At 44.7% G+C, this 288,358-nt stretch overlaps 1 protein-coding gene across 2 annotated transcripts; it reads left to right on the plus strand.

Annotated features, from left to right (window-relative positions):
- Positions 1–8,601: 8,601 nt before the first annotated feature.
- Positions 8,602–207,748, plus strand: LOC144509426 (forkhead box protein O3-like). Of its 2 annotated transcripts, XM_078238296.1 has the most exons (3): positions 8,602–8,769; positions 8,827–9,410; positions 198,929–207,748. In XM_078238296.1, the coding sequence occupies exons 2-3, from the start codon at positions 8,985–8,987 to the stop codon at positions 200,342–200,344; spliced, it is 1,842 nt and encodes a 613-aa protein (XP_078094422.1). In that variant the 5' UTR covers positions 8,602–8,769; positions 8,827–8,984; the 3' UTR covers positions 200,345–207,748. The 2 variants fall into 2 exon arrangements, with proteins under 2 accessions (XP_078094422.1, XP_078094420.1); XM_078238294.1 differs by having other exon boundaries at positions 8,602–9,410.
- The last annotated feature ends 80,610 nt before the right edge of the window (positions 207,749–288,358 follow it).

Genomic DNA, 288,358 nt, shown 5'->3' on the forward strand with positions numbered 1-288,358 from the left:
ACAAATTCGTTGTAGTGTCTCCAACATTGCAGCAATGACTACACATAAAAATCACTTCATTGGTTGTAAAGTACGTTCAGACATCCTGAGATTGTGCAGGGCACCATGTAAATGCAAGTTCCTTTTTTAAAACTGCTTATTCCAGTGAGCAGTTGATTTTCCTTCCTGCATTGTCGACTTTGGAGATGCCATGTGCTTGGAGATGGAGTGTTACTTGCTGCTGCAGCCTGCACAACCATGGCACTGCTTAAATGTTGGTGGAACATTTAAATTAAAACAAAGGCCAACCAGATTTGATTTGATTTGATTTATTATTGTCACATGTATTAGTGTACAGCGAAAAATATTGTTTCTTGCGCGCTGTACAGACAAAGCATTCTGTACATAGGGAAGGAAATGAGAGAGTGCAGAATGTACAGTCATAGCTAGGGTGTAGAGAAGGATCAACTTAATGCGAGGCAGGTCCATTCAAAAGGCATATGGCAGCAGGGAAGAAACTGTTTTTGGTCCATGACCTGACTTTTGTATCTATTTCCCAACAGAAGAAGGTAGAAGAGAGAATGTCCAGGGTCTGTGGGGTCCTTGATTATGCTGGCTGCTTTTCTGAGGTAGCAGGAAGTGTAGACAGCTTCTGGCCCACATACATTAACGTTAAAACTTGCCACAAATCCTCAAAAACAGACATTATAATAATTCAGTCCTGAACTCTTTCGCATTTCGCACTGGTCTTTTGGTGTACCTGTCCCTTTAAAGGTGCTGTTGCCTTTAAGGCTCACGTTACAGCCACTCTTCCGATTCTCACTAGCTATGCAATGAATAGAATCTATTCCAGTTGTACCTGGGCCTGAGTCATGAAGGCCATCAGGAAATCCTTATGTAGCCGGCATAATCAAGGACCCCACGCACCCCGGACATTCGCTCTTCCGCCTTCTTCCATCGGGAAAAAGATACAAAAGTCTGAGGTCACGTACCAACCGACTCAAGAACAGCTTCTTCCCTGCTGCTGTCAGGTTTTTGAATGGACTTACCTTGCATTAAGTTGATCTTTGTCGACACCCTAGCTATGACTGTGACACTACGTTCTGCACTCTCTCGTTTCCTTCTCTATGAAAGGTATGATTTGTCTGCATAGCGCGCAAGAAACAATACTTTTCACTGTATACTAATACATGACAATAATAAATCAAATCAAATCAAATCAAAAATCCTGGCACTCCAGTCTTGCTGGGGCACCACGCAGGGACACACATCTTGCCTCTAAACAATGCCTGGTGCTTTATTCATTTCAATCAAAATGTTGTGTGGCACTGTGTGATATGTCTCCTCACATTGTTTTCTCAAACTTAAAAATAGCAAAGACAATTAGATTTTGGAAATAAACTTCTGCAAACCTTCTTTTGGATTTTGATATCATCATGCCAAAGGCATTTTTAAAATGTTGTACACTGAGAAGCTTTATTAATTAAATCCTGATATTATAGAGTGGTGTAGCATTGGACCATTTAGCCCATCATATCATGCCAGCTCTTTGGTAGCACTATCCAATTAATTCCACTCCCCTGCTCGTCCCCCACGATGAAAGGGTTGAAGATATGGTTGCCAAATTTACCGATGACACAAAGATAGGTAGGGAAGTAACGTGTGAAGAGAGCATGAAGGGACTACTTAAAGATATAGATACATTCAGTGAATGGACAAAGATCTGATAAATGGAGTATAAAGTGGCAAAATGTGAAATTATCAATTTTGCTGGGAGAATAACAAAGAAGCATATTATCTAAATGGTGAGAGATTGCAGAGCTCTGAGATACAGAGGGATCTGGGTGTCCTAGTGCATCAGAGGTGGACTTGCAATGAAACACATAGTGCTGCAGTGCGGGGCCCCAGCCAATGTGGGCACCCCATGCTGAGAGGTGGCTGTGGGATCACCAATCAGAGTCTGGTAGCTCGGAATTGTGTCATTTTTGGGGAGCAATGGGGTGACTAGATCAGAAGCCAGGTCTGAGAGTGAGAGGGCTGGGCAGCAACTGGAGCGGCAAGGGTAAGGCCACCGATCGAGAGCGAGAGCAGAGGCCGGGGCAGGCCAGATTAAGGCAGCAGCAGCAGCCAGGCAGCCGGCAGGAGCACGCGTGGTGGTCAAGTCTCGAGGTCGGGTTCCTGAGTGAGAGGTGAGCACTGAGCAGTGAGGAGGTGCGAGGGCCAGGTGGGCACTGGCATGGATTTCCGGGAGCAGTGGGGTGACTGGGATGGGAGTGAGGAGGGCTCAGCGGCCCAGCGAGGCTGAGGGCAGAGACCAGGACAGATAACCAGCAGCCAGGCAGCCAGTGAGCCACCAGCCCGTCTGCCAGCTTAGCTCACGTCTGAGGTCAGGTCCCGGCCGACTCGAGAACAGCTTCTTCCCTGCTGACATCAGACTTTTGAATGGACCTACCTTATATTAAGCTGATCTTTCTCTACACCCTAGCTATGACTGTAACGCAACATTCTGCACCCTCTCCGTTCCTTCTCTATGTACGGTATGCTTTGTCTGTATAGCACGCAAGAAACAATGGGGGTGATTCTCCCATCGCGACCTGCAAATTTTCTGGTTGGTCGGGTCAGGAGAATCGCGTGTCGGCCATTTCATGGGGTTTGCGCATGCGTTCCCGATGCATGTGATTTGCCCAGAGCCAAGGAACAGGCGCAGTCAGGACCACGCTGGAAACCGGCGGGAAGAGGGGTAAGTGATTTCAATCTGTTTTAAATGTATTTTTAATCTATTTCAAATGTCAAATTGGGTCCAACACGGAACTTGCCGGTCCCGATAGCATCTCCCACTCCGCCAGGAGTATTTCACTCTAGAGGGTTTAGAGCAGCTCCCCATGTGTCTGGAAACAAGTGGGAGACCCTGCTGGAGTGAAGGGGGGGCAATCAGGGCTCCCCCAGGGGATCAGGTGATGGAGGTGCGGTGCCCCCTGGGCCTGGGCACCCTGGTAGTGCCAGCCTATGCCCCCTGGCACTGCCCAAGGGGCAAAGTGCCCATGCCCGGGGTCACCTTGGCATTGCTCACCAGGCATCGGGCAGTGCCAAGGGGCCGGGGCCGATTGTGGGCAGGGCCTAGGGGGCGATTGGTGGGGGTGGGGGGTCCCGCTGCCCCTCTGCACAGGGATCGGTCTGGTCTGGAGGGAGGGCAGTGATCGGGGTAGGCTGGGGGGGTGGGTGCTCTGCCGGGGGGGGGTCTGCCTCCCATTTGGGGGGTCTGCCTCCGGGGGGGGGGGTGGATTGGTCTGCCAGGGGGTCAGCGGGTGGGGATCTGCTGTGGTGCGAGGGTGGGAGGATCACCACTGCTGGGGGGAGCCTGGAAATTGGGGCGCTCCGGGACGAGGGTGTCAGGGCTGGCCCGGGAATTGTTGTGGGGGCCACAATTGGGCTGTTGGGGGCAGGGGGGCGGGGCGGGGCTGGAGGGGCAGAACTGCGGGGGTCCCGGGCTGGCCAACAAACGGGGAGACTGACAGATTGGGGCCACTGTGCATGCACAGAGTTCCAGAACTGTCCAACTCCGGTGTGAATAGGCCCCGCCCCCCCTGGGTTTTTAATCAGATTCACGACTGGGACCTCTGCATTGCACAGAGTGCGGGGATTCGGGTCTGAAGTTGTACTGAAAAAACAGTCGTGATCCAGACCAGTTTTCTTGCCAATTCAGCACTTTTGGGAGAATCGCCCCCAATACTTCTCATTGTACACAAATACATGTGAGGGTAATAAATCAAATCAAATCAAAGGTTGCCCAGGGGAGCAGCTGCAGAGGCAACCCTGTGCCCAGGCCAGGAATGAGGAGAGTTGGACAGATGAGGGTGAGGCCCTCACTGGTGGGCGGGCTGCCCTGTTACCAGGAGTGAGATGTGATGTCATGGGGGAGGGGATCCTGCGAGGATGGAGCACAGCATCCCCAAAAGCGTAAGTCCACCTCTCAATGCATGAATCACAGAAGTTTAGCAGGTTCAGCAAGTAATTAGGAAAGCAAATAGAATGCTATTGTTTATTGTGAGGGGAATTGAACACAGAAGTAGGGAGGTTATGTTTCAGTTGCACAGGGCATTCGTGAGACCACATCTGGAGTACTGTGTATCGTATTGGTTACCTTATTTAAGGAATGATGTAAATACATTGGAAGCAGTTCAGAGAAAGTTTATCAGACAGACACCAGGAATGAGTGGGTTGTCTCATGAGGAAATGTTGGAGAGGCTGGGCTTGTATCCACTGGAGTTTAGAAGAGTGAGAAGTGACTTGATTGAAACATACAAGATCCTGACAGGTATTGACAGGGTGGACGTAGAGAGGGTGTTTCCTCTTATCAGAACGGGAGAGGGGGGGTGGGGGATCGCAGTTTAAAAATAACAGGTCGTTCATTTAAAATGGAGATGAGGCAAAATGTTTTCTCAGAGGGTCGTGAGTCTTTGGACCTCTCTTCCTGAAGAGGTGGTGGAAGCAGAGGCTTTAAATATTTTTAAGGCAAAGGTGATGGGTTCTCGGTAAGCCAGGGGGTGATAGATTGTAGGGAGGAGGCAAGATGCAGACTTGAGGAGAGAATGATGATATTAAATGGCGGAGCAGCTTGAGGGGCTGAATGGCCTACTCCTGCTCCTTGTTCATATGTTTGCATTTATTCAATTCTCCTTCTGCCTCCCTTTCAGGCAGTGCGTTCAGGTTTAGTACAAGTTGCTTTCGAAAAATTGTTTCTGGAGTTCTTTCATCAGTCACCTCAAGTCCGTGTTCCTTGATTATTGATCCATCAGCCACTATTCAACTCAATCTCCTTTTTAGCCCCTAATTTGCCCCACCCTTCCACTTGCTATTTATGTGTTTCTAAAAAACCTTTGGGTTCTCTTTTGTATGTTCACATATCCTCGTACACTCTCCTTGTCCTTCTTAGTCCCTTTCTTTTAAAATAAAATCTCTTCTGCACTTACTACATCAATAATGAAATACCTGGAACTAGAAGGCAATTATTTAATCAAAGTTTTGCATCTGATTAAATGATGGTAATACAGTCCACTTAGGGAGTATGGGTTGCTGTGGCAACCTTCACTTTTACACACGTTATAGTCTGGAACTGTGAATAGGCTCCAACATTTTTTCCACCACATAGCTGACCAGGAATCTCTCCCATGCTTACCGTCTGCCATTGGCATGTTTGGAAGGATTTGCAAGTTAACACTCAACCTGTTTGGCCAATTCCAAATGCACTTTCCTTAGCCATTGAGTCCTGGGGTGGGACCCAAACCCAGACCTTCTGGCCCAGAGGCAGGGATGCTACCCACTGCATTACAAGACCTCCATCTGGTTAAGCAGCTTATATTTATTAGCTGAACTCATGTTTAGGAGGTGGCCTTACATTTACTCCATGCTATTTGGAATATAGGGTGGCACAGTGGTCAGCACTGCTGCCTCACAGCAGCAGGTATGCAGGTTCAATTCCCGGCTTGGGTCACTGTCTGTGTGGAGTTTGCACGCTCTCCCTGTGTCTGCGTGGGTTTCCTCCGGGTGCTCCGGTTTCCTCCCACAATCCGAAAGACGTGCTGGTTAAGCGCATTGGTCGTGCTAAATTCTTCTTCAGTATATCCGAACCGGCACCGGAGTGTGTCGATTAGGGAATTTTCATAGTAATGTCCTTGCAGTAAGCCTACTTGTGACACTAATAAATAAACTTTTTTAAACTAAAACTTCAAAATATATAATGTATACATTTTCATTTGTACTTGGCTATTCAATTATTGGCCAGTTTATGTGTCAACTGTGGCCTTTGGAAAATTCCAAGCTATTGATTTGTATTGACTTCTGCAACTGGCTCTGTGCAATTAAGGAGGGATTTGATAGGATAGACATTGGGGAAATATTTCCACTAGGAGACTTGATAATCAGCAATAAACCTGCCACCAAATTTAGGAGACACGTCTTTACTCAGAATGTGGAACTCACAAGTACGTGGAGTAAACGAGGGAAATAGCACAGTTGCACTTAAGGAGATGCTAGATAGGTACATGAGACAGACAGGGATAGAAGGATATGCTGATATGTGATGGATTAAGTAGAATGAGAGGAGGCTCATGTGGAACATGATCACTGACATAAACCAGTTGGACCAAGTAGCCCATTTCTGAGCCATGAAATCTCTGTATTTTTATGCCATTACGACCTGTTGTTAAAAAGAGTCATGGTACTAATTCTCCAGATTATAATAAGTATTTTTATAAAGTACATGGGATTAGTGTGAACTTTAGTGGTCATTATTGTCGGTGCAGACTCGATGGGCCGAAGGGACTTTTCTACGCTGTATGACTCTATGACTCTACCTCATTGGTCAACGAATGTTAGATTTTTATATTTTACAAGTGCCTCACCCAAACTGTTCTGGGAAGCACAGTTCTATGGAGTTTTAGCATGAACATAGATAGTCTTATATCAGATCGTGTTAGCACATTGCACCATAAAGGTTTCAAACGCAAGCATATGAGAATTTTCAGACTCTCAATTATTGCTTACATAACACTTATAAATGTCAGTATCCAGAACCAATGTTTATGCCTCATTTGAGTCTAAACTCAATCTTTACTGCTCACTAATCACTGCCAAAATTAAATAAAATGTACCATGTACAGAATAGGGATAGATTTCGAATTCAATTAATCACCAGTGAAACTCACATTGTTCAACATTAAATTGACACATACCTCAACATTTGTGCTATAACTGACTTATTGGTTTTGTAAATGTTTTGTCAACATATGTTTTATGTTAACCACACATACTGTACAATATATTGTATTTGGAAAATGATTTCCGAACAAAAGATGTAAAATAGAATTCCTCAAGGAAAAAATACATTTAACAAAATACCAACCTGTTGCAGTGGGTCCTTTTGACGGCCCTAAAGGTTGACTTGAAATATTAAATATGTATACCTTTTAAAAGGAATCTTGTTTTGAGTCAAACAATATTTACATTGTGGAAACAATATGTGCTTTAAGTTCTGAGTTATTACGGAAAAGCAAAATTCATGTGTTGTCAAACAATACTTTATGAAAAAAGTATAGTGTCTTAAGTTTTTGAGTCACTATGAAAAAGTGCAGCTGACACAAAGCTATATCTTATAATAAAGGGTTGAAGTGTTTGATTTTGACTCCACTCTTAAAGTTACAAAGTCAATGCTCTGAGTGGACCGGGGGCACTCAGATCTATCTCCTGAGAATAGAATACCTACAATGCAGAAGCAGGCCATTCGGCCCATCAAATCTGTTCCGACTCTCTCCGATACAGCATCTTACCCAGGCCCTATCTCTGTAATCTCATGTATTTACCCCGCTAATCCCCTAACCTATGCATTTTGTGACACTAAGGGGCAATTTAACATGGCCAATCCAACTAACCTGCACATAGATCCATAGAAAAGTTACAGCAGAGAAGGAGGGCATTCAGCCCATCTTGTCCATGCCAGCCCGAAGACACCCAGGTGCCTTTTCTAAACTCACCTTTCTGCACCCGGCCCATAGCCCTGTAGCTTACAACATTTAAAGTGCAAATCTTTGGAGTGTGAGAGGAAACTGGAGCACCCATGCAGACTCGAGGAGAATGTGTAAACTCCACGCAGACAGTGACTGAAGTTGGGAATCAAACTTGGGTCTCTAGCACTGTGAGGCTAACTGCTGTGCCCAAAAACCAAATTCAAATTGAATCCTGTTCATGCTCCCAACAAGGGAGACAAACAAGATCCAAGCTGACAAGTTAAGGTATTGCACCCCATCCTGGGTTGGATCTAACAATGCTTGATCTTGGCACAGTATTTAGCACAGCTGCTTCACAGCTCCAGGACCTGGGTTTGATTCTGACCTTGGATCACTGTCTGTGCAGAGTTTGCATGTTCTCCCTGCGTCTGCGTCTCCGGTGCTCTGGTTTCCTCCCACGCTCCAAAGATGTGTGGGTTAGGTGTTTTTGCCATGCTAAATTGCCCTGTAGGTGTCAGGATGATTAGCAGAGTAAATACGTGGGAGCTAAGGGGTTAGGGTGGTATTGCTGTCGGTGCAGGCTTGATGGGCTGAATGGCTTCCTTCTGCATTGCAGGGATTCTATGATTTTGTGATTCTAAATTGCCCTTAGTGTCAGGGGGAATAGTAGGGTAAATATGTGGGGGTTACGGGGATAGGGTGGGATTGTTGTCAGTGCAGGCTGGATGGGCTGAATGGCCTGCTGCTGCACTCTCGGGATGCTCTGGGTGGCACGGTGGCGCAGTGGGGTTACGGGGATAGGGTGAGACCATTGTTGGTGCAGGCTGGATGGGCTGAATGGCCTGCTGCTGTATTCTCGGGATGCTCTGGGTGGGACATTGCAGAGCTGGAGGTTTTTGCTGTGGGTCAGCTTCAGCCTTTAACCGTATGACGTCAATAGAGGGGATTTCCTCCAGGCCCCGCCCCCGGATAATTTATGCAAGGCCCCGCCCAACCTGGAACAACGAGCAGCCAATGGGAGCGGGCGGGGGCGGGGCCGGCACTCGCTACACTGAGCGGGCGGCCAATGAGGAGGCGGCTGGCCGCACTGTGTCCATTCCAGGGGGAAGCACATGGGGAAGCGGCGTCTGCGAGTGACAGAGCCGCAGTGACAGCGGCAGCAGCAGCAGCTGGGGGTTAGGCACCGCTCCATCCACCCGGGGGCCAGGCACCGCTCCATCCACCCGGGGGCCAGGCACCGCTCCATCCACCCGGGGGCCAGGCACCGCTCCATCCACCCGGGGGCCAGGCACCGCTCCATCCTCCCGGGGGCCAGGCAGGCACTGCTTCATCACCCCGGGGCCAGGCACCGCTCCATCCTCCGGGACTCTCTCCCACACCCTCTCCCTCTGATGCTCCAGCTCCCCCGGCGCTGACAGCTGCCCGGGCACACTGATCCATCCTTCCCTCTCTCCTCCCTTTTCTCTCTCTCTCCTTCCTCCCTTCTCTCTCCGGCGGGGGGACATGGAAGAAGCGGTGGCCCCTCACCTTGACATCGACCCGGATTTCGAGCCGCAGAGCCGGCCCCGATCGTGCACCTGGCCGCTCCCTCGGCCCGATTTCCCGGGGGCTGAAGGCAAGGCGGAGGAGAACGGCGCCGGCAGCGAAGCGGCGGCGGGCACGGAGAACGGCGGCAGCGGGGTGAAGGCAGAGGCGAAGGTTCTCCCCACCATCCACTCTCCCCTCCGCCTGGGGGAGTGCAGCCAGCACCGCAAGAAATCCTCTCGCAGAAACGCCTGGGGTAACCTGTCATATGCGGATCTGATCACAAAAGCCATTGAGAGCTCACCCGACAAGAGACTGACCCTGTCTCAGATCTACGACTGGATGGTTCGCCACGTCCCTTATTTCAAAGATAAGGGGGACAGTAACAGCTCCGCCGGATGGAAGGTAAATGGATCATTCTTTGGGTGAATTTGCGGCTGTGACATCGCCTGTTGCATTGATTTTAAATCCCACCTCAACCAAATGACCAGGAGATGGCCGGGTGGTTACAATGTGAGTTTGACAGCACCCTGTAGGCGCTGGTTTCAGCCTGTGAATAAGTCAGAATTGACCCCAAGTGGATTTATTTTTGAATTTAGGGAGGGCATGTTTCCATGACAACTTCAAAGTTTATTTATAATGTTAGTCCACTCTCTCTTCCCCCCCGCCCCCCGACACACACACAGTTTAAATACACCCTGGGAACAGGTCAGTGCGCGATTACAGAGGAGGCGACTTGTTGAACGTTTTGTAGATGTGCAGAATCCGGAAACTTAAAAAGGAAAATCCTCCAAATCCCTGTCTGACTTAAAGACAGAAAGCTGCCAGTTAGCAACCTGGAGATAACTCCAGTGTTTTAGCGGAAATCTGGCAATTGCGAAGCACATTGCGCAATTCGGAGGCAGAAATCGCCACCCAACTATAGGCAGCGAGTCACTATCTGGAAAGCAAAGTCAAAAGGTTTAGAATCGTGGATGGATAGTGTTATTGTTCCACTAAAATGCACAGTGTGGTTGGTATCCTTCGGCAGCCTTTGCAGTGACAAAGGGATTCATTTTGTCTAACGCATTCATTCCTGAATGATGGATGTAATATTATCATCGTAAAAGAAATCAGGTGATACATGGCTGGATCACCAGTTTCGAGTTAACCCCTTTTTAGACAGCATCCTGCCTGCACAAGAATTCCAATTGGGGCAAATGTGATTGGCTCCGTTAAGACACAATTGCTGCTTCCCTCCTCTTGCCCTGGCCACCCCTTGGAGGACAGACAGCAGTGGACAAAATGCCAGAACCCCATGAATGTTTGGTGGGTACAATGAACTGATGTTTCGGAGAAGTTGTTGTCCAGGTGCTAGTGAGATACACGTTTGTAGTCAGCTTTCGTATCCCGTGATAGAGAATATTGGATGACCAAGGATGAATTACAGGCACATTTGTGGCCCCAAATTAAGCATGAGCCGAGGTGACAAGATATGGCTCAGTTATTCAAAATGATTGTCAGTTTTACATGGTGCATATATGTTTGGGTAAAGTGTGCGCAGTACACTTACTCCATCATTGTTTGATAGTTTAGTTAGGATGACTTGGCATGAATGATTATCGTTTTATAATTTGCCTTCTTTAATGTAACTAGTCCATAGACAAGATGGGCCGAATGGCCTCTTTCTGTAACGATTCTGAACTCTATATTGTCAATGCCTGGAGCCCCCCGACTACCTTCAAAAACCTCCTGAAACTCCTACCTCCCTGACCATGACCCCAGCGCCCATCTCTGGTACTTCCAAACCCTGGAGGAAATGCCTTGCTACACCAATGTTAAAGAAGCTACACAGATGCAAGTTTTTTTTAAAGGATAAGTTGATCCCCCAGGTTGACTGATGGCTACAGTTAAAAAGAAAGGGTGAATTGTGTCAGAGAATCAAGATTGCCCTGTCATAATAAATGGTGAGCTTTACTAAAATCGTTTTAGAATCGTTTTCAAAACCATTGGGGTGAAGATAATAAAGTGAGACACACAGATCATTCTCAAGACCAATTTGAACTTAAGTTGTTATAACCAAGATATGTATGTATGGGCTCAGAATTCAGTGATATGATTGTGCCTGGAATGGCACACATTAAAGTGTCAATGATCGAGCCTTATTTTAGGGAACTTCTGCAAATAATCTTTTTCTCATACCTGAATTAGTAATATAGTGTTGAGTAACTCAAATGACTCCAAAGAAACATCTTCAGTAAACCAGGGGAGGGTTACGAGCGCTGGGATGGAGAGTTGTGCTACATTGGCAAGGAATACTTTCAGAATTAGTCTATAAACTTAGTGCATTTTTAGCGTCTTCCTTGAAAATGATTGGTAGAATAACATACCGTTACCTCTATGTTAAAGAGCTCCTCTGAAATGCTAGCGTCTATTTTCTCAGACATAATTTGACACTGAAATCCTGAGAAATAAGAATATCTGCGTTGCACATAGGGAGGTGAACTCAGACCAGTACCTGTTACATCTCTAGATGGTGCATGGTGAGCAGAATAGCAGAGATGTGGTGTATCGAAACATACTTTGCACAAGTATTTGCCGGTAAGATTGAGTTGTGTTGAAAACATTAGCAGTTAGTTTGTGTGAGAACAGAAGGGATTCAGCAGGTCTGAGCTAAGGAGTTGGTGGTTTCATGTGTTGTGTTTTGTATTCCAAGCCACGATGGCTTGAACTATATTCCCATTATTTGAGCCCAGCCTCCAGATGGGGAAAGTCTCGGCTGTAGAGTTGTGGTTGTGTCGGCGAGAATTTGGATCTATTTTAATATAATTGAACAACCAAGAGAAATAATTGAACCCTACAGCCTGTGGGAACTGGATTTCCATCCACGTAGAGAAAGCTGGAGCACAGGGGATAATTATGTTAAACTCAACTCCTTTACATTGTTTAAATCAGTGAATAATTCAAGTCAGCACCCTGGTGATGTCATTAGGATTGACTTCATTTGAACAAAAAAATCTTTATTTAAAAAATCAACATAATTAGAAAATCAAGCAGGTATTCAAATTTACCATAATTGTTCAAAATGGTTTGAATACTAAAAGGGCTCCTGATAATGAAAGTTCTTCTTTAAGTGTTTCTTGAATGGACCCTACCTGGTACATTATTAAAAATCTGTGCCATAATTTGGCTACAAGAACTCCTCTCCAAATAGACCTGTTTGGGCGGCACGGTGGCACAGTGGTTAGTACTGCTGCCTCACATTGCCAGGGACCCGGGTTCGATTCCCGGCTTGGGTCACTGTGTGGAGTCTGCACGTTTTCCCCGTGTCTGCGTGGGTTCCCTCCGAAAGACGTGCTGGTTAGGTGCATTGACCCGAACAGGCACCAGAGTGTGGCGACTAGGGGAATTTTACAGTAACTTCATTGTGGTGTTAATGTAAGCCTTACTTGTGACTAATAAATAAATTCTAACTTAAAAACTTTAACTGTTTTAAATGAGTAAGGGTTTTATACTTACAAACTCTTTAAAAGTTGTTTTGCACAAAAAAAACCCGTGAACTCTTATTCAGAGTTTAACTCTAAGTTTGAAAACGTTGCAAAGTTTGGCTTTTCATTTCCAAAAATGGAAGTGTTGAACATTCAGTTTAATATGATGACTAGGCATTCCTTTTGAATCTAAACGGGGTTTAAATTTTCAAGCTTTATCTGACCTCTTTATTCAGCAATGTGGAAGAACACATACTGGTGTCCTCTGTGTGACCACTGGTCTGTGTAACGTAATGGTCCCTAATGAGATTGGAATATTATTTCAGCAATGTCTTGGCTGGCATTTAGTTGTAAGGGACTGAATTACAATCTTACTGGCTGGAAACATGCAGCAGTGGGGGGAGGAATCGAGACCATTCTGAGGACTAGAATACGTAGAGAATATAAATGTGTGTATTTAGATCGGTGGTTTGATCATTTTAAATGACAGAATGATTAGAGAATTGAGTGAACTGTTTGTTAGAACAAAGCTAAAATTCAATACAGTGTTGCAAAATATTTTTTTTAACCAAAAAGATCCCTCACTATGCGATCACCTGAACTGAACATTATGCAGAAATATGTGTTTACATTTTATTTATAGTTCTTCTCCACACATTTCTGACCTGATAAATCAATGTGTAAATGAGCCATCCAAACAGTCAATTCCTGCCTCGGCTCCCAATCAATGCTGAGTTATTTAATATAAAAGCAAATTACTGCGGATGCTGGAATCCGAAACAAAAACAGAAAGTGTTGGAAAATCTCAGCAGGGCTGACAGCATCTGTGGAGAGAGAATAGAGTCAACGTTTCGAGTCTGGATGACTATCGCTTTGGGCTCTAACAAAGGGTCATCCAGACTTGAAATGTTGACTGTATTCTCTCTCCACAGATGCTGTCAGACCTGCTGAGATTTTCCAGCACTTTCTATTTTTGTTTCTGAGTTATTTAATCTTAGCCAATGGGAGTTGGGGGCTCTACAACTAGTGGTGGTTTGGCTGGAAGTGGTGGGGAGGAGGGGCGGGGAAACCAGCTCAGAAACCCATATCTATTCAGTAATCCCTGTTGGAAACTACACACATTGGGATGAGAGGTTTCCTACGATGAGAGGCTAAATAACTTGGGCCAATAATCTCTCGTGTTTAGAAAAAAGAGAGGCAGCACAGTGGTTCGCTCTGTTGCCTCACAGCACCAGGGACCTGGGTTCAATTCTGGCCTCGGGTGACTGTCTGTGTGGAGTTTGTGTGTTCTCCCCGTGTCTGCCTGGGTTTCCTCCGGTTCTCTGGTTTCCTCCCACAGTCCAAAGATGTGTAGGTTAGGCGAATTGACCATGGTAAATGTGTGGGTTTATGGGGATAGGATAGGAAGGCCTAGATGGGATGCTCTTTTGGCGAGTCTGTGCAGACTCGATGGGCCAAATGGCCTCTCCTTGCCCTGTAAGGATTCTATGATCTTATTGAAACATACAGAATTCTGAAGGGACTTGATAGAGTAGGTGCTAAGAGATTGTTCAGGGAAACTAAAACACGAGGGGCGGAGAGGGGGGCACAATCTCAGGATAAAGGGACGGTCAATCAAGATTGAATTGAGACAAATTATTTCATTCAAAGGGTTGTGGATCTTTTGGAATTCTCTATCCTAGCGGGTTGTAGATGCTCCAATGCTGAATAAATTGGAGGCTGGGATAGACAGCTGGGATAGGCGGCACGGTAGCACAGTGGTTAGCACTGCTGCTTCACAGCTTCGATTCCCGGCTTGGGTCACTGTCTGTGTGGAGTTTGCACATTCTCCTCGTGTCTGCATGGGTTTCCTCCGGGTGCTCCGGTTTCCTCCCACAGTCCAAAGATGTGCAGGTTAGGTTGATTGGCCATGCTAAAAAAAAAATTGCCCCTTAGTGTCCTGAGATGCGTAGGGTAGAGGGATTAGTGGATGGATATGGGGGTAGGGCCTGGGTGGGATTGTGGTCGGTGCAGACTCGATGGGCCGAATGGCCTCTTTCTGTACTGTAGGGTTTCTATGAGATTCTATGAGACAGATCTTTGCTCTCTCAGGGCAATCCGGTGATATGGGGAATGGACAGAAAAATGGAGTTGAAGCCCAAGATTATATTGGTCTTCATATTGACTGATGGAGCAGTCTCAATGGGCCGTGTGGTTTGCTCCTATTTCTTGTGTTCTTATGCATACGCAAAGATCAAGGGAAGACAGGATTGGACAGCTGTCATGACTCAGTATGGTAACGAGTCAACTGGTATCACCATCTTGACTCAGAGGAGAATGGCCCTTGGAAGAGGAACTGGAGCTACTGAACCATACCAAGAGTCCATGCCTTCAGGAGCACAACATTTGTTCTGTTAAATGCTTTTCATCAGAAAAAAAAGCTATGCATTTTTAAACACCAAGATCATTTTCTACTCAATTTCAAGGTGATCTGTGCACCCGACTTCTAAGTCCCTTGAGAGCCTGGGAATACTTGCCAGTTCCAGACAACACAGTTCAATGGCGATTGGTATTAATTTCAATCCCATACATTTCAAATGTGGGTAATTGGAAATGTTCCAAATGGCAAATCAAGACGGGAATATACCTGCAGCAAACTGTGCTGTGACAGGGTTTGCTGATTTTAGTTTTAAAAGTTCCAGAAATTTATTGGGAGAAAGGTACGTTTTTAGATTGACTGGAGTGTGAAGGATTATGTTATAAAGCATTTTGAATGATATTTAGTGGGGCGTAATATTGTTTCAGCGGCTTTCTGAAATGGCTATATAACAATTTCATGAATAATTTAACCTAAACAAATTAAATCTTGAGAACTATTGTATTTTTAATGAGCTCCAGCTATTTCCTTCATGTTGTTTGAGGTGCCTGATTCCTGCTCTGTGTCATGCTGTGCAGCAGTGTAAGCGAGTCTAAGTTTCTCCAGTTGTAGGGGAACATCCACAATGAAATGATAAAAGCAAAGTGCTGCAAATGGTGGAATTCAGCAAGCCTCCTTCAACAACACCTTCCAAACCTGCAATATCAACCACCAAGCAGAGCAAGGGCAACAGGGGCATGGGAGTGTTACCATTGGAAAGTTCCCTTCCAAGTTACACACCACACTGACTTAGAACTATATCGCCGTTCCTTCATTGTCGCTGGGTCAAAACACCTGGAGCTAAAGCACAGTAAGTTACCTACACCAGCTAGGCTTCAGTGGTTCAAGAAGGCATCTCCCCATCAATCTTCACGCTGGCAATTTGGGATGGACAATAGTTGTTGGCCTTGCCAGTGACACTCACACCCTATGAAAGAATTTTTTAAAAAAAATTGAAACAGAGAGGGAGACACTCAGCCTGACCAACTTCACGCTTCCAGCATTTTGTGTTTTTTAGTTTTGTAATGCAAGTGAGATTCTCTCGCTGTTTACGCCCTTGGGATTTTCCTGTCCCGCTGCAGTGAACAGAGATTTGGCTAAGGGCCAAATTCTCCATCCTCTCTGGCAGTGGTGGAAGGCATGAATGGTTAGCTTCCAGTGATGGGAAGAATGACTACTGAGGTGAAAGATCTCGTGAGATTTTGTTTGCCTCATGTAACAACTAGGAGGAGATGCAGCAGTTTCTGGGGTAGATCTTGCTGGTCTGGGTGTATTGAGATGCCTGAATAAAGCAACTACAGGAAATTTAAACAGTGAGGAAAACAGATTATTATGGAAAGCCATACAGGAGATCCAATGGGTACATATTTCCCCCTTGCTTGATTTTTCTGTTTTTGCTGTGTCCAGGTGACCCAGTACTTTCACCTATAGGACGAGGGAAGTTCCAGACAAGGGAAACAGTGCTACTTTTTTTAAAAGATCCTTACATCGCTAATAATATTGTGCATAGTACATTCACCATGCTGAGTCAACAGACTAATGAGTTCCAGACCCACCCCAGAGACTTGAGCACATAACCAAGGCTGACACTTTTGAGGGAGCACCGAGGGACAGCTGTATTGTGACAGGTGTTGCCTACTAGACAACCTGTTAAAGTCATGCCCTGCCTGCTCATTCATGTGGAGTTACAGTATACCATGATATTATTTGTAGAAGAGTGCGATAAACTGACCAATCGTTGCCTCTCAACCAAGGCTGTGAAAACACAATATCTGGTTGTGTATATCATTGCTACTGGTAGCACTTTGCTGTATGCAGAGTAACTCCCTACATACAACAGGGAATACATTATTGATGAAGCACTTTAGAATGGCCTGGGGTCATGATAGGCACTATATAAATGAAAGTCCTTCCTTTCACTGGCAGTAATAGAAATAATAGTATAACCCCAGTTTCACTGTTATTTTAGAATTTCCTTCTTTGTTTAAAATTACTTTTTGGAAAAAGGATATAATGTCACCTCCCTCTTCTGAAGAGTGCTGCAATGTTCCCTATTTACAAATATCTCTTGCTGTAGTGGGTCTCAATACACCAGTTAGTCCTTCATCCTCTCACTCAGGTGATAATTGTCCACGCGCTGAGTTCGGGGTGGGTCAGCAGCAAGCCCTACCAGGCAGTGGAGGGTGGCGGGGAGCGGGTTACACACAGCCTACCCTTAGCCCATATCTACACACTTGCACTGTTCAGTTGGGTTGCTCCCTGAATGGTGTGTGATCCTGTTCAGTGTCAGGTCATTGACTGGAAAAGGATTAATGTGCAGTTAGGTGAGAACATTTGTCTAAATCGTACTCCATGAATTCACACTGAATGATCGATCTGCTGGCAATGAATGTTGCTTTATTCCTTTGTCTTTCAGATCATAGGTTTTCATTGATAGGTTGTTGCTGGTTGAATTGCAGTTTTAACAGTTCCACTGCTAACGACATCTATCACGGAATAAAATTCCTTTAACAAAGGGTCTATTTGCTGTCATACGTTTTGCTATTACTGTATGATATGCAGATTCACCTTTTGCCTGAGCACTCAGCATGCCAGATTATCCATATCACTGAATCGAATGCTGCATTATGTCTATATTTTTAACAATTAGTTCAGTATTGCTCATGTGCAATCGCTCGATTGGTAATAATTAAATAACACTCTAACTAACAAGTAGTTAGTGATGACTTTTAATTGATTTTCTACTGCCAACTGTAATTGCAAAGTGAATGAACACAAATGGATACACTAGTTCAACTGTAATGTGAGAGAACCCACATTTAATGTCAATTCTCAATAGACATACAAATCTATTAAACCATAAAGTGCCAAAGACTAGGGAGTGTAACATATGCGCAAAGAGAATCTTGAGATTTCGCTGCCAAGCTAGCATTAAATCAGAGACTTTGTGCATGTGGTGCCATTGAATGCCAGATCTGACAGTAATGCATAGTGAAGGACATACTTTCCCTGGAGAGAGTGCAATGAAGGTCTATTAGACTGATTCCTGGGATGAAGGGAATGTCCTTTGAGGAGCGATTGAGTGGGCTAGGCCTACATTCCCTGGATTTCAGAGGAATGAGAGGTGATCTCATTGAAGCATATCAAATTCTTAAGTGGCCAGAAGGATAGATGTGGAGAAAATGTTTCTCCTGACTGGGGAGTCTAAAATACAAGGACACAGTCTCAGAATAAGGGATCGGCCACTTAGGATTGAGATGAGGAGAAATTTCTTCACTCCTTTGATTCTTTAAGAATTCTCTACTTGCGAATGCTTAATCATTGGGCATATTCAAGACAAAGGTGACAGACTTTTGGGAATTAAAGGAAATGGAGGCAGGAAACTGTAGTTGAGGTAGAAGATAACTCATGATATTATTGAATGGCTGATCATGCTCGAAGGCCAAATGGTCTACTCCAGCTCCTATGAATGCTAATTATCTGTAACCAATCAATGTAATGATTGGCAGACATTGTTAGCCCACAGCATTAACCTATTCCTTTTATATCCATATAAGTCAAGGCCAGAAGATGAGTCTTTTGTTGTGATTCTATCCAATACAAAACGAGTCTGGATAATTAATCTTCTAATTAATTAGCAGACATCTTACTGCTGCAAAAGATGCCTTAATTTGATTTTGATTGATATTAAACTCTTGCATCTCCCTCAACAATGTTGCAAGAGCAGTTGGTGCCCAAAATGAACATTTCCCATTGGATCGACTCCCTGCCATTCTCCACAATATGGAGAATCTGGGATTCCAAATAGTGTCTGCAGCCAAGAAGAACTGATAGGGAGGCAGAGCTGCTGGGAACTGTGAGTAATAAGCAGTGAATGATTGGTGAGGATTGTCAGCATTCTTGAGTACCATCTAGATGAGGAGCAATGTTGAGAGTTCAGATGGCAAAGTCCTCTCCCTCTCCATTTAGTTAGTCTGGTTTCCTCATAAAGAAGTAAAGTATGCTGTAAAGTACATCATTTCCCTCTTTAATTGGGTTGCAAGAAAATAATTCTATCAGAAGGACAAATAGAGATTTAATGTAAGCCTTGAGTGGGGGAAGGGGCAACAAATGATGCAAAATGGAATGAAGCCACTCTGATAAAATCCACTGTATCAATAAAAGGAATGATATATGCCGTGGAAACCATTTCGAAGCTGGAGTCTTGTCCCAATTCAAATGGTTGTAAACTACATAAGTCTCATTTGAGTGATTCATGATGTTCCGAATGAGATAATGCCTTGTAATCACTCCTAGTTATCCATTATTCTCCATTTAAACTCTGTTGACAGATACAGCAAAGGCCAGCCTCAGTACATCCAGGTTGCTTGCGGTAAATTATGCATTTAGGTCACTGACCTCAAAGACAGCAGCTGGGACCAGTTAACAAATGGATTTTTACACTTTGTTTTACTGTCCTTATCTTTGCCAATATCGACTTTAATGTCTCCATGGAATCATAGAAAGTCAGAACACAGAAGGAGGCTATTCAGCCCATCATATATGTGCAACTCTTTAAAAGAGCTATCCAATTAATCCTATGGCCTGCTCTTTTTTTTACAAAGCCTTGTAATTTTATCCATTCCAAATACTTATCCAATTTCCATTTGAAAATTGCAATTGAATCTGTTTCCACCAGCCTTTCAGGCAGGAACATTTGAGATCATAACAACTCACTGTGTAAATCTTTGTCTCAGTTTATCTCTGGCTCTTCTGCCAATTACCAAAAATCTGTGTCCATTGATTGGCTATTGACTCTACTGCTCCCTATCAAACAAAACTGATCATGATTTTGAACACCTCTATCAAATCTCTCCTTAACCTTCTCTGCTTTAAGAAGAATAACTCCAACTGCACATAAATAAAGGCCAGCATGTGGTGGTTCATGCTGGCGGGACTTTCCCATCCCGCTGCAGTGAAGGGAGATTTGGCTGGGCACCAAATTCCCCAACATCGCTGCAGCGGGAACGTGGCGTGAACGGCTGGTAAGATCGCGCCCAAAGTCTTTCATCCCTGGTATCAATCTCGTAAATCATCTCTGCATCCTATCTGAGGCCACAACATCTCTACCATAATGCCCAGAATTGGGCTTAAGGCTTCATCTGGGCCTACTGTGTGTTCTATAAAGGGTTAGCACAATTTCATTGCTTTTGTACTACGAACGCCGAGGATCCCGCATACCTTTTCAAATGATTTCACAACTTGACCTGCCACTTTCAAAGACATTTGTACACATAAATCCAAGTCTTTTTGGAGAGGATTTTGTGTCCTTGTTTTGCCACGGGAGTAAATGGCGACAGGGGTGCAATATCTTGAGAGGCCAAAAACAAGATCTCATGATGCAATTGTCCCTGTAACCTCCCCCCCATCCCCCTGACAATGACATGATGGGGTTCTTCGCACCATGCAATGACGGGAACCCCATTTAAATACATTTTAATGTCATTTAGTGGGCTTCCCTGCTGTATCGTATCCCCACATTCAGGTCTCTCCCTTTGCCGACATGACCTTACTTTGTCAATGCTTACAACAAGTCTGGACCAACGTGAACCTGGCGTAGAGAACAAGCAAAGGGCAGTGCCTAGGGGCATCTCTGAGGCAGAGCCAGAAGGCTTCCTTTGGGGAGGTTCATGGGGACGGGGTTCTGTGTGTCCATTGTGGGGGTGGGAGTGTTCCCTGTGTCGGGGGGAGGGGTGGAGTTCCTTGTGTTTGGATTTCCCCTGTGCATACGGTGAGGGGTGCAGTCGCGTGCGTGCGTGCGTGGCAGGGAACATGCTGCTTTTCCTGCCTAAGACAACACTTTGAAAGGAAAACGGAGAATTGCCGCATTTCCAGTTGAAGCATTCAGTTTAGCTTGCCTTGCCTCATTCTTCCGATCAGAATAAATCACTTTGCATTAAATTTCATCTGCCATGTGTCTGCCCTTTTCATCAGCCTGTCTACGTTTTCCTGAAGTGTATAATCTCCTTCTCAATGTTAGCTACATTTCTGAGCTTTGTGTCATCTGCAAATATCGTTGTAAATATTTCCTGTGTTCCCACATCCAGATCATTGATATGTATCAAAAAGAACAGTGCTTCCTTCATCCACTCCATTTGGACACCACTACCGACTTCCCTCCAGTCTGAAAAACTACCATGCTTTTTCTTAGTCAATTTTCTGTCCATGCTCCCATTATTCCTTTAATCCCATGGGCTTCAGTTTAACTAACAAGTCTAATCTGTGATACACCTTTGAAAGTCCATATAAACAATATCAACCACGCTACCATCTCCAATTCTCTCGGATATATATCACTCAAATTGCCCCACCAGTGACGGTAGGCCTGTAGTTGCCTGCTTTATCTTGCTCCTAATTTTTGAATGTACCATTTGCAATTCTTAAGTCCTCTGACCCTATTTTAATATTTAAGGAGGATTGGAAGATTGTGGCCAGAGACTCCATGATTTCCACCTTTACTTTCAGTCATCCAGGATACATTCCATTCTACTTTGAGAGCTGCCAAACTCTTCTTTATCTATTTTTATCCTATCCAATTTCTCTACCACCTCTTCCGTTACTATGACATTGCCAGCATCCTTTTCTTTGGTGGAGACAGATGTGAAGTATTCATTTAGTACCTCAACCACTTCCTATTTCCACTCAAGAAGATCTCGCTTTTGGTTTTTAATTGGCCTCTCTATTCCTTGACTACCCTTTAACTAATCATGGAAATCATGGAACCCTACAGTGCAGAAGGCGGCCATTCGGCCTAGCGAGTCTGCACCGACCACAATCCCACCCAGGCCCTATCGCCATAACCCCACGCATTTACCCTAGCTAGCCCCCCTGACACTAACGGGCACCAACAAACTACTTGTATGTCTATAAAAATCTTTGGGTTCCCTTTTATGATATCTGGTAAGCTAATCTTATACATGTTCTTTGCCCCTCTTAATTCCTTGTTCATGCCTTCTCTCTGCTTTTTATATTTAGTTTGGCTCTCTGCTGATTATGAACCTGACATTTATCATTAACCTTTGTTTTATTTTCTCTCTACATGTTTAGACATCCAGGGAATGGTTGCTTTGAATATCCATTACCCTTTGTAGGAATGTGTCTATTTTGTAGTTGAACAATCTCCTCTTTGAAGGTCTCCCATTACTCATTTATTGTTTTACATGTCAATCTTTGATTCCAACCAGCCAGATACATTTTCTACTCTGGAATTATCCCCCTTCCAGTTCCATTGGTCCTTGTCCTTTTCCAGAACTAAGCTTAATGACATGATCACCAGTTCTCAATGCTCTCCCACGGAAACATCCTCCACTTCATTCCCTGGAAATAGATCCAGCTCTGCTTTCTTCCTCATTGGGCCGGAAACATACAGATCAAAATAGTCTTCATACTCATAGGGAGGAATTCCTCCTCCGCTTTGTCCTTTACACTGTTATTCTCCCAGTTAAATACTGTTACTTAACTGTTTATAATGATGGTCGCCATTGCTAACAGAACTGCATCTGCAAGATTAACGAAACAATAGGTATTTGCTCCTTGGGGTTTCCATTGATCAGGAACTCAATTGGACTCACCACATAAACACAGTGGCTACAAGAGCAGGTCAGAAGATAGGAATACTGAGGCGAGTAACTCACCTCCTGACTTCCCAAAGCCTGTCCACTATCTACAAGACACATGTCAGGAGTGTGATGGAATATTCCCCACTTGCCTGGATGGGTGCAGCTCCAACAACACTCAAGAAGCTCAACACCATCCAGGACAAAGCAGCCCGCTTGATCGGCACCACATCTACAAACATTCAATCCCCCCCCACCACCGACGCTCAGTAGCAGCAGTGTGTACTATCTACAAGATGCACTGCAGCAATTCACCAAAGATACTTAGACAACACCTTCCAAACCCATGACCCCTTCCATCTAGAAGGACAAGGGCAGCAGATACATGGGAACACCACCACCTGCAAGTTCCCCTCCAGGCGGCACAGTAGCACAGTGGTTAGCACTGCTGCTTCACAGCTCCAGGGTCCCGGGTTCGATTCCCGGCTCGGGTCACTGTCTGTGTGGAGTTTGCACATTCTCCTCGTGTCTGCATGGGTTTCCTCCGGGTGCTCCGGTTTCCTCCCACAGTCCAAAGATGTGCGGGTTAGGTTGATTGGCCAGGTTAGAAATTGCCCCTTAGAGTCCTGGGATGCGTAGGTTAGAGGGATTAGCGGATAAAAAAAAGGGATTAGCGGGTACGGCCTGGGTGGGATTGTGGTCGGTGCAGACTCGATGGGCCGAATGGCCTCCTTCTGCACTGTAGGGTTTCTATGATTCTAAGCCACTCACCATCCTGACTTGGAAATATATCGCTGTTCCTTCACAATCGCTGGATCAGAATCCTGGAATTCCTTCCCTAATGGCATTGTGGGTCAACCCATAGCACGTGGACTATAGCGATTCAAGAAGGCAGCTCACCACCACCTTCTCAAGGACAGCTAGGGATGGGCAATAAATGCTGGCCAGCCAGTGACGCCCATGTCCCACGAATGAATGAAAAAATATATTTGTTTACTCAGTTCTCAAGAGGTTTAAAATCAATAGAAAGCACACCAGGTAAAAAAAATGTTCTTTTTTGTGATCGACACTTGAACTTTATAAATTTCTGTAATGCATTTTCTTGATGTAATTTGTTTTCCGAAAGTTGCGAAAGTGGTGTTTGTTCATGTTGATCTCGCCACCAATCTATGCACCATTCTGACTAGTTTGACTTGAGTCTGATAAAATAACTCTAAACTAAAGTATAAATGGGTGGTAAATCTCATTATCTTTTCACTTTTATCTGAAGAATTTGCTGTTCTTTGTTGTAGTCAATCTTGAAGGGAGCAAAATGATGATCTTGAAAGGAGGCAGATAAAATGAGATTGTGCTCGACTACCAAATGATTAAATCAAAAACTGAGTGCCCTTTGCGGAATACTATCAGGGTGGAAAGAGGAGATGTTGTATTTCTCAACCACAGCGCGGTGGACTCCTAGCTGCTGGATGAACTAAACGAACTTTGATGGTAAAGGAAATCTGGTCTTAATCTAGCACTCGCTCAGCAGCTGAAGATTTCTCTGGAGTTTCGAAGAATGAAACATGATCTCATTGAAATGTGTGACATTCATGGAGCCATTGACTGTTTAGATGCCAAGAGGCTGTTTTTCCCTTGTTGAAAAGTCTGGAACTAGGGATCAGTGTATCAGAATACAGAGACTGAATTAATTTCTTTATTCAGAGGGTTCTGAATCTTTGGACTTCTGCTCTCCTACTCCTATTCCGAATGTTTCTATGATTTGGAGATGGACATTGGCATGTAGGTGTGTAACCCTTGACTGTGCTAAGAAGGTCTTTTATCAGATGGGTAAATTGCAACTGAGCCGTAATATCTGCTCATAATTTTAGCATAGGGCATAGTATGGTGATTTCATAGAATCATAGAATCCGTACAGTACAGAAGGAGGCCATTTGGCCCATTGAGTCTGCACCGACAACAATCCCACTTTATCCCAGTAACCCCACATATTTACCCTTCTAATCTCCCTGAAACTAGGGTAAATTTAGCATGGCAAATCCACCTAACCTGCACACCTTTGGACTGTGGGAAGAAACCGGAGCACCCGAAGGAAACCCATGCAGACACGGGGAGAATGTATAAACTCCACACAGACAGTGACCCAAGCCGGGAATTGAACCCGGGTACCTGGCGCTGTGAGACAGCAGTGCTAACCACTGTGCCACCGTGCCACCAGATCAAGAATGATCAAACCTCCCCACCCTAATGCAAGGGAACTGAGGCCAATTATAATGCCTGATACCTTTTTGATCGAGTTAAGCTAGCTCAGTACAGTCAGAGAATTGACTGTGAGACCAGCCTGATCTGTGGGGGTTGATGAGAAGGTTGCTCGAGCACCACGGAACACACCTGGGATTTGTCCAACGCTGACTCTTTCATGGCGATTGTTGAACACAATTCACTGTGCATTTTGTAAAAGGATGCTCCCTGCTATCTTTTAGAATGAACAGTCAATTCCAGTGTAGATCAGCATTTGCCGAATGACGTGACAATCCCATTTAAATTGGGCATCATATTTCTAACAGGAGTCTTGCAGTACATCCAAAAAGCAGGAGGCTCGCAGCCAAATAAACTGAATCCGATTGTGGTTTTGGCAAGTGATCACATTCTCCCACCCAAAATGCAAATAAAAGCACTTAAATGTAGGCAATGCACTGAACAACTTCTAAATGCAACATGCGCAGCTATAACTGTTACCGTACAGTCATTCTCCTCACCAAATGCCTTCATTAAAGGGGCAATCCTATTCTCGAAACTGGGCAGCTGCAGAAACTGCTGGCAAGACGATTTCATCAATGACAATAACAAGCAAGACATGGCAATCATACTGCTATTGTGACTTCACAATAAACCTATCCGTAATTCAGTGCAGAATTATGGGTCATTTTAAGTTAATTTGCTGGATGGGGAAACGAGGCAGGTGTAGGTTGGATGTCACTTTTTTACTCTTGCCTCATTTTACCCTCTGTTAACATTAATGAAGAGTTAAATTGACCGGGGTGTAAAATGATGAGTTCGTTAAATGACCCTGTAAAGAGGCTACGTATATTAAAATGCTAATCTGTTAATATCTTAAGCAGCGTCATATGTATTCTCGTACTGGGGAAGTACAGTCAAAAATCCAATTACCTGCTGCTTTTAATCAAAGACTTTGATCTAAACTTGGTTGGGGGAAACTTTCTCATTGTCAACTCAGACAATTACAGGATTGAATTCATTCTACACGGATACGGGACTTAATAAAGTCTCATTTTATTCAGCAATTTCTCTACTCCAGTCCACTACCTTATCTATGTGATGTCACGATAACCATTGCGGAAGCTGAATCATCAGATTAATTCTTTACAATGTTTCCCTCAGCAGCATTTGCAAACGTAAAGGAATTCAAACCAGGTTTCTTTGCCTACTCTTCCTCTTACTCAGTGATAAACATTGCAGGGGACATCTGCTTTATTCTATTTCTAACCAGGATGTGTCGAACACACTCACTTGTGAATTTGAAGGTGTTACTCATATGTTGAATACAACTAACAATCTCTTACATTTTCAGTTATCTCTATTTAGTCTTCTCTCCTCTCTGTGTGTTTTCCCCCTCTCTCCTCACTATGCAAACTCTCTCCTCCCTGTGAGCGGCAGGGTGGCACAGCGGGTTAGCATTGCTGCCTCACAGTGCCAGGGACCCGGGTTCGATTCCAACCTCGGGTCACTGTCTGTGTGGAGTTTGCACATTCTCCCCGTGTCTGCGTGGGTTTCCTCTGGGTGCTCTGGTCCAAAGGTGTGCAGGTTAGGTTGATTGGCCATGCTCAATTGACCCTAGTGTCAGGGGGATTAGTAGAGTAAATATGTGGGGTTGCGGAATTTGCCTGGGTGGAATTGTGGTCGGTGCAGAGTTGATGGGCCGAATGGCTTCCTTCTGCACTGTAGGGATTCTGTGAGCCCTCTCTCTTCACCACGTGGCTTCTCTCCTCACTGTGTATTTTCCCCTTTACATCATAGTAGATTCTCCATCCCTCCCTTGTGTCTCTTCCTTGCTCCGGACATTTGCATCCTCACTGTGTTATCCTTCTCCTCAATGTAAACCCCTCTACATTACCATAATTTCTGGATCCTTCTTGTACATGGCATGGTGTCAATTATATATGACGTGAGTGCTAAATTTATGGTCATTAACTGAGGTTTTGCTTATGCTCCTATACATAGGAACAGATTGAAATTGTGGTTGTTGGGTTTGGAAGTACATGTTTGTAATATGTATCTCTTGTAAATAAAATCTTATAAAGTTTGTAAATATTAGGCTTCAGTTTTTTAACTTTAATCACCTGACTTCCTGGGGGTAACACGTGGGGGTAAATGTTCCTGTCCTGGCCACCACAGGATTCATTGCAGGCGGGATGGAAAAATTTGGTGGACCATTTAAAGGGCCATTGACCTCGGGCAGTCTTGGAGAGGGTGTGACTGGAAAATCCCGTCCGCGGCATCAAACTAAATAGTAAATGTGCAAATTTGTTCATCAAACAAATGTACCTGAAACCAAAAGAGAAAATGCTGGAAAATCTCAGCAGGTCTGGCAGCATCTGGAAGGAGAGAAAAGAGCTGACGTTTCGAGTCCAGACGACCCTTTGTCAAAGCTGAAAGGCGTAGAAAGTGGGAGATATTTATACTGTGGAGATGCCGGCGTTGGACTGGGGTAAACACAGTAAGAAGTTTAACAACACCAGGTTAAAGTCCAACAGGTTTATTTGGTAGCAAAAGCCACACAAGCTTTCGAGGCTCTGAGCCCCTTCTTCAGGTGAGTGGGAATTCTGTTTGTGAATTCTGTTTGTGAGTGGGAATTCTGTTTGTGAATTCTGTTTGTGAACAGAATTCCCACTCACCTGAAGAAGGGGCTCAGAGCCTCGAAAGCTTGTGTGGCTTTTGCTACCAAATAAACCTGTTGGACTTTAACCTGGTGTTGTTAAACTTCTTACTAAGATATTTATACTGCAGGGTGAGGGAATGAAAGATGAGTCATAGCCACAGAAACCAGGGAAACCAGTTAATAGCTGTCCATAGAGAGAATAAAGGGTGTGAATAGCCAAACGGCAGAGAAGCTAAAATGAAAATGTTGGGAGGGTGGAGGAAAATGGATGGGACAGAGGTAAGATTTAGAAAAGGAGAAGCAAAGGGGGAGAAAAGGTAAGGGGATAAGTAGGGGAAAACAGGGGGAAGAAAAATGAATAAAGACAATAAAGAAATAAAAGGTAGAGAACAGTAAAAAATGTACCCGAATGTGGTCTCTAAAAATTAAACTCTTTGCATTGCCTGAAGCGGTCGTATTAATGAAATGTAGAAACCATTCTTCTCCAGTAATCATTGAGTGTCACCAAATGAGAAATAATGCAGTAAATAGTTTAGCTCCTGTGTATATCCCTAAAACAGTCATGTAGAAAGTCATTTAAATTTTTAATAGGTGTATGACTGCAGTGTGTACCATCCAAAAGTTGCACTGTACCAACTCACCTCTTTGACAGGATCTTCCAAAACTACAGCCTCCACCACCTAAGGAATCAACTAATCCTTTCCTTTCCAGATCCCAGCATCTCATTCACATCTCTCTTCCCAGACATACATCCTGCCGTGTTTTGAGCTGATGTATACTGTCAATATCAGTGTCTTCTGCATTGCATACCGCTGTGAAAGTGAAAGAAGGAAAAATAAAAACTCGATATCATGCCTTTCACAACTATGGCGCATCCCAGAGTGCTTTCCAGCCAATGTAGTGCACAGCAAGATCCCACAACAGCAATGTGATCATGACTAGACAACCTGTTTTTTGTGATGTCGAATGAGGGAGAAAGGAACACCCTGAACTCCAAATTCTGTCAGGAGATCTTTTACTTACATCTGAGAGGCTGGATACACTTTTAATTTGTCATCCGAAAAATGGCATTTCTGACAGTGCAGCACTCCCTCGGTACTGCACCAAAGTGTTATCCTAGATTTGTCTGTGCTCAAGTTCCTTTCCCCCTTCTAACTTTAATTTTAATTTGTGCCGTCTGGTCTTCAAGCTCTTCTCCACAGTGAAAGATTTGTCTGTATGTAGTAATGCCAATTAGAGGGAGTGTATTCCATCTGCAAATGTAGGCTGGAGTTCTCCGGCCATTCACGCCCCGCTGTCGCTGCCAGTGAATAATTTGGCGCTCAGCCAAAACTTTGTTCACTGCAGTGGGAATGGAGAATCCCAGCTGCCGGCTTGGTCAGCGAATTATAGAATCTCTACTGTGCTGAAGGAGTTCATTGGCCCATCGAGCCTGCACCAACAACCATCTCACCTGGACGCTATTCCCATAACCCCACGTATTTATCCTGCCAGTCCTCCTGACACTAAGGGGCAATTTACCATGGTCAATCTACCTAACCCCCACACCTTTGGACTGTTGGAGGAATGATGTGGTCTGTGTCGATATGCGCGATCGCTGCAAGAAAGGATGTCCCGAGGCATGGTACATTGGGGAAACTATGCAGACGCTGCGACAACGGATGAATGAACACCGCTCGACAATCACCAGGCAAGACTGTTCTCTTCCTGTTGGGGAGCACTTCAGCAGTCACGGGCATTCGGCCTCTGATATTCGGGTAAGCGTTCTCCAAGGCGGCCTTCGCGACACACGACAGCGCAGAGTCGCTGAGCAGAAACTGATAGCCAAGTTCCGCACACACGAGGACGGCCTCAACCGGGATATTGGGTTCATGTCACACTATTTGTAACTCCCACAGTTGCGTGGACCTGCAGAGTTTCACTGGCTGTCTTGTCTGGAGACAATACACATCTTTTTAGCCTGTCTTGATGCTCTCTCCACTCACATTGTTTCGTTTCTTAAAGACTTGATTAGTTGTAAGTATTCGCATTCCAACCATTATTCACGTAAATTGAGTCTGTGTCTTTATAAGCTCTGTTTGTGAACAGAATTCCCACTCACCTGAAGAAGGGGCTAAGAGCTCCGAAAGCTTGTGTGGCTTTTGCTACCAAATAAACCTGTTGGACTTTAACCTGGTGTTGTTAAACTTCTTACTCTGTTGGAGGAAACCAGAGTACCTGGAGGAAACCCACGTAGACATGGGGAGAATATGCAAACTCCACACAGTCACCCAAGGCTGGAATTGAACCCGGATCCCTGGCGCTGTGAGGCAGCGGTGCTAACCACTGTGCCACCGTGCCATCTCTATAGGTCGGAGAAACTGGCCTCTATGCTCTTGTTTTTCTCTTCCACTATCAAACCATCTGCTGTTGTGTCATGTGGGAGTTAGAATCCAAGAAGACCTTGGCAAAAGTGAGGCATGTTTCTTCAACCTCGTAAAACAATTATACACGATTAAAACTGACCAAATGAGGTCCCGAAAGTAAGTGGGTGCATGTCATTGTGAATCCAGAGACAGTTACACTTTGAAAAGTGAAATAAATGGAGTAGATGTGAATTTGAGAACCGCAAACCTCCTTCAGTACTCACAGGCTTACAAGGAATCAGCCGCGCTGTCAATGGAAATCATTGTTATCAGAGTGAACAAAACTCCACATGACAACATTCCTTTGATTGTGATAATGATTTCATTAGATTTTTCATTTGTATTCTGATCTGCAGCAAACAACAACTGAAAATTGAGGATCCAGTTCAGCAAAGCAACTGCGTTTTCTGCATTGATATATATCGATTATGGGCAGATATAGTACTTTCCTCTTTTGTACCAAGGAAATGCTATTTTATGTTTCATATTAAAACTCACTGTGAGGGACTTCATTCCGTGTCATACTCACTGTGCAGTTAAGCCCCAAGAAGACACTATATTATGTCTCTGTTGAAGAGGTGCAAAATGGGTGTTAGTTGTATTGGTTGATGTGACAAAGGTAGCATGCAGCTCTAGATTGCCGACTCCAATATCATTATTTCAAAATCAGTTCTCCAAGAAGAAGAGGCTATGAGCACAGCCTGAGCTCTTTCTAACTGAAGGTAATTTGAAATACTAATCCAAGACATGTTTCTTAGAATCCCTACAGTGCAGAAGGAGGCCATTCGGCCCATTGAGTCTGCACCAACCACAATCCCACCCATGCCCTATCCCCATAACCCCATGCTTTATTCTGCTAGTCCCGCTGACACTAGGGTCAATTTAGCATGGCCCATCATCCTAACCTGCACATCTTTGGACTGTGGGAGGAAACAGGAGCACCCGGAGGAAACCCACGCAGACACTGGGAGAATGTACAAACTCCACACAGACAGTGACCCGAGGCTGGAATTGAACTCCGATCCCTGGCACTGAGGCAGCAGTGCTAACCACTGTGCCACCGTGCTGCCCCTTTTGCAGGGGGACAATTTTGGTCTGAATAGGAACATAGGAAATAGGATTATGGGTAGGCCATTCAACCCATCAAGCCCGCTCCACCATTCAAACAGATCATGGCTGATCAGTTATCTACCTCCTGTGCCATTTCTCCCCTCTATCTCCATATCCCTTGATGTCATTACTATCCAGAAATCTCTTGACTCCTCTCTTGTACATGCTCAATGATTGAGTTTCCACATCTCTCTGGGATCGAGAATTCTAAAGATTTAGCACTGTCTGAGTGAACATACTCCTCCTCATCTCAGTCTTAAATGGCCTGCCTCTTATTCTGAGACTGCATCCCCTGGCTCTAGACCCCTCCCTCCAACTAGGAGAAACATCCTATCCACACCTACCCTGTTACGCCCTGGGAGAATTTTGTAAGCTTCAATTTGATCACATAACTCGAGAGAGTACAGGCCCAGTTTTGTCAATCTCTCATAAGACAATCTCGCCATCCCAGTGATTAGTCTGATGAACCTTTGTTGCTCTCCCTCTGTGACAAGTACATTCTTCCTTGGGTAAGGAGACCAAAACTGTACATAATACTCCAGGTACCAAGGGTCTATACAATTGCAGCAAGACATCTTTAGTGCTGTATTCTCACCCCTTGTAATGAAGGCCAACATTCCACTTGCCTTCCTAATTGCTTGCTGCATCGGCATGCTAGCTTCCAGTGACTCATGAACAAGGATACCCAGGTTCCTTTGGACATCAACACTTCCCAGTCTCTCACCATTTTAAGAAATATCCTGCCTTTCTATTTTTTTTCGACCAAATTAGATAACTTCACACTTATTCACATTATATTGTATTGACCATGTTCTTACCTAGTCACTTGCCCTGTCCAAATCTCCTTGAAGCCTCATTGTATCCCGCTCACAGCTCACATGCGTGCCTACGGTTTCTATAGTAATTATATGACCAGGATTTTATGTCCCTGCTGTGGCGTGTAGTCCCACCTCCAGAGAGTACAGCAAACCATTTAAATCTCCAATCATTTAGGTGGGACCATAATATCCCTCCAGGTGAGAGGGGACGTAAAATGCTGGCCTATATTTTAGGAACATGAACTGGAACGTACAGCAGGTCCATCAGAAATGATGAATGCATCATTGTTCTGGGCAACCTTTCATCGAGGGTCAGTGTTTACAATATTAATGGGTCAAATCTTTTCATGATACACAGGGACTGGATCCAGGATAAAAGCTGGCGTTTTCAGCTTCTATCCCATTTTAAAGCAACTTTTAAAAACTTAAGTATCTGACTTCTTGTTGCAATTCAAAACGGTTGCTTTAGGCACTTAAGTGCTGCAAATCTGAAAACATTAGCGAGAATGAGTAGAGTTATAGAATGCTAGGTTAGAGATCCACATGGAATAATAGAATCGTACAGTGTGGAAGGAGGCCATTTGGCCCATCAAGTCTACACCACCACAATCCCACTCAGGCCCTATCCCCATAACCCCATGCATTTACCCTGCTAGTCCTAGGGGACAGTAAGGGGCAATTTAGCATGGCCAATCTGCCTAACCCCCCATCTTTGGACTGTGGGAGGAAACTGGAGCACCCGGAGGAAACCCATGCAGACACGGGGAGAATGTGCAAACTCCACACAGACAGTGGTGGCACGGTGATTAGCACTGCTGCCTCACAGCATCAGGGACGCGGGTTCAATTCCGGCCTCGGGTCACTGTCTGTATGGAATTTGCATGTCCTCCCTGTGTCTGCGTGGGTTTCCACCGGATGCTCTGATTTTCTCCCACAGGCCAAAGGTGTGCGGTTTAGGTTAATTGGCCATGCTGAATTGACCCTGGTGTCAGGGGGATTAGCAGGATAATTATGTAGCGATAGGGCCTGGGTTGGAGTGTGGCCGTTGCAGACTCAATGGGCCAAATGACCTCCTTCTGCACTGTAGGGATTCTATGACCCAAGCCGAGAGTCGAACCTGGGTTCCTGGTGCTGTGGGGCAGCAGTGCTAACCACTGTGCCACCGTGCCGCCCCATGTAACACGTTAACATACATAGATTGTTGACAAACATATTTTGAATTTGGAACAGAACTCTATTATGAGATGGAGCTAATCATCAGCAGAAAGACATTGGTCTATTTGCAATGTTTAGATGGAATGTATAGTTTGACCACTGTGACACTTGAAGACTGCTGATAGCCACTGGTTTAAATGAAAGCTTTGTATGTTCTATTGTGGTATTTCTTGCCATAACTGTATTTAAACACAGTTGTCACCGCCAAAGGAAATTAAACCTCTCAACAAGATTAACATCTTGAAAAAGAGGAAGGATGACCCATTATGCGTCCAAGCTCTGTCTGAAAGTACGGCAAATTATACTCCCATGTCATCAGCATGATCTCAATGATACGATGTAAGCATCATGTATGATAACCGGCCACTTGCGTTTATTTTGGTGTATCTTATTTATTTTATTTTAATGCATTTCATAGTTTATGAAGTTTGTGCTTTGATTTCGCCCTTTTCAGTTTGTATCCGTCGTGTACCTGGAGATCGCAGCACCATTTCTGTCAGTGTCCTTTACTCTGGAAGCTAATTTCCTTGGTTGCTGTGTGTTAGTCATTGTAAATGTAATGGGCAAATTTCATACTTCCAGCAAAGTTGTATAAGCTTTTAGAAGAAAAGATTTGCATTTTTGCTACAGGTGCCAGGAGAAATTTTCCCCGTGTTCGTGATATTCTCAACACATATTGATCAACGGAAACCTTCTCTCACATCTTGAAGCACACAGATATCATCTGTTCTGATTTTGCAACTACAAGTTTCAAAGTTTATTTATTAGTGTCACAAATGGGCTTACATTAACACTGCAATGAATTTACTGTGAAAATCCCCGAGTCGCCACACTCCAGCACCTGTTGGGGTACACGGAGGGAGAATTTAACATGGCCAACGCACCTAACCAGCACGCCTTTCAGACTGTGGGAGGAAACCGGAGCACCTGAAGGAAACCCATGCAGACACAGGGAGAACGTGCAGACTCCGCACAAACAGTTACCCAAGCTGGGAATTGAACCCGAGTCCCTGGCACTGTGAGGCAGCAGTGTTAACCACTGGGCCACCGTGCCACCCATAGGAAGGGTTAGTTAAAATGAAGATGATATCAAGCTGTCTGCCTTGGTCCAGTGGGTACATGTCCCATTCGAGAACATTGTACACAAATTCTAAGCTGACATTCCAGAACAGTAATGAGGGAATGCCGCACTGTCGGAGGGTGAGATTTTAAAGTGAGGTGCTATTTGTTGTCTCAGGTGGTGTTAAATATCTCACAGCAGTCAACTCTGTTCTGCTGCAAAATTCACTTGGGTTCCATATTAATAAGAACAGTCAGAAGAAGCTAGAACAATGACACATAAGTCATTCTGAGTTGCAAAAATCTTTTTAATTTTTATTCAGAATCTGGATGTGAAATGGTTAAGAATTCCTCCTATTTGTTACCATTACTATGTAAGTAACTCTGCTGAGGAAAAGAAGAGTTGTGTACCATTTTAATGGAATGAACTTAAATGCAGTTAATGGTCCTATCTTTTTGAGCATTTATCTAAAGAAATGTACCCTTTGTGGAAGTTTACAAAGAACTTCAAGAGAAAGATTACTTTCAAAAACTTGCCACGTGATGGTTGGCTTTCAGCGAACAACATGAAGAGTGCCTGGTGTTATGGTTTAGGTTAGAAACATCAAAGTCTTTTATGAAGCCCGTCTGAAGCATAAGTTTTCTTTTTTACATTGAATTTGGCTAGGATAAGCATGATAGGTTTCACTTCAGGGATGATTCAAGTGACCCACAAGGGAGCTCTCAGCAAACACACACACGGTGGTTTTTCCAAAAACAAACTAAGTGCCCAATGGGTGGGAAAAAGGGAGATTTTCTGGGCCTGTTTTTTTGGGCCTACTTATATTCTCATGCTTATATTATACTCACCTACATACTTATTCTGTTGAGTTTTCGGCAAGACTCTGGCAAGGGATTCACACCGGTGTGGGGGGAGGAAGAGGCAGGGCCTATTCCCGCCTGAGAGGCCGGCATTATCACGCTGAGCGGGCCACTGAGCATGTGCCGATCTGTCAGTGTGGAAATTGGCGCATGCTCACTGGTCGCCCCCCACCATCGCTGGCCTCCTGATGGCTTCCCCAATATCCTCTCCCGCCCCCCCACAACCTCCCCAACTCCACTGATCCCTAATGCATAGTGTGCAGCGGTCACTCCCCACCACCATCAATCGGCCCACCTCTTTGGCAGTGCTCAGTGGCACTGTCCAAGGGGCACACCCACCATCCCGTTTCTCCCCCCCCCCCCCCCCCCCCCCCCCCGACCTGGGGGACGTCAATGGCCTCTGCCCCCACCAGGGAGATCATCACATCTGGTCCCTGTTGATGTGGACCATACGTGATCCCCGCTGGTGGGAACCTGTTCCAATGGGGTGGGAAACATTAGCGAGCCCAGGTGATACTGACCCGGGTTCGGTAATGATATTCAAATGTCGATTTCAATATGGTAAATCAGCCTTGTGCTGATTTTCGGGTGCGAGGCTGATTACGCTTGAAAAATGGTCTGGGAAACATCAGCACGGGGGCTGTAGCGGGATCGTGACCGGCTGAACACGAATCCCGCTATAGCCCAACCGCTGACATTTCCCGGCTGGGAAGATAGCACCCACTGCCTCATACATACACACAGATACACTCTCGTACACAAACAAACACACACTCTCACATACTCACACAGAAACACTCGCACACACAAATAGATTAGAGTGGGGAAGGACAGGTTGGCCCAATTAGAGCCTTGTAAGCATTTGGTGGTTTGGATATTTACAACTTAAAGATGTTAACAGCTGATTCAGCTGTTCTTCTGGCCATGCGGGATTGAAATATTTTAAGAAGTCTCTGTCTGGGTATTCCGGGATCAAAGATTTCATGGTGGGTTAACTCGAGAGGGAAGAATGGGGAAACCAATCGCATCTTAGCTTTTAGCGTCTCAGTCACTTGTTCTGTTACTGTAGAGAAAGCAGAAGCTTCAAACTCACAAAGGGTGAGCCTTTCACATCAGCCAGTGATTTAAATGTGTTCGGCATTTGTGTATTCCCTCTTGCAATTTTAATCAGTCATGTCTGGGAATCTCCCTCTCACAGTGAGGGTGCTATTGTTCAAGTGATTGTATTTCAGACATTCTTATTATACCTGAGAACCCCATCTTAGTTGTCATTCCATTGGTCATGTGATTAGATCATGACTTCATGCGCTCCACATACCTGCTATGCCAAGCCACGCCTGTCTATCTGCATCCCCATGGACCTTTACAACCCCCTGCTAACTTGGTGCCAACTCCTGCCAACCCATGTCCACCAGTCTGCACCCTTGCCCTCTCCATGCCAACCCAGCTTTGACAGTTCCAATTAGTTTACGCACCATCAGTTTTACATAGAAACATAGAAAAACTACAGCACAAACAGGCCCTTCGGCCCCACAAGTTGTGCCGAACATATCCCTACCTTCTAGGCCTACCTATAACCCTCCATCCTATTAAGTCCCAAACTTTTACTTTAAACAATCCAAATTGGTGCCTTACCCCTCCCAAAGATGTCTCTGAACCATATTCGAAGGAGAGTCTTACCTCTCCAAAGGAGTAGAGGAGATTGCATTGTGAGCAGATGAATACAGCAGATTAAATTGAAAAAAACTGCAAGTAAATCAATGCTTCACCTGGAAGGTGTGATTGGGGCCTTGGACAGTGAAGATAAAGGTATGTAAAGGGCAGGTGTTACACTTCCTGCGATTGTGTATGAAGAGTATGAGGTGTTGAGCGAGAAGTGGGCCAGGGTATCATGCAGGGATCGGTCCCTTTGGAATGCTGATAGAGGGGGTGAGGGGAAAATGTGTTTGATGGTGGCATCATGCTGGAAATAATGGAGGATCACATAATAGTTACAGCACAAAAGGAGGCCATTTTGCCCACCGTGCAATGTCCGCTCTCTGCAAGACCAACTGAGCTAGTCCCACTCTCGCACCATTTCCCCCTTTAGCCATGCTATTATTTTTCTTTAGGTATTTATCGGATTCCTTTTTGATACAATTGAATCAGCTCCCACCACACTATTAGGCCAGTTCCAGATCGTAACCACTTGCTGCGTAAAAATGCCCTCATGTTGTCATTGGTTCTTTTGATCTTCTATTGGTGTCTGAGGTTCATGACCACCAATGGAACAGTTTCTCCATATTTACTTTGCCCAGATACTTTATGATTTTGAATAACTCTCTTCAAATCAAGAAGGTAGATGAGCATTTATAAGGAGAGACTGTCAGACACTAGGAAAGGTTAATATAGCCAAAAGAATGCTTAGTAATGTGATGGTACAGGTTGATAAATAGCTTCTATATATTAGAATCAATACAGAATTGCTCCAGAATAACTATTGCATAAAAGAATTGCTTGATATGGTTTGCACTAAGGGATATTTATTTATTATTTATTAGTCACAAGTAAGACTTACATTAACACTGCAATAAAGTTACTGTGAAATTCCCCTAGTCGCCACAGTCCGGCGCCTGTTCGGGTCAATGTACCTAACCAGCACGTTTTTCAGATTGTGGGGGGAAACCGGAGCACCCAGAGGAAACCCAGGCAGACACGGGGAGAATGTGCAAACTCAACACAGACAGTGACCCAAGCCGGGAATCGAACCCGGGTCCCTGACGCTGTGAGGCAGCATTGCTAACCACCGTGCCACCATGCTGCCCACCATGGATAGGGACCATGGACGCGATTTTACGGTCTCGCTCGACCCGAGACTGGAAAATCCTGCCCAAGGTCAACAGACCTTTTCATTGTCCGCCCCTCGCCCGCTCCAATTCCCGTGGCGAGCGGGGCGGTAAAATTCCGGCGCATGGATTCTTGTGTATAATTCTCTAGCCATTCCAAACAACAGTTGGGAAACTACAACTGGTCTCAATGCCAAGACTAAAAGCAAGATAGAGTTCCTGCTTCATCGACACCCGGTGAAATGTACATGTGTGTAGACATCAGGCGAAGCCATGTTGTGAAACATTTTGTGCTCAAATTGCAATTGACACTCATTGTGCCTTGGTTCAGAAATAACCAGGGGCCACTGGAGGGTAAATATAGATGTCCATGGAACCAGAACAAGACAGCTTTGGCACTAGGCAGAATGGGTAACGTTTATAAAACCCATTTTTTTTACAGTTTCTTAAAAGTACAGGGATTGTAGTTAGAAATGTACCATACAAAAGACTTTAAAAATCTCTTGGCATTTTAAGTTAATTACTCGTAATACAGCTGGGCAACAATAGTTCTTTAGTTTTTTTGGGCCTTGTTTTTGCTAATGCATATGATCCCCTGTCCTTTCAGTGACCCCAGCTCGATTCAGCAAGCATAAAACATTCCTTTGCGTGCAATAACGATGCGGATTGGTGGCGTTCATTGCCTGACCTCAGTTGCTGCTTCTTGGCAGACTGGGCGGTGCAGATGATGTTGTGTCAACACTCTGCAAACTGTGAGGTGAAACGAGGGAAGTCGGTTCTAGATGCTTTTGTACAGGAGAAAAAGGGAATAGTGCAGAATGATTAACCTGCCTCTATGCAAAGCTTTGGCTCAGGTTCCTGAGTTACCAGGGCATCATGCCAAACATAGACATTGCTCCCTTGAAATGATTCCGTGAGAGCTTTTGAAAAGCGACGGAAGGTAATCACACCCTGACTTACAGACGTATTTTAATTTTCCATCTTTGATACATTCCTACTGTTGACACTTCTACTTTATATGGTGGGGAAGCTTACATCACAGGATATAGCAATAAGGATGCCATAAGGGACATCTCAGTAGTGGGTAGGATTTGGGCATTTGAAAGGGAGATTAGTTTTCTGAAATTTTTTGACAAAGATTTGTTCATTTGTTTACGAAGGTACCACACAAACTGTGCCAGAAACCCTTTAGTTTTGCATGTGATATGATGCATGTCTTGGGTAAGGTGGCACGGTGGCGCAGTGGTTAGCACTGCTGCTTCACAGCGCCAGGGACATGGGTTCAATTCCTGGCTTGGGTCACTGTGCGGAGTCTGCACATCCTCCCCATGTCTGTCGGGTTTCCTCCGGGCGCTCCCGTTTCCTCCCACAGTCCAAAGATCATAGAATCCTACAGTGCAGAAAGAGGCCATTCGGCCCATCAAGTCTGCACCAACCGCAATCCCACTCAGGCCCTATCCACATATCCCTACGTATTTTACCCACTAACCCCTCTAGCCTATGCATCCCGGGACACTAAGGGGCAATTTAGAATGGCCAATCAACCTAGCCCGCACATCTTTGGACTGTGGGAGGAAACCGGAGCACCCGGAGGAAACCCACGCAGACACAGGGAGAATGTGCAAACTCCACACAGACAGCGACCCGAGCCGGGATTCGAACCCAGGTCCTTGGAGCTGTGAAGCAACAGTGCTAACCACTGTGCTGCCGTGCTGATTAGCTGCATTGGCCATGCTAAATTCTCCCTCGGTGTACCCGAACAGGTGCCTAAGTGTGGCGACTAGGAAATTTTCACAATAACTTCATTGCAGTTTTAATGTAAGCCTACTTGTGACACTAATAATAAAAAATGCTTTTTCAGAGAGACTCTCTGGGCCAAATGACCTCTTTCTGCACTGTAGGGATTCTATGGTTCTTTGGCCTTTTGTCCTTCTGTTATTGCATAGTACCTGTTTTTTTTTAAAAAAACATTGTGGCTGTTTTGATCCAGTGAAATGATTTTCCTCAGGTCTGTCACCGACTCAGGTTGACACATAATCATTTACCTCATTCTGTATCCAGTCCAAAGTCAATGGGAAGAAAAATAAACAGGAGTTTAAACAGAATTTTCTTTTATAGCTCAGATCTTTAGTGTGAAAAGTATGTCAGTGGTTGTGTCAAAAATAAATCACTTCTGTCATTCTGGACAGAACTGTGGTTGAGTTTGTGGTTGGGCTACTTGGAGATTCTATGCATTTAGGTATGTTCTCAGATCAGATTAACCCTGCTTTGTCTTGGAGGGAATTCAATTTTCTTGCGTTTTATACCCCGTTCTTTGTTCACTTTTACTGAAAGGGGGAATATGTTGTCTACTCCCAAAATAATTTCAGTTGCTCCTTCAGCCAAGTAGAAACCAGAAGGACAATGGTAAACATAAGAGTAAGCATTGGGACCAATTCCTGACAGTGGCACTGGGAGGAAAATATCACCAATGTAGCCAACAGAAAAGCGTGCTGGCACCATATCCCTTGCATTCCCCCTAACAGTGATTCGTTCATGGGGTGTGGGCCAGCATGTATTACCCATTCCTGAGGGCAGTTAAGAGTCAATCACCTTGTTGCTGTGGGTCTGGAGTCACATGTAGGCCAGACCAGGCAAAGATGGCAGCTTTCCTTCCCTAAAGGGCACCAGATAAGTTTTTACAACAATCGATTCATGGTCATAGAACAAAGAAAATTACAGCACAGAAACAGGCCCTTCGGCCCTCCAAGCCTGCACTGACCATGCTGCCCGACTGAACTAAAACCCCAACCCTTCCAGGGACCATATCCCTCCATTCCCATCCTATTCATGTATTTGTCCAGATGCCCCTTAAAACTCACTATCGTATCTGCTTCCACTACCTCCCCCGGCAGCAAGTCCCAGACACCCACCACCCTCTGTTTAAAAAAACTTGCCTCGTACATCTCCTTTAAACCTTGCCTCTCACGCCTTAAGCCTATGGCCCCTAGTAATTGACTCTTCCACCCTGGGAAAAAGCTTCTGACTATCCACGCCCCTCATAATCTTGTAGATCAATCATCATTGATCATTGCAGATTTTTAGTGAATTCAATTTTCACCATCTGCCATGGTGGGATTCGAACCCGGGACCTCAGAAGCATTATCCTGGGTCTCTAGATCACCTGTCCAGTGACAATACCACTATACCACCACCTCCCCATTGAAGCCAGAAGGCACAACCATGTGGGTAGATGTTATTTGCTTCTTCCACTGGCCCCTAGGGAGGTGCCATGGCCTCTGTCTGGTATGTCCCTTTGTTTCATAGCTGGGAACAATGGATTCTATTCCATCATGCAGGCTGGGAATCCGTAATATTGCTATTAATGTATTATTTCCTCCTCCTGCTGCATCACTCTCTATTTTATGTGATATAGAGGATGTTGAAAATCCATCAGTGAATTAAAGCGTCTTATCTATTGGAGAAATAGAATGATGCCGTAACTCAGAGTGAAGCCTGAGCAGTTTCTATTCATCAGAGACTGAATTCATCTCATAAATCTATGGAAGGCAATGCAGTATTATTTATAATATATAGCAGTTAATTAAATTGTTGCTACGAAATGTTTTGAAGAAGTTGGGGTTGATGCTTCAAAAGCTGTGATGTCCTCACGCACAGGTGCAAACCTGTGTATCCCAAGATAGTCTGAGGTGTACAATTTCCCTGGGAAAAAGAATTCTGAGGGAATTTCCAATTTTTCGGACCAGTGCGAATGAAGCATGCAAGCAGTAAATATGGATATTGATTGGGAAATGTATCTAAATACTTATTAACATAGGCTTGTAACTGCGGTAATATCAAGCTCATTGCAGAGACAGTAAATCCTTGGCTGGGATGATCTTTCACCGACAGCTTTTCTGTTTTTTTTTAAAAAAGTGTTTTTTTTAAAAACTCTGTTTTCTCCAACCTGTCTGCTGAACAGATTGTTTCAGACAGATCTCTCTAATTTCTCCTTTTGCTAATATAGCAGTGGTTCAAAATTCTACAGCCAGACGGGCTGTGAAGAAAATAAAAATAGAAACCAATAAACAGACAGACTTTAAAAAAAAAACCCAGAAGAATAGAAACAGCACAGAATGGAAATCGGAGAAAATGGAATACCGAGATTCCATTGATTTTGATTTTCAGCAGAAGTGCAGAAAGCGAGTAGGAACCTGTGTCGCTCGCATCATTGTGATCTTTCAGAAGACACGGCTTCACCAGTGAATTGTCAAACATATGCATGAAGTACGAGCCCCTTGTCTCTCATGTGATTCCCAATAATTGCAAAGGGCAAAGAGATACTCGGGTCTGTTCCATCATCAAGATGTGAAAAGGTTGCACAGTGTGCCACTGGAGTTGCTTCCACTTAGAGATGTTTATTTTGTTGAGGAACTTTGCACGAGCCATGTTTCTCCAGTGCCCATCCATGCGACATCGTGGGCTGAATTGTTAGGCCCTGCTTGGGATGGGCCTGGGAATGGGCGGACCTGTAAACACCTTCCCCCTGGCAAACGTGTTGGTTCTCTGGCTCCATCACCGCCCCCGCAACCCCCTTGGGTAGGTTCGTTGAAGGCCTGTTGTTGGAAAGCTCCAATCAGCCTCCGTGGCATCGGCAGACAGTGTCGCTGCTTGGGGGCAGTTTCCTGGCAGCAGACTAGGGGCTCACACTCCACACAGAATGTGAGACACGCTCTGTCTGCCTGGCTCCAGCTGCTGCCACAGGCCACCCTCTGGAGGGGTTTCCTCTCCACAATGTCGGTGGCCTGGCTGCTGAGGCCATTTTTAATTTGGAGTTTAAAAGGTTGGAGAGGGAGAATCATAGATTTCGTCCAGAGTAGAAAGAAGTCATCCAGCCCATCGGATCTGCACCAACTCTCCGGAAGAGCATCCCAGCCAGCCCCCACACTATCCAAGTAATCCCGTGCATTCAGCATGGCCAATCCACCTATCCTGCACATCTTTGGACTGTGGGAAGAAACCAGAGCACCCGGAGCAAACTCGCGCAGATACAGGGAGAACGTGCAAACCCCACTCAGACAGTGATCCAGGAAGCCATTCAGCCCATCGAGCCTGCACCGACCACAATCCCACCCAGGCCCTATTCCTGTAACCCCACATATTTATCCTGTTAATCCCCCTGACACTAATGGACAATTTAGCGTGGCCAATCAACCTAACCTGCACATCTTTGGACTGTGGGAGGAAACCGGAGCACCCGGAGGAAACCCACGCAGACACGAGGAAAACATGCAGACTCCACACAGACAGTGATCCAGATGGGGAGGTGGTGGCCTAGTGGTATTATAGCTAGACTATTAACCCAGAAACTCAGCTAATGTTCTGGGGGCTCGGGTTCAAATCCTGCCTCGGCAGATGATGGAATTTGAATTCAATAAAATATTTCTGGAATTAAGAATCTACTGATGACCATTAAACCATTGTCGATTGGTGGAAAAATCCATCTGGTTCACTAATGTCCTTTAGGGAAGAAAATCTGCCGTCTTTATCTGGTCTGGCCTACATGTGACTCCAGAACCACAGCAATGTGTGGTTGACTCTCAACTACCCTCAGGCAACTAGGGATGGGCAATAGATGCTGGTTAGCCAGTGAAGACCATGTCCCAGGAACAAATAAAAAAAATCTGAGGCCGGAATTGAACCCGGGTCCCTGGCGCTGTGAGGCAGCAGTGCTAACTACTGTGCCACAAGCCACGCGGTGGCACAGTGGGCGGCACGGTGGCACAGTGGTTTTGGGACCGGCGGGGTGGGGGAGTTGGAAATGTTACCAGCACCAAGTTTGGCTCTTCGACAGGTTTCAACATTAGTGTACAGTGTTAAATCATGGGCATCAGTATTAATATACTCAGTATAAGTCAGGTTCGAACAGGGTAACCTGGACAAATCACACACACACACACACACCCGTATTGGATGCACTGAAGAGGCGTGTGTTTCTTCAGTTAGTTGAGGGAAAGATGAGCGCTTTGTCCAGACAAAGTGTACTTTGCATGATTAGCTTAGGTTCAGGAGACAGGCAGTAAATGATAGGGAGATTTCAAGTGTCAGGTCTTTTGTCTGGAAGAAGCAGTGAATTATTAAGTCGTGTCCGGTTCCACTGCTGACCTGATTTGTCTGGTTACATGGGCATCGGTTAAACCATGGAAACCAGGCCAGCACTGAACAATGTGTGATGAGCAGTTTTCAGTCTGCAAAAGAGCTGCAGCAGTATCTACCCCTCTCCAACCTAAAGCAAACACTGTGGATTGCCAGAAGTTCTCCTCACTATAGCTTAAAAAAACCCACCCTGTTTAGATTTGATATTCGCTGCATTGTGAAAGAACATTCCAGACATCGACTTTGCTGCTTATATGGCTGCGTATCTGCTGACCATTTATCATTTGCTGTAAAAACCCTGTAACACTTCCATTGTGTAATTAAGTACACTTGGCGTTAGTGTTGAATGCTGACTAGATTTATGGAGCTTTTTTTAATAATATGATGCAAATTCAAGCCATTTTTCTTCTGGAGGTGAAGTCAAATTAATTTTACTGTAGGTCTAGCTCTATTTTATTGCACATTTTTATACTGTCAGAGGACAGCCTCAGTCAGGTTGCAGCGCTTTCTGTGCGAGGTAGAAACTGCCCGGAAAGTTTCCGTGAAGCGACAGTGTTTCTGGTTAACATTGTATCATTCTCCGATATTCTCAACTTGTTTTCATTCATCTCCCAACTCCAACTTGGCAGTCATCAAAACCAGTTTCTGAGCATGTCTGCAGTCAGTGCAGTGTCCGTGGCACTTTGAAATAAACTCAATTGAACGCATCCTTGAGGAGGAAGGACTGGAATGGAATGATCTCTTGGCCGATGTACCAGTGCCCAGGGAACAGTACCCCAGGACGATTCACCACTGCCAGAAAAAAGGAGCAGTTTGGGAAAAGAACATTAAAAGAAATCTTATCAAAAGTTTTCCAGGATGGTTAGGGCAAAGGAAATTTAACAACACCCTTCATTTACGTAGCTCCTTTAACATAATAAAACATCCGAAGGTCCTTCACGGGAGCATTATCAAACAGAAATTTGACAGCAAGCCACATCCAAGGACAGACCAAAAGGAGTGAGTTTCGGGGAGAAGGAGCACTAGAGAGGTCTGGGGAGAGACTTTCAGAGCTTGTGACTGGAGGGTACAATCACCAATGTTGCAGTGAATATAATTTGGCATTCGCAAAGGGTCAGATTGGACCGAGATCTCAGCGAGTTGTGGGGCCAGAGAAGATGAGAGAGAAAGAGAGGGGTAAGGTCATGATGAGATCTGGGGGGTAAAAAGGGGGAATTTAAAAATCAAGGTGTTGCTTAACCGGGAGCTGGTATAGATCAGCAAACTTAGGGGGCTGATGAGCGAATGAGGCAAGTTAAGACTTGGGTAGCAGAGTTTTTGATCTAGAGTTTTCAGAAGGTGAAAGTCCCAACATCTAGAGATAACCAACTGTCTGCATCTGAAGATAGAATTAAAATTCTGAGCCAATCTGAACATCATAAAGATATTCGGAGAGAAAAGCAGAATTACAACTCACAGGCCTGATGGTGCTGCCATCTCTGGGGAGCTTGTGTAGTTATAATGTTGGCTAGTAATTCAGAGGCCTAGGCTAATACACTGGGGCCAAGGGTTCAAATCCTACCACGGCAGCTGGTGGAATTTAAGTTCAGTTAGTAAATCCAGAATATGAAGTTAGTCTTAGTAACAGTGACCATGATAGCAATAACTCATTGTAAAAAGCCATCTTGTTCATTTGCCATTCTTACCTGGTCTGGCCTACATGTGACGCTATGATAACTCCAGGGGTCGGCTGTAAAGGAACAGTGCTTTATTGCACAAAATAAAGTAAAGCAAGCACCACAAACAGACCCAACCAGGACAATGCAATAATGGACCCACTCGGGGGCCTGCTTTATACAGGGCTCAGTATACGAGCGCCACCTGGTTAGGTAATTACCAATCCCCAGGGAGCTCGTATTCAATGAGTCCTACGGGGAGGTCAATCTGTGATTCCCCGTGCAAGTCATGGGGTTATCACAGACTCCAAACCCACAGCAATGCGCCTGACCCTTACGTGGCTGAACCAACCATTCAGCTCAAGCGCAATGAGGGACGGGCAACAAATTTTGACCTTGTCAGTGAAACCCACCTCTGCAAAGGATTTTAACAATCACTTTATATTGAAGTCTCAGATTGGGCAAAGTGCCCGCCCAGATAATAAGCACCAATTCTTCACATAAAGTTTTATCACCTTCTGGATACTGGAGTGGAGGCAAAACTCCCAAAAATATTTATGGGGGAGTTGTTGAATCATTATGAGTGGGTAAACTAAGATGGGTTAAATTATCACCCTCGCCCGGAACTGTTGTGTGAGGTTGTGAAAACACAGATTAAACACTGGATATTCTTCATAACACGCAACTATTCCTGAACTGAGTGCATATTTTTCTTCTGTATTTAAGTTGAAGTTTATTTATTAGTCACTGTAAGGCTTACATTAACACTGCAATGAAGTTACTGTGAAATTCCCTTAGTTGCCTCACTCCGGTGCCTGTTCGGGTCAATGCACCTAACCAATTTGTATTGGCAGCATGGTGGCACAGTGGTTAGCGCTGCTAACTCAGTGGCAGGAACCCGGGTTCGATCCCCGGCTTGGGTCACTGTCTGTGTGAAGTCTGCACATTCTTCCTGTGTCTGCGTGGGTTTCCTCTGGGTGCTCCAGTTTCCTCCCACAGTCCAAAGATGTGCAGGTTGGGTTGATTATCCTGCTAAATTGCCTCTTAGTGTCAGCGGGACTAGTTAGGGTAAATGCATGGGGTTATGGGGATAAGACCTGGGTGGGATTGTGGGGTCGGTGCAGACTCGATGGGCCGAATGGCTTCCTTCTGCTCTGTAGGATTCTATGATTCTAACTGTACCTTTTGGAGCCAATTCTCTGCCGGTGAGGCAGTTCAGTTTCTCAGACTGGCCCAGCCATTGTCGGACCTTCCTTAGTGTGACCACCAGTCTATTGTCAATTAGCACCCTTTAGCCCACTGAGTGGAGACCGACTAAGCAAATCTCACTTAGGATCATTAACGCTGAGAGAGACTTTTATCTCATCAGTTGGGCTCAGTCCAAACCAAATCACTGAGGTGAAAGGACAATGTGCATCTCCCAATCTTATATAATAAATCACTCGTTCTTTAGATAGCATTCCAATATCAGCAAGAGAGCTGCTAGTTGGTCGAATTTCTTTGACTCATACAGGTGTTGGCTTTTCACATTGTACCCCAGTTAATGATGTGGAGATGCCGGCATTTGACTGGGGTGGGCACTGTAAGAAGTCTCACAACACCAGGTTAAAGTCCGACAGGTTTATTTGGAATCACGAGCTTTAAGGAGCAGCTCTCTGAAAGCTTGTGATTCCAAATAAACCTGTTGGACTTTAGCCTGGTGTTGTGAGACTTCTTACTGTACCACAGTTAAGTTACACATTAGGTTAGTGTTTGAGATTGGCAGAGTTCCCCTGCAGTGTTACACTTAATATTCCCACCGCCTTCTGATCAGTTTTACCACGATCTCAAAGCTGTGAAGCTCTTTAACACCGCTCTGTCCATTCCTTCCTCCCACAATCGACAAGTTTTTATTTCTAATATATGACAACCCAAACTTGCAACACCCAACCACTATTTCCCGATTCTGTTTCCTCCTGTACTTTTTCAACGGTGGGGGAAGGTTATTGTCCAGCACACACAAAGTCAGATCTTTCACACGATTTCTCAATAAAATATAGTTAACCAGTTATGCAGCGAGTTAAAGAGGAACTCGCCGGATGATTAATCTTGAAAATCATTATTACAGTAGTTCCATGAAGGACCACTGCCCAGATACTTTGACGTACCAGTCATTTCAACATGAACTTGCGCACTATCTCCTGGCTGTTACTGCTTCTAATTATAATAAGCAAATGAAATTCTGTAATACCCACTATGGTGATTCAGCAAGAAGCTATTTTTGCAGTCTTGTTACGACTTAGTTGGATGCAGTCATTTGGTGTAACACTGGTGAACCCTGTACTTTTAGGTTTGAGGTTTCGATTGATATGTTACTGAAATCTCGATACGTTGAATTGTGCTTTGTGGTTGGATGACACAGAATTTAGAAGTTGGAGCTGAGGCTTCAGTGCTCAGCTGTTCTCGAAAGGTGCGTTGATGTTGGAACCATAACACCTTTGCAGCACAAGCCACTTCACACCAATGCTATTGTTGCAGTGTAACTCCTGAATCCGGGCAAAGTGGGATTCGCTGGCGGGGAGAGTTTTTTGGGCACAATTTGAGTATAGGCTTACTACCTGTCCTTAATTTAAATATTTCCAGCGCGGAGATTCTCCTTTCTCCACTGTCTAAATATTTGAAATTTTCAACTTTTGACTGACAGTCCTGCCCTTGTTTGTACCCAGGTATTCTGACCAGATATTTAAAATCATAGAATCCTCTAGTGCAGAAGCAGGACATTCGGCCCATCGAGTCTGCTCCGACCACAATCCCACCCAGACCTTAACCCCATGCATTTACCCTAGCTAGGCCCCCTGACACTAAGGGGCAGTTTAGCATGGCCAATCAACCTAACCCGCACGTCTTTGGAGCATGGGATGAAACTGGAGCACCCGGAGGAAACCCACGCAGACACGGGAAGAATGTGCAAACTCCAGATCGTGACCCAAGCTGGAAATTGAACCCAGGTCCCTGGCACTGCGAGGTAGCAATATTAACCACTGTGCCACCTTGTCGCACAGAATGGGGCAAATGGGGTGGCACTGTGGTTAGCACTGCTGCCTCACTGCGCCAGAAACCCAGGTTCAATTCCAGCCTTGTATGCGTGGGTTTCCTTTGGGTGCTCTGGTTTCCTCCCACACTCCAAAATGTGCGGGTTAGTTGATTGACCATGCTAAATTGTCCCTTAGTGTCAGGGTGAATAGCAGTGTAGATATGTGGGGTTGCAGGGATAGGGTCTGGGTGGGATTGTGGTCGATGCAGGCTCGATGGGCCAAATGGCTTCCTTCTGCACTGTTGGGATGCTATGGTTGCTGCACAGAAGGAGACCATTCGGCCTGTCTTGTCTGTGCTGGCTCTCCATAAGAACAAGTCCTGGCACAGGCAAGAGCACTGCAATATGAGCTGTGTTCTGAATGCTGCAACCCAAAATACAGTGATGTCAGCATGCTAAATTAATGAGCAATGCTACAACACTGGCAAGAACTTTATATGCCACTTTTCATGATTTCAGAATGTCACAAGGTGCTTTATAGCCAACAAAGTGGTCACTCATTTAATGTGGGGAAACAAAGGAACCAATACGTGCATGGTAAGATCCCACAACAGTAATGAAACAATGATAAATCTGATCAAAGCAAATTACTGCCGACGCTGGAATCTGAAGCCAAAACAGAAAATGCTGGAAAGTCTCAGCAAGTCTGGCAGCATCTGTGGAGAGAGAATTGAGTCAACATTTCGAGTCTGACTGATTCTGACGAAGAGTCATCCAGACCTGAAACTTTCGCTGAAAACCTCTGACTTCACCCGCGGTTGGGGTTCTCCAGTGCCGCCGCAGTGAATGGAGTTTTGGCTGAGCACCAAGTTCTCCATTCTCGCTGTGTGGATGAGATTGGAAAATTCTCCCCCCCACCCTCCCCCACACGTCCAGCTCTCTCCACAGACGCTGTCGGACCTGCTGAGGTTTCCCAGCATTTTCTGTTTCCGTTTGTATTTTACTGATGTCGGTTCGGAACAAATGTTGTCCAGGACTCCGGGAGAACTCTCTTTCAAAATATTGCCATTGAAACCTTAACATTTACCCGAGAGGGTAGACAAGACGTCAGCTTACCGACGGTGACAGTTAAACGTAAACACTTCCAAGGTTTCAGGAAGGGTTATAAAGAATCTCTAAAGCAGATGCACGAATTACAGATCTAACCAAGCTTATAAATATAATCAGATTTTTAAAAATCAATCTGTTTCACAAGAATATTTCACTTTATCAGGAATGTAAACTAGAAAGAGTGCAGAAAAGATTTACCAGAATGCTACTAGGACTTGATGGTTTGAGTTATAAGGAGAGGCTGGAGAGGCTGGGACTTTTATCCCGAGAGTGAAGGAGGCTTGGGGTGATCTTCTAGAGGTCTATGAAATAATGAGGGGCATAGATAAGTTAGATAGTCAACATCTTTTCCCAAAGGCAGGGGAGTCAAAAACTAGAGGGCATAGTTTTAAGGTGACAGGGGAGAGATACAAAGGGGGCTCCAGAGGGGCAACTTTTTCACTCAGAGGGTGGTGAGTGTCTGCAATGAGCTGCCAGAGGCAGTAGTAGAGGCGGGTACAATTTTGTCTTTTAAAAAGCATTTGGACAGTTACGTGGGCAAGATGAGTATAGAGGGATATGGGCCAAGTGCAGGCAATTGGGACAAGCTTAGTGGTAAAAACTGGGAGGCATGGACAAGTTGGGCTGAAGGGTCTGTTTCCATGCTGTAAACCTCTGTCACTATTCTGTATGGAGATGATTTTTACTGGGAGTTTGGTGAACTTGATTGCCCATACTGGCTTAGTGAGTAATGGTAGCATTTAGTGTGGTACCTAGTTATCCTGGGAAGGAATGTGCTGATTTGAACCGAGATCTGTGTAATTTAGCTGATCACAGTTAGGGTTGTGTGGGCTGCTAAAGTTTGTTTCTTGAAAATGCCTAAATAAGGTGCAACATGTTCTTTAGTCTGTCCAAAATCAGTTTATTTTCCAGAGCAAAGAGCTGTTCATGACTGAGTGTTGCAGACTGGCACATTCCAAGCTCAGACACTACTTGCTGAGGGAGGCACTAAAGCTTGGGACAGCTGCTGAGAAGGCTCAGCGGAGAAGGGCACATAAATACCCTATTGAATCTGAAACATATAAGATCCTGAGGGGATGGGGTTGGATACCGGGAGGACGTTGCCTCTTGTGGCAGAGACGAGAACGGGTTTAAGAATAAGAGGTCTCCTTTACAAGATGGAAATTAGGAAATTTCTTTTTCTTTCAGAGGGTGGTTAGACCGTGGGATTCTCCTTCCCAGAGAACGGTGGAGGTACTGAGACAACAGCCAGATCTTATTGAATGGTGGAACAGGGCCTTCTGTCCCTAACTCCTCCTCGGTCACAGTCTAAGGCTCTCTCACCATGGTAAGTCGAGAGACTGGAAACCGTGGAGAACTCCTTGTGCTGTCTGCACAAGAGAATGTTTGAACTTAAATAAATATCACCTGTAATTCTAAGGCACCACAAAGTGCCATATACTGAATTGCAAAAAAGCTGAAGTGTATTGTACTTTATAAAATCCAGATTTGAACTAAGTAATGGAGTTCTGCAAGACGTTTTGAAAAATAAGTTTAAGTTTTATTTATTAGTCACAAGTAGGTTTACATTAACACTGCAATGAAGTCACTGTGAAAATCCCCCAGTCGCCACACTCCGGCGTCTATTCGGGTACATTGAGGGAGAATTTAGTATGGCCAATGCACTTAACCAGCACATCTTTCAGACTATGGGAAGAAACTGCAGCACCCGAAGGAAACCCACGCAGACACAGGGAGAATGTGCAGACTCCGCACAGACAGTGACCCAAGCTGGGAATCGAACCTGTGTCCCTGGCGCTGTGAGGCAGCCGTGCTAACCACTGTGCCAAAATAAACATGAGTAAGGGGGGAAAAAAACAATCATTGGGAGTTACTGCTTCGGAATAGATGACTACTGTTGCAAGATGCACGTGTGCGGACTTCCAGGGAAAGGAGAGCAAGTTTGATGGTAGGGCTGGTGTGCTGAGCGAGCTTGTCACCACTCATCAAGCCACAATGACCTCTTGAGTGGAGTCCTGCAGTGTTGCTCGGAACTGAAGTCTGGCAGACGGCCTGTTCAGGATAGGAGGAGAATAAGAGAAAAGGATTGTTGAAGAAATGAAGAAAGAAATCCAGTCTATAAACATTCACTTCGAACTCCACCTCTGGTTTAAGTGCTGCCTGTGAGGCTGACCTGTAAATAACTGTAGGCTGTCTTAAAGACTGTGGGGAGGGGGAAGTGTTGGCGGTTACAGAAACTGGACTCTCAGAAATCAGCACCCCTTTAATACCCCCTGGGTTTCTTTTCCAGTTGGGCAGGATGTGAGATAGGCTGCTGTCACTCACTATATCTTTCACCCTGTGCATCTTTTTCTTATTCATTCGTGGGTCATGGGCGTCGCTGGCTGGTCAGCATTTATTGCCCATCCCTAGTTGCCCTTCAGAAGGTGGTGGTGAGCCGCCATCTTGAATCGCTGCAGTCCACGTGCAGTGGGTTGACCCACAATGCCGTTAGGGAGGAAATTCAAGGATTTCAGCCAAAGCTGAACTTCACTCTCTGAATTTGAAATTGAATTTCTTTCTGTCATTGAACTGTAGGTCCATAACTTCCAAACCCCAGTGCTTCAAATGTGGGAATCACGCCAAAGATGGGCTGGAGGGTTCCCACCCCACCCCCAGCCCCGGAAGTCCCCACCCCCCTACAGGACAATAGCCCAGGAAGTTCAAACTTCCACTGGGTGATTATCTTGCACTGGAAACAATCGAATACGATGAAAGAAATGATTTGAAATAAAGATGCAGAAGTTGTGCAATCAGTTGGGGAAGATGGTGACATAGCGGTGTCGTCTTGGACTAGTAATCGAGACACACAGTGTAATGCTCGGGGGACCCGGGTTCGAATCCCACACGGCAGATTGTGAAATTTGAATTCTATAAAAAGTCTTGAATTAAAAGTCTAATGATGACATTGTCGATTGTTGTAATAAGCCACCTGGTTCACTAAATCTGCTGTCCTTTCCTGGTCTGACATGTGACTCCAGATCCACAGCAAGATGGTTGATTCTTTTGTATCAATGCTAAAAAAGTCTGACAGGAAATAGCACTGTGGGGTGTACCGGGAAGATGTCTCACCATCACCTTCTCAAGAGCATTAGGGATGGGCAATAAGTGCAGGCCTAGCCAACGATGCCCCCACCCCATGAATGAATAAAAAAAGGTAACTAACCCCAAGGTTTTTTTTGAAAGAGAGATGCATGAAACGCGTTTCTTTTCCAATAGATAGAACATAGAACAGTACAGCACAGAACAGGCCCTTCAGCCCACGATGTTGTGCCGAGCTTTATCTGAAACCAAGATCAAGCTATCCCACTCCCTATCATCCTGGTGTGCTCCATGTGCTTATCCAATAACCGCTTAAATGTTCCTAAAGTGTCTGACTCCACTATCACTGCAGGCAGTCCATTCCACACCCCAACCACTCTCTGCGTAAAGAACCTACCTCTGATATCCTTCCTATATCTCCTACCACGAACCCTGTAGTTATGCCCCCTTGTAATAGCTCCATCCACCCGAGGAAATAGTCTTTGAACGTTCACTCTATCTATCCCCCTCATCATTTTATAAACCTCTATTAAGTCTCCCCTCAGCCTCCTCCACTCCAGAGAGAACAGCCCTAGCTCCCTCAACCTTTCCTCATAAGACATACCCTCCAAACCAGGCAGCATCCTGGTAAATCTCCTCTGCACTCTTTCCAGCGCTTCCACATCCTTCTTATAGTGAGGTGACCAGAACTGCACACAATATTCCAAATGTGGTCTCACCAAGGCCCTGTACAGTTGCAGCGTAACCCCACGGCTCTTAAACTCCAACCCCCTGTTAATAAAAGCTAACACACTATAGGCCTTCTTCACAGCTCTATCCACTTGAGTGGCAACCTTTAGAGATCTGTGGATATGGACCCCAAGATCTCTCTGTTCCTCCACAGTCTTCAGAACCCTACCTTTGACCCTGTAATCCACATTTAAATTAGTCCTACCAAAATGAATCACCTCACGTTTATCGGGGTTAAACTCCATTTGCCATTTTTCAGCCCAGCTTTGCATCCTATCTATGTCTCTTTGCAGCCTACAACAGCCCTCCACCTCATCCACTACTCCACCAATCTTGGTGTCATCAGCAAATTTACTGATCCACCCTTCAGCCCCCTCCTCTAAGTCATTAATAAGTTATTAATGTACAGCTTTAAGGACAATGAAACAGCGCGGTATTGGTAATCACTGGAATAGCCACTGTCGCAAGAAAGCAACGGGTTTAGCAGCGGCCTGTGTGACAGTGACCACTTTATTGGTTGCTCCTTTCTTGCCCTCTGCTGCTAAACCTTTATGCACCAGAATATCAGTAGCGGGACCTGCCTATGTGAGATGCACAGATTGCCTTTGAAAATGGCTTTAAATTAGGTACGAGAGGTTTGTTCAGTGGACAGGTGCTTGGCGACTGACAGAGGCGGGTGCACTTCTTTCAGGGAATATGTTGAAGAGCACTAAATAAGATTAGCATCCAAATATAATTGAGAAGTTCTTTTATTCACCCAGAGGGTGTTGAGAGACTGGATCTTGCTGCAAACAAGGGCAGAGAGACAGAGATCCCCACTTGCATTGAATGAGACACATTTGATATGCACGTTAAGTGTTGTAGCCCATGAGTCAAGAGTTGGAAGGTGGAATTAGGCTGGGAATTTCCCTCCTGGATAGCATGGACACAATGTGCCAAATGGCTCCTTCTGTGCTGTAAATATTTTGATGTTTCTATTGCTCTTCAGATTTGTAATCAACTCCGAATTGCTATTATATTCAGTTACATAGAAGGCAAAAGGGAATTCCTTCCTCCCAATGGATATTCACAGCCTTGGAGTTCCTGGCATCATTGAGATCACAGTAACTGTGGATTGTCCTGTGCTTATTTTCCAGTAATTGGAAGTGAAGTGGGAGTGCTTGACGCTGAATCCCGGTTCCCCTTCCTACAACATCCAGCCTGCCGCTGAACAAAATAAATCAGGCTGTCACTTACGTTAGGGGAGGCAGTGGCACCAGGGGTATTATCACTGGACTAGTAATCCAGACAGCTAGGCTAGTGCTCTGGGAACCCTGCTTCGAATCCCACCACGGCAGATTGTGAAACTTGAATTCAATAAAAGCTGGGATTAAAATTCTAATAATAACCTTGGGTGACACAATGACAGTGGTTAGCACTGCTGCCTCATAGCGCCAGGGACCCGGGTTCAATTCCCGGTTTGGATTCCCAGATTGCGTACTCTGTGCAGAGTCTGCTCGTTCTCCCGGTGTCTGCATGGGTTTCCTCAGGGTGCTCCGGTTTCCTCCCACAGTGTGAAAGACACGCTGGTTAGGTGAATTGGCCATGCTAAATTCTCCCTCAGTGTACCCGAACAGGCGCCAGAGTGTGGCGACTAGGGGATTTTCACAGTAACTTCATTGCAGTGTTAATGTAAGCCTACTTGTTACTCTAATAAATAAACTTCAAACCATTGTCAATTGTCATTGAAAAAATCATCTGGTTCATGATGTCCTTTAGGGAAGGAAATCTGTCATCCTTCCCTGATGTGGCCTACATGTGACTTCAGATCCACAGTAATGTAGTTGACTCTTAAATACTCCTTGAAGTGGCCTAGCAAGCCACTCAGTTCAAGGACAATTAGGGATGGGCAATGGCCCAGCCAATGACACTCGCATCCCAGAAGCGAATTTAAAAAAATCAGAGAATCCATGCAGGAGCTGTACATTCGTTGCCTATCTATTAAACTTCAGTTCCTATTGTCAAATTTTTATGGTACCTTTTCCTTTCATAAATGCCTGTGTCCACATTTATAATGTGAACACCACATGTAAACTTGTCACACGTTACTTACACGCTCATGTTAGTGGAGTCACTGTGATTCACTCAGTTTAGCATCACTCAGTGTGTATTACAGAGAAACTCTACTTCAACCAGCTTTACCTATTTGGATCCTAAATTATCGTAATTTAAGTTAAGTAAGAATAAATAATGCCTTTCAAATGGAGAATGAATCATGTCTGCATCCCTTGGACCTTTGCTTTCACTGTAGGAGGTAAACTGACACTCTAAAAGCAAATGTAAGGATCTAAAGAGAAACCATGAATACTCGAAACCTGAATTATATACAGAAAATGTCAGATCTACACAACAGGCTGATAGACATCTGGTTAACATTTAATGTGGGGAACTTTGTCCATTCTATTCTGATGAAGACGCGCCCACGAGCGAGATTTTCTGGTGGAAAAATCTAGAACTAGGAGCTACTGTTTAAAAATAAGGGATGGGATTTTCCGGCCGTGCTCGGTCCAAGGCCAGAAATTCCCACCCAAGGTCAACGGACCTTGGCGTAGTCCGCCCCCGCCTGCTACGATTCCCGTAGCGGGTGGGACGGCAAAATTCCGCCAAAGGGGTTGCTCGTTTCATAAGAATCCCTACAGTACAGAAGGAGGCCAATCGGCCCATCGAGTCAGCACTAACAACGATCCCAGCCAGGCCTTATCCCAAGAACCCCATATATTTACCATACGAATCCCCCTGAAACTGATGGACAATTTACCATGGCCAATCCACCTGACCCCGCACATCTTTATGACAGAGATGAGGAGAATTTCTTTTCCTCAGAGGGTTGTGAGTCTTTGGAATTCTCTTTCTCAAAAAGTGGTAGCAACTGAGTAAATCGCAGTGACTTTGAATATTTGTAAGGTAGAATGAGATAGATTCTTGATAAGTAAGAGGGTGGAAAGTTTCTGGGAGGTAGTCGAGAATGTGGAACTGAGACCAGTAATAAGAGCAGCCATGATCTTATTGAATGGTGGAGCAGGCTCAAGAGGCTGGGTGGTCTACCCCTGCTTTTAATTCAGAGGTTTGTCTGTAAATGTTAGACTTCCTTCAACAGATTCTGCCCTACATGCTGTGCACTTCCAGAATTTTCAGGGTTCATTTTACGGCTCCCAGTGTTCGCCACTCCCCCTTTATCTCATCTGCCTGAGAACATTTTGAATGTTAACTCTTGTACAGCCATTCATTCCTGCAAGGGACGGTGCTATCAAGCATTCACATATAATCAGTCTTTCTAAGCTTAGAAATGACTGTTGCTGCTCTAAAGGACAAACATTTAATACCTTTTCATGACATTTTATGATGGCATTTACCCATTTAAAGTAGTCAGCTTAAGATAGCAGACAAGAATGTCACAAGAAAGCATTAAATGTTTGTCTTGGCCTGCCCTCAGGTTAGTGAGGTTATGGATCAGCATTTCTGCCAATGAGTCACAAGGTTCCAGTTTCATGTTTCGCCCGGACAAGTGCACAAAAGTCAAGGCTGACGCTCCTATTGTAGTGGTGAGGGAGTGCAGCACTGTTGGAGGTACCATCTTTCACATGAGATTTGAAGCTCAGGATCTTGTCTGCCTGACCCCATGGCACAATGTCGATCGAAGAGGAGCACTGGAGTTCTCCCTGGTGTGCTGGTCAATATTTATTCCTCAATTAACATCACATAAAACAGATGATCTGGTCATAATCGCACTGCTGTTTGTGGGAGTTTGTTGCATGCAAATTGGCTGCTGCCTTTCCTACATTACAACAGTGACTACACTTCAAAAGTATTTCTTTGGCTGTAAAACATTATGGTCATGAAAAGCCCGATATAAATGCAAGTTTTTCTTTCAATTTCAAGACTTCAATATAACGCAAATTAATATTTGATGTGGACGTAGAAGGCCTTAATTTCACGTTGCGCCTCTTTGAATACACACCTAGATTAATTAATTTAATTGTTGCTTCTGGAATCTTGCTGTGCACCAATTTTTGTTTTTTGTTCATTCAAGGGATATGGGCTTCACTGGCTAGGCCAGTGTTTATTGCCCATCACTAATTGCCCTTGAGAAGGTGGTGGTGAGCTGCCTTCTTGAACCGCTGCAGTCCCTGTGGTGTAGGTACACAGTAAGAAGTCTCACAACACCAGGTTAAAGTCCAACAGGTTTATTTGGTAGCAAATACCATAAGCTTTTGGAGCGCTGCTCCTTCACCCACAGTGCTGTTAGGAAGGGAGTTCCAGGATTTTAACCCAGGGACAGGGAAGGAACGGCAATATATTTCCCAGTCAGGATGGTGAGTGGCTTGAAGGGGAATTTGCAGGTGGTGGTGTTCCCAGATATCTGCTGCCCTTGTCCTAGACAGTAGTGGTTGGTGGTTTGGGGGGTGCTGGCTAAGGAACCTTGGTGAGCTCCTAGACTGAATCTTGTAGATAATACACACGGCTGCCACTGTGGTGATGGAGGGAGTGAATGTTGGTGGATGGGGTGCCAATCAAGTGGGCTAGTTTGTCCTGGATGGTGACAAGTTCTTGAGTGTTGTTGGAGCTGCACCCATCCAGGGAAGAGCAATTCATTGCGATTGGAAACACTTTGGAACAAACTGAGAAATGTGGAAAGGTGCCAGATTAAAATATGTTTATTCTGTCTTGATGTGTTTTCCTTTAAGCACTAAATACTTTCCATTTGCGGTAGAAAAATCACCCACAAGCCCTATCAATGGGAGTTGATTTCTTTATTCTGGAGTGGGAGTGTTTGTATAGAAATTAATCATTCCCAATGGACAAAGCCTTCATGGGAAAGAAAAAGAAAAGAATCGAGCTTTAATCACTTTCTGCAAGTATGTTCTTAGCGGGAATGCTCAGAGATAGTAGGATGAAGAGTTAATCTCTGAACAACTACCTGAGGTTGAGGCAATTAGCTCTGCCTCTGTCTGAATGCTGTCTGCTGCTGATACTCTGTCCATCCTAGTTACTGTTCTTTGGAGATCTGCACTAGTGATGCCGAGGAACCCGCAGTGGATATGAGTGCTAATTCTCAGAGCAAGCTGACATGCAGGAAAGATAGAGAATGCATGAATGTGCAGTCCATGTAGGTTTGAGAGAGAGCCTAACCACAACTGGAACATTACGTAAGAACTAGGAGCAGGCCATTCAGCCCCTCGGGCCTGCTCCGCCATTTCTAACAATCATGGCTGATCTCATCTTGGTCTCAACTCCACCTTCCTGCCCACTCCCCATAACCCTTCATCCCGTTACTAATTAAAAACCTACCGATCTCCTCCTCAAATTTGTTTAGTGTTCCGGCCTCCACTGTACTCTAGGGTAGAGAATTCCACAGATCCACCACCCTCTGAGGAAGTAATTCCTCCTCATTTCTGTTTTAAATCTGCTACCTCTTGGCCTAAAACTATTTAAAACCTTCTCGCCAGCTCACAGCATGCAGTAAGAGGAATTAGACTATGGCATTGATTGGCTGAGCTTGTCTTTTGTTTATTATTTGGTTGACTAAGAAAAGGGCTCATGTCAGGGTAATGTTTAGGTGCCAAAGGCCCTCGGGCTGTGAATTGGTATGTCTCAGTTTTCTGTGATTTTAAACTCAGAATATCCGGTGGAGGTCACATCCCATTTGACCCCGGAGAGACAATGGCTGCTTTGAGCAAAATGGGTTCAGAATTGATTGCCATCGCTTAATGGCACTGGTATTCCTCTCCAAATGTCTTTTCTTTCTTACATCTCTGAAGGAATGAGTTCATTTTAGGGGCCATTTCTTTGGGGATCAGGCACATGCCAAGCTGACTATTCTACAGGCATTTGCTGCTGGATTATCACAACAGGCCTCAATAATTTTTCCATCTGAATCAATGCTTGAATCTTTGTTAGCAAGGATCACTCAATAGTGATGAGCAGTGGGAAACCTGGCTTCCCTGGACCAGGCAAGTTACAATCAAATGTATTGCTCCTATTGTCACCACAGCTGGATCATCCATTGAATACTGTGGCTACAAGGGTAGGTCAGAGGTTAAATGTATTGCAACTAGTGATTCACTTCCTGATTTCCCCAAAGCCTGTCCACAAGTCGGGAGTGTGATATGATAATTTTCACTTGCCTGGATGTGTGAAGTTTCAACAACACTCCAGGAGCTTAACACCACTCAGGACAAAGCAACCTGTATTCTGACATCTCATTCACAACCTTAAACATTCACTCCCTCAACCACTGGCAATCAGTGCCAGCTATGTGTACCATCTACACGATGCACACATCAACTCACCAGCTTCTTTGACAGCATTTTCCAAACCTGCAATCTCTGTCATCTAGAATGACAAGGGCAGCAGATGCTCGGGATAACCACCACTTGCAGGTTCATCTCCAAATCATACGCCATCCTGTCTTGGAAGTTCAGCACCATTCCTTCTTCGTCATTGGGTCACAAATCTGGCACTATCAGTTCATGAAGATGATTCAGTCATCTCATTGGCAATTAGGGGTGGGCAAAAAATACTGGACTTGCCAGAGATAGTCACATCTTAAACAGTAAATGGCAGAACCCTTAAGAGTATTGATAGGAAGAGGGATCTGGGTGTACAGGTACACAAGTCACTAAAAGTGGCATCACAGGTGGAGAAGGTAGTCAAGAAGGCATACCTTCATGCTTGCCTTCATCGGCTGGGGCATTGAGTTAAAAATTGGCAAGTCATGTTGCAGCCTTATAGAACCCAAGTTAGGCCGCACTTGGAATATAGTGTTCAATTCTGATCGCCACGCTACCAGAAGGATGTGGAGGCTTTGGAGAGGGTACAGAAAAGATTTACCAGGATGTTGCCTTGTTTGGAGGGCATTAGCTATGAGGAGAGGTTGGAAAAACTTGGTTTGTTCTCACTGGAACGATGGAGGTTGAGGGGAGACCTGATAGAAGTCTACAAGATTATGAGGGGCATGAACAGAGTGGATAGTCAGAAGCTTTTTCCCAGGGTGAGAGAGTCAATTACTAGGGGGCACAGGTTTAAGCTGCGAGGGGCAAGGTTTAAAGGAGATGTACAAGGGAAGTTTTTTACACAGAGGGTGGTGGATGCCTGGAACTCGCTGCCGGGTGAGGTAGTGGAAGCAGATACGATAGTGACTTTTAACAGGCATCTTGACAAATACATGAATAGGATTGGAATAGAGGGATACGGTCCCTGGAAGGGTCGGGGGTTTTAGTTCAGTCGGGTAGCATGGTTGGTGCAGGCTTGGAGGGCCAAAGAGCCTGTTCCTGTGCTGTAATTTTCTTTGTTCTTTGTTCTTCAAACAAAGCTGGGTGTGAATCAGGTTCATCCCGAGTTACGCATGTACTGCCTCACTGTTGGGAAAGTAATTTCAACAACTTCTTGCGGGGGGCGGTGACGGTGGGGAAGAAAGGCTGGGGGTGGGGGGGGGGGGGGGGGGGGGGGACGGTTAGTGATGGGAGGAAAGCTTTGAATTAGATATAGTTTACCCAGGATATCTCTCTCGGGCTGAAAACAAACCCTGGCTACAATGAATCAAAGGTAAGCCTCCTACTTCCCCTCCCCACTACTGTTCCAACTCATACATCCTAGTTTTGAAAATTTACATCTTGTTAAATTAACAGCCCATGAAACATCATCAATATCACGTGTAGCATGGCTGCTTGGAAGGCTCAAATTTTTTTTTAAATTCTTTCATGGGTTGTGGGCATCACTGGCAAGGCCAGTATTTGCTGCCCATCTCTAATTACCCTTGAACAGAGTGGCTTGTTAGACTATTTCAGAGGTCAGTGAAGAGTCAACCACATTGCTGTGGCTCTGCAGTCACATGTAGGCCAGACCAGATAAGGACGACAGATTTCCTTCTCTAAAGAACACTAGTGAACCAGATGAGTGTTTATGATAATCACTGATAGTTTCATGGTCAGGAGTCTAACAACACCAGGTTAAAGTCCAACAGGTTTATTTGGTAGCAAAAGCCACTAGCTTTCGGAGCGCTGCTCCTTCGTCAGGTGAGTGGGAGTTCATGGTCCAGTTTCATGGTCACCATCACTGAGACAAAATTTCAATTCCAGATTTATTAATTGATTTTAAATCTCACCAGCTGCTGTGGTGGGATTTGAGCCCATGTCCCCAGATTATTCTGGCCTCGGGTTTACTAGTCTAGTGACGTTACCACAACACTACCGTTGCCTCCATAATTTTTTTTGGAAAGTTGTGCGGGCAGAAGTTGAATAGGTATAGACTTGAATCACAAAAGGTGCTTATTTCAAGGTTTGACTGAACCTTTAACCACCCTTTTTTTAAAAAAGCCATGTTTAAAATGCAATGCTATTTTCTGTGTAGACTGAGTGTGTTGCAACAGATATGGAATGATGGTGCTTTGTTCTAAGGCTCTGTTGCATCATTAACATAGGTCACACATATGTCTGCTTCACAAGGTGGAGATATTATTTATTTAGTAAGCACAGGTTCCAAAGAGATAAACCGTGTTCCACTTAATCTCTTGCGTACTACGAAAAGTGGATTTATATAGTACCTTATCACAGCTCTCAATGCACCCCAAAGCGTTTAACACACAACTGATATCTTTGCGGTTGCCTTTATTGTTCCTTCTGGACAAATGTGCCACTAGCAATGAGATCAATTGCTAATCTGTTTTCTTTCTGATGGCGTTAACTAAGGAAAGGAGTTTGACTGGGACAATGGGAGAAGTAACCATTGTTCTTCAAATGTAATTTTTGATTTCAAGCTAACTTTAATGCTTCTTTAGAAGGAAATGACCTCTGGCAATGCTCCCCGCATGAAGATAATATGCTTAAGTCTCAAGAGTGGAGTTACCACTGAGCCAAGCTGATGTTTAAAGAGACTAGTTAACAAAGATCCGTGAGATGTTATATATCTTCAATTCCACTGCTAATTCACCAGGTGAAGTCTCACAGAGAGTTCCTTTTATCATTCTCTCTGTACTCTCTTCATCTCATTCTTATCATAACTTGAACTTTTATCTCATCTTCACTTTTTATTGTCACCAAGTGGTGTACATTCAAGACTCTGGAATTCCTTGCCCCATTCAGTCATCCCAAACCCCCTTGAACTTAGGCCTGTAAAACAATGTCACTGAATTCCTTTTCCAGATTTGCATAATTGACGCTATGCTCCTTCCATGATTATTGATGTGCTGTCTTTCGAGTCTTGCTCTTTCACCTGTGGTCCTCAATTAAAATCAGAACATTACTTCCAGGTGGGGAGTACATGCTTCTTGATTTGGTACACAGGGATGTTTGGTACATTGCATTAGTGGAAAATTGACCATTCTTTTTCTGCCATTCATTATTTTGATGCAATATTGTGAAGCCAATAGCAGGAGTTCTGTGAAATCTCAGGAAGCTACACAAGGCCTGATCTCTAAATGAGTTGATCCTTCATTCGCCTTCCTTGGGAAGTTTACGTTTGTGGATATTAGGCAAAGGTGGGTTTGGGTTTGGCTGTGATGTCTCCCTTAATTGTTTCCTGCCCACCCCTCCTTTGGTGACCCAACTTGCCAACACTCAAGTTTTATGGTTCCCAAGCTCTTTAGACAAGGTGCTGGAGGATTACCCGTGGACTCAATACTTGAGTGATCTCCCCACTGAGTTCTAAAATAACTCATCAACCTCTTGGAGCTAAGAAAGAATGAAAATCTGCAACATTAAAGGAGCAAAAGATCTTTGTTTGCCCTTAGATGTTAATTTCAGTGAATAAAGAATGCTTGGTACAGGTCTGTAATGGCTATATGGTATTTCACTGGTAGATTTTTAATACCTTACACGTTGCCAGAACATTGTTTTTCTTTCTTTATTAATTGAAGATCAATAAGTTCAATTTCCATTGTCTAATACCGCGGCAATATTCAATTCCAGCTTTGTTATGGCTAGACATCGTGGGCCCAATTTCGAAACATGAATCACGAACACACAGGGGTATTAACCCACATGTGGTTCAAAGATCTTTCTGTTCTCCCTCGAGGCTGACTATACTTTTTCATGCATCAAATGACCTGACTCTGTGCCTTGGCATATCTTCATTGTGCATCAAAAGTATTTCTTCAGTGGGCTCCGACATTGTGAGCTTTCCAATGCAAATAGTCCACCTGCCAACGTACATCTGGTGCCTGGAGCACAGTATTTGCATTGGCAGCACTGCCTTCGTGCTTCACTCACCACCTCACCTGGAAGGTCACGCCAACACGGTGCTAGCCTTGCCTCTTTGGTTAGGCTGCAGACCCATTCCCCAAGGGCTTGATCAAGCTGGGGTTATGTTAATTGAGCCCAGAGGGTGATGGCGTGTTACGTGGTAGAATTAGGAAAATACCCCATAGATTACAGCTAAATATGTCACTCTAGTGAATCCATTGTTTGGTAGAATATGCACCATTTTGCAGAACTCCATGCAATATCAAATTAGGGCGATTATTTCCCAATAGATAACTCTCCATGGCTGCTGGTAAATCAGAATTGACTTAATTAATCTCGAATTGAGTTTAAAAGAAGTACAAGATTAAATTAATGTAATTAGTAAGTCAAAGATTCTGCCCCATATGCGCACTATTCCTTAAGGGATAAAACTATTTGGACTACTATTACTGTACGGAATCTACCATTGTGACCATCAGAAGTGAATTAATTTGGCACATTAATGAGGCAGAATTTGCTCTAAGTCCGGATACTCTATTATGATACTCAAAGATAGGATCAGCCAGGAATTTAAAGACCAGTCTAGTGGTCGACCAATGGTCCCATATCTGCTGATGTCAGGCAATGGACCATCTTTAAGGGAAAAATGCTCCTGATTAACATATATACATATATGATTGTAATGTCAGATATGCCCCGTTCTGAAAAAAGGGGCGACATGGACAAGTTGGGCCGAAGGGCCTGTTTCCATGCTGTAAACCTCTATGACTCTATTTGCATTTCAAATGTTCTGTTCACATGAACAAGTATTTAACAAGCACTCCCATCATTCCAACTTTTGTCCAAAAAATCATTTTAATTTGATTGTCTTATTTAGCATAATCTTGAACTATATGTATTCCTCCTTTGGGTCCAATTTTCTCAATTTTAAATTGTGTTGCTTTGACATCAGTCAAAAATGAACTTATTTTCATCCCCAATTTTTGTCTAGCCTTTTAACCAGATTTATTTTCAAAAACGTACGGTTCAAAGAAATGTAACTTTATTTGTCACACAATTCACAATAAACTGGGTCTAAAACCCACAAACAAAATTTTTCCTTACCCATTTCAATTCCTAACTCTTGCTCTAGCCCACTCTGGGCTACGAAGCTGGTGTTCTCTTGTTCTGGGAAAGCATTTATATTTTAATTACGTCTCCTTAGCTACTATCTTAGTCTCATTTTAGTTTTTACTTTCAAAACAGATTTAGTTCCAATTTCACTTTCGTGGACAAAAATAGGATCATTTTTGTCAAAGGTCAATTTCCTTTCCTATTAGCAAGGTACAGTATTGGACTAAAGGCGGTCGAGTTAGCCTAAAACTAACATGATGTGACTGATTAAAAAAGAAGATAAAAGAGCGTAAGTAATCCCAGCGTTACATTAAAAAATATATTAGTAGCATTCTATCCCATCCCTACCCCAGAAGGCTTAATTATTCCCTTCAGACTACTTGGAGTGATGTAAGTCGCAATCTCTTTCATCTGGTGCTCTACACATTGCCTAGGATTGCAGTGAGGTAGAAAATGTCCACTGGGAACATTAGTACTTCAGTGTATTAACCTTTTACCTTAGTTGAGCAATTGGCATGGTGCCAAAGTGTTATTCAGTTTCCAGCACTCCGGAGTTGAGTTGTATTTGCATGCCGCAGTATCCTGAGAGAAAGTGTGACTACAATTATTCAAAGCTGACACTTCAGTGCAGTATAGAAAGAGTGCTGCCTTGTTGGAGGTCCCACCTTGCAGATCCAACGTCAAACAGAACCTGCCTCTTCAAGTGGCTCAACTGAATGTTGAGACATGGGTACAGCAAGGAACTAGGGAGGTAAATGGTATGTTAGCTTTCGTTACAAAGGGATTGGGGCATCAGGTAAATGATTATTACTACAATGAAACAAGGCATTAGTGAGGCCACACGTGGAGTATTGTGTGCAGTTTTGTTCTTTGCAAAGGAAGAACATATTTGCCCTACAGGGAGCGCTAGAAAAGTTCACCAGACTGGTTCCTGAGATGAAGAGCTTGTCTCCTGAGGAGAGATTTTCCTGGAATTTAGAAGAATGAGCAGTGATCTAATTGAAATACATAAAATTCTCAAGAGCTTGACAGTGTAAATGCTGAGAAAGTGTTTCCCCTGCCTGGGACATCTTGAACATGGGGGCCGCACTCTCAGAATGAGGACTCAATCATCTGGACCGAGATGAGGAGAAATTTCTTCACTCAAAGGGTTGTGACTCTATGGAATTCTCTACCCCAGAAAGCTGTGGATGCTGTATTGCTGAGTATATTCAAAACAAATGATTGGTAGATTTTTGGAGATTTGAGGGAATTAAGGGATAAAGGGACCATGCAGGAAGATGGAATTGCGGTAGACGTTTAGCCATGAGCTTGATTCAGAGTGAAGTAGGCTCGAAGGGCCAAATGGCCTATCTCTTGTTCCTATGTCTTATAAATGTTGCTGCACATTCAATGGAGAGCAGGGAAATCTTGTGCCCCAATATTGGGTCAATATTTTTCCCTCAACAAACCACTGTAGCACCTTATAGCTGTTCTAGAATCCTACATGTGATGGCAGCCACTGCAATGACATAGCAATATGGAATCTGTTTCAGCACAGTTCTGAGAAAAGTGATAATGCGTTTGTGTGATTGGGCCCCCATATTCTACCCTCTGTAAACTTGAGGTCATCCAAAAGGGGAGGCAAAGACCGAGTAGTATTATCGCGAAACTATAAATGCAGAAACTCAGCTAATGTTCTGGGGACCTGGGTTCAAATCCTGCCACGGTAGATGGTGGAATTTGAATTCAGTAAAAATATCTGGAATTAAGAATCTAATGATGACCATGAAATCTTTGTCGATTGTCGAAAAAACCCATCTGGTTCACTAATGTCCTTTAGGGAAGGAAATCTGCCGTCCTTACCCGGTCTGGCCTACATGTGACTCCAGAGCCACGGCAATGTGGTTGACTCTCAACTGCCCTAGCAAGCCACTCCATTCAAGGGCAATCAGGAATGGGCAATAAATGCGGGCCAGCCAGAGATGCCTATGTCCCATGATAGAAGAATAAAAAAACTCTTCTGCTTGTATCCTGACTCCATCAAGTCCTGTTCTGTTCCCCTATCACCTCGGTGCTTGAGGACACACTGAGTCCCAGTCAAACACAGTAAGAAGTTTAACAACACCAGGTTAAAGTCCAACAGGTTTATTTGGTAGCAAAAGCCACACAAGCTTTCGAGGCTCTAAGCCCCTTCTTCAGGTGAGTGGGAATTCTGTTCACAAACAGAACTTATAAAGACACAGACTCAATTTACATGAATAATGGTTGGAATGCGAATACTTACAACTAATCCAGTCTTTAAGAAACAAAACAATGGGAGTGGAGAGAGCATCAAGACAGGCTAAAAAGATGTGTATTGTCTCCAGACAATATCTGTTCCCCTCTAACTGGCCTCTAGTGTGTTCCCAATTATAATTGGTGGCCATGCCTTTGCCAAGTCATAAACTCTGGAATTCCCTTCTCAGACCTCTCTGCCCCTCCAACCTTGCTTTTATCTTTTAAGCCTCTCTTTGATCCAGCTTTTGGTAATCTGTTTCAACATTTCCTTACGTGGCTCGGTGTCACACTTTGCAGTGTGAAGCAGCTTGGGGTGTTTCATTGCGTTCAAGTTGCTATATAAATATAAGTTGCTGCGATATTGAAACACTTTCTACTTCTCTTTATCAGGGACAGCAATTGCTGGACAAACAAACTGAAAGAGATTGAGGTAGTTTTGGGGTTCTTGATACTGGGTGGAGTTTACGAACACAGTTTTCTCGACCCTGTGTGCCTCTGATGTGTCGGTTGTGGAATGCTCTGAGCTAAATGCTGGTGTTATTGGAGTTTTCAGCCTCCTGCTTTTTAAATTTAGATTATGCTGACTCAAAACTGGAAAACAGTGAGATGTTTTTCTTGAACTGAAAAAATTGCTGGAAACATTCAAGAATAAAGTCGACTCCCCCCCGATAATTTGTTGTTGCTAAATTTGCATAAAATCTAACATGTTCCTGCCCTCTTTTTTTCGAATTCCCCATGCTCTATCAGCTTTCCCTTGCAATTATTACACATATTCCTACTTAATACCGTGCATAATCACAGATCTAAAGCTCACGTCTTCTCTGCAGCAGGAAGAAAGCCAGGAAAAACAGTGCAGCACACTGTGTTCCTGGATTCAGATGTTCTAATGCCTGGTACATTTTGTTGTTGAATAACTTGGCTGTGGAATGGCTCATTTGTCAAGCCTGTCCAATAGTCCTTCGCCTGGCTGCAGTGTGCTTGCCTTGGGGGTGCTGCTTACTCTGACAGCAGGACAAGCCTAATTGTCTGAATAATAAGCACCAATGAATGCTTGCCTCATTCCAGCGTGTCAAAATGTAGGCATAGCATTTCAGCTTGGAGCTCGATGACAACCGTGACCAAGCGAACTCCAGTAAGTAGGTCATTTGTAAGTGGGCGGATCTCACCCAGAGTCACTCCCGTGGACTACAGGGAGGAACACAGATCGGAGCGGCTGCTGTAAACACCAGACTCAGAAACAGGTGCAGAGCAGCCCCCATGTCCCTTTGACTCATTCTAGTCTGCAACACGCACCATCACTCTCGTCCTTATATAAAGGATGTCAGCTTTGATTTAGAGAACAAAATCGCTTCTCATGAAGTGTAAAGTTTATTTATTTATTTGTGTCACAAGTAAGCTTACATTCACACAGCAATGAAGTTACTGTGAAAATCCCCTAGTCGCCACACTCTGGCGCCAGTTCGGGCACACCTGAGGGAGAATTTAGCATGGCCAATGCACCTAACCAGCACGACTTTCAGACTGTGGGAGGAAACCAGAGCACCCGGAGGAAACCCACGCAGACACGAGGAGAACATGCAGACTCCGCACAGACAGTGACCCAAGCTGGGAATCAAACCCAGGTCCCTGGAGCTATGAGGCAGCAGCGCTAACCACTGCACAGTGGCGCAGTGATTAGCACTGCTGCCTTACGGCTCCAGGGACCCAGGTTCGATTCCCGGCTTGGGTCACTGTGTGTGTGGAGTTTGCATATTCTCCTCGTGTCTGCGTGGGTTTCCTCCGGGTGCTCCAGTTTCCTCCCACAGTCCAAAGATGTGAGGGTTAGGTTGATTGGCCATGCTAAATTGCCCCTTCGTGTCCCGGGATGCATAGGTTAGAGGGATTCGCGGAGTAAGTGTGTGGGGTTATAGGGATAGGGCTTCGGTGGGGTTGTTGTCGGTGTGAACTCGATGGGCCGAATGGCTTCCTTCTGCACTGTAGGGATTCTATAATTTCAAGATTTGCAAACAATTTTTTAAGAATAATAGTTTTTCTAACAAAAGCTTCCTGATGATGTTTCAGGTTCCACTTTCACCCTGTGTGCGCATTCCAATCTTTTGTCCTAAGTAAAAAATTTTATAAGTGCCTTGATTTCTGTACTTTTCATTTTTGGGTTGACTATCTGTGAGAATCCTTTAATGTGATTGGCTGCTTGGATAGCTTGATGACATCACTGCAGGTCCAGGCTGCGAATCCCCTTGGAAGAACATTGCAATCCGCTGCCCAGTTAGAGAGATAAAGCTCTTGCCACACGGATTGCGCGATCTCTCGACAAGGCTTCCTTCGAGGTCAGCGGCGAGCACCCTTGCTTCACTGCTGACCACAAACTCCATTCCATTGTAATATATAAAATATACTAAACAACATGTGTTGTTCACAATAACTGGAAAGCTGTTTTGGTGCATTGATACTGGGCTGATCTTCCCGTTAATCAGTTTGCTGTAGGTGTTCAAGGATGGTCTGCCTGACCACTTCTCAAGCGAGTGTTGCTCCAGAATTGAGAGGAAGGATGTATTCACAATTGGCCAATTACCACATCAATGTGTCTTCACACCTCCCAGAAATGCTTCATTTTAACCTCACTTTAACCTCAGGCTCGATGGGCCAAATGGCCTCCTTCTGCAATGTAGATTCTATGTTTCCAGTCAGCCCAGGTCTGAGAACCCTGATTACCTTTGACGACCCATGAACCATGACATGCAAACTGACAAATTTTGGGAAGCGAGAGATTTTTAAAAATTCATCCGTGGGACATGGGTGTTGTTCGAGGTCAGCTAGCTAGTATTTATTGCCCATCCCTAGTTGCCCTTGGAGGGCATTGAGAGTCTGGAGTCACGTGTAGACCAAACCAGGTAAGGATGACAGATTTCTTTCCCTATACGATATTAGTGAACCAGATGAGTTTTTCTGACAATTGACAAGGGTCATCAGTAGATTCTTAAGTCCAGATGTTTTTTATTGAATTCAAATTCCACCATCTACCCTGGAGGGATTCAAACTCAGGCACTAGCTGAGTTTCTGGATTAATAGTCTAAGGATAATACCACTAGGCCATCACCTCCCTTAGAATCTGTTGTGTACAAAACTTGGCTGCCTTTTTTTTTACTTTGTTCCTGGGAGGTGAGTATAGGTGGCAAGGCCGCCAGTTATTGTCCATTGCCAGTTGCCCTTGAAAAGGTGGTGATGAGCCGACGGGTTATTATTGATAAGCAGGGTTATGTTTTATCATGAAACTGAGTGAATAACATTCCTAAAAGAACTAGAAATCTTCTCTGGTATGATGTGTTTTCAGTTGGCGCTGTGCCAGTCAGGCACCAGTAAGATCTAGCTTCAATCCCATGATAACGCAGTCCAGCATTTCCATATCATAGAGACGCTAATCTGCTCCAGCCTCTACTGAGTGCCAAGTCTCAAGGGGGGCAATTCTTTGTGAGACTTGTTTTACAGCAACCTAATCATCACCATATACCACAGAGCAGCAAAATAAGAGGAGCAGTAGGAAAACCAGGCATCTGATGGGTACATTTGACTACCTGTGACCCATTCACTTTAAAGGAGCATTGCTTATCCAACTCTGAAGCTGTATCAGTTTGAAAAATCCACTTGTAGTATCTGTGCTGAATTAAGCGTTGGTAAAAATGCACGTTTGTTGAGGTAAAGAATGTAAAGTAGCCATGAAATTGTCCATCACTTCTTATGATACTGCACCTGAAAATGCAGGACTGAATGTTGGAGTCAAAATCACATTGCGAATATAGCAGCCAAGAAGCAGTAGTCTAAAGCATTTGCATTTAGCACAGTTTCCAGTGCCAGAAGCACATACCCTGAGGTGCGCATCAATTATTAAACAAAGTGTTATTTAATCCTAATTAGTAATTGTAAGTAAATGCTACATTAAAAATGGCTCAACTGAATTTCCAACATGTTTCTCAAATATAACCTTAAAACCTTTTTTTGGCTCTGAAGGTATCCCTTGCACTGTGAGGCCAAATTTAACATTTGGGGTTGTTTACCTACATTATGTGAATCTAAATGACACACAATCCTAGTAAGAACCTCTCTTGGTGCAATTTGGGCCCAACAACCAGTACAGCCGGGATCACAAATTATATATAGATGAGGAATGTTATTCAGGATGACAGCGCCAGGGACCCGGGTTCGATTCCCAGCTTGGGTCACTGTTTGTGTGGAGTTTGCACGTTCTCCCTGTGTCTGCGTGGGTTTCCTCCGGGTGCTCCGGTTTTCTACCACAATCCAAAAGATGTGCTGATTAGGTGAATTGGCCATACTAAATTCTCCCTCAGTGTAGGCGCCAGAGTGTGGCGACCAGAGGATTTTCACAGTAACTTCATTGCAGTGTTAATGGAAGCCTACTTTTGACTAATAAACTTGTAATTAATCCTTCTCGAATGAGTTTAGAATTATATAACACAACCTTGCTCGTAAATGATAACCTGTCGGTTTACCACCACCTTTTCAACGGCAACTTGGGATTGAAATAAATGCTGGCTTTGCCAGCGATGCTCCCGTCCAATAATCTTGTTCAGTAAAAGATTTTGGCTGGAATTCGCCAGCCGTTCATGTCCTGCCGCCGTTGCCAGCAAGAACGGAGAACTTGGCACTCAGCCAAATATACATTCATTGCAGTGGGACTGGAAAATCTCAGCTGCGGGTGAGGTTGGAGAATCCGGTCCTTTAACTCCCCTCCCTCAAAGCCTCTTTGATCTGTGAAAATAACTTTAAAACATCGACTGCATAGAAAGAGGTCAATCCACCCATCATGTCTGTGCTGGTATTTTGCAAGGGTAATTCAAAACTTACCCCACTGCTTGGCGCTCTCCTGACAGCCCAGTGCACCCCTCTCTTTTGAACATTTCACCATGTTTCCTTCAAAAGATGCAATTGTCTTTTCCAAAGCTTCCTGTGGTAAAATATTCCATGTTCCAACAACCCCCTGTATTAAGAAATTTATCCTAGTTGCTCGCCTCACTCAAAGATAATTTTGAATTGATGATCCCTGTAACCATTTTGGGTCGACCATTTAGGACGGAGATAAGGAGAAATTTCTTCACCCAAAGATTGATGAGCCTGTGGAATTCGTTACCCACAGGAAGTAATTGATGCCAAAACATTGAATGCATTCAAGAGGCGGCTGGATATAGCATTTGGGGCGAATGGGATCAAAGGTTATGGAGAGAAAGCAGGATTAGGCTATTGAGTTGGACGATCAGCCATGATCGTGATGAATGGCGGAGCGGGCTTGAAGGGCCAAATGGCCTCCTCCTGCTCCTATCTTTTATGTTTTTATGTGACAGACTTCCCAATGAAAGAAATAAATGTCGATATTCCTGAAAGCAGGAATAAATATTCCCTTGTCATTTGGGACAGTTGCCATTTGCCCAATGGTTATGCTTTAATTGGAAGTAGTGTCCTGGGGTCTACCTTTTTAATGCTGCTTTCTGTCGCGCTTGCCTTTGGTAAAATCACCAGTCAGGCGCTGCACTTAGAGCTTGAAGAGCCATGTTTCGCAAGCACTGCTTTGAAACAGTGAGAATCCACTGATGCTTGGTTTTATGGCCTTCTCTACATTACCTACAGAGTTTGAATTCCTCCCTTGGTGAGAGCAGTGTGCACAGTACTCAATGTTAATTGTATATTAATTGAGCGTTGAATTATATTCAGTTGATGGCATTATCTGGGGATTTGCTTGTGCTCCTGTTTCTGTAGGAGCAGATTCCTAAAGGTTTGGAGGTACATGTTTGTAGTGTGCATCTCTGCAAATAAAATTTCCTAAAGGGTAGAAAGATTAGGCTCCAAATCTATCTTTCATCGCCTGGCTTTTTGTGAAAGAATACACAAAGTATTGTTGGCTCGGGGCACTGTACAATTAGCTCGCAATATAGTTTAGCATTTGTTGATTGCTGCTTCACAATGTTTGGATATGTTGAATGTCGTCTATTGAAACCCCCAGATCTCTTTCAACATCACTCTGAGCTATTATGCAATTCACAGTCTGTCTGTGTGAGTTTGGATAATGATTGGAATAGTACGATTAGTGCTGGGAGCTAGAAAGTGGAAGTTCAGTTCAGGGCTTTGCTCCTGATTGCTGATCCAGATCCATAACTTTTGCTGGAGTGAGTGTGTGTTGGGTGTAATAAGTCTTCAGAAGCAGAAGTCCCTTCACCAAACTCCCTTCATTCACAATTCCAACAGCAGTACACAGAGTGCTATCAGCCAGCAGTCTACCTTTGGGAGCGCCAGAGGAACTGACACTCCCAGTTAGATACAAGGAAAAGACTCCCTGATTGGCCCATCAATTGACTCCTTAATCAGGGAGTTCATATTCCAACAGGCCAACTTCAATGGCCTGATTGAAGTCATTACATTGGGTTTACCCCCCATTTGATATGCCCCACCCTTCCATTCTTCCTGCCTTTTCAAAGCAGTCCTTTCAAAAAGAACGTTTGCACTCTGACTTCCCTGCCACTGCCCAGTGGTTTTTGGCAGGTTAATTGCCACTAAATTGGGCAGTTAAGGACCCCAACAGGCCTAAGGGCAGGCCGACCGAGTGGGTGACTTACCCACTGCCCTGTATTATGGGGAACAATTCAGAGCTAGGCAGGAGGCAGATGGGCTCAGCATCTGAAATATGTTCTATGTCCTACCCCCATCCCTGCCACCATAAACATACCAAGCTGGGGCTTTAAAATCCAATCCATGGAGCTAAGCAGTCGATCAGCCGTGGCCTCACTGGATGGGTCTAAATGACCGTCTCTGTTCCTCTATTCCAGTGACATCTGAGAATGAGGACAAAGATCACAAGGTCACAGAATGATTACAGCACAGGGAAGACCATTGGCTCATTGTGTCTGCACTGCTCTCTGAATGGGCAATGGACCTAGTGCCATTCTCCCGCCTTCTCCCTGAACCCTCCACATTCTTCCTTTTCAGATAATGATCCAATTCTCTCTCATTTGCCTGGGTTGAATCTGCCCCCTACCATACTCTTAAGCAACACGTTCCAGATCTTAACCCCTCACTGCGTGAAAAAGTTTTCCTCATGAAGGTATTGCTTTTTTTGCAAATTGCTTCAAATCTGTGCATCTCAGTTCTGATCCTTCCTCGGGTGGGAACAGTTTCTCCCTATCCGCTTTGTCCAGACCCCTTGTGATTTTGAACACACTATCAAATCTCTCAACCTTCGCTTCTCCAAGGAAAATAGTTCCAACGTCTCCAATCTATCTCTGTAGTTCCTCATCCCTCAAAGCAATCTTTTGATTTTTTTCCACATTCTATTGAATACCTTCAATCTTTCCTAAAGTGTAGTGCCCAGAATAAAATGCAGCACTCCAGCTGAGGCTAAACCATGTTAGAATGTGACCAATGATAACATTGGATCTGTTGTATTGTGACCAATGGTAACATGCTGTAAGGGTCAGCTGACCCAGTAAACTATGTAACCAATGACAAAGTGACATGGTGGTCAGCTGATCAGCTGACTCAGTATAATTAAGAAGCTGTTGGGGTTTGTGGGAGCTTGGAATGGCCCAGGGTGAGGCCTCAAGTGTTGGAGTAATGAAGTTTCTTTATTAAACCTTTTTCTTTGATTTATAAGCTCGAGTAAGTCTTGTTTTATTTTATTGCTTACAACTGAAAAGTTCCTTCTGGTGGACCAACAAACCGGTGCCTTGTACGAGTTGAACATAACTGTTTTGCCCTTGTAATTAATGCCCCAATAATAAAGCTCAGGATGCTGTATGCAAGATCAAGCTTACCTTTGATATTATCGACAATAAAATAACTGACTGACACCCACTGTCCTGGGTATGTGAAGATTGGATGATTAGGTGAGGTATTAAAGAGTTGATAGTCATTGAAAGGACAGATGTTGGCAATATGAAATAAAAACAGAAAATGTTAGAAATACACAGGCAGCAGCTGTGGAGAGAGAAACAGATTACTAGCCAGACTTTCCCAAGCCCCTCATGCCGGTGGGATCTTCCAGTCTTGTCGATCTGAACAGAGATTTCAATGGCTCACTGGGGCAGGAAAATTCCAACCATTTACTCAGGTTCACTGACCTTTGATCAGAACTATTCTGATGTAAGATTCTTCGTTGACTCTTGAGTATTAGCTCTGTTTCTATGTTCTTTGTAAAATTGTACCCCAGTGAAACTGAAGTGTCGTCAGGATGGAAGAGGGGGAGAAAGAAGGGAAAAGAGTAATAAATCTTTCCCTCAGTGCAAAGAGAGATGCTTTGAACATTGTGGTTGGTGAGGCCTGGTGGCGACATGGTCTGCGCCAGAGTTGCAGGGCGTTTTGAACCTATTCAAGTCCTTTAAGCTGTTACACCCCAGATTACCCCTTCAGCTCCCCAACAAATTGCCTGCATGTCTCTGTCACCATTGGGCTTGTTTCTGCCACCAACTGCAGCATGGGAATACGTGAAGTGTTGGAAGGTTGCACATTTATGGGAGAAATGTGATCATGGAAACTTGTGTGACAATGCTCAAATGCACTTGTAGAGCAATGCTTTTGAATGTTCTTCTAACTGCAGTCATCAGTCTATGCCGATATTAAAGAGAGAAACACGATGGCAATAATTCATTGCACAACAGTTCTTTCTGTCGTGCCTTGATTACTCGTTCTCTGCAATTTATTTATTTTATTAGCGTCACAAGTAGGCTTACATTAACACTGCAACGAAGTTACTGTGAAAATCCCCTAGCCGCCACTCCGGCGTCTGTTCGGGTACACTGAGGGAGAATTTAGCATGGCCAATGAACCTAACCAACACGTCTTTCGGACTGAGAGCGGAAACTGGAGCACCCGGAGGAAACCCACGCAGACACGGGGAGAACGTGCAACTCCACACAGACAGTGACCCAAGCCGGGAATTGAACCCGGGTCCCTGGCGCTGTGAGGCAGCAGCACTAACCACTGTGCCATCTATAAAGTCTTTTGTGCAGTAATTTATAAGTTGTGCTCTATTCTGTAACTTTATGATTGGACACTGCTTGACAATAATGTTCACTGGTTTAATGCTCTGCCAATACAAAGCATTCATTGTTGTCATTTCTCAGAATCAGAAAGTGTGTTACACAGGTAGCAATGATTGTGTTCTGAAAGCGATATCAATCCTCAGGGATCAGTTAATCGTTGGCTAAATGTACCCTTATCCAATAGGATTCAATAACACAAATAAAGCAAAGTAACTCTGCTATCCATAGCAGTGGTCCTTTCAGGCTGTGTGGGCAAATTCAGATTGGCACTGAATGTCATTTCTTTTATAAATAACTGGAAATAGCGAGTTTGTTTTCTTGATGACAGACTGGACAAAACAATGAATTTAATCCCAGGAAAAATAGCACTTGGCACATTAGGTAACTGTAAATTATTGGAGTTAGCATGGATCAATCCGAGAAGCTGGAGTTGTTACCCTTCGAGTAAAGGAAGACAAGAGTGGATTTAATATTGGTGATTAAATGCATGAAGGGGTTAAAGTAACGACAAAGGCTGGGATTCTCTGATCTCGGACGCCCTGCCACTACTGCAATGGCGTCGGAGAATCCCAGCCGTGGGCGAGGTTGGAGAATCCCAGCCGCGGGCGAGGTCGGAGAATCCCAGCCGGAGAAACTGTTTCCGATGGGTGACACAGGGATGAACACACAGGGTGGTGAATGAAAATTCAATAGTTACCTTCAAAAGGGAATTGGAGAGAAAATGGCAGAGAAATAACAAATGCACAAGGGAGTGGAACTAACTTGACTGCTCTTCAAGAGAGGTGACTCGATCTCCTGTGCTGTCTTATTGTATGATTCCATGCCTCTGTGACACAAATAAGCAGAAAGATGATCAGCGAATAGATTTATGTTTTGACTTGGACTGTTATGTGTCTGGCTTTCAATTTTACATTTCACTATACATTTGTACTGTTTCAATCTTTTCCATTAAGCTCTGTAATGCAGACAACACAGAACCATAGAAACATTATGGTGTAGAAAGAAGTTTTTCAGCCCACAGTGTCTGTGCCAGCATCCATATTGTGAGGCTTTTTAAAAGATTCACTCTTGGGATGTGGGTGGCGTTGGCTAGGCCAGCATTTATAGCCCATCCCTAATTGTCCTTGAGAAGGTGGTAGTAAACTGCTTTCTTGAACTGCTGCAGTCCATGTGGTGTAGGTACACCCACAGTGCTGTTAGGGAGGGAGTTCCAGGATTTTGACCCAGCGACAGTGAAGGAGCGCTGATATATTTTCAAGTTAGGTACCTGCTGCTCTTGTCCTTTACAGGGCACTGGTTGTGGGCTTGGAAGGTGCTGCCTAAGGAGCCTTAACTCAGAAACCCTACAGTGCAGAAAGAGGCCATCTGGCCCATCGAGTCTGCACCGACCACAATCCCACCCAACCCCTACCCCCATATCCCTACACATTTACCCGCTAATCCCTCTAACCTACGCATCTCAGGAGACTAAGGGACAATTTTAGCATGGCCAATCAACCTAACCCGCACATCTTTGGACTGCGGGAGGAAACCGGAGCACCCGGAGGAAACCCACGCAGACACGAGGAGAATGTGCAAACTCCACACAGGCAGTGACCCAAGCCGGGAATCGAACCTAGGTTCCTGGAGCTGTGAAGCAGCAGTGCTAACCACTGTGCTACCGTGCCGCCCCGGCACGGTCCTTGCTGAGTCCTGCAGTGCATCTTGTGGATGGTACATACAGCTGTCACTGTGCATCGGCAGTGGAGGAAGTGAACGTTTGTGGAAAGGATACCAATCGAGCGGGCTGAATTATCTTGGTTGTTGCTATTCTGCCACATGAAAGGATGAAAAGGCTTGAGTCAGCAGCCTCAACACAGCCAAGGTTTCGACATAAGCTTATTGCAGTTTGATCTTCATTGTGTTCTGATGATACCTCTAATTTTGAAGTTAATTTGATCAGACTCAGAGAATATTGATCAGACCTCCATTATAATATTTGTCACATACATTTAAACCTTTAAACTGAAAGGTACTACCTGGTCTATGTTACACAAAACAATTCTAAAAAAATGTTTTAACCGTGATACATCTGTGAAGACGGACTATGTTTTGGGTGACCCTTCAGGTGAAAATTCTGACTTTTAACAAGTTTATACATGAAGAGTTAACTTGTCATTTCTCCTTTCAGATGAAAGTGAGAAATTCCAATCTGAGAGAAACTGGAACTGGGTCAGTCATCATCAGATAGTGTTCCTACTGCATACTAACCAGTGAGCAGCATTGACAGTGGGTGCCCGGTCTGCCCAAGCTTTCCCTTTGGAGTAAGGTGCAGCGCAAAGAACCCCACCCAGTAAAATATGTAGTGGTGCATGAAAATGATGAGAGAAATGTGATTTATTGCAAGTTCCTCTCTTCAACTGCATTCATCAGAAGAAGAATAACCAAGGCTGTTAACTGAATATTAATTGAGTGTCTAATTGTACTTATAGGGTGTGCATTAATGGGGATTCGCTTATTCTCTAATAGATAGAAACAGACTGAAACTGTTCGGAGGTGCACGTTTGTAATGTGAAGCTCTGCAAATAATACCTTACAAAGGCCAGATTTTTTCTGCTTCTGCCGTGCCGGGACCCACCGCAGCACATGTGACAAACCAGCCAAATGTCTGTTGACTTTCGGCAGGACTGGATGATCCCAGCAGTGGGCAGGGCTGGAAAATCCCGCCCCAAGTTTCAGTTCTATCTTTCTGTGCTTAACTATTAAAGATAGAACAAAGGTCCCTAATGCAGGGCAGCACCGCAATTGAAAGGAAGTAGTTTTTTTTATAAACAGAACAGGCTCATTTGCTCTTAATGTGATGATGTAAGTCCGGTTGTGTGATTGTTTTTGAATATTTTTAGGATAGTTTGGCTGGTTTTCAAACTGGTGTGCAGAAGTTACACAAAAATGTTCCTATTTTCTCTCCACATTTCAAATTTATTTATGTATCCTATGACCTAACTGTGACCTCAGGCTTGTGCGAAATGGCTTCCTGTAGGACGGCACGTGTGTGAAGGAGCTAAATTAATAACCTCAGCAAATTACATCTGGGCTGGGTGATTTTGGGTGCTATTTTTGGTCCCTTCACTTTCCTGCCGCTTAAACATTATTCTAGTGCTTTCCAGCTGATGTCATTTTGATTTCCAATGACAGTGATCATCACACAAAGACCAGGGCAAGTTTCCATAGGTCATCAAAGATCAGATAGAGAAAGGCTTGTGCAGGAATTCAGAGCAATAGATCATTGGGGATAGATTAAAGAGCGATTTGCAGTGCCAAATTTCTGGCTAATTGTGCAGGTATCATACAGGGCAAAATGTCCCAGCCAAAGTTAGTGAAATCTGATAAAGAATATCATGAATGTTATTCATGGTTGATTAATAAACACTTTGCAACTTCGCAACATAACCTCGAGTTGAATCAATTGCCCAGCAGTTCAATGTGGGGAAAAGACAACAAACCATTGCTGCAACAATGATTAAATTTTGAAAATGTGCTACAGTTTTCAGAATCTTAAATGACAGCAGATTGGTTGTACGTAGTGTTCAAGATTTATACACGGGCATCCAGGAATATTTTAAGGCCGGGCTTAGATTTTGTACTTTAGTTGGGCTGACCTTTTGTTGAGTCCAGATGCAGGACTAAGGGGTCAGCTCGCCCCTTGACCTCACACCACCGCCAGTGCAGTGCAGTGCGGGCGGTGCCTGGTGCCTTACCTACTGCAGGTCACAGAGCGTTTCTGACCTGTGTTTGTGGATTCTCCTGCACATAGAATCACCTGTTCGAAAGTTGGACTTTTTATAGTCTGAGTTTGAAGCATTACGATTACAGATTGACCAATAGCAGAACTGAATTTTGCTGGACAGGTAGCGGGCCGATTTGTAAATACCATAGTTGAATCAAGAAATTGACAAAATTAGCAGAAATTGCGTTGGGTGTGCTGCACTGGCAGTCTGTACAGTGGGAGTGAATGGAAAGTGGTTTGTCCTCTAGAATTTGTACAAGAATCAATTGGACACAGTTGGAATTTTTATATAGTGGGAGTGAATGGAATGTGTTGGGATTCCATATGCGTTAATGCGGTACTGTTGAGTTCATTGGAATTCTCTACAGTGAAGCTGAATAGGAAATGGTTCAGTACTTTGGAATTCTATGCTTAGATGTGGTATGCATTTATTTGGAGCCCATAGCAATGTATCCCCAGACATCTGTTAATTCATCCACATATACTTGATCCACATTATGGTACCGTTAATGGGAACCAAGCCAAGTTATTAGGAGGTATGCACTTTTTTAGTGACTGTTTTATAACATAACACAAAAAATTTGTATAATAGGCAAAACTTTGTAATCTTATATTGATCAGAAGCTTGTAACAAAAGTTAGGTTGTAAGTATATTTTCAATAAGTGATCATTTTAAAATCACAAGTCTGATTAATGAAAATAAATATAAAAACTGTAAGTAATTGTAGTTCACTTCATTTGTGCATAACATAATTTATTCTGGGAAAATTTAAAGGATAACCTCAAGATGAGATATTATTGTATTATTGCTGGAACGTCTCATTTTCTTCCTGTGTTAAAGATCGTCAAGTCTTAATGGATTTTTACACTTTTATGAAAGGACTTGATTATATTGCCACAAATAAAGAAATTACAAACTGGCCTAATAAAGAAAATTCCTGGAATATATTTTCCTTGAAAGTAAAGAATAAAGTATATAAATTATGTTTAAATTAACAAAATTATGGAGAACAATTTGTTTTCCTTCACTCATTCACAAGTTGTGGGCCAGCATTAGATTCCTAATTGCCCTTGAAAGGAGTGGCTTGCTGGGCCATTTCAGAGGATAGTTGAGAGTCAACCACATTGCTGTGGCTCTGGAGTCACATGTAGGTCAGACCGGGTAAGGATGGCAGATTTCCTTCCCTAAAAGACATTAGTGAACCAGCTGAGTTTTTAAGAGAATCGAAGACTGAGACTACTCGCTTTATATTCCAGATTTATTAACTGAATTTAAATTCCACCAGCTGTCATGGTGGGATTTGAACTTGTGTCCCCAGGGTATTAGCGCGAGCCACTGGCTTACCATTCGAGTGACATTGCCACTACCACCTGATTTGATTTGATTTATTATTGTTATATGTATGAACATACAGTGAAAAGTATTGTTTCTTGCGCACTATACAAAGCATACTGTTCATAGAGAAGGAAAGGAGAGAGTGCAGAATGTAGTACAGCACAGGATACAGGCCTTTCGGCCCTCCAAGGATATAACTAGTTTTACAGTCATAGCTAGGCTACAGAGAAAGATCAACTTAATGCGAGGTAGGTCCATTCAAAAGTGTGACAGCAGCAGGGAAGAATTTGGTTGGTACGTGACGTCAGACTTTTGCATCTTCTTCCCAAAGAAAGAAGGTGGAAAAGAGAATGTCCGGGGTGTGTGGGGTCCTTAATTATGCTGGCTGCTTTGCCGAGGCAGCGGGAAGTGTAGACAGAGTCAATGGATGGGAGGCTGGTCTGCATGATGGATTGGGCTACATTCACGACCTTTTGTAATTCCTTGCGGTCTTGGGCAGAGCAGGAGCCATACCAAGCTGTGATACAACCAGAAAGAATGCTTTCTATGGCGCATCTGTCAAAGTTGGTGAGAGTCGTAGCTGACATGCCAAATTTCCTTTGTCTTCTGAGAAAGTAGAGGCGTTGGTGGGCTTTCTTAACTATAGTGTCGGCATGGGCATCTCCCACTAAATTAGGCCTAGCTGTCACTTTTGGATTTTTAAATTATTTTCTTGAGGATAAAAATATTTTGGCGAAGAATTTGAATGGGTTTAAAAGAAAATATCATGTAACATATTAAATACAGACAGATTAGTTTGAGGACATCACAACGGATAACCTATTTCAGACTGATCCAGCGGCAATCTATCTCATGTAGGGAGTGGGATTAATTAGATAGTTCTACCAAAGAGCTGGCAGAGATGTGGTGGGCTGAATGGCCTCCTTCTGTGCTGTAACATTTTATGATCCCAACCCCATCAGAGAGGATGTCAGGGGAATTCATCAAAATGTAACATGCAGGAACAGCAAGCGATTAGGAAGGCAAATGGTATATGTTATTGTTTATTGCCAGAGAGTTGACGTACAAGAGGACGGACATCTTGCTGCAATTATATAGGGTTTTGTGAGGTCACACTAGAGTACTGATTTGGTCTCCTTAACTGTGGAATGATGTACTTGTCCTTGAGGGGGGTGTAATGGTGGTGCGGTGGATTGATTTCTGAGACGAGATGTCTTTCCAATGGTGAGAGATCATGTAGAATGTGCCGATATTATCCAGGGTTTAAAAGAATGAGAGATGATCTCATCGAAATATCTCAAAAATCTTAGAGGCCTTGACGGGGTAAATGCTGAGGGCCTGTTTCTCCTGGCTGGAAAGTCTGGAGCTGGATATCTGCATCTCAGGATAATCTGTTGGCCAGTTAGGTCTGAGACATGTGCAAATTTCTTCACTCCATTCTTGTGAATCTTGAAATTCACTGCCCCAGAGATCCTCGGCTGTTAAGTCGATGATTATATTCAAGAATGTGGATGATAGATTTTTGGACTCTGAGGGGATCAGGGGATGTAGAGATCTGGCAGCAAAGTAGATTGAATGTTGAAATTCAGCTATGTCTTATTGAATAGCCAGAGCGGGCTGGAGGGGCCGGGAGATTCTTATGTTATCATCATCTCATCTCTGGCAGCTAAATAAAATATTAGTACCTTTTTATGTTGAGGACAATTCTGTTCACATAGGCAGGGCAGAAGATACCCGTGGAGGACATTAACTCTGAAGAAGGTTTGTTTAAAGAGCTTGCTGACAAAAGATGAGTTTACAAGGTGAGAATTGAAATTGAATTAATAAGTGGAATTTGCTCTGACGATTACTTTGGACGGTCATGGGCTTTCTGTGAAGAAAAGTACTTTGTGTCGGACATTGTTTTACCGAAATTTCATACACTTTTCCAATCCTTTTAAAAGTGGATGTGAGCGCACGATCATAGGTGGGGGAGTGGGTGGTGTCTCCTTCTTATATACCTTATCATGCGCTTAGATAAGAAGCGGCGTGGACATATCACTACATGTAAAGAAACTTAGTCAAAGTGTGAGAAGGGCAAGTTCCTGGTGGATTCCCTATCAGCATTGGGAAACCCTACACTCCCACCAGAGCGGGGTCTATCAGACCTGGTGGGGATGCACTTCCAAAGAAGCCTAGGGCAGGTTAAAGAGATTTTAACATCATCCTCAAGAGCGTGCTGTGCTCAGGGAGCAAGGGAAAGATCAGTGGGATGCAGGAATTTGGCAAAAGGCTTGGGTCCTGCTTGTCTGCACTGTAATTAATCGGCCCCGATAGGGGCAAACCAACGATTGTTCTGGTGAGGAAAGTTGGACCAAAATCCAAGACACTGCTGTGTGAAAATGAGCTGCTGCATTTACCTACAGAACAGTGGCTGCACTCCCAAATCAATTTGGATTGAATTGATTTATTATTGTCGCATCTATTAGGATACAGTGAAAAGCATTGTTTCTTGTGACAAAACCATTCATAGAGTACATAGGGGAGAAGGAAAGGAGAGGGTGCAGAATGTAGTGTTGCAGTTACAGATAGGGTGAAGAGATAGATGAGCTTAATATATGTGAGGCATGGACAGAGTGGATAGTCAGAAGCTTTTTCCCAGGGTGGAAGAGTCAATTACTAGGGGGCACAGGTTTAAGGTGCGAGGGGCAAGGTTTAAAGGAGATGTACGAGGCAAGTTTTTTACACAGAGGGTGGTGGGTGCCTGGAACTCACTGCCGGGGGAGGCAGTGGAAGCGATACGATAGTGACTTTTAAGAGGCATCTTGACAAGTACATGAATAGGATGGGAATAGAGGGATATGGTCCCAGGAAGGGTCGGGGGTTTTAATTCGGATGGGCAGCATGATCGGTGCAGGCTTGGAGGGCCAAAGGGCCTGTTCCTGTGCTGTAATTTTCTTTGTTCTCTTTGTTCTTTGTTTGTATGTGATGGGACCATTCAAAGGTCAGATAGCAGCACGGAAGAAGCTATTCGTGAGTCGGTTTGTTGGTTTTGAACTGTTTTGGGATGTTCCAAGGATATGATGAAGTTCTTTATGAATGAAGTTCTTCCCTTTTTCCCCCTTCCCTTTAAAAGAATGCTTTGTTTTCATTCTCTGGCATACCTTGCTTCTGATAATATAAAGCGTAGGTGCTGCTCTTGCAAGAGACTTACCGTGTTGTGGTCCTGGAGTGTTGCCCATTTTCAGGTTATGACATTCACACAATGCAGCATTCCACCCATTGGGATTGAAAGCCTGGAACAAAGATCGCTTTGCCTGCTCTGCCTCACCTTGCTAATGACAACTGGGACAAAGGGAAATTGGAGAAAAACCTCCTCTCTTTGTTCACTCATTCTAAGGAGGAGGATTTTTAGTCAGGGGCAATTTTCCAGTTTCTTTTTCTGTTAATTCATTTTGTTTTCCTAATTGGTGTTTAAACAGCCAGTCATTGAGGCGCTGATCACTGAATTGCAAACTTTGTGCGGAGCTGGAGCAGTAACTATTCAACAGGAATTATAGTTTGTTACCCACACTGAGGCAGCTGAGCAAGTTGCCCTGGGCCACAGCTGTGTGCATCGTTGCTTCCATGTAGTGACAGTGGGCAGAGGCCTGAGAGTGAGCTTTCCGCTGTGTTTTCAACCTTGGGCCGTGCATAACACGAGAGAGAGCTATCCAGAAAGCAGCGTGAGCTGGAGGGTTGGCGGGGTGGAGGGGGGGGGGGGGGGGGGGGTGTTGCAATTAAATGCCTGCAAAATGAATGGCAAAGAACATTTTGTACCTCATATCTAACAACTTAAAACATCGACCATTTGAACAAGAATGCCTCACACCATAATGTATTCAAATAGAATGTGGATAAAGCCTGTTAGAGCTCTTTTGCAAAAGGCCTGACTAAATGCTGGCACTGATGCCTTTTAAACGCACGGACAAGGGTAGCTTTTCGTGAGTACTTTGCCTCACAGAGAAATGATCGAGCACAAGACTCTCTTTGTCATATTCAACAAAGGACCTGGAAAACTTCCACTCTTAAATTCCAACCTCTGCCTCTCTTGCCAAAAAAACCTTTAACATCCCAAGTTTATATATTTAACAGAATTATCCTGGCAGCAACATGTAACTTAAAAGCAAATTTAATAACAAATGAAAGTTGAATTTAAACTAATACCAATTCTCAGCAATCAGATCTGCTGATTCCATGAAGCCAAGCTATAGGAGTCCAGAGCTTCTCTCACCTTCACAAAAAACAGGCCAGAGTAATCAAGTCACAAACACAGTGAGTTCTGAAAGCAGGAATTGCGCATAAGAACCATATACGTTCAATCTCCAATAACCCTTCCATCCATACGCAGTAAAGACATGTGCCAGAATTCTCCAATCTTGTACACCCCGCTACTCATGCCAGTGAGAACAGAGAATTTGGCGCTCAGCCAAATCTCCATTGATTGCTGCGGGACTGGAGAATCCCAGCCGCGGGCAGGGTCGCAGAAATCTGGCCTTTGACAGTTCAGGGCGGAACAGAATGAAAAGCATTTGCTTTTAGAATCACTAATGCGTTTGCTCTTTCTTTAATTTTTTTTTTGTCTAATCTCTCCTTTTACGACTCTGCCTAAAATTGACTTCTTAACACGGTGCATGCTGCCACTGTTGGGGCTTTATGCACATGGCATGGGAAGAGGCATCGAGACAGATTTTCCAGTCGCTTCTGCCCCAAGACCGGAAATTCTTAGCCGTAGTCAATGGACTTTTCAATGGCCTGAGAAATTTTCCATCCCACCCATGACAATTCCCACGGTGGGTGGGCAGGTGAGACCAGAAAACGTACCCCATCATGTTCATAGCAGTGATGAACGCGTGTGGAACCTCATGCTGACTATATAACCATAAGGTCATAAGACATGGCTGATTTTTTTCTCATCCCATTCTCCTGCCTTTTCCCCACTACCCCTGATCCCCTTATTTACCAGGAACCTATAGTTCTATAGGTCAGTGGGACTAGGCATAAAATGGTTCGGCACAGACAAGAAGGGCCAAAAGGCCTGTTTCTGAGCTGTAATTTTCTATGGTTCTATGGTTCTATCTATCTCTGTCTTAAGGACACTCAATCACCTGGCCTCCACAGCCTTCTGCGGCAAAGAGTTCCATAGGTTCACCAATGTCTGGCTGAAGGAATTCCTCCTCATCTCTGTTTTAAAGGATTATCCCTTTAGCCTGAGGTTGTGCCCTCTGGTTCTAGTTTTTCCTACTAGTGGAAACATCCTCACCACGTCCGCTCTATCCAGGCCTCGCAGTATCCTGTAAGTTTCAATAAGATCCCCCTTCATCCTTCTAAACTCCAATGAGTACAGACCCAGAGTCCTCAACCGTTCCTCATACGACAAGCTTTTTCATTCCAGGGATCATTCTTGTGAACCTCCTCTGGATCCTTTCCAAGGCCAGCACATCCTTCCTTAGATATGACTGAACCATTTCTGCTTGAAAAACAGTGAAGAAAGATCTTCACAACCCCATGTCCCAAGAGGCTTTATAACCAATGAATGAAGTGTATGTTATATTGTAGGAAACATGGCAACCTACTTATGCACAGCAAGCTTCCAATATGCTATATTGGCCTGAACATTGGGGAAGACTTCTTTGAAAAGTGCCATGAGAGTTAATATCTACCTGAGCAGGCAAAATAAGAAACAACTCCTCGAACACTACAGCGCTGCCTCAGCACTGCATAGCATTGTGAGCCTAGATTTTGTTGTGACTTCAGTTATCTAACTGAGGCTGGGCAATGTTCTGCCTAAGAAGACATAGATTGTGTTACATAGAAACATAGGAAATAGGAGTCAGCCACTTGACCCTTTGAGCAGGAGAATCCATCAAAGAAAGTCATGCAATGTTGGTCTGAGGAATCGGATGATCTCCTATGGGACTGCTTGAAGTCAGTGGACTGGTCAGTATTTAAAAACTCTGTGACCAGCCTGAACGAGTACGCCACTACAGTAACTGACTTCATTAGTATGTGTGGAGAAGACTGCGTGTCAAAGAAGCAAATCCATGTGTTCCCCAACCGGAAACCATGGATGAACAGGGATATCCACTGCTTGCTGAAGTCCAGGTCTGAGGCGTACAAGTCAGGCAACCCTGACCAATACAAGAAAGCCAGTAGTAGAGGCAGCATTTTAGCATCAGGCATTTTCGGTCTGGGGAGCAGAAAGTTGCCAGTGTTGCTATGTCTAGGCTGTGAATGGCGCAAGATGAGTTGGTGCAGTATTGTCTATTGGTACTTGAACTTAATTGGTTCCTTTGTATTCTAAATGTCCTTTGGCTGTTGTGAAGGCATTGTGTATGAGTCAGTCACAATGATGGTACGAAACCAAAAGAGAAAATGCTGGAAAATCTCAGCAGGTCTGGCAGCATCTGTAAGGAGAGAAAAGAACTGACGTTTTGAGTCCAGATGACCCTTTGTCAAAGCGCCATTTGACAATATGGGTAGCTGTGAGTGCTGTCTACTTTGAGCTGCGTGTACTCAGGTGTGCCAACCCACCTCTTAAACCTTGGTCCTGAATCCTGGAGGAGGGTTGAGCAATTCTTGGGATATAAAACTCACTATAGCTCACTGAGTAATCCCTAATTCTGGAGCAATTCTGCTGAGTAAACAATTGGCTTTGCTTTTCCAGTGCTACTTCAGGTGTTAAATTGTCTCTTAATTGCAGTTCATATCTCATTTAGAGGATTAGTGCTGTTCCCTTTTGATTGGCTGGCTGATAGCACAGGAGCAAAATCTACAATTTAGCTGGCAGACTGGAAATTTAAAGATTGCGATTGTAAAATCAGCGAGGGTAATTCCATGTTGTACCAAGCCCCATCCCCCATTCCAGGAAAGCGCCAACAGAATCTCCTCGATGTTCTGTAAAAGCTCAATCGGTAGTCAAATGTAAAAATAAAAGCAAATCGCTGCGGATGCTGGAATCTGAAACCAAAAGAGAAAATGCTGGAAAATCTCAGCAGGTCTGACAGCATCTGTACGGAGAGAAAAGAGCTGACGTTTCGAGTCCAGATGGCCCTTTGTCAAAGCTAAAAGGCAGAGAAAGTGGCCAACACTAAGAGAGAAATGGAAAGCAGTGAAGGTGGATGGGGGGTGGGGTGGGGTGGGGGAAGACATACGGAAATTATCTATGCCTTTTAGCTTTGTCAGAGGGTCATCTGGACTCGAAAGTCAAATATAAAAACACTCGTTAGCTATTCTGATCGCCCACTCATTGGGTTCATCGGCAACTTTTTGCCATCGCATGCGACAACGTGTCAACGGCTGTTGAAGTATCAGCAGACTAGCTCTGTGTATTTAAAGGTCATTTAGTTATTGAGAAGGTCATTCACACACACATGGCATTCCTCAGGTGTGACGTGGCGTTGTGGCACATTCTGAAGCAACAGCTAACTCTACAGTCTGCGACGTTACCTCTTATTAAAGGAAAAAACACGCAGCATTATTTCAAAAAATGCTAACAGCAACGGGCTGTCAGTCCTCAGTAACACCAGCTCGTATCATGGAGGCTTACATTTACCCAGTAAATGTCAGTCGCTTTGGCAAAGATTTATAGGATCCCTGAAGAACTCATCAGTAGTATATTGATGTAGTTTCTGGTGGGTCAAACAAATTAAACAATCTTTGAAAAGCAGTTAGAAGTAATTATTACAATGCCAGATGTCAGTCTGCAAATGGAAACATTATCAGCATTGACTGTCGTGAAAAGCTTTGAGGACAAATATGGGCTGATTTTTAAACTAAAAATGGAAAGGACGCTGGGATCATCTATTGGAGAGCTAAGGTTTATTCCCATATTATTTTGATGCATCTTTTGAATAACTCGCAGCAGAAGGTGAGGGAACAAAGTGGGAATCAGTCCAGTGCTTTGTAATTACATCATCGCCAGGAATACCATGCCAAGGCCACTTGTAAATCTGCCTGTCCTCATCCAATCAGAGTGTCGTCGTCACAGACACACCTCTCAGTCCGACAGTTGTCCACAGGTGCTCGAGGTAATAATGGCCAGACATTCCCTTAAAGTGATAGTAACCATGTGCCCTTTATAACCTTCTTTGAATCGTCAGTTATTGAACAAGGAAAATCTCCATTTTACATCTGACAGGCATAATGCACCCACTGTCAAATGATTGAGTTGAAATTAAGCAATGTTTTATTAACTCCAGTTTGCTTAGCTAATACGGTGTTCAAAAATGAACATGTTCCCTGTTCAATCTGTGCAGCTCATTCTGTTGAAGGAATAATGATGAGAGGTTCAAGTTCATTGATCAGTGTCGCCAGTCGCCTTACATTAACACTGCAATGAAGTTACTGTGAAAATCACCTAGTCGCCACACTTTGGCGCCGGTTTGGGTCCACTGAGGGGGAATTTAGCATGGTCAATGCACCCAACCAGCATGTCTTTTGGATTGTGGGAAGAAACCACAGCACCCGGAGGAAACCCACAAAGACACAGGGAGAACGTGCAGACTCCGCACAGACACTGACCCAAACCGGGAACCGAACCCGGGTATCTGGTGCTGTGAGGCAGTCGTGCTACCACTGTGCCACCGAGAGTCAGCTTTTCTGAGTGCATAGTTTTCTAATTTACTTTTTCACCTCCAATCTCATAGCTGCTAATCAGTTTAATGTTCATTTATGTACCAGAACTCTGAGGTATAACATTACAATGAATTCAGTAAAAATCTCAAACGCTTAATACTTGAAACATATTCTAATTTTTTTTGCATAACAAATCGTATTTGGCTTTTCTTAATTTTTAACCTTTAGAAACTTTATGAAATAATTGAAAGACAGAACTGTATTTATATAAATGAAAGCAAAATACTGCGGATTCTTGAAATCAATAAGAGAATGCTGGATAAAATCAGCAGATGTGGCAACGTCTGTGGAGAGAAACAAGAGTTAATGGGTGAAATGTTTTGGTTCTTCATGCCAGCGGGATCTTCTGGTCCCGTCGACGGCGCACCCCCACCGAGGGCTTCCCAGCGGCAAGGGGTGGAATCAGTGGGAAATTCCATTGATAGGAAATCAGAACATTCGTGAACCAAATGGGTTTTTCCTGACAACCAGAAGATCCCGCCGCTGGCCAAAGACTGCTTCCCACCACTGAGAAATACGCCAAAGGGAGGCCAAAGAATCTCACCTCAAGAATCAAGTCTGTATGACTGTTGAACAGAATTCTGTATCTGGGTCACATGGACCTGAAAGGTTAGCTCTGTTTCTCTCTCCACAGACGCTGCCACACCTGCTGAGTTTATTCAGCACTTTCTGTTTTTATAGCTTATTTTTATTCATCCCTGGGCGTCGCTGACTGGCCAGCATTTATTGCCCATCCCTAGTTACCTGAGAGCAGTTGAGAGTCAACCACTGCTGTGGCTCTGGAGTCACATGTAGGCCAGACCGGGTAAGGACGGCAGATTTCCTTCCCTAAAGGAGATTAGTGAACCAGATGCGTTTTTCCGACAATCGACAATGGTTTCATGGTCATCAGTAGATTCTTAATTCCAGATATTTTTTATTGAATTCAAATTCCACCATCTGCCATGGCAGGATTTGATCCCGGGTCCCCAAAGCATTAGCTGAGTTCTGGATTAATAGTCTGACAATAATACTACTAGGCCATCGCCTCCCCGTATTTATAGATTGCCTCTCATGTCCACACAAGAGTCCAAGGACTTTCACAGCCAATGGATTATTTTTGAAATGCAGTCACTGTGGCAAAAACTGGTTCACAGAAAAGTTAATATTACAGAGTAGGTAAATTTTCACTGTGTTATTGATTATTTGTGAAGTTTTAGCCTCTCTAAAAAATATTTATTAAAGATGTGCGGGTTAGGTTGATTGGCCATGCTAAATTGCCCCTTCGTATCAGGGGATTAGCAGGGTAAATGCATGGGGTTATGGGGATAGGGCCTGGGTGGGATTGTTGTTGGTGCATGCTTGATGGGCCGAATGGCCTCTTTCCGTACTGTAGGAATTCTGTTGCCTCATGAAAGATTTTTTATTATCCTATCAATATGTGAAAGTACTTTTAAATATATTACTGTTCATTATTTTTAACAAGAAGTTTTTAGGCATAAATCATGTCAAGTTAAAAGCAAATTACTGCGGATGCTGGAATCTGAAACCAAAAGAGAAAACGCTGGAAAATCTCAGCAGGTCTGGCAGCATCTGTAAGGAGAGAAAAGAGCTGACGTTTCGAGTCCAGATGACCCTTTGTCAAAGCGTTTTTTTGGATTCAAATTCCAGCATCCACAATCATGTCTGTTGTGTTCTGGAGCCTAGGGTTATATTTCTAGAAAAAACTAAAGAAATGCCTTGTTAGTAAGCTCACCACTGTCTAGAGGTACTTTACAGCAGTGGCTTGTTGCTTTCGACACCTTTATGTAAGGTACTGTATGTGCGGGCTTCTCTGAGTTTTCTTCATGGGAAAACTTATCCCGAGGATCCGTTTTGTGTGGAGCTAAAGTTGTTAGGTAACATTTCTGGTTATAAATCGGAGCAGATAACAGTTACCCAAAGAACTGTGCAACACCATTGAAAATCAGTGTTCCAGACTTGAACTCTCATTAGCCTGGACATTGAATCATTTTTAATCCTGATTTCTTTCTGCCAATGGGTTGCCAAACTTGGGAACAATTGTATCATTCAAAGTCTTGTTAGATTCTTGAGAAACTTCACTATTACAGATGCATCATAACCAGTTGTCATTGAGAATTTCACATTTCAGAGTCACATCGTCTCACGATTTCAATAGCAAGCAGTTAATCTTAACCGATAAAAAGGACCTTTTTGCACATCCTTCAGAAAAATGTGAACGATAGCCCCTTTCACATTGCAATTAGAAAGAAGATGAACTCAACAACTGTCATCATTAAAAGGCTGAGTTTAAGTATTCTGAAATTTAATCACAGTTCCTGTCAATCAATCTGAGTAGACTTTTGATTGACAGAAGTTGGTAACGCATTGGATGAGGATAAAGGGGCAAGCCAACAGTCTTCCAAAACATTGTCAGAGAAGAGGTCAGTGGCTGTTCAGTTAATTGTCGCTCTGTTTTATCCACTGTGGGTCTTTGTTAAATTTCAGAATTGTTTTTTTACTATTAAGACCTGAGATTCCATGCCCCTTTGCCACACAGGACCTTGTAAGACCATAAGATACAGGAGCCGAATTGGGCCATTCGGCCCATCAATTTGTATTGCTTTGTTGTTGCCTGCAGCTTACAGCAGTGAAGCTGACGGAATACCTCTCGTCAACCCTAAATTTCTGAAGCTCCAATATTTTATTTACCTGTGCTCCAGGCTGCTGTGTTAAAATGCTTGCATTTTGGGAGTGAAATCCTAATTAGAAATTCTACTCTATGAGTTTACTTGGAAATGTGCGCACTTTGGTGTTTTTTGACTCATTATTCACACTCATAAAAAGATTTATGGTTGTTGGTGCTTGTTGTTTTCTACGGAACTTTTGCTGTTTCTTTCTAACATTGAAGGTGTTAATGTCCTTATTTTAAGCGTGGGGACAGCGCTGTGTCATTCACACCAGCACAGCCACTCTCTTCCCATGGTGCCCACTGAAACTCAGTCTGTTAATACACATCATTGAATCCCTACAGTGCAGAAAGAGGCCATTCGGCCCATTGTGCCTGCAGTGACAGCAGTCCCACCTAGGCCCTATCCCTGTAACCCCAGGTATTTACCCGTGCTAGTCCCCCTGACACTAAGGGGCAATTTAGCATGGCCAATCCGTCTAACACACACACCTTGGACTGTGGGAGGAAACTAGAGCGCCCGGTAGAAACCCACGCAGACACGGGGAGAAAGTGCAAAATCCACACTCAAGGTTGGAATTGAACCCAGGCCCCTGGCACTGAGGCAGCAGTACTAATCACTGTGCCATGTTGATGGGTACTTATTGCCCCCGTCAGAGCAAACACAGTGAATTTCTACACAGAATACCGAATGAGTGTGCCCATCCACTTGTATGGTGCAATGATTGCACTGGCACAGTAGCGCCATACTGGAGCTGGTGTGGCAGGAAATCTGTGCAAGCGGCACTTATTTTTCTAACTGACTTGTATAATTTTCTGCACATACTCATCTTCGGTTATGTTGGCACTGTATTATTCAACTTACCTACCGATGGTAGCACAGAGGTTAGCACTGCTGCTTCACAGCGCCAGGGACTCAGGTTCGATTCCCGGCTTGGGTCACTGTCTGTGTGGAATTTGCACATTCTCCCCGTGTCTCCGTGGGTTTCCTCCCACATTCTGAAAGGCGTGCTGGTTGGGTGCATTGACCCGAACAGGTGCCAGACTATGGCGGCTAGGGGAATTTCACAGTAACTTCATTGCAGTGTTAATGTAAGCCTTACTTGTGACTAATAAATAAACTTTAATAAGTATACTTTAACATCGGGGTCTTACTTGGGGTAAAGTGCTTAAATCCAGTGTGATATCCAGCTGCAATGTTGTCAGATTTATATGTCATGTTTACCACACTACTGGCATAAATTCAGGATGGGAACTTTAGTACAATCATGACTGAACACTGATTTCAGCTCGTGCTTTGTGCCAGTGTAGTCTCGGAGCCATCTGCTCACACTTCCCCTCATTCATCATTTTAATGGCAACCATATCGCGTGGATTCTTTCTCACATAATGGTCCTTCGTTCAGCCTGTATAACCGTTTAATTTTAGAGACACTTCATAGCTGTAATAAGCGAACAACCAATTTCAAACTTTTTTTGAAGAGTTATTACACCACTTCAGATAATTCATTCTCCTCACTCAGCAGCTGATCAGTTGTCAATCACTGCTTCTCGTGTCTCATTCCAAATCAGCACTTTCTCATGGTCGTTTTGTGCTATTTTTATTCATTCACGGGATATGGACATCACTGCCTAGGCCAGCATTTTTTGCTCATCCCTGGTTGCCGTTGAGGTGATGGTGAACCGGCTTTTTGAACCTGCTGCAGTCTGTGTGCTGAAGATACACCCATCGTATTCAGACTGCAATGGAATGTATGAATGAGGGGATGCAGGGCATTCCCAGCATTCTACACAGAAACGATGAAGGAACATTCAATATATTTCCAAGTCAAGTGTGTGGCTTGGTGAGAAACTGCAGGTTGTGGTGTTCCTAAGCATCTGCTGCCCATGTCCTACTGGGTGGTGGTCATGGGTGTGGAAGTTGCTGTTGAAGGAGCCTTGGCGAGTCGCTGCAGTGCATCTTGTAGACGGTACACACTGCTGCATCTGTACGTCGATGGTGGAGAGAGTGAGTGTTCAGGGTGGTGAATGGAGTTGCTAATCAAGTGGGCTGCTTTGTCTTGGATGAGAGCGTATTGGAGGTGTACTCAAATTTCAGGATTGCTTTCTTCAAGACAAAGTACTCTGGGCGGGATTCTCCTGCTTCCCAGCCGTGTGTTTCTCAGTGGCAGGAGCCGGCGTGCCGTTCGCTGGTGACAGACGGGAGTCTCTGGTCCCGTTGCTGTCAATGGCATTTTCCATTGATGTCACACCATGCCACTGGGAGACCCTCGGAGCCAGAGAATCCTGCCGGCGTGAACAACTGGAGAATTCCGGCCTCTATCGCAACTTAGTACGACACTTGGTTGCCATGATGTTTTAGTTGTTTTGTGAAAATTGTGGGTCACAATGGTGGCTGTGAATGTGCTTGCATAGCACCCACCCTATGTCATTTTTCTCATCTCCTGTCAGCCTTTTCCATAATAGATTCCTTTGTCTACGTGTATAAAGGAAATCACCTTAGAATAGTAGTGGATGAGGTGGAGGGCTGTTGTAGGCTGCAAAGAGACATAGATAGGATGCAAAGCTGGGCTGAAAAATGGCAAATGGAGTTTAACACTGATAAATGTGAGGTGATTCATTTTGGTAGGACTAATTTAAATGTGGATGACAGGTCAAAGGTAGGATTTCTGAAGACTGTGGAGGAACAGAGAGATCTTGGGGTCCATATCCACAGATCTCTAAAGGTTGCCACTCAAGTGGATAGAGCTGTGAAGAAGGCCTATAGTGTGTTAGCTTTTATTAACAGGGGGTTGGAGTTTAAGAGCCGTGGGGTTATGCTGCAACTGTACAGGACCTTGGTGAGACCACATTTGGAATATTGTGTGCAGTTCTGGTCACCTCACTATAAGAAGGATGTGGAAGCGCTGGAAAAAGTGCAGAGGAGATTTACCAGGATGCTGCCTGGTTTGGAGGGTAGGTCTTATGAAGAAAGGTTGAGGGAGCTAGGGCTGTTCTCTCTGGAGCGGAGGAGGCTGAGGGGAGACTTAATAGAGGTTTATAAAATGATGAAGGGGATAGATAGAGTGAACGTTCAAAGACTATTTCCTCGGGTGGATGGAGCTATTACAAGGGGGCATAACTATAGGGTTCATCGTGGGAGATACAGGAAGGATATCAGAGGTAGGTTCTTTATGCAGAGAATGGTTGGGGTGTGGAATGGACTGCCTGCAGTGATAGTGGAGTCAGACACTTTAGGAACATTTAAGCGGTTATGGATAGGCACATGGAGCACACCAGAATGATAGGGAGTGGGATAGCTTGATCTTGGTTTCAGATAAAGCTCGGCACAACATCGTGGGCCGAAGGGCCTGTTCTGTGCTGTACTGTTCTATGTTCTATGTAATAGAATCATAGAATCCCTACAGTGCAGAAGGAGGCCATTCGGCTCATTGAGTCTGCACCGGCAACAATCCCTCCCAGGCCCTATTCCCATAGACCCTCATATTTACCGTGCTAATACCCCTGACACTAGGATTAATTTAGCATGGCCAATCAACCTAACCTGCACATCGTTGGACTGTGGGAGGAAACTGGAGTACCCGGTGGAAACCCACACAGACACAGGGAGAACGTGCAAACTCCACACAGACAGTGACCTGAGGCTGAAATTGAACCCGGGTCCCTGGAACTGTGAGACAGCAGTGCTAACCACTGTACCACCTTGCTTGCTACTCTTCCACTCCCCTCACCACTGCCACTGCCAGAAAAATATAATTAGTATGGCAAGTTTATATAAGTCATTCCCATTATAAATATGGATATAGAAATTTATGAAACAATACAAAAATAAAGACAAAATATAAGACTATAATGGAGCCTGAAATGTGCCTGCACTCCCTTGTTTATATATTCCATTTTTTCTAATCCTAGCTCAACAAAAAACTTAGTTGGCCTTGTTTCTCAGGTACAATGTTGCAGATGATTCTCTATATATTGCATGGGATACACAGCGCCACAGCAAGCTATTCTGCCCAGCCATTCTATGCTGGCATTTATACTTCATTCAGGCCTCCTCCCACCATTCCTCATCAGGATCTATCATCGCAACCTTCTATTTTGTCTCCCTCATTTGCATGTCTAAATGCAACTATTTCAGCCACTCCCTGTGGTACCGAGTTCCACATCTTCCCTACTCTTTGGGTAAAGAAGTCTCTTCAGAATTCCCTACGTGATTTTATTTTTTATGTTGATGGTCTCCAGTAACGCTCTTCCTGACAAGAGGAAACATTCTCTGGAATCCACATTCTCTCTGTATCCATGTGTATTTGTGAATTGAAAACTGACAGTTACTCAAGGTTTGGACTTTGATGAGGAGAATAATGTACTCCTGTGCAGAAGCATAGGAAATAACAGAGAAACATTTGCATTTTGTATTAGAGAGAAACGTTTATAATGTGATGCAGGTTGTTCCTCATTATTGAATGCTTAAGTTAAACAAAAAAGTCTGAGAATGGTAGAGTGATCCAGCATACTGAAGCTCTTGTGTGACATGTTTATATAGGAGGTAGAACACCACTTTACAGGCATTGGTCGAGGTACGTGTTGCACAAGTGCAGTGGCACTTCTACATGGCACCTGCTTCACACCCCTTGCTGAAATACTGCATAATTTACATTAACATTCATAGAATCACTGCAGTGCAGAAGGAGGCCATCCAGCCCATTGATTCTGCACAGGCTTGCTGACAAAGCCCTATCCCCATAACCCCACACGTTTACCATGCCACCTAACCTGCACGTCTTGGAACACTGAGGGGCAAATTTTACCATGGCCAATCCACCTAACCCACACATATTTGGACTGTGGGAGGAAACCGGAGCACCCTGAGGAAACCCACACAGACACCAGGAGAACATACAAATTCCACACAGACAGTCACCCAAGGCCGGAATCGAACCCGGGTCCCTGGCGCTGTGAGACAGCAATGCTAACCACTGCACCACCGTGCTGCCCTAGCTGGCACAAGATGAAATCTTGAATTCTTCATGACATCCAAAAATGATTATAAATTTAATTTCTGTGGTACTTAGTTCTACCGGAGGTTCTTGAACAATAGAGTGTAGGTTTGTTGACTCTCATGACCACTGACGCAGCTTGGCTGCTCAGGATGCAGGGCCCAATGTGTGGATCCACTGTCCTGTCAGCACTTCCAGTTCAAAACTCTACTTCACAGAATGACCATCAATTCACAGTGAATGTCACTCCTCATAAAAGATGGAAATCTCGTCATTCATAAAGCATAAGGTTAATAGCAATCTTGCCACTTTCGGAGTCCAATTGTTAGTTCACTCTACTGGGAGAAATCTATCCAGCGTTATCTGCAGGCAGGAGGATGATGGACGGGATACTTTCAGCAGCAGAATATTTTGATGTAACAAATAGGGGTGTTGGCATTTAGCAAATAGGCTAGAGAAGCGGTTTCTGGAAAATTAGCAGGTACTTATTCCAATAGTTCCTGAAATTGAGTAAATTTAGTCCAAATCCCGTAGAATTTAAAAGAAGTAGATGTCAACTAATTGAAGCATATCCATTTTTTAAGGGAGTCAATGGAGTAGACGCTGGGAGGATGTCTCCACTGGCTGGGAAGCTAAGAACATGGGGGTGACAGTTTCAGAATAAGAGATCTACTATAGGACTGGAAGGAGGAGAAACTTCTTCGATTGAAGGATCTGAATTTTGAAAATTCTCTCCAGAGAGCTGTGAATGGCCAGTCATTGAGTATATTCAAGGCAGAAATCAAGAGATTTTTGGTACTTAAGAGAATTAAAGGATATGAGGATAGAGTGGAAAGGGAGATCGAAAATCAGTTATGTTCTTAATGAATGGCGGAGCAGGTTTGAATGGCCAAATGCCCACTTCTCCTTCTAATTCTTATTCAATTATGTTATTGACAGATTGAAGGACTATTTTGTAATGTGCTTTCTCCAACCCAAATGGGCCCTACACTCATGTGTAGGAAAACCAGTCCATTCTGGTTTCATTGGATACAAAGGTAGATCTCCCATGTCTGCGTGGGTTTCCTCTGGGTGCTCCAGTTTCCTCTCACAGTCCAAAGATATGCGCGTTAGGTTGATTGGCCATGCTAAATTGACCCTCGTGTCAGGGGGACTAGCAGGGTAAATATGTGGGATTATGGGAATAGGGCCTGGGTGGGATTGTGCTCGGTGCAGACTCAATGGGCCGAATGGACTCCTCCTGCACTGTAGGGATTCTATGATTCTGGTTTTCTTGAACATTGCTTCAGTTTCAATTGCATCATCAACTCAGTGCAGTATCTATGACCCATAGACAAGCCAATCACTCACTTGGAAACACAAAGGCTGCTAGGGCATTGGATTCAAAGGTAGACCTCCCAATCCATGGTACAAATCCATTGAAGTCTTTCGAGTCCTTTTTTCATTTAATTCTGCCCTGGAACACAGTTTGGTAAAATGAACAGGCTTACAAGCACGGAAGCAAATTATTGCGGATGCTGGAATCTGAAACAAAAACAGAAAATGCTGGAATATCTCAACAGTCCTGGCAGCATCTGTGGAGAGAGAATAAAGCTAACGCTTTGAGTCTGAATGACCCTTCGTCAGAGCTGGCCCACAAGCATAATTGACATCTGACAATTGTAAAGAAAGAGATTGGATGGTGGCAAAGTTAATATGAGGGGATTTCTGGTTAGACGTTGTACACTTAAATTCTAAGTCAATAGAAGTAAACGTGAACCAGCCTACAAGCAATTCTTAGCATCTGACCATTGATTGGAGCTGTAACCAGCTAATGAAGAGTTAATATGGAGAGTGAGCAGCAATGGGACCACTGTATTACAGAAGCTTCATGGAATTAGTCAAAGAGCTGACATTGGCACCACACATTTAAAAGTATTTTCAGGTTCTGATCCAAATATTCATTTAGTGGAGGAAGAGATGCAGACAGGTTTGGCTAGGGATGGTCAACATCCGCAGATGACAGAAATTGCTTCGTGACTAATGTGTAGCAGACTTTATAAAAGTGGACAGCAAAACACATACATTCAAAACCAGCTTCAGTCAACGTGTCTCTTGACTAACTGAGGACTATTTAGGAAAAAGGACTCCATGTGATCAGGCTTGGTTAAAATAGCCATACTGTCATGACAACCAAAACCGCACACATTCGAAACCACCTTAGCAACCAGTTGTTTGCTCATTGTTAACAAGGCAAAAGGAGTTTTCTTCTCTGCATCTTGGTGTTGAGGGTGTGACTCCAACATTGACGGCTGGCAGTCCAAAATATACCACTGGAGCCTGGTCATATTTGTAAATAGACGTTGCATTTTTTTGGGTAATTAAAAAAATCTGCTTTAATCCTAGGCTGCCTGATGTGCTCAACTAAATATCAGAGCCATTTATTTATTTAATAGGGATTACAGAATTTTAAATTTGGATCATATTCTCTGCGCAGTGACTTAGTAAAAAACCAGCCCATTGTTCTCTCAGAGATGCTAAGGCTGCAACTCTTACACCAGCATCAGATACATGGAGGACAACCCAATCCTGGGCACCAATCCATTGCACTCATCGGTCTTCTCATCACCTTTTACTACAATGGAACACAACTTAGTGAAATGCACAGGCCTATGGGTATCTGACGAATGAAGGGAAAGAGATTGGATGGTGCCATTGTTGGTAATGTCTGCAAGAATACATTTAGAATCTAAATTACTAGAACTACAAATTGAGAGGAAATAATACTCTAGGATAAAATGTTTACTTTCTATGAGCTGAATATTTAGAAATATTAATGAAATATCTATATATATATATATATATATATAATATGTGTGTGTATGTGCTTGTCAAACACAGGTGCCAGTCAGTGCTCACTGGGTGGTACTTTTATCTCTGACTCAAAAGTTTGTGGGTTCAAGTCCCACTCCAAACACAAAATGTAGGCTGGCGCTCCGGTGCAGTACTGGGTTTGGTGGGGGGGGGGCGCTGGCGGCGACGGGACATGCACACTCCATAGACAGTGGCCCAAGCCGGGAATCGAACCTGGGTCCCTGGCGTTGTGAGGCAGGAGTGCTAACCAGGGAGATGTTTAACTGAGGTCCTATCTTCCTTTATTGTGGCTATTCAAGATGCATAGTACGGTACAGATGAAGAGCAGGAATTCTTCACCGGTATCCTATCCAATACTAATCCCTTAGCCAACAGCACTTAAAAAGACAATCTGGTTGTTTATCTCATTGCTGTTTGATGGACCTTATTATGTGAAAAGTGGATGCTGAATTTTCTACAGTACAGCGTTGACTGACTTTCCAAAGTACTTTATTCGCTGTAAAGCTTGAAGTTGTGAAAGATGCTACAGTATGTAAAAGCATTTTACATTTATGAATTTTACTTGAGGTTAGAGAAGAATGGTCATCATTTTGGCAACAACTTGTTAAAAAAACATTGTTGGCTCAGTATTGTTCGGGGGAAAAGGAAATGTAGCGTTGGAGAACGCTGTCTGGACATTCACTGCCTTTACCAATGGGGAGGAGAAACCACATTTCTTTCACTTTTGGATTTGTTCAGGGATGCAGAATGGAATGAGCTGGGGAAAATGTGTGTAATCATACAAGATGGAGGGGTAGTCGGGGAAAAAAAGTCATGCAAATTTCTCTGAATTTGAGCAGACTCGATGGGCCGAATGGCCTAATTCTGCTCCTATATCTCATGAACTTATGACTTTGGCTCAGTCGATAACATTTTCCCCTCTACATAGAACAATGTGGATTCAGCTCTCCATAATAGCTCCGGAATGCACATAATTTATTCTGACACTTCATTGTCACCCTGGATCAAGAACTGTTGTCCCTCAGGTAAATTATTTGATAATGTAATGGAAAGGCTGCTATCCTGAAAGGTGGAGCTCAAATTGCCAAAAAAAACATTCATCATCAACCCATAATTCCATCTTTAGAGGTTCACTGAAAACTTTCGAGAGTGATGAATGTCTGGAATGCGCTGCCGGGGAGGTGGCGGGAGCAGGTACGATAGTGGCATGTAAGGAGCAACTAGACAAATACATGAACAGGATGGGAATGGAAGGATAAGGACTCCTTAAGTACATACAGTTTTAGTTTAGGCAGGCATCATGATAGGCGCAGGCTTGGAGGGCCGAAGGGCCTGTTCCTTTGTTGTACTGTTCTTTGTTGTTTGTTATAGCATCCAGCTGGTAGAAATTTTGAAAGAAGTTTGTCCAATGTGTATGGGAAGCAGATCATTGAGTTACAGGTGGGAAAGTCACGTGCACCCACGTTTCTGACTTGTGTTGCTGGAAAGGAAGGATCTCTGCCAATAGTGCCAACTCATGGAATTATCTCCAGTACATTAATCTTTTGTGTACACTGTGCACCTATACGTGTCATATTTCTTTCCATCACATGCTGTTGATTTGGTGTTGTTTGACTTATTCAGTCACTGTAAATCAGTAACTCTGATCGTGGTCAATAGTGCATTACAGGTCAGGATCTCTTGTGCTCTGTGACCAACACTCCAGGAGATCTCCAATATTTCAATAAAAGTAGATAACCTATTTTGGTGGTTTTCTAAATGCTAAAATATACTTGAAGGCTTTGGTGTTTTTGACTGATGTGACCAACTTTTACATTGCTATTTATGGAGCATGCCCACAGTTTAAAAAAACACTTTTACAGGATTGATTTTTTGATTCAATCAATGAATCTCTGTAAAATCATTAACAGGCAGTTGAAGCCCATTATGTTATGCATGCAAAGGGCAGATATTGTTTATCTGCGCCTGCCCTGCGGATTATATGGATACCTCTGGGTGAACAAGCAGTAAGAGCTTCAATCCTTTTTCAGATGATGTAAGAGGCAACAATAAAGCTTGTATTGTAAGTGTATTGGATGCAAGCTCTACAGCAGTTGTATGGGAGAGAAACATCAATTTCTTATCTTCCATTCTAAACTACGATGATTACCTAGCTTGTACATTACCCAGAGGCACTGAAGCATATATAATTGGTGCAGCAATGATGGCACAGTGGTTAGCACTGCTGCCTCACAGCGCCAGGGACCTGGGTTCGATTCCTGGCTTGGGTCGCTGTCTGTGCGGAGCCTGCACGTTCTCCCCGTGTCTGCGTGGGTTTCCTCCGGGTGCTCCGGTTTCCTCTCTCATTCTGAAAGATGTGCTGGTTAGGTGCATTGGCCATGCTAAATTCTCCCTCAATGCATCCAAACAGGCGCTGGAGTGTGGCGACTAGGGGATTTTCACAGTAACTTCATTGCAGTGTTCATGTAAGCCTAATGTGACACTAATGAATAAACTTAAAAGCGCATGACAAAATAATATTGTAAACTAGAAAGAGGGGCTAGTGCCCACTGAGGCAAAGTAGAATCAATTGAGATCGTAACATCTGCTCAGAGAAGTCACTCTTTTTTATATTTATAATATGTTCAGAAACCTGACAAATTGACCAATGTGTCCTTCTGAAACAGCGCCAAATGTGAACTCTCAGGAGTCCACCCGATGTCACGAGCTTCTGAAGTAACGAATTCTGAACTTTATTATTTTCTGAGGCAAATTGAAAATCCCAGCTCCTTTCAAGCTGGCTAATAATGGAGAAACTTGCCATTAAATCATGGAATATAACTGCTCTTCCCAGTAAGCTTAGAAACAGAAATGATGATCATCATATTTGGGACAAACCTCAAGGTGTTTGCAAAACCGTGAGATTTTTAAATTCACCTTTTAGTGGTTTTACAATACAATAAGATATTTAAGATGGTGAAGAAACTGACTTTTCTGGCCAAGTCCTGAATATAGTTGAAGTTTAAAGTTTATTTGTTCGTGTCACAAGTAGGCTTACATTAACACTGCAATGAAGTTACTTTGAAGAAAATCCCCTAGTCGCCACACTCCGGGGTCTGTTCGGGTACACTGAGGGAGAATTTAGCATGGCCAATGCACCCTAACCAGCACGTCTTTCAAACTGTGGAAGGAAACCGGAGCACCTGGAGGAAACCCACCCAGACACGGGGAGAACGTGCAGACTCCACTCAGACAGTGACCCAAGCCGGGAATCAAACCCGGGTCCCTGACGCTGTGAAGCAGCAGTGCTGGCCATTGTGCCGCCATGCTGCCCAAGAGATGAGTTGATCTCATTGATGAGACCAAAGGAGAAACTTAATTGACTGTTACTGATTAATAATTAACTTGTCCAGTTAAGGTTACTTGAGGTGTATATTTTCTTGGAGTCATGCTACAAATGAGCGAGATCAGTTTCTGTAAGTAACATGTCACGTTAAACGGCATGCATGCAATCTTCAACTTTCCATGTAGAAATTGACTTGGTAGAATGGATTGTTGCCCGTTGTCTGAGTAATATCCAGTGCAGTGTTTTCTCAGGATGCACAGACTTATGTCATTGCAGTGTATTTCGTTTTTTGCATTCTCACCATTCAGGATGAGCAGTGGGCTAGAATTTACTGTAACAATAACAGAGGCTGAAATGTTCACCATTATTTATGGGCAAATTGGACATGCGCAGTTAAACATGAAAATTCAGAAATTGCTGCCTAAGAACAAAGAACAAGAACAAAGAACAATACAGCACAGGAACAGGCCCTTCGGCCCTCCAAGCCCGCGCCGCTCCCCGGTCCAGGATTGAATCCTGAATCCAGGATCCCCGCCCAATTTTCCAGCCTATCTACATCCTAATATCCTATCCACCGAGCTGTCCCTCACAGCTACGATGCTTTGTTCATCACAACCTATTAACTCCCCCCCCACCCCCCCATTCCAGACCATGTGATCTCCAGGGAGAGGCGAAAACCCAGAGTGAAAACCCCAGGGCCAATATGGGGAAAGAAAATCTGGGAAATTCCTCTCCGACCCCCTGAGGCGATCGAAACGAGTCCAGGAGATCACAATGGCCCTGATCGGAAAATGTTTCCCAACCCTAGTCATTTCCACTTCCACGAACACCATATGAATTCCCTGCCCCCGAGACAGGTTCCCAACTATCCACAGTCTCGCTCTGTACTGGCACCAGCAAGATGATCATAAGCAAGATATGACCCTCATCCATAAACTGCATGAAAATGGCATCTTGCAGCCTGGATCCCCATTCAAATGTGTTGAATGTGTGAAGTTCCTGCGTTGACATTGTAGCTACAGACAAAGAGTGCTACAAAAAGTAGGTCTTGTCCATTCCAGTCTGCCACTGCCTCTAATGCTGTGGCAACCCTGGTTACTGCCAAGCTAGCTTTTTGGCACTGAAAATAAACTTTACAAATGTGGAATCACCTTCCTTCAGATTTTAAGTATTGTTGGAAATTAAATGTTTTGCCTCGTTGTCTCTTTATTACTCTCTGTATCCAATTTTTTTAACCCTCTGTTACACTTCCAAGACCCAATTTGATATTGAATTCACTAGGTGGTCCAGACTCTGTGCTTCTCATTAATGAATCTTCAGTCTAATTGACTAGGAAGATAGACAGTTGGTTGTTCTGCTCATGGAAGTCCCAGGTTCCCGATAGAAGACGTTTCACTGTTACCACCTCCCACTTGCAGCAACTTGCAAAAGCTCCTGAAAATTAAATGGGCGATGGTAAGTTCACCCAATGGCGGGCTGTTAAGTAAATTCTGGTCCAGTGTGTGGTCAAACCACAGGGGCTATTTCACCAAAAACATGGCAAGGCTGGGAGTTTGATAAAGGCAACATAGATAATCAAGAATGAGTTCAGTCAGATGATGTGTCTGTAGTTCAAAGGTTGAAAAGGCATTTGTTATCCACCTTCAGGTTGAGTTTTTGTTTGGGGAAGAGGTGAGTCAGGGTCACGTCTGGTTGAACATGTCTCCAACAATCTGCCCAGCCATGTGTTCCATACAAAATTATGCCTCAGCTCACATTCTGACAGATTCAGTCTGAACACTGGCAAGCCATAAATAAATAGAAACAGGGAAAATGTCAAGGCCATTTTGTCCGTATTCCTGCTGTCCTAGTGGTTATAATCCATGATTTGTTTCTCTTCCAAGTACTTACTCATTTTGATCTTGAAGAGATCTCGAGGCCTTGCCCTATAACCTCCCTTGAGAAGCTATTCCAAAAACCAACCACCCTCCCAATGAAATAGTGCCGTCTTTTTTTTTCATCAATCTACCTCAGCTTAGCTTATACTCACTGTTGCTTTTTCTGCGATGCTGTAAAAATCACATATTCCCAACAGATTCTGTGCATTTGTGAACTTTAATTGATCCTACTTTGCTCTCCAGTGGAAAGCTCTAAGTCTATCCACATGTGCTTTATTCTGCCATCCTTTAATCATTTTATATGCATTTCACTGCTGAGCTCTTGTAGTGAGATTCCAGAAAGCCAGGTTCATACTGACCATGAGAAGCTTACCTTCCTTCGATCTTGGAATCATAGAATTCCTACAGTGCAGAAGAAGGCCATTCAGTCCATCGAGTCTATACCGACCACATCTCACCCAGGCCCTATTCCCCTAACCCCACACATTTATCCTGCTAATCCTCCTGACACTAAGGTCAGTTTAGCATGGCCAATCACCCTAACCCGCACATTTTTGAACTGTGGGTGGAAACCGGAGCACCCGGAGGAAACCTACGCAGACACGGGGAGAATGTGCAAACTCTACACAGTGACCCGAAGCCGGAATTGAACCAGGGTCCCTGACTCTGTGTGGCAACAGTGCTAACCACTGTGCCGCCCGCCCACCATGCTGATCTTCATTCTTTTTATGCAGTTCGCATTCATTTTGCTCTCCGCAGCAACCAGACATTGGACATATTCTGCTGCAACTCACTGATCACCTTTCTGGGTTGTTTTTATTTTTCCCCAATAGTTGGGAATCCTCTTCACCAATTTCATCCATGACTTTGTTCTGACTTTATATCCATCTGCCGATTGTCTGCCTCGAGCAGCCCGAGGCCCCTTGTAACCCATTCCCAGCTCCTACAATACTGAACAGCCACTGCCGTTGAAACTTATCAACGTTGAATACCTCTCCTGACCCAACATCACTGACCGGCTACCTGAGCAAGGCCCAGCCTTGAGTGCAGCTAAGGTAAGCTGTCTGTGGTTGCCATTAGCAAGGAGGCCAGCTGGCCCCCTTCATGATCCAGCTGGAGGTCTGACACAGAATTTATTGGTCGTCTGATAATTTGAGCAGATTGGGCATCGTAAAAAGAAAATAGAATGTCTTCAAGAGATTCTTAGACTCCAGTGGTATGCATATTTTTTTGAAAAATTCCCATAATTTTGGAAGGAAATGTTCGAAGAAGTGCCAGTACATTACAGACACTTAATCCAGCAAGCTGTGGGATAGGTATATTAAGGCATTCACCTTGTTAATTTTTTTAAAATACGATACCGTGGCTGCATTGATTTAAATTGAATGACTATGAATGAAAGACAAGTACTTTATTTTCTCCCTTACAAGTACATACCAAACCATACATTGCGAAAGAAGCCAATAGCAAAAGCGACAGACAGCTACAGCACATGCCTTCCCCCTTTCTGTGTTTAAACTGGTAACGGTGAAAATAAATATTGAAAATACCACACAGATTGCCAGAGGACTGGTCACAACATGGCCAAGTATGACTGAGTATTGGAAGGTGAAGAAATGTAAAGTTGCCTCACAAAGCAAGTGCCTCCATTTCAATAACTGAAAGCGCCCATAATTTACGGAGCTCGTGTCCATCTTAATATTTAAATGTCAACACAGTAACCACGGCTGTGATCGAAACTGGATTCCTTCAACTTGACTTGTTTAACATGTGGGAATGAATAGTGGAGTAGGATTGCAAACTGTCCATTTGCCTTGGGAGTACTGGGTTTCAAGCCAGGCCCCAGCTGATGGAATGAAAGTCTTCTCTGTCCTGTTTGGGTCGTCTCCAATGCAGTTCCAAGTGGGCGCCGACACAAAGCACAAAGCGGCCCTTAATTTGTCAAACTCGTTCCGAAGGGCTGCAAGGTTTTTTTTTGTGGGAAATGGAAAACGCCGCACTGTTTCAACCGAAGGTATGAGTTTCTTAGTCACAGGAGCAGAATGGGGCCTTTACTCTGAGACGTGCAACGTCCAACCAGACCTTAAAATTATTGGTGAGGACACTTTTGGCTTGTAAACTGGAAAATCATTCCGTTCCGCAACATTAGCAACTCTCATCTGAATCAGAACAAAATTGTAAAGTAAAACATGAAGATGATTTGTTATCCATCAAATGCTCTTATCAAACTCTAATGTAAAAGGATTCCTTTTATTTCCCGGGATGAGTCAGGTTCTGATTGTCATTTGAAGCACAATGCTATAATACAGTCAAGCTGAACACTTTCTCAGAATGCTTGCCACAATAACCCTCTCCCCCTAAACCAGCCAGTAACTCTTGCAATTACTCTCTGCAGAATAAGAAATTTTACAGGTGAGTTTGAAATGATAAGATGTTAATCTGGAATTCTTCAGATGGATAGAAACTAATTTCACTTCATTCCAATAAATTTCTGAGATTGCTTGAACCCAACAATGTGTTTACATCTTTCCTTTAAGTATCTGTTCTTGTGTATGGAGTGATTATCTGACTTGATGCCTTTGACACGAATAGGGAGAGATTCACCTAATTGTATATGTCAAAGATTGGAATGTGCACTGCAAAATTTTCCGACCGTCACTTTAAGTGGTTATAGGATCTTGGACAGCATATGCCTAAATTTCCAAGTTGTGTTCCCATCAAAAGTGCAAGGATGGAACATCATCCCTTCAATGTATTCAGGGTGCAATATTTCTCTGTTCCATGTATTCAACGTAAACTGGTTATTGGTGGAGTTCAAATTCATGTAATTCAATTGTAGGAGAGTTGTGTCTGCAATGATATCTGCCATCATTCAAACAAGATGACTAAGCAGCAAGGATAAGGGAGTTTGGTTGTGTGCAGAGGCTGGAGAAGCTGAGGTTGTTCTCCTTAAGCAGAGAAGGGTAAGGAGAGATTTCAGAGAGGAAGGGTTCTGATAGAGTACCTAAGGAGAAACTGTTTCCACGAATAAGGTCAGTAACCAGAAGTCACAGATTTAAGGTAATTGGCAGATCCAGAGAGGGCGATGAGGGGATTTTGTTTTTTTTTAAGCAGTGAGTTTTTGGGATCTGAAATGTGCTGCCTGAAAGGACAGTGAGAGAAGATTCAACTGGACCTTTCAAAAGGGAATTGGATCAGTAGTAAAAGAGAAAACAAATTGCAGAACTATGGGGAAGGGGAATGAGATCAATTCGATTGTTCTTACAGACAGCTAGCATTGGTCCCATTGGTAAGAAGCAGCATGGGTTCACTAAGGGTAGGTCATATTTGACTAATTTGGTGGAATTCTTTGAGAACATTACATGTGCAGTGGACAATGGGGAACCTGTGGATGTGGTGTATCTGGATTTCCAGAAGGCATTTGACAAGGTGCCGCACCAAAGACTGCTACATAAGATAAAGGTGCACAGTGTTAGGGGTAATGTATTAGCATGGATAGAGGATTGGTTAACTAACAGAAAGCAAAGGGGGTAAATGGGTGTTTTTCTGGTTGGCGATCAGTGACTAGTGGTGTGCCTCAGGGATCAGTGTTGGGACCGTAATTGTTTACGATTTACATAGATGATTTGGAGTTGGGGACCAAGTGTAGTGTGTCAAAATTCGCAGATGACACTAAGATGAGTGGCAGAGCAAAGTGTGCAGAGGATGCTGCAAGTCTGCAAAGGGATATAGATAGTCTAAGTGAGTGGGCGAGGGTCTGGCAGATGGAGTACAATGTTGGTAATGTGAGGTTATCCATTTTGGTAGGAATAACAGCAAAATGGACTATTATTTAAATGGTAAAAAATTGCAGCATGCTGCTGTGCAGAGGGACCTGGGTATCCTTGTGCAGGAACCTTAAGGAGTTGGTTTGCAGGTGCAGCAGGTAATTAAGATGGCAAATGGAATTTTGTCCTTCATTGCTAGAGGGATGGAGTTTAAAAACAGTGAGATTATGTTGCAGCTGTATAAGGTGCTGGTGAGGCCACACCTGGAGTACTGTGTACAGTTTTGGTCTCCTTACTTGAGAAAGGATATACTGGCACTGGAGGGGGTGCAGAGGGGATTCACTAGGTTGATTCCGGAGTTGAGAGGGTTGGCTTATGAGGAGAGACTGAGTAGACTGGGGCTATACTCATTGGAATTCAGAAGAATGAGGGGAGATCTTATCGAAACATATAAGATTATGAAGGGAATAGATAAGATAGAAGCAGAGAAGTTGTTTCCACTGGCGGGTGAAACTAGAACTAGGGGGCATAAACTCAAAATAAGGGGAAGCAGATTTAGGACTGAGTTGAGGAGGAACTTCTTCACACAAAGGGTTGTGAATCTGTGAAATTCTCTGCCCAGTGAAGCAGTCGAGGCTACCTCATTGAATGTTTTTAAGTTAAAGATAGATAAATTTTTGAACAGTAAAGGGATTAAGGGTTATGGTGAGCGGGCGGGTAAGTGGAGCTGAGTCCACAAAAGGTTCAGCCATGATCTTATTGAATGGCGGAGCAGGCTCGAAGGGCCAGATGGCCTACCTCTGCTCCGAGTTCTTATGTTCTTATAGACATGATGGAGTGAATGGCTTCTCGTGCTAATTCTATTGTTTGATGAAAAAGCTAACTATCTATATGATACTCAGAAGCTGAACAAAGGTATTCATCCAGCTGAGAGGATGAGCCTCATGAATGAATATCAGGTCATGTATAAACATCATCTGTTATTCCCTGGCAACACAATCTACCGTTTGATAGATATCTTCCAGGTATATCACACTGAACTTACGATACTTGTACAATGTACCCTGGATAAATATAAAACTGACTCTTCACTATTTTTAGTCATCTGAGTCTGGACTTCTGACCTCAGGATTTGGATTCCTCCTGTATCTATTTTTTTGGAGATTGGGCAGCACGGTAGCACAGTGGTTAGCACTGCTGCTTCACAGCTCCAGGGACCTGGGTTCGATTCCCGGCTTGGGTCACTGTCTGTGTGGAGTTTGCACATTCTCCACGTGTCTGCGTGGGTTTCCTCCGGGTGCTCTGGTTTCCTCCCACAGTCCATAGATGTGTGGGTTAGGTTGATTGGCCATGCTAAAACTTGCCCCTTAGTGTCCTGAGATGCGTAGGTTAGAGGGATTAGTGGGTAAATATGTAGGGATATGGGGGTAGAGCCTGGGTGGGACTGTGGTCGGTGCAGACTCGATGGGCCAAATGGCCTCTTTCTGCACTGTAGGGATTCTATGATTTCTATGATTGATCCTTTAGAATTTTTATGGTGATCAAATAGATAGAGCCAGTTATGCTTTGTAACAATGCCAGGGGAATTTGCTGATCCGATTGAGTGGCTTGGATTTGAATAGCCAATAGCAAATTTGAACACACACACACAAGTCAAATCTGCTGATTGGACATTTTGCATCTTAAAGGGATACTGTTCTCTGCTGGATCTAACTGTTACTGTGTAGGGGTAACCTGAATTTAGAAATCCACTTTGAGAATCAATAATGCAGTCTTGAGTTGATTGACTTTGTGTCGACTCGCCTTGTATAATGTAACTCAGATGTATCAACTAAGATTTAGGCAGGTCGAGCAAGATCAGTTGTCTCCAATGGTTAGACACACACAGCAGCATCTCAATGGCTGCAGCGTAGTGGAGCTCTTGGAAACTTCATTTGAATCTTTTTTTAATGTTAGGAGCCTATGAAACAGTTGTGTCATTGTTAATAGTAAAATTCACCCAACATAAGGATGCCAGGCTGCTGCATGTTCGCGGAGTCACATTTGCACAGTGGCTCTACTTCCTCTTTACTCAAAGCATTACGGCGATAACACCAGGTTTTACAGCATCGCTCGTCCCAAAACCGTAAAATCCTGCCCGAGGTCAACTGACCTCTCCATGGTCCACCCCCCGCCCGCTCCGATTCCCATGGCGGGCGGGACGGTAAAATTCCGGCTCATAACTCAGGTCTGTCTATTCTAAACAGACTATGAGGAGAGGTTGAATAAACTAGGATTGTTTTCACTGGAAAGACAGAGGCTGAGGGGAGACCTGATAGAGGTCTGCAAAATTATGAGAGGCATCGACATGGTGGATAGTCAGAGGCTGTTTCCCAGGGTGGAAGTGTCAATTACAAGGGGGGGCACAGGTTCAAGGTGAGAGGGGGAAAGTTTAAGGGAGATGTGCGGGGGAAGTTTTTCACGCAGAGAGTGGTGGGTGCCTGGAACGCACTGCCAGAGGAGGTGGTGGAAGCAGGCACATTAGCAATATTTACGATGCATCTGGATGGATACATGAATAGGGAGCGATACGGATCACGTAAGGGCAGATTTTTTTTTTAGTTTAGTTAGGACATCATGATTGACATGGGCTAGAAGGGCCTGTTCCTGTGCTGTACTTTTCTTTGTTCTAGATACCAATCGCTGTACTGGAATGTCTGTTTGTATGACACCTCCTTCACCACCACATCCTCCCCATAAGTTCAGTGTGATGAACCTGGAAGATATCTGTCACAAAGGGTGCCAGGTAGTAACAAATAACGTTTACAAATGACCTGATATTCCTTCCCGAGACTCGATTCCTCACAGCTAGATGAATAGTTTTGTTCAGCTTCTGGGTATCATATAGATAGTTCGCTTTTTCATCAAACAATAGAGTAAGCGTTGGGAGGCCATTCACTCGGTCTCTCAGCGAACACACTTCACTGTTTGTGCAGAGAGGGACTCGCTGTTTCAGAGTTGCTGATCTAATTTTATTTCCCTCGCGGGATTTTAAATACATTGGAAAGAAAATCACATTCCAGAAGATGGCACTCCATAAGTCACAGCAACCAAAGTGACATCCTTTTCAGAGCGGGGCGTGAGCAAACTAAACCATCTGTTGAACTCCGCAAAATAGATCCACCCCTTGAATAATATTGAAGCAGAGTATTTTCTATCTGCACTCACTGTTTTATGGCTATTAATGGAATAGTTTCAGCCATAAACCCCTAATGCCCGAGTCTACCTTTTATGGTCCGGGATTCAACATTTGTCCTAATTGTGTGGCTTCTGTTCCTTTACCAAAAAATGACAAAAGCGCAGCGTGGCTTACATTTTAAAAAGTGCTTACAATTAAATGTTATGCAAGGAAACCTAAACTTTGGCTCAGTACTTAGCACTGCTGTCTCACAGCGCCAGAGACCGAGGTTTGATTCCCAGCTTGGGTCACTGTCTGTGTGGAGTCTGCACGTTCTCCCCGTGTCGACGGGGTTTCCTCCGGGTGCTCCGGTTTCCTCCCACTGTCCGAAAGACGTGCTGGTTAGGGTGCATTGGCCGTGCTAAATTCTTCCTCAGTGTACCCAAACAGACGCCGGAGCGTGGCGACTAGGGAATTTTCACAGTAACTTCATGCCAGTGTTAATGTAAGCCTACTTATGACACTAATAAATAAATAATATTTCACTGTGCATTCTTAGTACTTAATATTGTTCCATTTGGAAACCAGTCATAAACAAGGTTTTCCTCTTCATGTAAATGAAACAACAGATCTCCCACTTACCTAACAACACTCAGTATGTTTACAAATCATTTCAGTCACTGCAGAATGCTTTTGCACGACCCGGTGTTGTGACAGGTGCTATATAAATGCCGGTTCTTTTTTTCTGTTTGAGCTTTTATTTCTGGAGGTTGTTGAAATGGTGAAAAGTTTCTATTTGAGGGCTGGGTGTTATTTACGTCCTTTATGGCACAATTTATTTTAAAGATTGGATTTTAAGGAATGTTTGTTAAGCTGGCACCATGAAAATTCATGACACTCTTTCCCCGTCAAATCTAACTAACAGCGAATTGGGAACTTAGCTTCAGGGCGATAAAATTGCTGAAAGGAAAGTGGTCCACATGCTGCAAGGGTGCTGCATCAAAATACTGTATATGCAAATTATCTTTGTATGTAATTACTGTTAATACGCCCAGATGCTGTCATACCACTGAAGACAGGAGGTGCCCATGGCACTATGTATGCCACCTCTGGGCAGCGCACTGCCAACAAATGAGCCCATCTTGCTGCACACATGCAAACATACATCCTGTCTTTCCGTAGTACTGGGAATAACTCTAAGAAAAGTAAACACCGCACTCCCCCCCCCCCCCCCCCCCCCCCCGCCCCACCACCCCTTACCCCCAGTGGTGCTAACCTCTGCTCATCAGAGCTGTTGTGCATCCCATCTCTTGAACTGAATCCAGGGTTTTTTTTGTGCCTCTTGTGTTAGCTGACACACACACACACATTTGCACACTCCAGCTAATGACTAACCTCAACTATAATGACTAACCCTGGCAACCACAGAAGAGAAGTAAGATGCTTTCGGTTTAACCCTTTAGGCTCTGAGTTTCCACTGAGCTGTGTGCAAAGGAACAAAGATACCAGCCTTTGCCCAGCATTGCTCAGATGGTTCTTTGCCAGGAATTAGCTGTTGTATTACTCAGACAATTATCCTGCAAAATACCACAATCCAGACAGAACTGTACTATGTGTAGACAATTCTTGTCAAGTACAAGAGATTTGTCATAAAAGGTTATTAATCTTTTGGGAGGTCACATAATCTCCAGATGTCACACTTCGAAGTGTAAACAGTGCAAAGCGAAACAAAGCCATTTATGTCCTTCTAGCCCAGAGCTGGAAATTTACAAGCACATGACAAACTGTGAACGTTCCTTATCAAATGGTAATTAAACTCGGATTGACCTCAGGACTCTTGTACACCATGTTCCCACAGGGAGTCCCTAAGCACTAACCAGATTTTAACAGCTAAATATTGCAAGTGTGGTGCCTGTCCGAGACTGCGATGTGATAGTAGATCAGATAGCGGTACTTTCCTTGACTACCCAAGGTGGGAAAATGAAAGTGATTTCTTTGCTCGGATGCTGCATATCTCATCGGGATGTCCTGAATTTACAGAGGCAGCAGCATCCTTGTTCTTTCTGCAAAAAAAACTCTTGCCCAATCTCTTGCCCCAAATTCAGCTCTCTCCTGTCTTGTTTACTATTATGGTGGATATTTAATGGTTAAGAAACTGTCTGTGTGGAGTTTGCACATTCTCCTCGTGTCTGCGTGGGTTTCCTCCGGGTGCTCCGGTTTCCTCCCACAGTCCAAAGATGTGCGGGTTAGGTTGATTGGCCAGGTTAAAAAATTGCCCCTTAGAGTCCTGAGATGCATAGGTTAGAGGGATTAGCGGGTAAAATATGTGGGGGTAGGGCCTGGGTGGGATTGTGGTCGGTGCAGACTCGATGGGCCGAATGGCCTCCTTCTGCACTGTAGGGTTTCTATGATTTCTATGATTTCTATGAAGAAACCATAAACATGGTTGGAGGAGGGGGTGGGGTGGGGTGTTATGGGGGGAGGGGGGAGGTAAGCTTCACTGATAATCTGGTTGAGTGAATTCTTTGCCCCTTTGTAGAAAGCACACTTCCTCATCCTTGAAAGCAATGAATCATAGAATCCTACAGTCCTACATCTTTGGACTGTGGGAAGAAACTGCAGCACCCAGAGGAAACCCATGCAGACACGAGGAGAATGTGCAAACCCCACACAGACAGTCACTCAAGGCCGAAATTGAATCCAGGTCCCTGGTGTTGTGAGGCAACAGTGCTAACCACTGCCGCCCCCGCCACTGTTGTTGGCTTAAGCTATAACCTTGATTAGCATCTTTGATGTAATAAAACATCAGAAGGTGTCTCAGGTAGGAGGGACGTGGTGCTGTGCGGTACAAAGTTATGTCAACTTGACCAAAGGATAAATCAGTGGGTTTGCTGGAGGTGTTTAATGAAGGAAGGATGGTTCAAGGCAGAGATAATTTGGAAAGAGGGTTAAAGAGGGTGGGGTTAGCCTGATTGCAAGTTCTGAGATCATGTGGAATGCTGGGATGAGGGTGTGTGGGAGAGCTCAGAGTTGGGATACAGTAGAATGGAACTGGAGCTTTCAGAGGTAGAGTGGCTTAGGACTTTCCAAATGAGGGTGATGATTCAGGATTTGCTTTAGTTGAGAGACAAGATGCCAGCAGAGATGATTGAGGACAGGGGAGCTACGGGAAAAAAAATGTAGTGTTGGGCAAATTGAACTTTGTTTTTTGAGGTGTTCAGGGGGTTGCTAAAGGTCAGGAGGAAACTAACCAGACAAAGATGATTTAGGCAAGGAATTCCTAGTGTAAAGGCCAAGGTAGCGAAACATTTTACCACCAGGAGTAGTGACTAAAGTTAAGTCTTGCCATCTCAAGAGCATGAACAAGAGTTTTCACATTGATGGCTGTGCTATGGGGTGAAAGTGGATGGGATATGGGGTTTGAAGCTAAGATTAACCACAGCACTGAGGTTATGTTCTGTCATGGTTCTGTGTTTGACTTTTCCGTAGCAGTTTGAGTGGCCTGTGAGGCCATTTCAGAGGGCACTTAGGGGTCTACCATTTGAGCAACCTCATGGGTAAATCAGCAACAAATGCTGCTCATGCCAGCAGCACTAATAACGTGATGAAAGAATACAATGAAAACCTGACTGATTCGCAAGGGAGGATCATTCCATTGGAACTAATCATTTTTAATGGTATTTGACAGATGGCTTTGGTTTTTCCCTTCAGTTGGAGGAAGATCCACAGCATGGTGGCACAGTGGTTAGCACTGCTGCCTCACAGCAACAGGAACCTGGGTTCAATTCTGGCCTCAGGTGACCATCTGTGTGGAGTCTGCACGTTCTCCCCGTGTCTGCGTGGGTTTCCTCCGGGTGCCCCGGTTTCCTCCCACAGTCCAAAGATATGCGGGTTAGGTTGATTGACCATGTTAAATTGCCCCTTAGTGTCAGAGGGATTAGGAGAGTAGATGCATGGGGTTTCAGGATAGGGCCTGGTTGGGATTGTGGTCGGTGCAGACTCGATGGGCTGAATGGCCTCTTTCTGCATTGTAAGGATTCGATGATTTTGATTAACTCAGGAACAGTTCGGGAGTTTGGCAACAAAAGAATGATTGTAGGTTTGAATGTGTAGAGAAATTAAACTGGATGTGTCAGTATATCTATCGAAACTAACCATGTGACGATGAGTAATGGTTGCATTAAGAAACCTGCCAATTAAAAAAGTGGGGTGGGGGGAATGGCTTACAATGGAACCTTGTGATGCCTCACAGATTACTGTTGGGAGGGACAAGCTGGTGCTAGCGATATGCTGGGTCTGTTGTGCTAAATAGGAATGCAGTCAGTCAAGAGCAGTCCCCTCAAGGTAGGGCACAGATGGTGGAGGAGGATAGAGAGTTTGACCATGGTGAGCATTAGGTAACAGTCGAAGAGAATAGCCAAGATTTCTCACAGAGAATGTTGCTGGTGACTTTGCCCAAAGCTGTGCAGGTACCGTGGGCAAGACAGAAACCAGGTTCCAGGAATTCCGCTTGGGAGATGTAAGCACTGAGCTAGTGGCAACAACACTGGATAAACCTGGAGAGCAAAGTGAGGTTGGACAGGTGTCCAGAGTTAGTGAGGATGAGGGGCTGAGGGCATTTTGTGAATGGGAGGGGTTTCAAGGGCCATTTTGAAAGGGTGATTCACAATGCATGGGGTGGCTAAGGGTGAAACTTCTGATGTTGGAGAAGTTTGAGGCAAGAACTTAATGTGCATTATACTGAAACGAAAACAGAAAACTGCTGGAAAATCTCAGCAGGTCTGACAGCATCTGTGGAGAGAGAGAATAGAGCCAACATTTTGAGTCTGGATGACCCTTCATCAGTTTCCAGCTCCGCAGTATTTTGCGTTTATCTTAGTGGATTATACAGTTAGTTTCACCCTCCATTGGAGGAGGAAGTTGCAGCTTTTCTCATTGGAAGAATTGCTGGCAGAATGGCCGTGACATTGTCTGGCTTCAGGGAGCCCTCGGTAACATTTTGTCTTCTTTGCTCATTGGCATGCGGATGTCGCCGACAAGGCCAGTATTTACTGTCCATCCCTTAACATGAGAAACAATCAGATCCCTTCTGCATTCTGGATACTTCCAGCACTTCAGAAAGACAAAATATAAAGTTGAGTACCAGTTGGTGCCTACATTGAGTGAAGGATGTTAGAGCATCATTGGCTGAGGCTGCAGCCAGCGTGTTGCTATACACAGATCCTATTCCTTTGTGTGAGTTCCCAGTAAAAATCTGCAATATTAATGGAATTAAATGAAATGAAAATAATTTCTGCTTCCTTACAATATAACAGTGGTTACACTTGAGAAATGTTTAATTGCTTTGTGAAGCATTTTAGACATCATAAGGCAGCTTTGACAAAGGGTCATCTGGACTCAATGTCAGCTCTTTTCTCTCCTTACAGATGCTGCCAGACCTGCTGAGATTTTCCAGCGTTTTCTCTTTTGGTTTTAGACATCATAAGGTTGTGAAAAGTGCTATATAAATGCAATTATCAGTGGAGCTTAGAACTGCAGAGTCATTCTGGATTCTGCTTTTCATTCATTCGGGTGTTCCAGGCTCAACGGACTGGATCAATCTGTAAATGGTGTCTGTCTGGAGTGTCTGCTTGGGGACGTCTGTGTCCCGTCTCTTCCTCACTGGACACTTGTGAAATGGCTGTGGGTAACTGGAGGATCTGTCACTGCACTGCTCCTGGTGCCACTGATGGGCATGTGGTTCAATTATCACACTGTCAGTCCTTGTTCCTATCAGCAGAGCCAGTGACCTGAACACAACAGCGGGCTGTATAATACACTCGGCAGCAGCGGCTGGTTTCAGAACCCTGTCACAGAATGCTGGCAGGAAGGCTACATTGTGGTCTGTCTCCAACCCCAACCTTTTCAAACTTCTTGCGTTGACAAAGAATCTGTTAATTCTGATCCAGGCTGAATTAAAGAGACAGTGTGTATTCTGTTGGCTTCTGTACACTTAAAATATCTCCTTCAATTAAAGAAGACAGGGCCTCTGTGCCTGAAGCATGCCCTTTGATTGCTAATGACATGGGCTCAGTTTATAAATCACAGCCTCCCATTTTTTAAAATCGGGAGCAGAAAGCACAGATTGTATATTTGTCCATTGCCACATTTTCCGTGTATACTGCGTGCTTTCAAAGTACCTTTTGTAATTTTAAAGAAAAAAGATTTTCTAACTGTCCGCTCCATGCGGGCTACAAACTGGCAAAAGGACACTGCATCACACTGGTGAATTGAAGGTACCAGCTTGCTACAGGATTTTCAAAAACGCCCGCAAACGCTCATTGCATGATTATTGTTCAAGTTTTCAATGTGACTTATTTTTGCAAAGTCACAGCTGCATTCATTCAAACACACTCCTTGATTCCGTTAACATTATTTTTTCCGTCAAGTAACGGTTGGGCAGGTGGAAAATGGAGGAGGACACAGGACTGCTTTAATTTCTTTCTCTTGCGCATTCTCTCCTGGACTGCAAGGAACTACAAAAGGTCGTGAATGTAGCCCAATCCATCACGCAAACCAGCCTCCCATCCATTGGCTCTGTCTACACTTCCCGCTGCCTCGGCAAAGCAGCCAGCATAATTAAGGACCCCACGCACCCTGGACATTCTCTCTTCCATCGGCAAAAAGATACAAAAGTCTGAGGTCGCGTACCAACCGACTCAAGAACAGCTTCTTCCCTGCTGCTGTCAGACTTTTGAATGGGCCTACCTCGCATTAAGTTGATCTTTCTCTGCACCCGAGCTATGACTGTAACACTACATTCTGCACACTCTCGTTTCCTTCTCTATGAATGGTATGCTTTGTCTGTATAGCACGCAAGAAATAATACTTTTCACTGTTGATGCGCGATAATCAAGCACGTGGAACAAGGCTTCAGTTATTGAAGGCTTTTATTATCAAACAATGGAACAAACTAACACGAGTACACCAGTTCAGACTGGAGGGGTCCTGCCGGAGCAGAGGGTCTTATACCTCTCCTCCGGAGGCGGGGCCCCACCGGGATGTGCCATAATAACATTTACCACAGGTAAACACCCTAACCCAACAACATTATACAACCCCCACAGTGACAACACCCTAACCCAACAGTAACATAAGAACAACCCCCAGTGGTAACCAACGATGGTTCACCACAACTGTATGTTAATACATGTGACAATAATAAATCAAATCAAATCAAAAATGTTGTTTCACTGTGCTGCAAGAGGCCAGCTGTGTTGGCAACTCTCGTCAAAATGGTGCTCCCACAGGCAGTGACTTCATGGGGCTGTTTGACTTTCTGTCCTCTCGAGTTCTGCTCTCCCTGGATTTCTGCAGGAATAATGATCAGGAACATGTATCCTGGTAGATTTTAATTCTCCCAATTCGGGAATACCGTATTTCCTTCACCATTGTAATCATTTACTATGTTAACGTGAAACTGGTATCAAACTTGGCAGCTTCTATTCTGATGGTTTTGTGCACTTTATACATTTACTCATAGAGGCTCCAGGGGAGTTTTCTATACCAGGTTCTGTGTAAAAAAAAAAAGCCAATCTTAACAGACAGTGTGGGCATTACCAGCATTTGATGCCCTTGAAGTAAGTGGCTTGCTAAGCTATTTCAGAGGGCAGTGAAGATTGGTGTGGATCTGGGGTACCATGTTGGTTAGACCAAATAAGGACAGCAGATTTCCTTCCCTAAAGGACATCAGTGAAGCAGAAGGGTTTTCCAGATTTATTGATTTAATTTAAATTCTACCTACTGCCATGCAGGGATTGGTCTGGGCTTCCGGATTACTAGTCCAGTGATATTACCCCTCCACCAATATCTCCCACCTCCTTCCATCCTTCCAATAACGAAAATACTGACAAATCATACAGGCAAAATGAGAAATGCTGAAAAATGACCAAGACGGGAAGTTAAATTGCCCCGGGGGTGGGTTGGTAGGGAGAGGCAACAAGACCATATGAAGTAGGAACAGAAGTAGGCCATTCAGCCCATCGAGTCTGCTCTAGCATCCAACCATGACTGATCTGAAATGGTAATCTTCAACTCCACTTTCCCGCCTCATCCCCATAACATTTGATTCCCTTCCTGAATAAAACTGTCTACCTCAGCCGGGACACGGCCTGATTGGGATTGTTGTTGATGAGGGCTCGATGGGCCGAATGGCCTCTTTCTGCACTGTAGGAATTCTTCCGAGATCTCGAACATACCGAACGGTAATCATTCCTGCTCACTAGTTAGGTAAACAACAATGGCAATATTTATTTACACATAGCTATAACACAGAGCATTGCAGCCTCATAGCTGTCAGTCACCTTCCAGGATCGAACTGATGCAGAAACCCATGTTTGGTAGGGTGACCCTCCATCCTAGTTCCTGATAGTTACCCAAGTCACATGACCCTCTTGGCAAATAGCCCCTTAAAGGGGACAAACACATCCCCCCCCCCCCTCAGTTATTTTATACATTGATAATAATGAAGTTACTCAGTCCCCAATAATTAGAACATCCAGTCCACCAGAAATTGTGTCTTTCAGGTGGAATCAGAGGGGTTTTTTCCAGATTTATTGATTGAAATTAAATTCTACCTGCATCCATGTAGGGATTTGAACCCATATCCCCAGAGGATTGTTCTGGGCTTCTGGATTACTAGTCCAGTTTCCGATTTCTAGTGGAGTGGCGTAACTCCTTTGTTGGGAGTGCTTCCACTGGGGTGCTTTCTGCAGAAATCACGATACCAGGTGTCTGCTGGTAACTCAGCTTCACCCATTTCCCTGGGGTCGAGATGGACCCATGTAGGCTGGCTCGATACTTCACTGCTTGGATAGTCAACAACGGTTCCTGCTGGCACCATGGTTTTGGGCAGCAGTGCTGGCTGCTGGGACAATTCTTGTCCTGGTAAATGGTCTACCTGATTCCTCTTTGTACGTCCACTTCAGAAGGCAAAGGTCCTGATTTTGATACAACAATTCATGGGACGCAACTCGAGCCGTTTCCAATATTTCTGACATTCGCAACTTTATCTACTAAAAGCCACCTTGTTGATTCGCCTGAACCATTATTTTAATTCTCACTGCACCGCCAACCTCCCCGACAAATTTAGAAGCATCAGGCTTATTCTGGCCATAAAACGCCAGCCCACCAACAACTCCACGGGCAGCACTTCCATTGTCAAGTGTGGAATGTTTCTATAGCCCAGATTCTGCTCTCTCGGGTCACTGCTTCTTAAGACCCATCTTGAAGGCTTGGACTTCTTGTTTAGCTAGTCCATTGGATGCTGGGTGGTAAGGCGCAGTCCTAATGTGCTTGATACCATTGAGGGTGACAAAGTTCTGAAACTCAGCCCTCATGAAAGTTGTTACACGGACGGCACAGTGGTTAGCACTGCTGCCTCACAGCTCCGGGGACCTGAGTTCGATTCGCGGCTTGTGTCACTGTCTGTGTGGAGTTTGCACATTCTCCCCGTGTCCGCGTGGGTTTTCTCTGGTTTCCTCCCACAGTCCAAAGATGTGCGGGTTAGGTTGATTGGCCATGCTAAGTTGCCTCTTATTGTCCTGGGATGTGTAGGTTCGAGGGATCAGCGGGGTAAACGTGTGGGGTTGTAGGGATAGGGCCTGGGGTGGAATTGTGGTCGGTGCAGACTTGATGGGCCAAATGGCCTCCTCCTGCACTGTCGGGTTTCTATGGTTCTATCCTCTGACACCATGGCCGGAATTTTACTGCCCCGTCTGCCACGGGAATCGGAGCGGGCAAGGGGCAGGCCATGGAAAGGTCCATTGATGTTGGGTGGGATTTTACAGTCTTGGGATGAGTGAGGCCGGAAAATCTTTGACTTCAGGCATCCTGTGTGTCAAAAAACACTGACACCATTTCTCCATTTTAATGTGCAATGTCGAAGACTTAATTGCAAACATTTCCATCCACTTGGAATGGGATTCAACAAGGAGCAGAATCATTGCTCAAGAATAGCCCCTTATAATCAACATGGACTCGTACCCATAGCTGGCCCGGCCATTCTCAAGGATCCAGTTGTTGTAATTGGCATTGTTCACAGTGCTTCACTACACTCTCAATGTAGGCATTGATGCCAGGGCACCATAGATAACTCCTGATGAGCATCTTCATCTCGGATATACCTAGATGGGCACTGTGGAACCCGGCTAGGAGCAACTGCCTTCCTAACACAGAGTTGACTACTCTGGCTCTCCAGAGTATGATGCCACATTCACAACTGAATTCATCCTTTCTTCTACAATATGTTTTCATCTCTTCAGAAACTGGCTCAACCCATCCTGTGCCTCACGTTTGGGCAACAGTGGATCCCAGCTGGTCCAATACTTGATTAACAGCGCCAAAATGGGAAAGGTATCCAAGGAAGCTGGAGTCTATTATTTGAGCTAATCTTGCATGTCGTCTCTGTTGGCCAGTTGAGAATGACACAACGGGCCCAATTTTTATTATGTGTAAGGGGATAGGCTTCAAGTGAGTTAAAACCTCACTCACTTAGTGGCTTCAGGGCGCCAACTTGCAACTCAATGTCACCATGACAGAAGAGCAAGGCTCCTCAGTAACCTTTCTGATCCTTTCCTCTGTGTTTTCTGTGTTGCTGGGGATCTGGGGGTTAATGGTTCCTTTGACATCCAATGGTGCATGTTTATTCAGGTTATAGAGGACAAGGTATCTTTGTAACACTTAGCTTCATCTGGTGCCAATACAAACAGAGTTGCTAAAACCCTCCTAAAATCCGCACTAAACATACATCTCCTTACCCATGATTATCAAAATGAGGAGCTCATATTCTGTTAGCAAATCTGCTGAGCTTTCCGGCATTCTCTTTTTTGTGAGAAGATTGAAGACTGAATTAACACCACTTCTGGAGGTTTGTAGCCTCCAAGGTGACGTATCATTTTTAGGTAACTGAGAGATATAATGTAGTGTGTCTAGCAGAGAAATAAGAGAGCAAGTAACAAGAACTAACTCTTCATATTCTAAAGCAACAATAAAACATATTTAAAAACGCAGCACAGACTGAATTAAACCTTTAGAGAAAAATTAGGGGCTTGGGTTTGGTAAACAGAAGTACAAATACATTTCCTGTTAAGGTCTGTCCCTTTAAACCATCTGAGCCCAATGTCACGGAGAAGCTGTAGCTGATGAAATTTTATTATTCTACCAACCACGGCTTGGCTGGTAACACTCTCGCCTCGGAGCCAGAGGTTTGTGTGCACATATCCCACTCCAGAAACTTCACTGCAAATTCTAGGCTAGCACTCCAGTGCAGTAATGTGGGAGCACTGCACTGTTGGAGGTGCAGTCTTTTGGATCTGAAGTTAAAACACTGTCCTCTCGGGCAGATATAAAAGCTCCCATATGGCACAATTCTGAAGAAGAGCATGGGGGTGGGGGGGTCTCCCTCAGTATCCTGGCCAGTCCCCCACTTAGCATCAAAAAACAAATTATCTAGTCAATGTCATATTGCTGTTTGCTTGCTGTGCGTAAATTGGCTGCTGCATTTCCTAAATTACAAAAGCGATGACTTTTCAAAAGTATTTAATTGACTGTAAGCATTTTGAAATGTCCTGAGGTGATGAAAGGTGCTGTATAAATGCTGGTACTTTTTAAAGTAGGGGACGGGATTCTCTGACCTCCCTGCTGCGTGTTTCTCATGGCACAAGGTTGTGCGCTTCTCATCTAACCAGGTCTAGAACCATAGAATCCTACATTGCAGAAGGAGGCCATTCAGCCCATCGAGTCTACACCAACCACAATCCCACCCAGGCCCTATCCCCATAACCCCATGCATTTAGTCTATCTAGTCCTCCTGACACCAAAGGGACAATTTTACCATGGCCAATCCACCTAACCCCGCATATCTTTGGACCCTGACCTGTGCACGTTGGGGTTCAGACATCTCTCACACCAAAATCACACATGAAGTGAAGGCAGCTGTTGAGATCTATGGCCAGATGCCACCATGAAACATGAATGTGCGAACCCCATTCCTGCACCTACGGGAATGGTAGGTGCCATGTTTAGGAGCGACACTTCCAAACTCAGGCCTCACTTGCATTTTCACACATGTTCATCATGGCAAGCATTCTGGTCCTGATCTCAGTAATGGTGACTATGGAACTATCATCGATTGTGGTAAAGACCCATCTGCTTCACTGTAGTCCTTTAGAACAGACAATCTGCCACCTTACTGGGTCTGGCCTACATGCGACTTCAGATCCACAACAATGTGGTTGACTCTTGACTGCTCTCTGAAATGGTCCAGCAAGGCACTTGGTTCAAGGAAATTTGGGATGGGCAATAAATGTTGGCCTTGACAGCAACACCCACATCCCATGAAAGAATAGATTTTAAAATGCCATTCATAGAAACATGGAATCCATACAGGGTAGAAGGAGGCCATTCGGCCCATTGAGTCTGCACTGACAACAATCCCACCCAGGCCCTATCACCATAACCCTATGTATTTACCCTGCTAATCCTAATGACACTAAGGGGCAATTTAGCATGGCCAATCAACCTAACCCGCACACCTTTGGAGTGTGGGAGGAACACAGTAAGAGTTTTAACAACACCAGGTTAAAGTCCAACAGGTTTATTTGTTGGCAAATACCACTAGCTTTCGGAGCGCTGCTCCTTCGTCAGATGGAGTGGGAGGAAACCAGAGCACCCGGAGGAAACCCACGCAGACACGAGGAGAATGTTCAAACTCCACATAGACAGTGACCCAAGCTGGGAATTGAACCCGGGTTCCTGATGCTGTGAGGCAACAGCGCTAACCACTGTGCCACCATGTATTGGAATACAGTGAAAAATATTGTTTCTTGCGCGCTATACAGACAAAGCATATTGTTCATAGAGTACATAGGGGAGAAGAAAAGGAGAGGGTGCAGAATGTAGTGTTACACGTCATAGCTAGGGTGCAGAGAAAAATCAACTTAATGTAAGGTAGGTCCATTCAAAAATCTGATGGCAGCAGGGAAGAAGCTGTTCTTGAGTCATTTGGTACGTGACCTCAGACTTTTGTATCTTTTTCCCGCCAGAAGAAGGTGGAAGAGAGCAATCCTAATGTAACGTGTTGCTGTGGTTGGGGAGGGGTGCTGGTGGGCAGGAAATCAAATCCCCTCAGCCTTTCCAATTCACAACGAATGTTGGTGATCTGTCCACACCACCTCATCCTCAAATCCATTATCGGCCTGCACATCTGATCACAAAGTATCTGGGAGTTCTCCCAGCTACTCAGCTAAGATTAGGGAGTCGCTCCAGAGGAGGAATCACGGAGGATGCATCCTCTTCCAATGCCTGAACATAATGGAAAGCTACCTGTGTTCATGTGCCTTTTCTTTTACCGGAAAAGATCAGTTCTTGTTTTGAGACATTGACGGACATCAAAAGAAATAATCTACATTTAAACAGCACCTTTTATAACCTGAGAGGATCCCAAAATATCTCTCATCCCGGCTGGTCACTGCCTGTGGAGAGTTTGCACGTTCTCTCCGTGTCTGCGTGGGTTTCCTCCGGGTGCTCCGGTTTCCTCCTACAGTCCGAAAGACGTGCTGGTTAGGGGCTAAATTCTCCCTCAGTGTCCCTGAACAGGCGCCGGAGTGTGACGACTAGGGGATTTTCAGAATAACTTCATTGCAGTGTTAATATAAGCCTACCTTTGACAATAATCATAGAAACCCTACAGTGCAGAAACAGGCCATTCGGCCCATCGAGTCTCCACCGACCACAATGCCACCCTGGCCCTACCCCCATATCCCTACACATTTACCTGCTAATCCCTCTAACCTGCACATCTCAGGACACTAAGGGGCAATTTTAGCATGGCCAATCGACCTAACCTGCACATCTTTGGACTGTGGGAGGAAACCGGAGCACCCGGAGGAAACCCACGCAGACACGAGGAGAATGTGCAAACTCCACACAGACAGTGACCCGAGTCGGGAATCGAACCCAGTTCCCTGGAGCTGCGAAGCAGCAGTGCTAACCACTGTGCTACTAATAAATAAAGTTAAATTTACATGCGACAATAATAAATCAAATCAAATCAGATTACTAAAGACAGAGGGGAAAAGAAAGAGACATTTTGTACGAATAAGGTACTGGGACAAAAACACACAGCAGTAGCAGAAATAAGCCTGATCCTGATTGGTGATAGAGTTTTGCCTGAACAGAAAAGTCCTGTAATGTTGTGCATTTTATGTATTGTATTGTGTTTTTCAGTGGAAGTCATTATGGTGAATGTTATGCTAACAAGCGTTGTGTTATGCAGGAATGTGGTGATCCCAGTTTGATAGTGGGTTTTTGAAATCCAGAAACATTTGTCACGGAGCTGTAAGCAGCAGAGCAAAGATGTCAGCTCCTCGGTGCGCTTTCAGCCTGGCTCCACAAATGGCTAAAGCAAGAAGTAATTATTCCCCACCCCCAGCATCATTTAGTTAAAGTACTGTTCGGGGAACCGATACCAGAATCAAGCACACTGCCAGTGCAATCATTTTATGCTGTGCACTTATGAATAAGTACAGTAGGTACATGTTAATAGAGTCTGGAGATCCTCTGCTGATAAAAGTGCGAGTAAGGATAGCACGGCACTGGGTGACCTAGTTTCTCATCCTGTGCAGTCTCAGGGACATACTCTGATACTCCTTGCGTGCAAAAGAAGTGGCAGTGCTCAGGAGGCAGATCTCGGGGTTTTGGAAGAGAAATGTAAAAGCAGCTATCAGTTAAAGGGACCGCTTTTAAAATATCATTTTTCCCCCCCTGCCCTCACAGTCTTCTCTCCGCTGCTGAAGTTGCTGTTTTTTTCTCTCCCACCTTCCCCTCTCCCCCCCTTCCCACGTTCTCTGCAGGGACGTGGCATCTTTTCAAATTAATTGATACATTTTCAAATCCCTCCGTGGTCTCTCCCCTGTAATTTCTAGCCGTCTCCATGGCCCTCCGAGATGTCCGCGCTTCCCCCACCCCGGCCTTGTGTGCATTGCCCGCTTTTCATTGCCTCACCGTCAGTGGCTCGACGTTCGGCCGTCAAGGTGCGAAAGCTCTGGGATTTCCTCCCCAAAACCCTCTTCTCCTGTCCTTCCTCCTTTTTGGGTGATCCTTAAAGCCAGGCTTTTGGCTACTTCTCCCGTGGCTTGTACATGGCTCAGCGTCGCATTTGGTTAGAATATATTCCTGTGCCTTGGGATATTTTGCCATAATAAGAAGTCCAACAACACCAGGTTAAACTTCACCATGTTTATCTGGAATCACGAGCTTTCGGAGTGCTGCTCCTTCATCAGGTGAGTTAACCTGGTGTTGTGAGACTTCTTACTGTGCCCACCCCAGTCCAACGCTGGCATCTCCACATCATATTTTACCATGTTAAAGGGGGTACATAAATGCAAGGTGTTGTTGTTGCCTGGCTCTACCAATTGGCCCTTGTCCAAGTGATTGTTCCCCTATTAGGAACTGTCTTAACTCAAGGCTGTTGAAATATAGAAGGGGGTGGGGCGGGGGGAGGTGGTGAGGGTTGGGAGGCCATCAGAGGCCAAGCAACACATGCAATTTCAAGAAAGTCACTGGCAAAGGAATCAGGTTAAAGTCCAACAGGTTTATTTGGTAGCAAACACCATTAGCTTTTGGAGCGCTGCTCCTTCAAAAGGAAACTTGTTGTAAAAACTCTTACTGTGTTCACCCCAGTCCAACGCCGGCATCTCCACATCATAAAGGAATCAGGAACAGGAACTGTGCTCAGTGTCTCCTTTCAGTACACCTGGGAGCTGAAGTCAATGACAGTGTCCCTACTACTGCCCTCACTGAAATGAGTTAGCATCACACACTAAAGATTGAAATCCTGTTCTTGTAAGGTCAGGAGACACAATAGACAGCGCATTCAGCAGCTTAGCTATTCAAGTGCTTGATTTGTCGTGAAAGTTATGGCAATGTGGAATTGTAATGGATAAGGTTGCATCAGAAATTTGTTCAACGCTGCCTCAGAAAGGCATAAATAAGGACCCCACACACCCCGGGCATTCTCTCTTCCATCTTCTTCCATTGGGAAAAAAATACAAAAGTCTGAGATCACGTACAAACCGACTCAAGAACAGCTTCTTCCCTGCTGCCATCAGATTTTTGAATGGACATACCTCAGACTAAGTTGATCTTTCTCTTCACCCTAGCTATGACTGTACCACTACATTCTGCACTCTCTCATTTCCTTCTCAATGAACAGTATGCTTTTTCTGTATAGCGCACAAGAAACAATACTTTTCACTGTATGTTAATACATGTGACAGTAATAAATCAAATCATTTCATGGAAGGACTGGAAACTTGTGGAAAAGGGCCCTGAGAGAACAAAATAATAGTCTGAGGGGAGGAAAAGGTTGAGATACTTAAGTAAGTGGCATTACATTGGCCCTCCTCTCAGCACGAGAAGGTATTGCACTGGCGAGCTATCACAGTGCGAGGGACTGGGCCAACGGGAAAGGAGGAAGAATTTAAAATCAACTGCAAAATAATAAACGCTGGAAATACTCAGCAGGCCGGGCAGCATCTGTGCAGGGAGAGAAACAGAGATAATGTTTCAGGTCGATGATCTAGCATTTTGGATACTGGATACACGCTGGATACAAAATTCTTGTCTGTCTCCATAAAATGGCCTAGTGGTATTATCACTAGGCTATTAATCCAGAAACTCAGCTAATGTTTTGGGGACCCGGGTTCGAATCCCACCATGGCAGATGGTGGAATTTGAATTCAATAAATATTTTTAAAAATATGGAATTAAGAGTCTACTGATGACCATGAAACCATTGTCGGAAAAACCCATTTGGTTCACTCATGTCCTTTAGGGAAGGAAATCTGCCATCTTTACCTGGTCAGGCCTACACGTGACTCCAGAGCCACAGCAATGCGGTTGACTGCCCTCGGGCAAGTAGGGATGGGCAATAAATGCTGGCTAGTCAGCGACGTCCATGTCCCATGAATGAATGAATAAAACCCTGTGCCCTGCACTTGTAGCCCTGAGAGCTTTAAGACGTGGATAGAAAATTTACAGGCAAAGTTATTGTGCAGACTTCAGATGTTTTTGAAGAAGATTTTTTCAGCAAAGTATATTATTTCTGAGCTCCACCTGAAATTTACTAGTAAGCCTGGATCCTTCAACAACGACACAGCTTAGGGGATGTTAGTAATCCTTACTCATGTCAGCAATTAGACTGGGTCAGACATGCAGTATATTGTTGTAACTTGTTCGTGGGTGGGAAATGGCTATAGACAGTCTTACCTATGTAGATGTAGAGGTATAACCAGTATTGCTGGTAAGAGGATTATTATAATTATATGTGACATAATAACTGATCTTCAAACCATGAGTGGTGGCATTGCAGCATAATAACTTTTTGTAGGCAGAGTTTGTCGACTCCACTCTCTTCCTCCTCCTTTCCTAGATTATAATTCTGCTGATATCTTCACTGCAATCAGGCGTCAGCCCTGGGCTGTCTCCGTGTACACAATTTAATGAGAGGTTAGTGATGCTTGCTTCAGCATACTATATCTGCTCTGTAGTGGCAACAGATCGGTACCAAAGCTGTGAGCTTAGCAGCTTTACATGGGCCGAATAATGGAAAGTTTTGAAATAAATAAAAATTGTGTTTAGGCAAACAGTCAGGGCATGTCTGGGGTGAAAGCACACTAACATTTCACACCATCACAAACACAAAAAATAAATTATAAGGCTGTTCCAGCAAGGATTGGTTTCACATTTCACATGGTTGTAAATTGGGAGAGGGGAGTGTGCAGCGGGACCTGGGTGTCCTTGTGCACCAGTCACTGAAGGTAAGCATGCAGGGGCAGCAGGCGGTAAAGAAGGCAAATGGCATGTTGGCCTTCTTTGCGAGAGGTTTCGAGTACAGGAACAGGGATGTGTTGTTGCAATTATACAGGGCCTTGGTGAGGCCACACCTAGAGTATTGTGTGCAGTTTTGGTCTCCTTATCTGAGGAAGGATGTTCTTGCTCTCGAGGGAGTGCAGTGAAGGTTTACCAGGCTGATTCTAGGGATGGCGGGACTGATGTATGAAGAGAGATCGACTAGGTTAGGATTGTTTTTGCTGGAGTTCAGATGGATGAGGGGGGTTCTCATAGAGACTTATAAAATTCTAGCAGGACTAGACAGAGTAGATGCAGGGAGGATGTTCCCGATGGTGGGGGACTCCAGAACCAGGGGTCACAGTCTGAGGATTCAGGGTAGACCATTTAGGACGGAGGTGAGGAGACATTTCTTCACCCAAAGAGTGGTGAGCCTGTGGAATTCATTACCACAGGAAGTAGTTGATGCCAAAACATTGAATGGATTCAAGAGGCGGCTGGATACAGCACTTGGGGCGAACGGGATCAAAGGTTATGGGGAAAAAGCAGAATTAGGCTATTGGATGATCAGTCATGATGGTGATGAATGGTGGAGCAGGCTTGAAGGGCCGAATGGCCTCCTCCTGCTCCTATCTTCTATGTTTCTCTAAATCTTTCTGAATCCAAAGCAGAAAATGCTGGAAAATCTCAGCAGGTCTGGCAGTATCTGTGGAGAGAGAATAGAGGCAATGTTTCGAGTCTGGATGACCCTTCGTCAGAGAACTCAAAGCTTTCTGAATGGCTAGTTTCTGGAGAAATCCAACTTTGTAGCAAACCTGCCGTTTCTCACAATGAAATTAAATCTTTCATTCTTCCTTCATCGTGCAATATGTTTTGGGTTGATCAATGCCATGGTGACTGAAACCAAGAGAGAAAATGCTGGAAAATCTCAGCAGGTCTGACAGCATCTGGAAGAAGAGAAAAAGCCTAACGTTTCGAGTCCAGATGACCCTTTGTCAAAGCTAAAGGCATAGAAAGTGGGAGATATTTATACTGCAAGGTAAGGGAATGAAAGATGAGTCGTAGCCACAGAAACCAGGAGAAAAACTAAGAGGTGCTAATTGTCTTTTAGCTTTGACAAAGGGTTGAAACGTCAGCTCTTTTCTCTCCTTACAGATGCTGCCAGACCCGCTGAGATTTTCCAGCATTTTCTCTTTTGGTTTCACATTCCAGCATCCGCAGTAATTTACTTTTAGCCATAGTGAGTGAGTTGCATTCTTTGGAATAGGTTCAGATAAAGTAAGAAGTCTCACAACACCAGGTTAAAGTCCAACAGGTTTATTTGGAATCGTGAGCTTTCGGAGCGCTGCTCCTTCATCAGCTGAGTGGGGAGGTAGGTTCACAAACACGGCATATGACGAAGGAGCAGTGCTCCAAAAGCTTGTGATTCCAAATAAACCTGTTGGACTTTAACCTGGTGTTGTGAGACTTCTTACTGTGCCCACCCCAGTCCAACACCGGCATCTCCACATGATACAAAGGAAGAAAGCTGAACCTTGACTCCTGAAGTGGAGGAGGTGATGTCATTGCTTTCGTGTCCAGAATCCTCTGCAGAAGGTTTGTGCGTGAGCTGGCAGCACTGATGGTCATTATTCCCAGAATGCACTTTGTCACTATGAGCTGGCTACAAACAAGTGGGTACAGCCCCTCGAGCCTGTTCCGTCATTCAGTCAGACCCTGGTGCATCTGGGAACAGTATTCACGTACCTGCCTTTGCCCCATATTCCTTAGTTCCAGCAAAAATAAAACTGGCTAACAAAAGTCTGTCAATCTCAAGTTTTAAAATTCATGAGTGATGCGCTATCAATAAGGCGAAAGACTACCGATATGCCAATATAAGTGTAGGCTTTTATTCACAACAGAATCAGGAGCAGATCCCAACAATTAACAGACCTGGACTGAACAAGGGGGAGGAGACAGCCACCTTTATACTAGGTGCTGAGGGGAGGAACCAAACTGGAAGGGGATGTGTCCAGGTATGACAAACACACACAACGGTGGTCCATATAGGACAAAGGCACAACTGAGGTCCACCACATTCACCCCTTCCTTTTAAAAAACAACACGGGGGTGAAGCGGAAACAATATCACAAGTCCAGACGAACCGGTGGCTTGATCCGTCGTCGCGATCGTCGTAGTGCAGGTCGCAGAGTCGACCGAGCCGGGAGCGATGTCGGCCCAGGCTCCGTACAGTGAGCGTCGAGAGAAGGCGCTGGGTGGTGTGAAGCGGACCGATCCGTCGTCCCGTCCAGTCGTCGGGTACTGCGTGGCGACGGCTCCGGCGACTCAAGCGAGCTGTACATAGGGGCGAGAGGAATGAGCAGTGGCCCTGGTGGCGCATGGGGAACAGTGGGAACCGGAGCTGGGGGGTGGGGGGCTGCAACAGGCTCTGGGCGCACTACATTGGGGAAAGGGACTGAGGGAGGAAGAGGCGTAGCAGTCTCCGAATGGACGACACCAGGGACCGTGGGGCGGAAGGACGTGGTGACCTCCGGGGCACCCGCGGGTGCCAAGTCACGGACAGAAACCGTGTCCTCCCGCCCATCAGGGTACGCTACATAAGCATATTGGGGATTAGCATGGAGCAATTGGACCTCCTCGACCAAGGGATCTGCCTTATGGGTCCGGACATGCTTCCGAAGCAGGACGGGTCCCGGGGACATCAGCCAATCCGGGAGCGAAGTACCCGAGGAGGACTTCCTGGGAAATGAAAACATCCGCTCGTGAGGGGTCGTATTGGTCGCTGTGCACAAGAGTGACCTAATGGAATGTAATGCGTCCGGAAGGACGTCTTGCCAACGGCTGACTGGAAGGCCCCTAGACCGTAACGCTAATAGAACGGCCTTCCAGACGGTTGCGTTCTCCCGCTCTACTTGACCATTGCCCCTGGGGTTATAGCTAGTGGTGCGGCTGGAGGCAACGCCTTTGGCGAGCAGGTACTGCCTCAGCTCGTCACTCATGAAAGAGGACCCACGGTCGCTATGAATATAGGCTGGGAAGCCGAACAGGGTGAAGAGCTTGTTCAGGGTCCGAATCACTGTAGCCGTGGTCATGTCCGAGCAGGGGAAGGCAAAAGGGAAACGTGAGTATTCGTCAATGATATTCAGGAAATAAACATTGCGGTTAGAGGAGGGGAGGGGGCCTTTAAAATCTACGCTAAGGCGCTCGAACGCGCGAGTGGCCTTTACAAGGTGCGCCCTACCTGGCCGGTAGAACTGCGGTTTGCACTCAGCGCAGACCCTGCATTGCCTGGTAATCGTCCGGACTTCCTCAAGGGAGAAGGGCAGGTTACGGGACTTGACAAAATGGAAAAATCTGGTGACACCCGGGTGACAGAGGTCGTTATGGAGGGACTGTAGCTGGTCTAGTTGGGCACTGGCACATGATCCACGGGACAGGGCGTCTGGGGGCTCATTGAGCTTCCCAGGCCGGTACATGATGTCATATCTGTAGGTGGAGAGCTCAATCCTCCACCGCAAGATCTTGTCATTCTTAATCTTGCCCTTTTGCCTGGTGTTAAACAGGAAGGCAACTGACCGCTGGTCCGTAATTAAGGTGAACCGTTGGCCCGCGAGATAATGGCGCCAGTGCCGGACGGCTTCCACGATGGCCTGGGCCTCCTTCTCGACCGAGGAGTGTCGAATCTCAGGGCCTTGTAAGGTCCGGGAAAAGAAGGCCACCGGACGGCCCCTCTGGTTAAGGGTGGCGGCTAGGGCAAAGTCAGACGCATCACTTTCCACTTGGAATGGGATGGATTCGTCCACAGCATGCATCGCGGCCTTCGCGATGTCCGCTTTGATGTCATCGAAGGCCCGACAGGCCTCCTCCGCCAGGGGAAAAGAGGTCGATTTTAGGAGCGGACGGGCTTTATCTGCGTAACGGGGAACCCACTGGGCATAATAGGAGAAGAAGCCCAGGCATCTCCTCAGTGCTTTGAGGGTAGTAGGGAGGGGAAGCTGCATAAGGGGACGCATACGGGCTGGGTCGGGGCCAAGGACACCATTTTCTATCACGTACCCAAGGATGGCGAGGCGGCGTGTCCGGAAAACACACTTCGCCTCATTGTATGTGAGGTTCAGGAGAGTGGCCGTACGAAGGAATTTTTGTAGGTTGGCATCATGGTCCTGCAGGTCATGGCCGCAGATGGTGACGTTATCCAGATACGGGAAAGTGGCCCGTAGTCCGTGCTGGTCCACCATTTGATCCATGGCCCGTTGGAAGACTGAGACCCCATTGGTGACACCAAAGGGGACTCGGAGGAACTGGTAGAGGCGGCCATCCGCCTCAAAGGCAGTGTATGGGCGATCCTCCGAGCGGATAGGGAGCTGGTGGTAAGCCGATTTCAAATCGATCGTTGAGAAAACCCTATAGTGCGCGATGTGGTTGACTATGTCCGCGATACGGGGAAGAGGATATGCATCTAGTTGGGTATACCTGTTTATGGTCTGGCTGTAGTCAATCACCATGCGGTGTTTCTCCCCCGATTTAACTACGACCACTTGCGCCCTCCAGGGGCTGGTGCTGGCCTGGATAATCCCTTCCTGGAGCAAACGTTGTACCTCGGACCGAATGAAGGCCCGGTCATCCGCACTATAGCGCCTACTCTTGGTGGCTATAGGCCTACAATCCGGGGTGAGGTTATCAAATAACGGGGGGGGGGTGATCTTGAGGGTCGAGAGACTGCAGGTGGTGCGCGAGGGGCGCTGCCGTGACGGCGCCTTGCAGACGGAGAGCGGGGGATAAGGGCCATCGTACTGCAGGATGACGCTTCTATGATGGCTGAGGAAATCTAACCCCAGCAGTACAGCTGCGCAGAGTCGCGGCAGCACGAGGAGCCGAAAACGCTCGTAGACTGTGCCCTGTACTGTCAGCGTCACCAAGCAGCACCCGAGGACCTCCACTGAGTGAGAATTCGAGGCCATGGAGATGGTCTGTCTCCAGGGTCGCACGGGAAGGGCATATTGACGCACTGTGCGAGGGTGTATAAAACTTTCCGTGCTCCCACAGTCAAACAGGCAGTTTTCTGCATAACCATTTACCTTGATCTCCATTATGGACTTGGAGAGTTGATGTGGCTGCGACTGGTCCAGGCAAATCGATGCCACTGTTGAATTAAAGAAGAATCCATCTTCGTCGCCGTCTGATGACGTCACGGTTGAAGCTTCCTGCTCAGCTTGCCTTGATGCCAGTCTCAAAGATGGCGACTCCCGCACTTCCGGTGACCGCATCAAAGATGGCGATTCCCGCACTTCCGGTGACCGCATCCAAGATGGCGATTCGCGCGCAGCCGCCGCCTGCATCAAAGATGGCCGCGCCCTCGGAGCACACATGGCTCCACGAGTCTTCAGAAGCGGCTTTGCTCTGCAGACTTTAACAAAGTGGCCGAGCTTACCGCATCCGGAGCAAATCGCGTCCTTTGCCGGGCAGTGACGCCGAGGGTGCTTAGGGAGGCCACAAAAGTAACATTTGGGCCCTGCTGGAGCAGCCGTCGCAGTGGAGCCGTCGGTGGAACGGGATCCAAGGTAAGACCCGAGATTATGGGAGGCTGCTTCTAATGTTTCAGCCATCGTGGCCGTTTTCCGGAGGTCTAGGTCATCTTGTTCCAGCAGACGCTGCTGGATGTATGTAGACTCAATGCCCGCAACGTAGGCGTCGCGGATCAGATCCTCCGTGTTCTGAGCTGCTGAAACAGCCTTACAGTCGCATGCTCGGGCGAGGACTCGCAGGGCGCGCAGAAATTGGGCGCACGATTCTCCTGGCTGCTGTTTGCGGGTAGTTAGGAGGTGTCTGGCGTAAACCACGTTAGGGCTCTTTCGGAACTGCCCTTTTAGGAGTTCGATAGCGTCCGCGTAAGTAGCAGCGTCCCGGAAGATTCCATAGACAGTTTCGCTTACCCGGGCGCGGAGCACGTGGAGTTTAGCAGCGTCGGTGTCGATGGCCGTAGCGGTGTCGACGAATGCTTCGAAGCAGTCCAACCAATGATCAAATTTATCAGAGGCTCCAACCTCTTGAGGGTCTAATGCTAACTTGTCGGGTTTTAGAAACTGCTCCATACTAGTAACTGTTGTGAATAAAATTGATGCGCTATCAATAAGGCGAAAGACTACCGATATGCCAATATAAGTGTAGGCTTTTATTCACAACAGAATCAGGAGCAGATCCCAACAATTAACAGACCTGGACTGAACAAGGGGGAGGAGACAGCCACCTTTATACTAGGTGCTGAGGGGAGGAACCAAACTGGAAGGGGATGTGTCCAGGTATGACAAACACACACAACGGTGGTCCATATAGGACAAAGGCACAACTGAGGTCCACCACAATGAGTGATCCAGCATCAATGGCCATTTGTGGAAGAGAATTCCAAACTTTAACCGCACTTGGTGTGTGGAACTGTTTCCTATTTTCACTCCAGAAAGGTCTGCCTCTTAATTGTTCAATCATGCTCCCTAGTTGTGGACTCCCCAACCAGTGGGAATAGTTTCTTTTGGTGGACTGGATTTACCAAGACTGTCATTCAATACAAAAATTTAAATTTAAATTTAAAAAGTGAGGTCATTCCCCTTCATTTGAAGCCCCTCAGTTGAAACAATAAAAGATGAGGAGTAACAGTAGTGGTAATGCCTAGAAGTACATTGATAATAATTTGCAGGGAAAAGCAGCATGCAAAGTTAGGTGGATTGGCCATGCTAAATTGCCCCCAAGTGTCAGGGGGACCAGCTCGGGTAAATACATGGGGTTATGGGGATAGGGTCTGGGTGGGATTGTGGTCAGTGCAGACTTGATGGGCCAAATGGACTTCTGCACTGTGTGATTCTAAAAGAAAAGCAAATCTGTTAAAGAGCAAATCTATTTTAACCATGGTGACTTTTTGCAAGGAGTGTGTTACAATAACGCTCTTATTTTTACCATTTATTTTAGTTGAAGAGCAATTGGCAATATGAACTCGCCAAGTTCAAGGCATAATTTGACAGCACATTTAGCAAGTTCTGACAATGTGTGGCGCTTAATGGCTGAATATTGTCCTTTAACTCAACTTCACCTTGTCTATTTAAGAAATATCTCTTGTAATGTTGTGTAGATGGGACCCAATGTTTACCTTTCATGCAGTGGGCCCTGAGAGGAATGGCATCGCCAGCACCATCGCCAGCTTGTGTTCCATGCCAACCCATGATATATTGTGCAACAATAAACAGTCCCCCGCAATCTCAGCCAACATTCTGCAGAAAGTTCACAATGTGACATTCAGTGTGCTGCACCTGAAGTGTTGGAGTGAGTGACGGGGGAGAGTACCAGCAGCACACAGTTCACACCAGCATTTACTGTGAAATTCAGTGAACATGTCACATCTTTGTCCGTGCTATTGCACTCTCTAAATAATGGAATGGCTTACTGGGACGTTTTTGCTTCTCATTTGACACTTGAAACAATAGTAGAACTCTGAATACTTTCCAGCTTTAGATACCAGGCTTCATCATCAAGGTAACTTGGGTCTGCTCCTATACTGAGGGTTTCACTAACCCCTCTACTCTGCGCTGACAACTTGCCTTTCATTCTGACCTCCGAGAAGTGCTCTCTTCTAGGACTAGGTGCTTTTCCATTTACCCTACTGGACATTCCAATGACCACCCCTCCCCCCCCTCCCCCTCCTGGATGTACTGACCAATTAAGAATCATAAAATTGTTACAGCACAGAGGAGGCCATTCAACCCATCATGTTTGTGCTAGCTCTCTGCATGAGCAACTCACCCTGGTCCCACTGCCCCGCTTTTTCCCTGTGGCCTTGCATTTTTTTTCCATTCAGATAATTATCCAATTCTCTTTCGAAAGTCGCAATTGCATTCGTCTTCATCACGCTCTCGGGCAGTGCATTCTGGATCCTAACCACTCGGTGCATAGAAAAGATTTTGTCATCTTTTGTGCTTATACCAGCCATCTTTAATCGGTGTCCTCTGTTTCTCAATCCTTCCACAAGTGGGGACTATTTCTCCCTATCTGCTTTCTCCAGACTCCTCGGGATTTTGAACACCTCTATCAAATGAGCTCTCAACCTTTTCTTAAGGGGAACAACTCCAGCTTCGCCAATTTGTCCAGCTAACTGAAGTTCCTCATCCCTGGAACCATTTTCATTCAATCTTTCCTAGAATCATCGAATCCCTACAGTGCAGAAACGGCCATTCGGCCCATCCAGGTCTGACAGAGCATCTCACCCAAGGCCCTCTCCCCCATTCTATCCCCGTATCGCCCACACATTTCCCATGACTAATCCATCTAACCTAGACATCTTGGCACGCTAAGGGGCAATGTAGCATGGCCAATCTACCTAACCTACACATCTTTGGACCCTCTTTCCTGCACCCTCTCTAATCACTTCATATCAGGTATGGTGCCCAGAACTGGACACACTGCTCTAGTGAAAGTCAGAACAGCAATGTGCAAAGGTTTATCATAGCTTACTGTATTCTATTGCCGTGACAACAGCGGGACAAACGATCCCGCCGCCAATCAGTGGTGTGCTTCCTCCCGCTGCCGCCGGAAAACACCGCGGAGGGAGAGGGAAGTCCCGCCCTGTGTCTCTATTTATAAAATCCAGGGTCCTGTCTGTCTTATTAACCCCTCTCTCAACCTGAGCTGCCAGCGTCAATGATTTATGCATATAAACCCCAAGGTTCCTTTTCTTCCGCAACCCCCTCTTGAATTGTAACCTTTATTTTGTATCGTCTCTCCTTACCCTATCAAAATGTAGCACTTCACACTTCTCTGCGTTAAATCGCAACCCCCTGTCCCCATCTCCCCTGACCCCACGCCACTCATCTATATCATTTTGGACATTTAACACTACCCTCCTGTAATGACTTTAATCAGGCAATTGATGTTGGCCTGTTAGAATCTGAACTCCCTGATTAAGGGACAAATTGATGGGTCAATCGGGGAGCCCTCTCGCTTTGTATTTAACCAGGAGTGTCAGTTCCTCTGGAACTCCTAGTGCTAACTGAAAGCACTTTGTAGGCTGTTGTCAAACTTGTAAATAAAGGGATTTTGGTGAAGGGGCTTCTGCCTCAGAGGACGTATTACACCAGTTCACAGTGTTTCCGTGTCATCTACAAATTTTGAAACTGTGCCTGGTGCAGCAAAGTCGAGCTGAAATGTACATTTTCTGTTTCTATCTATGGTTGGAACTATGCAAGGCTCACTTTACCAACAACCCTTCCTAGTTCAGCTGTAAAAGTAGACTCTATTGCACTGAGCTCTGTTGGATTTGCACCCAAGCTCCAGGGATGAATGGGAAGTGGACGAACCAAATCATTGCCCACACCTCCTACTGTTTGTTCAGCAAAAATAGCAGCTGAACAACATTGTAACCTGGAGTTTATGGTCTGTATAATTGTTTAGAGAGACCTCAAGGTGGTGTTGAAATTAAAAAATGTGCCACTGAATAGGTGGAGGACATTGTTCCACATTTAGGATTAAGATTGTTGCTGGAACAGAGTAGAAGCAGCTTTATGCAGCAGCTTACCTTGATTTTTATGTTTGGCATCTGATGTGGGAAAGTGCTCCATGGCCCAATTCTGATTCAATGTCCTTCGCATTTGCATGGTCCTGTTGTAAAGCACTGAAATAAATGTCAGAGCCATCCATTGTACTTTGATTTGAGGCTGCTTTCCCTCCAGTTCCATAAAATCCAAGTTGAAGAGTGATCGCACTTCAAATACTTTCCAGTTTCAGATATCAAACTTTAACGTCAAGGGAACCCATGCCAGAGTTTAGTTAACAAAAGGTTTTTGATGATGGAGTACAAAGTGAACAAAAGCCGGGATTAAAGACCTTTTGGTTAACACTGGAAACACCTGGTGATTGAGAATTGATGCTTACGCAGAGTCTGCGTTTTGGGAATGGTTTAACTTTGCTCCAATAATTGTCCTCACTGAAACATAAAACGTTCTGAGTGGGCTTGGCAGCGTCGATGCTGAGAGGTTGTTTCCCTTGGCTGGAGTCAAGAACAAGGAGCCACAGTCTCTGGATAAGGGGCTGCTCCTTTAAGACTAGGACAAGGAGAAATTCTACACCCAGAGAATTGTAATCTGTACCCCAGAGAGTTGTGGCTGCTCCATCATTGATAGATTTTTGGAATCCAGGGGAATCGAGGGATATGGAAATCGGGTGGAAATGTGGAGTTGAGATTAAAGATCAGCCATGTTCTTATTGAATGGTGGAGCAGGCTCCAGGGACCAAATGGCCCACACCTGTTCCTACTTCTTGTGGCCTTATGTTCTCATTATGTGTTGTCTTTCTCATGAAGGCTGTTGGGGTGGAGGGAGGAGGCTTGAGGGTCACCAGGCAGTTTTAGAAGGCTATCAGCAAGAGATGAAATCATGTGGGTGAGCCAGTGCTCAATGCCCTCTTATGCAATGGTCTGGAATGAGATGATGGATCATTTGGCTGCCATAAATGGTACCTGCCTGAGAGGGAAGGAGGTTGTGTGAGGAAAGGATGACTGGTATTTACTGTGATGTAGATTGGCTCAAAGGTACTGGGGCCAGTCTTGGTGAGTTCCAAATTGCTCAGTTTGTGAAAACTGACAGCGACACAGTGTCCAGACAGCAAAATCAATAACTAGTCACCTTTGGCAAACGTTAATGCTGTCTATTTGCTAAAAGCAAGTGTGTGCGAAAAAGAGTTGCCAAACACTAAAACCTGTGTCTCAGGCACTCTGAAACAATGTTCGTAATTCTTTGAAGAGTTAGTTCAATCTACTCGCAGATTACATTGAAATCCTGCCTCTAGGTTTTCATCTTCATCCATTTTCATCTTCAAATTCAAAATTGACTGCTGAGGTGGTGAGGTCGTGGTGTGAGGAGGTCGTGGTGTGAGGAGGTCGTGGTGTGAGGAGGTCGTGGTGTGAGGAGGTCGTGGTGGGAGGAGGTCGTGGTGAGGGGAGGTCGTGGTGTGAGGAGGTCGTGGTGTGAGGAGGTCGTGGTGGGAGGAGGTCGTGGTGGGAGGAGGTCGTGGTGTGAGGAGGTCGTGGTGTGGTGAGGCCGTGGTGTGGTGAGGCCGTGGTGTGGTGAGCCCGTGGTGTGGTGAGGCCGTGGTGGGAGGAGGCCGTGGTGGGAGGAGGCCGTGGTGTGGTGACCCCGTGGTGTGGGGAGGTCATGGTGTGGGGAGGCCGTGGTGTGGTGAGGCCGTGGTGGGAGGAGGCCGTGGTGGGAGGAGGCCGTGGTGTGGTGAGGCCGTGGTGTGGTGAGCCCGTGGTGTGGTGAGGCCGTGGTGTGGGGAGGCCGTGGTGTGGGGAGGCCGTGGTGTGGTGACCCCGTGGTGTGGGGAGGTCGTGGTGTGGGGAGGCCGTGGTGGGAGGAGGCCGTGCTGTGAGGAGGCCGTGGTGTGAGGAGGCCGTGGTGGGAGGAGGCCGTGGTGTGAGGAGGCCGTGGTGTGAGGAGGCCGTGGTGGGAGGAGGCCGTGGTGTGGTGAGGCCGTGGTGAGGTGAGGCCGTGGTGGGAGGAGGCCGTGGTGTGAGGAGGCCGTGGTGGGAGGAGGCCGTGGTGGGAGGAGGCCGTGGTGTGGGGAGGCCGTGGTGTGAGGAGGCCGTGGTGGGGGGAGGCCGTGGTGGGGGGAGGCCGTGGTGGGGGGAGGCCGTGGTGGGGGGAGGCCGTGGTGGGGGGAGGCCGTGGTGTGAGGAGGCCGTGGTGTGAGGAGGCCGTGGTGTGGGGAGGCCGTGGTGTGAGGAGGCCGTGGTGGGGGGAGGCCGTGGTGGGGGGAGGCCGTGGTGTGGGGAGGCCGTGGTGGGGGGAGGCCGTGGTGGGGGGAGGCCATGGTGTGGGGAGGCCGTGGTGTGGGGAGGCCGTGGTGTGACGTGAGGAGGTACAGTCACCTGGTGACAAAATAGACATCTGTCTGCATCTTGTCACAAGTTGAGTTCCTGCTTCTGCCCGTGTTGTCAGGGACAGATGTTTCCCCGTAGGGAGAGGGAGAATTTGAAGATGGATCTTCTCACACTGACAGATTTACTGACAGCTGAATTGAATAAAGGAAGCCCTGATCAGGGCCTAGAGCCTTGTCTGTTCTCACGGTCAGTGCATGTTGCATGGCTCGGAGACAGAGGAAGGAATATAATTTAAAATATAATATCAACACTTTCAAAATAAAGAGTAGGGTAGGATAAAACCCAACACAAGGGAACTGTTAACAATTCACCTCACATTTAGCAAAAAGGCTTAAATACCACTTTACCTCAGCACTGTGCACCCTGTTGTAAGCATTCATAGAATCCCATATGGCCCATCGAGCCTGCACTGACGACAATCCTGCCCAGGCCCTATCCCCATAACCCCATGTAATCCCCCTGACACTAAGGGGCAATCCCACCCAGACCTGTTCCCTGCAACCCCAAATATTTACCCTGCTAATCCCCCTAACCTACAGATCTTGGGACACTAGGGGGCAATTTAACTTGGCCAATCCACCAAAGATTAAATGAGAACATGGTGCAGATTGGGTTTGTTTCAGGGCAACGGTCACTGAATTAGGTACATTTTACAATCCTCTGCCAACATTGGGCATTGACTAAAATGTTGCTCTGCAAATATTAAAATTATTATTAAAGTTAATTGTGATATTCAGCTTTGACAGGGGTGGGTTGGGGTGTTAACCGGATGGGAGCTGATGGGCCATTCTTTGTATCCCCGCTGTATTCCATTTCATTCAAGTCATTTCAACCAATGATAGCAACACGTTAGTAGAAAATTTACGGTCAATATTTTCAGGAGAGATTCCGGACTTTGTTCACAAAAAGAACTGGGCAGTCTTCCAGACTGTTTCTCATTTGCTTTCTGGAAGTTTCTTCCATTCGCGTCTGCTCTCTGTCAAACAGACAGAAATAACCATGAGAGTCATATACAAATGACATTAGTGATGTCAGCTTTACAATGGAAGTTTTGCTTAACCAAGAATGTTGGGCGTACGCAGAGGCCCAGAGAGAGGGACAACCTTTTGTGATATCAGGAAAGTGGCAAAGTAAAAAGCAAACCTTTTAGAATGCATGCAAACAGGGTTAAGAAGCACGGAAAGATATAAGTCAGCATAACTTATCATTCAAAGATTATCATAGAATCCCCACATCCTTACAGTGCAGGAGAGGCCATTCAGCCCATCTACCCTCAAAGAGCATTCCACTCAGGCCCAATCCCCATCTTAACCCTGTAGCGCCGCACATTGAACCTGCATACCTTGGACACCAAGGGGCAGTTTAACATGGTCAATCCACCTATGTTACATATCTTTTGGACTGTGGGAGGAAACCGGAGCACCCGGAGGAAACCCACGCAGACACGGAGAGAATGTGCAGACTCCACACGACAGTGACCCAAGGCCGGGAATTGAACCCGGGTCCCTGACGCTGTGAGGCAGCAGTGCTAACCACTGTGCCACCGTTATCACCTTTTGCTTCATTGAGATTTAATTTCCCTGCTGTGTATTCCTGACTGCGACCAATTGAAAAAAAAAAGTCCCATTCCCTCGCGTGTTTATCCCTGATGATAAAGGGTGAAAAACAGAAGGATCCAGAGAGTCCTTTCTCCAACACAGAATCCACTGATATCAACAGTAAAGAATGTGGAGAGAGATGCCCTAGCCTACTAAAGATTGTCTTGTAGCATTACTCCATCATCCATGTACCTCCTATTACCCTTCAGGGATTGCAAACAAAATTATGTTTAAAAAAAAACTGTGTTGGTTTTTAAAAAACAAAGTTATGTTTGTGATGTGATATTTTGAGTGCGTCTGCCAGAAATGGCCATAAGATGCTCGGAAACTCCCTTAATGGACTTTGATGTTGGCTGGAGGGTGAGTCCGAAGTGGGCGTAGTGAAGCTGCACCCAGCACAGTGCCGCAGCAGTAAGCCAAATTTAATATCCGTTAGGATGGAGGAACAAGGCTGTGCCCAAATTGCCTCAACTGCTTCTTGTCATCAATAATGCATGGACTGATCCTCTCATGAAATATCAATTAGTAGCTCGCAGCTTTGGCTTGTGAAGGAGTCTCTGCGGTTTCAACAGTGTCAGGTGTGTTTAAGGAAAGACTCACGGACATAAGGGAAGGCTGGTCTGGCCTTGCACGCTGCAGGCTGGTGCAGCTACATCCAGACCTGGGGTGCACCTTGTGGCAGAATGTGCCAGAGTCTGCCCCATGTTACTGAGGAATCAACACCATTCAGGTCAGAGCCTGAAAATCATTTTAAAATAGCACGTCTCATTTACTTGATGTTTTAAAAGGAGGCTTTGAAAAGTAAGTCTTTCTTGTTGCAAAATTTGGGCAAAAAATAATCATTGGGAATAATTTGCCTTGGGCATCTCTCCAACGCAATCTGTCAGTGCCACTCTGCAGGTGAGCTGAAGTGGCTGACATGAGAATGAGCCTCACGGCGTATGTCGCACTCTGTAACATGCCGGGAGGCGGGAACATAGGAATGTTCCTCGTGGCATATGTCACACTCTGTAACATGCCGCGTAGGCACGACCACAGAGTCGGAATCTATGCAGCCCATACACCTGCAAGATGCAAAGGAATTGGTAAGGTCACAGCAATGCGACCCCACTTGCATTGAATTGATTTCCCCTGTTACACACAGCTTTATTTAGCAGTTTGACCACCAGGGGTGACAATTAAGGCAGTCCACATTGTTAAGTAGTAGCAGACAGTATAAAGGTGTGGGTTTTTGCAGAACCCATCTGGCTTTGTTTACTGCCAGGGCTGGACTGCCCTGAGAAGGGGGGAGTGTTTCAGCCTCAAACACACCCACAACTTTGTCCAGCTTGCAAACTACGAGTAAGACACAGCAATGTCACAATCCAATGGAAGGCCGCAGGGAAGTGTTTGACTGGAATTTGATGAATTTTGATCTTGTGCTTTTGGTGACTTTTAAAAAGGACTTATAATTTACTGAAGGGCTCTTTCCTGATTGCTCTTAATTATTTCCTGTTACTTCTCCAGTTAACAATTCGACCGAGACTTTTGTCGGGTTTTGGGGTGTCAGTGAGTTCAGTTACTGATCGGTTTTTGAGATAGCTACCTGTATTTACTTACCCCCAGCTGAGAGTTTATGGTGAGGCCGACTGACTAATAGAGGCATACAGGATGATCAGAGGATTAGATAGGGTGGATAGTGAGAGCCTTTTTCCTCAGATGGTGATGGCTAGCACGAGGGGACATGGCTTTAAATTGAGGGGTGAGAGATATAGGACAGATGTTAGAGGTAGGTTCTTTACTCAGAGAGTGGTAAGGGCGTGGAATGCCCTGCCTGCAGCAGTAGTGGACTCGTCAACATGAAGAGCATTCAAATGGTTATTGGATAAACATATGGATGATATTGGAATAGTGTAGATTAGAGGGGCTTTAGATTGGTTCCACTGGTCGGCGCAACATCGAGGGCCGAAGGGCCTGTACTGCGCTGTAATGTTCTATGTTCTATGACTACTGGAAACTTACTGTATCGACAGGAAGTCAGATTTAGAAGATAATGACTTAAGGATTTTTAGGAACTGGGAAAGGCCATTAGGTTCAAAGGGCCAATCCTCAGACCAAGTACCGAGAAATAATGAGCCACAGTGCCCACTCTGGAAAACAAATCCTGCCAGAAGTATGGAGTCAGGGGAGGATCAGCTGAAATGGTTTTAATGGTAAAGGGACAATTGCATGGGCTCTAACATGAATGGCACTTTGAGTAACAAATCACTGAGTCGCCATCAGGAGAAGAGGAACAAGATCTAGGGAAACAAAATCTCTGGAATAATCAGAGGAGAAAAGCTTCTCAGTACAGGAGCCACGCTGAATGTGCATCACATCTTTAACCACATTTAAAATTAGATACATATTGATAAATCAGTCACCAACAAAATCATTTCTGATTGGTTGGCACTGAGCCAGCGACCAGTCCTGACTTGATATCAAACTATTCGTGATAGATGCAGTTGTTCAGATTCCGTTTAGTAGTTGACAGCTGGCATTGTTGCAATAACAAAACCAAATGTTCCAATGTATTTTCGATCCTTAGCTATTGGTTAGGTATCTTGCATATGTGTTCATGCTCTGGCCAAAAGCGTCTACGTGAAGCGGCGAGGAGTCCGTCAACAATCTGTAACTCAGCAAGATATTCCTGGACAAAACAATGGATCCACTGTCTTTAGGATGATTTGGGTTTCTGCTTCTGTCACAATACCGAAATGCTCCTTCAAATGTCACACTACCACCCTCCATGACTGTAACGCACTGTCCGTCCTTAACTTCTTTGCACTCTTTGATGGATTCAATTGTACCATCTTTCTCTTGTGCCTCTGCTCTGTTGTCGAGCTCTGTGGCCCTCCCCTCATTCATTTCCACTCCTACATTTCTAGTTGTTGCAAGAGCACTTCCAATCATTGGCTTTTGTTCCTTCATTGCATTATCTTAGGAACCATCCAGGAATCCACCTTTGGCCCCATTCTGTTTCTCATTTAAATCACGGGTAGATGTTTAAATCACGGGTAGATAGTTTTCTGATCGATAAGGGAATTAGGGGATATGGGGAGCAGGCGGGTAAGTGGAACTGATTCGCTTCAGATCAGCCATGATCTTGTTGAATGGCGGGGCAGGCTCGAAGGGCCAGATGGCCTACTCCTGCTCCTATTTCTTATGTTCTTATCTACATGCTAGCCCTTGATGACTTCATGGGGTCAGATTCTAAATGTATGCCAATGACAGTTAACTCAGCGGCCCAGATTTCCGTGGAGTCTGTCTTATCCAAAATGGTGCTGGGATCCCCAGATTTGAAAGTCCCACTCCTATTTCTGATAGATTCTACTTTGCTGGGCGGGGAAAGGGAACAGGGTGTAATTCACACATGGGGGAAACCTGAACTTAGCAGAGCCGGTTGAACTTGGTGCAGAGTTCAAAAAGACCCCATTTTCACTGAAGCAAAGTCCATTTCCCGCAGTGTATGACTTATGACTTTGAGAGTAGAGGCAAATGCTTGTAAAAGGCAGATAAGGTCTGTGGACTGTAAAGTTGTTAAGTTATGTTAATCCCCAGTCCTTTACATTATGAAAATAAAATGGCCTGCTGTCTTTCTGAGTTGAAGAAAAATGCAGTTCCAGTAACTGTTTGTTGATATAATCCAGTGGACTATCATTATTACTGCTTGACTGCTTCCACAACCCATCATTATCACAGTGGAGGGTTTGAATTCAAAATTTGATTGACATTTCCAAAAGACTATCAAGGAATTAGCTATTTTTGATGTGGGCTATGAATATAAATGTTTGCTTATTTTAATAAAGGATTAAGTACTTGAGGGGATTTAAATATACCGAATGGACTTTTGTCAGAGTTTTTTTTCAAATAGAGTGAAATCTGTGTTAGATACTTAGAACTTTATTTTATGTCAAATCAGCATTACCCTGAAGTCCAGACATGGTGAATACTGGGTGAGTTGTCATAGAGAATATAAGGGCAAAGGGTGGTAAGCATAGGGGGGGTCATATGTTGACATGAGTTGACACTAAGTTGCCATATGGGCTACAAGGGCCACGAGGTTGATTGGGGCATGTGTTAGTATGGAGATCTTGAGAAGCCATTAGGAATGGGTGGAGAGGCATAGCTTGGCATGGATTGGGCAAGGGGAGTAGATGGGGGTGGTGGTGGATGAGAGAGTATGAAGTTTTAGATGGCCAAGTATTTGACAACACAACTGGGACAAAGTCCCAGAGCACCGTCACAGGCCTTTTAAACAGCAGGCCTCAACATTTGGCAGCCCGTATGGCTGCTTGAGAACTTTTTCGAGCATGCCGATCCCCACATATAGACCTCTTTAACCTGTACTTAACTCTGCATTGTCTGTACCTGTAAAGACTTGTTTACCTGTGGCACGGTGGCACAGTGGTTAGCACTGCTGCCTCACTGCGTCAGCGACCCAAGGTCGATTCCCGGCTTGAGTCATTGTCTGTGTGGAGTTTGCACATTCTCCCCGTGTCTGCGTGGGTTTCCTCCGGGTGCTTTGGTTTCCTCCCACAGTCCAAAGATGTGTGGGTTAGGTGGATTGGCCATGCCAAATTGCCCATTAGTGTCAGAGGGACGAGCTAGGGTAAATATGCGGGGTTACGGGAATAGGGCCTGGGTGGGATTGCGGTCGGTGCAGAATCGATGGGCTGAATGGTCTCCTTCTGCACTGTAGGATTCTATGATTCTCACCTGTTAAGACTCGCATTTCAACCATTATCTTGCAATTGAGTTTGTGTCTAAGTATGCCCTGTTTGTGAACCCAACTCCCACTCACCTGATGAAGGAGCAGCGCTCTGAAAACTGTGCTACCAAATAAACCTGTTGGACTTTAACCTGGTTTTGTGAGACGTCTTGCTGTGCCTACCCCAGTCCAACGCCGGCATCTCCACATCATGGCTTAGAAACTTGCTCAGGTTCAAAGTAAGCTTGAAAATATTTGCACTTAAAAGTTCCCATAACCCTTCAGCAATTGGTGAGATATTCAATTAGCAGAATGAGTGGGTGGCACTGTCTTATTTTGAAAGGGGCATTGCCACAGTACTGGGGAATTTCGAGACACGCTGAATTCCTGCAACAGACTGCGCCAAAAAAAAACCTGGCATTTCCACACCAGGAATATAAACATAACAAGCCTGCATATTTTCAGTTCATTGAAAGATTTCTGGGAATTAAGAGCAACTCTGTGACTCAGTCTATTCTAGTTTCCACCCAACCCAGCCCTTGGTACTTCAGTGCAATGGGTAGAATATACACAACCTGGAGTGAGATTGACTTCGGTTCGAAAACACCAGCAATTTCAATGTATCTCACTTTTAAGGAGAAACATTACTGGTCCGCTTTCTTAATAGGCTGAGATGCGACCTTAGAAAATGTTGGAAATCTGGAACAGATCTGTCAGATAAATCATGTAAATATTTATGGAAATAACCCTCTACCTGAACCAATGGGGTGAAAACTTAGATCTGCCTTTTCTCTCCCATTTATTACCAGCACTTGCTGTTTTTATTTCAAATTTTTGCTGTTTTTCTTTCTAGTTTTAATCTATTTCAGCATTTGGGATGATAAGTTTCACACAAACATCTCCACGCTGCAGTGAGCTCTGTGTAACTCGGAAACTGAAATGAAAGCTGAGCAGTATTAAATACTCGAGGTATAAGCAACAAAGCAATTAGAGAAATGCAGCAGCTTAATCCAATTTCTGTGTTTCTATCAATTTTATTGGGAAGAGGTGATGTGAAGAGATTTTCCATCGAATTCACATCAGAATGCAACCTACAAAGTCATAGGAACGTAGGAATTAGGGGCAGAAGTCGGCAAATTCAGCCCTTCGAGCCGGCTCCGCCATTCAATCAGAACATGGCTGATCTCTCCCTGGTCTCAAATCCGCCTGTTCCCCATATCCCCTTATCCCTTTTTTTTTAGCACGGCTGCACGGTGGCACTGCTGCCTCACAGCACTAGAGACCCAGGTTCAATTCCCAACTTGGGGTTACTGTCTGTGCGGAGTCTGCACGTTCCCCCTGTGTCTGCATGGGTTTGTTCCGGGTGCTCCAGTTTCCTCCCACAGTCCGAAAGACGTGCTGGTTAGGTGCATTGACCATGCTAGATTCTCCCTCAGTGTACCTGAACAGGTGCCGGAATGTGGCAACTAGGGGATTTTCCCAGTAACTTCATTGCAGTGTTAATGTAAACCGACTTGTGACACTAATAAATAAATTTAAAACTTAATTGTATCTATCTCCTCCTTGAAACAATTCAATGATTCAGACTCCACCGCGCGATGGGGCAGCGAGTTCCACAAATTCACCACCCTCTGCGAGAAGTAGTTCCTCCTCATCTCAGTTTTAAATCTACCGCCTCTCAACCTAAACCTGTGATCTCTTGTTCGAGATTGCCCCGTAAGAGGAAACATTTGGTCCACGTTTACTTTATCAATCCTTTTAAAATTTTATATACCTCGATCAGATCCCCCCTCATTCTTCTAAGCTCCAGCGAGTACAAGCCCAAACTGTTTAATCTCTCCTCATACGTCAACTCTTTCATCCCCGGAATCAATCTGGTTCAACAATATAGGCACGGTTCAAAATGCAGCTATGGGTAAATGACTTGGTTGCAGTGATCTGGGACCAGTTATTGTCAACGCAACCCCTTTTTTTATACATAAATTTGATACATGAAACTGTTTATCTCTGAACTGAGGAGATGATGCTCGCAGGCAGGTGCTAGGGGCTGGCAGCGTAGCAATGAGGGGGCAGTAATTGTAGGAACCTCATAACAGTGATTACAGAACTTCTTTAAAAATGTGGATCAAAATAAGCAATGATGTTAATAATCAGGCGAGGTTATTTAGACAACATATTGTTTGTTCTGTGGGTCATGTCCTGTATCACAGAATTAAAGGTAGTCGTGTGACACTTAAATTAACAGATTAAGCACTTCACACAATCCTATAGAATTAACATCAATCGAAAAGCAAGATCTTGGCAGTTGTTTCTCCTCTGTTATATGCTGTTGCTAATTGCGTCACGTCCTGGGTTAAACACTTTCTTCCATACAGTAACCCCACTCCCTAAAATAAATCACAGCCGTATGATAGCCTACCAAGTAATAAAGTGTAAAAGCATTTAGAAAAATTGGCTTATTTAGAGGAAAACTTTACAAGACCCACTTTGAAAGCTGCTTTGGGCTCTAACTATACAAGACCGATTTGTTTCAAAACAGCCTCCTTATACCAGTGCAGCTCAGGAATGCAATTGACAGAATTTTCTTTAATGCACTTCAATTTTCTCTCCTGGAAAGCAATAACAAATAGAAATCCTTCTTCAGTTTCATTTGGACGGGTACATGGATGGGAAAGGTTTCGAGAGATATGGACCAAACGCAGGCAAATGGGACTAGTTCAGTTTAGGAAACCTGGTCGGTATAGATGAGTTAGGCCGAAGGGCCTGTTTCCATGCCGTATATCTCTATGTCTCTGAGTGTGAACAGACCAGCCCACAACAGTGATGGCTGACCCCAATTCCCCTCCCACGCTATGCTTAGTCAATCTCTTCTTATATTTTTTGCAGGATGTGGGCTACTCCCTATTAACCATCCACAGTTGCCGGGTAAAGACTTTTTCTAATGAGGAGGAGGTGGCAAGAGGGGTACTAAGAGTCACTCATGGGATAGGTTTCATTTGTAGGTCAGAATGAGTTGTGGTGGCAAATCCCTTTCCTTCTTAAACTTTGGTAATGTTCCTTTGAAGTGTGGCGAGGTGGTTCACTATGTTAAAGGTGCTATATAAATGCAGGCTGTTGTTGGCAAAGTGCACCAGTTGGCTTTATCTGATTATCTCTCCATTTTCTTTATTGTTCCCGGTGCCAGCCCAGTAATGGCCACATTTGAGTTCACAACACTTGAGATGGCAGTCCAGTACAACAAGCAGTGCGCCATCATGATGGGAACATAACCCAGGATTTACATCCCAACACACCCGCTTGAGAAGTTATGTCGTTCCTTGTGGGAAATAATTAATAAAAGTGAAACTCAATGCGCAGAATTCAGTTAATGGAATCATCCCACACTTTACAAAGCTTTTGCAAACACGATAAGTGATGCAAGGAGATGGAGTTTAATTGTTCGGAGGTGGTTCGGGGCTGTCTTCCGCGGGGTGTGTACAGGTTAAGCCTTGGCTCGGGTCCAGCTGAGTGGCAGGTTGGGTTCCTCGGAACTCTTCTGCGATGCTTCAACTGTAACCCGATCGGCTGTGTAGTAAGTGGCACTTCACTGCATTGCAGACAGATGTTGCAACACAGCAGCAGGATCAGGAATTTCTGGTAGCCACAAGGCTTTGGTGCAGCGCCAAGTTATGAGCTAAAGCCAGTGGTTGCGTGTATAAAACTGCGGTCAGATACTTGTCTGCTGAGTGCCGTTCTGTGGCATTTTAAAATTATAGACCAAACCAGAGCGATATTTTACATCCCCAGAATTGCTTATCCATAAATTCTGCCAACAGTTATTTTTAAGGCTAATGATGAATGTTTCCTGTTCCCCTCTTGGTGCAGTCCGGATTTGATTTTATTGCCTTTATAAAGAGGTTAGTTTAAATAAAGTAAATATTCAACATGTTTATAATTTATATTTAAGATGGTATTCACTCAGAATTGACATTTCAACTTCCTAGAATCCCGACAGTGTTGAAGGAGACCATTCAGCCCATCAAGTCTGCACCAACTCTCCGACAGAGCATCTTACCCAGGCCCCATCCTTTAACCCCACGTATTTACCCTGCTAATCCCCCTAACCTATACATCTTTGGACACTAAGGGATGATTTAGCATGGCCAATCCCCCTAATGTGTACCTCTTAGGCGTATGGGAGGAAACTGGAGCACCCTGGCGAAAAAAGTTAAAGTTTATTTATTAGTCACAAGTAGGCTTACATTAACACCGCAATGAAGTTATTGTGAAATTCCCCTCGTCGCCACACTCCGGCGCCTGTTTGGGTCTTCCAGCACATCTTTCAGACTGTGGGAGGAAACTGGAGCACCCAGAGGAAACCCGCGCAGACACGGGGAGAATGTGCAAACTCCAGACAGACAGTGACCCAAGCTGGGAATCAAACCCAGGTCCCTGGCACTGTGAGGCAGCAGTGCTAACCACTGTGTCACCGCGTTGCCCATGCAGACACAGGGAGAATGTGCAACACACAGACAATCACACAAGACCAGAATCGAATCTGGGTCCCTGGGGCTGTGAGGCAGCAGTGCTAACCACTGTGTCACCGTGCCGCCCTACTGGGAGCTTTCCCTATTGGGAATAGCTGTCCCGATTTTGAGAAATAAGGAGCAGGGTGGAGTTGTTTGTAACATGAGAATTTCTCTGCAATTTAAGACAAGATGATGCAAAGCTGGGTGCTGCCGTCTGTTAATGAAGAGAGGGTATAATTATAGTGAGCTATATTTACAATGGCAGTTTCTATACTAAAACCAATAGAGCAATTTATGATGTCAGAAAAAGTTGGCACAAAAGTGTGACAACAGACAGTGACATTTCATCCTTATTTTTCTGGGATACTTTGATGTAATATTATTCATATTGAAATAGCCAAACTGAAAGATTTTGAAGACAAGAACTGTATACTAATAAATGGTTTGGTATTTCCTGGATCATGCTTATGATGAAAGGATGGCAAAGTTTATGCATGTTTTCATGCCACTCTTCTTAATTGGAGCTGGTGCCAACAGTTCCTGAGAATTGCATTTGCGTTAGCTGTAATGTAAAAACCAACATCAAACAAGCTGAAGTTATAAGGACCTGAGGAAGCCCAGGGAGTGATAGCTTAGCATCAATCTTCACGGAGGCAGAGGATGCTGCCATTATCACAATAAAGGAGGAGTGGTTAGAAAAATTGGATTGGTAAAAAAAAATAGATAAAAAGGAGACACTTAAAAGGATAGCAAGTTTTCAAAGTAGAAGCGTCACCTGGTCAGGGCAGAGTGCATTCTAACTTGCCGAAAGCAGTGAGGTCAAGGGTTTGGCAACAATCTTCCAATTCTCCTTGGAAATGGGAGTGATATCAGAGAGGTGGAGGGTTGCAAATGTTACTCTCTTGTTCACAAAGGAGGAGAGGGATAAGCCCAGTAACTAGAGGCCAGTAAGCTTGGCCTTGGCAATGGGGAAACAGCTAGTTATTAACACTCGCACTCAAGCCGTGAAGCTTGTGGGTTGAAGCTTCACTCCAGGATTAGAGCACACTGTCAACACTGCAGTGCTGTTTAAGGGAGTTTGGCTCTGTGATCTACTGAGAGCCAGCTGGTTTGCACGCCATATCGATCTGTGATTGATGAAGGACAGATCAAAGATACAATTTGGCATTTAACGTAACAGTGGAGACTAAGATGCTGCCTTGCACCTTTATCATGAGCCCTGAAATGACCTATAATCGAACCATGGCACCATGAGGGAATTGATTTGCTCGGCCAGATAAAAAACCCCTGAGAGTCACTAGAAAGTTAACATTTAACATGTGGCCTGAACTCGCTCTTTCAATGAAAGCAGAGCTGGATTGTATTTTTTCTCCGTAACAGAAGTGCATTCCCAGAAACTGTGCTGTTTTGTCTTGCAACTACACCAGCAGTCATTAAAGGAACGTGAATACAAGGAATTATGATTCCCAGATTGGGAATTCAATTCTTTAAAAGGAAAAACCGGAGAATGTCTCTTCTAATTCCCAAACGCTGTGGTCTCATTGCAGATCAGTTTAGCGCATATGTTGGAAGTGGGTGATAGTATCTTTCCTCTCTGGTTAAATAAAGAAAGCTTGGGCCCTTCAGAAACTGAGAAGGTGCGTTCCTGAAATCATTAGTGACCATCATACAATTTATTGGTACAATGTGTCCTTCCCGTGTACTCCATGAGTGGCTGTTAACAGACACACAAAACAAATACCCCGTAGAATCAAGACTTGAGTACGTCACCTGAGCTATTTTTAGTCTCTGGATTCCAGGCATTCCCTGCTACACAACTGGCCAAGAACATAACTTGTATCAGAGACAGTCAAGGCGCTTGTCTAGACTTGACTTGCAGCGATTGTTTTGTCCCTGGGTCTGCTAATTCTCCAGCTTTCAACTCCACTTACTTATCTATCTAATGAGGCAACTAGATTTCCACTTCCAAAAAAGACCCGATCTTCAATAAATAACTCTCTTGGGATCTTTCATGGCTGTATTCCTTTTTGAACAATTATCAGGAGATACCTGATTTCTCCAAGATTGTGGGAACTGCAGCTTTTGAACGTGCAATCCTTAAGAATGAGATTTTCTCAGACAGTCATTCATTTTAGAGAGAATTTATTCTCTATTTTTTTCTTTAAAAGAATCACAGAATGGTTACAGGACAGAAGGAGGCCATTTGGCCCATTTTATCTGTGCTGGCCCTGTGAATGAGCAATTCACCTACTGCTACACTCTTCTCTGCGTAGTCCCGCACATACTTCCTTTTCAGATAATAATCCAATTCCCTTTTGAATCCTTCAATTGAATCTGCCTCCACCATATCTTCAGGCAATGCATTCCAAACGCTAACCACTCGTGTGAAATGTTGCCATTGCCTCTTTTACTAATAATCTTCAATCTATGTCCTACTGTTCTTGAGTCTTCCACCAAAGGGAACAGCTTCTCCCTATCTTGAACTATGGACTTGAAACGTTAGCTATGTTTCTCTCTCCACAGATGCTGCCAAAACTGCTGAGTTTATCCAGCATTTTCTTTTTTTATTTCAGATTTCCAGCATTCACAATACTTTGCTTTTACTCATCATATCTGCCCAGACCCCTCGCGATTTTGAATACATTTATCAAACCTCCTCTCAACCTTCTCTTCTGGGAAAACAGTCCCATCTTCATCCCTAGAACCATTCTCGTGAATGAACAAGGGTTTGAAATTCTCTAGTCAGTCCTCTGGAACCACTCCTGAGTCTAAGGAAGATCAGAAAACTATGACTAGTGCCTCCACTCCTGCCTCCCTCGGTATCCTTGGATGTATTTCATCTGGCACTGAAGCCTTATCGACTTTAAGGACAGACAGCCTATCTAACACTTCCTCCTTAACAACTTTAAACTCTTCTAGTATCTAAACGTCCTCATCTTCCTCTGACTTGTGCAGCATCTTCTATCTTGGTCAAGAAAGGTGCGAAGTATTCATTTAATATCTCAAACAAGCTCCCTGCCTCCATGTGTATTACTTTTAGGACCCCATTCAGCCCATGCCTCATTTTACCATTCTTTTATTATTTAGATGTATATAGAAGACTTTTGGATTCTCCTTCAATTTAGCTGCCAGTCTCTTTTCATACTCTTTCTTTGCTTCCCTTATGATAGCATTATCCCCGCATACTTCTCTTCAATGTCTCCTGCTGGAGAAGGCATAAACAGATATCTTTCTAGATGAAAGCATAGAGTCAGCTTCATTTGATTGCATTCACTTTGAGAAAAGAGCTCATGATTATAGCCCCAACGGAGAGCCCTTTGGGATATGGTGACAGCAGTGCCGAGTGGAATCTAGTCTGATCCTGAGGTCAGATTGTGCTTCTGAATTTGTTTACCATCACATGGCTCCCACCGAGAGTTGTCAGGATTGTCCCAAGTCCCCAGGAGCTGAAGATTAATCTCCAGAACATTGCCATGAGCAAAAATGAAGACCAGAATGTCGTTTTACCATTTTCTTTGAAGGATTCTCCGTATTAGTTGCGGATTAGTATTTTAGAGGAAGGAAGAAGGCTGCTTGAGTGAGAGTCAAGAATTATCCATTCAGTTAATGAACAGTTTTTGCTTTCCATTGATGTAGAACCCTCTGAAATTAACTGTATTGGACAACAATGGCAGGAGTGTGAGGGTGGGGCAGCTCGTGACAGAACGTCATGTGATGGAACTTCCAGGAATTGGGAACCCTGTGCACACCTTACATTGTTGTACAGTCATGTGAGCAAGTCATCCATTTAGCTCAGCATGTCCTTACTAGTGAAGAAAGCGGAAATCAATTTGCATGGTTGCTCGGTTCATCAGCAGGTATTCTGGTCATATTTGATGGTTATTTACCATGCACAGCAAATTCAGCATTTCACTTGATATACAATGGACTTTACAGTATTCCACACTAAAATTTCACTTTGTGTTACGGTGGATGTGTGGAATTTTCATATCATCTGAGCTGCGAAAACCACAAAATTATATATTGTAATAAAGGAATCATTACAATTCCAGGAATGAAGTGTTTGTCCTATGAGGAGCGGTTGAGGACTCTGGATCTATACTCGATGGAGTCAGAAGAATGAGGGGGGATATAATTGAAACTTACAGAATTGAGAGACCTAGATAGAGTGGACATGGAGAGGATGTTTCCACTCGTGGGTGAGACTGGAACTCGAGGGCACAACCTCAGAGTGAAGGGAAGCTCCTTTAAAACTGAGATGAGGGGGATTTGTTTCAGCCAGAGGGTGGTGAATCTGTGGAACTCATTGCCACAGAGGGTTGTGGAGGCCAGGTCTTTGAGTGTCTTTAAGACAGCGATAGATAGGTTCTTGATTGGCAAGGGAATCAGGGGTTTCGGGGAGAAGGCAGGAGAATGGGGATTAGAATCTTATCGGCCATGACTGAATGGCAGAGTAGACTCAATGGGCCAAATCTAATTCTGCTCCTATATCTTATGGTTTTATGGTAACCTCCGATACTCTAGCTGTGTCTGAATAGATTTTCTTTATATGCTATTAGAGTCGTGTACTGGTGATTCAAAAGTCTTTTGTACATTATGGAGCAGTGGGAGCAAGCAAGAGTGATGAACTGAGAGAAGCAACCAAAATGTGTGTCAAGCAACACTGAACCATATTGTAGCACATTGGAGCCACAACATAGACCAACCACTCCTGATGGGAACATGTTTGGATATTGCTCCTGATGGTAGGAGGTTGTGAGGCCACTTTGATAAGGAGTTGTTGGTAAATTGAAATAAAAAGAGGCATTTTGCAAATCACTCACAGTTTGGAAATGTTCCTTCATCCGCTAATGTTCGTGGAGAGTCAGCTTTGCTATATATTCGATCTGCTCTGCATATAAATGGTAGAAAATGTACCTCTTGCGTCTGTCGAAATAAGCTTACAGAGAGTGTGTCTTGGGTTGTGGTATTCATGTAATAACAGAATACTGTGAGGGACCTCAGTATGCTTGCTGTCATATGCAAATGTTTGCTTGATAGATTGCCTTGATCTATCGACTATGCAAATGAACAACTTAGTTTTTTAAAAATCACAAAATCAAACATTTTCACTCGTTCTTGTGTCAAGTTTGATCTTCAATAAAATAGAAAATGCCAATAGTTATGGATGTTTGTTTTTTAAATTTATTTTCATTCCTTCAAAGGATGTGGGTGAGACACTGGCCAGACAAGATCTATTGCCCATTCCGAATTGCTCTTGGGAAGGTGGTGGTGAGCTACCTTTGTGAACCGCTGCAGTCCCATGAGGTGTAGGTACATCCTCAGTGCTGGTAGGGAGGGAGTTCCAGGACTTTGACCCAGCGGCAGTGAAGGAATGGCAATGTATTTCCAAGTCAGAATGGTGTTTAGCTTACAAGGAACTTGCAGCTAATGGTGCTCCCATGCACCTGCTGCCCTTGTCCTTCTAGATGGTAGTGGTCACAGGTTTGGAAGGTGCTGCCAAAGGAGCCTTGGTTATTGCTATAGTGTATCTTTTAGATGGTATATGCTGCTGCCACAGTTTGGTGTAGGGAGTGAATATTTAAGTTGGTAATGGATCGCCGGCTGCTTTGTCCTGGTTGGTGTTGAGCTTAAGTGTTGTTGGAGCTTCACTCATCCAGACAGTATCTGAGGAGTCACAAATCACAAATTTAAACTAGAATGAACTTTCAGTATGTATCAATCACCTGGTAGCCTATCTTATAGAATCATAGAATCATGCAGCGCAGAAGATGCCCTTCGGCCCATTGAGTCCGCACCGACTCATTAGAAACACCTGAACTCCCACCTAATCCCATCTGCCAGCACTTGGCCCATAGGCCTGAATGTTACGATGTCCCAAGTGCTCATCCAGGTACTTTTTAAAGGATGTGAGGCAACCCACCTCCACCACCCTCCCAGGCAGCACATTTCAGACCGTCACCACCCTCTGGGTAAAAGTCTTTTTCTTTATATCCCCCCTAAACCTCCTGTCCCTCACCTTGAGCCTATGTCCCCTTGTGACAGACCCTTCAACGAAGGGGAACACCTGTTCCTTATCCACTCTGTCCATGTCTCTTATAATCTTGTGCACCTCGATCAGGTCACCCCTCAGTCTTCTCTGCTCCAAAGAAAACAACCTAAACCTACGCAGCCTCTCTTCATGACTTAAATGTTCCATCCCAGGCAGCATCCTGGTGAATCTCCCCTGCACCCCCTCCAGTGCAATCACATCCTTCCTATAATGTGGTGACCAGAACTGCACACAGTGCTCCAGCTGTGGCCTCACCAAAATTCTATACAACTCCAACAGGACTCCCCTGCTTTTGTAATCTATGCCTCGATTGATAAAGGCAAGTGTCCCATATGCCTCTTTCACCACCCTACTAACATGCCCTTCCGCCTTGAGAGATCTGTGGACAAACAACCCTCGGTTGCTTTATACCACATTGTCCTACCATTCATTGAGTACTTTCTTGTCAAATTACTCACCTCACACTTTTCTAGATTAAATTCCATCTGCCACTTATCTGCCTATTTGATCATTCCATCTATATCTTCTTGTAGCCCAAGACACTCCGCCTCACTGTTAACCACCCGGCCAATCTTTGTGTCATCCACAAACTTACTAATCTTACCCCTCCAAATAGTCATCAATGTCATTTATATAAATGACGAATAATAGGGGACTCAGCACAGATCCCTGTGGTACCCCACTGGACACTGGCTTCCAGTCACTGAAGCAGCCTTCTGTCATCACCCTCCATCTCCGACAACTGTGCCAATTTTGAATCCACTTCAGTAAATTACCCTGTATCGCATGTGAATTTAACCTTCTTTACAAGCCTCCCATGTGGGACCTTGTTAAAGGCTTTGTTGAATATCTTGGAATATTTTAGTGCAACTGTGTGTTGTGTGAGCGTGTGTGTGGGTTGTGTCTATGAGTGTGTTGCACATTTGAAAGTGAGAATGTGGATGTCAGTTGGTGAGTCAGAGGATTTGTGTTTGTGTTTGAGGGTGCAAGTGTGTGTGTACGAGGATGTGAGGGTGTGTGTGTATGAGGGTGTGTGTGTATGAGGGTGTGTGTGAGGGTGTGTGCATACGAGGGTGTGTGTGTGTGAGGGTGTGTGTGAGGGTGTGTGTGAGGGTGTGTGTGAGGGTGTGGGTGAGTGTTCGAAGGTGTGAGTGTACGAGTGTGTGTATGTTTGTGAGTAAGTGTGTGAGGGTGTGTGTGTGCATAACTGTGTACGGTTTTGTTTCTATGAGGTTATGTTTATGACTGTGACAGATGTGTGATGGTGTGAGAGTCTGCATGTGTCTAAGAGTCTGCATCTGTATGAGGGTGAGTGTGTTTGTGAGTGAGAGTGTGTGTATTTGTGAGTGAGTGTGTGATGGTGTGAGAATCTGCATATGTCGAAGAGCCTGTATCTGTCTGAGGGTGTTGTGGCTGTGTGGAGGTGTGTCTGAGTGTTGGTCTGAATGTGTGTGTATACATGTGCTGGTCTGTGTTGGCACAGGACCAACCTGTAAATGCTCTGTGGAAAAAAAATGCCTTTTGTAGCCTGGGGTAACCAAACACCATCATGACTCGCAATTTTCAGTAACATAGGGAAGAAAATTGGCGGGGCGGGGGGGGGCAGCTGGACTGGAGAGGGTTGGGGAGGGAGTCAGGGGGCTGCTGGATTGGAGAGTTGGGGGAGGTGGAGGGGCAGCTGGGGAGAAGGTAGAAGAAGCATAAATAGGAAATTAAATCTCATTCTGAAAGCTGTGAGGGATGGAAGATGCACCGAATCGTGGATTTCCCCCTCCTGTGGTTAATGTGTCGGGGATTGAGTTGGGTTTTCAGAGCAGCCCAATCCAAGGAAACGACATGCAGGGCTCACCTTAGAACGTGGCAGGAAAATAGTGATGCTGCCCACCCCCCTACAGTCATATACATCTTAGCTAATCGTCATGTGAGAAGGCGGCAGGATGGCAAGGAATATTGGGAATATCATTGTTCAAATGTGGATTTATTTATGACCAATGTGTGTTTGTGAGTGAGTGTGTGTTTGTGAGTGAGTGTGTGTTTGTGAGTGAGTGTGTGTTTGTGAGTGAGTGTGTGTTTGTGTGTGTGGGTGAGTGTGTTTGTGTGTGAGTGAGTGTGTGTGTGTGCATAACTGTGTAAGGTTTTTGTTTCTGTGAGATTATGCTTGTGACTGCGACAGATGTGTGATGGTGTGAGAGTCTGCATGCATCTGAGTCTGTATCTGTCTGAGGGTGTGTGTGGTTGTGCGGAGGTGTGTCAGAGTGTTGGTCTGAATGTGTGTGTATACGTGTGCTGGTCTGCGTGGGCACGGGACCATCCTGTAAGTGATGGTGTGGATGGTGATGGTGTGATGAGTTGGATGTATTTCTAGACTGGCACCTCCTTTTGCTGTACTAGTGGGTGGTAGCAACCATGATGTGTGTGCAATTGGAGAATGTCTGGGCCAGCTCACTCTCAGCTGGTATCCGGGCAAAGAATAAATCATTCATGTTAAATAAAGACACGCACCCAGTCGCCTCACCCATTGCCTGATCACACCTATAATTATGAAAAACTAATATACAGTCAATTATCCCACAGTATCCCTGCCTGAGGCCTTTCACTGACAAATTCAGTCGGGTGTGGTGATGTTTCTTTAATGGGCAGTGCAATAGTTTCATAGCCACAGCACGCAATGCAAAGTCATTAAATGATATCAAATTGATGGGTACAATCACCTTGAACAGCGGGAATATTAGCATGGATATTTACTCATGAGCACATTCCACAATATCTGCCCCTAAAATGGGGGAGGGAAATGAAGTCTAGTATTTATCAGGCTATACAGTGAAAATAACCTTAGAGAGAATGAAGACACCCTTGGATTTTTAGTTGGAGGTTACAATTTTAATGATATACAATAGTCCAATGACCCCATTCTTATTGCCGACTCTGAACAGAAACTGCAAAAGAGTTTGGATTGAGTCGTGAGGGAAAGTGAGAAGATAAGGCTGAGTATAAATTGTAAGAAAACAAAATGTCTGGTTGTGTCCAAAAGGCAAATCCTACCAGAGTGTAAGATCGCAGTAAAGGATGAGAAGGTCAAATAGGGAGACAAATTTAGTTACCTAAGAACTTGGATAACATCGGACGGAGGTAGTGACCATTAAATAAAACGAAGGATTGGACGGGCCAAAGATGCATTTCAAAAAAATGGAAATTATTCTGATCCACTCAAAATTGGCCATGAAAATGAGGTTGGGAATCCTGGAATGTCAGGATTGTTGACACTAATGGTGACATAAGGGAGAGAGTGTTGGACAATCAGCAAAGAAATGCAGAGAAGCAATGAAGCTGCAGGTTCTGGTTTTTGAGGTGAATAATGACGAGATCATGTTGATCCAGAAGGAACTCTTCCAGTGTAGACAATAAAAATATAACAAAACTTACTCCAACTTATAAATCAAAGAAAAGGTTTAATAAAGAAACTTCATTACTCCAAACTTGAGGCCTCACCCTTGGCCATTCCAAGCAAAAGAACAATTCCCAATAGGTTCTTATTTATATTGAGTCAGCCGGTCAGCTGATCATCACATATTCTGTCATTGGTTACATGGTTCACTGGGTCAGCTGACCCTTACAGTTTGTTCCATTGGTTACATTCCAACATATCATGGATAAGTCACCCGACAAAGGAAGAGGTGCTGGTAAAATCTGACTTCTAAAGAACCCTCTGATCGAGATCAGGAGGAATTAGTAGGAAGTTCTTGGGCACATAATAAGAAACCATGATTTAGAAAGTCTGCTCCAGATGGGAAAGATTGATGGTAAAAGAGATGGAGGTTGAACAAAGAATTTGATCTTTCTGAAGAGTCTTGCAAACTGGATGCACATACCACCAACAAAAGATGAGTAACAGGGAGGTCCATGACTGCCAATGTCCTCAGGGTATGGTAACTGAAGAGAGAGTGAGATTTATCAGGCTAAAATATAAAATCTTGCATTAAATCTTAAATCAGAGACCATCTCTGTTGTTTCCAAGCTGTAGGGCGATCCAATCCCATTCGGAATTGGACTAAGATTGTCCACATTCATTTAGTGGATATGGTATTGCAAAAGTTCTGCTTCCAGATGAACAACTCACCTGTCCTGGGTTCAAATTCCACTCAAGTAATTAGTAAAATATTAATTTGATAACCATGGTAAATTGTTGGCTGGTGTCAGGGAAAAAAAAATGACAATTGCTGGATTGTCATTTTAAATGAACACCTGGTCATAAATATCCATCTGGGAATGAATGTTCCAACCTTCCCTCTTGATGGACAACAATGTGGTTAACCCTTGCTGTTCTCTGAAGAAGCTGAGCAAACCACTCAGCTGCTGATAGGCAGTAATTGTGACTCGTATTTCAAGTGATTTTTAAGAGCGCAGATGTTGATCTCTCTTTCCACCCCCCCCCCCCCCCCCCCCATTTTCCCCCTGGGTGTAGCTTTGTGACTGTATCATGATAAATAAAAGGTTCCTCTTCTGTCTGAACGTCACTTTATGCCATTAACACAGACTGTTTGAAACACTTGAGAATGGTTGAGAAGTTTGTTTGCGTTGTCTGCGTTCAAGCAGACAACAGTTACCAGTCTAGATGGACTAGAGCCTCGAGGCCGGAAAATCCCGCCCGAGGTCAATGGACCTTTCCATGGTCCGCCCCTTGCGCGCTACGATTCAGGTGGTGGACGGAACAGGAAAATTCGCCCCAGTATCCGGGATTCTCTGGCCGTTCGTGCCCCACCACCGTTGTCTTGAAAATGGAGAACAAAGAACAAAGAACAGTACAGCACAGGAAACAGGCCCTTCGGCCCTCCAAGCCTGTGCCGCTCCTTGGTCCAACTAGACCAATCGTTTGTATCCCTCCATTCCCAGGCTGCTCATGTGACTATCCAGGTAAGTCTTAAACGATGTCAGCGTGCCTGCCTCCACCACGCTACTTGGCAGCGCATTCCAGGCCCCCACCACCCTCTGTGTAAAAAACATCCCTCTAATATCTGAGTTATACTTCGCCCCTCTCACCTTGAGCCCGTGACCCCTCGTGAACTTAGCACTTGGCCACATCTCCACTCACTGCAGCGGGACCAGGAGGATCCCAGCTGCGGGCGAGCTCGGAGAATCCAGCCCAGTGCTTCAATAATGTGTAAATGTGAATTTTGAAAGTTGGGATGAAAGGTCAGTACATTTTTTAAAAAATGCAAAACCAAATTAATTAAATAAAGTAGCCCATAGAGTGGCAGCCAATGAGCTGCCTATCCTTCCAACTCCGTCTGTGCGAGTCCAGCCTATCTATCAGAGGGACATAGCTGTGGGTAGATATTAACGATTGTGTTATTTTAAAATTAAATTCAAAGAACGCGTCCAATCGGACTGGCTTGAGATTGCACTTGGAACCGTGGCTTGTTCATTGTTGCTGATAAAGCGGTGACTCATTCTGTGGCGTATGATTCTGCACAATAACACTGTCAGATAGACTCTGCTGATCTCTGGGGCTGTCCCTGTTGCCGGGGGAACTGTGAGGACAGCCCAGGTTCTCTGAAGGAAATTGCATGTCCAATTAGTTCTTGCGCAGCTCATTTCTCAATATCATGAAGAAAGAGGGCGTGAAGGGAGAAAGATGCTGCAGGTCATCACCTGATTTCATAATAAATATTAATTTAATGGTTCCACAGAAAAATGTGGGCAGAAGCTGCCAAATTAAATTTATATTTATGATTTAGGCACTATGCTATTAGTTACACTAGTAATTGATGGTTATAGTTGCAAATTATGTCTTAGGAAAAAGTCAGTGGCAGCAGTAGTGGGTGAAAATAAATGGTAACTTGAAGTTTTTTTTTGCAAGATTTTGTGCTCATCAAGGTGAAGGAAGTTAGTTTTGAGAAATTGATTGCATTTCAGGCACCCAATGTCATCACCAGGCACTCCAAAGTTAAATATAGCACACACTAGCTGCAAAATGCAACTCCCGACACTCTCTACTGTCCAAAACACAAACTGTCATAGAATCACAGAATCTCTACAGTGCAGAATGAGGCCATTCGGCCCATCGAGTCTGCACCAACCACAATCCCACCCAGGCCCTATTCCCATAACCCTACATATTTACCCGGCTAATCCCCTGACACTAGGGTCAATTTAGCTTGGCCAATCAACCTAACCCACACATCTTTGGACCGTGGGAGGAAACCGGAGTACCCGGAGAAAACCCACACAGATACGGGGAGAATGTGCAAACTCCACACAGATAGTGACCCGAGGCCGGAATTGAATCCGGGTCCCTGGTGCTGTGAGGCCGCAGTGCTAAACACTGTGCCACCGTGCCGCCCACCGTGTCCTGTGAAAGTTTACCAGGCTAGATGGACATGTCACTTTGAGCCCTCCAATACATGAGACCTTCATCACACCTCAGACAAAAAGCCCTGCTTCAAACTCAACTCCAGACAAGACAAGAACATAAGAAATAGAAGCAGAAAAAGACCATATGGTTCCACCAGTCAACACGATCATGGCTGATCATTGACCTGAGCTCCATTCTGCTTATTCCAATCCGATTAGCCTGCAGCCCTCCAGGCACAGCGCTGCAGTGGTGGGAAGCGGCACTGCAGGGGCTACCTTCAACGAAGTCCCAGGGTCCAGAGGACAGGTAAGTAGTAGGGGTCTCAGGGCAGGGAGAGTAGGCAACCTCTGGTGTTGCAAAGCAGGGGGGTGGGCGGGGTGAGTAAGGTCTCGGGGGATAGGCTGCGGTGAGAGGGAAGTCCAGTGGCCTCCGGGCCTTAAAGGGAAATGCCAGCAGCCAGAAGGGGCTTTTTGATGACTGTGCCCCCCCCCCCCACCCCCCACCCCCACTCCCTTGCTTCCTGCCTGAGATCAAACTTTATAATTTTATGTCCTCTAACCTACACATCTTGAGACACTAAGGGACAATTTAAGCTGACCAATCCACCTAACCTGCATGTCTTTGGACTGTGGGTGGAAACCGAAGTACCCGGAGGAAACCCACGTAGTCATGGGCAAACGTGCAAACAAGGTCAGAATTGAACCGGAGTCCCTGGAGCTGTGAGGCAGCAGTGCTCCCACTGCGCCACCGTGCCACCACAAACTAACCCAAAGAGCGCTTCCTTCCATGAAAACATTATTTGAGATTTTGTATTTTAATTGATCATGTATTCGTGTTGAGTTATTTCAATGGGGAAAGCTTTGCAATGGTGTCAAGGGCCTTGCTTAGCTCTGAACATCACAGGCAGGATTCTCCAGACTCCCGGAAATTGGGCCGGAAAGCAGTGGAGAGTGATGGGGGCGGAATAACAGGAGCCCCACCGGAACTCTTCCCTGATACAGTGCAGCCATGTTGAGGTGAGGTGGGACCAGAGTGGTCGTCCACCAATAGGATGCAAGCAGCCAACTTAAATAATTAAATTAACCTGTTGAGTGAGTTTTCCCTGGCCTGTTATCATTTTGACAGCTGCGGAGTGGCCTCCAGCTTGTCCCAGAAGGAAAAACAGTAAAACGGGGAAATAAGAATACTGAGATAAAAGCAAAATACTGTGGATGTTGGAATCTAAAACAAAGACAGAAAATGCTGGAAAATCTCAGCAGGTCTGACAGCATCTGCGGAGAATATGGCCAATGTTTTGAATCTGGATGACCCTTTATTCAGAGTTCTGACTTCAGGAAATTGGACTGGAAAGCAATGGGAAGTGATGGGGGGAATAACAGGAGCCACACCAGAACTCTTCCCTGACGCAGTGCAACCATGTCAGAGCTCTGACGAAGGGTCACCCAGACTCAAAACGTTGGCTCTATTCTCTCCCCACAGATGTTGTCAGGCCTGCTAAGATTTTCCAGCATTTTCCTGCTTTTGTCAGATAAGAGTACTGGTCTGAACTGTTTTGTTGGGAGGTTGCCAGTTACATGGAGGTGGCCTATCATGGTCTTCGAAGCTGGAACATGTTTTTATTCTTTCCTGAGGCATGGGTGTCGCTGGCTGGGCCAGCATTTATTGCCCATCCCTAGTTGCCCGAGGGCAGCTGAGAGTCAACCACATTGTTGTGGCTCTGGAGGCCAGATCAGGTAAGGGCAGCAGATTTCCTTCTCTAAAGGACATTCGTGAATCCGATGGGTTTTGCCGACAATTGACAATGGTTTCATCAGTAGACTGTTAATTCCAGATATCTTTTATCAAACTTAAATTCTGCGGTGGCGGGGTTCGAACCCAGGTCCCCAGAACATTCGCTGAGTTTCTGAATTAATGGTCTAGTGATAATAGTGATACCACTAGGCCATTGCCATCCCTTTAAAGCTCAAGCCTCAAGAAGAGAATCAAGGGTGTGGAAGGCAGCCCCTCCCCCCACCCCGAGAGCACAAATAGACCCTCTGAGGGGTCTGCCTTCTTGGTGCCTCTGATTTATTTATTTTTCCATACTGCTCTGAGGTCACCTCCATGTTCAGGCTCCATCTCCATTTCCAATCTACTTCAGCACGCCAACTTCTCCCAATGGAGCTGCTAGTCCTCTGATTGGAACAGCAGTAACTACTATCCAGCCCTGTCCTTAATTGGGCAATGACACAGCCAATCAAATGTCCAGCTTTGGGATGTTTGCTAAACCATTGCAAATAGTTCGATTCCCGGCTTGGGTCACTGTCTGTGCAGAGTCTGCACATTCTCCCCGTGTCTGTGAGGGTTTCCTCCGGGTGATCCGGCTTCCTCCCACACTCCAAAGGTGTGCAGGTTAGGTGAATTGACCATGGTAAATGCGCAGCGATAGGGCGGAGGGGAGGGCCTGGGTAGGATGTTCTTTTAGAGAGTCAGTGCAGACTTGTTGGGCCAAATGGCCCCTTTCTGTACTGTGAGGGATTCTAAATGCCGGTCAGTGCAGCCTCTGGATTGCCATTGCGTCGCAATGTCAGGATCCCAAATGCCACAGTAAAAACACTGCCCCACATCTTGGGAACAGTACGGTCAGTCCCTCTGCTGTTTTACATTTAACAACATTCTGATGATGAATTGGGGCCTTTGTCCAACTTTGCTCAACTTGAGATCAGTAACTCTCTGTCACCGTTCAATGAAGGGAATTGAAATTCAGGGAACAAACATTGAAGGCAGAGCGCAGGAACAGCAGCTGGATATGGGATACCACCCTGTTCTCAGACACACGGATATTGCCGTCTGTTAACAACATTAATTTAGGATTGTATAAAAGAACTGCAAAGGTTGTAATCACTCGGACCTGTTTTATTCCAGTTGACAGAGTGCTTGATAATGCTCATCCCCACACACACAGATAAAACCTATCCCATGCACAACACCTCACATCAGCAACAACCCTGCCTATTCTGTTAAAAGTTACATCAGATTTATTGCCACGTCCAATGTTTTCATGGATTATTCATCGGAAATGTTTACATTACAGATTTGATGGGGGCGTTCAAAATCATGAGGGCTCAGGGTAGAGTCCATCCCTGGGAAAAGGATCTTCCCATGGTTGGAAGGATTGAGATTTGAAGTAATTTGCAAAAGGAGCAATGGCTAAGGAAGGAAAAGATTTTTATGCAGTGGATGGTTGGGATCTGGAATGTGCTCTCTGAGAGTGTAGCGGAGACAAGTTCAGTCGAGACTTTCAGAGGGAGAATTGGATTATTAACTGAGAGGAAGAAGGTACAGGGCTAAGAGGAGAAGCCAGGGGAGTGGTACTAGGTGAATCGCTTATTCAGAGAGCCGGTGCAGACATGATGGGCTGAATGGCCTCTTTCTGTGCTGTAACCATTCTGTGAAAATAGGATGGGTGGGTGACCGTTTGTTGCTTCAAGGGTTTTGGAGTGTGATACCAAATAAATCTGTTGGACTTTAATCTGATTGTGAGACTACTTACTGTTCATAGAGGAGGAAAGGAGAGAGTGCAGAATGTAGCCTTACAGTCATAATTAAGGTGCAGAGAAAGATCAAATTAACTTGAGGTAGATCCATTCAAGAGTCTGATGGCAGCAGGGAAGAAGCTGTTCTTGAGTCGGTTGGTACGTGACTTCAGACTTCTGTATCTTTTTCCCTACAGAAGAAGGTGGAAGAGAGAATGTCCGGAGTGCATGCGGTCCTTAATTACGCTGGCTGCTTTTCCGATGCAGCGGGAAGTGTAGACAGAGTTAGTGGATGGGAGGCTGATTTGCGTGATGGATTGGGCTACATTCACGACCCTTTGTAGTTTCTTGCAGTCTTGGGCAGAGCAGGAGCCATACCAAGCTGCCATACAACCAGAAAGAATGCTTTGTATGGGTGCATCTGTAAATTCTGAAATGGTCTTAGAATCTTAGAAACCCTACAGCACAGAAAGAGGCCATTCGGCCCATCGAGTCTGCACCGACCACAATCCCACCCAGGCCCTACCCCCATATCCCTACATATTTTACCCACTAATCCCTCTAACCTACGCATCCCAGGACACTAAGGGCAATTTTAGCACGGCCAATCAACCTAACCCGCACATCTTTGGACTGTGAGAGGAAACCGGAGCACCGGAGGAAACCCACGCAGACACGAGGAGAATGTGCAAACTCCACACAGACAGTGACCTAAGCCGGGAATCGAACCCAGGTCCCTGGAGCTGTGAAGTAGCAGTGCTAACCACTGTGCTACCGTGCCGCCCTTGTAAACCTGAAAACCTTAAAAATGGACCATCAGTAAATACTGGGAAATAAGAATGCCGGTCTGAACTGCTTTTCCCCCTATGTGCAGGTTGTATTCAGGAAAAAGAAGAGGTTCATTGGGCTTGAAGGCCCGTTATTATTTCAAAGGATCTTGCGTCACTTCAAAATGTCCACCAGCCAGCAATTTCCGTCCATTTGCTTTAACGTCAACACTAGTAGAGGTTTGTAATGCAAGAGAGAAAAAATGCATTTTGCTTCATAAAAGCAGAAAACACTGGGAATACTCAGCAGGTTAGGCAGCATGTGTGGAGAGGAATAAACAGAGGTGGAGATTTCCTGACCGTTCACGCCAGCAGGATTTATCCATCCCCCTGCAATGAACAGAGATTTGGCTGGGCGCCAAATTCCCCGCCTTCGCTGCAGCGGGAGCGCGGCGGTAAGATCGCACCCGGAGTTAGCATTTCAGACTGATGATCTTTTGGTCGGAACTGGATAAACTCAGAGCGGTGATAGGTCATGAGCGAGTCCAATAGTGGTGAAAGGAGGAAGGAAAAGTTAAAAAGCAAAGCCTGTGATAGAGTGATGGGCCGGAGAGATTAGATAACACAAGGGAGGATGGTGCAGGGTAAAAGGGAACGGTAATGGGACAGCTAACAAAATGGAGGATGCATCTGGAGGAATGTGATTGGGAATAGCAGAATAATAGCTGCAACTAAAACAGAAAATGTTGGAAAATCTCAGCAGGTCTTTCAGCATCTGTGGAGAGAGAATAGAGCCAATGTTGAGAGTCTGGATGACCCTTCGTCAGAGCTCTGACCAATAGCTGCTATCTAAAAAATGGAGACAGCATTTATGGTCTGAAATTGTTGCAGTCCATCTTGAGTCCGTATTACTCCAATATATTGACACTATTCCTCAACAAGGAAACAATGAGTTTCCACAGCATCTTTCACAATCTCACGATATTGCAGTGTGTTTTGTAGGAAACCAGTTACTTTTTGAAATGCAGTCACTGTTATAATGTCGGATTCCCAGCAGCCATTTTACACACGCACAGCAAACTCCCACAAACAGTGATGTGATAACGACTGGATAATTTGAGTTAAGTTAGGGTGAGTCAAGGGTAAACATTGGCCAAGACACTGGGAAAACTCCCCTTCATTTCTCCAAAGTAGTGCCATGTAGATATTTTGAGTCCATCTGAGAGGGGACAGGGACTTCGGTTTAGCATCTCATCTGAGAGACGGCACCTCCAACAGTGTAGCATTCCCTCAGCGGGAGTGTCAGCTGGGATTTTATGCTCAAAGTCCCCACGGTGGGACTCGTACCCACAACCTTCTGAGTCAGAGTGTTGCCACTGAGACAGGCGAACCACAGTTAAATCTTTCAATAAGACCAGCAAGACTTTGCCCAAATACAGACAGAAAATGCTGGAAATACTCGGCTGGTCTGGCAGAGGCTGCAGAGAGAGGAACAGAGTTAATGGTTTCGGGTGGCTGACCTTTCCCTGTGAATGGAGAGGCTTAAGACCAAAATGTCAGAAGAGTTCTTGAGAGAGAACAAGTATGTACCCAACAAAGCAGAAAACCTCACGGGCTGGGTCAGTGGGATCTTTGATAAACCTTACCCCCCTGTCACTCCACTTAATGCCCGATTGTCAGCAGAGTCTCCAATTCTTTCACCAATTGCCAATGCCAGGTCAAATCCACCTTCCAATGGCCTTGACATCTTGAATTCCTATAAATAGCCAGGCAGGCGACAATCAGAGAATCATAGAATCTACGGCATGGAGACAGGCCCTTCGGCCCAAACTGGTCCATGCCGACCAAAATGTCCATCTAAGCTAACCCCATTTGCCTGCATTTGACCCATATCCCTCTAAACCTTTCCTATCCATGTATCTGCCCAAATGCCTTTTAAATGTTGTCAATGTCCCTGCCTCAGCCACATCCTCCGGCAGCTCATTCCACATACGTACCACTCCCTGTGTAAAAAAGTTGCTCCTCAGGTTCCCATTAATTCTTTCCCCTCGTAACTTAAACCTACGCCCTCTAGTTCTCGATTCCCCAACCCTGGGAAAAGGACTGAGTGCATTCACCCTATCCATGCCTCTCATAATCTTATACACCTCCATAAGGTCACCCTTTAGTCTTCTACGCTTCAAAGAGAAAAGTCCGAGCATGTCCAATCTCTCCTTGTAACTCAATCCCTTGAGTCTTGGCAACATCCTTGTAAATCTCTTCTGCACTCTCTCCAGTTTAATAACATCTTTCCTATAGCAAGGCAACCAAAACTGAGCACACTACTCCAGGTGTGGCCTCGCCAATGTCCTGTACAACTGCAACATAACTTCCCAACTTCTATACTCAATGTCCTGACTGATGAAGGCCAGCATGCCAAAAGCCTTCTTCACTGCCCTATCTACCCGTGACTCCACCTGTGACTCCCCTCATCCTGATAGAACCTGGAATTGTTTATGGACAGTTAGATACTGCAATGTTTCTCCTGAGTGAAGTAAGACGGATTGAATAGTCATCATTATCTGTAATTTCCTTGTCAAACGGCAATATCGTCACTGACCACCTGTACCATTCAAATGTTACTGCATCAAATCTGATTTTTTTTAAAAGGAGATTTATCGACAATATCAGCAAGTACTACACCCAAAGAGCAGTCAACACATTGTATTTGATTTTAAATTCATTCCCTGAATGTGGGTGTCACGAGCAAAGCCATTTTTACCTATGCATAATTGCTCTTGAGAAGGAGGTGGTTGGGCTGCCACCTTGATCTGCTGCAACCCCTGCGCATTGTTGCTCCTCATAACAGTTTGTTGCATCAAAGTGACTTGCTAGGCCGTTTCACATTGCTTAGGTCCGGAGTCACGGACCGAGTAAGGATCACACAATTCATTCCCTGAGTAAATGTGTGTTTTTCAAACAATCCAGTCATTTCATGCTTACCGTTACTAGTTTTTAATTGCAAGTTTCTTTAGTGAACTAAATTTAAATCCCCCAGTTCCTCTGGTGGGATCTGATCTCACATCTTCAGATTATTGTTTCAGATCTCTGGATTTCTAGTCCAGTAATCCAATGGCTATATTATCATACCCTTCATCCTGATGGAACCTGGGAATTGTTTGATAGACAATTAGATACAGCCATGTTTCTACTAATATAGGGGTATGTGTGGATGAATGAAGTAAGATAGATTGAATAGTCATTGTTATCTGTAACTATCTTGTCAAACGGCATGCTTTACAGTGAATTTACAACAATTTGTGGTATCATCATATGAGTGATAACTGGTGCGAGTTCTTGTGTGGCATTTCCCTCTGAGGAACATTGAAAGAGAGACATGGAACAAAGCCAAATTTAAAAAAAGATATCCTACACCACACACTGGATCAGATAATATTTCAGTGATCACATCACAGAAAGCTACATTCTCAATCATTTTGACCCAGCTAATATTCTGCACAATAGCTGTAAATTCCAAATACATTGGCAACAACTAGTGAACAATGTGTAATGCTAAATTCTACCAAGGGTATCCAGGTCATGCCATGCTCTGATTTGGATGTAGATTACCATTCCTTCATTTCCTTTGGGGAAGATCCTAGAAATTCCGATCCATTGTGTATACGGAAGTGCTATTTCCAAAAGGAATGTGGCAGTTCGAGAAGATCGTAGAATCCCTACAGTGCAGAAGGAGGCTATTTGGCCCATCGAGTCGGCACCAACTCTCTCTGACAGAAGCAGGCCCATTCCCCAACCCAATCCCTGCTACCAACTCCTTGGGCCATTAGGGTGGGATTTGCCAGTGTCACCCAAGTCCAGGTTTGTTTCTTTACCTTGTGTCTTTTTGAAGCTGTGACAAAATCGATCCAGAATAATCTTCTCGAATAATTGTTTTCAGTTTGTTTTAGGCAATGAGTGAAACTTCTCTATCCAAAATAAAAACAGAAAATTCTGGAAACTTCAGATTAACCTGAAAAGTTAACATTCACTTGCCAAATGTTCCCAGCATTTTCTGTCAATATTTCAGAATTTCAGTTTCATTTTTGCATCTCAATTTATAATAACATAATCTGCCTCGTGTCCAACACTGAGCCCACCATATCTCAAGTTTCTTCATTATTCCTTTTTTTCTTCCATTCGTTGGATCATGGACTTCACTGGCTGCCCAGCATTTATTGTCCATCCCTAGTTGCCCGCGAGCAGTTGAGAGTCAACCACATTGCTATGGCTCTGGAGTCACGTGTAGGCCAGACTAGGTGAGAATGGTAGATTTCCTTCCCTAAAGGATGTTAGTGAACCAGATGGATTTTTCCGACCATCGACAGTGGTTTCATGGTCATCAGTAGATTCTTAATTCCAGATATTTTTTATTGAATTTAAATTCCACCACCTGCCGTGGCGGGATTCGAACCCGGGTCCCCAGGACATTAGCTGAGGTTCTGGATTAATAGTCTAGCGATAGTACCACTAGGCCATCGCCTCCCAGAAAACAATGCTGTATTTCGTATCTACAATCTGACCTGTAACTCTAACCCAGGTAAATAAGGACCCCGTTTTGCATGTCACATTTAACATGATGTTTCAGCATCAATCTCACATTATCGCCCTTTCAAAAAACACTTGGGAGCATTCTGGAATTGCGATAAGGCACCATTTAAATGCAAGCTCTACCTAATTTTTGGTTTCTTTAGCTTCTAATTTAAGTGACATCTTCACCTAATATTATTCCGAAACAATAAAAAAAGTTGCTTCAACCTTCACTGATTAGAATGGGTTTTATTCATTCCCCAATGAGTATGTTTGGTAGGGACTGAGGCACAGCAGGAATGCTGACACTAGCCCACGCCAATAAGCCCCTGACGTGTCGTGACATAGAAAAAGGCCAGACCTTGCATTCATTAGAGCTATTAGGTGTGGATTACTCTCCACTTTATTATTTTCTCAATGTACTTGGAGTTCCTGAATATGAATCTCTTGACTGCCTCCCAACAACAGTAGTGACTCAGAAAATGCTGCCTACATCTAGAATATCAATGGATTCTGAGAGAGAAAGGATGGGTTCATATTAAACATCAGACCCGTCATAAATCACCCCAAACCACAAAGTGAAAATATTTCCCCCCCCCACACCTTTTTATCAATTTTAGTGCACAGCCCCAAATGTATGTTTTTTTTCTGAGTCCAGGACTGAATTAAATCAATGGGTTATCATTGGAAGGATGTGATTGTGTTGGAGGGGGTGCAAAGGAGATTCACCAGGATGCTGCCTGGGATGGAACATTTAAGTTATGAAGAGAGGCTGCGTAGGCTTGGGTTGTTTTCATTGGAGCAGAGAAGACTGAGGGGCGACCTGATCGAGGTGTACAAGATTGAGGGGCATTTTCAGGGTGGATAGAGAGCAGCTGTTCCCCTTAGTTGAAGAGTCAGTCATGAGGGGACATAGGTTCACGGGAGGGGCAGGAGGTTTAAGGGGGAATGTGAAGGAAAACATTTTTACCCAGAGGGAGGTGATGGTCTGGAATGCGCTGCCGGGAGGGTGGTGGAGTCGTGTTGCCTCACATCCTTCAAAAAGTATCTGGATGAGCACTTGGCACACCATAACATTCAAGGCTATGGGCCAAGTGTTGATAAATGGGATTAGATAGGAGATCGATTGTTGTTCATCTGTCAATGCAGAGGCTGAAGGGCCTATTCTGTACTGTGTGATTCGATGATTCTAGTTTGTCAGGAGTAAGTTATGGGGATGTCTTATTAATATTGATAATTTAATTGGCTAACAGTGGCACATATGAATGTTCAGAAGCAAACTATTTCCAAAACACGTACAAAGGAATGTGCTTCTTAACGTAACCAACCTTTATTCCAGTATTTGCATGTGTAAGAGGCCCAGTTCCCAATTCTACTCATTTATGTATTACAGCAAAACAGCTGTCTGGAAAACAGTGAGAGAAATGAGCGAATGATGCATTTAGTGGTGGGAAGTGCAAAGGAGAATGACTGACTAAAGAAACTAGAAGATGCATGTGGACCAGGAGCTGGGAAGTGGGCTTAGTCTCAATAGCCCTTTGTGACTGGTAATACACTGGGCCAAATTTCAATCATTCTATGATTAGTTGCTCGGTAGTACAGAACTTGAGAGGAAAAAAGAGATGCTGTCAAAGCTTTTTGTCTTGCATTCCTCAGGTCAGATTTGCAAGAATATCAAATCTCAAAGGGAACAACAATTGCATGAAAAGAGGGTGCTGATTGGTTGACAAATGGACACTGATTGGTGGAGGCATTGCCTCTCATTGGCATTGGAGAACACACCAGGGAACAGTTAACTGCCAAGCTTTTGTTTAAGTTCAAACCAGGCAGGTTGACTATGATTGGTCAAGGCATTGTCATGGGGAGTAAACCAGGGAATGGCTATCCCTCAAGTTCGCGTTGGTTGAAAAATGCACAATGCATGAATATGTTCTTTCAGTTTGCAAAGGACAGGGTGTTCTGTGTAAACATATGTAGCTTCTATCATGTGTAAGTGGGCTACACTGAGGGCCTAGCTGATAAACTTAAATTGGTTGTTGCTGAACTCAGGAATAAATATTATCCAATCACAGAATCACATCTAATATTGGAAACTATGTTCCCAGTTTTGCAAGCACAAGCTGGTTTGATAGGGTCAGTGCTTTGCGTGTTGTGACTAGCCAAAGGGACATACTGTTTGATATGATCCACCAGTCATTGGGTCATACAGCCTACATACCTGGCATAACGCCGGCACTGAAATTTATATAGCACATTACTCATTTGTGATCTTTTTAGCTTGATGACAGCATCTTGTTAGTGGGGAATACAACTCCTGTTTCTCCTGCATTGTAGCAGCAGGAAACAGCGAGCTTCACTTACTGGTCAGATTCTTTACCCTTCCAGGGTACTCTGAGGTAGAACTGGGCACTGTTCAGTGTTCTGACAGGGATGGCCATTATTCCGCAGGATAGCTTTGATGCCACATTTCAGCATCAAGCTTCCACGGTGAGCAAACTGGCCTGAGCTTCAACAGCATGACATTTTTCAGTAATACATTCTACAATTCTATTAAAGAGAAAAGTGAGGGAGTGAGAAAAAGAACCCACTCATCGGGGAGATGGAGTCCCCAATATACTGGAATGAGCTGAGCAGAGAAAGACAGGAATACTTTGTTCTGACAGTGGAGAGAGAACTCTGAGTGGGTAACAACCAACACAGGAGGGAAAAAGGCAAGGGAGAGAGAGACATCATATCAAACAGAGAGAAAGAGAGAACTTGTATGTACGGGAAGCATTCTGTACAAGAGAGCTTGAAATTTTCAGCTTAGTGCCATCTTTCTAATGACCTGGTCTTTCTTGATAGTGTCCCTCAACATGGCTGCTGGCCCTTTAAAGTTGTTTAAAGTTTATTTATTTATTAGTCACAAGTAGACTTGCATTGACATTGCAATGAAGTTACCGTGAAAATCCCCTAGTCGCCACACTCCGGTGACTGTTCGGGTACACTGAGGGAGAATTTAGCATGGCCAATGCACCCAACCAGTACATCGTTTTGGACTGTAGGAGGAAACTGGAGCACCTGGAGGAAACCCATGCAGACATGGGGGAGAAAGTGCAGACTTGGCACAGACAGTGACCCAAGCTGAGAATTGAACCTAGGTCCCTGGCGCTGTGAGGCAGCAGTGCTAACCACTGTGCCGCCTATTGATGTGAGTTGAAAAGTATGTAATGTGGTCTCACTGTACCGGTTATATGCCCATGACAGAAAAATTACCATTTGACCCATTTGGCCTTTCAAGTCTGCAACACCTCTCTGAAAGAGTATCTTACCCAAACCCCTACCCTGGGAGGAAACTGGAGCACCCGGAGGAAACCCACTCAGACACTGGGGAGAAAGTGCAGACTCCACACAGACAGTGACCCAAGCCGGAAATCGAACCTGGGTCCCTGGCAGTATGAGGCAGCAGTGCTAACCACTGTGCCACCAACTCAATTTCAAAATGTAATACGTGTTGAAAGAAAGACAACTCAGTAAAAAGATTTTGTGATTTAAACCTTAGTAATTGAGTGCATATGATACCAATAGCTATTTATTGTTTCCTTACATGATATCTGTGACTGATTATAGCATAGCCTCTCTTCCAGTATGCTGTGAGCATGACCATTTACTGACAGAAGCTGCTTTGGAAACGATCTCCAATTAAGCAGCAAAGTGCAAACTCTGCTTCCTTCAACTAGCATGTTTTTCCTTGTCTGAAAAGTAGGTTATACACCGCCAATTAAAGGATTTTTTGAAAAAGGGAACATTAAGAAAACATTAACAAAACTTTTTTAAAAAAAGATAAAACTTGACATTTCATTATTCTTTACAGACAATATTTTGAGAAGTAAACAAATTTCCAGAGGTAAGTTGTGAAGCAGCAGCAAATTAACCATGCACAGAAAGATTATTTATGTCATTATTTTCTATTAATTTAAAATTATACATTTTTTTCTCCCCTCATTTAGAAGCTAACATAATTTCTCATTCCAGCCATGAGGGTAGGTGGGTACCTTCTAATGTTTATTTAATTTTCAGAGTCAAATTGTTGATTAGAATTAATTCATCATCAGTCCAAAGATGTGCGGGTTAGGTGTATTAGCCGTGCTAAATTGTTCCTTAGTGTCAGGGGGATTAGCGAGGGGTTAAGGGGATAGGGCCTAGGTGGGATTGTGGTTGACGCAGCCTCGATGGGCTGGGTGGCCTCCTTCTGCGCTGTAGGGTTTCTATGATTCTATGGCTCATTAGAAATGTCCAGTCTGTGCCTCAAGAATGAAGGAAATCCCTGACTATCGACCCATTTTTTAAAAAAAACCACAGTTCTGATAATATTTCTTTTCTTGGAACATTTCCATAAAACTCAGCATAATTGTAAAGATCTTTCTGGATTGTGTTAATTTTTGAGTGAAAGCTATGAGGATGGTAACTCAGACTCACACCCTACCTCAGACTAACAGCCTCACTCGGTGAAGCTTACCATCAGGCGTGTTTATTTTTAATCAAACACAGGGATAAAAAAATTTCAGCATTAGACTTCCAGGATTTGCATATTCCATCAGAATTCCTTCACAGGAGTTTACTGTCATAGACTAAAGGGAAGACACTGGGTTTTTCAAAAACCACATGTCATACACTACTCAGTATCATGATTTAGCATGACTCAGAGTTCCAGTTTCCAAAACCCTGCTAGGGGCTATCGGTAAGTGTTTGCTGCTTCTACCCAACTGGGCAACACATATGGATCTGAGGAGGAAGAAATGGGGATCTACAATTCAGTGCCTGACGTTTGCAGTCATAATTCTTTGGGCTTCTCAATCAATTTCTAGGTCACGGGATGGGTAGATGTTGAAGAAATGCCCACTGACAAATGCCCTTTTTAAAAAAAATTCATTCGTGGGGCATGGGCGTCGCTGGCTGGGCCAGCATTTATTGCCCATCCCTAGCTACCCTTGAAACTGAATGGCTTGCTAGGCCATTTCAGAGGGCAGTTGAGAGTCAAGCACATTGCTGTGGCCCTAGAGGACATTAAGCACGTAGGCCAGACCAGGGAAGGACAGCAGATTTCCTTCCCCAGAGGACATTAGTGAACCAGATGAGATTTTCCGACAATCGACAATGGTTTCATGGTCATCAGTAGGTTCCGGATGTTATTGAATTCAAATTTCACCATCTTTTCGGCTCCCCAGAACGTTGGCTGAGTTTCTGGATTTACAGTCTAGCGATAATACCACTAGGCCATTGCCTCCTCGAGGACTATGAGGACTTTCACTTGGTTCATCTCTTACTATTCTCTACTACTCTCTAAGAACTCAGGATCAGGGTAAATCTCACAGAACATATTTGTACTGTTGGGGTATATAGTGACCAAAGCAATTCTCCTGCTCTTGACCTCTTGTGGTTCCCCTCGTCTGGGACAAGGGAGCTTTGTTTTCATCAGTTTGTCAGGTCTACAGTCTCCAATGTCACCCTTATCTCCCTGTGGAGGAATACAATTTGAATTCAGTCCTGCTGCTCAGCATGTTCACCTGAATCTGCAACCCTGCAGGAATCACATTAATAATGTGTCTCAGTGCACTGTGACACGGATTTGTTCCCGTAGTTAGGCACACTACATTGCCCTGCTTTGTTATGCTGAAGCACCAACACCTGCAAAGCAGGCAGGGGTCTTGTGAATTTAAGCATGCGTGTTACAGTAGGGACTGTTTAGCTCAGTTGGCTAGATGGATAGCATGTGCTTCCATTGCACGTTCGATTTCCATAGTGACTGAGGTACACTTAGGACTGGCCTCCTCACCTGTCCCACTCTGGATGTGGAGTGGTGTCCCTCAAAGTATATAACTAATTTTCTTGCTAATAAAGGAGAGGCCCTTGGTTTGTCGGGGACTATTCTTAATTTACCGACCTTTGATTACATCAGTGGAATCATGATCTCAATTAACCAGAAGCAAGAACGCAGAATCTGCTTTAGCTTCCCTTCAGACCAAAGCAGATCTACAGCTAATCCACAAACTAAAGAGGACCTTGAAGGTAATTCTAAAACTTTTTTTGCGTCGGGGAAAGTGCCATTTGGAAACCAAGCTGGGGTTCTCTGACCTCTCCCCGCACTGGGATTCTCTGACCTCGCCTCGCGGCTGGGATTCTCCGACCTCGCCCATGCCTGGGATTCTCCGACCTCGCCCGCGCCTGGGATTCTCTGACCTCGCCTCGCGGCTGGGATTCTTCCACCTCGCCTCGCGGCTGGGATTCTCCGACCTCGCCCACGCCTGGGATTCTCTGACCTCGCCTCGCGGCTGGGATTCTCCGGTCCTGCTGCAGTGAATGGAGTTTTAGCTGAGCGCCACATTCTCCCATTCTCGCTGGCGGTGGTGGGTGGGGCATGCGACTTCGGAGAATTCCGGCCCAAATTTCTCCCCCGAAAAATAGGAAGAGAAATTCCAAGGGGCAGTCACTCTGAGTTCCTCGCACAGGCGCCTGATTGGTGGCTATCCAACTGCCCTTCAGTTAAGGGCTAGTACAAGGTGTGGATGACAAAGAACGAGGAAACAGGCAAACATCTGGCTAAATCTTTGGCAGATTTTCCAAAAATAAAATATTCAGATGAATGAATATCCCGACAAATATGTTGAAGTCTAGTGCAATCTGTTTATCAAGAATCTATCTACCTCTGCTTTAAAAGTATTCAAAGTCATTTCTTCTGCCAACTTGTCAGGAAGAGAGTTCAGAAGACTGTGAACTCTCTGAGAGAAAAACTTCTCTTCATCCGTTTTAAATGGGCAATTCTTATTTTTAAACAGTGCCCCTTGTACTAGATTCTCTCACAAGAGGAAATGTCCTCTCCACATTGACCTTGTCATGACCCCTCAGGATCTTGTATGTTTCAATCAAGCCACCTCTTACTCTTCTAAACACCAGCGGATACAAGCCTAGCCTGTCCAACCTTTCCTCATACAATAACCAACCCATTCCAGGTATTAGTCTGATAAACTTTCTCTGAACTGAATTAATAAGATCTGGAATTGAAAACAAGGCTCAAGAATAAAGCCATAAAGCTGTCATCGATTCTTGTAAAAACCCATCTGGCTCACTTATGTCCTTCAGGAAAGGAAATCTATCATCCTTGCTCGGTCTGGCCTACACGTGACTCCAGGTCTACATGTGACTCCAGGCCTACAGCAATGTGGTTGATTCTTAGCTGCCATCTAAGCAAGCCATTTAGTTTAAGGGAAATTAGACTTGGGCAACAAATTCTGGCCTGCCCACCGCCACAAAAAAACCTTTTAATAAATCCTGTATATCTGAAGCATAACTTTCAATTCCTGCTCATAATAAATGATAACATATTATTAGCTTTTCTAATTCCTTGCCTGTGACCAGCCTTTTGTGATTCTTGCACTGTCCATCTGCATCAACTGTCTCATCAGCCACTTGGAGACCCTAGGATGAAGTCTGTCAGGACCCGGGGACCTATCAGCCCTCAGATCCAACAATGCTCTCAATACTACTTCTCTGGTGATTGTAATTATCCCAAGTTCCTCCCTCCCTTCCATTCCCAGGTATTTCTGGGATGTCACTTTCTTCCTCTATGGTGAAGACCAATGCAAAATACTCATTCAATTCATCTGCCATCTCCTTATTTTTCACTATTCATTCCCCGGACTCACTTTCTCTGGGACCAACATTCACTTTGTTAACTCTTTTCTTTTTAAAATATTTATTGAAACTCTTGCCACCTATCTTTATATTTCTTGCTGGCTTTCTATCATACTCTAATTTTATTTCCTTATGTTTTGAGTTATTCTTTGCAGTTTTTAAACATTCTGTTCAATCTTCTGGCAGCAACCCATCACTGTGCAATTATTTACCTTTTCTTTTAAGTTTGATACATCTTTAATTTTTTTGAGTTAACCATGGCGGTGGGTCCTCCCATTGGAATGTATCTACTCTGAAATATCCCCTTAACTGTCTGCCATTACATCCCTTAACCAAATTTGCTAGTTCACTTTAGGTAGCTGTGCTTTCATGCCTCATAATTGTCCTTATTTAAGCTTAAACTACTAGTCTTGGACCCATTCTTCTCTCCCTCAAACTAAATGTAAAATTCAATCATGTTATCATCGCTGCTACCTAGGGTGCCTTCACTGTGGGGTCATCCACCCTACAGCCCCCACTCTGATCCAAACAAGCTGAATGAATCTCAAAACTATTGGGCATTTGCAAAGATTGAAGGTCCTGCAGTCCTGCCTTCTGGTTCCCCTTACCTGCCTCACTTGCAGTACCACCCTCCTGTGCCTGATCAGATCTAAAGACCCTGTCCTAAGAGATGTAACTACCTCCTGATACAAAGCATCCAGGTAACTTTCCCCCTCCCTTATGTGTCGCAGTGTCTGCAGTTCAGCCTCCAGCTCAATAACTCTGAGCTAAAGCTCCTCGAACTAAAAGGCGGCGCAGTGTCACAGTGGTTAGCACTGCTGCCTCACAGCGCCAGGGATCCGAGTTCGATTTCCGGCTTGGGTCACTGTCTGTGTGGAGTTTACACGTTCTCCCCGTGTCTGAGTGGGTTTCCTCCGGGTGCTCCAGTTTCCTCCCACAGTCCAAAGATGTGCAGGTTAGGTGAATTGACCATGCTAAATTCTCCCTCAGTGTACCCAAACAGGCGCTGGAGTGTGGCGACTGGGGGATGTTCACAGTAACTTCATTGCAGTGTGAATGTAAGCCTACTTGTGACGAATAAATAAACTTTAGAAAAAAACTTTACTGCAGACATGTTTGCCCCAGATCACACAGGTACTTAGCTCCAATATGTTGCAGCATCACCTGTCCTGCCATTTTTAATGTGTTTTAATTCATTACTTTATCATACACTTATTTATTTTCTTTTTTCATATATTTTATTAACCTTACCAGTTTGTATCCTATTTGAAACTATAGAACTGGAATAACCACTTACCAGATGCTCACCAAACAACTAGCTCATTTCCCTGTAATAGAATAAGAACCAATTCCGACAGGGTGAAAAAGATAGAAAAAGCAAAAGGAAAGGAACACCTCCTTTTCCAGCTCACCAAACTCCTCCCACTCACCAAACTCCCCCCACTCACCCAACTCCCCCCACTCGCCAAGCTGCCCCACTCGCCAAGCTGCCCCACTCGCCAAGCTGCCCCACTCGCCAAGCTGCCCCACTCGCCAAGCTGCCCCACTCGCCAAGCTGCCCCACTCGCCAAGCTGCCCCACTCGCCAAGCTGCCCCACTCGCCAAGCTGCCCCACTCGCCAAGCTCCCCCACTCGCCAAGCTCCCCCACTCGCCAAGCTCCCCCACTCGCCAAACTCCCCCACTCGCCAAATCCTCCCACTCGCCAAATCCTCCCACTCGCCAAACCCTCCCACTCACTCACCAAACTCCCCCATTCACTCATCAAACCCTCCCACTCGCCAAGCTCCCCCACTCGCCAAGCTCCCCCACTCGCCAAGCTCCCCCACTCGCCAAGCTCCCCCACTCGCCAAACTCCCCCACTCGCCAAACTCCCCCACTCGCCAAACTCCCCCACTCGCCAAACTCCCCCACTCGCCAAATCCTCCCACTCGCCAAACCCTCCCACTCACTCACCAAACTCTCCCATTCACTCATCAAACCCTCCCACTCACCAAGCTCCCTGGTATGCACTCAGTTTCAAAGCTCCACTCATTTGCCTTAGCTGCACTAAATAACCTTAAATCTATCTTAAGTGGGCAACTTAACACAGCTCTGTCAGTGCCACATGGCAGGTTATGCAACTTGTAAAGTGAACTGACCCCATTTCTAGAAGGGTTTTGCTAGTTTTAACTTGATCAGATGACATGGCTGACACAGAGGCAGCCCAGGAGGAGAGGGGAGCAAAAGGCTGGGACTATCAGTGAGTCAAAGTATGGTCACATCCAGGATGTGCCACTTGGACAAGGTAAGTACGTGAGAAGCTGAAGGAGAAATGTGTACAGGGATTTGGGGAAAGAGCCAAGAACGTGACTAACTGGGTTGCTGTTTGGAAGTTCTGAAAAAACTGCAGGATAACTCTATCATAGATTATGAGATAGAACACCATCCTTGACAAAATAACCTACTTGATTGGCGCCCCAAATCACCACCTTCAACATCCACTCCCTCCACCACTGACACACAGTGAATGCCATCTACAAGATGCAATGCCGCATCCCAGCCAAGCTCCTTTGACAGCACCTTCCAAACCTGAGACCGTTACCACTTAGAAGGACAAGGGCGGCAGATGCATGATAACACCACCACTTGCTACTTCCCCTCCACGTCACACACCATCCTGACATGCAACTATATTACCGTTCCTTCCCTGTTGCTGGGCCAAAGATCCTGGAACTCCACCACTAAAAACACCAATAAAGTACCTTCACCACAGGGACTGCAGCAATTCAAGAAGGTAGCTCACCACCACCTTAAGGGCAATTAGGGATGGGCAAAAATATGCCGGCTGGACATCAACTCCCTCAACACATTACTGAATAAGGCCAGAAGTCAAGGGGATAGAATCTATTTAACAACTGTCTGATGTTTGACAGAATCAGCCAATATCATCTCTTGGAAAGTTTTAAAATTGTATTTTAAATGGTGTAAAATTAAATTGCCGTGTTGTACTTATTCTGAATTTGTTCCAGCCTGCAGCTTTCAAAGGCAGTGCTAGGGAATCTATTTCCAGTGGGTTTTCCCTGAAATGTTTATGACTGGTCTCTCAATTGCAGTAACTGGTAAATATGTAACTGGCCAGGGTTCAACATTTGTTAACAGAGATAGGGATGCTATCAGTGAGGGAGGGCAGAATTCCCTCACACGTCTACACATTCCTGTGTTGAGATCCCAAAGTCTCATTCTCATTCAGTAATTTCTATTTTGGAGGGGGTTTTTTTTTCTTAATACTCCTGAAAGTAAGCAAAATCAAAACAGGAAAGTAAAATAACCACTCAATGGCCAGATAAGAAATAAAGTTACAACGTTGACAGTTGCAAGTGCAACATACTGTCTTGTATTGCTGTCCTTTGTGTTAGAGTCCGTGGACAAGTACGTGTCAATCCTGATTTATCTCTGCCTGTCTTCCTGACTTCATCCGTTCAACAACCTGTTGGCATTTTGGAGGGGGGCGGGGGTGGGGAGAAGGGTCGGGTGTCAGGGGAGAGAGCTGTCAGGGCAAATTACCAGGTCTGTGACATGTGACAATACTACATCATCCACCACCCCTCCACATCCAGCTTTTAGCTGACAGCACGCTAACTACTTGACAAGGTTTCTCCCCTTGTGGCAGATCAGGGGCCAACAGCCGTCAGCGACTGTTCCATCGGGCGACACGTCTGTACATTTCAAACAGCCAGACACGGGAGGAATGATGAAGCTGGAGCTGCCGGAAGCCCCTACGTCCATTCTGTTTAGATCCCCCCCCCCCCCCCCCCTTCGCAATCCCAAAGGTGCCTCGTGGCGTTGAGTCGAATTCCCAAGCTAATGGCATGTTTTCTTACATTCTGACAACAGCTCTTAATTAAAACGCAGCGTTCAAAAGTTCAGATTCCCGAATTCCTATACCTTCAATTTTAGTGTCAAGTGTTCTCTGCTTCCCTGCTGCAATAATTGAACTGCGCCACTGACTGATGTCACCAGGTGAAGAGATAATGTGAGGAGAGATGCTTAGATTGATGCCAGCAATGCTACTGGAGAGAAAGCACAACACATAATTACACGGAAAATTGCCACCAATATTTCAGCTGTAGCTGTTATGATGAAGTTTAAAATAGCAGCTCTGTGGCAAAGTTGGCCACTGTGATGCTAATAACACCGTCTTTCCACTCTGTGTCCCTCACATTGAACTCTTCACCTCCCCTGTGCCTCCCTATGAACTGTTCAGTTGGCACCGGCAAGGCTGCGCTGATGATATTTGACACTAAAAACCGTAATTTTTTTTTTATATTTCAAAGAGAACTCTAAAATAAAACTGCCAGCAATCAGAATCATTAAAATAAATCTATCCTTTGCGTCTTCAGGAAATCACAAGCAAGAAATAAGGAGTGACCCACTTCCAGGAAGATTCTGCCGGGCTTTATTTAACAAAAATAAAATTGCATTGCAGTGACATGGAGGGGCTTTGAATTTCCTCATCAAATTTTATAATCAATTATGGCAATGCTGTTTTGACAGCGTTGGGTTGCATCCCAGGGAACCAAAATAAAATCGTAAATATATCCTATCGAGAGTTAAGATTCCCTTTGATTGCCTTGTCTTACTGAGCTGTCCGAGGGAAGCAGGGGGAAAAAATGGAATATATGAATACAAATCAGCTTTTGAAATTCCCCCACTCCTGAGTTTCCATTTAGATACACAGAGTGATCCTATAGAATCTCTTTAGAATGAGCCGCTGCTCTGTCAGGAACAGAATCCCAGATAAAGTCGAACTGCTGTTCGCTGCCATTTCTTTTTCTTCTTTAGATGGCAATGTGCCAGGTGAGAAAGAAAAATCTGGAGTAGAATCAGAATCCTACAGTGCAGGAGGAGGCCATTCGGCCCATTGAGTTTCAATTTGTACCATGTACAGTTCTGGTCACTTCACTGTAGGGAGGATGTGATAGCACTAAAAGGGGTACAGAGGAGGTTCACTGCGATGTTGTCTGGGATGGAGCATTTGAGCTATAAGGAGAGGCTTGGGTTGTTTTCTTTGGAGCAGAGAAGACCGAGGGGCGGGGGGGGGGACATGCTTGAGGTGTTTAAGATTATGAGGGGTATGGACAGAGTGAGTAGGGAGCAGCTGTTCCCCTTGATTGAAGGATCAATCACGAGGTGGCATAGTTTTAGGGAAAGGGGCAGGACATTCAGAGGGAATTTGAGAATACACTTTTTGACTCAGAGGGTGGTGGGAATCTGGAATGCACTGCCTGGAAAGGTAGTTGAGGCTGGAAACCTTACAATGTTTTAAAAGTATTTGGATGAGCACTTGAAATATCATAAAGTTCAAGGATATGGGACAAGCACTGGAAAATAGGATTAGTGCGCCTTTAGTGGTAGTTATTGTCGGTGCAGACTCGATGGGCTGAAGGGTCTTCTCTGCACTGAATGACTCTGTGATACTATGACTCTTTAGTGCACGACCAAGTGATACAGACCAAGAATGTCCCAGATTTAATCGCTGGTTGAAGAGTTGACTGAGTTCAGTTCAGACAGAGATGAGGGCAGTGTTATTGACCCCAGTATTATTGGGTTAAGAAGGGGTAAAATTAATCTCATGATGCTGAATATCTGTCTGGCTCTCTGTCCCAACTGTTGAGTAATGACCGTTCAGAGGTGCACACATTTGGATAATGAGTGAGGGAAGTTTGAACTGTGATGCATTCTTTTATTATTTGTTCGTGGGTTGTTGGCCAACATTTACTGCCCATTCTTCATTGTCCTTGAGAAGGTGGTGATGAGCTGCCTGCTTGGACCACTGCAGTCCCTGTGGTGTAGGAACACCCACAGTGCTATTAGGGATGGAGGTCCAGGATTTTTGACCCAGTGACAGTGAAGGAAGCATTTCATGGCTGGATTAGTTTTGACTTTTCAGCACCCAGTCAGTTTAAATCAGCTTGCTTTTCAAGGTTTAATGCACATCTTTTATATATGCTATCGAGGAAAGATGCTGTGGAAATCTAGCAGTATGAATTACTTACTACTTGTTTAATCTAAATTGACCAGTGCTGGATGCTCCAGTGTTTGTGTTTATCACCAGCCTATAATTCAGTATTTAAAACCTCAAGCCACATTGTGGGATTTTAAGGCCTTGATCGAGCAAGACCGGAAATTCCCGCTCGAGGTCATCGGACATTTCCATTGTCCTTCCCTCGCCCGCTCCGATTCCGTGGCGGATGAGGCGGTGGAATTCCAGCGATTGCCTGACTGTACACATGACCACATACCCCTTCTCCTCCTGGGCCATCTTGGAAAGCAAAGACAACCAATCCTCAGCCTTCTTTCTACCCTCACAAACCAGTTTGAACAGCCTCCCTCTCACATCCTTCACTCTTGCCTCTGAATTGTTTTCTTTCTAAAATTAAGGTTTTCTCCTAAACTTCTGTTGTATGTCCTTGCTCTCTCCTTTCAAAAATTCTCTCAACCCATGTCCCGTCGCCATGTCGTTCCTCCATTGCCCCGAAACTCGGGTAGATTTATTTTCTTTATTGTGTCTCTCTCCTGCTCCCTTCCAACCCAGTTCCTCAACATCGAGCTCTGCATTTCCAACTCCAGATTCACTGCCATTCTCCGGTTTCCTTTTGTGGCAAAACCCTTTTAAAATCTGTCATCTTTCCTTAAAGAGTTCACCCTCATCCCTCACTGACAACTCCTATAGCACTTCATTTCCTTTCCAACATTATTACGATGAGTTGTTGCCATCCAGCTATGATCTCACTTCTCCGCATTCTATTTTGGATATCTGCCCCAGCTTCAAACCCAGCTTGCAACATATATTCTTTTAACTCTCAACAACTGTTTGTGCCTTTGCCCCCTATACCCTTCACTCCATCCTTCAGCCAGATGTCTCTTCACCCTGTAGCTTCCGCATAAAATACTTGCTCACTTTTCTCTCTTCAAGCACCTCCTAATAACTTATTTCTTTAACATACCTTTGACCTTCCCCTTCTAAACCTGATTACCCCCCATAGCAGTCCCCGTTGTAAACTGCTCTGAGGTTCTCTTTTCACTTTAAGAATGTTATTTAAACAAAAGCTGATGTCATTGGATCAGAATTAAAACACATCTCATGTAAAATATAATTCAACATTGGGACAGCATGGTGGCACAGTGGTTAGCACTGCTGCCTCAAAGAGCCAGGGACCCAGGTTCGATTCCCAGCTTGGGTCACTGTCTGTGTGAAGTTTGCACGTTCTACCCGTGTCTGCGTGGGTTTCCTGCACGTGCTCCAGTTTCCTCCCACAGTCTAAAGATGTGCAGGTTAGGCGCATTGGCCATGATAAGTTATGATAGCGCGGTGGCACAGTGGTTAGCACTGCTGCCTCAAAGAGCCAGGGACCCAGGTTCGATTCCCAGCTTGGGTCACTGTCTGTGTGAAGTTTGCACATTCTACCCGTGTCTGCGTGGATTTCCTCCAGGTACTCTGGTTTCCTCCCACAGTCAGAAAGACATGCTGGTTAGGTGCATTGATCCAAACAGGCGCTGGAGTGTGGCGACTAGGGGCATTTCACAGTAACTTCATTGCAGTGTTAATGTAAGCCTTATTTGTGACTAATAAATAAACTTTACTTTTAAATTGCCCCAAAGGTATGTAGGTTAGGAGGATTAGTGGGGTAAATACATGAGGTTACAGGGGTCGGTGCAGACTCAATGGGCTGCATGGCCTCCTTCTGCACTATGAGGATTCTATGATTACACTGCAGAGTAACTGAAAATCAGTAACAATTGTAAATACAGAGGATCTGCATTTCAGTTTTATCATTCCCAGAAATTTGATAAAGTTCAGCAGAAAGTGATTTGCCAGTGTTGGTGTTGCAATGTTCTGTCGAGGTTTGACATCTATATCAGGACAGTATGGAAGTGTAACAGGATATGCAATCAAAGCTGTATTTATAACTCGGGCAAAGATCTACCTTCCAGAAAGGGTCAAGTACAAACTGTCAATCCCCCTCATATGACAGCACAAAAACAAACCTGCCCAGAAAACCAACCTCTTACTCTGCGGAAACACAAGCGAAAGTTCAGTCCACATTCGAAACACTGAGGGTCACGGTGACATACCAAAGACATTCTCCTGATTCACAGTGGGTAACAGGATGGTAACTATTCAATGTTTTAGTGCATTGAAAGATCGAGAAAGATACAGAGATGGCTTTTAGTTTGGAAGAATGGTCTAGTTCTTGAACTGATTGGGAAGATCTTTATTCTAATTCAGGGAATTTGATCAGGACCCGATTGACTTTTGATTTGTGAAAAACCACTTTGGCTGATTCCACAGTCGCGATTTTAACTACCCGACACCATTCCCACCCAGAGACAATGTGAAATATCCACTTCATGGCTCCACTCTGCTGAATTCCAGCCGTTGGTCAGCTTCCCACTCGAGGTAGATGGGGACGACTTATTACTCAAAGATTGCACAACGTTGGATTAAGGGAGAGTCCTGCACTGTCTGCAGCCTGGCAGCAGATCCAACACCGCACGCTGTGGCTGGCTAATCAAGGCCAATGGAAGTCTTTCAAGATGACTTCTGTTAGAATGCTCTGTGGGCTCGGAGGAGCAAGAGCAATTAGCCCGGATTCTGCCAGGAAACTCTGGACCTCCCTCTTCAATTGCGCTAGTCTCCCCCACACCCTCCCTGATGTCCAATCGACCTGCAACCCGCCAGCCTCATCCTTCACCCGCACACCCCACCACCACGAAGCACCTCCCCACACTGACCATTCCCATGTGTCCCCTGGTTGTGGTATCCTGCCATCAATCTTTTCCGAATATTGAGCTGACTGTAAGATGGCCGCTTACAGATTATTCCCTCATGTCAGAGGTTATGTGACTACACCAAGCCAGCTAGGACGTGCAATTTCAAAACCCAACACTCTCACACAGCCAAACTCGAACAAAAGGAAAGCAAAAACTGGGTTCACTAAATGTGCTTTACCACCGAAAGGAACTGGAACACAAGTTCCGACAAAACAAGACCAGAAACCACCTTCGGGCCAGAGTCACATGAAATCCCTTAACTATAAACTCTGGGGGTTTTCTTGAAAGAAAATAAAAGTTGAAAACAAGGAACTGGAACATTACTAAATCTGTAAATTATTTCATGGCTAATTTCCCTAAATGCAAAGGCACTATAGATTCCTGAAATAACATCTAAATGATACTCATTGACAAGCCATAAATGCAAGCTAATAGTTATTTAATCTATTAAGGAATGCAGAATAAACTTCTTTGCCCAAAGAGCGGTGAGAATGTGGAACTCACTAACCACATGGACTGGTTGAGGTGAATAACAGAGTTACACTAAAGGGGAAGCTGGACAAATATTTGAAGGAGAAAGGGTTATGGTAATATGAAGCAAAGTGAAAAGAGGTTGATGTGGAGCTTAGAAACCAATACAGACTTGTCAGGTCGAATGGCCTGTTTCTCTGCTGTGTATTCTATGTAATGCATTGAGGCCAGAACAGGAGTAGCAAGGAATAAAGAAAGCAATAGGCCATGTTCCGCACGGAGCTGCGAATGCCACTGCTTTATTCCACCTGGATTGGAATAAGCACCATCAGAATGAAAAACCGACTTATAGAAACATTTAAAAAAATAGAAGCAGGAGTGGGCCATTCGGTCCTACAAGTCTGCTCCGCCATTCATTCTGATCATCAAATTCAATATTCTGATCCCACTTTCCCCCCCCCCCCCCATATCTCTTGATCCCTTTTGCCCCAAGAGCTATATCTAATATAGGCCGGAAGTCCACCACCTGGCCTGCCACAGAATCGGAGCGGGCGAGGGTCCGACAACAGAAATCTCTGTTGACCTCGGGCGAGAGTTTCCAGTCTTGCCTCCCGAGTGAGGCCATAAAATCCCACCCATAGAGTCCATTGTGTTTGCAGAATTCCAAGAAATTAGGAATAGTATTTCCATTTTGGGGGATTATGGAATCTTCTGTTGTTTGGGCTGAATTCATTAGTGCTGCACTGGTTAAGGAGAGTTTTTCTTTTCCTCCTGTTGACCTGGCTGTGTTAAGGTGTAGCTTATGATTGTCCAGAAAATGGCTGTCATGTTGTCAGTCCAGCTGTGCACGATATATTCTGAAGTGAAGTGGAGTGTAGCGACTATGCCAAGGCAACATTTCTTGTTGGCTATTATCGTTTATCACCTAATTCTGTATGGATGCGGCTTATGGATATGAAATTTCAGTGAGTAAGCTACTTGTCTGTCTCCATGCATGAAGGGATAATTACTTCTGAACCAGGCTTAGTCAGGGCTGGAGATTGATTTTGAGGTACAATACAGTTCATTTGGTAAAGTGCCAGATTACAAACAAGATGAAAACAAATGAACTATAATATAAAGAGATTGTTGCATAACACAGAATGATGCATTATTTCTTAGATAATCGTGACATTTATCAACATCAAAAGGACTAGATATACTCAGAAGCACCAGGAACAAGGCATGGAGTGAGCCTCTCAATAATGGTCACTACACAATTCCAGTTTGATTTCACTTCAAAATAGTCGTCAATCTCGCTTTTGGGGAACCTCACCATTTTTTACAACAAGAGACCTCTAAACTCCACAAGAGAATTATTGTATTGGGACCCAAAAACAAAACCATCTGGTTAAATTTTGCCTTTTTGGAATTCCTTTTAGGAATAACACTGCAACCATGAAGAGTATCTGATCCAAAAGCAAAATACTGCAGATGCTGGAAACAAAAACAGAAAATGCTGGAGAAACTCAGCAAATCTGACAACATCTGTGGAGAGAGAATAGAACCAACGTTTCAAGTCTGGATGACCATTTGACAGAGCTATGTCATCCAGACTCAAAACGTTGGCTCTATTCTCTCTCCACAGATGCTGCCAGCCTTGCTGAGATTTTTCAGCATTTTCTGTTTTGATATCTGGTCTAATTGCTCATGCAACAATGTGCTAAGTAATGGGAGACATGCCAGTTATAGAGAGCATCTCCACCAGTCTGCACTAAACACTGGTTTGAGTACTCCCAAGTCTTTTGTACAAAGGCGAACTGTTGCTGCCAGAGTTTCACTCAACAACCAGCACGGCATGACTCCTGAAAGTATATTTTTTATTATTCATTCTTGGATTGTGGGCTTCATTGGCAAGGCTGGTATTTATTGCCCTTCTGTAAATTATGAGAAGGTGGTAGTGAGTCATCTTCTTGAACCAATGAAGTCCGTGCAGTGAATATGTCCCTACAATGTTGATGATTAAGGATCTTGGCCCAGTGGTGATTCATTTATTGGTTTCAGTTTTGGGGGGAAGGGAGCTCAGTTTTAAAATGCAATTATCAGAAGGAACTTCAGCTGTGAAAGATCATGAAAGATGTGAGTTGCGAATCGTAGTCTACATGGTTAGCGGCCCAAAAGTATTAAAGGTGTGTCGGTTCCTGCTCCCACCTTTCTGTTTCGCACAAAGCTGGAAGGACAGTAAAATTTGAAATACAGATGTATGCTTAATGATTGCCATGATGTGGAGTTGCTGGAGTTGGACTGGGGTGGGCACAGTAAGAAGTCTCACAACCAGGTTAAAGTCCAACAGGTTTATTTGGAATCATGAACTTTCGGAGTGCTGCTCCTTCATCATATGCCGTGTTTGTGAACCTACCTCCCCACTCATCTCCCCACTTCTTACGGTGCTTAATGATTGACCAACAGAAGAAATTCCTCTATGGAACAAGATTGCTCTCAGAGAATCCCTACAGTGCAGAAGGAGGCCATTGGGCCCATCGAGCCTGCACCGACAGCAATCTCAACCAGACCCTATCCCCGTAACCTCACATATTTACCCTGACACTAAGGGGCAATTTAGCATGGCCAATCAATCTAACCCTAATCTTTGGACTGTGGGAGGAAACTGGAATGCCCGGACGAGACCCACGCAGATGAGAGGAAAATGTGGAGACTCCACACTGACAGTCGCCCAAGGCCGAATCGAACCCGGGTCCCTGGCATGATGAAGCAGCGGTGCTAACCACTCTGCTACCATGCCACCCCTACAAAAGTCTTCATCTGGAAGCCTGGCAAAAGGATGAAGGAAAAATCCATCTTGAGGGCATCTGACCAGATTTTAAAACAAAATCAGAATTCACGCTCATGGCTTGTCTGCCGCAGATACCAAGAACTCTGTCCCTTGTTGAATGTGCTATGATAACAGTGTCCTTTGGGAGGAGAATTTCAATTAAGGTCCCATCTTTGAAATAAGTCAACCATAGCGGAAATGAATGAAAAAACTGGCAATAAATAGAAAAGAATGAAACGGTTATAACAAAGCTTTCTAGTAAGGGCATATTGGTGCTAAAAGTCCACTTTTGTGTTTTGATACTTTACTGGGCGCAAGTATATATCAGATACAGAAAGCAAAAATTTCAGACCTCGTTAGTGGCTGGGATTCTCCAGTGCTCCTGCAGTGACTGGACTTTTGGCTGGGGTGCCAAATTGTCCATTCTCACTTGCAGCGGGGATTGTGGGGGGAGAATGAACGAGATCGGAGAATCTCGCCCAGAAAGTGACAAGAAGTTCATAACATGCTCCAGGCTGAAGGAATTAAAGTTCATAGAGGGTCACTTTGGAGTCGGCATTTTTACAGCTGGAGTCAGATCATTTAAGTTAATGATCATCTTGCAGTCTTTCTGATAAGGATTATTTAAGCAGTACTGAATTATAATCGACCTGAGTTGACAGCCAACGATGAAGTGACAATGTCCATTATTGGCTTTGAACAATGTTGCCCACAAAGATCCAGCAAGTTCTGTGTCGATGCTTTCATCTTTCCCAATGTGGGGCAGAATTTTCCAGCTGCTCGTGCCAGCGGGAATTTCTGCTCCCGCTGCAGTGAACAGAGATTTGGCTGAGTGCCGAATTCTCCATCCTTGCTTGCACCGACGCTGGGCATGAACGACCAGAAAATTCCGACCATCAATTCCACTCCGGTGCCAGAATCTAGCACTCTGGATCTCGGGATTGCTTGGGTCAAGCAACAGGGATGCCAATCATATTCAAGAATCCTCACAGACAGCAAAGCGGGAAGTAACAGGCCGATCGCATCATTCACTGTTTATGATTTTTCAGGAAGTGATATAAAGATTAGGAAGTACACTAGGATTAAGGAAGATGCTGTAATATCTTAAAAATAAACTTTGAAAACATTTCTAATTATTTTAAAAAGTTGAATTTTTAAAAATCATGGAATGGAGAAATTTGCCATTTCACAAATGTAATTTTTTTTCGGCATTCGAAAAGCTTTTTAAATCCTAGTTACACCTCACTCAAAAAGATGTGACTATTTCAAGGGTAGTAGCAAGAATAGTAACACGAAAAGTGGAAGTTCATTCAGTTCAGTAACTTCAAGTTGATTACCATCTGGGGCATGGAATTACTGATGGCAACTTCTGGATTTCCATCTTTAACAACACATCAGCTGACACCAAATGTTGGTGTCAATCTCACAGAGTAAGGATGGTAAATGTTGACCATTTCAGTCTTGGTACAGTCTCAAAACCCAGGTCATCGAAATAAGGCACAGAAACAGATAATTTAGTCCAACAAGTCTAAATGATGGTGTTTATATTTCGTATGAGCTTTCTCCTGTCTTACTTCATCTCACTCCAACAGTGCAACAGTCTTTGTGTGTCATCATTTTCCATTGTGACAAGATTCAGCTGGATGGTAATAATGTTTTCATTTGGTGTGGCCTGCATTATAAAAATGCCATTTACCTGCCAACCGCCAATTTGATTTGCGATACCTAATGCAAAAAATTAGGCCAGGGAAAGGGAGTAGATTGGGGCGGCATGGTGGCACAGTGGTTAGCACTGCTACTTCACAGTGCCAGGGACCCGGATTCGATTCACGGCTTGGGTGATTGTCTGTGTGGAGTTTGCATATTCCCCCTGTGTCTGCGTGGGTTTCCTCCGGGTGCTCCGGTTTCCTCCCACAGTCCAAATATGTGCGGGTTAGGTTTATTGGCCATGCTAACTTGCCCCTTAATGTCAGGGGGATTAGGAGGGTAAATATGTGGGGTTACGGGGATAGGACAGGACCTGGGTGGGATTGTTGTCGGTGCAGGCTCGATGGGCCAGGTAGCCTCCTTCTGCACTGTAGATTCCATGATTGTATGAATCGATCATAATTATCGGGGCTCCATGGTGGCACAGTGGACCCAGTTCAATTCTGGCCTTGGGTCACTGTCTGTGTGGAGTTTGCATGTTCTCCCCGTGCCTGCGTGGGTTTTCCTCCAGGTGCTCCAGTTTCCTCCCACAGTCCATCGATATGGGGGTTAAGTGGATTGGCCATGCTAAATTGCCCCTTAGTCTGTGCAGACAAATGGGCTGAATGGCCTCTACTTCACTGTAGGGATTCTATGATTGTGTGAAAATCCCCCTCGATCCTCAATTGCAATGCTGTAAAATGGGGATGCACTGCATTCCTGGAGTGAGCAAAGTGTCTCTAAACATATTCTAATCATTGGAATCTCATGTTGGTGCACCTAGCCATATTTGGATAAAGATACTGAATTTCTGATGTCAGTTCTGGTGGGGAATCCCAGAGGTGGAAGCATCAGATGATGGGGAGTGTGTGATACAGTGATACAGTGCCTCTACCCACCAGAGTTCTGCCAAGGAGCCAGTACAAAGCCAGAGGAGAATTTGTCTTTAAGTGGATAAACCTGCATTAATAACATTAGGGAAGCTAAGCTTCCTTGAACTATGTTTCACCTCTGACATTCCAGCTGGTTACCACTCCATCTTTTCTATCCTAAACATCTGCCTGAACTCTGCAGCAAGGCCTGGTTTTTACTGAAAGAATTGATTGAGTATTCAGAATCCCCTACCTTAAAATTAGAACCGGTAGTTACTAAGTCCAGGGAGGTGATGGCCTGGTGGAATTATCGCTAGACTATTAATCCAGAAACTTAGCTAATGTTCTGGGGACCCAGATTCAAAATCTGTCATGGCAGATGGTGGAATTTGAATTCAATAAAAATATCTGGAATTAAGAATCTACTGATGACCATGAAACCATTGTCGGAAAAACCCATCTGGTTCACTGATGTCCCTTTAGGGAAGGAAATCTGCCGTCCTTACCCGGTCTGGCCTAATTGTGACTCCAGAGCCACAGCCAATGTGATTGACTCTCAACTGCCCTCTGAAATGGCCCAGCAAGCCACTCAGTTCAAGGGTAACTAGGGATGGGCAATAAATGCTGGCCCAGCCAGCGACACCCATGTCCCATGAATGAATTTTTAAAAACACTCAAGAACAATTGTTGGGGTTGGCAGGGGAAGCAGGATTCAGATCAGGGAAGCTTTGCAAAACTAATTTAAATCAAAATGATTCTGAAGAACCTCTGTTATTGCTCTGGTTTTGTATTCTAGCTTTAACACTGAACCCTGACAATATTGGAAATGAGAAGTTACACTACACAGTGAGTTCAGGCTAGGCAAGAAAAAGGAAATATTTACAGAGGCATTAAAAAGTCACTGAAATAAAAGGGAGAACAAGCTATCACAATCAATATCATTAACCTTAGACAGCAATCGGTACTCTCCATGAACTGGACAGCAAATCAATCACTGCCTTCATATGGTACCAAAAACCCTGGCCTTGAATGCCATCTGAACCTCAGGATGCTGTTATCTTAAATTAATTCTTGTTGTCTTAGAAATAAATTTATCTTAAAGTTAGTTGTCAACTTCATGTGGAGCGCAGGAAGGGATATCGGGCAACGATGGGGCAACAAGGCGGCACGGTGACACAATGGTTTGCACTGCTGCCTCACAGTGCCAGGGACCCAGGTTCGATTCCTGGCTTGGGTCACTGTCTGTGTGGAGTTTGCACATTCTCCCCTTGTCTGTTCGTGTTTCCTCCGGGTTTCCTCCCACAGTCCAAAGAGCTAGGTAAATGCATGGGGTTCTGGGGATAGGGCCTGGGTGGAATTGTGGCCGGTGAAGACTCGATGGGCCGAATGGCCTCCTTCCGCACTGTAGGATTCTATGATTATAACGCTTCTTCCCAAATCTACTTCAGGTTCCTTTCATTGAAGTGAATGGATGGGCAGGTTCTGTGACAAAGTCAAACTACACAACGGTTCTTTTGCCTTATTCATGCTTCTTCCCATTGCAATATATCGGCTGTGGCTCAGCTGGTAACACCCCTGCCTCTGAGTTGCAAGGTTGTTGGTTCAAGTCCCACTCCAGAAACTTGAGCACAAAAAATCTACACTGACTCTTCTGTAATGTGGGAGTGCCACAGCATTGGAGTTGGTGTTGCTGGCAAGGGTACTAATCTGGCGTCCTGCCTACCCTCTCGGGAATAAAAGAGATATTTGACACTATATTGAGGAAGAGTATGGGATCATCTGCAGTGTCCTGGACACTTATATCCCTCAATCAACATCACAAAATAGATTAACTCGTTATGAGCACATTGTGTGAGCTTGCTGTGCATAAATTGGCTCCTGTGTTTCCTCCATCACAACGGTGACTATACTTCAAAAATTGGCTGTAAAGCATTTCAGAATGTGCTTAGTCATGAAAGGAGCGAGTTAACACAACTTTTTTCTTTATTTCTTGTTGAGGTGTAGTTCCAAAGGTGCTATGTATTTTATGCATATATTTACATACCTGTATATATTAATGTATATTGTCAGGTACTGAGGAATAATGGCAGAACAGAAATGTGAAACACAGAAATAATCCAACGATGTTATTCATTTTAACAACTATTTGAGTCAACTATCATATTAGTTCTAAATTGCTGAAACAGGCTGCATTGTATATCTACACGATGTATTGCATTTTTAGAGAAAAGTGGCAGTCAATATGCTGCATTCACATTGCTTGCTTTTGGTCTGATTTTCATTCTGTCCTTTTATCTTTGCAGAATTCAATCCGGCACAACCTCTCCCTGCATAGCAGATTCATACGAGTACAGAATGAAGGCACAGGCAAGAGTTCATGGTGGATGTTAAATCCCGATGGAGGGAAAACTGGAAAATCTCCTAGGAGACGGGCAGTTTCCATGGACAGCAACAGTAAGTACCTAAAGAGCAAGAGAGGGGCAAACAAGAAGAAGGCCACCCTCCAGGCAACACAGGAGGGAAATGAAGGCAGCCCTTCATCACAGCACACAAAGTGGTCAGGTAGTCCCAGCTCTCACGCCAGTGATGAATTTGATGTGTGGACTGACTTCAGATCACGTGCAAACTCAGCAGCAAGCACTCTGAGTGGTCGATTGTCTCCCATAATGGCTAATTCTGAACTAGATGAACTTGAAGATGACGACAGGACTCCATCTTCTCCATTACTCTACCCCAGTCCCTCAAATACCTTATCGCCATCTGTAAGCACACGGCGTCCCGTGGAACTACCCAGGTTGGCTGATATGGCCGGTACAATTAACTTGAATGAGGGATTAACAGAGAATCTCCTTGAGGACCTGCAGGACAATTACACCATGAGCCCATCGCAGCAAATTCCCTCAGGGTGCCTGAGGCAGAGAAGTTCCAGCTTCTCATTTGGATCTAAGTGTTCAACTCGCGGAAGTCAAACCAGTACATACAGCACCACCATGTACAGCCAACCACCCATGACTATGCTCCGCCATTCACCCATGCAGACTATTCAGGAGAACAAACAAGTCACTTTTTCAACAATCAACCACTATGGGAATCGTATGCTGCAAGACCTTTTGACCCCGGAGTCACTCCGACACAAAGAAGTCATGATGACTCAGACAGACCCTCTGATGCCACAGGCCAATACAGTCGTGACATCGCAAAACCAGAGACAGATGGTGATGTGCTCGGATCCGGCAATTTCGCCATTCAATGCCCAGTCACCGAGATTAATGAATAGCAACCCATTTCATCACCCATCGACAGCACAGCAGAATTCTGTTGTCAATAATGGTGCCTTATCCAATCCCATTGGCCTTATGCACATGCACTCTGATCCTGGGAATATCAACTCTGTCGCACACCATCTCCAAAACCAGCTTCACTCACTCGCTAGTCATGGGATGCAAATGGAAGCATCAGACTCAAGGTTGAGTTCTTGTCCAGGAGGAGTTAACATCTCCACCATGAGTCAAGACAAGTTCCCCACTGACCTTGACCTAGACATGTTTCATGGCAGCTTGGAGTGCGATGTGGAATCTATCATCCTCAATGAATTTATGGACAGCGAAGAGCTTGATTTCAATTTTGACTGCGCTATGCCAACTCAGAATGTTGGCATTAATATGGCGACCATTCCCACTGCCCCACAGACCACGAATCAGAGTTGGGTGCCAGGGTGAAGCAGAGTTACAACACTCGGAATCACTGGGATGAAAACTGGTTCCATAAAAGCTCCAAGACCAGACCAAATTAACACTTGGCTTCTTTGGAAGCACTTACTTGAAAAGAGAAAGATTTGTTTTGTTTCCTTTACCTGGGACACACATAGAAATACAATCAGAAAAAGGCAATAATGTGTTCTTTGTTAAAATAACTGTTACGCCAATTAAAGTGACGTCATTTTTACTTCTGGAAATTAGTCCACAAATCCCGTGCGGCATGATGGTGCTCTCAGCACAAATGATTAATTTAGTGGGTCTGTGCAATGTAAGGTAGATGGAACTCGACAAAACAGTTCTGAAATTAACGCCTTAATCTAGTTTCTCTGTCAAGTGAAATAATTTACAAAAGGTTACTTTTTCCAAATTGTAAATCTGGCATAGTCTCTGAGTATAATCCCTCACATTTTTAAGTAAGACTTCCGTTGAGTGTTCCGGGGGGGTGGAGTATTTTCTGTGCACCATGTAACAAAATCCAGTTTCTATAAAAATGTTGATGATTTCATTATGGAAAGCACATTGAGGAACTCATCCCCTGCAATGGCTGAAACTTTCAGTCTTGCAGGTTTGTTATCCCGCTGATTATTTCAATTCTCTTGTAGAAATAACACAAAAATAGCATAATTGAACATTGATCTTGGTTCAGAGATTGGAGGAAGCAGAGTTGCAACAGGTAGGACGCTCCTTCAATAGAGATCACCCCTATTTTATTTAATCACATCCCTGTATTCACAGCAGTCTGCCTTGAAACCAGATGTTAATTTGGTCTGGGCCAGAATAACTTCCTGCTCAGTCTTGGGTTTGCATTGAAATCACCAAAGCTTTTTTTTAAATCAGCGTGTTTATAACAACTGAAGGCATTTTAATACACACTTATATTTCTGAGGACAAGATACAAGAGTAGGTGAAACACATTATGTAAAAGGATTTTGACAAAGAAGGCTTCTCCTTAAACTCTGATCTGATAAACGGTTGGATTTTTAGAATGTGAAACTCGCATACTCGCAAAAGACTTTGATTAAAATGGTTCTTTTGATTCAGTGGCCTACATCTGCTGTTCGACTGCCCTCGAATATTACATAACAATGTCATCTCTTTTTCTTTCATAGACTGAGAGTCATATTGTTACCGCTTTGGCATTTCTCATTATTGTACACAACCTTGGTCAAAAACTGTATTTATTTTAGATTGCGGGAAATGACAAGTTGGTAATGTAGGTGTTCTGAGCTCATACCACAGCCTGAAACTTTTAATTTATGTAGTGACTGGGGCATTACTTTGTGAGAATTTCTCTTGGAATTTTGACTCTAGTTACCCTGTTTTGGCACAGAGAATGGTGAAATTGGGAGATACTGTGCAAGCAATTACCTGGAGTCAATTCTCCAAATACCTGAAACTTTCTTTGGAAAGTGCCATGAATGATAGTTATATAAGTTACATATGTATATTAACTTCTTTTCAATGTAAAGCATATGGATAATTAAATTCAGAGAAATCCATTCTTAAATGTACATACAGGTACTGTACTGTAATTTCACTATGTATACTTTGAATGTCGATGTGATTTAAGAATATAATTTCTTTTTATTTTTCAAATATAAAAGAATATTGTATGATAAAGGAAGCCCCAGACAGCAATTTTTCTTTTGTTTGAAATTCTATCAGTGACAAATTCAGTTGTTTTATTTTTGAAATAATGAAAGCTTTTGGATCAGACAGTAAAACTAGATTCTCTCCAAAGTGCGCACACTCGTTTGGTGATTCTGAAATAGGCACAATAGCAAGGAAAGTGCCTACATGGAGGCAGGGTGTGTGGGGTGTAACTCTGGATCATAACCTCCTGAACCTGGCCCCAGAATTGGCCGCACAACAGGTCAAGGGTTATAGGGGGAAGACAGGAAAGTGGAGTTGAGACCCCAATCAAATCAACCATGATCTTATTTAATGGTGGAGCAGTTGAGATGGGCCGAATGGCCTACTCCTGCTCCTAAGTCCGAGGTTCCTACACCATTGTCCAATTGGCGTCTTATAGACTGCCAGTCAAACAGCCTTCTTTTTCACCATCCCATCGTTTTCCCAACTAATAAATGACTGTTGAAGGAAAATGAAAGAAGCACAAACCATTTTTAATGTAATGCCCCAATGATTTTTCTCCCTGATTTGCTAGCAGTCTCCTGGAGGTCAAACCTCAACCTGCTCCAGGACAGTTTGCGAGGGTTTGCAACCCTGTGCGCCTCTCCAACTGAGGTCATAGCCCACCCTATCGGAAGACTCTACTAGATGATGTACTAGGTGAACACACTGGGCGAGATTCTCTGGCCTCCCCTCAGTGTTTTTCTCAGTGGCGGGAGATGGCGTGCCGTTTGCTGGTGGCGGGATCTTCTGGCCTCACCGCTGTCGATGGAAATTCCCATTGAAGCCACCCTGTGCTGCCAGGAAACCCATGGCAAGGTTGCATTGCCATCGGGACCAGAGAATCCCGCTGGTGTGAACAGCTGGAGAATTCCGACCACTGTTCCGATAAACATAAATTTATTCAAGCAAACAAGTACACAAATGCTCACAGGAAAATTACTGAATTTTCAGTGCATAATATTTTCCTTTATCTCACATTTAGCCCACAGTGACAGACATTTGCAAGTTTGACCACATTAAATTTGATCAGCTAAACGTCTACTTCCCCCAGCTTCTGCATCTTGAATAAACCTGTTAAAATAATGTTTTCACGCTTTAGAACCATAGAATCCCCTTCAGTGCAGAAAGGGGCCATACGGCCCATTCGAGTCCCGACCGTCTCTCCCAAAGAGCACCCTATCTAGGCTCTCCCCTCCGCCCTATCCCAACACATTTATCATGGCTAATTTCTGCTTCTCGGTGTCCAAAACCTCAACTAACAAAGGGAAAGTTCAACTGAAGTGAGTCCATTGAACATGGATACAACTGCTAAACATAGAACTTCATGGACCTTTTGCGACACTTAGGGAAAAATTAAGGGGGGTAAATTGGTCAGTGCAAACTTCAACCAAACTCCTTCACACAACCCACCACCTCCCCCTGCCCATATCAAGGTAAATGAATACCTATATTCTCATGAGCTATCAAAATGTGTACAAAAGCACTTTGTTACACAGTCTGGAGAGATCTCGTCACCATGCTGTGGAACAATTAGTGAGTGAATGCTAAATTGATTTATCTATTTGATTAGATAATCACACTTTGATACGTTACGAGTGAAATTTTCCCGTCCCGCCTGCCACGGGAATCATAGTGGGCAAAACACAGACTGTGCAAGTCCGTTGACCTCAGGCACGATTTTCTGGCCTTGAGGTGAGCAGGGCTGGAAAATCCCAGTGTTTGTCTGCTTAGTCTTCACATAGGCATGGAGAGAAACCTAACCCCTGGATGGGGAAGCAGCGTGGGATTGTCTCAGCAGGAATCTCCATTAGAGGTCAGACCGCAAATAAATCCCATCAAACATGAAGAAGCTGGTCAGCTTTGGGTAGGTCAGAATCACAGCTGGTCACCTTTTGACACCATCACAAGAGGCCAATTAGGGTGATATCATGGCTGGAAGAGTGGAGGAGGCAGATGGATCTGGAGCAGAACAGGATCATCTTTTCTCCTGGAATGCACGGAGTACTGCTCCTCCTGACCACGATAATCTCTGACCTACTTTACAAGGCCTCATCATCTTGCCTACTGAGCAAGTCACTAAAATACTATCTGTATCTTCTGAATGTTGCAGCCCCAGACCAGTATATACGAACGAGCCTCCTTCATGAATCAAGTGGGTGCCTCAGTTATCTGGATAAAAGGGCCCAATGAAGATGCAGCAGGACCCAAAGGTGGTGAATGTCTGCTGGGTTAATTTAACTGTACTCCCCAACCTCTCCCAAATAGGATGGGTTAAAAGTTCCCCTTTAGCATCTAATGAAATGTAATAATGAATTGGCAACAAATGTAGGGGTATCACCAAAATGAAATTTCTTTGGCTGTTATCAATAATACACAAGATGTGAAAGTTACATTTTAGTCATTGATATTACCGAGGGAGTGTTCAATTGTTTAGACAAGGCATTGAGCCGAGGCACAACTTGCTTTTCTCTGATCATTCAAGTGGATGTCAAAGGTCCCATGGTGCAATTTGAAGAATAGCATGGAATTCTGGCTGATCCTATACTATCATCAACAGATCAATCTGTTGCTTGTGGGAGATTTGCTGTTCACAAGTGGGATGCCATGTTTGCCTATCGAACAACAGCGACTGAGCTTCATAGATAGTGAATTACTTGGGAATGTTTTGAGGTTATAAGGTGCTATTTAAATGCAAGCTTTTTGCTTCATATCCACACCGTCTGCTTCAATAATGATGCATATACATCCCACAACAAACAGCACAGGGGAGACAGACAGACCATTAATGTTACTGCTCTCTGTTGAAGATTGATGTTTCTAAATCAGTGAAACATCAGAGATGATTTACAGCTTTGCGCAATCCAGTGTTATGATCACCAACATGTTTTTGTACTCCTTAACCCTTAGCAGACTGCCTTATTTTGCTCAGGGCTTAGAAACTCAAGAATTGGAATTGCTGGAAAAGACCTGTATTCTGCTTATCACAGCTAAACCATCACCGGCTAACCCCTGGCTTACAAAATGCAGAAGTTTTCTCAGCAGGTTGCTATGCTGCTTCTTGTCTTTCGCAATCTTGCTCTTCTGAAGTCATTTTTTTTGTTTAAATGACAGAAATACCATCCAGAATTACATTAAATAAGTTCTTCGTTAAACATCCGATAATTTCAAAGTCCCATACATTCAGTCCTTTTTAATTAGATGGTAGTAAGGAATGCTGGGAACAAAGCAGACTTGTGCATTGAAGTGGATGCTGGGTGTGTTAAACTCCGGCGCGGGAGTTTCTAAGTGCCATGGAATTATGACAAATTTCTTTATTTTGCTAATAGGACTTCTGAGTTTACATTCGGGTTACTTTCCTGTCTTCTCCTCATTTCATGGTGGCATTTGTGGTCATTGACGGATCTCTGACGAATGAAGTTGCAGCTATTATCAATATCATCCAGTAAGAATCTTTCCAAGTCACAGTTTAATCAAATAAGCAACAACTCTTTAAATGCGGCAAATTATTTAATTTAATGCCCCACAGATTCATTCATTTATTTTTGTTAGAAAGCTACAATCAGGTTTGATTAAGGCCCACAGTCTCGGTTAGAATTGGCAAAAGTAATTACAGAAAGGTGAGCATTTTAAAGGCAGTTAATGATATATTTCAAAGACCCCAAACTACAATAGAATCAGTTTAGTTTATTTGTTAGTGTCACAAGTAGGCTTGCGTTAACACCGCATTGACGTTACTGTGTAAATCCCCTAGTCGTAACACTCCGCTCCCTGCTCGGGTACACTGAGGGAGAATTTAGCATGGCCAATGCACCCTAACCAGCACGTCTATCTGACTGAGAGAGGAAACCGGGGCACCCGGAGGACACCCATGCAGACACGGGGAAAACACGCAGACTCCACACAGACAGTGATCCAAGCTGGGAATCGAACCCCGGTCCCTGGCGCTGTGAGGCAGCAGTGCTAACCATAGTGCCGCTGTGTCATCCATGTTATGCGAAAGAAAGACATGTGTTCCTCAGAATATAAAAGAGTGCCAAACGCTTTTTCTTCTTCCTTTGTTATTAACGTCCTCCCATCCCAATCCCTCCCATTAGCATGGACTCTATGTTGGAGGAAGGTTCCATGGATGCTAAGTGTCCTCCACATTCCCCCCTAAGATGCATTATTTGTCTCTAAATCATCTGGCTAATCGAATGGGTGGACAGGGTAGCCACGCCCAATGGCTCAGCATGCTTTCCAGCAGTGAAATTACTGGATGGTGATCAAGAGTGGCAATCCCAGCCAATTCTTCCCACATCAAACCAGCTCCGACCACCATCCCAGCTGAGATCAATTAAAACATCACAGACTGGGGATCAGGCATGGTGCCTTTCTGGCCTGCAAGGTTCGGGTAATTAAGAGAATAAAGTTGAACCATCAGGAGTCCCATTTAGACTTTGGTCACCGAATATGTTTCTCTGACTTCACTGAACTGTCAAACAAATGAAATTTCATTGTGTTGTAATGAGCCAGCTTGGTGCTCTGCTCTCCAAAGTTATCCTGATACAGTTTTGTGCTACTTTTCAAGCCCAGGTTTCACTTTTCCTTGAGATGGAAATGAATCCCATTATTTTTCTATGCAAACAGCTGCTGGTTTATCGACATTGTCTCCTTTCCAGTTGCTTCTGGCATTGAAAGGATGCCACGCTCAAGTGTTCCAGCATTGCTGGTGTGCACCCCTTTGCACAACAGACCACATGCATATCCAATCAGTTATAGTCAAGTCTGAGTAGTATCATTGAATACCCTTCCAAAACTGCACCAAACAGAAATGTGAATCCTAATGTAACAAGACCTTGCTGATTTGCCACAGCTTCACATTTATAAAGATTGTTATGTAATGCAATTGCTCAAATGGGGTAGGATAATGTTCCACCAGCTTTTACATTGCTTTGTGAATGGAGTAAGTCAACCCAAAGGACAATACAGTTTGATAGCCACTACATTTGTGTGCAGTGCAGTCTGCAGACAGTGGTCTTATAGTGGAAAAAAATGGAACGCAACTCCTCTGACATCTTCATAGCTTGAAGCCTACGCAAGTTTGGATCCTTAAGGTACAGTGAACTGGGTTTACTTACATGTGCGCTGAGGGAACACGGAAACAAAAAGACAACCAGTCCTTTTAAATGAAAATATACATCAAAAACTTCATGACAAAGCGTACTTTTCTGGAACAGGTCAGAGTTGGGGGGAAGAAGAGGGTGGGTTTGAGGGCTAGAACAGGCCCAGTCTGCTAAGGGATTGACGGTTGTCTCACACCATTAAGAAACCATATGTAATGAAGATAATAAAAAAAACACCTTTTGTGTTGTACTGTTTCTTACATTCAAATGCTGTGAAGGCAGTGTGAACTTGAGTTCAATAGAAAGTAGATCCCCTTGCAGCTGTATCTGTCTATAAACCCATAAGACATGTTGTAATCTCTTTATCAGGTCAGATCTGATGCGCTACAGTCATTTGATTAAGATTTCCATACTTTAATGAATGTAAAACTTTCAATTGTGCTGTAAAGGTTTGTGAAAATTGCAATGTGAGGAAATGTGTATAGTGTATTGTACAGTGTATTTTCATTAATAAATTGTTTTAAATAATATACTTGAACCAGTGGGTGGAATGTACTACTTTATGTGATGCTTGGCTATGGCACAAATTTCCCAGCGCCCACTAAGAAATAAAAGGCTTGCATCAGTTCATAGTATATGATGGTCTAATGGTATTTTACACTTCACCTTCTCTCTAAACTTATGTTATAATTGCAAATCCGCGCAGTGGCACAGTAAATTGGACTTGTACTTTTCCCAAAACTGTGCATGACAAATCATAGACTGAACACCTTTCCCATCAGGGTGAGAACAAGCTCCAAAGATCTAGATAAAAGCAAATTACCGCGGATGCTGGAACCTGAAACCAAAAGAGAAAATGCTGGAAAATCTCAGCAGGTCTGGCAGGAGAGAAAAGAGCTGACGTTTCGAGTCCAGATGACCTTTTGTTAAAAGACATAGAAAGTGGGAGATGTTTATACTGCAGGGGGAGGGAATGAAAGATGAGTCATAGCCACAAAAACAAGGGGAAAGGTGGATAACGGCAGTTCTTAGAGAGAATAAAAGGTGTGAATGACCAAACAACAGAGAAACTGAAATCAGACAGAGGGTAAGCTATGACAGATGAAGACGTGGGGGGAGGGGGGGGGTGGGGGTGGTAATGGGTGGGAGCGAGCTAAAACGGAGAAAAAGGGGAAGCAAAGGGGGAGAAAAGGTATGAAAAGGGGGAATAAAACAGGGGAAAAGTCTTCTATGTTAAGATCTCTCACTGTGCTCACCAACAGCAAGGACATGACTGCCAACACAGAGAATAGAATGCTTTTCTTTTTTTAAGATAACAACTCGTGCCCATTTCCTATAAATCTGTCCCTGCTATACAAGCATAGTGAACAGCCAGGTGAGCTTCTCCCCAGCCTGACATTTGCTGAGTTTTTGAGTCATTAATGAGCTGTTCATTCCTTCTGAGGAAGTGTTTGGCCTCTGCTCAGTCCCTACCCCTGCTGGTTGACCAGAATCTAGACCCTGACATATTGGGGAACGGGAGCTGAGTGGCTGATCTTGCACAATGTATTTGGCCTCCAACGCATTGCTGTAAAGAGCCACCTCACCAATAACAGAATGCATGAGAATTGTGCTTAAATAGACCTTACAACAGTTCTTGAAAAGCAAAAAGACCTACATTTTGATGTTCTGCACCAAATTTGCAAGGATTTACAACCATCATTTTTGAGATATCTTTGTCCAGGCATGTAAAATGAATTTTTGTTGGTGCATTAGAAAACTCAGTCCTTTTCACCCATTCTGTGAGACATCCAAATGCAAATTGCCAGCATCAATTATCAATAATAAAGAGTCTGATAACTGTGACTGCAAGGGATGGCTTAGAAATAAACCAAATATGTGAAGTACCCTAGTGTAATGGGTTATGGAACTGTTGGCTATCTAAAACTCCATGTCTACCTTTTATCTGGCTCATTGCTCCACTAACGTCAGATTGGTTGATGTGTAGAGCAGTACGGTGGGAAGCAGGCATCTTCCCTTTCACAAAGAACACTGCCCAGTGGCAGAGAGCTATCTACCAGAATAACCGTTGTTCTCAATGAGTGTCCGCGCCTAACTCAACAGAAGAAAGGGGGTGATTGAGAAAAAGAACTTACCAAGTCCACAAAAGAGTAGGAGGTGAGAGTGCTTTAATATATTAGTTACAGCTTTTATAAAGCAAAAAATTATAAAAACGATAGACTGCTAGCTTTGTTTATAATCACTTGACTCACTTCCATACAGTGTTTGATTAATTCCATATAGTTGTGTAGCACAGGATTTCTGAAAGCAGCGTTGTCGGAATGGAAGCAACGGTCTCCGATTACCCTCATAAAGTTCTATGTTATTATTGGGTGACTGGGAAGCTCAGGTATTAAAGCGTTCTTGAACAGAAGGTCATCGGATCAATTCTCAAGGCTGCCTTTCACATAAACTCTGTTGGCAGGGCTTCATCAATTTTCAGCCAAGTTATTAAATGGAGCAGTACATGGCAGTTAGGTGCTCGCCTCACGATAAAAGAAATCTAATATCACTCAGCCCTCCTGCTGCGATACAATCGCAGAATGGTGTTAATCATAGTCGGAGAGAGGTCCAAATCTTCCACCCTCCTTGTCTTCCAGCTGATTGTGTGACCCGGATAGGAAGAGAGAGGAAATAGGTGTGATAGCGTGCTCAAAGCAACAACTGTACTCAATGTGAATACATAGGGGCGGCACGGTAGCGCAGTAGTTAGCACTGCTGCTTCACAGCTCCAAGGTCCCGGGTTCGATTCCCGGCTCGGGTCACTGTCTGTGTGGAGTTTGCACGTTCTCCTCGTGTCTGCATGGGTTTCCTCCGGGTGCGCCGGTTTCCTCCCACAGTCCAAGATGTGCGGGTTAGGTTGATTGGCCAGGTTAAAAATTGCCCCATAGAGTCCTGAGATGCGTAGGTTAGAGGGGTTAGCGGGTAAATATGTGGGGGTAGGGCCTGGGTGGGATTGTGGTCGGTGCAGACTCGATGGGCCGAATGGCCTCCTTCTGCACTGTAGGATTTCTATGATAGCTTTAGAGAATGATTTGGAGAAACGCTAATATGCAAAGTATTGCAGAAGACCTAATTTTTCATTATTTGAGTGAATGTCGTTTGTTAAAATTAGGGCAATTAACCTTCTAACTGTGCGCACTGATCAGAATCAGACTTGTGCCCCAATTTCGAAGGAGGACTCAAGACCTGAATTGTTCGTAAGTGTGTTTCCTTTAATATTTTATGTTGGTTTTTTAAAGCACTCAGAATATTCCAATGCAGTATTATCAAATTATCAGGGCAGCACGGTGGCAAAAGTGGTTAGCACTGCTGCCTCACAGCGCCAGAGATCTGGGTTTGATTCCCGGCTCGGGTCACTGTCTGTGCGGAGTCTGCACATTCTCCCCGTGTCTGCGTGGGTTTCCTCCGGGTGCTCCAGTTTCCTCCCACAGTCTGAAAGATGTGTGGGTTATGTGCTAAATTCTCCCTCAGTGTACCCGAACAGGCGCCGGAGTGTAGCGACTAGGGGTTTTCACAGTAACTTCATTACAGTGTTAATGTAAGCCTACTTGTGACACTAATAAACAAACTGAGATCTGGGCCTGAGTTTTCAGTGTGAGGATGGGAATCCAACGCCATAACTTTGATGATGAGACGATTAAGATTTATGTCCTGTACCACATCAGGGTCAGTAAAGCGTTACGATTTTCAATGAAAAGACCTTAATTGTCCCAGAGGTGTGTTTGTCCCCTGATTCTGGGTGGTCGTGCAGCGAGGAGGAGGGGGGGGGGGGGGGGGGAAGCCAGTTTTGTTGAGACCATTTCAAAAGGCAAATGGCAACCATGAGTGGGCTTGCCATAGCCTTGGAGAATGGAAAAAGAGGACAGGAGCCTCGTGGCCGAATCAAGAGCCCGAATGCTCGCTCATCAAGTGCTCAAGACACGATTCTCAAGTGATGGCAGCTTTGTGTCACTGCAATAATTAAATTGTTATGTTGTTGTCCAATTTATGCTCAGAAGGCATTTGCAACACTTACAAATTTCAATGCCTCAGTTTGCTTTATGCAGAGTTACTAACATTCCTTAAAGATCAAGGAATTTGAGAATTCCTAAAATTTGTCAAAAATTCACAATGAGAGACCATAATTAGAAGCCATCAATATAAGATAGTCACCAATAAATCCAATCGGGGAATTTAGAAGAAATTTCCTTACCCAGAGAGTGGTAAGAAAGTGGAACTCGCTACCACAGGGGGTGGTGGAAGTGAATAGTGCTGTATCGATGCATTTAAGGGGAAGCTACAAAAGCAGATGAGGGAAAACAGGGTGGATTTACATGAGGAAAGCCCGGAGGAGGCTCAATTGGAGCATAAGCACCAACATGGACTGATAGGGCTGAATGGCATGTTTCTGTGACATGTATCCTGTGTAATCCCATGAGTGTCTCATTTTGACTATCCTTCTCTATACAAGAATTATTAACAGCAGCCACAGTCAATAAAGGATCCGTGCTGTTTGCTCTTCTCATTATTAATTCTGATTCTGTCCCTCTCCAGCCCAGCATGGTGACATAGTGGTTAACACTGCTACCTCACAATGCCAGGAACCCAGGTTCAATTCTGGCCTTGGGTAACTATCTGTGTGGATTTTTGATTTTGATTTGATTTATTATTGTCACATGTATTTACATACAGTGAAAAGTATTGTTTCTTGCGCGCTATACAGACAAAGCATACCGTTCATAGAGAAGGAAACGAGAGAGTGCAGAATGTAGTGTTACAGTCATAGCTAGGGTGTACAGAAAGATCAACTTAATGCGAGGTAGGTCCATTCAAAAGTCTGATGGCAGCAGGAAAGAAACTGTTCTTGAGTCAGTTGGTACATTACTTCAGACTTTTGTATCTTTTTCCCGAAGGAAGAAGGTGGAAGAGAGAATGTCTGGTGTGCGTGGGGTCCTTAATTATGCTGGCTGCTTTGCCGAAGTAGCGGGAAGTGTAGACAGAATCAATGGATGGGAGGCTGGTTTGCATGATGGATTGGGCTATATTCACAACCTTTTGTAGTTTCTTGCAGTCTTGGACAGAGCAGGAGCCATACCAAGCTGTGATACAACCAGAAAGAATGCTTTCTATGGTGCATGGAGTTTGCACATTCTCCCCATGTCTGCGTGGGTTTCCTCCGGATGTTCTGGTTTCCTTGCACAGTCCAAAGATGTGTGGGTTAGGTGGATTGGCCGTGGTAAATTGCCCTTTGGCATCCCAAGATGTGCAGGTTAAGAGGATTAATGGGGTATATACGTGCAGTTACGGGGATATAGCCTGGGTAAGATGCTCTGTCAACGCAGACCTGATGGGCTGAATGACCTTGTTCTGCACTATAGGGATTCTATGATTAGCAAGCTCTTCACAAGCTGAACAGCAAGTTAATTGAAGGCATGTGGTTTGCTGGCTCCCCACCCCTCTGCCTTCTCGAAAAATTCCAGTGAATCATGGAGACGGGCAGGTCATCTGAGTGAGCTATTTTCAGAGCTTACCCGCCCTCAAACCCAACCCCACAGGCAATTGAAAACCCAGTCCTTGGTACACAGAAACATTTGTTCAAAATTATGAAGTAAATAAGAAAATATTGGCCACGATTCTCCCATTGCAACTCGCAACTTTTCTGTCGGGTTGCGGTGAGAGACGTGTGTCTGCGGTCTTGAACAGGGATTTGCGCATGCGTTCCCCAGAGCCGGCGAACAGTCGCCGGTCAGACTATACTGGAAACCAGTGGGAAGGCCGGTAAGTCATTTAAATCTGTTTTTAATCTGTTTTAAATATGCGTATTAGGTAATCATCGGGGCCTTTCAGGTCCCGCTTGAATCTCCCACCCCAGGAGTACTTCACTCTGGCGGGGTTTAAACTAGCCCCCCAAGTTTGGGGAACTAGCGGGAGACCCCGCCGGAACAAAGGGGGGGCAATCGGGGCCCCCAGGGGGTCAGGCAGCAAGGGGGGGGCTTGTGCCCCCTGGGCATGGGCACCCTGATAGTGCCAGCCTGCGTTCCCTGGCACTAACCGAGGGGCAATGTGCCCATGCCCAGGGGGCACCTTGGCACCCCCCATCAGGCATCGCCAAGGGAGCGGGGCCTAGGGGGCAATCGGTAGGAGTGGGGGTTCCTGCTGCCATTCTGCAGACAGTGATGGAGGGAGGGCAGCGATTGGGGCAGGGGGGGTGTGATCTGCTGGGGAGGTGTGGCCTGCCTCTGGGTGTGTCTGATCCCGGGAGGGGGGTCAGCGGGAGAGGGCTCTGCTGGTGCGAGGGAGGTGGGGGGATTGCCATTGCGGGGAGTGGGGTTTGGACATCAGGGCACTCCGGGATGGGGGGCGGGGGGGAGAGGGGGAGGGGGGGGGGAGGGCGGCGTCTGGGCTGGCCCGGAAATTGTTGTGGGGACCGCGATCAGGTTGTGAGGGCGGCTGGAAGGGCAGCACTGTGGTGGCCCCAAGCTGGCCAGCGATCCGGCTGGACAGCAAAACGGGAGGTTGGGGCCACTGTGCATGTGCAGAGCTCCAGAACTGTCAAACTCCGGCGCGAATAGGCCTTGCCCCCTTAGGTTTTTAATGAGATTCCTGACTGGGACCTCTTCAGTGCAGAGTGTGGAGATTCAGGTGAGAAGCTGAACTGCCAGAACAGTCGGAATTTAGAACAGTTTTCCCGCCAATACAGCACTTTTGGGAGAATCGCCCCATTATTTCCATAGGTCAATGAGGCAAAAGCTAAAAGGCATAGATGTAAGAAAGTCCCCAAAACAGCAAAGAGAAAGGGTTTATTTTCAGAGGGTTGTCAGAACATGGAATTCCTTAACAGAGTGTTACAATGGGTTAATTTAACCTGCTTAATTTCTCCTCTCACTAACTGTCCGTAAACAGAAGGATATTTTCTGATTTTTGATTTCCCCCTTTATCTAGGAGCAGCACGGTGGCCTAGTGGTTTGCACTGCAACCTCACAGCGCCAAGGACATGGGTTCGATTTTTGGTTTGGGGCACTGTGCGGAGTCTGCATGTTCTCCCTGTGTCTGTGTGGGTTTCTTCCGGGTGCTCCAGTTTCCTCCCACATGCTAAATTCTCCCTCAGTGTACCCAAACAGGTGCCTGAGTGTGGCGACTCGGGGATTTTCACAGTAACTTCATTGCAGTGTTAAGCCGACTTATGACACTAATAAATAAACTTTAGTTACTTCATACATTTTCCTCAACCCTTTAAATTTGGAGCATTCCAACCCTCTATGAATAACTCACACAGCAAACTCGAGGTAAGATAAGTTAAAGGATTGCTTTATTTTTACTCATATGCACACGCACAAAAGGAGTTTTGTAAAGTCCGCCCCTTTTACACTCGCTCAATAAACAGGGGATGAGGAAAAAGGAAGAGGATTTGGGGCAGGACCACAATAAAGATGCAAGTTAGGATTTTACACAAGTCCAGAGTCCAGAATCGGAAGTCAAATGGAATGTTTCTTCAGAGGGGAGGTTGACATGTTTCAGGATGATCCATCTTTCCAGAGACCTCCCCAATGGGAGAAGGCAGATAGAGGGAGTTAATCATTCCGATGTTCCAGAATTTTGGCAGTTTTTCACAAGGGCCGGAGTTCTTTCCGTGGCCACCAGCTTGCAGGTTAAGATGGTAGGCAGCTCAGGCTTGGGTCAAACAGTACCTGCCCAAGTTCAGATCCACAGGGTGATACATCACAAGTTGGGGAAGGTCATGTGACATACCTCCCACCATTCCTCCTCCATGCCGGACAAAGGGTGTATTTTCCCAGGAATATTGGGCTGTGTAATTGAAGTGAGGATTCCTTTTGTTCTTGGAGATACTGGTTTTGGGTTGATTAAACAAAGTCCCCTTGTTCAAACCATCGTGTTAGGGGCAGCACAGTGGCACAGTGGTTAGCACTGCTGCCTCACAGTGCCTGGGGCTTGGGTTCAATTCCAGCCTTGGGTGACTGTGCGGAGTTTGCACGTTCTCCCCGTGTCTGTGTGGGTTTCCTCCAGTTGCACCAGTTTCCTCCCACAGTCCAAAAGATGTGCTGGTTAGGTGCATTGGCCATGCTAAATTCTCTCTCAGTGTATCCGAATAGGTGCCGGAGTGTGGCGACTAGGGGATTTTCACAGTAACTTCATTGCAGTGTTAATGAAAGCCTACTTGTGAGACTAATAAAATAAAAAAAGGACAGTTAATGCTTTGGCCATTAATGCCATTATTGAGATTAGAGTTAGGTGTTTGTAACTGGCTGGGGCAGACTGCTCATCTCCAAGGGCATCATGTTTGGTTTGGCTGGAAAGTTTGTGATGCAAGGAGAGTTATACCTCAGGATTCTTGAGGCCTTTGTTCACTTTGAAACTGCTTAGAAACTTCCAGAAGCCAGCATGTGACCAGCTGGAGTCATCGTGTCAGTGCAGCAATTGTCCATTTCAATAAACATATTTTTAAAAAATTAAGTATTCCAGCTTACAAAGCTTTGAGCTTTGACAAAGGGTCATCTGGACTCGAAACGCAGCTCTTTTCTCTCCTTACAGATGCTGCCAGACCTGCTGAGATTTTTCCAGCGTTTTCTCTTTTGGTTTCAGATTCCAGCATCCGCAGTAATTTGCTTTTATAGAAAGATTTCCTCCCTGTCTTGACCCTGACAAGAGGCAGCTGTGAAAGCAAAACCCATAATCACTTTTTGGAGGGAAATGGATAAATATTTGACAAAGAGAAAAGGTGTGAAAGAGTTTGAGGGAAAGGCTTGGGGAATTGGTCTAAGTCAATAGGAAATGTCCCCTTTAACTTGCACGCAGCCTGTTAGCTGTGCTGCGTGACCCGCATCTTAAAGGGGATGTTGGTTGCTTGTGGCCTGTTTCACTGCGAGGTGCATTCCAGGTTGTTCCTCAGCCATGCACCCGTGCAACTCAGAGAGGTCAATGTTGGTAAGTCTTTCCCCAGAACTAGCACTGATGCAATGAGTTGAATAGCCGCTTTCTGTAAAATGTTACAATTTCATTCCTTCTCAGCTTTAACAAATAATGAAAATCTGCTGTCTTAAAAAAACTAAGTGGGTAAGTTTGACTTTGAAAGAAAGCATAAAATACACAGCATTGATTTGGCAATCCACCTTGGGCGGCATGGTGGCACAGCGGTTAGCACTGCTGTATAAAAGTTGGGGTCTGATGTTGCAGATGTGTAGAACGTTAGTTCGGCTGCATTTGGAATACTGCGCCCAGTTCTGGTCGCCACACTACCAGAAGGACGTGGAGGCTTTAGAGAGAGTGCAGAGGAGGTTTACCAGGATGTTGCCTGGTATGGAAGGGCTTAGTTATGAGGAGAGATTGGGTAAACTGGGGTTGTTCTCACTGGAAAGACGGAGGATGAGGGGTGACCTAATAGAAGTGTATAAAATTATGAAAGGCATAGATAGGGTGAACGGTGGGAAGCTTTTTCCCAGGTCGGTGGTGACATTCACGAGGGGTCATAGGTTCAAGGTGAGGGGGGGAGGTTTAACACGGATATCAGAAGGACGTATTTTACACAGAGGGTGGTGGGGGCCTGGAATGCGCTGCCGGGCAAGGTGGTGGAGGCGGACACACTGGGAACGTTTAAGACTTATCTCGATAGCCACATGAACGGAGTGGGAATGGAGCGATACAAAAGAATGGTCTAGTTTGGACCAAGGAGCGGCGCGGGCTTGGAGGGCCGAAGGGCCTGTTCCTGTGCTGTATTGTTCTTTGTTCTTTGCTGCCTCACAGCTCCAGGAAACTGGGTTCGATTCCCGGCTTGGGTCACTGTCTACGTGGAGTCTGCACCTTCTTCCTGTGTCTGCGTGGGTTTCCTCCGGCTGCTCCGGTTTCCTCTCACAGTCCAAAGATGTGTATTTCAGGTGCATTGGCCATGCTAAATTGCCCCTTAGTGTCCCAGGATGTGTAGGTTAGAGGGATTGGCGGGGTGAATGTGTGTGGTTGCGGGGATGGGGCCTGGGTGGGATTGGTGTTGGTGCCGACTCGATGTGCCTCCTTCTGCACTATAGGGATCTTATGAATCTTACATCATTCTTAGTTTGACAATGAAAATAAAATCCAGAGGATAACGCAGACTGTCTTATGACAATATTACACAATTGCTCAAAAATCAATCTTCCCCTGGCCGTCTTTCTCCAAATGTTCGCCTCATTTGCCCTTTTAAGGATTAGATGCCCGAGGTGTGGTGAAGACACGGAAAAGTGATGTTTGGAGTTACACACGACAGCTTTGGAGTGACAGAAATGACTGGTTCATCAATGTTTTATACTAATCCATGAGAGAAGCCAATAAATGTCACACAAAGTGAAATGGATTACTAAATCCGGGTTACTGAGAATGCAAGACCCCTTCCACACTGACACATAAATAAACTAGGACACTGGCGTGAAGTTGAACTATTCCCATGAATGTTGCCAAACAAGAAGAATCATGTTTTAAGCGTCACAAATTGAAACACATCCCAATCCCATTATCTATTTTTCTGTGCCATCATTCAGCCCGTTACATGATCTCTGTTGCAATTGTAAGCTGCCGTGGCATCTGATCAGCATCTGTATTGTTCTTACATCCATCACTGAGGCCTAGACTTACTTCCCGTGCAGTTCATTTTTGTACAGACAAGCCAGAATATTGAAGAGACACCATCGTGTGATGATGTGTCTCATGGGAAACATTTACCAGACTTGCCAGCAAGAGTGCAAAATGACACAGCAGCTGAAACAATGCCACCGACAATGCTGTTAATTGCATCCAGCCACCCAAACCTTTGAAATAGAATTCCAAACCAACATTGAAAAATCAGTGCCAATATTCGCAGTGCAGCAGAGAAAGAAGGCCCGAATTTAAGGGAGGAATTTAAGGCGGGAATTGTAGCGGGCGGGACAGGACCATGCAAAAGTCCATCGACCTCAGGCTGGATTTTCCGGTCTTGGGGCGAGCACGGCCGGAATATCATGGTGTCAGTTTGGTAATAAAAGAAAAATACTGCAGATAGAACAAAGAGCAAAGAAAATTACAGCACAGGAACAGGCCCTTCAACCCTCCAAGTCTGCACCGACCACGCTGCCCGACTGAACTAAAACCCCCTATCCTTCCAGGGACCATATGCCTCTATTCCCATCCTATTCATGTATTTGTCAAGACACCCCTTAAAACTCACTATCGTATCTGCTTCCACTACCTCCCCCGGCAACGAATTCCAGGCGCACACACCACCCTCTGTGTAAAAGACTTGCCTCGTACATCTCCTTTAAACCTTGCCCCTCGCGCCTTAAACCTATGTCCCCTAGTAATTGACTCTTCCACCCTGGGAAAAAGCTTCTGACTATCCACTCTGTCTATGCCTCTCATAATCTTGTAGACTTCTATCAGGTCGCCCTTCAACCTCCGCCGTTCCAGTGACAACAAACCAAGTTTCTCCAACCTCTCCTCATAGCTAATGCCCTCCATGCCAGGCAACATCCTGGTAAATCTTTTCTGTATCCTCACCAACCTCCACATCCTTCTGGTAGTGTGGCAACTAGAATTGAACACGATATTCCAAGTGTGGCCTAACTAAGGTTCTATAAAGCTGCAACATGATTTGCTGATTTTTAAACTCAATGCCCTGGCCAATGAAGACAAGCATGCCGTATGCCTTCTTGACTACCTGTGGGGAAGGGGATTCCAGGGGGTGGTAGACATTAATGGGGGGGGGGGGTGAAATCTGGTGGATCTGGGGTCCGGAGGAGATGTGGGGTTGGTGGGTTGTGGATAGATGGGGGAAGGGATACAGGAAACAGAATGTAGAGGGAGGGAGGTATGAAGGAGAAAGTCTCCAGCAATAGGTCACTGAAAGTGGCAACGCAGGTGGGGAAGGAGACTTAATATAAAAACAGAAAATGCTGGAAAAACGCAGGAGGTCTGACAGCTTCTGTGGAGAGAGAAACAGAGTTAACATTTCAAGCCCAATATGCATCTTCTTCTGAGTCATTCCTGATGTTCTGCTGTCTAAGATAGAGACATCTTTATTTCTTTTCTGCAGTGAGATAACATGGAAGCTGTCTGCCTAAGTTTCCTGCCCCAAAATCCATGCCTAAGGTTCTTAAAACAATTTGGCACTTCCAGCGATTCGTATCACAGAATTCCAAATAAACTCATTCTGATATATGGTAATGAAGGCTAGCCATTCTGCAGCTATCAATTTCCTACTTTTACGATTTTTCATCAGATGGGATAAGTTGTTTCCTTTGGGTGCTCCAGTTACCCCCCACAGTCCAAAGATGTGCGGGTTAGGTTGATTGGCCATGCTAAATTGACCCTCGTGTAAGGGGATTAGCAGGGTAAATATGTGGGGTTGCAGGAATGAAGCCTGGGTGGGATTGTGGTCGGTGCAGACTCGACGGGTAGGGTGGGCCTCCTTCTGCACTGAGAGGTTTCTATGAATTTCGGAGCAACTGCTCGGATTAGTTGAGACAGGTAGAAGTGAAGAGTTCTTAGAGGAAATTTGAGGAGTGATTTTTTTTTGGCAACGTCTTTCGAGAGCATTATTTTGGCATTCTGCCTAAAACGTGCAGCTTTCATTTCATCCTGTTTCCAGGAGTCACTACGACACTAAACTGGGGGGCAGTGTGTGCTCTGAGGAGGATGCTAAGAGGCTGCAGGGTGACTTGGACAGGGTGATTCAGTGGGCAAATACTTGGCGAATGCAATATAATGTGGATAAATGTGAGCTTATCCACTTTGGTGGAAAAAACAAGAAGGAGGATTAGTATCTGAATGGTGGCAATTTAGGAAAAGGGGAAGTGCAACATGACCTGGGTGTCATGGTGGAACAGTCGCTGGAGGTTGGCATTCAGGTACAGCCGGCAGTGAGGAAAGCTAATGGCATGCTGGCCTTCATAGCAAGAGGATTTGAGTGTAGGAGTAAGGATGTCTTGCTGCAGTTATACAGGACATTGATGAGGCCAGACCTTGAGTATTGTGTGCAGTTTTGGTCTCCTGATCTGAGGAAGGACACTTTTGAGGGAGTCCGGAGAAGGTTCACCAGACGGATTCCTGGAACGGCAGGACTGACATATGAAGAGAGACTGTATCGACTGGGCTTGTACTCACTGGAACTTAGAAGAATGAGAGGGGATCTCATAGAAACACATAAAATCCTGATGGGACTGGACAGGCTAGATGCGGGAAGAATGTTCCTGATGTTGGGGAAGAGCAGAACTCAGGGTCACAGTCTAAGAATAAGAGGCAAGCCATTCAGGACTGAGATAAGGAAGAACTTCTTCACTCAGAAGGTTGTCAACCTGTGGAATTCTCTACCACAGAAAGCTGTTGGGGTCAGTTTGTTAGATATGTTCAAGAGGGAGCTGGATGTGGCCCTTGCGGCAAAAGGGATCAAGGGGTATGGAGAGAAAGTGGGAGTGGGATACTGGAAGTGCATGATCAGCCATGATCATATTGAATGGTGGTGCAGGCCTGAAGGTCCTGATGGGTTGATGATGAGTTGATAGTGGGTTGATGGTGGGTTGATGGCTGGTTGCTGGTGGGTGAAATTTTCTCACTGAAGTTTGGTGAAATCACTTTTGCATTTTCTGCATATTCATTCCATTTCTGGACCACAGATACATGGCTTGCACCAGGCGAGGGGGAATTTTTGAGCACTTACAGTCAAAGCTGCCTGCACCACAGGAGCTGACCGCAGGTGCGGTGCATGAAGAAACACACAGTGATGGGGTGGTAGGTGCCAGACAAGAAGGGGGCGGGGATCCAGAGGATATGAAAGATGGAGGGTGTGGGGAAGAGGGTTCCAGGGGGTGGTAGACATTAATGGGGGTGGGGGGGGTGAAATCTGGTGGATCTGGGGTCCGGAGGAGATGTGGGGTTGGTGGGTTGTGGATAGATGGGGGAAGGGAGACAGGAAACAGAATGTAGAGGGAGGGAGGTATGAAGGGGAAAGTGAAGAATTCTTTTCCCAATAGCACTGTGGGACTACCCACACCACATGGACTGCCAGCCTCTGAGTGGCTGGTAATTCTCAGTACATGGGACGTCCGCTCGGGGGGTCTTTGCTCTCTGGGGAAACTCACTGCCTTCCAGTTATGAGCTTGAGTGGCATGTAATTCAGTGGGACTTCCAAAAAAAGGCAACACTGGCTCTTCCACTAGAGGGTGAAGTCTCCCTCACATCTGAACTCAGAGAGTTTGCCTCCCCTCACTCCAGCTCAGTTCAAGATGGCAGCTCATCACCACTTTCTTGAGGGTGATTAGGAATGGGCAACAAATGCCAGTGACACTCACATCCCATGAATGAAAAATAAAACTGGTTAGAACCAGATGCATCCCACAGAGACATCCCACAGAGACATCCCACAACTCCCTTCTCAGCTTCACTTTTGCCTGAATAACCTAAAGTGAGACAGACTAAACCACGTTTGCATTCTACCTGTCACAGCTGAACTGAACGAAGTTTGTCTAAACCTAGTTTAGCTCACTTTGGTCTCGACATTGTGCCAGGCTGACAGGAGGGAGAGCCAGATCGATGGAAAGACATTCGTGTAAAACCCACTCTGTAAAACTGACATGGCCTGCAAATGTTTAGATTTATTTTTGGCAAGTAAGAGGACATGAGATGACAAGCGAGATGATCTGCCAAGGTACTGATGCATGAGGCTGTCACATGTATTACTAATTCTTGCAATGGAACACCCTGGAACAGGGCAGATAGTCGGATTATTTTCTGGTTGGAAAATCAGTTTTCTCTACCAAATAAAAACACTATTGATTCTCCAGGGGCGAAACCTTACCAATAAAATGGCAGAGTGTTGTTTCCAATGAGTTAAAGTGGTGTCTTTCTCTCCAGATCTTCCCACATTCTGCCAAAAAAATCAAGGGGCGTGTCTACTGTCATCGACAGGTAGGCGGGGCCTCAACATGCTGGCAAAACTCGGCTGCTCAAAGATTTGGGAGCCATCCTTAAAGGATTTCACGGTCATAACCGGTGTAAATCTTCCCCTCCAGCCCACCATGGAGGTCTCAGGGCTACCTTCTTACCCCTGATTGCAGTCAGCACTTCGCTCTCCTTCCCTCCCCACCAATCATCAGCCCCTAATTCCCCTCCTCATCAATCATTGGCCTCTAATCCCCCTCCCCATCAATCATCAGCCCCTTATCCCCTCCCCACCAATCATTGGCCCCTTATCCCCCTCTCCACCAATCATCGGCCCCTTATCCCCCTCCCCACCAATCACCGGCCCCTTATCCCCTCCCCACCAATCATTGGCACCTTCCCACCTCCTCCTGCCCCCAGCAGTTTGAGCCAGCATCCACCTCCAGCTCCAGCTCCCCCTGCCAACCTGGCAGTGTCAACCTGTGCCAAGGGGCAGTGCCAGGGTGCAGTGCCAGACCACTGCCTGGCCATGTCCCTCTCCACTAGGAGGCTATACTTACCTTTTTGACCTTCAGGAGACCCCTATGACTGGTTCACATCCAGGTGAACCTGTTGTAAATAGCTCCAGTGTGACATGAGGCGGGGAGGAGTCCCAGAGAGAGTGCTCGCTAATGACATGCTAATGTATTGAAATGAGTTTTCTGCAGTTCTTGGCGAGTTTCAGGCCCCTCTGCTGGCAAGGGGCCGGTAAGCTCGGAACCTGGAAACTCGCAGGTGTGAATCGTGCTCTCCGGATTTTGAGCACATTCCGCCATTCCCACAAACGGAGAATGCGGGCTGAAAATCGCCCCATACAATTCCAAAGCATCATGAACACGGTAAAACAGCAAGTGTTTCACAGGAGCTTTATCAAATAAAATTTAAACACCAGGGCATATTAGGGTCGATGAACATTGGCCAAAGAGGGAAAGGGAAGCAAAGAGGCAATGAAAAGGATCGAATCTCAGAGCTTCGGACCCAGCAGCTTAACAAATGGATATCAATGATCGAGGTTAAAATCAGGAATGCTGAAGGTGCCAGAGGATGGAAGAGATTTCAGAGTTGTATGTCTGGTGAAATTGCAAAGCTATAGAGGGATTCAAACACAAATTTTAAACTCAAATTACTTATCACAGAATCATAGAATCCCTACAAGTCCATTCGGGCGAATATGATGTAGATCAAAGAGCACAGAGTTAATTAGTGAATGGTTCTTGTTGAGAACCATAGAGTTTTGGATGAGCTCAGGTTTATGGAGGAGGTAATGCGGTTGTCTGACTGTGTATGATGGGAACACAAAGTCTTGAGGTAACAAAGGTGTGAGTGGAGACTTCAGCAGATGATGAGCTGAGGGAGGGACGGAGTTTGGCAATGTCACAGGGATGATGGGTTGATGGGTCTTAATGATGGCATGAATATGTGGTCAGCAGCTCATTTTGGGGTTGAATATATTACTGAGTGAAAACAGTCTGGCGCAGTTGGCAGGGAGAAGGATAGAATCAACAGCTGGAAAACTGTTGTGGGGACTGAGAACAAAGACTTTGACCCTCCCAAAATTCAGTTGGAGGAAATTTCTGCTTATCCCAGTGCAGGAATGGGGAAGAGAAGCCGTAATGACAGGATAGGTATAAATGGAATCAGGTGGGTGCAGTCCTACCCAGCTGGATGACAGTGGAGGGAAGTTGGAGGAGGACGGTGTCAACAGTGTCTAAGGCTGCGGACAGGATGAAGAGGGATAGTTCGTCACTTTTAGTCACAATGGATATCGTTTGTGATTGTGATGAATAGTTTCGGGATTGTGGCAGGAAAAGAAATGTGATTGGAAGGCTAGGAACGTGGAGCTTTGGGAAATCAAGGACATGGTTATCCCGGAAGAACTAAAGTAGGTTCCAAATAGTTATTTATAACAAGTTGTCCCAAAACGATAAACACATTTACAGTATTCTGAAGCTTTATTTCATGGCACCACAAGTGGGTTGGAGGATAAACTCAATAACTACGCCTCTGGGGCAGAATATAGAGCTGGCAATAATATTCTGAGCAGTTAAGTGGTTGGTGATGTGATTGCTGTCTTATGTTCAGGGAATGGATACCAACTCAATTGCCAAAGAACAGGCCTATTCCATGTGACACAAAGTTCCATTGGTTGTGTCGCCTGTGACATCAGTATTTTTAGTTGAAAGTGTTGACATAAGTCCATGCCTGTACTATTCTAACATGGTTGCTAATCCATTTAATGACTGCTTCAAAACAACACAAACTTAAATATATACTAAGAGACTAAGCAGTGTGCTGAAATCAATGGTCTATCTATAGCACACAAAGGACATTAAAGGAGCAGGTCAAATCTCTCTCCCTCTGTCTATTTTTGTATAAGTTTTAAAAACATCCACCAGAGTTTGTGAGTTTGGACCTATCGAGAATGGATAAAGAGGCTGTCTCTACTTTCTCCTGAAGGTGGATCTAATTGAGGTCTTCACAATTCAGAAAGGTTTTGGGCAGAGTGGACACAGAGGGCCTAATTTTACCATTTTGAGTCTAAGTGCCGAATCTGGGCGTCAAATAGATCCGCGCCTGGAATCCTCTTTCCAGCGCGCCCATACACTTTTTGCCGGCTCCGGTCCGATTCGTGCTGTGGGCGGGGCTTAGCGCTGGCGGAACGATCGGAGCTCTGAACTGCGCGTGCGCTGTTCGAAAACAAGTCCGAAGCAGCGCGCCCGGGCGGAGAGAAAAAAGCAGAGAGAGCGGCTCTCTGTCCCAGACCATCTGGGTGGGGGGGGGGGGGGGGGGGGGGGGCGAGGAGGAGAGGGGGAGAGGGGGTGTGACGGGTCCATCTGGCTCACCAAGTCAGTTACAATACTGCGTTCAACATCTACTGAACCATCTTGGATACAAAGGATAATGGCATTAGGGTTCTGCATGTAAGCCTTGCTTATGCTAAAAATTATATCTTTGGTGTTGGCAGCCATTCCTGATGTTACAGTACGGATAGCACCAGGAAGATCGACCAGTACCATTCATTATCCTTTGTATCCAAGATGGTTCCGTAGATGCTGTACGCAGTATTGTAACTGACTGTGTGAGCCAGATGGACCCACAAGGCAGAAGGACCATCTTTGTGTTGACCAAAGTGGATCTAACTGAGGAACATACAGCTTATCTTGCTAACGGAAGGATGGTGGAGGGAGACCAGCGATCGAGGTAGGTTGGGGGTGTGCTCTGCCCAGGGGGGCCTGCCTCCCAGGGGTGTCCGATCCACGGGGGGGGGGGAAGGGAGTCTGCCGGGGGGGCCTGCCTCCCAGGGGGGTCTGATCCGGGGGGGGGGGGGAGGAGGTCTGCTGGGGTAGTTAGTGGGGGCGGGGGCAGGGGTCCGCGAAGGATGGTCAAGGAGGATGGTGACTTCACAAGGGCAGAGAGGGCTTCGGAGGCTCCCCTGCAGAATAGAAATTCGCTTCGGACTTTTATTCTGCAGGTCGCTAAAAGCGCGGACTCGGAACGGGCCAGAAGACGGTAAAGTGGGATGTGGTGGTAGAGTTGGGCGCGCAGTTCATTAAGTCGATTTAAATGCATGCTAATGCATTTAAATCGTCGGGCCGCCCGATTCGGGAGCGGGCTGGACTCGCGCCCGAATCGGGTGTCGGTAAAGCCACGATCTGCTCAGAATCGGGTGCAGATCGCGGTATAGGCCCGACGCCCAACTTTATCTCGATTTCACGCCCGAAAACAGGCACGAAGTTTTGGTAAAATCGGGCCCAGAGCGAATGTTCCCACTCATGAGCAAGAGTGAAGCTGGAGTCAATTTAAGAGAGTCACCAACAAATCCAATAGAAAATTCAGGAGAAACTTCTTTACCCAGAGACTGGTGAGAATGTGGAACTTGTTACCACGGGCAGTGGTTTTTACTTGATTATTTTTTATTAGTGTCACAAGTAGGTTTACATTAACGCTACAATGAAGTTACTGTGAAAACCCTCTAGTTGCTACATTTTGGCGCCTGTCCAGATACACTAAGGAAGAATTTAGCATGGCCAATGCATTTAACCAACACTTCTTTCAGACTGTGGGAGGAAACCGGAGCACCTGGAGGAAACCCGCACAGAAATAGGAAGAACGTGCAGACTTGATCCAACCCAGGAATCAAACCCGTTTCCGTGGTGCTGTGAGGCAGCAGTGCTAACCACTGTGCCACTGTGCCGCCATTTGACATGAATAGTATCGATGTGTTTGAGGAGAGGTTGGATAAACACATGAGGGAGAGGGAATTGATTTGATTTGATTTATTATTGTCACATATATTAGTGTACAGTGAAAAGTATTATTTCTTGCGTGCTATACAGACAAAGCATACTGTTCATAGAGAAGGAAAGGAGAAAGTGCAGAATGTAGTGTTACAGTCATAGCTAGGGTGTAGAGAAAGATCAGCTCAATGCAAGGTAGGTCCATTCAAAAATCTGATGGCAGCAGGGGAGAAGCTGTTCTTGAGTCAGTTACAAAGATGGAGTTAGATGAGGAAAAATGAGAGGAGGTGCAAGTGGAGCATAAATTGGCTTGTTGGGCAGAATGGCTGTTTCTTGGCTATGCATTCTATGTCACTCTATGTAAAGATATGTCAAAGGGACAAAAGTATATTTTGAAAGAAAAGATGTGGGCTGAGAAATTTGCACTTCTGCCTGAAGCGATTGCTCCGCCTGCCAGTTCGTGCCAGTGTAAGATCCGAATCAAACTGAGGTTTGGATGTCATTTCAACGTCGCTGACAAGTTGCAGATGTCAGGTAGGTATCATATTGCTGCTCGCTGCTTGTGGGAGGGCAGGATATCGGCCAGTTCCTCGGCTGAGTTTTATTACCTGTCTGTTTAAGATGGGACTACACAGATTACTTTTGTACCGTTGAGATGACAGAACGTTGCACAAGAACAGTTCACCCGAACACACTTCCTTTTTAATGAGATAATCAAGGCAAAAGCTGACACAGAAAACTGAACCCACTGCACAAACTGGAAACAAATGCTGCAATGATGGAAGAACGGTTTGCACATCTGATCAGCAATTAACATTTCACCTCTTACTTTTTTTTTAAACAAAACCCAACACCCTCAGTTTTGCCTAAAATTTTGATCTCACATCCACAATGGCATTTTAAAACCAGGGTATAATTGCATGAAACTGAGATTTTATCACTTAATGGAAAATGTAAGACACCCAAGATTGGTAATATTTTGTATTTATTAGTTACTCTGACTTGTCTTGCAAGTATTATCTCTTGTGAGCAGATAACTCCCATGGATAATGTGCAAAAGATTGTGACATTGTGGCAGAACGGATGTTTATCACATCTCCTTGGACCTTACCAGCTGTGACTCTGCCACTGCCAATGCAATATTTTAACTGTCAGTGATTTCGAACAGCCCTGTTGTCAAAAAGATTTTGGAAGCAAACAACAACAAATTGCATTTAAATAGCACCTTTGCTGCTGTAAGCTGAGCTAAGCAAAGCCTCAGAAAAACCCAAATAAAGTTTGTGCCTTCCCCTGTTTTGTGGGGTCTGGTGATTTGTCCCTTTAAGGGCAACACTGCAGAGTAAGGGTCACCTGGCCTGGGTGCCCAAACAGGATTCAGAGTGGGGAATCACCCCAGGGGGAGGAGTTCTTTTAGTCAGGAGACATTCCGGAACTATCTGCAGACATGCTGCTGTTCTTGTGCATCCTTGTATAAATAAATCCTTTCTTGTTCATTAATGAAGCCTTGTCATCACGTGGGAGCAGGGAGAGCTGATGTGTTCCTCCGAGCCCAGCAAGGACCACCCGACCCCAGACATTGCCTTATCTCTAATGCAAGTCACCTGACAAGACACCCCCCAGGACCCGATTCCATCACCTACCTGATGTTAGTGAGCAACCTTCAGGTTGTACAATAATCCTTCACTTAGAACGAGTATTCTCCCGCTAAATGTAGAAAGTGCAGCACTTTAAAAAATTTATTTGTCACAAGTAGGCTTACATTAACACTGCAATGAAGTTACTGTGAAAATCCCCAAGTTGTCACACTCCAGCAGCTGTTCGGGTACACTGAGGGAGAACTTAGCACGGCCAATCCACCTAACCAGCATGTCTTTTGGACTGTGGGAGGAAACTGGACAGAAACTTAAATAGCCAACGGCAACGCAAGATCACGTCAGTCACCAACAACCAACTACAACCTACATGCCCGAAACCTACATGGAGTTAAAATCAAGACCTCATGTCTTCCAATCATTCTACTGGCAGCCTATTGTAGTCTAAAGCTTTATGCTGTCAAAACAGCAACAACAACATTTATATAATGCCTTTAGCTGAGTAAAATATTCCAAGGTGCTTCACAGGAATACTAGAAACAAAATTTGACCCTGATCCACATGTGATTTTAAGGCAGGTGACCCAAAGTGTGGCCAAAGAGATAAAACATCCTTTAATTTAAAATGCCCCTTTAACACGTTTCCATGGCGAACTCTGTAACTCCCCCCAGCCCGAGAGCCCTTCAAGATTTCTCTGCTCCTGAATTCTGACCTGTTCTGCTTCCCCGATTTTCTCGCTCAGTCTTTGGCAGCTGTATGTTCAACAGCCAATGTTTGAATCTCTGGAATTCCCTCCCTAAACAGTTACGTCCCTCTCCCTCTCACTCTCTACCCTCAAAACTTACTTCTTCGGTTCTATTGGTCCAGACTTTTGATTCGAGATCGATATCTGGAGTTAGGAAATTTCAGATGCCTCGGCAGAAAGTGCCTCTTCAGACCCAATTTTTGTTCTGGGAGGGTGGGTGCAGGATGGACATAGGCCCCCTGCCCCTGGAACCAGAGTAGATGCAGCCACAGAGTGGCTGAGTGCCAAACCGGGCTATTTAAAAGGCCCACCTGTTTGCTTATACTTTAGGCCCGCTAGCCTTCACTCCTCACATATCCATGCTCCCCTCACACCTCTACCCACTCCCCCTGCTACCTCCACACCAACTTACATCTGTCACCCACTCACAGTGGCTCCTCATGCACTCCGTATCAACTCAAGGCATTTCCATGTCCATTCACCCAATGTACACTCTGACACCCAACCGTGTCAACAAAATAAAACTTTGCATGGGAGCCTGGACTCCTACACTCTGAGGGCCGTGGAGTGGGTGTGGGGGCATGAGTTAGCATACAGGTATGAAGGGTCATTGGGGGTTTGTGGGAGGCATGGGGTGACATGGGGGCATGAACGACCTAGGGGGTGCGTATAAGGGCAAGAGTTGGTATGGAGAGTATAAGGGACTATTGGGGATGGCTGTAGGGGGAAAGTGTTGGCAGGGGGGTAGGAGGAGCATTGGGGGTGGATATGGGACATGTTAGTATGGAGAGCATGTAGAGATGGCCAGAGGCATGAGTTGGCATTGAGGAACTGGTAGAGTTGGGGGGCTTGGTGGGGTGCAGGGCAATGGGACTGTGTAAGGCCTTTCGACCTTTCAAAACTTTCTAAAATGTAGTTCATGGCTCCTCTGAAGGTCTGTTAACCTTGGATCATGGAGGAGATGACTAGACCTGCGGAGTATGGGATGCCAGGGGATGTCTACCCCTGCAATGGAGCTGGCTTCATCAGGAGTGCAGGGTATGGCTCACTACCCACACCTTATGCCGTTCCAGTGAAAATTGGGGATAGTGGGAATATGGAATCCTGGAATCAGGTCCTATTTGCCATTTGTTTAATGCCGCAACTCTGTTCTGACATGGTTGGATGCTTGAAAAAACATCTTCTTATTGACTCAATGTCAAATTCTGTTTGTACCATTCTTGCGAACTGCCTTGGGATGTTTCACAATGTTAAATGTGCTACGTAAATTCAGTTTTTTTGTTGTTGAGTGATTAGGTACAGCTTTGTAAGTGTCTAACCCAAGGTTGGTGGTTTGAAAGAAGGTAGAGTGGAGAAAAGTGGGGGAAAGAAGCAAAACTGACCTGCAATTAAAGGCAAACCTGGCAACTCTCTCAGACAGAAGCACAGGCCTGGTTTCAGGGAAACCCTGTGCCCTCTAAACCATTTGTCTGGTGAAGAGTGGGGAGGGGGAGGAGAGAGGAGAGTTGGGAGAGAGGAAGGTGAGGAGGGAGGTTGAGGGGGGAGGGTGAGGCGAGGGGAAGGTGAGGAGAGGGGAGGGTGGGAGAGGGGAGGGTGGGGAGAGGGGAGGATGAGGAGAGAAGAAGGTGGGGAGAGGGGAGGGTGAGGAGGGAGGGCGGTTGTGTCATTTCAGGTCTAAAAAAAGAAAATTAATTTTAAAACTGAAATGTTTTGAGAAAGTTTATAATCAATGAACTAACCGTATTGTTGCCTCTTCCATGTGTGTGTGCTGAATTTTGGTTCCAGTCATATGTCTCAACTAACTGATCCTGAAGCAGCATGTTTCTGGTAAATGATTAATTTTGGAAAGATTTTACCAGTCGATTTTGAAAGCTTCCAGTGTATCTGTATCTGCCAGTGTATTTGCCAGTGTTTCTGCCAGTGTATTTGCCAATGTATCTGTATCTGCCAGTGTATCTGCCAGTGTATCTGCCAGTGTATCTTTGTCTGCCAGTATATCTGCCATTGTATCTGTGTCTGCCAGTGTATCTATATCTGCCAGTGTATCTGCCAGTGTATCTGCTAGTGTACCTGTCTGCCAGTATATCTGCCAGTGTGTCTGTGTCTGCCAGTGTATCTGCCAGTATATCTGTCAGCGTATCTGTGTCTGCCAATGTAGCTGCCAGTGTATCTGTGTCTGCCAGCGTATCTGCCAGTGTATCTATGTCTGCCAGTGTATCTGCCAGTATATGTGCCAGTATATCTGCCAGTGTACCTGTGTCTTCAGTGTATCTATATCTTCCAGTGTATCTGCCAGTGTATCTGTGTCTGCCAGTGTATCTGCCAGTGTATCTGTGTCTGCCAGTGTATCTGCCAGTGTGTCTGCCAGTGTATCTGCCAGTGTATCTGCCAGTATATCTGCCCGTATATCTGCCAGTATATCTGCCAGTATATCTGCCAGTGTATTTGCCAGTGTATCTGCCAGTGCATTTGCCAGTGTATCTATGTCTGCCAGTGTATCTGCCAGTGTATCTGCCAGTGTATCTGTGTCTGCAGTGTGTCTGCCAGTGTGCCTGCCAGTGTATTTGCCAGTGTATCTGTGTCTGCCAGTGTATCTGCATGTGTACCTGTGTCTGCCAGTGTGTCTGCCAGTGTATCTGCCAGTGTATCTGTGTCTGCCAGTGTATCTGCCTGTGTATTTGCCAGTGTATCAGTGTCGAGCTTTCACCTTCCGTTTGATCACCACTCGCACCAAGATAAGGCCCAAAAACATAGTCCAAATCTAAATATATCTACTGAGCCTTTGTTAATGTATCTACATATTAGTTACAACATGCACACAAACTCACAAACGATTGTGAAATGCTGTATATAAATTTCATCTCCATTTTTAACCTTGTTATAATAATCACCTAATGTTTCACAATTACTGGTGCCAGGGCTTCACAGCACGAAAGATAACTCCAACTCTACATGGCTTTGGAGCCCTTTCATTGCACTAATTATAGCTGAGTTTCCCTTTAATGTTTTTAGATTCCCTATAATTAAAGAACTTTCCTTTGTGAGCTCTTGGGTGTGCAGAGGAATCAGAAAGTCTTGTAAAAGCTCAGCCTTCAGGATTCTTTAAGTCCCCACATCATTTGAAGGAATCCATGCCAGACCAAAATGTTCTCTCTGTAATTATAATTGCCTTACTATAAGATTTTGCAAGTCAAATATTTATAGGTTCCCGAGACTCTAGAGAATGGGGATATAATGCATTGTAACAGCGTCCATCATGTTGTTGGAAGGTGTTGAGTTGGAATTTCATACAGCAAGTCCAATTGTATCTTTTCCGGAATGCTGATGGGCATGGCAACGGATTCTGCCTCACTCTTTACGCCCTGAGGAATTGTTCGAACCATTTTATAGTCAGTTACAGAATATGAATTAGCTAATGGCACGCTCACGTAACGTTGAGTGCCAGATTTCCAGAGCTGTGTCGTCCAGTTTTATGTGCAAGAGCATCCACCGTTCAGCAAATTAGCATGTGGAGAACGAAAAGAGGATCTGGTGACTTGCTGCTCTCTGAATGCATAATGCACCACGGGGGGGGGGGCGATTCTCCCCAAAAATTCTTAAGTGTCGAATTTGTGTAAAAACTGGAGTAAATCATGCTGTTTTTTTCTCAGCGGGAGTTTCAAAATGAATCTCCCATACTCTGTGCATCACCGAGTGCCCTAGCATGATTCACGTGGAAAATCAGTGGGCAGGACCTATTCCCGCTGGAGAAGCCGGCAGCATAGCGCTGAGCGGGTCATTGCACACGCGCCGATCTGTCAGTGCCACGATCAGTGCATACGCAGTTGCCCCGCACTGCCGGCCTCCTGATTGTTGGCCAGCCCCGTGACCCCTCATCGCTGGCTGTGCGATCCCCCCCCCCCCCCCCCCCCCCACCCCCACCCCCGCCCCCGGCCCACCTTGGGGACAAAGGGACAAATATTCAAACTAGCAAAAGTTAACTTTAGGAGAAATGAGGTTTTTTTCATACAAAGTGTGATGAGTACATGAAATAGAGTTTCAAACAGAGAGAGAAGTCCTGGAATGAAAATATTTGTGGTGGGAATTTTCCAACCTCGCCCACAGCTGGGATTCTCCAGTCCCGCTGCACTGAATGGAACTTTGACTGAGTGCCAAATTCCCGCTGGCAGCGGTGACAGGACGCGTGAGATCGGAGAATCCCGGCCATAATCCCGCATAATCGGATCTCAATGGATGGGTGAAATATGAAGAGCTGACTCCCTCGCCTGTTGTTATCAGGACCTCCATTTAATGATTCAGTTGAAAGGTGGCACCTCCAACAATGGAGTTAAAATGAATTACACCCTCAGTCTTCTGGCAGAAATGCGTGAGCGCTGTCACTGAGCCAGGCTCACATGTGTATACGATTGACTGCGAACTAGCTCTGCTACTCACTGGGTGTAGATTATTAGGGGGAGGCGATGGCCTAGTGGTATTATTGCTAGACTATTAATTCCGAAACTCAGCTAATGTTCCAGGGACCCGGGTTCGAATCCCGCCATAGCAAATGGTGGAATTTGAATTCAATAAATAAATATCTGGAACTAAGAATCTACTGATGACCATGAAACCATTGTCAGGAAAAACCCATCTGGTTCACTAATGTCCTTTAGGGAAGGAAGTCTGTCGTCCTTACCCGGTCTGGCCTACGTGTGACTCCAGAGCCACAGAAATGTGGTTGACTCTCAACTGCCCTCCAAGGGCAACTAGGGATGGACAATAAATGCTGGCCCAGCCAGCGACGCCCATGTCCCACAAATGAATAATTAAAAAAACATTTGTACAGAATCTTATGAATATCAATATAACCCTCTAGATGCAAGACTGGGCGTAGAAGTGGCAGATGGAGTTCAACCCAGATAAGTGTGAGGTGGTTCATTTTGGCAGGTCAAATAGGATGGCGGAATATAATATTAATGGGAGGACTCTTGGCAGAGTGAAAGATCAGAAGGATCTTGGGGTCTGAGTTCATAGGACGCTCAAAGCAACTGTGCAGGTTGAGGCTGTGGTTAAGAAGACGTATGGTGTACTGGCCTTCATCAATCGAGGAATTGAGTTTAGGAGTTGTGAGATAGTGTTGCAGCTATATAAGACCCTGGTCAGACCACACTTGGAGTACTGTGCTCAGTTCTGGTTGACTCATTACAGGGAGGATGTGGAAGCCATAGAAAGGGTGCAGAGGAGATTTACAAGGATGTTGCCTGGGTTGGGGAGCATGCCTTATGAGGATAGGTTGAGTGAGCTTGGCCTTTTCTCCTTGGAGAGACGAAGGATGAGGGGTGACCTGATAGAGGTGTATAAGATGTTGAGAGGTATTGCTCGAGTGGATAGTCAGAGGCTTTTTCCCAGGGCTGAAATGGTTGCCACAAGAGGACACAGGTTTAAGGTGCTGGGGAGTAGGTACAGAGGAAATGTCATGGGTAAGGTTTTCACTCAGAGGGTGGTGTGTGCGTGGAATGGGCTGCCAGCAACGGTGGTGGAGGCGGATTCGATAGGGTCTTTTAAGAGACTTTTAGATAAGTACATGGAACTTAATAAGATAGAGGGTTATAGGTAAGCCCAGTAATCGTTAAGGTAGGGACTTGTTCGGCACAACTTTGTGGGCTGAAGGGCCTGTATTGTGCTGCAGTTTTTCTATGTTTCTATGTTTCTATGAAAGTTTATCTAAACCTACAGTTAATTCTTGCAGGGACACAAACCTAAGATTGAACAGAAGACAGACAATATGAACAAGAATTGATCACACAATTCTGCTGCCTTTATTTTTTCACTTTAAAGAATATGTTATGTGCGGACCAAAAGAAACATGTTTAAAAATAAATTTTATACAAGAACAACTGATAAAGGTCCAACGTTCAGCTCTTAATTTCTCAGCTTTCTGACTGAAAGGACTAAAAGGACACTTTCCCAATGAAAACTATCTAATTGAAAACCTGTGACTCAATGAATAAACTACAACTGATTAAAACTGCTCTTATTGCCGGATGTCTGATAATTGGATACTTTGGGATTATTATAAATTGGTCTTTCAGACAATACACGTTTCCATTTGAATAATGGCAATATTGTTAATACTAACATCTCATTGTGGTTCCGGCCAGGCACATTGTAAAATTTAACTGTTGACAATGATAGATGTGAAACAGTCCTTTCCCTTCCTGAACTTTAGCACACATCACAGTTAAACAAAGCTCGAAGCATGAAGTGGACTATTACTTTTATGAGCTTAATTTGAAATAATTATGAATCATCATATTGTGAATTTTATGTCAAAATTTGTTCATTAATGCTATTGATTCCATTCTTTGCAATGTAACCTGACCTATATTTGCATCAATACAGATTTTATGTCACACTTGCATATGAGGGAGGTCTAAGGTCTAAAGGGAGAGATACAAAAGTGTCCAGAGGGGCAATTTTTTCACACAGAGGGTGGCGAGTGTCTGGAATAAGCTGCCAGAGGTAGGAGTAGAGGCGGGTACAATTTTGTCTTTTAAAAAGCATTTGGACAGTTACATGGGTAAGATGGGTATAGAGGGATGTGGGCCAAATGCAGGCAATTGGGATTAGCTTAGTAGTAAAAGCTGGGCGGCATGGACAAGCTGGACCAAAGGGCCTGTTTCCATGCTGTAAACCTCTATGTCACTATTCTGTATGGAGATGATTTTTACTGGGAGTTAGGTGAACTAGATTGTCCACACTGGCTTAGGGAGTAATGGTAGCATTTAGACAGTTACATGGGTACATGGTTACTTTTTTAAAAAGTTCATTCATGGGACATGGGCATCGCTGGCTGGTCAGCATTTATTGCCCATCCCTAGTTGCCCTTGGAGGGCAGTTGAGAGTCAACCACATTGCTGTGGTCTGGAGTCCCATGTAGGCCAGACAGGTAAGGACAGCAGATTTCCTTCCCTAAAGGACATTCGTGAACCAGATGGGATTTTCTGACAATTGACAATGGTTTCATGGTCATCAGTAGATTCTTAATTCCAGATATTTTTTACTGAATTCAAATTCCACCAACTGCCTTGGTGGGATTTGAACCCAGGTCCCCAGAGTATTAGCTGAGTTTCTGGATTAATAGTCTAGCGATAATACCACTAGGCCATCACCTCCCCAAGTACATAGTAGCATTTAGTGTGGTACCTAGCTATGCATTCTAAAGTATGTGAAAGGAGAGTGGCTTCAAGGTGCAAATGAACTCAAAAGGAGATCCATGTGGGAATAGGAAGGAGATTCTGTGTAGAGCAGCTAGAAACTAAATTAAAAAGCAGAAGCTCAAAAGTAGCAATCTCTAGATTATTGCCTGAGCCATGAGCAAATTGGGGTAGGATGAATAAGATTAGAAAGCTGAATGCATGGCTCAAGGACTGGTGTGGGAGAAACGGGCTTCGATTCATGGGACACAGGCACCAGTGCTGGGGAACGTTGGAATTGTACCGTTGGGACGGTCTTCACCTGAACAGTGCAGGGGCCAGCGTGATGACGAGTCATGTAACTTGGGTGGTAGAGAAGGATTTAACATAAATAGTGAAGGAAGGGATCATGTGAAAGATGATATGGTAAATCAAAGGGATTCAATGAATTAATAGAGCAGGATAGCAATTTGAGTAATGATAACCAGACTGTGGCAGGAAGGGATAAAGCATACAAACATAAGAGTCAGCAGCAGATAAGATCTGCGATTGCAAAGGTGGTAAATAAAAGGTGGAGTTAAAGGTTCTGTATCTGAATCTGTTCTGTATCTGCAGCATTTGTAACAAAATGGATGTATTATTAGCACAGATAGAAATAAGTTTTTTTTTCTATTCGTGGGAGATGAACGTCACTGGCTGGGCCAGCATTTAATGCCCATCCCTAGTTGCCGTTCACGATGAGAGTTAATCACATTACTGCGGCTCTGGAGTCACATGTAGGCCAGACCAGATAAGGACAGCAGATTTCCTTCACTAAAGGACATTAGTGAACCAGATGGGTTTTTCCGACAATCGGTTTCATGGTCATTAAAAGATTCTTAATTCCAGATTTTTAAACAATTATTGAATTCAAATTCCACTATCTGCCATGGTGGGATTCAAACCCAGGTCCCCAGAATATTCACTGAGTTTCTGGATTCATAGTCCAGTGATAATACCACTAGGCCATCACCTCACTGTAAAGTATGAACTGTGTACAGTTCTGGTCACCCTATTATAGAAAGGATATTATTAAACTAGAAAGGGTGCAGAAGAGATTTAGTAGGATGCTACTGGGACTTGATGGTTTGAATTATAAGGAGAGGCTGGATAGACTGGGACTTTTTTCTCTGGAGCGTAGAAGGCTGAGGGGTGATCTTATAGAGGTCTATAAAATAATGAGGGGCATAGATCAGCTAGATAGTCAATATCTTTTCCCAAAGGTAGGGGAGTCTAAAACTAGAGGGCATAGGTTTAAGGTGAGAGGGGTGAGATACAAAAGGGTCCAGAGGGGCAATTTTTTCACACAGAGGTTGGATCAAGCTGCCAGAGGTAGTAGTAGAGGCGGGTACAGTTTTGTCTTTTAAAGAGCATTTAGACAGTTACATGGATAAGATGAGTATAGAGGGATATGGGCCATATATGGGCAATTGGGACGAGCTTAGGGGTTTGAAAAAAAAGGGTGGCATGGACGAGTTGGGCCAAAGGGCCTTTTTCCATGCTGTAAACCTCTATGACTCTATGTGTGACCAGATAGATATTGAAGGACATTTGACATTTCAAAATAACAGGAAATTAGGAGAAGATGGTAGGTATGATTACCTTGTTAATTCCATTGGTAATTTTTGTCAATTACATTGTTAAGGTTAAGAGAAACAGGTAATGGGCATTAATTGTTTTTAAGCACATATAAATAGGAGATAGCTGGAACACTGGTTCATGTGGGAGGAGAGTTGTGAGACAGAACAAGTCAATAAATTCTTTTAATGGAGTCAAGGTCTATGTCTTGGGTTTTGGCTTCACCAACCGGCTGGGAACACACGAAGCAAGTGTGGAATACAAGGAAAATAGAAAGAAACTTAAGCAAGGAGTAAGAAGGGCTAAAAGGGGTTATGAAAAATCATAGAAACGTTACAGTGCAGAAGGAGGCCATTCGGCCCATCGAGTCTGCACCGACCACAATTCCACCCAGACCCTACCCCCATATCCCTACATATTTACCCGCTAATCCCTCAAACCTACGCATCTCAGGACTCTAAGGGGCAATTTTTAGCATGACCAATCAACCTAACCCGCACATCTTTGGACTGTGGGAGGAAACCGGAGAACCCGGAGGAAACCCACGCAGACACAAGGAGAATGTGCAAACTCCGCACAGACAGTGACCCAAGCCGGGAATCGAACCCAAGTCCCTGGAGCTGTGAAGCAGCAGTGCTAACCACTGTGTTACCGTGCCACCCCAAAAAGCATTGGCCAGCAGGATTAAGGAAAATCCCAAGGCTTTTTATACATACATAAAGAGCAAGAGGGTAGCCAGGGAGAGGGTTGGCCCACTCAAGGATAAGGGAGGGAATCTATGTGTGGAGCCAGAGGAAATAGGTGAGGTATTAACTGAGTACTTTGCGTCAGTATTCACCAAAGAGAAGGATTTGGTGGATGATGAGTCTGGGAAAGGATGTGTAGATAGTTTGAGTCATGTTGAGATCAAAAAGCAGGAGGTATTGGGGTTCTTGAGAAACATTAAGGTAGACAAGTCCCCAGGGCCTGATGGGATAGACCACAGAATACTGAGAGAGGCAAGGGAGGAAATTGCTGGGGCCTTGAGAGAAATCTTTCTAACCTCACTGGCTACAGGAGAGGTCATGATGTGGAGATGCCGGCGTTGGACTGGGGTAAACACAGTAAGAAGTCTTACAACACCAGGTTAAAGTCCAACAGGTTTATTTGGTAGCAAAAGCCACTAGCTTTCGGAACAGGCTGTCCCTTCGTCAGGTGGGTGGGAGTTCTGATTACAAACCGGGCACAAAGACACAAACTCAATTTACATGAATAATGATTGGAATGTGAGTCTTTAAGCTAATCAAGTCTTAAAGGTACAGACAATGTGAGTGGAGACGCTGAAAGATGCCCTCATAAGAACAGGATATGGCGCTCGACTCATCGATCGACAGTTCCGACGCGCGACAGCGAAAAACCGCACCGACCACCTCAGAAGACAAACACGGGACACGGTGGACAGAGTACCCTTTGTCGTCCAGTACTTCCCCGGAGCGGAGAAGCTACGACATCTCCTCTGGAGCCTTCAACATGTCATTGATGAAGACGAACATCTTGCCAAGGCCATCCCCACACCCCCACTTCTTGCTTTCAAACAACCGCACAACCTCAAACAGACCATTGTCCGCAGCAAACTACCCAGCCTTCAGGAGAACAGTGACCACGACACCACACAACCCTGCCACAGCAACCTCTGCAAGATGTGCTGGATCATCGACACGGATGCCATCATCTCATGCGAAAACACCATCCACCAGATACACGGTACCTACTCTGATCTCCGGGTAAGCGTTCTCCAAGGCGGCCTTCGCGACACACAACAGCGCAGAGTTGCTGAGCAGAGACTGATAGCCAGGTTCCGCACACATGAGGACGGCCTCAACCGGGATATTGGGTTCATGTCACACTATCTGTAACCCCCACAACCTGCCTGGATGTGCAAAGTCTCACTAGCTGTCCTGTCTGGAGACAATACACATCTCTTTAACCTGTGCTTAATGCTCCCTCCACTCACATTGTCTGTACCTTTAAGACTTGATTAGCTGTAAAGACTCACATTCTAATCATTATTCATGTAAATTGAGTTTGTGTCTTTGTGCCCTGTTTGTAATCAGAACTCCCACCCACCTGACGAAGGAACAGCCTGTTCCGAAAGCTAGTGGCTTTTGCTACCAAATAAACCTGTTGGACTTTAACCTGGTGTTGTTAGACTTCTTACAGGGGAGGTCCCTGAGGATTGGAGAATAGCCAATGTTGTTCCTATGTTTAAGAAGGGTAGCAAGAATAATCCAGGTAATTACAGGCCGGTGAGCCTGACATCAGTGGTAGGGAAATTATTGGAGAGGATTCTTCGAGACAGGATTTATTCCCACTTGGAAATAAGTGGACGTATTAGTGAGAGGCAACATGATTTTGTGAAGGGGAGGTCGTGTCGCACGAAATTGATCGAGTTTTTCGAGGAAGTGACAAAGATGATTGATGAGGGTAGGGCAGTGGATGTTGTCTACATGGACTTCAGTAAGGCCTTTGACAAGGTCCCTCATGGCAGACTGGTGCAGAAGGTGAAGTCGCATGGGATCAGAGGTGAGCTGGCAAGGTGGATACAAAACTGGCTCGGCAAAGAAGACAGAGGGTAGCAGTGGAAGGGTGCATTTCTGAATGGAGGGCTGTGACAAGTGGTGTTCCTCAGGGATCAGTGCTGGCACCTTTGCTGTCTGTAATATATATAAATGATTTGGAGGAAAATGTAACTGGATTGATTAGTAGGTTTGCGGACGACACAAAGTTTGGTGGATTTGCAGATAGCGATGAGGACCATCAGAGGATACAGCAGGATATAGATCAGTTGGAGACTTGGGTGGAGAGATGGCAGATGGAGTTTAATCCGGACAAATATGAGGTAATGCATTTTGGAAGGTCTAATACAGATAGGAAATATACAGTAAATGGCAGAACCCTTAGGAGTATTGATAGGCAGAGGGATCTGGGTGTACAGGTACACAGGTCACTGAAAGTGGCAATGCAAGTGGAGAAGGTAGTCAAGAAGGCATACGGCACGCTTGCCTTCATCGGCCTGGGCATTGAGTTTAAAAATTGGCAAGTCGTGTTGCAGCTTTATAGAATCTTAGTTAGGCCGCACTTGGAATATAGTGTTCAATTCTGGTCACCACACTACCAGAAGGATGTGGAGGCTTTGGAGAGGGTACAGAAAAGATTTACCAGGATGTTGCCTGGTATGGAGGGCATTAGCTATGAGGAGAGGTTGGAGAAACTTGGTTTGTTCTCACTGGAGCAACGAAGGTTGAGGGGCTCCCTGATAGAAGTCTACATGATTATGAGAGGCATGGACAGAGTGGATAGTCAGAAGCTTTTTCCCATCAGGCTTATCATCATCAGGTAGTTAATCATTTATATCCAATAAACGAAAGTGGATGCTTTCTGACAGTTTATACTAGGGGGCATAGGTTTAAGGTGCGAGGGGCAAGGTTGAAAGCAGATGTATGAGGCAGATTTTTTACAGAGAGTACTGGGTGCCTGGAACTTGTTGCCGGGGGAGGTAGTGGAAGCGGATACAGTAGTGACTTTTAACGGGCGTCTTGACAAGTACGTGAATAGGATGGGAATAGAGGGATGTGGTCCCCGGAAGGGTAGGGGGTTTTAGTTAAGTTGGGTAGCATGGTCGGTGCAGGCTTGGAGAGCCAAAGGGCCTGTTCCTGTGCTGTAATTTTCTTTGTTCTTTGTTAATCTCGCCAATAGTGGGTTGGCTCTGTTAATTAATAATGTAATTCGCACAGTACTGAGAGATGACCTTAGTTCAAAAGATCACAATGTAGAAAGTTTGGGTAGAGATTAGAAATGGGAAAGTCAAAAGGTCACTCGTGGGAGTAGTTTATAGGCCCCCTAATGATAGTTGGACAGAGTTTACAGGAAGAAATTTAATGGGGCATAACAGAAAGATACCACATTAATCATGTGTGACTTTAATCTACATGTAGATGAGATGAATTAGATTGACAAAGATATCTTGTAAAATGAGCTCAGAGAATGTATTCCAGATGATTTCTTGGAGCAATTTGTTTTGGACCCAACTAAGGAGCAGGCTAGTCTAGACTGAGTAACGGAACCATAGAACGATGAAATTCCTACTGTGCGGAAGGGGACCATTTGGCCCATTCAGTCTGCATCGACTCTCCGAAAGAGCATCTTACCCAGACCCACTCCTCCGTTTCCTGCCCTATCCCCGTAACTAAGGACTATCCACCCAACCCACACACCTTTGGACACTAAGCGGCAATTTAAAAAAGAATTCCTGCAGTGCAGAAGAGGCCATTCAGCCCATCGAGTCTGTGCCAACCACAATCCCACCCAGGCCCCATTCCCGCAATCCCACGCATTTATCCTGCGAATAGCCTTGACATTCGGGTCAATTTAGCATAGCCAAACAACCTAACCTACACATCTTCGGAGTGTGGGAGGAAACTGGAGCACCTGGAGGAAACCCACACAGACACGGGAAGAATGTGCAAGCTCCACGCAGACAGTGACCTGAGGTCGGAATTGAACTTGGGACCCTGGCGCTGTGAGGCAGCAGTGCTAACACTGTGCCAACGTGCTGAGCAATGAGGTAAGATTAATCAATAACCTCAGGATAAAGAACCCTCCAGGTGACAGTAATTATAGAATTACACCATAGGATGGTGAAATTTTTATTTCTATGGATAGAATTTCACGCTCACTTTGAAGGGGAGTGGGGGGAAGTGTGGGTCTAAACCTCGGGTTTTAAATCCAAAAAAAGTGAATTATTCGGATATGAAGGCAGAGCTATCTAAAGTGAACTGGGAAACTCGGAGAGTAGTTAGGATAATAGAGGTTCAGTGGCAAACTTTTAAGGAGATATTTAATAACTCTCAGCAAAGATTTATCCCAGTGAGAAAGAAAGACTTTTTGAGAAGGATTTATCCTCGGTGGCTAAATAAAGTTATAAATAAAGGGTAGCATCAAATTGAAATAAACTATATAAAATCTACAAAGGTTAGTGTTAGGTCAGAAGATTGGACAGATTTTAAGAACTAGAAAGAATGATTTAAAATAGAATAAAGAGGGAGAATGTGGAGTAAAAGAGAAAACTGACTAGTTACAGAAAATCAGATAATAAGAGTCTTTGCATGTATTTAGATAGGAAAAGCGTAAAGCTAGTGTAGGTACTCTGGTGAATTGATCATGGAAAGCAGTTTCAAGTTTATTTTATTAGAGTCACAAGTAGGCTTACATTAACACTGCAATGAAGTTATTGTGAAAATCCCCTAGTCACCACACTCTGCCGCCTGTTCGGGTACATGAGGGAGAATTTAGCACGGTCAATGCACCTAACCAGCACACCTTTTGGACTGTGGGAGGAAACCGGAGCGCCTGTAGGAAACCTACGCAGACACGAGGAGAGCGTGTAAACTCTGCAAAGGTAATGACCCAAGCCAGGAATCAAACCTGAGCCCCTGGCGCTGTGGGGCAGCAGTGCTAAGCACTGTGCCATCCGGTGCAAGGGAATGGTAGCAGCATTGAACAGGTATCTTCACTTTAAAAAGCTTAGAAAACTTCCCAAAGATACTTCAGAATCAAGAGGTGCAAGGGAGGATGGAACTTATAATAAAATCACCATCACCAGGGAAAAGGTGCTGGGAAAACATTTGATTTAAATGCTGATAAGTCCACAGGAGCAGATGGCATGCAGAAATAATTGGTTCTCATCTTCCAAAATTTTTTTGGACGCTGGAAGGGTCACAAGGGATTGGAAAGTAGCAAATGTAACCTTTATATTTTTTTTCTTCATCTGTGGGACATGGGTGTCACTGGCTAGCCAGCATTTATTGCCCATCCTGAGTTGCCCTTAGAGGGCAGTTGAGAGTCAACCACATTGCTTTGGCTCCAGAGCTACATGGAGGCCAGACTGGGTAAGGATGGCAGATTTCCTTCCCTAAAGGGCATTAGTTAACCAGATGGGTTTTTCTGACAATGGTTTCATGGTCAACAGTAGATTCTTAATTCCAGATTTTTTTTATTGAATTCAAATTCCACCATCTGCTGTGGCAGGATTCGAACCCAGGCCCCCCAAAACATGAGCTGAGTTTCTGGATTAATAATCTAGCAACAATACCACCAGCCATTGCCTCCCCTACAAGAAAGGAGGGAGATATAATGCAATAAGCCAGTTAGCCTAATATCAGTCATAAGGAAGTGTTAGAATCCATTATTAAAGAGGTTATAGCAGGATACTTAAAAAAAATTATCATGGGATCAGGCGGAGTCAGTATGGTTTTGAGAAAGGGAAATCATATTTAACTAAATCATTAAGGTTCTTTGAGTAAGTGACAAGTGCGGCGGATAAAGGGGAACCTGCAGATGTGGTGTACTTGGATTTCCAAAAGGCATTCAATAAGGCTTCACATCAAAGGTTCCTACATAAGTTAAGAGCACATGCTGTCAGGAGTAACATGTTAGTATTTATAAAGGATAGACTAGCTAACAGGTTGCACAGAATAGGCATATATGGTTCTTTTACAGTTTAGAAAGCGGTAGCCAGCAGAGTGCCAGAGGGATCAGTGACAGGGATGAAGGGACAGAACGTGTGGATGCTAAATGTGCTGATGACACGGAGATAAGTCGGAAAGTAAGTTTTGAAAAGTCTGCAAAGGGATATAGACCGGTTAAGTGAGTGGGCAAAAAATTGACAAATGGAGCATAATGTAAAATGTAAACCTGTCCATTCTGACGGGAAGAATAGAAAAACAATATACTATTCAAAAGAAGAAAGAATGCAGAACTCAGTAGCACAGAGGAATCTGGGTGTTGGTTCATGAATCACACAAAATGAGTCTGCAGGTACAGCAAGTGATTAGGAAAGCAAATGGAATGTTGTCTTATAGTGCAAGGGTAATGGAGTTTAAAAGTAGGGAGGTCTGACTGCAGGCTAGAGTCCTGTCTGCAGGTTTTAGAACATAGAACATTACAGCGCAGTACAGGCCCTTCGGCCCTCGATGTTGCGCCGACCAGTGGTACCAATCTAAAGCCCCTCTAATCTACACTATTCCAATATCATCCCTATGTTTATCCAATAACCACTTGAACGCTCTCAACGTTGACGAGTCCACCACTGCTGCAGGCAGGGCATTCCACGCCCTTACTACTCTCTGAGTAAAGAACCTACCTCTAACATCTGTCCTATATCTCTCACCCCTCAATTTAAAGCCATGTCCCCTCGTGCTAGCCAACACCATCCGAGGAAAAAGGCTCTCACTATCCACCCTATCTAATCCTCTGATCATCTTGTATGCCTCTATTAAGTCACCTCTTAACCCTCATCTCTCTAACGAAAACAACCTCAAGCCTCTCAGCTTTTCCTCATATGATTTTCCCACCATACGAGGCAACATCCTGGTAAATCTCCTCTGCACGCTTTCCAACACTTCCACATCTTTCCTATAAGACGGCGACCGGAACTGTGCGCAATACTCCAAATGCAGCCGCACCAGAGTTTTGTTCAGTTGCAGCATGACCTCCTGGCTCCGAAACTCAATCCCCCTACCAATAAAAGCTAACACACCGTACGCCTTCTTAACAACCCTGTCAACCTGGGTGCCAACTTTCAGGGATCTATGCACATGGACACCCAGATCCCTCTGTTCATCCACACTACCAAGTATCTTACCATTAGCCCAGTACTCTGTATTCCTGTTACTCCTTCCAAAGTGAATCACCTCACACTTTTCCGCATTAAACTCCATTTGCCACCTCTCAGCCCAGCTCTGCAGCTTATCTATGTCCCTCTGTAACCTGCCACTTCCCTCTGTGATTTTGTCTGTGATGCCCCTACCTGTGAACTGCACTGTCTACAACTCCACCGACTTTAGTGTCATCCGCAAATTTACTAATCCATCCTTCCACGCCCTCATCCAAGTCATTAATAAAAATGACAAACAGCAGTGGTCCCAAAACAGATCCTTGCGGTACACCACTAGTAACTGAACTCCAGGATGAATATTTCCCATCAGCCACCACCCTTTGTTTTCTTACAGCTAGCCAATTCCTGATCCAAACCACTAAATCACCCTCAATCCCATGTGTCCGTATTTTCTGCAAAAGCTTACCATGGGGAACATTATCAAATGCTTTGCTGAAATCCATATACACCACATCAACCGCTTTACGCTCATCCACTTCTTTGGTCACCTTCTCAAAGAACTCAATAAGGTTTGTGAGGCACGACCTACCCTTCACAAAACCGTGCTGACTATCCCTAATCAAATTATTCCTTTCGAGGTGATTATAAATCCTATCTCTTATAATCCTTTCCAATACTTTGCCCACAACAGAAGTAAGGCTCACCGGTCTATAATTACCAGGGTTGTCCCTACTCCCCTTCTTGAACAAGGGGACAACATTTGCTATCCTCCAGTCTTCTGGCACTGTTCCTGTAGACAATGACGACACAAAGATCAAAGCCAAAGGCTCTGCAATCTCCTCTCTAGCCTCCCAGAGAATCCTAGGATAAATCCCATCCGGCCCAGGGGACTTTTTACCCTTTCCAGAATTGCTAACACCTCCTCCTTATGAACATCAATCCCATCCAGTCCAACAGCCTGCATCTCAGTACTCCCCTCAACAACACTGTCCCTCTCCAGTGTGAATACCAACGAAAAATATTCATTTAGTGCCTCTCCTATCTCTTCAGACTCCACGCACAACTTCCCACTCCTGTCCTTGACCGGCCCTAATCTTAGCCTAGTCATTCTTTTACTCCTGACATACCTATAGAAAGCTTTAGGGTTTTCCTTGATCCTACCTGCCAAAGACTTCTCATGTCTCCTCCTGGCTCTTCTTAACTCTTTCTTTAGGTCCTTCCTGGCTAACTTGTAACTCTCAAGCGCCCTAACTGAGCCTTCACGTCTCATCTTAACATAAGTCTCCTTCTTCCTCTTCACAAGAGATTCAACCTCCTTAGTAAACCACGGTTCCCTCACACGTCTGCTTCCTCCCTGCCTGACAGGTACATATTTATCAAGGACGCGTAGTAGCTGTTCCTTGAACAAGTTCCACATTACAATTGTGCCCATCCCCTGCAGTTTCCTTCCCCAACCTATGCCAGCTAAATCTCGCCTAATCGCATCATAATTTCCTTTCCCCCAGCTATAACTCTTGCCCTTTGGTATATACCTTTCCTTTTCCATTGCTAAAGTAAACGTAATCGAATTGTGGTCACTGTCACCAAAGTGCTCACTTACCTCCAAATCTAACACCTGGCCTGGTTCATTACCCAGTACCAAATCCAATGTGGCCTCGCCTCTTGTTGGTCTATCTACATACTGCGTCAGGAAGCCTTCCTGCACACACTGAACAAAAACCGACCCCTCTAAAGTACTCGAACTATAGCTTTTCCAGTCAATATTTGTAAAGTTAAAGTCCCCCAGTACAACTACCCTGTTACTTTTGCTCCTATCCAGAATCATCTTTGCAATCTTTTCCTCTACATCTCTGGAACTTTTCGGAGGTCTATAAAAAACTCCAAACAGGGTGACTTCTCCTTTCCTGTTTCTAACCTCAGCCCAAACTACCTCAGTAGATGAGTCCTCATCAAATGTCCTTTCTGCCACCATAACACTGTCCTTGACTAACAATGCCACACCTCCCCCTCTTTTACCACCTTCCCTGCACTTACTGAAACATCTAAACCCCGGAACCTGCAACAACCATTCCTGTCCCTGCTCTATCCATGTCTCCGAGATGGCCACAACATCGAAATCCCAGGTACCAACCCATGCTGCAAGCTCACCCACCTTATTCCGGATGCTGTTGATGTTGAGAGGTCTGGATAGGGTAGACTCTCAGAGGCTATTTCCAAGGGCTGAAATGGTTGCTACGAGAGGACACAGGTTTAAGGTGCTGGGGGGTAGGTACAGAGGAGGTGTCAGGGGTACGTTTTTCACTCAGAGGGTGGTGGGTGAGTGGAATCGGCTGACGTCGGTGGTGGTGGAGGCAAACTCGTTGGGGTCTTTTAAGAGACTTCTGGATGAGTACATGGGATTTAATGGGATTGAGGGCTATAGATAGGCCTAGAGGTAGGGATATGATCAGCGCAACTTGTGGGCCGAAGGGCCTGTTTGTGCTGTGGCTTTCTATGTTCTATGTTCTATGCTCCTGGCGTTGAAGTATACACACTTCAAACCACCTTCCTGCCTGTCAGTACACTCCTGCGACTCTGAAACCTCATCCATGACCTCACTACTCTCAACCTCCTGTACACCGGAGCTACAGTTCAGGTACCCACCCCCCTGCTGAATTAGTTTAAACCCTCCCGAAGAGCATTAGCAAATTTCCCCCCCAAGATATTGGTACCCCTCTGGTTCAAGTGCAGACCATCCTGCTTGTAGAGGTCCCACCTACCCCAGAAAGAGCCCCAATTGTCCAGGTATCTGAATCCCTCCCTCCTGCACCATCTCTGTAACCACGTGTTCAACTGCTCTCTCTCCCTATTCCTCTCCTCACTATCACGTGGCACGGGTAACAAACCAGAGATAACAACTCTGTTTGTTCTAGCCCTAAGCTTCCACCCTAACTCCCTGAATTTCTGCCTTACATCCCCATCCCTTTTCCTCCCTATGTCTTGAGTGCCTATGTGAACCACAACTTGGGGCTGGTCCCCCTTCCTCTTAAGGATATCGAAAACACGATCCGTGACATCGTGGACTCTGGCTCCTGGGAGGCAACGCACCAACCGCGAGTCTCTCTCGTTCCCGCAGAATCTCCTATCCGTCCCTTTAACTATGGAGTCCCCAATGACTAATCCTCTACTCCTCTCCCCCCTTCCCTTCTAAGCCACAAGGACAGACTCTGAGCCAGTGACCTGTACACCATGGCTTATCCCTGCTAAGTTGTCCCCCCCAACAGCATCCAAAAGTGTAGTATCCCCAATTTCTACTACATTTTTTGTTTCTCCCCCCACTTGGATGGCTCCCTGTACCCTGGTGCTGTGGTCAGTTTGCTCATCCTCCCTTTCCCTACCCTTCTGAGCTGCCGGGCCGGACTCTGCCCCGGAGGCACGGCCGCTGTTGCTTCCCCCAGGTAGGCTGCTCCCCCCAACAGTACTTAAACAGGAGTACTTATTTTTAAGGGGCACAGCCTTTCCCCTTCCCCTTCCTAACCGTGACCCACTTGTCTGTCTCCTGTGGCCCCGGTGTGACCACCTGCCTGTAACTCCTATCTATCACCTCCTCATTCGCCCTGACCAGACGAAGGTCATTGAGCTGCAGCTCCAGTTCCCCAACGCGGTCCCTTAAGACCTGCAGCTCGACGCACCTGGCGCAGATATGGACGTCCGGGAGGCTAGCTGACTCCAGGACCTCCCACATCAGACACTGAGAACAACAAACTGGCCTCACAATCATAATTCCCCCTTTCTTCCAATGACACAGAAAAAAAAACTGTCGAAACCTACCCCACCTCTGCCTGTTTACGCCGAAGCCCGATGAGCCAAAGCCCGTCAGCTCTCACTCTACTTCCCACTCACTCCACTACCCGCTCCCGAAGCTGCCCGCTCAAAGGTGCGGCCTGCTTTTAAACCCTCCAAAAACCTTCCCAGGCTTTTCCTGGGCCTACTTCCTGTTTTGCAAAAAAAACCTCCGATTTTTAACACAAATTTAACTGAAAAATAAATAAATCACATGCAGGAACACACTCCCTTACTCTCAGCCTGCTCCTGTGGAACAATGAGGCTGAAACCTCCAAGCTAAGGCCTTTTTAAACCTTCCCAGGCTTTTCCTGGGCCTACTTCCTGTTTTATCTCCCTATTTGTATTAGAAGCTGTGCAGAGAACGTTCATTCAACTCATTCCTGGGACGAATGGTTTATTTTTTTCCGTGAATTCTACTGAACAGCACTTTGTTTAACTTCTTGTTTTTGTTCCTTAAATGTAACTGTTGTCCTGATACATACTTTTGTCCCACTGACTGGGTTTTCAGGATTTTCCTTTGCTCTTCTGGGAAATCTGCTCTCTGCTGTTCCCTTACCCTGTGTCCAGCTTTTTATAGCACGAGTTTGCAACTTACTCAATAGTTCTTTCTGCCCCAGGGCGGCCTCTAGTTGCTAAACAACAGCCTCATTTTCTTTTAAACCCTGTTTGCTTTCATGATGTAAACTCTCATTACCAAACAGGCATCCAAACCAAAATAAAGTAATTAAACCTTTCAAATACAGAAACTGAAAATTAAACTTACTTAAAGCTATACCCTATTTCTACTACCCACAAATATAGATTATTTAAAACTACCTCTGTTTTCTGACAGGTTACAGATTGTAGTTGAGTACAATCCTGTTGCTACTGTTGGCCCACAAGTGCCTCATGGATGCCCAGTCTTGAGTTACTAGGTCTGTTCAAAATCTATCCCATTTAGCACAGTGGTGGCACCACACAACATGATGGCAGGCATTCTCAATGTGAAGATGGGACTTTGGCTCCACAAGGACTGCGCTATGGTCGCTCCTAACAATACTGGTGAGCTGAAGCATCTGCAGCAGGCAGGTTTTTTCTTCTTGTTGGTCCCTCACCACCTGCCAAAGACCAGTCTGGCAGTTATATCTTTCAGGACCCAACCAGCCCAGTCTGGAGTGATGCTACTGAGCCAGTCTTGGTGATGGACATTGAAGTCCCCGGCCCAGAGTACATTTTGCATCCTTGCCACCCTCTGTGCTTCCTCCAAGTGGTGTTCAACCAAATGGGGGAATACTGATTCATCTTTGGGGGTGGGGGGGGATATGCTAATTGTGGTTTCCTTGCCCATGTTCGACCAGATGCCATGAAACTACATGGGGTCCAGAGTCAATGGCGGGGACTCCCAGGACAATTCCCTCCCAACTGTATGCCATTGTTCACCACCTCTGCTGGGTCTGTCCTGCTGGTGGGACAGAACAAACCCTGGAATGGCGATGATGATGCCTGGGACATTATCGGTAAGGTATGGTTGCCTTCATCGGGTAGGGCATTGACTATAAAAATTGGCAGGTCATGCTGCCACTGTACAGAATATTGTGTACAATTCTTGTCGTCACACTACCAGAAGAATGTGGCTGCTTTGGAGAGGGTACAGAAGAGGTTTACCAGGATATTGCCTGGTCTGAAGAGTATTAGCTAAGAGGAGAGGTTGGATAAACTCGGTTTGTTCTCATTGGAATGACACAGGTTGAGAGATGACCTGATAGAGTTTACAAGATTGTGAGTGACATTGGACAGAGTGGATAGTCAGATGCTCTTTCCTAGGGTAAAAAAGTCAAGTACTTGGGGACATAGGTTTAAGGTGCGTGGGGAAAAGTTTAGAGGATTTGTGCAAGGCAAGTTTTTTACACAGAGGGTGGTGAATGTCTGGAACGCGCTGCCTGGGGAGGTAGTGGGAGCAGGTGCGATAGTGGCATTTAAGGGGCATCTAGATGAATACATGAATAGGACGGGAATGGAAGGATACGGACTCCGTAAATGCATATGGTTTTAGTTTAGACAGGCATCATGATCGGTGCAGACTTGGAGGGCTGTTCCTGTGCTGTACTGTTCTTTGTTCTTTTGTTCTCTTTGTATGGTTCTGTCAGTAAGATTGTCAGAATGTTGCCTGACTAGTCTGTGAGACAGCTCTCCCAATTTTGGACACGTCCACAGATGTTAACAAGGAGTTCTTTGCAGGATCAACAGGTTTGCCACTGTCGTTTCTGGTGCCTTGGTTGATGCTGGGTGGTCTGTCTGGGTTTTTAACTTTGTAGTAGTTTTCTTCAACTTACTGTGGGTCTGGAGTCACATGGAGGTGACAACGTGGCACAGTGTTTAGATCCGCTGCAACACAGTGCCAGGGACCCGGGTTTGAATCCGGCCTCGGGTGACTGTGTGGAGTCTGCACATTCTCCCCATGTCTGCATTGGTTTCCTCCGGGTGCTCCAGTTTCCTCCCACAGTCCAAAGATGTGCAGGTTAAGTGGATAGGCCATGCTAAATTGCCCCTTAGTATTCAAAGGTTAGGTGGATTAGCCATGGTAGAAATGCACAGGGTTACAGGGATAGAACAGGGGGAGTGGGCCTTGGTAAAATGCTGCTTTGGAGAGTCAATGCAGACTCGATGGGCTGAATGGCCTCCTTCTGATTTACTATAGTGATTTACTATAAACCAGGTAAGGATGACAGATTTAATTCCCGAACGGGTTTTAGTGAATCTGATAGATTTTTAAGGTCATCATTAGACTTTCAATTCTAAATTTATTTTTTATTGAATTCAAAGTCCACCAACTGCTGTCAAACCTGGGTGGATGTCAAACCTGGGTCCCCAGAGAGTTACCCCTAGTCCAGTGACAATACCACTATGGCTCTACCTCTCCATGGTTGTCGAAGCACAAGTCATGTGCGCATTAGTTTGAAAGTTGTGAAATGGACAATATGAATGGTACCACCCTTGGCATACCATGGAAAATCAAATGTATGTCTGAATCTGCAGACATAAACTTTGTTGATTAGTTTTGCACACAATACCTGCACATTCCCCAAACAGGCACAGAATGGAAAGTTGAGAAAGAATTTCCCTGGTCCCATGAATTATAAACTGCCAATGTCAAGCCCCATTTGGAACAGCAATGATGACTCAGCAATGTGTAAAGTGATTTTTCATGTTGGTGCTGAATTGGCTCATTCAGTACATCCATTTTTCAGCATCTGTGAAGCAAACACTTCTCATTTGCTTTGGCAGAGTTTCCCCGTGTCCCTGAGGTGATTAATTCCACCTAGTATCCATTGCAGATTGACAAGTACCAAGGTAGGCAAGAGTTTCACTTCATAAAGACATGGATGGCGTGTGATTTGTTCTGGGAAAATCATCGGAAATGTTGGTGCTGTCTCTAGTTGTCGCAGCCATGACTTGTAAACCTTTGCAAATTCTGAGAAAGCTCAGAGGTTCATAAAGTCATACAGCACAGAAAAGGCCCTTTGGCCCATCTTAGACCATAAGATATAGGAGCAGAATTAGGCCACTCGGCCCATCGAGTCTGCTCCGCCATTCAATCATGGCTGATATTTTTCTCATCCCATTCTCCTGTCTTTTCCCCATAACCCCTGATCCCCTTATTTAGCACTGCTGCCTCACAGCGACAGGGACTCAGGTTCGATTCCCGGCTTGGGTCACTGTCTGTGTGGAGTTTGCACGTTCTCCCCGTGTTTGCGTGGGTTTTCTCGAGGTGCTCCGGTTTCCTCCCACAGTCCAAAGATGTGCGGGTTAGGTGGATAAGAACAAAGAACAAAGAACAATACAGCACAGGAACAGGCCCTTCGGCCCTCCAAGCCCGCGCCGCTCCCTGGTCCAAACTAGACCATTCTTTTGTATCCCTCCATTCCCACTCCGTTCATGTGGCTATCGAGGTAAGTCTTAAACGTTCCCAGTGTGTCCGCCTCCACCACCTTGCCCGGCAGCGCATTCCAGGCCCCCACCACCCTCTGTGTAAAATACGTCCTTCTGATATCCGTGTTAAACCTCCCCCCCCTCACCTTGAACCTATGACCCCTCGTGAACGTCACCACCGACCTGGGAAAAAGCTTCCCACCGTTCACCCTATCTATGCCTTTCATAATTTTATACACCTCTATTAGGTCACCCCTCATCCTCCGTCTTTCCAGTGAGACCAACACCAGTTTACCCAATCTCTCCTCATAACTAAGCCCTTCCATATCAGGCAACATCCTGGTAAACCTCCTCTGTACTCTCTCTAAAGCCTCCACGTCCTTCTGGTCGTGTGGCAACCAGAACTGGGCGCAGTATTCCAAATGCGGCCGAACCAACGTTCTATACAACTGCAACATCAGACCCCAACTTTTATACTCTATGCCCCGTCCTATAAAGGCAAGCATGCCATATGCCTTATTCACTACCTTCTCCACCTGTGACGTCACCTTCAAGGATCTGTGGACTTGCACACCCAGGTCCCTCTGCGTATCTACACCCTTTATGGTTCTGCCATTTATCGTATAGCTCCCCCCTACGTTAGTTCTACCAAAATGCATCACTTCGCATTTATCTGGATTGAACTCTATCTGCCATTTCTTTGCCCAAATTTCCAGCCTATCTATATCCTTCTGTAGCCTCTGACAATGTTCCTCACTATCTGCAAGTCCAGCCATTTTCGTGTCGTCCGCAAACTTACTGATCACCCCAGTTACACCTTCTTCCAGATCATTTATATAAATCACAAACAGCAGAGGTCCCAATACAGAGCCCTGCGGAACACCACTAGTCACAGGCATCCAGCAGGAAAAAGACCCTTCCACTACCACCCTCTGTCTTCTGTGACCAAGCCAGTTCTCCACCCATCTAGCCACCTCCCCCTTTATCCCATGAGATCCAACCTTTTGCACCAACCTACCATGAGGGACTTTGTCAAACGCTTTACTAAAGTCCATATAGACGACATCCACGGCCCTTCCCTCGTCAACCATTTTGGTCACTTCTTCAAAAAACTCCACCAGGTTAGTGAGGCATGACCTCCCTCTCACAAAACCATGCTGACTATCGTTAATGAGTTTATTCCTTTCTAAATGCGCGTACATCCTATCTCTAAGAATCCTCTCCAACAACTTCCCGACCACAGACGTCAAGCTCACCGGCCTATAATTTCCCGGGTTATCCTTCCTACCGTTCTTAAATAACGGGACCACATTAGCTATCCTCCAATCCTCTGGGACCTCACCTGTGTCCAGTGACGAGACAAAGATTTGCGTCAGAGGCCCAGCGATTTCATCTCTCATCTCCCTGAGCAGCCTGGGATAGGTTCCATCAGGCCCTGGGGATTTGTCAGTCTTTATATTCCCTAAAAAACCTAACACTTCCTCCCTTGTAATGGAGATTTTCTCTAACGGGTCAACACTCCCCTCCGAGTCAACACATCCCTCTCCTTTGTGAATACCGACGCAAAGTATTCATTTAGGTCTCCCCTACTTCTTTGGGCTCTAAGCATAATTCCCCACTTTTGTCCCTGAGAGGTCCGATTTTTTCCCTGACAACCCTTTTGCTCCTAACATATGAATAAAATGCCTTGGGATTCTCCTTAATCCTATCTGTCAAGGACATTTCGTGACCCCTTTTTGCCCTTCTAATTCCTCGTTTGAGTTCTTTCCTACTTTCTTTGTAGGACCTAATGTACGCCACTCTTTTCTTTATGACCAATCGCTCAATTTCCCTGGTTATCCACGGTTCTCGAATCCTACCCTTCCTATCCTTCTTTTTTACAGGCACATGCCTATCCTGCAGCCCTAACAACTGTTCCTTAAAAGACTCCCACATGCCAGATGTGGATTTACCCTCAAACAGCCTCTCCCAATCAACAGCTGCCAAATTCTGCCTAATTCCACTAAAGTTAGCCTTCCCCCAATCCAACACCTTACCCTTGGGACACCACTCATCCTTTTCCATCACTATCCTAAAGCTAACAGAATTGTGGTCACTATTTGCCACATGTTCCCCTACCGAAACTTTGAAGACCTGACCGGGCTCATTCCCCAGTACTAGGTCCAGTATAGCCCCCTCTCTAGTCGGGCTATCTACATATTGTTCCAAAGAACCTTCCTGCATGCATTTTACAAATGCCTCCCCATTCAGACTCCCAGCCCTACGCGATTTCCAGTCTATACCAGGGAAATTGAAGTCTCCCACTACAACAACCCTATTTTTCCTGCACCTATCCATTATCTCCTGACATATCCGTTCTTCCACTTCCCTTGGGCTGTTGGGGGGCCTGTAGTATACCCCCAACATAGTGACTGCGCCCTTCCGGTTTCTGAGCTCCACCCACAGTGACTTGTTACACGACCCCTCTGAATTGTCCTCCCTCTGCACCGCTGTAATATGCTCTCTAACTAATACAGCTACTCCCCCACCTCTTTTGGCCCCTTCTCTGTCTCGCCTAAAACACTTGTACCCCGGAATATTCAGCTGCCAGTCCTGCCCCTCTTTCAACCAAGTTTCTGTGACCGCAACCACATCCAAATTCCTTGTAAGCATTAAGGCCCGAAGTTCGTCTGTCTTACCTGCTACGCTCCTTGCATTGAAGTAGATGCACTCCAGACCTCCAGGCCCAGTGAGGTCATCCTCCCCCAGAGTGCTCTTCTTGGCCATGCTAAATTGGATTGGCCATGCTAAATTGCCCCAGAGTCAGGGGGATTATCTAGGTTAAATGCATGGGGTTATGGGGATAAGGCCTGGGTGGGATCGTGGTCGGTGCAGACTCGATGGGCCAATTGGCCTCCTTCCGCACTGTATGATTCTACAATCTTCAGGAAGGAGAATTGACAGGTGCTAAGCCTCCAGACATACAGCTGTCATGGGAATGTCTGAGAATTATCCCTGTGGTATTCTTTCTTTCTTGGAATAGTGACTATGGCCGGAATTCTCCGCTCTCCTACACCCCACCAACACTGCCACCGAGAATGGAGAATTTGGCGCTCAGCCAAATCTTCATTTACTGCAGCGGGACCAGAGAAACCCCACCGCAGGCGAGGTCGGAGAATTCTGACCTTTATTCTCCATCCACAACCCGTGATCCCAACGTCAAACCTTCAGAGTAAAATATAAAATAAAGGGTAGATAGAATATGAAGTATAACTGGGATCCGGAAAACATCTTGTTCATAATTGAAAGTTGCCAGAGCATGATGCAGCATTAAAAAGATTTGCAACTACTTAGTTACGAGATGCATCATACACAAATTATCTATGCAATAAAAATTATATCAGTTTAGTCAGATAGCATCACAGTCAGGCATTTGAAGAAATTGTTGATTTGGAATGAGAGAATTGCAAGTCCATGTTCAATCATATTCAATATTTTTAATGTTTATCAGCCCCAGGTTACCCTTGGTCATAAAATGATCACCAAATCATTGGTTGGTAAGTTGATGGAAAAGGTCCTTAGGGATGGGATTTACGACCATTTAGAAAGATGTGGATTAATCCGGGATAGTCAGCACGGATTTGTGAAGGGCAAGTCGTGCCTCACAAATTTGATAGAATTTTTTGAGGTGGTAACTAAGTGTGTTGATGAAGGTAGGGCAGTTGATGTCATATACATGGATTTTAGTAAGGCGTTTGATAAGGTCCCCCATGGTCGGCTTATGATGAAAGTAAGGAGGTGTGGGATAGAGGGAAAGTTGGCCGATTGGATAGGTAACTGGCTATCTGATCGAAGACAGAGGGTGGTGGTGGATGGAAAATTTTCGGACAGGAGGCAGGTTGCTAGCTGAGTGCCACAGGGATTAGTGCTTGGTCCTCTGCTATTTGTGATTTTTATTAATGACTTAGAGGAGGGGGCTGAAGGGTGGATCAGTAAATTTGCTGATGACACCAAGATTGGTGGAGTAGTGGATGAGGTGGAGGGCTGTTGTAGGCTGCAAAGAGACATAGATAGGATGCAAAGCTGGGCTGAAAAATGGCAGATGGAGTTTAACCCTGATAAATGTGAGGTGATTCATTTTGGTAGGACTATTTTAAATGTGGATTACAGGGTCAAAGGTAGGGTTCTGAAGACTGTGGAGGAACAGAAGATCTTGGGGTCCATGTCCACAGATCTCTGAAGGTTGCCACTCAAGTGGATAGAGCTGTGAAGAAGGCCTGTAGTGTGTTAGCTTTTATTAACAGGGGTTTGGAGTTTAAGAGCCGTGGGGTTATGCTGCAACTGTACAGGACCTTGGTGAGACCACATTTGGAATATTGTGTGCACATCTGGTCACCTCACTATAAGAAGGATGTGGAAGTGCTGGAAAGAGTACAAAGGAGATTTACCAGGATGCTGCCTGGTTTGGAGGGTAGGTCATTTGAGGAAATGTTGAGGGAGCTAGGGCTGTTCTCTCTGGAGTGGAGGAGGCTGAGGGGAGACTTAATAGAGGTTTATAAAATGATGAAGGGGATAGATAGAGTGAACGTTCAAAGACTATTTCCTCGGGTGGATGGAGCTATTACAAGGGGGCATAACTATAGGGTTCATGGTGGGAGATATAGGAAGGATGTCCGAGGTAGGTTCTTTATGCAGAGAGTGGTTGGGGTGTGGAATGGACTGCCTGCAGTGATAGTGGAGTCAGACACTTTAGGAACATTTAAGCGGTTACTGGATAGGCACATGGAGCACACCAGGATGATAGGGAGTGGGATAGCTTGATCTTGGTTTCAGATAAAGCTCGGCACAACATCGTGGGCTGAAGGACCCTGTTCTGTGCTGTACTGTTCTATGTTCTATGTTCTAAATCAAAATTATAAATTTCAATCAACAGGCAACAGGAATCCACTACATCTTCCAATGAGTTCAGGTTCGCTTGAAAAATATCTCAATGCTCAGAAAGCGAAAGATGTGCAGGTCTGGGTTGATTGGCCATGTTAAATTGCCCCTCAGTGTCAGAGGGACTAGCAGGGTCAATATTTGGGGTTACGGGGATAGGGCCTGGGTGGAATTGTTGTGGGTGCAGGCTCAATGGGCTGAATGGCCTCTTTCCATTGGGAAAAAGGTACAAAGGTCTGAGGTCACATACCAACCGACTCAAGAACAGCTTCTTCCCTGATGCCATCACACTTTTGAATGGACTTACCTCGCACTAAGTTGATCTTTCTCTACACCCTAGCTATGACTGTAACACTACATTCTGCACTCTCTCATTTCCTTCTCTATGAATGGTATGCTTTATATAGTGCGCAAGAAACAATACTTTTCACTGTATGCTAATACATGTGACAATAATAGATCAAATCAAATCAAATCCTGCACTGTCGGGATTCTATGATTCTCTTCTATGATTCGATGATTCTATGAAACCAGATGATGCTGAAGTGGCAAAAGAACCACTGGCATGGCCTCCTTCTGTACTGCATCAATTCTATGAAATGTTGGGTGGGATTCTCTGGCCGTTCATGCCAGCAGGATTCTCCCATCCCACTGCAGTGAACGCAGATTTGGCTGAGCATCAAATTCTCCATCCTTTCTGGTAGCCTCGGCCATAGTCTATATGGACAACTTTGCTGAGGTGAGATAGTAACTGTAGCATTTGAAAATGAACGTGAAATTGCGAAATATGATATATCAATGTTTTACTCATCACAAGGGTAAAGAACATCTCACACTTAAAGTGAGTTATTTATTCTTGCACTTGGTTAGCACTGCCTCACAGCGCCAGGGACCTGGATTCGATTCCGGCCTTGGGTCACTGTCTGTGTGGAGTTTGCACGTTCCCCCTGTGTCTGCATGGATTTCCACCGGGTGCTCCGGTTTCCTCCCACAGTCCGAAGATGTGCAGGTTAGGTGGATTGGCCATGCTAAATTGCGCCTTGGTGTCCCAAGGTGTGTAGGTTAGATGTATCATCCTCCTTCAACGTGCATTAATAGCTCCAGAATGTATAATTTAAGCACAAATAGATAATATCTTTGTGAGCTTCTGCAGACTAACCCCTGCAAGTATCTCAAAATAGCAGGAATGGGTAAATCTATTCCATTGATTAGAAAAGCAATGGGGACAATGACTATTTGGAAGTAAGGTAAAATAAATGTGTGGGGTTACAGGGATAGACCGGGGAAAAGTACTTGGGTGAGATGCTCTGTCAGAGAGTTGGTGCAGACTCAGTGGGCTGAATGGCCTCTTTCTGCATTGTTGGGATTGTATGATTCTATTCTGTGATTGTAGAAAAACAAAACAGAAAATAATCAACAGAAGAGAACTTCTCATCATAACAAAAATAAACTTTATACAAACTTACATCTGGTTAATACCAATAATGTCAATTAAAGCTAGATGATGGTTGGACATGATGACTCAGCTCAATGCTAACTAACATCCAGGTATCTCATGCTAGTGCTAAAGTTATTCCCTGGATATATGACCTCATTCTTGCTGTTTCCAACTGCCTCCCTGAACTCAGATTCTTGTAAATGGTAACCTCCCATTTTTCCTAGATTTTAGTTTCCTTTCACCATGTTCTTACAACACTATTGTCAAAAATATTTTCACAAAATAATTGACAGAGCAATGACAGCACCCATATTTGGGTTGGCTTTACTACAGGGGAGGAATGAAATTATCCTCGAAGTAGTCCTGAAGCAAATGTCTCAGTGGACATTGGTGTTTTATGAAATCACTATCTCCTCCTGTGCATTTAGAACAAGAATAAAAAACATCTGCCTAGCCTTGTCTGGAAGGATTTAAATTGTGAAGTAAAATGTACTAACATGAATATTTATGTACTTGGGTCTCTGGTGAAGTGTGGTCGGTGCTGTTGTTGTTCCCTCTCAGTCTCCTTTCAATTTAACCCCAGTAGCTGTATTGCTAGAAACAGTAGCAAGGGCGTGGGATAATATTCTGAACTACCCTAACAGATCTATACCTGAGCGTACGCCCGATGCATTTAAACATGCTTTCTCTCTGCACATCTTTCTGGAGATAACTGGGGTGGGGAGGGGGTCAACCCCAACTTGAGGTGGGGAGGGCGGGGGGGGAGGGGTCGACCCATTTGCCTTTTGTAACCTGTCACTTCACATTAGGTATTTGTCCTTACATTCCCCCAGACACACAAACCCATCTCATTTACAACGCCCGATATCGCACAAAATCTTTTAATCAGGCAGCAATTTAACAAGTTAAAGACCCGATGATGTATATGAACTGCAGATTCTGGGCTTGTGACAATTTGTCACTTGATCCTCAATAACTCCATGATCAATAAAATGATCTTTTCTTATTACTTAATGTCCTGAATCTGAGTTGGCTACATCCCAATCTTATTCTGATTATTTATCAAGTTGCCTGCTTCAGTTACATGAATGTGTAATTTTATTAAAATATATATACTTGCTCAATAATTAGCCAGCACAATCATGCTCTCCTGAATGGTAAATGTTCACTGTAACTTACTGTCATACAGCCTGTATACAGGTTGCCACAAGTTGCAGAATAACATTTCATTTTATGCAGTTAATGTATTAACTGTCAATCCTCCTTCAACGTGCATTAATAGCCCCAGAATGTATAATTTAAGAGCAAAGTACAAATAAATAATATCATAATGGAGCTTCTACAGACTAACCCCTGCTAGTACCTCGAAATAGCAGAAATGGGCAAATCTATTTCATCTTTAGATTAGAAAAACAATGTGGATAATGACTATCTGGAAGTAAGGTAAAATAAATCCCACCGAGGTCTTCAAATGACGTCATAAACCTACAAACTCTACCTGAGAAGTCACTTCAACCCAATATTAATTCCTCGGAAACATACTGGGAATGTTTGATGATAAAATTGGTGCAACAAGTCAGGAACCATCTAATTATCCAGTACTAGCATCATTCTGTGCAATAGGCATTTTATTTTTGCTTGACAATAAATAAAAATACTCACCAATAATGTAATAGAAATCATATGATAACACTAATTGATGGTCTTAGACTTTTGTCTCACTGAAGATTTCAAATTCCTAAAAGGCCCAATTAATCAGTATTCAGTAAGCGGTGCGAGTACAAATCAAAGTTGAATAAAGTGGATCAAAAACTAAAAGTGAGGAAACACTAAAAATTTATAAAACAACTCAAATATAAGCAGTTGGCAAAATGCGCCAACCAGGGAAGCTGATTACTCTGAAAATGTATTTAAACTTCTTTCAACTGCCAGCTTTGTTGGCTAGAATTTTCCAGCCTCGCCCATGGCTGGGATTCTCCAGTCCCGCCTCTGTGAATGGAAATTTGGCTGAGTGCCAAATTCTCCGTTCTCGCTGGCAGTGGCAGCAGGGCGTGCAAAACCAGAGAATTCCAGCCGTTTTCTCAGTACGTGACATATCTCACATTGAAATCAGATGTGTAATAGAGTAGAAACTTAAAGCATTACATATTTCATATCAACACACTTAAATTTATGCAAATTTTTTTTGGCTTTTCATTACCTTCATTACCATTTGATTTGGAGGCTGCAGCATCTACAGAATACAGTAAGAAGTCTCACAACACCAGGTTAAAGACCAACAGGTTTATTTGGTAGCACAAGCTTTCGCAGCGCCGCTCCTTCATCAGGTGAGTGCCCGAAAGCTTGTGCTACCAAATAAACCTGTTGGACTTTAACCTGGTGTTGTGAGACTACTTACTGTGCCTACCCCAGTCCAATGCCGGCAACTCCACATCATGGCATCTACAGAAGGTCAAGGAGTGATTGATATTCACTTGGTACTAAGCATCCTGCCAGCTGAAGAGACATAACTACAAATGTACAAAATGGCCTTCAAAGAATCTAAAACGTAAGTAAAACAATTTTCACTGAGACACGGAGTAAATGGACACACAATTGGCTGTGAGAGAGAAGGGTTGTGATCCAATCACAGGGAGAGACAAAAGGTCAAAGTGTTAGTATCTAACGGGTTCTGTCGATGGATGTTAAATATCAAACAGTTTAAAGTATTAAGGTGAACAGGCTTTGGGTATCGATGAGTTAATGAAACTCAGATGTGTATATAAAGAAGAGTAAGCCAGCCCAGGGGAAATTGTGATGGAATAGAGAATTAAGCTCTGTGGTGAGTAATAAACAGTCTCTACCAAAGCATCCGAGTGTCAGTGCCTTCTTCACAACCAGGATTGTGAGTTTTCTCTGACAGAAAGAGCCAGAGACAGCCAGACATACAGGTGAAGGAACAGGGAGGCAGATAGAAAGAGACAGACACAGGGAAGAAAAGCATGATAAAGGAGTTATTTTCATCTTCACTGCCCGGATGGTCATCTGGTAAAACCCGCTGTCTGAATATTGTTGAAACCTATCCGATTTTCAACATTTTGATTTCAGCTATCAGTAATAACAGAAAACAGGTGGCAGCAGGTCAGCCATCCATCATACATCCCACTGATTCACCAGCCAGTGAATTCTGTGGAAAGAACAAAAAAATCAGTCCATGTGTGTAACAAATAGCCAATTCACTGCCACCTGTCTGCTGCCATTCCCAAAGGTTAGGATCAGCTCTTTAATCTTCAAAAGGTATATTTGTGATGGCAGCACCAGTATAGTACATGGCTGTGAGGAGGGGGGGTCTACATGGGTGCCGTGGAAAACCATTGTTTACAAAACCATGATTGAATTGACAGAGGAAGCACAAGTTATCCAAATTGGTCCGATAGCCAATAATCTGGAGTAAGTTAAAAACAAAATATTCCAGATGCTGAGATCTGAAACAAAAACAGAAAGTACTGGAAAATCTCAGCAGGTCTGACAGCATAGAAAATCATAGAAACCCTACAGTACAGAAAGAGGCCATTCGGCCCATCGAGTCTGCACCGACCACAATCCCACCCAGGCCCTACCCCCATATCCCTACATATTTTACCCACTAATCCCTCTAACCTACACTAAGGGGCAATTTTTGGGCATGGCCAATCAACCTAACCCGCACATCTTTGGACTGTGGGAGGAAACCGGAGCACCCGGAGGAAACCCACGCAGACACGAGGAGAATGTGCAAACTCCACACAGACAATGACCCAAGCCGGGAATTGAACCCAGGTCGCTGGAGCTGTGAAGCAGCAGTGCTAACCACTGTGCTACCGTGCCGCCCTGTGAAGCATCTGTGAAGAGAGAATAGAGCCAAGGTTTTGAGTCAGGATGACCCTTTGTCAGAGCTGCTCAGTGTTCAGTCCGGAAGGCTGTAAAGTGCCCATTTGGAAGGTGACGTGCCATTCCTCCAGCTTTCGTCCAGCTCTGTGGAAGGGTCACCTGACTCGAAACGTTGGCTCTATTCTCTCTCCACGGATGCTGTCAGATCTGCTGAGTTTCTCCAGCATAATCAAGGTTAAGTCATTTTGAAGAATCCAGCTGTAAACTCTCTGAGCAAGTAGCAGAGATTGCAAAAAATAATAATTGTATGAAATAAAAAGCTTGAACAATGTAATAGGCACATGCTATAACACTTCAATGGACCACACCTGGTGTTTAATAAAAATGCTGATTCCGCTGCTGGAGGACTTTGTTTAACCTATGTCATAAATCTGTGCATTGTTCAATCGTCTATAAGGCAATTAAATCTGTCCTTTCTGTTTGAAAACAATGAGAGTATATACAGAGCAGTAAATCAGAAGATTGCCTCAAGCAGTGGCTCACTTTTTTGATATTTCTTATTTGATCAGTGAGACAGAGAGAAAAGGAACACCAGTAGATCATAGCCAATGAGAATCTCTTGGAAAACAAAAATTTGCATTTATATTTGATTTGATTTACTATTGTCACATGTATTAACATACAGTGAAAAGTATTGTTTCTTGAGCACGATACAAAGCATACTGTTCATAGTGAAGGAAAGGAGAGAGTGCAGAATGTAGTGTTACAGGCATAGCTAGGGTGTAGAGAAAGATCAACTTAATGCGAGGTAGGTCCATTCAAAAGTCTGGTGGCAGCAGGGAAGAAGCTGTTCTTGAGTCAGTTGGTACGTGACCTCAGACTTTTGTATCTTTTTCCCGATGGAAGAAGGTGGAAGAGAGAATGTCCAGAGTGCGTGGGGCCTTTAATTATGCTGGCTGCTTTTCCGAGGCAGCGGGAAGTGTAGACAGAGTCAATGGATGGGAGGCTGGTTTGAGCGATGGATTGGGCTACATTCACGACCTTTTGTAGTTCCTTGCGGTCTTGGGCAGAGCAGGAGCCATACCAAGCTGTGATACAACCAGAAAGAATGCTTTCTATGGTGCACCTGTAAAAGTTGGTGAGAGTCGTAGCTGACATGCCAAATTTCCTGAGTCTTCTGAGAAAGTAAAGGTGTTGGTGGGCTTTCTTAACTATAGTGTCAGCATGGGGGGACCATGGGGGGTTGTTGGTGATATAGCACCCTTCATGATCACTGGGTGTCCAAAAGTGCTTTACAGCCAATGAGATATTTCTGAATTGTAGTCGCTGTTGTAATGTAGGAAGTGCAGCGGCCAGTTTGTGCACAGCAAGATCCCACAAAGAGCGAGATGATAATGCCTGGATAATTTGTTTTTCTGAATTTGATCGCTATTGGTCAGGACTCACTCTCTCTCATCTTCAAAATGCCGCCATCAAATATTTTACTTCCACCTCAGAGCGGACTCGAGTTTAACATCTCGTCCAAAAAAAAGCACCTCCAAAACATCGCAGCAGAGTGCGAACCTGATTCTGATGCTCAAATCCTGGAATGAAACTTGAACCCAAAACCTTCTGACCCAAGAGGTATGAGTGCTACCAACAGAGACATTGCTGGCACCAAACTTGCTGCAATATACCTATAGCTGCTATTCCATTACTCACCCAATAATTCTGCAAATGTCACCATCTTGTCTGACTATCTGGAGACTATATTCTGCACTTTTCTATCGATATGGGTATCATTAATATGTGGCTGGCTGCAGGAGATGCATGACCATTTAGACAGCAGCATGCAGAGAGATGCAGAAGGTCTCTGCTAAAATTTCACACAAAATGGATACAACTGGACAATGATAACTGAAAGGATACAGTTGAGTGATTAAAGCGTGATAATTGCCAACACACATTGTCAGCACAGGTGTTTCAATGTCTTTAGTTGGATAACATTATGCCTCCATACTGTTGGTTGCCATGTAACACATGACACAATGTTATAATACCACTATTCACGAAAGGTTTTTCTATTGCTGCAATTAGCAATAATGTAATACAGATGCTACAGGATATAGTCCAGGCATGGAACAGACAGCGTACCCCTTCCTGCTGGAGGGAGGGTGGTCCAAGCCATTTTGAATATCGAGCTTCAATACCAGGCTGCAGGGGAGCTGCATGCCCTGAGGGTGTACGTTGCTGATCACTGCTCTGAGGTGATAGTCCAACAGGTTTATTTGGTAGCAAAAGCCACACAAGCTTTCGGAGCTCCAAGCCCCTTGGGGCTTGGAGCTCCGAAAGCTTGTGTGGCTTTTGCTACCAAATAAACCTGTTGGACTTTAACCTGGTGTTGTTAAACTTCTTACTGAGGTGATACCAAACAGCCTGAAAGCCAAGCCAACACGCACACCTGCTCCTCCAGTGATCTGCGCAACCAATTCTGTTCTAGCCCTCAAAGCATTCACTTATTTCTGCAATAGCGCTGCTTTGTCTTGTAGATTTAACTTCCTACTCGTTTCTCCAATATATTGCACTGACATCTGGCAAACCCAGAAATGAAGCATCTGCCAAGCTAAGACATCGTGGCCGTCAAATTTTCCTCTGTAATTCCACTTGGTAAAAGTTGTCATTTAAACTATCCTTGCAAATTTCATACTGATCTCTCAGTTGTATAAGAAATATGTTTTGGGGGGAATTTAGATGATTGAGGTTTGATTCAATTGTCTCAGATGACTAAGTTACAGGGTGTTAAATAGATTTAGCTCATAAGTAAAAAACAACACAAATTTCCACAAGTTTTGCCAAGCATCCTTGTAACGATATTCCCAAATCATCTTTAACCCCCTTAACAAAATACTCTAGAATTACCTCTAATAATATATGGGCTTTTTTTCAATAACCTTTTCTCAAGGGTTGTGTACTGTGCAATGCAATTTAATTTAGACAGGACTTTGAGTCGGTTATTTTAAATCTACTTATTAATGTAATTACTAATTTAACAGAAAAAAAACTTGAAACATTGTGTTGAGTTTCCCAGTGCATTCTGAACTATATAATTAATTGCTCGGCAATTAACAGTTTCCAAGGTGAACCCTGCGCTCAATGTGGAAAATTCTCACACGAAACAGAAAAATGTAAATGTACCTCATACAAAGGAATTGAGTCATGGTCAACTCAAAGCTTGTGGGTTAAGTGCTGAATTCATTATTTGGTACTTGATTTATGTTGCTTACTTTGTGAGCACTCTGGTAATTCTTGCGATTGGGAAATAGATCTCTGGCTAACACCAATCACTACCCTTCTCTGAAGCATTGGAAAGATCACAAAATGCTGCAAATTCACCAGATTGATCCAATTAGTATCAATTGCCCAAGGTTCTGAGTGAGCCCACAGGATAGAAGGAATGGGCTAAGAATGAAATGCTTGTTGCTGACGGTTTCAATGTGGGGCTTTGTACTGATACAGACACATGGTTTGCATTAATAGGATTTTAGTTCATGTTTGATAGATGGGGAGGCATTCTTACTGAATATCAAAGCACGAATGGTATGTGGGAAGGAGAAGCCAATTAGTACAGTGCTGCTTTTCTCAATTTGATTTGGTATAAAACTGAACAGAAATCTCTTGCACCTTAATTAGATGGGAGATGAATACTGAGCTGCATAGCCAAGCCTTTTTAGGAAAAACATGCAGGAATATGGACTTGTCAAATAAAATAGCTGGAATCATTTTAACACGCGTATCATCTAGAATTATTATCAGTTATAGCCCAGAATGAATGAGCTGCGCACATTGGAGAGTATCTAGGTCAAATTATAGAGGACCATATTTGTGCAAATGTAGACTTTCCCTAAAGGAATGAGAATAGGAGGTACAAAAAGGGAATACGGAAAGAAACTTGCAGGGGATGTCAGAACTAAGAGGAAAACATCTTACAAATATATCAAGAGAAAGTAAGTGGTAATGGGGAATATGAGCCCATTAACGAGAAATGCAGATGAGACTATAGTAGGGAAGAAGGTTAAATGAATGATTTGCATCCGTTTTCACAGTGGAGGAAGGGATCAAAACCAGAGATGCAAGGGGACCTAAAAGTCAATGGGACGAACTAAGTACATTGGCAAATAAAAATAATGAAGAAAATAACGGGATTTCAAAAAGTTGAGTAAATTTCAGATGCATTGGACACAATTTTCCAAGGTTTCTGGATTCAGAATTCAGATTGTAAAATTGCAAATGTCCCTCCTTGTTTAAAAAGGGAAGAAAACCGAAACCAGGTAACTGCACAGCTGTTAGCTTCAAATCAGTTGTGAAGAAACGAATGGAATCTATCTTCTGAAACAGCACAACCGAACATGTGATCAGGTGATCAATGAAACTGGGCTGGCCATGGATTTGTGAAGAGCAGGTCACGTCTGACTAATCCTGCTGACTCTTTTGATGCCACCAGCACAATGGATTGCGTGGTGTCTAATTGGTGTTGTCTATGTGGATGGCCAAAAGGCTTTGTGACAAGTGATTATTGCCAAAACATGAGAGAGCTCAGAGTTGAAGGTAACCTTAAACCACGGATTGATAATTGTTTGGGAGACGAGACACAAAAGGTAGGGCTAAAGGGTTCGTTCTCTAATTGAAGGAAAATGACAAGTCATGTTCACTGGAGATATGTGCTGTGACCACAGCTTTTCACCTCATATATTAATGTGGGGAAGTGTGAAGTTATGCACTTTAGTGGTTTTGAGAAAGACAAATCATCACATTTTCCTAATGTGGGATTCAAGCAGCTGCAGAGTAGAAGAGGGATTTAGGTGCCTAGATACATAAGCTAGTGCAAAGGCACAAGAGATAATTAAAGGTAAATGGATTGTTGTCCTTTATCTCAGAGGTTAGAATTTAGAAGTAAGACATGATGCTTCAGTTGTGTGGAGCTGTGGTTGGATCCCATCTGTGTTCAGTTTTGGATACCTCGAGAAAGATAAAGAACTAATTATAGCTGAAGCTGGGAATCTGGAAAGAGAAACCGGGAACTGCTCAGCTGAAATGGCAACATCTGCGGAGGGAGATAGGGAGCTAATGGTTCAGGCCAGTGACCTTTCCTCAGAACCTGATTCTGACACAAGATCATTGACCTGAGCCTGCAACTCCTGTTTCTCTCTCCACAGTTGCTGCCCTTTCTTCAGTGTATTCCCCCTCTCCTCTGTGTAACCTCCCTAAATAGATGCCTCCACCTGACCATAGATGCTACTGGAGAACCATTAATCACTAATCATTTTTTTTTTGTGAGACTAATTAATTTCAGTGTAAAAATGTCAACTCTCTTGCTGTGTCTCTCTAGATTTATAATCTATCCTGCTGATTCCTCACCCTAACATTATCCTGATATTGCCAACAAAGGCAATTGAATACCGACAAGAGAATAATAAAAAGGATTATTGGAGCTACAATATCAAACACTGCTAGTCTCTATGACATGCATTTTTATATTGTCTTTTCCCGCTTCTTTCCATTTCAATCTTTCTCACCTGCACAGGTGCCAAAAGGGAACTTTACTACGGGTAATTGAAAAATATTAGACCGATTCAGTTGGATGAATGGTTAACTGATTGGTATCAAACTGCTGTCCTTTCTCAACCTTGTTTTTACCATCAGAGGGTAAAGATTTACTGACTGTGTGATAGAATCAAACTTCATTAAGTAAGAAGGTAAAGGGGAAGTTCATCAATTTTTGGGCGGCACGGTGGCACAGTGGTTAGCACTCCTGCTTCACAGCGGCAGGGACACGGGTTCAATTCTGGCCTCGGGCCATTGTCTGTGTGGCGTTTGCACGTTCTCCCTGTGTCTGCATGGGTTTCCTCTGGGTGCTCCGGTTTCCTCCCACACTCCAAAGATGTGCGGGTTAGGTTGATTAGCCGTGCTAAATTGACCCTAGCGTCTGGAGGATTAGCAGGATAGATGCATGGGGTTACGGGGATAGGGCCTGGGTTGGGATTGTGGTCAGTGCAGACTTGATGGGCCAAATGGCCTCCTTCTGTACTGTAGGGATTCTATGATTCTATGAATCTTGTGTCCCCATTTGAAAGTCACAGTCAGAAGGCTCACACTGTTGCAGAATTGGAATGACAATGTTGTAGTCATGCACTGCTTCCTGTCTCCTTTGCAAATGGTTGACTCTGTGTGACAATACTGTGCCTTTTAGAAATGTATTTTCAATCATCTTTCTTTTGCAGGTTTTTCAAGCAGCTCCTAGCACTTTATTGGCATCTTTTTGTCTGTAGCCAGTGTCCTCCAATTGTTACTGAAACAATATAATGGACATCGTGTTGATTTTTAATCTGGCCTAATGCAGTGTCATGGGATTTTATGATCCTTTCGGGGTTGCTGAATGGACCTGGATTTGGGATGATTGACAGGTCAGGTGCTGCCTTTCCCACAGAAATTGCCAATGTTTTAGTTTTATTTTTGTCAGATGCTGTTTGGACTTGAGATAGAAAGCAGTGTCTCTGTCTGTCTCTCTCTCTCCAGAGGTGTACTGAAAGTTCCAGGACAGGGAAGCATCAGAGATTTAATCTAACCACCAAAGGGCAAATTCACAGCAGGTGTTAAAAAGCTGAAAACCCGGCATCGCATGAGCATATTTGCTTTTTGTGCCAAATCTAGGAAAGTGTGTGTGTTTGTGGGATGCTGTTGGACTTGGAACATCATAGATAGCTAGCTGTTAAGGGTTATACTGTATCATGTTTGATTCTTATAATTAATAGAAGTTATGCTAAATCTTTTTATTATATTTTAAATAGACTTTGTTTGGTAAAAGCTCCCTAGTGAGTCACTTGAATCACAACTGGAGTGAAATACCTTATGCTCACCCGAATGCCAAAATCAAATGCAAAAACTTAAGATCTTGGCTAACTTCATAAAAAACCTTGGAGTTTCTGGCCAGGGTTATAACACATCAGGTCAATTTACCATCAATTGTATAACCAAACTGCAAAGCTACAAAGAAAAGCAGCCAAAATTCTATCCAAAGAATCACATGATCAGCGACCTTTTAACAAAAATAGGAAGGATTTACTAACCCTTTGATTGCCAGCAACATTGGAGAATTAACCACCTTGGAAAATGTTCTTAAAGTCTTGATCTTACTCATTTACATGCTCAAACAAGCCCAAACATACCATGACTTGGAACTGAACCTTCAACTCACTCCCATCAGTTTCCTCACATTGAGTCTTGAGCTATTGACTATGGATTTCCTCTTTATCATAGGAATTCATTCAGTTTTTTCTTAAAACTTGCCATGGTTTTGTAATTCACCATCCTCTGTTTTACCTGTTTCACAATTCCATCAGCCTCTTGCTAAAAGATCTCAAGATTTTCTCTTTCCTTTTGGCACCGTTAATGTTAACTTGTGCTTCCTACTTTCCAAGTCAATTGCTCAGATCTACATCATTTATGAAATGCTGGGTAATCTTGGGGTAACATTCACCAAAAATGAGATAGAATTCCTACAGTGCAGAAGGAGGCCATTTGGTCCACCGAGCACAGACCACACTCCCATCCAGGCCCTATTCCCGTAGCCCCACATATTTACCCTTCTAATCCCCCTGACACTAAGGGGCAATTTAGCATGGCCAATCAACCTAACCTGTACATCTTTGGACTGTGGGGGGAAACCAGAGCACCCAGAGGAAACCCACACAGACACGGGGAGAATGTGCAAACTCCACACAGACAGTGACCCAGGATCGGAATTGAACCCAGGTTCCTGGCGCTGTGAGGCAGCAGTGCTAATCACTGTGCCATCGTGGATTTCTGTTGTTTCATTCCCTATCCAACTTTTCTCTCTCTCACTCTCCCTCTGATTAGCTAACAATCAGAATACCAGGTTTTGATAAATCTAAACATCGCTGCAGTAACATCATTGACACAACTAGATCTGTTTTGATGTGATTTGTCCTCATAGTTATGCAAGTTCAAGCATCGGTTTAGCTCAGTGGTATCACTCTTATTCTCTGAGACAGAAGGTTCAAGACCTTCTCCAGAGCTTGGAACTATAATCTATGCTGATGCTTCAAGAATAATTTTTAAAACTTGAATTAACGTGATGCCTTTCATGATCACTGGACATCTCAAAGCACTTTACTTTCAATGGATTACTTCTGGATTGTAATCATTTTTGTAATGTAGGAAGAATGGCAACCAGCTCACACAAACAGTGAGGTGATAATGTCCAGATAATTTTCTTTCTGTGATATTGATTGATTGATCAATAATGGCAAGAACACCAGAGAGAAATCATTTGGCTTTCTTTGAAATAGTGCCGTAGAATCCTTTGTGTTTTTTTATTCCTTCGTAGGACATGGGTGTCACTGGCTGGCCAGCATTTATTGCCCATCCCTAGTTGCTCTTGGAGGGCAGTTGAGTCAACCATGTTGCTGTGGATCTGAAATCACATGTAGGTCAGACCGGTAAGGACGGCAGATTTCCTTCCCTAAAGGACATTAATGAACCAGCTGGGTTTTTCGACAATTGACAATGGGTTTCATGGTGATCAGTAGATTCTTTAATTCCAGATTTTTTTATTGAATTCAAATTCCACCATCTGCCATGGCGGGATTCGAATATGTCTCCCCAGAACATTAGCTGAGTTTCTGGATTAATAGTCTCGCAACAATACCACTAGGCCATTGACTGCCCCCACCACTCCCCCCCTCTCCCTTTGCTTTAGCACCTCGTCCAAAAGACAACATGATGATAGTACCATGTTAGCCTTATTTCACTCTGTGCTCAGACTCTGGAGTGGCATTTGGGGTCAGAACCTTTTTGGATCAGAGGGGAGTGTTCTACAAATTGAACAGCAGCTGACACCTCAGGACCTTATTGAATAAGTACTACATTGTATGATGAGAGATATATATTTTTGTGATTGTTTTCTGTGTAGTTAAAAAAAACTGTATGCGTGTGTGCATTTGTGTGTGTGTGTGTCTGTGACCATGGTTAATTGAATAGGGGGGGGGGAGTGGTTACTAAAGACACGTTGTCTGTGAGGTCCAGAAGGTTAATGCTGTTAGGTTTATGCATTTGTAATGAAAGGTTATGGTGGGTTGGAGTTGCAATTAAATTGGTTGAAATTTGCATTGTGAGATATTTGGGTTTTTATCTATTGAATTTCAAAGGGGAGTTTAGAGGGGATGCGGAACATTTGCATCTTAAAGGAATACCAGGACTAAACAAGGGAATGTATATTACATGTTATTGACCAGAAAATAGAGTCAAATTAGAACATATGAAAATTTGTATATTTGGAGAAGTTGAATTCAAAGTGTGTTTAAGGACAATGGAACATATGATGAAAGGTGGGAAAAGATATTTGAGGAGAAGGATGTTTAACTAAGGAACAAAGAAAAATACAGCGCAGACACAGGCCCCTTGGCCCTCCAAGCCTGTGCCAATCATGATGCCATAACTAAATTTTAAAAAAACCTTCTGCCCTTACTCGGTCCGTATCCCTCTATTTCCTCCCTGTTCATGTATCCATCCAGATGCCTCTTAAATGTTGCTAATGTGACTGCTTCCACCACCTCCTCTGGCAGCGCGTTTCAGGCACCCACCACTTTCTGTGTGAAAAACATCCCCTTAAACTTTCCCCTCTCACCTAGAACCTGTGTCCCCTTGTAATTGACACTTCTACACTTGGAAAAGACCCTTGACTATCCACCCTGTCTGTGCCTCTCATAATTTTGTAGACCTCTATCAGGTCTCCCCTCAGCCTCTGTCTTTCCAGTGAAAACAATCCTAGTTTATTCAACCTCTCCTCATAGCCAATGCCCTCGAGACCAGATAACATCCTGGTGAACCTTCTTTGCACTCTCTCCAACACTTCCATGTCCTTCTCATAGAAATCATAGAAACCCTACAGTTCAGAAGGAGGCCATTCGGCCCATCGAGTCTGCACCGACCACAATCCCACCCAGGCTCTACCCCCACATATTTTACCCGCTAATCCCTCTAACCTACACATCTCAGGACTCTAAGGGGCAATTTTTTTAAACCTGGCCAATCAACCTAACTTGCACATCTTTGGACTGTGGGAGGAAACCGGAGCACCCGGAGGAAACCCACGCAGACACGAGGAGAATGTGCAAACTCCACACAGTGACCCGAGCCGGGAATCGAACCCAGGACCCTGGAGCTGTGAAGCAGCAGTGCTAACCACTGTGCTATCGTGCCGCCCTTCTGATAGTATAGTGACCAGAACTGCACACAATACTGCAAAAGTGGCCTAACCAAGGTTTTATATAGCTGCACTGAGTGGAGTCACTACGGGTAAAAGTCCTGAAGACCAGCTCCTTTGTGTGGGAAGCTTTGATTCAGTATTTACTGTTGAGAAAAGCATGGATGTTAGGGAACTTGGGGAAATAAATAGTGATGTCTTGAGGAGTGTACATATTACAGAGAAGGAGCTGCTGGAAGTCTTAAAGCGCATCAAGGTAGATAAATCCCCAGAATCTGATGAAGTGTATCCCAAGACATTGTGGGAGGCTAGGGGGGAAATTGTGGGTTCCCTAGCAGAGATATTTGAATAATTGATTGTCATAGGTGAGGTGCCTGAAAATTGGAGGGTGGCAAATGTTGTGCCTTTGTTTAAGAAGGGCTGCAGGGAAAAGTCTGGGAACTATAGGCCGGTGAGCCTCACATCTGTGGTGGGTATGCTGTTGGAAGGTATTTTGAGAGACAGGATCTATAGGCATTTAGAGACGAAAGGGACAGTCAGCATGGCTTTGTGAATGGAAAATCATGTCTCTCAAATTTGATTGAGTTTTTTGAAGGGGTAACCAAGAAGGTAGATGAGGGCAATGCAATTGATGTTGTCTACATGGACTTTAGCAAGGCCTTTGACAAGGTACTGCATGGTAGCTTGTTGCATAAGCTTAAATCTCACTGGTTCCAGGATGAGGTAGCCAAATGGATACAAAATTGGCTTGGTGACAGAAGTCACAGGGTGGTTTCAGAGGGTTGTCTTTCAAACTGGAGACCTGTGACCAGTGGTGTGCCTTAGGGATCGGTGCTGGGTCCACTGTTATTTGTCATTTATATTAATGACTTGGATGAGAATTTAGGAGGCATGGTTAATAAGTTTGCAGGTGACACCAAGATTGGTGGCATAGTGGACAGTGAAGAAGGTTTATCTCGGATTGCAACAGGATTTTGATCAATTGGGCTAGTGGGCTGATGAATGGCAGATGGAGTTTAATTTAGATAAATGCGAGGTGATGTATTTTGGTATATTGAACCAGGGCAGGACTTACTCAGTTAATGGTAGGGTGTTGGGGAGAGTTACAGAACAAAGAGACCTAGGGGTACAGGTTCATAGCTCCTTGAAAGTGGAGTCACAGGTGGACAGAGTGGTGAAGAAGGCATTCAACATGCTTGGTTTCATTGGTCAGAACATTGAAAGAGTTTTAACAAGACCAGGTTAAAGTCCAACAGGTTTAGTTGGTAGCAATTTGCTACCAAATAAACCTGTTGGACTTTAACCTGGTCTTGTTAAAACTCTTACTGTGTTTACCCCAGTCCAACGCCGGCATCTCCACATCAGAACATTGAGTACAGGAGCTGGGACGTCTTGTTGAAGTTGTACAAGACATTGGTAAGGCCACACTTGGAATACTGTGTACAGTTCTGGTCACCCTATTATAGAAAGGATATTATTAAACTAGAAAGAGTGCAGAAGAGATTTACTAGGATGCTACCGGGACTTGATGGTTTGAGTTATAAGGAGAGGCTGGATAGACTGGGACTTTTTTCTCTGGAGCACAGGAGGCTTGGGGGTGATCTTATAGAGGTCTATAAAATAATGAGGGGCACAGATCAGCTAGATAGTCAATATCTTTTCCCAAGGTAGGGGAGTCTAAAACTAGAGGGCATAGGTTTAAGGTGAGAGGGGAGAGATACAAAAGGGTCCAGAGGGGCAATTATTTCACACAGAGGGTGGTGAGTGTCTGGAACAAGCTGCCAGAGGTAGTAGTCGAGGCGGGTACAATTTTGTCTTTTAAAAATTGTTTAGACAGTTACATGGGTAAGATGGGTATCGAGGGATATGGGCCAAATGCGGGCAATTGGAACTAGGTTAGGGGTTTAAAAGAAAAAGGGGCAGCATGGACCAGTTGACTCTTTGGCTCTATTTGGAAGCAGCCACCCAGTGGTAAGTCAGGACAGTCTTTGTTTTAGGGAGTAATTCATTTCCGAACCATCTTTTAATATCCCACTTCAGAGTAGAAGTGTTTGAGAAGTTGTGAAGAAAAACGTTATTAAAGTGATAACGATTCCTTGAATTGGGTAAAATGTACTGAATTTTTGTGGTTAAGAATCTGTGAGGGGTTGTTGCCCAAAATGTAGTTTAATTGTGTACCTTTGACCAAGTGTATTTCTTATGAGGGGTGGGAATGGGCACTAAATGCTGGCCTAGCCAACGATGCCCACATTCCATGAATGAATAGCAAAGTATTTTAAGTGTTGCTGCCAGATCAATTATCTGGATCATAGTCCCAGCAACTTTGTTACACACAGATGGGGTATCTCAGCTGTAGTGCAGTAAAGGATAAAATAAACCCTTTTTTTGATATATTATATCTTTACAAACATATCCTGTATACGTTTTTATAAGATAAATATTTTATTTGCTACTTTTAAACCGAGATGGCCTTCAGATTATGAATCTTGTATTTTCCAAAGGGTAAAGGTCAGAATGAAAATCTAGGCAAGAGTTTATAGCTCTGCTCCTGGGGTTTCTAACTGTGTTGAATATGAGAGGATGGAGAAAACTGTCGTCCAGGCTTTTTTTATGGAGACCCAATGTGAATGGGCAATAGAAATAACAGGACAGAAGGAAGAGTAATGGAAGACAGTTCTCTTAATCAGAAGACAAATACCACTTACACCCCCTGGTATCTTTGGGCAATTAGTTTTACTTTCCAATAGATAAAGAGCTGTACAGTTAACAAGTCCACATTTGGTATCCCAATGTAATCATAGAATCCCTACAGTGCAGAAGGAGGCCATTCAGCCCATCGAGCCTGCACTGAGAATAATCCCACCCAAGCCCTATCCCCGTAACCACACGTATTTACCCTGCCAATCTCCCTGACAATTTATCGCGGCCAATCAACCTAACGTGCACATCTTTGGGGTGTGGGAGGAAACCGGAGCACCCGGAGGAAACCCACTTAGACACGAGGAGGATGTGCAAACTCCACACAGTCACCTGAGGCCGGAATTGAATCTGGATCCTTAGTGCTGTGAGGCAGTAGTGCTAACCATTGTGCCACCGTGCCGTAGAGGTGCAATTATCAATTTATTTATAGAATCATACAGTGCAGAAGGGGCCCTTTGGCCCATCAAGTCTGCACTGACATGCGAGAAACACCTGACCTCCAACTTAATCCTGTTTACCAGCACTTGGCCCATAGCTGTGAACGTTACAATGTGCCAAGTGCTCATCCAGATACTTTTTAAAGGATGTGAGGCAACCTGGTTCCACCACCCTCCCAGACCATCTCCAGCCTCTGGGTAAACAAGTTTTTCCTTACACACCTCCCCCCTCAAACCTCTATCCCCTCACCTTGAACCTATGAACCCTTGTGACTGACCCTTCAACTAAGAGGGACAGCTACTCTATCCACCTTGTCCATTCCCCTCATAATCTTGTACACCCCGATCAGGTCGCCCCCTCAGTCTTCTGTGCTCCAACGAAAACAACATTACTAATAAAGTTATGATCTTGGTCAAGACCAGTAACTTGAAGAAACCCAAAATCCTTGTTAATTGTTGAAAGAATGAACCACTAGATTCCATGGTTTAAAATAAAAGAATGTTTACAACACAAAAGCCAAATAAAGCAAACACAAAATAACCTCTTAAGTAACTGCCAGATTGTAAAACCAGAATCAAAAGAAATTAAACTTGTAAACTTAGGGGCAGCATGGTGGCACAGTGGTTAGCACTGCTGCTGCACAGTGCCAGAGACCTGGGTTTAAATCTGGCCTTGGGTCACTGTCTGTGTGTAGTTTGCATGTTCTCCCCGTGTCCCCGTGGGTTTCCTTCGGGTGCTCCGGCTTCCTCCCACAGTCCAAAGATGTGCGGGTTAGGTGGATTAGCCATGCTAAATTGCCCCTTATTAGCAGGGTAAATACGTGGGTTAACGGGATAGGGCCTGGGTGGGATTTTTGTCGGTGCAGACTCGATGGGCCGAATGCCCCCCCCCCCCCCCCCCCCCCTACACTGTCAGGATTCTGTGATTCTATGTATTAACAAGCAAATTGCAGTTGAGTATAAACTAGAAATTACACACTAAATGGCAGAAACAGGTAAGAAATGTCTTACAAATAGACACAGTGGTACACTCAATATATATATCATCAATCTCAGTCAGGAAATGCTTCAAAACTCTTGTCTTCCTCATGAAGAATTTTAGCCCCTCTTCCTCTAGGATTTAGCTTCATCTCCAATTGACAGCAATGCCTTACCGACCCAAGGTCCACGGGCATGCCGCGTTCACCAAAAAGTGTCACACATCTGCTGAACCTCCTTAACTCCTCTTACAACAGTCTGTCTGGTGTAAATCCACCATTGTTACCTTCGAGTAACAGAAACAGCTGCAGCAACTGTATCTTTGCTTATCCTCCGCTTCTGGATCTAGCCTTCATCTTCTTCAACCTGCTTGTGCTGCACCACTGGAATCATCATCTGAGCTCTGATGGCTCTGTGGTCCTTCTATACGATTTCAACCAGTTTCAGTCACCCTCGTGGTTTTGGTTGCCAATCGCATTTTCATGTTTAGTTTCTTAGAAAATGGGAGGGTCAGTTTCCCCTCAGTTTCCCCTCAGTTTCCCTTTTTTGATTAGGGTCTGTCTCAAATATACAAACTTTGAAACCATGGATTCCATCACAAACATTGGCAAAAGCAGAATCTCTCCACAGGTGCTGCCAGACCTGCTGAGCTTTTCCCAGCACTTTCTGTCTTTATATAAAATAAACTTTGGGTTTTTTGTTGAACTTTTACAGAGGTAATCTTTATTACGCTGTCCTATATGGGGTAACATTGTCATGTCATGTTTACATTGTTGGTGGGCACAGCATCATGGGGATTATTTTTGATGACTGCCATATTGTAACGTCCATTTCTATTAAAGTTTATTTATGCGTGTCACAAGTAGGCTTACATTAACACTGCAATGAAGTTACTGTGAAAATCCCCTAGTCGCCACACTCCGGCGCCTGTTCGGGTAACACTGAGGGAGAATTTAGCACGGCCAATGCACCCTAACCAGCACGTCTTTTGGACTGTGGGAGGAAACCGGAGCATATGGAGGAAACCCACACAGACACGGGGAGAACGTGCAGACTCCGCATAGACACTGATCCAAGTTGGGAATCAAACCCAGGTCCCTGGCGCTGTGAGGCAGCAGTGCTAACCACCACGCCACTGTGCCGCCCCGTTAAACACTTTGAAAATGAACAGGACCATTAGACTAAAACACCAATTAAAGTAAATTATTAAGGGGCGTATCTCATTTGGATAGCAAGACTGGAAGCATGTTCTTAGGTTTTTGAGGGGGTGTTAATCGTGGCCTATTTAAGTCAAATTTGAAATATGGCCTATTACCTCCCACTCTGTTACACTGATGCTTTCATCTTTTGAGAAAAAAATTTGCATAAATTCAGAAGTGTTGTTACAGGTACAGCTACAAGGCATCATTATAGTTGTCTGAAAAGCATGACTTCATGTTTTTAAATTAGTTAAAAGAATTTTAATATATCCTAATTTACATAAGAACTTTTAGACTGATTCCTGAGATAAAGATTTTGCTTTACGAAAAGCGATTGGGGAGATTAGGCCGGAACTCTCTGGTGTTCAGACAAATGGACAGATTTCTCATTGAGAGATATTTGCAATTCTTAACGTGATGCTGAGAAAATCTTTCCCCCTGGGCGGGGAATCCCGAACATGGGGTCTCAGTCTGGCAGAAGGGGTTGGCCAATCAAGACTGAGATAAAGCAAAATGTCTTCACCCAAATGTTTGTGAATCTTTAGAATTCTCTAAGCTATGGATGTTCAATCATTGTGTCTATTTGAGACAGAAGTCAATAGATCTTTGGACACTAGGGACCCAGGGGATAGTGCGGGAGGGTAGAGTTGAGATAGAAGATTTGCCTTGATCTTGTTGAAAAGCGAAGCAAATGGTTGGCTCCTGCTCCCATTTCTTATGTTCTAGCAACATAAAAACCTCAATTGTTCAAGAAGACTATCTGATTTGATTGCAGGGCTGTGGAGAAGAAGTCATGGGCATTGGATTTATTGGATAAATCTTTCAAAGAGCCACCAAAGGCACCAATGGAGCGAATGGCCTCTTCGACCATGTTGTCTGATTTTATAATTCTACGAACAACATGTCTAAAAGTTTTGATCAAACTCTTCTCATGGAGACTACTTATTATTTCACTTCACCTTCTATTTCCACACATAGACAAATATTTTAACAAATTTGTTGTGCCATTTGCATTAAACAAATTTATAGATTTACTGGAATAATACCAATAGTTGCTTATTGTTCTTTGGGTTTAAAGGACTGTCCAGCCACCCTTCTCATCCCTAATTTCTTATTTTTTAAACAAAGAAGTGAATTGTTTGAAACACAGCATTATTCAGCACATGCAAAGAAAAAAAAATGTTACCCTTCAAGTACAAATCCTTTAAAAGAACTAAGACTAAAAAGATATTTTAGTAAGGCTAAGTGGAAAGAGATGCCATTACATTGTTTATATCTAATAGCTTTTAACCAGTCAGTGATGGGCTCATTTGATATCACAACAGATAATAAAAATCAGATGATTAATAACATATCAAATTATATTACAATATAAGGTCAGATTTAATAGAATTGGTTCTGCAACTATCACTGTAAGCAGTTCCTTTGGCAGTCACTTTGCAGCCTGGTTCATATATGTCTCCATTACTTAGTCAATATTTAATCCTAGCAGCCATATTTGACCCTTAGTCTGTCCTTATCTATTAGTGTGTGTGGATAAAAAGATGAATTGCTTAAATTTGCTCTGAAGAAAAGCTGAAGGGTTTAGATTTGTGAGATGCCCACCTCCTGTTCAGCAACTGAGAGAGCCTCGGAGCTTTCTTAGAATGGGGCCATTAATCTGCTGTTTAAGCATTGTGTGTATGATCATGGTGTGAAGCTATAGACTTACAGAGGTAGTTTTCTTATTATTCTGCACTTAACATAAAAAAGGGTTACATAGAAGTTAATTTATTGAGAGAGTAATTGTGCTCTTTACTAATAACAATCAGTCAGAAAATCCCTCCAGGTCACTGGGACCGTGCCGTTAGAAAGAGGCACTGGAAGAAAAAATACACCGACTTGAAAGAAACTAACTCCAAGCATTACCTCTTCTGTCTAAAAATTGGCATGTTTTCACTTAATTAATGTTGATTGTGTACCTTCCATCTAGTGACTGGGATTAACAATGTGTGAGATTGGAACGGATTGAAATCTGCTGTCCTTACCCCGTCTGGCCTACATGTGACTCCAGACCTACAGCTGTGTGGTTGACTTTTAAAAGCCCCCTCAATTAGGGATGGGCAATAAATGCTGACCCGTCAACACCTACATCCCATGAAAAAATTAAGAAAAAATAAGCACACATCCCTCTCTTGCTAACAACCAGTTTCTACATTCCCATCACTGTTGCCTGTAACTCATGGAATCTCTACAGTGCAGAGGGAGGCCATTCAGCCCATTGAGTCTGCATCAACCACAATCCCACCAGGCCCTATCCTCATAATCCCATGCATTTACCCTAGCTAGTTCCTCTGACACTAAGGGGCAATTTTAGCATGGCCAATCCATCTAACCCGCACATCTTTCGACAGTGGGAGGGAACCGGAGCACCCAGAGGAAACCCACGTAGACATGGGGAGAACGTGCAAACTCCACACAGGCAGTGACCCAAGCCGGAATCAAACTCGGGTCCCTGACACTGTGAGGCAGCAGTGCTAACCACTGTGCCATCGTGCCGCCCCAACTCCTGAAAAGTTGCACAACAGCAGTTTAGTGTGAACTTTTCCTGGAGGGAATGCACCCATCTTACATCCACCTGAATTTGGGACTTTTGTGTTGAGAAATGGAGAGCTTGGGGGTCAATTGTGATCAAAATGGAATTCGGAAATGCTTCTACTTCTATAACCTGGATATATAACAACAGTTCAATCAGGATCGCCGTGGTTGTTAGGACCAATGTGTGAATAACAGATAAATGGTCACCAGGGATAAGCATCACATCTAATTTTATAATCAACTGACACCAATTACCCAATATGTTCAGAATGTGAAAGGTGATAATTGTTCTTTATCCATTATGTAGCAGATAACATTATAATGCAAATATTGCAAGAAGGAGTTTCCTTCAATGAGTAGAAAGGTAAAGTCGCCAAAGTCCCAGATGGTGATGGGCTGCTTTCCCCTTTGAGGGAGAGAGCTGACTGGTGGTGATTCTAAACTGAGATCGCCACACCTCAGGCAAGAAGCAAGTTTGAGAAGGCGGGGCCTTCATGAATATCCTCACTGGTACGGGAAATGAACCTGCTCTGCATCACAAACCAACTGTCCAGCCAACTGAACTAAACCGACCTAGCCAGACCAGGTAAGGAAGGCAGGTTGCCTTCCCTAAAGGACATTAGTGAACCAGGTGGGTTTTTAGGGTTTTTAACAACAATTATTTCATGGTCATTAATAGATTTTTAATTCCAGATTTCGATTCAAATTTCACCATCTGCTATGGTGGGATTCAAACCTGGGTCGCCAGAGCATAGAATCCCTACTGTACAGAATGAAGCCATTCAACCCACAGAGTCTGTGCTGACCACAATCCCACCCAGTTACCCTGGGTCTCTGGGTTACTAGTCCACTGGCAATACCACTGCCCTGAGAGGCACAAAGATGGCTTTAAAAAAATAAGTGGGAGTAGGGATTGAGAAATAATCAAAATTTCGAGTACTGTTTGGCATTTTGAAATAATGGGAGCGTTTCTCCCAAAAGTGCTGAATTGGTGGGAAAACTGTTCTAGATCACGACTTTTTTTTCAGTGCAGATTCAGACCTGAATCTCCGCGCTCTCTGCAATGCAGAGGTCACAATCGGGAATCTCATTAAAAACCTGAGGGGCGGGGCCTATTCGTGCCGGAGTCTGACAGCTCTGGAACTCTGCACATGCGCAGTGACCCTGATCTGTCAGTCTCCCCGTTTGCTGGCCAGCCCTGACCCCCACAATGCTGCCCCTCCAGCCCCCTCCACCACAGCCCAATCGCACCCCCCACAACAATTCCCGGGCCAGCCCTGACCACCCCCCCCCCCCCCCCGCCACCCCAGAGCGCTCCAATGTCCAGCCCACCCACCCAGCAGTGACAATCCCCCCACCCCCTCACACCGGCAGAACCCCAGGACGCTGATCCCATCGGCAGAGCAACCCCCCAGCCCAGCCCGATCGCTGGCCTCCCTCCAGCCCAGACCGATCCCCATGCAGAGTGGCAGCGGGATCCTCCCACCGCCCCTAGACCCTGCCCACAATAGGCTCTGGCCCCTTGGCACTGCCTGATGTCCAATGGGCAGTGCCAAGGTGCCCCCTACCCATAGTCACTTTGCCCCTTAGGCAGTGCCAGGGGGCACAGGCTGTCATTGCCAGGGTGCCCATGCCCCCCCCCCCCCTCCACTGCTGATCCCCTGGACCCCCTGCTTCATTCCGGCGGGTCTCCCGCTAGTCTTCCGAATGTGGAGAGCTACTCTAAACCCCGCCGGAATGAAGTACTCCTGGTGGGGTGGGAGATTCAATCGGGCCCGACAAGTTCCCGATAATGACATGCTAAACATATTAAAAAAAGATTCAAATCACTTACCTGTCTTCCCGCCGGTTTCCAGTGTGGTGTGGACTCCGACTGTTCTCCGGCTCTGGGAGATGCGCATGCATTCCCGGTGCATGCGTAAATCCTGGAAAAAGGCCAACAACGCGATTCTCCCGACCGGATCTGCAAGAAAAGTTGCGGGTCACGATAAGAGAATCGGGCCCAATGTGTTTGGTGTCCATGTTATCCATTGTAGTAGGCCAAAGTAAAAATGGGGTAACACTTCTTGATATCATCTTGAAATATAATGTGTGCAATTTAACATGATGTATATGCAAATATTTGTGTCATACTTGTCATTGATTGGCTAAAGCTTTGTGTTAATAGATGGGTCACAATTGGATAGGCAGGCCAATCAGCAAGCAGATTGAACACTATTGGAGGTCGGAAAACTATGAATCAGAAATGGAGAAAACTCCCAATGAAAGAAAAGAGAAACTCAACCAATTAAGTTGCTCAAAAAATGGGTTGTCAGCTTGTGCCCAGTGGGAAATTTAAGGGTAAAATCACATTCATGACAAAGATGTGTAGGTTAGATGGATTGGCCATAGTAAAATGCCCCTTGGTGCCCCAAGATATATAGGTTAGATGGATTAGCCATGGTAAATGTGGCGGGTTACAGAGATAGGGTCTGTGTAAGATACTCATGTCAGAGTCTTGATTGGCCGAATGGCCTCTTCTGCACTGTCGGGATTCTATGATTCTAATCTATGATTCTATGACAGAAAAAATCTATCGCAAGTAGCCAGTTCTATACAATAGGCATATTACTTTGCACAGAGTTACCTGTGCAGTGCTGGGCCTGAAGTTGATGTATTTGATCAGAGCTTGTATTGTTGCTGTGGACTTTAGTGACCACATTTTTTACAGATACCTTGGTACTTCCCAACTGGCTACTATTTATGAATTATGGCTCAATTTGGCTAAGGAATGCTGCCAGGCACACTAGGCCTTGCTCTCTCCTAGTATCCAGTGGAAAAATATGGGTTAATTGATGACAACAGTTAAGATTTTTTGCAGTAAGTGTTGCAACATAAATAATACCCGGTGCTTCTCAGTAAATTGAAGAAACTGACCTAATCTTAGAGTTCAGGTGCCAGGAGTATAATTCTCATGTTTTATGATGTTAGCTGAACCTATTAATTATGTTGTATTTCACTGAAAGGTATCTCAATTCTCTATATTGCAGTTACTGCATTTATCCTCTGGTAATTAACTATTTGTCCATAAAATTTCAGCACTGGCATTACAATTAGGTTTCCAATGCAACCAGCATCGTGCCATATAAAAAAAAACCTCTTCCCATAACAGAATGGCACTCTCCATCAGAAAGCTCACACACTAATTATATTCTGATATACATTTTCAAACATAATGTGTAAATGCTTCCAGCAAAGCCAGGTAACCATAGGGATTTGAAATAACAGACATAAACCACTTGAGTTTTGCTCGCAAAAGTATCTGACATCGATTGAACCTTTCAATTAGCCTGCTGCTTTTTAACGACTCCCACAGTTCTACTATTGCCCAAGTCATCATTGGGTAATGTCCATGCACATGTAAATCAAATCATTTCAATGAACTGTAAAAATCAGTTAAGGATGGTTAATAGCGTGTTAAATGCAATGGTAGCAGATTGTGATAATATGCCTTCTACTGACTTTTCCGTAAGTCATTTAACTGCATGAGACCCAAAATGGACAGATTTATCTCTAGTTAGCTAACCCAGCCCTCCCTGGAAATGATGACTGACATATAGGGGCAAATTTTCCTGTTCTCTCCGCCATGGGGGTCATAGCGGGTGGGGGGGGGGGGGGGTGGACCATGGAAAGGTCCGTTGACCTCGGGTGGATTTTCCAGTTTTGGGGCCAGCACGGCCGGAAAATTCCGCCAATAGGGCGGAACCTTCTGCTCCAGCGGGAATTGCTCCAAGGGGAGGCGATGGCCTAGTGGTATTTTCGCTAGACTATTAATCCAGAAACTCAACTAATATACTGGAGACCCGAGTTCGAATCCCGCCACGGCAGATAGTGGAATTTGAATTCAATAAAAAGTATCTGGAATTAAGAATTTACTGATGACCATGAAACCATTGTCAATTGTCGGAAAAACCCATTTGGTTCACCCATCTGGTAAAAACCCACCCGGTAAAATGCCCTTTAGGGAAGGAAATCTGCCGTCCTTACCTGGTCTGGCCTACATGTGACTCCAGAGCCACAGCAATGTGGTTGACTCCCAACTGCCCTCTGAACAAGGGCAACTAGGGGTGGGCAATAAATACTGGCCAGCCAGCGACGCCCATGTTCCACAAATTAATTTTTAAAAATTGTAGGGGGCGGGGACACTTAATTTGGTTTGAGTCAAAAATGTCACTTTCCTGACTGGAGGAAAATTGTTTGGAATTTTTATCTCTTGACTTTCAAGACAGGTTAAAGGCAGGTCGAGCTTTCCGCTGAACAAGATTGGAAGCTCTATTTGCATACATTAGCATGTCATGAAAGCTCATTAAAAGACCAACCTTCCAGAATCACATCTCTCCTCCAACTTAAGCTTCCTGCCAGTGGCTAATTAGAATGTTCTGTTTTAGGATTGTATATAAGTGGCACACACATGGCGAGCTTTACTTCATCCATTACTTCGAGGTCAGTAGATAGTGCTTTCGTCCACTTTTGGGTGCCAATAGGACAGGCTCGCCATGGGAGGTAATACCAGAGGGGAAGGGTGAGATGGAGGCAGGACTGGGGGGTGGGGAGGAACAGAGGACAGGGTAAGATGGAAGCAGGATGGGAGGAGTGGAGAAAGATCAGTAGTGAGGGGCAAAAGACTGTCTTAGGGGTTATGAGACTATCTGGGGAAGGTTGAAAGTCTGACGGGGGGGGTGGGGGATGTTTAAGAGACTGCCCAGGAAGTGAAGCCACATTGTCAGAGAGCTTTATATGGCACTCATGTCTTTGTCTTGGTCTTGAGCAGGGGAAGGCCTCGCTGGGCAGTGATGGTCTCACAGAGAATTGTGTGAAGGACATGGTTTGTTATCTAGTACATTTGGTCCTGGGGTTCAGTGCACGGCACTGGGATGTAGATGGCACAAGCACACTCAGTGGAGACACTTGTTTCAGTATGGTGGTAATTCCAATGTCACTGGGGAGGGAAAGGTCTCATGGGCAGTGGAGGGAGGGAGGGGGGCGGGTGGGGGGTGGGTGGTTATGTTTTGAGGTTTGTTTGCATTGTCCTCACTAAGTGCCTCGCCTGGAGTATGATTAGTTGAGGTGCAGCCAATTAGCACCCTACAATTGTCAGAAGCCTTGAAAGTTTCTGCCCTGGATGGTCCTTGTATTAGGGAGATACCTTGAGCACTCATTTTAGACACACCAACCATGGGGGAGGGCTTAGAAAATTGGCTTTGCATCACATTGACAGCATCACAGTCCTTGAGATGGTACAGATGCAAAAGACCACGCCTGTCTCCCTCTCTCTCCTAAGTCACTAAAAACCCTAGTAAGAAGTCTCACAACACCACATTAAAGTCCAACAAGTTTATTTGGAATCATGAGCTTTCGGAGCGCTGCTCCTTCCTCAGGTGAGTGGAGAGGTGGGCATATATAGACAAAGACTCGATTGCAGGATAATGGTTGGAATGCGAGTCTTTACAGGTACTCAAGTCTTTACAAGTACAGACAATGTGAGTGCAGAAAGGGATAATCACAGGTGAAAGAGGTGTGAATTTCTCAAGCCAGGACAGTTAGTAGGATTTTGCAAGCCCAGGCCAAATGGTGGGGGGGTTACACGTAATGTGACATGAAAACAAGATCCCAGTTGAGGCTGTCCTAAATAAATGCTGGCCAGCCAGCGACGCCCATGTCCCACAAATGAATTAAAAAAGGCTTGCTGACTGCTACGCCCTATTGACTGATATGACTTTAGCAGGTGTCCTCTGGTGGCCCGAGGCCCTGAGGACCCCAGCCTGTGAAGGTTCGTAGTTCAGGTGCAGGTGCCTGGTCTGCTGGCATTAATGGGGTCACAAATAGAGGGGAAGTGGAATGGGTGGGCACCCTTGGATTGTCCTGGGAGGATGCCTCTGGGGTGTCTGGCTGGTGCCCATCCTTCCAGTGGGTGTCCAATGATTCCTTCCTGACTCCTTGGCTCTTATCTAGCCCCTAGTAGAGTGATGGTGTGCAGATCCAAACACAAATCCAGCTGAAACAGCTGGCCCTGGGTCTCCAAGGCGACCACCACCTTTTCCATGGAGGCAGCCAAGCGCTCGCATGCACGACAACAGACAGAATATGGACGGCCTCCTCCAGCCTTCAGTCCAGCCTGCAGAGTGCCTCTGATAGTCCAGCCTAATGTTTCCCTGCCTGTTGCTGCATCTACAAGACGTCTGATTCCAGGAACTCATATCTGATTTGGACACAGGAAGGGTCTGGTCTCCAGATGTTCTCCGAATGTTCTGAGATCTCAGCTGTCACTGCCTCTGCCTGCTGTAGACATGTGTCTGTGAGGCAATCACTAGATTGTGAACATGAGCCCGCTCTAGAACGAGGATCCATCGAGCTGTGTGTATCTGAGTTGGTGGAGGTGAAGGTGCTTCCTCTGAGAATACTGTGGCTTCCTCCTCAGAGGCGGTCTGGGGGCTGGGACTGTGCCGTCTACAGGATGATGTCCTCCTCCTTGCTGATACCTGGAATAGAGAAGTGAGAGATTTAGTAATTGACTAAGCAGGTTCGTACATTAAAGATCATTCACAGTCAATACAAGTTGGAGCTGGAGACTGAGTGCACCTTCACTGGGTTGTTGTGGGGAGGCTGATCTTGCCTTCTACACATGTCTCTCTCCTTTCCTGCCAGCCATACAGCCTGTTCTTTGGAACTACTCGGGAGAATTTCCAGAGTGCCATTTCCCACCTTTGCCTGCTCTCTCTTGTCATACAACACCTTGTCCTGCAGAAAGACAGCAGGATGGATTGAGGACATTGGGTGAATGAGTAGTTCAGGAGTGTGCCTGCCTACTCTAACTGCTGAGCCTTCCCCAGTAAATAATTAAGAAGCTGTTTGTCCAGGAACAAATGTAAGATGGAGAGCGTAAAGTGGCCGGTACACATTCCGTTCCAATGTCCCAGCTACAAGTGGTGACATCCCTGTGCACTCGAACCCTAAGACTTCTAATGACCCTGAGGAGAGTGTGAGTTTGCAGCGAGTGGACTAACCTGATGGAGTCCAGCAGATGATTCATTCTCTTCCTCCATTGCTGGCTGATTCTTTTTAGGCCCCAAGAGCTGAGCAACAACCGTCTCCCGAGGTCAGGTGGGTGAGCCTCCCACTCCCATTGCTCAGAA

The sequence above is a fragment of the Mustelus asterias genome, chromosome 21 (genome assembly GCF_964213995.1).
Source record: "Mustelus asterias chromosome 21, sMusAst1.hap1.1, whole genome shotgun sequence".
Taxonomy (NCBI): domain Eukaryota; kingdom Metazoa; phylum Chordata; class Chondrichthyes; order Carcharhiniformes; family Triakidae; genus Mustelus; species Mustelus asterias.

Excerpts from the sequence above, each read along its gene's own strand:
- LOC144509426 (XM_078238294.1), top strand. The coding sequence starts at position 8,985 with ATGGAAGAAGCGGTGGCCCCTCACCTTGACATCGACCCGGATTTCGAG. Across the intron at positions 9,411-198,928 it reads ACAGCTCCGCCGGATGGAAG|AATTCAATCCGGCACAACCT; the intron begins GTAAATGGATCA and ends TTATCTTTGCAG.